We start from the raw sequence: 288,358 nt of genomic DNA, 5'->3' as shown, positions 1-288,358 counted from the left end.
CATACATACAGAATGTGGCGGGATTAAACATGTTAGCGGGATCCCAACCCTCCCAGATGGATACAAATAGAAATACATATAACAAAAACACAAAGTGTTTATAGACTGAAAGTTTAATATCGATCGATTTGAGATCATAGAATCTAGTGTCACAAATTATCTTGAATGCAGGCAACAAATTATCATGTAATCGTCGTCTTGATAGATTCGATAGAAAAAAATGCAGTACAGATTCAAAGTAAATCATGTACCATGTAATCACATCTGGTTCTCAGTATTTGTTGGTAACCTCATTTTCATAATTCGATTGATGATTATACAATCCAAGTATATCTTTCCTTTTCAACATATAGGCTAGCCACATACATGCACAGTTCTGCCACGAATTGATCAATTAGTAAAAGTTTATCCCTTTTCCCCCTTTCATAAAAAATCAAAACCTATTTGGTAAAATGTGTCTTTTCCTTCAAAATAATCCCATCATTTTTCTATGGAGATTTAATTCCACATTTTTGCATGAAGTTGAAATATCACAAACAAATTATAACCATGGAATCGATATTGTTTTGCTAAACATAACATTCCCCCCTACAACCGTTCGTCACGGGGGGAAATTGCGAAAAAAAATACTAATTATAACTTCAAGTTAGATACTTAAGTTCATTTGGTTTTGTTTTAGATTCTATATTAAACAGAAAAGAAGGGAACGTTCGAAAAACTAAAAAAAAAAACACATATATTTTGTTTTTAAAAAGTTCAAGTCAAATAAAGATCTTTGTTTTACAGTGCCACCGATTTTCGTTTTTCTTGTTTTTCATCGGTAGAAATTATAATGCTTAAACGTATCAAGTAATAGATATGTAAGGAACACAAATTATTCATATAGTAACCTCTTTTCTGTGTCCTTCATTTTGCTTCATCATAATTATGATATATATTAGCGTAATCAATTCAACTAATATATTATCGCACAAAAGTCCTTTTCTTTCATAATGTAAAAGTTTTCAGTCAAAACAAAGTGAAAACAATGAAAGAAAACAATGTATGTCCATTCAGAATGATACCAAGAGTTTATTTCTTATGATTTTACATTCTTTAAAATGTCTGTTTTACTTCATTTTATACATGTTAAAAGGAACAGATATTATGCATTATGAAGGAGCTTGCATTAACAGAACAAGATTATTGTGAAAGCCTGGAAACTGTCATTGTACGTAAAAAAACCTGTTAAATCACAACACGTCCATAATCTTTTTAGAAAATATTTGATGACGTCAATGCTCACTAACCATTAATGTATTGATAAGACTCGATTCCTTTTACATGCATATGCACATGTTAAAGACCTTTTGTATTTAAAGAGAAAGCTGTTAAAGATTCAACTATATACATTTGCTATATATATATGTAATATCATTCATACAAGTACTCATTATTTGATTTGCAAGTATATAAACTGAAACTGAAACAGTAAAATAGTAACACAAAAATGAAAAAGGGGATAACAACACGAAATACAAACCTCAGTAATAAATCGGCCAGAAAAGATAATGATAGGGACATGCCACTCTTATATACACAAAAGTAGCTTAAATTTATTCAAAGATACACTAAATAAGATCAAATGTCTGCTTTGCTGCGTTTTTCCAAAAACTTTAAATTGCTACAGATTTTTGGTTATGTGTTGTTCAGACAAACTTTCAAAAACTCAGAAAACATATCAAAAATGAACGAATTTTCTTCAGTTTTTTATCGGATTTTTTGTAAATAAAAATGAATGTCATATAACTGGACCTAAATAATTTGAAGATATATTACGGAATGTATAGTTTCCAAGGTTTACATAGTATACCAACATTGCATCCGTTTCTATTGCACATAAGACTGATACAAAGGGATACAAATTTAACCGAAGCAAAACTATGTTTTGCATCAAAACTGTGTACAGTAAAAACTGACTTTACACTATAGGAGCTGGTGCAACTGTTATATAGGATGAAACATGTAACTACCTTTTGAATTAAAGGTAATGATATTAAATCATTTGGCTCATGGCCACCACTACACTTCATTCAAAATCCTTTTGTTGAGACCGTTCAAAATGTAAAAAAAAAGGAAATTGCATTCAAACCTCATAGCAATAATGCATACAAAAGCTCAACTAAATTTTTTTTATACAACAACAATACTGTTACATGCAACACAAGGGTTCTATAGGAAAAGTGGACGATCACGATACATTCGAATTTCAGGGTTAAAATCTATCTACAGAAAAGGTTTGTCAACATTTAACAAGACCCGTCAAATTGAAATGTAAAACAACACTGTCAGTAAAGCAATTTTTATAACAGTGTACATCTATAATGGCATTTGTATCTGTAACACAATACTTTACTTCATTTTCAACACATGTTAAAGTTGATTTGCTTTAGAATGTCCTGTCTTGATGTTGGAGTAAAAAGGCAAACGTTCAACATTTGCAAAAATATATTGCTGCCATTTAAACGCATTCATAGTATGATTGAAGAAAATTTCCACAATTCCAAGTTTAGTCTATACAAATGACTCACTGGGACTGTGAATTTATGTAAAGACGCAAGGACGTCGAAAAAATAAACTGGATTTACCTTCTTAATATTTCAAAAACTGTACAAGATTGTTTTAAATGTTAATTCAACACATTTATGGTCATATCTTATGTTACCAATTGAAATTAATTGTTTACAATCATTCATTTGGCAGGAATATATGATGAATGTGGGAGAGGATTTGCAAGAATGTGCAACAACATTACAAAAAATGTTTGAGTTTTATAAGCATTTGTTAGTCAATGGGCTTAATAAAGCATCGGATCTTGAAATGTTTGTTTCAAAAATATTTGAAAAAGAAAAAAATATTGTAAGTATGGAAGATTTTTTTTTATAATTTTGTAATTTCAATAAATTTAAAACTACATATAGGAAGATGTGGTATGAGTGCCAATGAGACAACTCTCCATCCAAGTCGCAATTTATAAAATTATACCATTATTGGTCAAGGTACGGTCTTCATCACAGAGCCTTGGCTCACGCCAAACAGCAAGCTATAAAGGGCCCCAAAAAATTACTAGTGTAAAACCATTCAAACGGGAAAACCAACGGTCTAATCTATATATAAAAATTGAGAAACGAGAACAATTATGAACCACATCAACAAACGACAACTATTGAACATCAGATTCATGACTTAGAACAGGTGCAAACAATTGCATCGGGATTAAACGTTTTAATGGTACCAAACCGTCTCCCTTATCTGCAACAATAGTGTAACATCAGAACATAGAAAGACACACTATAAAATATCAATTGGAATGCCTTAACCCAATCAAAAGACGTAGTAACACAAATGAACATACACTGAACGAATACATTTGATCTATGATACAATGTAAATACAAAGTTAATAGGAAAAAGGGACGAATAATTAGAGTAAAAGTATTATACCGCTGTGAAATGTTAAACAATTTCTGAAAAACATCAACTAGTTTATATAACCATACAAAAAGCAAAAGGCAATAATGTATGTGATTTTTTATTATTTTTATCTTTTCATTTATCGGGCAAAAAAGACAAAATGACAAAACCTTAAATTTGAGGTCTCAATGATCCCAATAATCCTCATGCTTTTAGATTATGAAATATTTTTGACATACACTTTTTTCTGAATGATGACATTGAAAATATGTTTGAAAGGGATGCACGTTTGGAACTGATGCTTATTTATCTATTATCAACTGTCCGTCCTGTTTTCTTTCAAAAATTTAAAGATACAAAGCATGACTAAGACGAATATTCTGAATGATATACGACATCATCAGAAATAAAATAAAGGAAAATGTCTGCATTTTTAGTTTATCACGACCACATGGCAAAAAAAAAAAACATCAACAAAGAGCCATTAACAATTAAGATACATAAAAAATAAAAGTACAAAAAGAGATAGAATCAAAGCACACTTGTATTTGCTAGAGACATGTATAAGGTACTCCTCAACACACAAGTCTATCAATGTTAACCCTAAACAAGAAAGGTATACAAATTTATTTAACGGAACGCTCTTTGTATAACTGTCTTTGTTGCAGTTGTATAGTAAATACATTTCAACACTATCAGAATATAAGAAAAAGCTGCAGGATCTTCGCAATGACAATATAGAGTTTGATGACAAATGTAAAGAATTTGAAAGTAATGAAAGATGTATGCTGCGTTTGCAAACATTACTGGCAATGCCTGAGAAGCGTTTTAAGTACTACTTCAGCATTTGCAAGCATAAGTAAGATAGTGTTTTCATTTTTCTTATTCGTGTACTGTGCATACATTTTGCTTGCTGTTTACCATTTTTTGTTATGTGTACAGATTCAGTGAACTGCATCTTAAATTTGTTATTGCAAAGAATTATCTAACTTTAACATTGCTAGATACTAAATAAAACTCAACAAAGAAAGTTTTTCGGGTGTTTCTGTACAAATGACTTTTTGGGAATCATCGATCAAAGTGTTGAATAAATTTTGTATTTCAATTTTGTTAACAGATTGGTGCACCTGTACGGAATTCTATTTTGAGCAGAATGCTTTGCAAATAAACCGAACACATTCCTTTGGATAGGTCAGACCTATGTCTGCCTTTTGAGGACTGCTCCAGTCCTTTTGTCAAGGCTGCTCTTTTTTTACCAGCCCTGAAGACATCTGCTACAGACCAGACCAGACTTGTAAACAGGTCTGATTTTGACCAGTCTCACCACTTGTAAATTAATTGTGATCTGAGATGGTAATTTTGATCTGAACTACTATTAAAAGACATAACAAGGAATTATTAATTCAGTCTTTTAGTCAATTTTCAAACCTATTCACATACAGAATTGTCTGATAAGTTACTGAATATTACTAAATTGACTTCTTTGAACATTACCAAATTTACCTCAGTGGATAAGTAAAAAAATTGTTTGAAAATGTGAAAGACTGAAGATGATTTATCTATTGTTCCGATTTTTCAGATTATGTTAAGGTCAAATGACCGTTTAAGACAAAATTAGAATACTAGTACGCGGATAGATAAGTTATTTCCAGAGCAACGGACAGGTCATCTTGATTAGCACTTTTTCATAATAGACCACTTTTTTCATATATAAACGATAATCGACATATAACATGCAAATTTATAAAAGGAGGGAAACTTTATTTCGAAGACAGATAAAAAAGTCATTCAATGGTTTGGAAGAAACCAATGGGTTTGAAGAAATCAATCTATATCTTTAAATAGTATCATTTTTGTAGTTTACGTCGTTCTACGTTTTTTTATGCCGCTCCTAGAAAAATTCGATGCCGTACTGTATTTATCATCGTAATTTATTTTGTTAACATCAAATTTATAAATCATATCTTTAACGGAATGTTCAAATTAAAGTAGAAAGGTTCCTGGCTAACTGAGATGTTCTATAATTTTCTGCATATGATAAGGTCCTATCACTTTTCTGTGCAAAGACCTATTGATTTTGTAAGTGGAAAGACCTATTGTATTTGTTCTGATTATCATTGTTTTTCTGCCGCCAAATTCTGTTCTTGCGTGTAAAAGAAATCGACAAATTTAATTTTCCACATAGTTCGTTTAATCCCCAGGATGCTTCAGTCAATTTTGACCGAAGCGATACGGAGACTCCATATGAGAGTTATTTCCCCTTTTGTATTTGATATGAGTGGAATACAAATGTAACTCGTGAACCGTAAGTGATGGAGACAAAAAAAAATGGTGTCAAGGTCAAAGGTCAAGGTCATATTCTAAATTTTGCCCTTAGCTTGTGTTTGCTTCTTATCTTAGACTTTAACAGCTACATATAAGAGAACTGAAGCTAATTTTTTGAGAAAAACATATGGTACATTTAGTCCGACCCAAACTGAGTATATCTTATAGGAGTCATTGCCCTTTAAATGTTAAAATTGATTTTAAATCGAATATAACTTCATTGCTATACATGATAAAGCCAAAGGTCTTTTGCAAAGAGTTGGATGACACATAAACTTGAAATATATCAACCGGAAGTGACATTGTGCAAACCGGAAGTAACTATTTTTGCAATAATTTAAGGAAAAATACATAGAAACTATGTTATTTTAGAATCAGCATACAATAACGTTTTATTGACACCGGAAGTCACCTTACGTTAACCGGAAGAAGCAAATTAGTCCTTATTTTGAATAAAAATATAAAAAAAACATATATTTTCGGAATCAGTATAAAGTAAGCTATTATAGCACCAGGTTCACCTTCTGAAAAACCGGAGTGGCTTATTATCTACCTTATTCCAAGTGAAAGTACATGCAAACCATATATTTTTTAATCAGTATGAAGAAACCTATGAATAAACGCCAATAGTAAATTTTAGTAACCCGGAAGTAGTATCTTATCAATTGTTTTGATAGTTAATGTGGAAAGACCTTCAATTGTTCTCTGAATAATAGGTTTTTAATTAATTATTTTTATCCTTCTTCCGCCACTTTTATTTCTTTCGTGTAAATTTTGTTTCGCAAGATGTCGCTTAGATGTTTGGTATACGGTATCGTACACTGTATGCGCCTTTGAAAATGACACTGCTTAACCGAATAATTTTCTTTGCAAGAGTTATCCCCCCAAACACTGTTTTCCCTGTGTTTGAATCTCCTCCGTAACCATAAAAAGAAATCGATAATTTTTTTTTATCAAATTTCTCGTTATATCCTCAAGATGTTTTGTCCGATTTTGCCCGAAGCGATACGAAGACTCCATATGAGAGTTATTTCCCCTTCTGTATTTGACACAAGTGATATATTAATGTATACATTTTGTAACATGAATGGTAAGTGATAGAGACCCAATGTATTTTGATATGAGGACAAAATGTTTTAATTGAAGGTTAATTGATTACTACTTCAACTTGGTACATGATAAAGCCATAGGGTCTTTTGCAAAATGTTGGGTGACCTTGAAAAAATGTCAACCGGAAGTGACCAGAGTAGACCAGCAGAAGCCATGTTTGCACTAATTTCATTAGAAAGTACATAGAAGGCTACAGACCACAATTAATTTCCCTGTCAGTTCTTTATAATGTTTTTTTGACATAAAAAAAAATACCCTACGAGTTTGCTAAATTTTTTATATGTGAATGGTACAGTATAAGTCTCACATTATATCCAACTTTTAGAAAAATCCCTTTTATTCGGGTCATTAAGTTAGCCAAAACATATCCATACTGGTATGGACAAGTCAAGAGATGTTCCAAAAACTATAAATATTACCTTTAGCAACTGGCATAATCACTCATTTCCACTACTGAATAGTTAAAATAATGCATCTAAAAATTTATTTCAACTCTCTTCTTTCATTTCCACCCTTTAACAACTAAGAAATGAATCAAGAAGGCAGAGAACAAAAATAAAGAAAAAAGACACTATAATAACATTGGGGTCCGGGACCAGAAACCATACATTTTTTAATTCGTAATATATCAATTTATCATTTGAGACCGGAAGGGACCTCCAATAGACCGGAAGTTGCCAAATATTTCTCCCATTTAAGGCAAAAGTATGTAGAAACCATATATTTTTGGAACCAGCTTTCTAAACCGGAATTGGCAATTTTCTCTCTTATTTCAGGAAAAAAGTATATCGAAACAATATATTTGGGGAATCAGTGCGAATAACCCTATCATATAAGACCGACATTTTCTGAACCGAATGCAGCAAATTATCTCATTTATTTCAGACTAAAGTATATTGAAACCTTATATTCTTTTAATCAGTATGAAGAAATCTATGATTGGACGCCAGTAGTAACTTCGAGTAAACCGGAAGTAGCTCTTATCAATTTTTTAGAAAATTGTTGCTGAAAGACCTACTATTGTTCTCTGAACAATAGGTTTTTAATGTCTTTTCAAGATTTTTTGTTTTATCTCTCACAAAGGTTTATAATGAAGAAACAAAGTAATACAATCCAAGACTACTGACAAGTTCAGAACTTATAATAAAAAGAAAAACATGTTCGCAGTTTTTTTTTTTAAACCCGATGAAAAATTCGAGTTAAGGTAGATTAACTGTACACCGTGATCTTGGATTGTAAAATAACATTACAACATCGGTCTAGCTCTTAGCTCACATCTGCAAATTTTGAGACAGATTGACAATTAAGGATGTATTCTTCTGACGTTTCAGTCTCGTTCAAATCTCGTTTTGTAATTATTTCCAAAACATGTGATACAAGTTGAAAATAGAAATGAATTTAAGAAATATCATAATCAAACTTAACTCTGTAAAAAAATTGTGTATTTACAATAAGTAGTTTTTGAGTAATAAAATGGGTGAGGGGTACAAGAAATGATTTTACCAGAAACATGTACATCCCATATCACTTTTTTCTTCTCAAATTTCTTAGATGTTAATTTGTTCAATCATTTATAACAAAGAAGTTGAAATATTATGCATTTTGTTCTAAAAACAGAGAAAATCACAAATTGACAAAATTGACAGCATGGTAAACTTGACACGATAAAGCATCAAATAATGATTTTTTCTTTACCACATAATTTTTTTACAGTCATATAAACCCAAAAATCAGGTTAAGAAAAAAAGTTAAATTCTACAAACTTTTGGCTCCTCAGAGGTGTACATCCATAATGTATCAAATGAAAATAATGAATTGTTGCATTATGTATACTGCTTTAGCAAATACCAAATATTTGTTTTTTTTTCTAATAAATTTCTTAAGGGGAGATAACTTTATTATTACTGTGGAGTGTAGTGGTATTAACAATATGTGGATTCTTAAAAACTCTAAAGAACTTCTGGATAATTTTAAATCTCGGTCTTTTTCTGAAATTAGTTCTATCAAAACTTTTGATTTTTCAACCTTGTATACCACTATTCCCCATGTGAAATTGAAAAACCGTCTAAAAGAAATAATCCACAATGCTTTTCAACATAAAAATGGTAGCATACGCTATAAATTTATTACTTTGGGATACCATAAGGCATATTTTGTTAATAGTGAACAAAAGGGTAAAACATGCTACACAGATGAACAAGTGATCAGTATACTGGAGTTTCTTATTGACAACATATTTGTTGAATTTGGAGGTAGACTTTTTCAACAAATTGTCGGCATTCCTATGGGCACGAACTGTGCGCCTCTCCTTACCGACCTCTTCTTGTTTTCATATGAATCGGAGTTCCTTCAGACACTTGTCAAAAACAGGAAGATCAAAGAAGCCAGGTTATTTAATTTCACTTTCAGATATATTGATGATGTTCTTTCCATTAACAATCCGAACTTTTCTGATTGGGTTCCATTAATATATCCACCAGAACTAGAAATTAAAGAAACAACAGACACGGCTTCATCCGCCTCATTTTTAGACTTGTACCTCGAATTTGACATACACAGTCATCTCAGTACCAGAATCTATGACAAACGAGACGATTTTAATTATGAAATTATCAATTTCCCCCACCTTAGTAGCAATATACCAACTTCACCTGCATATGGGATATACATCTTCCAACTTATTCGGTATTCAAGAGCTTGCAGCTCCTACAATGTACTCAGACTTTGTAAAACGTCACCAGTGTCTGAGCAGAAAGTTGATGAACCAGGGGTATGTCAAAGAACGTCTCGTCCTTTTTCTAAAAAAGTTCATCGGAAGGTACCAAGACCTTGTTGATAAATATTCCGTATCAACTTCACAAATAATACACGATGGTCTTGAAGTATAGATTCTGCGTACTGACGTTGTTTATCATCTTAATAACGTGTTATAGTATTCTTTTATTTGTCTTTATTAATATTACTTTTACTGTTAAGTCTGTTTTTTGAGATATCCATTTGACGTGACTCTGTACTTATGTATCCCGTCATACTTTGAACGACAAAATTGTTTTATTTATTAATATTACTTTTACTGTTAAGTCTGTGTTTTGTGATATACATTTGACGTGACTCTGTACTTATGTATCCCGTCATACTTTGAACCACAATATTATTTTATTTATTAATACAAGTGTGGACACAGATCAGTGTGGATAGTATGTTTGGAAGTTTGACAGTGTTTTATATGACAAAAGAAGTTCTATGTTTTCCCCAGGGTTCTATATCATTAACTGTGTTGCACAATGACAACCAACCTGAGCATTAGGAGTGTTGTTTATTTAATATTTAGTTTTTATGTTCAAGACGGGCATGGACGAGACACTAATAGCATTAATTACCAAAGGATTATGATAGAATATGTTCCACATCTTGGATTTTGGATACATTTTGTAGCTAGGAGAGGAACACATAATAGGTTCATTTTTTCATGATGTGATTTTTTTTTTATATTGGAGAAGGTATCTGAGAACATGTATTTGCTTACTATTTGTATGGTTCTATTTATATTACTTTGTGGTGGATCATCAGTATCATAAGTAAAAGATTCTGTTTAAATGTAGAAATTGTTTCTCAGATTAGAAGACATTTAATGGTTTTTAGTAATGACAATGCCTGACATGATGCTTGGGGCTAGATGAGCTAATAAACTGCTTTGCTGAGCGCAGCTGGATACGCCCGCAGCGGTCCAACCCTGAACAGTTGGGGCATAAATGGACACAATATCAAAGCTTGATACAGGTCTGAATTTGGATTGTAATTAAATATTTGATATATTATAGGTTTCTGAATGAATGAAGTCAAAGAACTTGAAATTGCGTATATGAAAGATTTCTTGCTGTTGTGCAATACACTGTGCTATAGCGTAATACTTAGTAAATCTGTTGTCAGACTATAAACAAATAAAATCTTATAATTCGAAAACATAAAATCGAAAATTTATAAAAATCAAAAGAGAGCTTTCAAAAATAGATATAAACAATTTACCAAAGTTTCATAAAAAATGCTGAAAGCATTTTTGAGTTATTGTTCGAAAACTGGAAAATCCCCCTTTTTGTAATGAATAAAACCCCATAAATCGGAAACGGTAAATCCGAAATTTATAAAAAACGAAAGGGAGCTCACGTCAATAGATTTGAACAATTCACAAAGTTTCTTGCAAATTGGTAAAATATTTTTTGAGTTATGGACCGAAAACTGGAAAATCCCCCCTGTTTTAATGAATAAAACCCCAAAACTCGGAAACGGTAAATCTGAAATTTATAAAAATCTTAAGGGAGCTCACGTCAATAGACATGAACAATTCACAAAAGTTTCATGCAAATTGGTGAAATTGTTTTTGAGTTATTGTCTGAAAAGCCCCCCTTTTTTAATGAATAAAACCCCAAAACTTTGAAATGATAAATCTGAAATTTATAAAAAAAAAACGAAAGGTAGCTCACGTCAATAGATATAAACAATTCACAAAAGTTTCATGCATATTGGTTAAAGCGTTTTTGAATTAATGTCCGACATGTCTCCTCCAAAGCTGGTCAAAGCAAAAAAAAAAGGTTTGACCAGTATGAAAATGATATCAACAAAAGAACCTTTGAGAGTATGCTTCAAAGGCTCATAACTGCTACAGAAGCCATCTCATAAAATTTCAAGTGGATATGATCATCTACTTAATATGTCTAAAGATCTAAAAAGTTATAGTATTCAATATGAAAAAGGTATCGCAAAAAATATTCTCTTTTCAATTTTTTTTGTTATATGGATACAAATATAAGTGATACCAATACAGTAAGGCAGTTTTGTTGTGGTATGAAAGTGTACTGTAGTAATTAACATTTACTGTTAATCCACACAAATTAAGAAATAAAAAAATAAATGATAAATGTTGAACATGTACGATGAAATATAGGTTTAGAAATCAATTAGGCCAGATACATTGTAGGCCTTATGAATTTTGGTCTTTTTTTTAACATACTGAATGACCCTTTACACTCAGGACTGAGTCGTCAGTAGGCAGTACAGATGTATAAAAATAAAGTGTAACACAACAACCTAGCATCATACTGCTAGTAGCACGAGTAGCATTGTTTGGTAAATTTGTGCTTTTTTTTAAATTTGGCTAATGGACAAAAAATGTTTGTTTCAAATCTAAATAAAATGCTTTTATCTTCATATTACTTACATTGTACATAGAATGGATACTACTTTGACAATTCCTTGTACATGAGAGTAGTCTATCAAATCTTTATTTCAGTTTTCACAAAGAATGAATTGCATAACAATGAACTGAGCTCAAAGCAAAGCACTTTCATAATACACTTTGACAAAGAGCTCAATCCAGTGATATACTTTGTACTACAGGTCCTTCATGAACATCCATCGACCAAAACCATACATGTATCTCAATAACATGCCATACTACATTTTTGGATCAGAAGTCCTGAAAAAGACATTAATTTTATTATCGTATTTACAGGTTAAAACTTTCACAAATTTGTGGTAAAAGCATTCAGTATCTAGCAACTATCAATCGCTTCATGCACAAATTGATATAGGTTGAGTGCCCCTGTGTCGGAAATAAGAACATACCTCCACCTAATTTTAGGTAACTGATCAAGAAACATTCAAAACTATAAAATGTTATCCAAGACTTGTCAGTGTCTATTTAATTACCATCACCACTGAATCAATAATATATGTATAAAATTGAGAATGGAAATGAGGAATGTGTCAAAGAGACAACAACCCGACCATAGAGCCAACAGCCGAAGGCCACCAATGGGTCTTCAATGCAGCGAGAGAAACTCCCGCACCCGGAGGCGTCCTTCAGCTGGCCCCTAAACAAATATGTATACTAGTTTAGTGATAATGGACGTCATACTAAACTCCAAATTATACACAAGAAACTAAAATTAAAAATGATTCAAGACTAACAAAGGCCAGAGGCTCCTGACTTGGAACAGGCGCAAAAATAAGGCGGGGTTAAACATGTTTTTTGAGATCTCAACCCTCCCCCTATACCTCTAGCCAATGTAGAAAAAACAAACGTACAACAGTACGCACAGTAAAACTCAGTTTAAGAGAAGTTCGAGTCCGATGTCAGAATAGGAAACAAAAGAAAATAAACAAAATGACAATAATACATAAATAACAACAGACTACTAGCAGTTACTGACATGCCAGCTCCAGACCTCAATTAAACTGATTGAAAGATTATGTCTTCATCATATGAATATCAGGCACAATCCCTCCTGTTAGGGGTTTAGTATTATGCCATCATAAAATATATGAGAAGAACATAACCCATGTCATGCCAACAACTGGTTTTAGAATAAATATGTTTAATTCCGATGCAAAGACCCTATAAGTGAATCAATATTAAAGCCAAAATATGCAATCTTTAATGACCTGACAACAGTATCGTAACTATATCCCTTCTTAATAAGTATGTTTAAAGGTTTTGTTAGCTTTTGGGGTGAATACTGACATTTCTGTGCTTTGTAAAGAATATTACCATAAAAGATTGGATGTGAAATACCCGAACGTATAAGATGTTTGCATGTTGAGTTATATTTACGAATGATGGCCTTATACCGATGATAATATTTAGTAAATGTTTTGACTAGTTTATGATATCGAAAACCCTGTTGTAATAATTTTTCAGTAATACATAAATTTCTCTCGCTAAAATCTAATACGTTGTTACATACACGAGCGAATCGTACAAGTTGAGATATATAAACACCATAAGATGGTGACAAGGGAACGACACCATCTAAAAATGGATAATTAACGATAGGAAATGAAAAATCATCTCTTTTATCATAAATTTTTGTATTAAGCTTCCCGTTAATGATATAGATATCAAGATCGAGGAAAGGACAGTGGTCATTGTTAGTATTAGCTTTATTTAAAGTAAGTTCAACAGGATAAATTTCTTTAGTATACATACTGAAGTCGTCATTATTGAGAGCCAATATATCATCCAAATATCTAAAAGTATTGTTAAATTTTTGTATCAGATGTTGTTTCGATGGGTCTTTGCTGATTTTAGTCATAAATTGTAACTCATAACAATACAAAAACAGGTCCGCAATAAGTGGTGCACAGTTAGTCCCCATTGGAATTCCGATAACTTGACGATATACGGAATCTCCAAAGCGAACAAAAATGTTATCAAGTAAAAATTCAAGGGCAGATATAGTATCAAAGCATGTCCAATTGACATAGCTCTTTTGTTTGTTGCTACTAAAAAATGACCTAAAAGAGTTTGAACATATGTATTCGTATTCCGACTTTTTAAATGCCCATTTAATTAGGTGTGTGAATTTTTTCTTAATAAGAATATGAGGCAAAGTGGTATATATAGGGTAGAAAAATCAAAACTTTGAACAGATTCAAAATCACCAATATATGCATGCAATTTATCAAGTACTTCAAACGAGTTTTTGACACTCCAAAAGTAGTTAATTCCACTATTTTCAAAGGCCTTATTCGAACAATTTATTATCAGGTTTTTGATTGTACCAAGTGTACTAGTAAGTAGAATAGACAATTTAGTAGTGGAACAGTGACTTGAAGACGAAATAAATCTATATTTGTAAGGTGATTTGTGTAGCTTCGGAAGCCAGTACATAGTTGGGACTTTCATTGTATTTGGTTCTGCTTGTAAAGAAGTAGCTAATAGTTTATGTTTGTTACAGATATCGTTTTCTGAAAATGAAGTCAGTTGGATTGTTGGTGAATTCGTGATTTCCTTTTGCAGAACCTCAATGTAAAATTTACGTCAAACTATAATGATATTATTAGCAGCTTTATCAGCCGGGACAAAAACAAATTCCTTGGCTAGTTCTTTTAGTTTATGTTTGATACGAGAAATAGGATTTTTATGGTTGTTGTTAAGAGTAAAATGTTCTTTAAAATGTTGTATACGTATATCAACTATCTTCATTACTGAATTAAAAAAAGAGTCCAAAGATTTTTTGTCAGCTTTTTCCCGTTTTATCCATTTCAAACAGTAAGCACGAAGTGAGTCGTGGATGATATTACGACACTCATTCCAATTAATAATTGACGGGGGACGATATTTAGGTCCTTTACTGAGGAATGATTTTAACTCTCGGTCGCGAACGATGTTAAGGTCTCCTGTTATAACATGGGAAATGGGGCCATAAGTGTATTCGGAATTACTACAATTACATGACGGAGGTGTATTTTCACTGATATTTACATCTTTACAGACTTGGCTATAATTGAACACAAATTTTCGGGTAGATTTCTTGTAAATATAACAAATAAGAGGGAGTTCAGTATTATCAAAATATCCAGGAATTTGTTCTTTAACAGAATGGTCGTTAAAAATACCGGCAATATTTACAAAATCAAAACCTTTATTGACATACTTTATTTTAATAAAATGTTTTTTATGATCTTCAGGGCGATCAATTTTGGGAAACAGTTCAGAATAACAATATGCCATTATAATTTGAACGATTTCATACTTAGGACTGCAATATGAAATTGTGTTGCAATCCTCTAAAATTTTATTTAATTTATTTATAGGTAAAGAACAGAGCTTGGTTAATAGATAATGTCTGGGTCCGTGTATATTTGCGTCCTTTCGTTTTTCATTTTAAAATATCAAAAACAAAAAACAAAAAACGAGAGTGTTTTCATTTTTCGTTTTTGATTTCTCAAAAACCAAAATGAAAAACAAAGGTGTTTTCGTTTTTCGTTTTTGATTTCTCTAAAACCAAAACGGAAAACGAAAGTGTTTTCATTTTTTGTTTTTGATTTCCCTAATGATGAATTTTGTATGTAATTTTAATTATTTCTCGTTTTATTATGTACAATGTTTTCCTTTCTTGTTTCTCAGTCATTGATAGTAAATAAGGCCAAAGTAAACACCCCGGTGTTCTTTCAACATAATGTAGACAAAATAGACCGCCTGACTTATGAATTGAACTACGGTGATAAATGAATCAAAGCCTTTCAAATTACCTTGTTTATATCTTTACTAAAAAAAAAATTATTATATTTAAATACTAAACGAACCATAAATTTAAATTGTACAATATAATATTACATAAAGATGGTACAAATAGATAGATTGATTACAACATCACATTAACAAGGGAGGTTACTACTTTTAAAACTGATAAGAAAACTAGCCCAGTCGTTAAAGTATACATGCGCAGCGGTTATCAGATCTATAGTATTCAAATCGAAGTTAATGTCGACGGATGCAAAAGTCTTAATCAATCTGAACAATAAGGGTGCGTGATCTTTACTTTTAAGTTTAGAAAGGTTGATCTAAGATGATTAGAATTGTTGGACGATGATGTGTTTTGCTTGATCAATTGATTGAAAAACAAATTTGCGCAATTTCACAATTCAAACCGGGATTAGCATTCAATAATTTTGCCATTCGGAGCTTATTCGGTATTAGTTTTGCTTATTTGTGAAAGTTATATGGTGACCTTAACTAGAGGGTGTGAATGGGGGTTTACGGAATAGAGAATAGTGGGCAAAAAATATAAATAAAAGAAACAATGAACCAAGACATAAAAAAATAGAATAATGAGGTGTTTAAATATGAATAGAACAAAATAATTGGCAAAAAGTAAAAAGAAATAAAGAAAAGAGATAAATGGCCTAAAACACTAATTAAAGAATGGAGAAAAATGGTATAACATATCAAAGAATACAGAAATGAAGAACCCCGCATCCAGACCATCGTACTAGTTGCCTAAACCAACGTTATTTTGTCTCCGGTAGATTGTTACTGGTTATCATACGTTTTCTTTTTATTTCTACGCCTATCAATTAAAACGTGAGCTTTCATAATTTGCCAGCTTATTACATTATAAAAATAGAGTAAGCCGAACATCACTCTGGATTTTTTCTCAAGTAGACCTCAGCTACCCACCCTACCACAACATTACCGAAAAGTTAATAAAAATATTTCTACGGCAATACTTTTGTCCGCACTAGGTGCAAAGGGAAGCTGGGTAGCTGAGTTTTACAGTAGTTAAAATCCAAGGTGTTGTTCGGCTTAGTTTTTTTTCTAAAGTAGGTCCAAAGTTGAGGTCGGATACCCTACCCAACCCTTCCCGAAAAGATAATAAAAAAATTCTATGGCAATACTTTTGTCCGCACTAGGTGCAAACGTAAGCTAGAGATCTAGCGCCTACTTGATCAAAATTCCTAGTTTAGGTATAGCACGGATTATTTTTTTTTAAAGCCAATAGATAATTTCCTTGTCCACACATACTTTGAGTACAAAATATAAACCTTTCGTCCAATCATAAGTAAGCGAAATCCACTGGTTCAGAAGTAGAATGTTTTGTCAAAACAGTTTTGTCTGGCAAAAAAAAAGTTAAAGCACGAGTGAAACTTTCTTTTCTTCTAATGCAGAACAATAGTTACTTTTCATGAACTATTTGACAGGATGCCGAGAATATGGAAAGCTATTTTACACAATAGTGCAATTTTGCCAACATTTAAAATAATTTCATAATTATTTACGATTCTATATACACTCAAAAGTGTTGACTCTTTAAAATGTAAAGCGTGCAGCACGCTGTGTGATATGTTGAAAGCGATTTCTATTGCATTTATATAATTAATGAACAAGAAATGAAATTTTGAAATTCATTGAATAATGTCTTTGACTGCTTAATTATATATTAAAAACTGATAATATAGTGGTTATATATAAATAAAACATCTGAAGAACGTTTGAATCTTATGCAACATTTGGGTTTATATAAATGTCTGAAAACTGACTGCTAGCGAAGTGGCTGTTAGCGAGTGGCTACTTGCTTGAGCCTGCTCTTACAAACTCCGCATTTTCATTCACGTCTTCACATTACAGGTTGCAACACCTTGCCAAATTATTGGGTTCCAATAAACGTTTAGCAAATTATGCCAGTGTGCTTTCCAATGGGGATTTATGCAGAACAATTACCGGAAATCTATGGTAGTTTGCAAAATAATTGTCAAAATCGAAATCTTACTGAACAAAGTAGATACCCACATTAAAAAAGGTTGAGGCATTGAAGGCCAAATAAGTTTTCATATTTCACATTCTTGCGTGTCTAATTGTAATCAGACGGTAATTGTAGAGTTCCAAGAAGTTTACAAATTAATTTAATACAAAAGCAAAAAAGAGTGTAAAGTTTCATTGGTGAAATTAAGACTGAGAATGGAAATGAAGAATGTGTCAAAGAGACAACAACCCAACCAAAGAGCAGAAAACAGCCGAAGGACACCAATGAGTCTTCAATACAACGGGAAAAACCCGCAACCAGAGGCGGGCTTCAGCTGGCCCCTAAATGAAAATGTATACTAGTTCAGTAAAAATGGACGTCTAAACTGAAAATAAAAAAAAAAAAAATACAAGACTAACAAAGGCCAGAGGCTCTTGACTTGGGACAGGCGCAAAAATGCGGCGGGGTTAAACATGTTTTGTGAGATTTCTACCCTCCCCCTATTCCACTATAGCTAGCCATTGTAGAGTAAACAAACACACAGCAATACGCACAGTAAAACTCAGTTTAAAAGAAGTCTGAGTCCGATGTCAGAATAGGTAACAAAAGAAACTAAGCAAAATGACAATGATTCATAACTTAACAAAGGATTACTATCAGTAACTGAAATGCCAGCTCCAGACCTCAATTAAACCGATTGAAAGATTATGTCTTCATCACATGAAAATCAAGCACAATCCATCCTGTGAGGGGTTTAGTATCATACCGTATTAAAATATATGAGAAGAAAATGACTCGTATAATGCCAACAACTGGTTTTAGAATTAATGTGGTTATTACCGATGAAAAAACCCTATAAGTGAATCAATATTAATACCAAAATATGTCATCTTTAATGAGCCTCCTTGTGGAGTTTTTGATTATGTGATTACTTGGCTCTTTTTTTTGTGTGTGATTATTTGATTACTAGACCAAATATTTCGTGATTATTTGAATATCTAGGACTGTATTTTAGATTAATTAATTACCAAGTTTAAAAAATAAATTTGTGTGTATAGCAAACGTATAAAATTTGGCTTGAAAGACGTCAATGTTTTTCGCCTTGCTCCGCTCGGAAAAATTGTTAAGAATTAAATCCGAAGATTTAACGCGTTTGTCCAGTAATCTTATTAAAATTCATACATATATTAACGTGCTCATACATATAAGTATAACGAAATATCTTGTAATTAGATTGGTTCGTCTAATTAAGTATTTTTATCTGAAGTAAATTTACTAACTTCTTTAATAAAGGATTTGAACAAGAATGTGTCCATAGTACATGAATGCCCCACTCGCACTATCATTTTCTATGTCCAGTGGACCGTGAATTTGCGGTCAGAACTTTAACTTGGCATTAAAAAAAGAAAGATCATATCATATGGAACATGTGTACTGAGTTTCAAGTTGATTGGACTTCAACTTCATCAATAACTACCTTGACCAGAAACATTAACCTAAAGCGGAACAGACGGATGAACGGAAGAACGAACGGACGCGCAAACCGAAAAACATAATGTCCATAAATGGGACATAAAAAAAGTACTGAAATTGAATGAAGGTCTGGGAAATCTCAATGAGACCATAACAGGCATATTCAAATAAAGTTCCCTGAAGGCAAAAACAACTTCCCCCACCTGAGATCTATTTCCACTACTTCTGCAATATTGTATTTATCAATAATAATATAAATAGAAATTGTATGCATGTAAATTAAAAACGATCAGGGTAAACTTATAAATCATTTAAATAAACTTATTTTAAAAGGTTACCAAATGAACACTGTAAATAGATATTTGAATATTGTTTTAATTGGTATAAATATATAAATATTAATTTTGTTATCAGTAACTTAAAACCATACTACATATTATTGTTATACACACCAAGGTACTACAATCTGTTGATACCTATGATTTGGCATTGCACAAGGTCATGTCTTTCTCTGACTGTTAATAACGTCTTTACACTAAGTCTATTGGATGTTGGATTTACTGATTGATATTTTAGTCTTAGATACATGATTTTTGTATTAGTTGTTATTGGCTTTAAACTAGCTGTCAGTACTACGGTTACTCTCAGACCTGTACTTAGTGTCCTTTTTATGTTTGTTAAGGATGTATAAATACCCTGCCACGTCCGGTCTGTGCTTTTGTTAGATGTTTTTTTTTTTCTGTTTTTATCGATCTGATATGTTAAGCCCTTTTCAACTGATTTTTATAGTTTGTTCTTATGTTGGGCTGCAACAAAACTGTCTCAGGTTAAGGGGAGGGTTGAGCGCTCACAAACATGTTTAACCCCGCCACATACTGTATGTACCTGTCCCAAGTTAGGAGCCTGTAGTTCAGTCGTTGTCGTTTGTTGATGTCGGTCATATTTTTTTTTTGTTTTATTGTGTTATAAATTAAGCCGTTATTTTTCCCAATTGAACTCTTTCATATTTTTCATGTGAGGGCCTAGTATACCTGACTATACTGTATGTTTTTTTCTCATTGTTGAAGGTGCTACGGTTGCCTACATTGTATATATAACTGCTTACATCCACTTCATTTGAACTTTGGGGATAGTTGTCACATTGGCAATCATACCACATCTCCTTATTAAAATATGTTGAGGGGGGTTGAAATTTGTATTTCTTTGGAAAGTTCCAATGTTTTCCTCCCAGGTCACCCAGTTTTAATTGGATATTTTCACATTTTGCTGTACCCTTGGATTTGTGTTAAGAGCCAACCAGAGCTTACTGCCTGTTGATGGGTAGTTGAAGACCATATTGTGAGCTCTAGGTGTCTTTTTGTGTGTTGCATATGGTGATTTGGTGATGTCTTCATGCCATTGTCCCATTACTTTGTATAGACAGCTTATAAGTCAACCTTATCTATCAAAGACGACAAATGATGGCCAAAGCTCTCTTGGGCTTTTGTATAGTCAGGCGAGAAACAAGATATAAACTGACTTGGCTTGGTATTAACATGTATATTTAGTAAACTAGTATAAATTCAAGTCAAATTAATATTTTAAGACAACAAAAAATATGAAAGTGTAAAAAATATGTTTTTAATAAATGTTGAAAATATTATTAGGGCCCGCCGTGTGGCGGCGCCCTATGGTGATCAGTTTGTCTGTCCGTGTATATAAACCAACGCCAGAGGGTGTGTCATAATTTATGTACAACTTACTAGGTCAAAGGTCAAAGGTCAAGGTCAAAAACTTTGGTTTCTGTTGACAACCCCATGTCCTATGGTAAAGATTCAAATTTTTTAATGCACATTATTCACAGCGGAGCCCACAGAGATGGCTCCCATTTCAATGATATCTAGTTGTGTTTGTGAGTGGCCGTGAATAAAGGCATGTTTTATGGTCTGGGTTAAAAAAAAGTATTAACTTCGGGTACAAATCCCTGCCCCACCCCAGAGAATCAAATGGTTGCTTCCTTGGGAACAATAGAGATTGAAGATGTTGAGAATGAATATCAGATAATATTTTTTTGTTCTGCGGCGACGTTAAAGGAACACCAATCAGTTAATCGATCCTTATGACTATGGCTTCAGTTGTGTAATATTCCTTGTTGTAAAAGTTCATTTTCTGCTTTGTGTAGACTTATTAAGACTTGGAATAGATCTACGAAGACTAATGAACGGTCATGTGTGGTTTTGCAATTTTATATGCCTACCGATGCCTAGATATGATACCATGCTACCGGACATAGAAAAACTGTCCCTTTTTCATGGAAAATTAAACTGTTACAGTATATTAAAAAATACAAAACTGGCTCTCTTTTCTGTAAATACAAATAAAAAGCTGACATGGGTTAAACTAAAGCTAGAAATCCAAATCTCCCGACATCAATTCATTTAAAAAGACCATATATAGATATAAGGAGATGTGGTATGAGTGCCAACGAGACAACTCTCCATCCAAGTCACAATTTGTAAAAGAAAAACCATTAAAGGTCAAAGTACGGTCTTCAACACGGAGTTTTTGGCTCACACCGAACAGCAAACTACAAAGAGCCCCAAAATGACCAGTGCAAAACCATTCAAACGGGAAAACCTACCGTCTAATCTATAAACGAGAAACGAGAACACTTATGAACCACATCAACAAACGACAACTACTGAACATCAGGTTCCTGACTTAGGACAGGTGCAAACAATTGCAGCGGGTTTAAACGTTTTAATAGGTACCAAATTCACCCTTACCCGAAACAAAAGTGTAACATATGACCTTAAAATTTAACATTGAAGGGCTAAACTTGCATTGAGCCTTGTTTAGGCCCTAAAATAGAAAATAAAGAAACGTGGAGTAAATGTGCATGGGACAACATCGCACACAATACATAGAAAAAATAAAAATTATCAATGAACAGGGCTTTTATTCCTGTTCTTCATCTTGAAAGTAGCCGGAGGGTCTTCAACGAGGCAACGAACCATTCATACCCTAAAAACAACAGCCACACACCTGACTATGTGGATTACAATGTTTTGCTTTATCCTACATATGTCTTTTGATGTTGTCCCTAAATAATTAAAGTCTTACACTGAATCTATATATTTTGATATATTGTCGAAAAATAAATAAAACAAAACTTGCGTTTGAGATTAAGAAAGGGTCCGAAAGAAACGTTCAGAATGCACGATTTTGCGTCATTTTTTCCAGATCTTTTTGGGGCCTTGAGCCCTAGACCCCTCGCCCAAAATATGTTTTGCTTCACTTGTAAATTTTTATAGAGGCTAGTTACGGCCCTGTCTTATCATCTTAGATCAACCTTTCTAAACTTAAAAGTAAAGATCACGCACCCTTATTGTTCAGATTGATAAAGACGTTTGCATCCGTCGACATTAACTTCGATTTAAATACTATAGATCTGATAACCGCTGTGCATGTATACTTTAACGACTGGTCTAGTTTTCTTATCAGTTTTAAAAGTAGTAACCTCCCTTGTTAATGTGATGTTGTAATCAATCTATCTATTTGTACCATACTTATATAATATTATATTGTACAATTTAAATTTATGATTCGTTTAATATTTAAATATAATATTTTTTTTTAGTAAAGATATAAACAAGGTAATTTGAAAGGCTTTGATTCATTTATCACCGTAGTTCAATTCATAAGTCAGGCGGTCTTTTTTGTCTACATTATGTTGAAAGAACACCGGGGTGTTTACATTGGCATTATTTACTATCAATGACTGTGAAACAAGAAAGGAAAACATTGTACATAATAAAACGAGAAATAATTAAAATTACATACAAAATTCATCTTTAGTGAAATGAAAAACGAAAAACGGAAACACTTTTTATTTTCATTTTGGTTTTAGAGAAATCAAAAACGAAAAATGAAAACACTTTCGTTTTTCGTTTTGGTTTTAGAGAAATCAAAAATGAAAAACGAAAACACTTTTGTTTTTCGTTTTGGTTTTTGAGAAATCAAAAACGAAAAATGAAAACACTCTCGTTTTTTGTTTTTTGTTTTTGATATTTTAAAATGAAAAACGAAAGGACGCAAATATACACGGACCTGTCTGCCGTTGTTTTTTGAAATAGAAATTAGGTCCGAAATATTTGTATGGTTGGTCCGAAATTATCTTTGGTTGCGATTTTTTCTACGCCCATGAGAACGGTTTTTAAGAACAGTTTAAGAAACTATATCCAAAATGTTAACAGAATCGGTTCTTGATATATTACCAATTCCCGTGATATTATCATTAAGACCGAGAGGGTAGACTAGTAGTGTCAATAGGCCGATTCTGCGGCACTTTCCATTTTAAGCACAAATTCAGCATAGGAACCCCAACCCCAAACATAAAATGCAAACGCAATACGTTTCAATTAGCCTAAGGGTAAAAACAAGAATGTCTTTCAGTTTAGCACAAAACCCAAACACCTAAGAAAGATGGAGTTCTAGGGTAAATACAAATATGTCTTTTACACAAAACCCAAACACCTTAGAAGGATGTAATCCTAGGGTAGAAACAAAATATGGCTTTCGTACAAAAGATGGAGGAACTCAGAAGTCCACAAATCGTAGACAACGATTTTATGAACGATAATGTTTTCGAGGAAAAGGCAAAGGATCAGAGCCTGGAAACCCTGAAATGGAAGGAACTCTCAACCGGTGTGATCTATAAAATCCTGGAAGTGGTGGAAGTAGATGGTAAGTTTGGAAAGAGTAAGATCCTCACCTTGAAAAACAGAGAAGGAGAAACGAATAGGGTGTGGGCCTGCAGTGGACTGAACAGAGAGACAGGACCCATGGTAGGAGCCTTCGTGAGAAGTACAGGCTTTAAAGTCAGCAAAAAGACCAAGCAGGAGTACTTCTCTTACGACCTTGTGAGAAATTAAGTCCAAAAAAAAAAATAATGGGCCGGGTGGGGTACAAAAAATTTTTCCGATCCAACATTTCTGCCGGATTGGAAAAGTTTTTTTATGCTTGAAACGGAGCACATCATGAAGTGAAGCGGAATGGAGCACATCGTGAAACGATGTGTGGAGTGAAGTGTAACGGAATGATGTGTGACGTTTTTTACGGCGCATGCGCATTAAGGTCCTCACTAAAAGTGGTGGAAGGTTGTCGGAGCTTATCTTTTTCATCGTAGTAGTTTTTGAGGCAGGTGGTGATTTTCCCAAACTCAGCATCATCAATTTGTTCATCATCAGCCAAAGCAGTACTAATACATTGTTCAACCAAAAATTTTGTGGACTGTGCCAATTGCAAGGTGTCGCGGTGTTTTTTCTTCTTTTTCATGATACGCCTTGAGATTAGTGTGAGTACCATCACGCCAGTGGCACTCAAGCACGCAAGGGATCCTAGGGGAAGGGAGGCTATAATACCTATACCGGTCAAAGCTGAACCCATGGTGCAGCTGGTTAACACCAAACTGCCCACAGAACAAACACCCAGTGCTACAGATACAACTTTGTCCAGACGTTTGTAGATCTTCAAGGTATGTTGATACTTATGTATATCCGCGTTGAGTTGATCTTCCATACATTCGACTCTGGTCTGTCGGTATCCAGAATCTAAATCATCCATTTATTTATAGGAGCATACCGAGGAGGGGAATATTTTTGAAGGGGCTGTTAGCACCTAAGATCAGACCAGCTCCGTCGTGGAATTGCTGACCACGCTTCAAGTAGAGTCCATCACCATAGGTGATCCGGGCGTTTGAAGGTTTGAGGTAGAGACCGTTGCCACTAGGTTTCACGGTGCAAACGCATCCACCACGTTTCAGGTACAATCCAGACCCTAAGGCCTTGTTGACGGCTACACCACCAAGACCACTCAAGGCTCCAACACCCAAGGCGGGTAGAATGGTTTTTGCTAACATGGGGAGTGCCCTCATTGCCAGCCCCGCCAACATGGGTAGGAAGCCACCCACCTTCTGCATGTTTTCCTTCAATTGGGTCGCACTCAACTCTAGGACCATAACACCAGTACCCTTTTGTAGGAGCTTGGCGATCTTTTGAACCTGGCGGGTGGTGAGCCACATCTTGTGTTCGCCTTGCAGGTTTGCGTGGGACAAACGAATGGAGACCGGACAACCTTTCTTAGCCGCCCGTTGTAGTTTATCAGCTTGACCTTTTGTCAAACTCAAACCATGTTCGTGATTAGTCATTTATTTATACCTCACGAAGATGAAAGCGGATGGTGAGATGTTCACCCCTGAAATCGATGGGCCTACCATCTTGATCGGTGAGATACGTTTGCATGCGATTGATGGTTCGCAAGGTCACCGGCAAGTATACTAGATTCTTTGGGGTTTGAATGATCTTCATACCAGGACCGTCTGCGGGAAAGAAGCTGTAGATGGTAGACTGCTGTGTACCATTCACATAACTTCCATGGATGATATCACTATTCACCAGAATGCTGTTGATGCTGATGATATTTACAATATGTTCCCCTTCCGTATAGCCGTTTGTGATCATATCGAATGTGTAAATCTGCCGCTCGAATCCCAAGACGGCGTTGATGCTATTGACAACGTTGAAGTCTACTTGATAGTGTCTGGCGAGGGTCAGCGTTGCTCTTAGGGTCGCCCGGTTGGCATCGATGATGATCTTCGTTTTGTGTTTGTTGAGCCGTAGCCGCCGCTGGATCTCATTGTTGATGTCTTCGATGTCATAGGAACCTGTGCTTAGTTCGATGGGAAACCAGTTGGCACCATCGTCGGGGGAGTAGCGGAAGGAATTGTTACCTGCGTGAATGTTGGGGATGGAGTTATAGGTTTCCAGGTTTACCAATGCCATCTCGTAGGCCTTGGATTCCTTGAGTTGTAGTGGGGGGTTGAATCGGGTAAGGATTTGTATATCGTTTCCAGAGACGATGAAGGAAAACCCATGCTTTGGGTCGGTGTTATTAGCAATTTGCTGCAACAATGTGTTATCCATTTATTTATGGTAGACCATTGTCACATATTTTTGCTTCCACTCTTCGATACCGTCATACTGCTCCTTGAGCTGTTTTCCAGCTTTCACCACGATTGCGTAGACCTCGGCGGGACGACTGGCAAAGAGGAGTTTTAGGTGAATTTTATCCATTTACTTTTAGTACACAACGTTCATCTTCTGACCGTCGGATTCAAACTGTAGGATTCTGTCGGAAATGACAAGTGCAAACGCTTCGGTGTTGGCTGGAACATTACGGGCGAATTCGGCTCTGATCTGAATATCCACCGTGGATTCTTTGAGACGCTCAGACTGATGACTCACATCAATCACAAACAAGGGATACAAGTCGATGAAATCGGAGGGATTAATCCCACCATTACTGAGGAGACTGTCCATGTTATGGAATTTCTTTCTGAAGTCGGAGGCCTCTTTGAACACTCTGGCGATCCTATTTTCGTTGAAAGCTGCATTATAGTCGACTGCTGGATAACGTTCAGCGTTGAGGGTGACATGGATATTTCGCAATCGACAGTGATCGAACACGGCAGCATTATGGGTTTGATCACCACTTCTGTTAGTTTGGAAGGCAACGATGATATATCTAGGCTTTTCGCGACCACTCTTGGCAGCTAGACGCCAGTTAAACTGTGAGGCTTGGGGAACGGCTATGGAATCACACTGTCTCATGCGAAATCCACAGTGGATCTTGGATTTACTTTGGATGGTTTTGTACAGTTGCATCTTATTTTCGTCTGAGGGGGTGATGTGAGGGACGAACCACGATAGTTTACTCAGGACGATCTTTGCCGGATCGTTGACGGCAGCTGCTCTCAAAATGGCATTAGCATTTGAATCGCGAACGAGTGAGAGTTCGTGTCTGAACCCGTACACTATTTTGTTGTAATCATCTGCGAATCCAAAAATATGTTTTAGGGGGATGGCAAACGAAAACGATCATTTGTTGGTGGGCTTGGTGATAATGTATCCATGGCGGGCTGTAAATCCAGTGTTCTCAGCCTCAGCATCGGCGGAAGAATCCTTATACCACAGTTGGTTGAGACCCTGCGATTTGGAGAAGTCGTCGGGGTAGGTTAACATTCCCAGCATAGTGGTGGCAATGCCGGGGTCGTTAATATGTTCGATCTGCTGACCGGAAAGCCTGTAACTGATGCTCTTGAAGAGATACATGATACCATTATGGGTGAGCGACACAAGATCGCCATCGGCATATGCTGTGTCATCATTCTTGAGAAGTCGACCTTCTACCACGAGATAACTTTCGGCGGGGTGTAGGAACAAATCCTGGGTTTCGATGTTGATTCGGATTTCAGCACCGGGATTGTTCAGCTGGGCACCGGCTTGTGGTTCGTATTCTCGAACCTGATATTCCTGGAGACTTTCGTCGAAGGTCAACCCTTCGGTGATTGTAAGAATGTTAGACATAATGTATTTATTTATAGCGTTAGACGAAGTCGTGGATGGTTTTGATACCAGAGCCGGAGATTAGATTGTTTAACCGAACTTGCTCTGGCTTCTTGCGTTGAACACTAGGCTGTTGAGGGGTTTTAATACGTTTCCTGGGGCGGGTCACTTTATCAACCACATGGTCGACGGCTTTGGAAGCCCCTTTTTCAACACCTTTCAAGGCTGCATTGGTGGCAGCGTTCATGGCCTTACTTCCTAGGGTTTGGGCGGCAGAGGAAGTAAACATGCGTCCAGCCAAACTGGCGATTGTGTCAAACAGTCCTTTACCACCGTAGGCGTACTTTCGAGCGTAACCTTTCTTGATTTGCAACATTTATTTATAGGATGCTACGATGCAGTGCCTTATATTCCTCGATGCTGATATGTCTACCCCTTTTCATAGCATCGATAATCGACACAATTTCGTTGCGCACACCATTGTTTCCTGCTCGGTATGCTGCAGCACACAGTTCCAAGCGATCGAGAAGCTGCTTGAAGTTGGAAGGAAGAAACACGGTTTGCAGCCCACTGCAAAACTTATCCTTCTTATAGATGTGGGATACGATTTCCTTCCACTTGTAACTCTTATTCGCCTTCGGGGTTCTCGAGAGGGTGGAATTGCCTTGATACATGGCACCGGAACTTTTCAGGATCTCTGCATAGTCGTAAAGGTCGTCGGGCTCAAACGATTCTGGTTTCTTTTTCACCATGAGTTCCCAGAGGCCAAGGGTTCCTTTGTATCTCACACCATCTACGAAAATATCATCATCGTTAAAAGTAACTGGCGAGCTTCCGATGAAGATACCATCGTTTTCAGATCGCAATAAAGTAGGAAGTGGAGGAAGAGCTGGACGGAGACACGGGGGAAGAGGATGGAGTGGTGGAGGAGGAGACGGAGGCGGAGGCGGATGGGGTGGTGGAGGAGGAGACGGAGGAGGAGGAGGTGGTGGTGGAGGAGGAGACGGAGGCGGAGGAGGAGGAGGGGGTTGTTAATTGGATGAGATGTAAATGTGTTTATGCATAGACAAACAGCAACAAAAGCAGAAAAGACATTAATAATTCAAAATATTAATTTTAATTATTGACTTAATATCCTTTGTATTTAAAAATTCTTAATCGACTAGATTCGTGATAAAATTAAAATAAAATCGTGGCAGAGTTTTTCAACTTTTTGCCGGAGAAAGAATTGACATTTGCAGCAATAAATGAATGAATGAACGATTAAAAAGAAGTTTTCATTATAATATCGATCACTCCAGAATTAGTGTATTCATGTACGTTAAAAACCTAATAAAATATTGTTTTTATTTTATACTCATTTTTGATAACATTCTCGGTTCAGGACAACCAATTGTCTTCCGTCAACTTTCAGCTCAAAATTCATTTTTAAACGTGACTTTTACTTGTAAACTGAATTTGCCTATTTTTTTTGTTTATTCTTAAAATTTATCATTTTTATCATTGTATTGAAACATATGGTCATAAAGTTAATATTGAGTATAAGTTATTACGAATTTTATGTTCGTTCATCCCACCTCTAAGAAATGTAATTATAACAAACTGCAATATTTTGTTTTTGACATCTAAAGTATTGTCTGCTAATTTCATTTTCTTATGTCAATTGTGGTCAACTTATTTTGAAAAAAAATGATAAAATGAAAGAAAAAAGTGTCAATATATTCCTGAAAATATGCAGTTAGTTGTTGCATTCAATTGATCAAGGTGAGCAGACTCATTTATCTTATAGTTCACTATACACACAAAAGTAAAAATGTCTTATCTTATCTTACAGTCATTGATTACCCGTTTTACAGATGACAACAGAAATGTTTCAATCGTGGTATCTCCAATCCTGTCCACTTTTCTCTTTTCCCCACCGAATAAATTTTATCACCGGGTTTGCACTATTATGAGCATCACGACGAGTGCCACATGTGGAGCAGGATATTCTTACCCTTGCGGAGCTCATGAGATCAGTCCCAGATTTTGCACAGCCCTGTTCTTGGTTTTTTATGTTGTGTTTTGTGTACTGCTGTTTGTCTTTTTTGTTTTTATCCTTGGCGTTGTCGGTTTATTTTCGACTTATGAGTTTGAATGTCCCTTTAATATCCCTAGACTCTCTTTTATCTTCTATAATATTTTTATTTGTAATTATTGTTTGATATTATTTACCTTCGACCTTTCGGGGTTTACGTATACATAAACTTTACAAAGAAGCATGCATGACTAGAACAAATGTTAGTAAATGGTAAATGGCGCATTACAATAATTGATCACAAATAATTTTTTGCTTCGTCATATAAAGGGACATAACTTAAACTTTTATCAAAAAATATGTAGTGAATTTATTTTTAAAAAAAATTGTAGCACGAAAACGAGTCCCGTGACCCTAATTTCTCTTGATGTATTTTACACGCAAATTGTAAGAGCTATCTTCCCTGCTCATATTTTATCTATCCATTTATTTTATAAAGGTATCCTATTGCTTACTTTTTATCATATAAATTGGCTTTTTATGTATTATTTTTTATATGAAATCAAACAATTTTGCTTAAACTTTAGCTTGTAAAATCCCCTTGACACATACTTTAATATTGATTCACTTATAGAGTCTGTGCATCGGAAATAACATATGTATTCTAAAACCAGTTGTTGGAATGATACGGGCTATGTTCTTCTCACATATTTTATGATTATATGATACTAAACACCTTACGGGAGGGAGTGTGCTTGAGATACATATTATGAAGACATAATCTTTCAATCAGTTTAATTGAGGTCTGGAGCTGGCATGTCAGTAACTGCTAGTAGTCCTCTGTTAATTTATGTATCATTGTCATTTTGCTTAGTTTCTTTTGTTACCTATTCTGACATCGGATTCGGACTTCTTTTAAACTGAGTTTTACTGTGCGTATTGCTATGTGTTTCTTTATTCTACATTGGCTAGAGGTATAGGGGGAGGATCGAGATCTAAACAAACACGTTTAATCCGGCTGCATTTTTTAGCCTGTTCCATGTCAGGAGCCTCTGGCCTTTGTTAGTATTGTATGATTTTTGATTTTGGTTTCTTATGTATATTTCGCAGTTTAGTATAACGTACATTATCACTGAACTAGTGGACATTTTTGTTTAGGGACCAGCTGAAGCACGCCTCTGTGTGTTCGATATTCTCGCTGTATTGAAGTCCTTTTGTTGGCCTTCGTCTGTTTTCTGCTTTTTGGTCTGGTTGTTGACTCTTTGACAAAATTCCCATTTCCATTCTCAATTTTATGATATAAACACAATAAACATAATTTTGGCAAGTTATTAAAAAATGTATCGATCATGTCTTTATCGTTCAGAATCAATCAACAGCAAATTTACAAAGTCAAAATATAAAATTGAATACTAGTACAATTTCTGGTTATTTTTTTCTGTGTTTCTATCTTTTTTTAAAATATATTATATAATTATAATAACAGCAGAACCTTACAATTAGGTCTAAAAAAACATTTATGGTTACCACCAAAGTTATAAATGATGGACTAACGGGAGGGATTATGCTTGATTTTGATATGACGAAGACATACTCTTTCAATCAGTTTAATTGGGGTCTTGTGCTGACATGTTAATAACTGCTTGTAGTTCTTTGTTAATTTGTGTATTGTTGTCATTTTACTTAGCTTCTATCTGTTATGTATTTTCGCAACGATCTCGTACTATTTTTAACTGAGTTTTACTGCGCGTAATGATGTAGGTTTGTTTGTTCTATATTTGCTAGAGATAAAGGGGAGGGTTGAGATTTCACAAAACATGTTTCGCTCTGTGGGATTTTTTGTGCCTGTCCAAAGTCTTTTTTAGACCTGTATGTTTTTGGTTTGTTTTGTTTAATTTTAGTTCATGTATATGTTTTGGAGTTAAGTGTGACGTCCATTTTTGCTGAGCAAGCACACATTTTTGGTAAGGGGCCTGCTGAAACCCACCTCCGAATGCGGAATTTTCTCACTGTGTAAAAGACCCAGTTCTTGTCTTTTTGATACCTTCCCCGTTATTCTCAATTTTGTTCTTTCGTAAAGATTCAAGATCTAGAATAGGAAATATGGACATATCATTTTTTTTGTTTTATGAACATCAATCAGACTGAAATTGGTGCCAACAACTAGATGTTCCACATCCAATTCATATTTGCTGAAGAGGTTATACTTCTAGTATTGCTTTGTTAATAATGAGGAAATGGTATAAGGAAACTAAATAATGTTTTATATCACTAAAAACCAGTAAAAGTCTGAAATGGCCAATATCTATAATCGACTGTATTGAGTTACACTCGACCAGTCTGAATTGGTCTGAATTTTACTCGACATTACTCGACCCCAGTCTGAAAAAGTCTTAACCCATTCTCGACCTGTACTAGACTATTTTTTAGTCTAACAAGTAAAATCACAAAAATACTGAACTCCGAGGAAAATTCAAAAAGAAAGTCCCTAATCAAATGGCAAAATCAAAAACTCACACACATCAAACGAATGAATAACAACTGTCATATTCCTGACTTGGTACAGGCATTTTCTTATGTAGAAAATGGTGGATTAAACCTGCTTTTATAACTAGCTAAACCTCTCACTTGTATGCAATCGCATCAAATTCCATTATATTGACAACGGTATGTGAACAAAATAAACAGACTTAATAGGTGAAAATTAAGACAAACATAACTAAATCAGCTGATAAGTTGTAAATAAAAGTTAATTATGGAACGCCGGAACTGTCTTATAGTGTAAATATTTAATGTGTTTTGTCACTTTGCCTTTACGTCCTGTCATTTCTTCTTTATGTTATGTGCATGTGTCTTTATTTCCTGACACTCCATCTCTGTGTTATGTCAAATTTATTATTTGTTTGGTCAAACAATTGTATGATATGTCATTGCTAAACTTTGTTGCGTGCAATAGACATTACATTTTGCTGTAACTACTATATATTCTGTGAATACATCCAAACTGTATGATCAACCACCTTTACATTCTTTCATATTTTCTCTATGTTGTGACCATTCCTCCGTTACGTAAGTCAGTTAATAATTGCGTCCTGTCTCAAATGTGATTGTTATGCTGAATGTTCTAAACGTTTTGTTTTGATATATCTTTGTTCTATGAAAACCTCATGATATTATAGTCTAATGGCTTTATGTTGTGTTTATACATATGTATCTCCCGTGAAAAACATAATACATCATGGTATAGTTCATATGCGTTTTGCCGGACACTTGATACTCTCAGTTAGCATTCATTACGTCATGTGAACATGCCGTTTACATTATGTTCAAACACCTAATACATTATGTGCAAACACTTATAACGTTATGTGCAAATAACTTATACGTTTTGTGCAAACATCGTTTACGTTATGTGCAAACACCTAGTAGAGATTTCCAATAAAATGACATACGTACCTTACTCGACGTACGCACGTAACGGGACCGGTTATTGCTAACCTATTAATTTTGTTAAATGCGCCATTCAAGTTTTAACTAAGTATTCCTAAACTATAAAACCCATTCAGGATAAATTTTATCAATATCAAGTATTTCTAAGATGATGAAAAACGAAAGAAATCATGATTTTTATATATCACGTGATTATTGAGATTCCCGCCAAAACTTCACTGTCATAAGACCACGTATATACACGTATCTTTACCTATCATACGATTGATTTGAATTGTCTTTCATGGTTTTGACCATGACTTTGTTTTTCGATATACTTTGCAAATGAATCTTTTATTATTTATTATTTGACATGCTTTTATTTGTCGTTATCAGATTTGTGTCCCTTTTTCCTTTCGTCTCTTAATGTTTTATAATATTTAATTTCCTTGGGTATTTATTATATGACAGAGATTTTTCTAGTAATTTCAGAAATATCGAATTCAAAGTGTTAGTCAGAATTTGTCTCTGTTAAAGTTGATAACTGGGATTGCATCATACTTTATTAAGCATCATTTCAAACGATCTCTTCTTCTGCAGTTAATCTTGTTTATTTACAATCTCCGATTTTTTTCCCAAGGGAAGACGTTCGACAAAGGGATGTGTAAATTTAAAAATGATTAATACAGGTCTTGTACTTCTTTAAATTTTAATAGTTGACATACACTTTTCTTTCAAATAAAAGTCAACTAACATAATAAAAACAAGAATTTTGTAATTAATAATGATATACGTAAATAAATGTGTACACCAATTTGTTATATAAATTGTAATTTGGATAGCAATTGATGACTAATCTGCATATAAACATTGACCGCTGTGGATAGGAAAATATCAATTAATAGTTCATAGTAATTGGCTAAAAAATGTCCTGTCCCAGGTATCTCTGATTAAAAGTGGACGAGAATGCCAATTTATATACTTGTTACACTTTTAAGACAACTATATTGCCACTTAAGTCTTTACAGTAATTTTCTTTTTAAAATGTACTTTTAATAAGTAAGGCTTGATATTGTCATAGTTGTTTTTGGATTAAGACAACTCTTACTAATCCAATTAGAAGTGGATTATAAAACTATCACATATTGATTGAGTTAAGCAAACATTTTTAGTTTCAACTTTTGTCTCGCATTAGAGGTATATATTTATATATAAAAGTTAAACTCTACGACATATCCATCCATGCATAGGATCACCATTGAACAGGTGATACACTGCTTAAAACACATTTTATATCAATAATTACTTTGAATATGTATATATGTGTAAACCAAGCTCTCTGAGGGAAGGTTTTTACAGGTTGTTCTTATGTCGTGCTGTTGCACCACTGTCCCAGGCTTAGGGGTTGGGGGATGAGCACTCATACTTTATGTGCCTGTCCCATGTCAGGAGCCTGTGGTTCACTTGTTGTCGTTGGTTCATATCTGATATATTTGTTTTTTCGTAACTTGTTTTGTTTTAAATCAGGCCGGTAGTTTTCTCAATTGAATTGTTTCATATTTTTCAAGTTGGTTCTTTTTATAGTCGACTATACGGTATGGATTTTTCTCATTGATGAAGGCCGTACGGTTGCCTATCATTGCTTACATCAACTTCATTTCTTATTGGCAATCATATATATCTCCTTTTTTTTTTTTTTTTTTTTTCTTTTTAACTAAATACGTTTAATATTCTCAGGTAATTTAACATTTGAGAATCAGCTTTCAGTACCTGGGGGTACTTTAAGATCGGTACTCTGTGTCTTTCATCATAAAAATGTAATTGTTTTGGGCTTAATTCAATATTGATTAGTTGAGCTATTTCCAACTGAATTTTACAGGGTTTTTTTTCTTATATTGTGCTGTTACACCAGAGTGTTGAGCGCTGGTAAATGCGTTTAATCAGGCCAAATTCTATATTGGCTTTCCCAAGTCAGATGCTTTCAATTCAGTGGATGTCGTTGGTTACATTCTGTCTTTTTTGTGTTGATTTTACTCTTGTAAACATTCTTCAAAGTCAATGCCTTATATACTAATATCTGATAATACGGTATGAGTATTTGCTTATTGTTGACGACAGCACGAGCCACTGTAGTCGTAATTCACACCATTTGGACTCTGTTTGATAGTTTGACCCCAGGAGTGTAAGGAATAAATCAAAAAAGAATGCATGCTAAGCATACTAATGCTTTTGAAGAGAAAATTGAAAATATTTGTTGAACGGACAGACTGGCGGACGGACAGACAGGGTGATTGTAATATGAGTGCGGGTACAAGATTTTGTCAGTGTATGTATCTTAGATGCTAGTGGTAAGGAAGTTTGGATAAGAACGGGGTAATCTTTCTTTGTTAAAAAATACTTTTTACTATTTAGAATAATAATTGCATGCCTACTGGATATTAGTACAATAGCAAGTCACAAGGATAATGGAAGCTGTGAAACACCATTTTACAATAAAAGCTAAGCTTTTTGATACAAAGAAACAAGGAGAACAATCAAACAAATTATGCAACAAAAAGTGATATCAAAACAAAACAAGTGTTGCTAGAATAATAATATATGCTAAGAGCATAAAATATATAAACAGGTTTTTATTAAATATGGACTTGACTGGTAGCAGGCCAGCCTCGATTACGGGTTTAATTATTTTGTTGGACAATTCGATCCAGCGAATCGCTATCATTTCATCATCCGTAATATCTATGTAATATTTGTCGCTGGATATAAGACATACATCAGTATCATCATCATCATAAGTATTATAGCTTGAGGCTAAATCTTCGTCGTATTTATTATAGCTTGTAAGTTTTATAGCTTGAGGCTAAATTCTTATCTGATATTTTAGCCAATTTATGTCGAGAACTTATTTTATGCATGCATCTCTTTGCTACATAATTTTTATAAATGTCCAAGTTAAAAACAATAGAGATCATAGAAGTATGTTTATCAAATGATCATGTCTACTCATAATTAAAACAGTAAGAAAGGGATTGACTCGTCCGACTAAAACGAAGCACAAAAACAGCAATTACTAGTATTTCAAAATAAACTCCATGCACCGATCTTTAGAGTATTCACAGCTACTGAACACTATCTTAAAAACAACTATAACTAATAAATACAGAATAATTTTTCAGTCTGGAATATTAATCAATTATTTCGTACTGTTACACCACTGTCCCAGGTAAGTGGGCCCGTTAACATGTTTAACTCCGCCACATTATGTATGGCGGTGACTGTCCCAAGTAAGGAGCCTGTAATTTAGTGGTTATCGTTTGTTGCTGTGCTTTCGTTCGTTTTTTTATACACGAATTAGGCCGTTAGTTTTATCGTTTTTGTTGTTTTACATTTGTCATTTTGTGGCCTCTTATAGCTGACTATTCAGTATGGGCTTTGCTCATTGTTGAAGGTCGCACGGTGGCCTATAGTTGTTAATTTCTGTGTCATTTGGTCTCTTGTGAAGAGTTGTCCATTGGTAATCATACTACATCTTCTTTTTGTACATATCACAAATTAAGTAAAAAGTACATAAACACTTTAGAAAAGCAAGACCTTGTGTCATGTCAAAAGCACAGAGTGTCTGTAGGACCATTAGTGTTCATAACTGTATATCAGATTATATGTAGTTTCTATAAAATGTAATGATAATTTATCAGTAAAAGATACATGATTATTTGTTAGTGGCATTATATATAACTAAATAAACTAGATATCATTGAGATGGGAGCCATCTCTTTGGGCCCCGCTGTGAATAATGTACGTTAAAAAATTTGCATCTTTGCCATAGGACATGGGGTTGTCAACTGAAACCGAAGTTTTTGACCTTGACCTTTGACCTAGGAAGTTGTACATAAATTATGACACACCATCTGGTGTTGGTTTATATACATGTCAAGTATAAACTTTGAAATCGTAACGGTTCTCAAGATATAGTGCGGACACGATCTTTACCATAGGACATGGGGTTGTCAACTAAAACCAAAGTTTTGACCTTGACCTTTGACCTAGGAAGTTGTACATACATTATGACACACCCTCTGGTGTTGGTTAATATACATGTCAAGTATAAACTTTGAAATCATAACGGTTCTCAAGATATAGAGCGGACACGATCTTTACCATAGGACATGGGGTTCTCAACTGAAACCAAAGTTTTTCACCTTGACCTTTGACCTAGGAATTAATACATACATTATGGCACACCCTCTGGTGTTGGTTAATATACATGTCAAGTATAAACTTTGAAATCATAATGTTTCTCTAGATATATAGTGGACACAATTTGTTACGGACGGACAGACGGACAGACGGACGGACAGACTTATCACTGTAGGGCGTCCGCCATTCGGCGGGGCCCTAATGAATATTTATATTAAAAGAAATATCAGAAACAAGATTATGTGTCCATTAGATTGCACGCCAGTATCACATTTCCGTGTTAAGTGAGCTCTAAATCCAGGAAAAAAGCCAATTCAGTATGTAGTCTTAAACTTTTAAATCTCGTGCGAGATGTCTAATATTCAAACATTGTTGTTTTTAAAACGTATTTATCAAAGTCAAACGACAATCATTTAGTTTTTTTTTTGTTGGTGCTATACAATTTGTGACTATGGCCGGATCCAAGATATTTGAAAGAGGGCGTAGTTCCCGATAATTGAATTTATACTGCCGAGCGAAGCAACGCGAAAAAATATTGGACGATTTTATACTAAACATTTGTATAGATAACGTGGAAAATGCGAGATGTTCAAAATTACTTGGCGATCGAATGGGGGGAGTACGCCCTCTCCCCCTGTATCTGCGAATGCACGTTTAGGTATACATGATCAAAACCTCGTCCCATGAATTATTATAGTTAAAGACTAAAAAGTACTTTTTGATAAATGTATCAATGATATGAATTTCTGCCCACGTCAAATTATCTTGAATTAAGTTATAGAAAAATTTTTTTTTTTTAAAGTTAGTCGCGTACACCTTTTATATTCGGGTGTGTTGGAATCCACTTTTTAAACGTTAAAACTTATAAAAACAAAAAAAGAGATAACCTTCTCGCTTCGGATTTCATTATTTTAATATTTTCATGCTAAATGTTTACTTGGTAGTTTTTAAAATTCATATGTTGAGAAGAACTAAAATATGGGTCAAGTGAAATGACAAGAAATGATGGGTGTATTTGATTACAAGTTGCTAGCTTACTTATTCCATTAAAATATTTTTGTCAATAAAATCATTAAAAATTTAATAAAAAAATATTTAAAGATTAAAAAAAGTAGTTGGGGTTGATTTTGACATTAAGTCTATATCAGCAAAAATGCGTGTTCAAAGAGCACAAATGCATGCAGTGTATGCTCCCCTCCGTCATGCTTCGATGCAATATGACGATATACGTTGAGTTAGGTCGGTTGTGTCGAGTAAAGTCATTTTATTGGAAATCTCTATTACGTTATGTGCAAACACCTATAACAGTTTGTGCAAACACCTATAACGTTATGTGCAAACACCTATTACGCTATGTTTAACACTTATTCCATTATGTGCAAACACCTATTACGTTATGTGCAAATACATATTACATTATGTGCAAACACCTATTACGTTATGTGCAAATGCCTATTCCATTATGTTCAAACATATATTATGTTATGTGCAAATACCTATTACGTTATGTGCAAATGCCTATTTCATTATGTCCAAACATATATTACGTTATGTGCAAACACCTATTACGTTATGTGCAAACACCTATTACGTTATGTGCAAATGTCTATTCCATTATGTCCAAACATATATTACGTTATGTGCAAACACCTATTACGTTATGTGCAAACACCTATTACGTTATGTGCAAATGTCTATTCCATTATGTCCAAACATATATTACGTTATGTGCAAACACCTATTACGTTATGTGCAAACACATATTACGTTCTGGTAAACGCTTTTTTAACACAGATTAAAACAAAACGCATCAATGATATACACTTTGAAAATTAAGAAAATTACAAGTTTGAGCTTTCTAAAAAGCTGTGGACTGCTTCGCTGTAAATATGTGTGCATCGGGTTGTTGATTTAGGATTGGAATTGTGGTATTTTTAGATATTGATTCATATAAACATGCTTTAAAAGTATTTAGTTTTTAGGGGAAATTATGTTGTTCTTCTTTAAGAGTGTGCATTATACACCCATGCTTTTACAACTTTGTTCACTTTACTAATTGAATATTAAAACATTTACAAACACACTGACACGACTCTAGTTTTCAGGAAATGCAACCGAAAGGAACAATACAATATAAAAAGAAGATTTGGTATGAATGCCAATGTGACATCTCTTCACAAGAGACCACAAGACGCAGAAATTAAAAAACGATAGGTCACCATATGGTCTTGACCAATGAGCAAAGCCCGTACAGCAAAATCAGCTATTAAAAGGCCCCGAAATGACAAATGACAAACAGTTCAAACCAAAAAACTAGCGGCCTAAATTATGTACCAAAAAATGAACTAAATACTAATAAGTGACACATCAACAAACGACAACCACTGAATTACGGTGTCCTGACGAGGGACAGGTACATAAAGAATGTGGCGGGGTTAAACATTTTAATGGGAGCCGAACCTTCCCCTTAACATGGGATTGTATTGTATATTTTTAATTATTGCATGCTCATATTAATAATATTGTATTGTAATTTATTGTTATTCGGAGCGGACTTCATAAGTATGGTTTACTTGTATCCAATCCATTTCACTTTGAGTAAATAAAGTATGTTTAAACTAAAACTTAACATTGGAGAGTGGTGTAACAGTACATCATAAGAACAAACTATAGAACTAGTTGGATAAAGGCTTAACTCGTGAGTTGGATACACATAGAAATACATCAAACAAAAACATAGAGTGAACATGGCCCAGTACTTGTACGTCCCAACGAAAAAAGCGCACTAAGTACAGATCTGAATGTACTCCCAGTTATTAACAGCCGTTAATTTAAAGTTCCCATTGTTTCTCCCGACTGCAACCTCGAACTAGAAATATAACGGGTGTCAGGATGATTTGTTATTACCCTTCCAGTAGGATATTCTAGCGAGAAACGTGTACCAGTTTAATGCTACCAATGCAATGACGCCTGCAATTTTTTTTTAGATTTTATTGCCGTTCTTTTCCCATAACTGTCATGTTCTGAATAACCTTCCTAAGACTTACTATTTTCTCCGTCCCTGACAAGGCGTGTTGAGACGGGTGGGTATTCTGATTGGGGGAGGGGGTGATCAAGGGGCCTGCCCCTCTAATCTGAAACTTTTTAAAAACTAACAGGGATTAGGTACGATAAGCTAACACCCCCCCTACCCCCGATACACACACACACACACACACACACACACACTTTTCTCTCTCGTTTTTTGCAAAAAATGTTTGTTTCACTTGTGCAAGATCTGATGAATAGACAGTTTCATTCATGGCTAAGGTTTCACTTGATTCCTTTTTTTCTCCCAAAGACTGAGTAATTTAACTTAAACCAGTGATTCCTGTCTTTCGCATATACGTAACAGGTCACAACCATACATGCAGTTATTTATTGAATAAAAAGATGGTTTACATATCTGCTAATGCTTAATTGTAACTTGAAATTGTCATTACATAGATTTTGGTTGCCTGATATTTAAAGTGTGTGAACATTTAGTCGATTTTACTTTGATATTTTTATGCATGTACGGGGTTATATATAAAAGTAATCCAGAGTTTCTAAGAAAGTAATCAATGCTATGTGTCCATAGCACCATGCCCCGATAGAACTACCATGTGTTATGTGATTCAACTGTATGTGACCGTAACTTAATTCGGGGTAAAGTAAACTACTTAACCAAAGACTATCACTGCAGATAATACTTATGTTGCGCTTTCATATTTCTATGTTCTGTGCACCATTAAATTGGGTGGGGTGTCTAAATTCTATAATTTGGAAGATCTCATCGTAAATAACTTGTATTTAAAGTTTCGAGTTGGTGTGACAAAAATTTATGGGTTAATTACCTTGATCACAAATTTTAACCTGATACAAAGCAGACTAACTAACGGAGAACGGATGCACGCCCTTTACCTCTGTACCCGGGGCACAAAAACAATTAGTTGAGAATTACTAGAATAGAAATTATTGATGTATTAACTTGGCTGCTGACTTACAAACTTTACATAAACATCCATTAATTTAATTCTCCAAAAAACATTTTAAAATTGTAATATAAATCGTCACCTTATGCAGTAAAAAGTAGTACCATCCATGTTATTTTGAACATTGAGTAAATTGATGCAAACTGTACAGCGGGATTGTTAATTGATCTACGCAGTGATACTTTTTAACTAGGACCGAGAGGAAAGTGGGCGGTGATTTTGTGTTCTTTTATATTTTTTTGTGTGATCTAAGTCAAAACATAAATATATAAAATAAAATTGAGAATGGAAATGGGGAATGTGTCAAAGAGACAACAACCCGACCATAGAGCAGACAACAGCCGAAGGCCAACAATGGGTCTTCAATGCAACGAGAAACTCCCGCAGCCGGAGGAGTCCTTCAGCTGGCCCCTAAACAAATATGCATACTAGTTCAGTGATAATGGACGTCATACTAAACTCCGAATTATACACATGAAACGAAAATTAAAATTTCATACAAGACTAACAAAGGTCAGAGGATCCTGACTTGGGACAGGCGCAAAAATGCGGCGGGGTTAAACATGTTTTTTTGAAATCTCAACCCTCCCCCTATACATCTAGCCAATGTAGAAAAAACAAACACACAACAATACGCACAGCAAAACTCAGTTTAAGAGAAGTCCGAGTCCGATGTCAGAATAGGTAACAAAAGAAACTAAACAAAAAGACAATAATACATATATTAACAAAGGACTACTAGCAGTTACTGACATGCCAGCTCCAGACCTCAATTAAACTGCTTGAAAGATTATGTCTTCATCATATGAATATCAAGCACAATTCCTCCCGTTAGGGGTTTAGTATTATACCATCATAAAATATATGAGAAGAACATAACCCGTGTCATGCCAACAACTGGTTTATCATAAAGCCACTTCTTTTATAATTAGAAGAAAGATTGTAAAACAGAAATAGTGAAAAGAAATGAAATAGTCACAGAAAAGATAGTATTGATTAAAACTTTCTTTGTTCATAACTGAAACTTCCATCATATTGTATTGTCAATATTCTGCAAGTAAAAGCTGATCAGCTAATATCTGCGTATAACAGAATGCATTTTTGATGATATTGAATGAAGCAATCATATGCATTGCCTCGTAGGAACTTGAAAGTCGGCCATTACATTGCTGTTGAGATTAATATATAGTCTTATATTTGTCTTTTTATTTTTTAATAGGTTTACAATATTTGCATACCCTTTTTTAAAGTTGCAAAATTTTATCTAATCCTAACAGCATTTCTATTTTAGACGTGTTATATATTTGAATCATTTATCTTTTTATTTAATAAATGCAGTTTTTTATCTCTAAAATTATCTAAAAAGAAGTATATCAAATAATTCCCTTTAAAATTCATTGACAGGGGAGATTACCTCCGTTCAAGTTTCCACGTGAAATCGATCTAAATTTCCAGTTACATTTACCGTATTTACACGGATAAAAAGGGTTATAATTTGATAGGGTCTACATTCATTTAATTTTGTTAAATGTACAGTTTGCTGGTTTGTTGGTTGTCAACACTGACAGTGTCAGTGACACTTAAAAATGTTGCAAAATCACATGTTCCTTTACTTTCCCCGACTTTAAAAATAACAAAGAACAAAACAGCTTTTTTTCTCCGGCATTTAAGTTTTGTAACTCAATCAAGAACACCTGAGTTAAAATAAAATACTCATGCAGATTCGGAAATGCAACTTCGTCGTTCGGTCCTTGGTTCACATACTAATCGACTTATCCGTAAAACAAGAATTTTTTGGTGTACAATTATTAAATTTTTAACATGAGCGGACGCGAGTACCACGAATATATTGAAAACAGTAAATTATTTGCTTCCAACAAACAAAACATTGAAATATCTTCGTGGTACTCGTGTCCGGTCCTCAGAGGTCCGCTCATAGTTAAAAATTTCTCAAACTGATGCAATCACTTCTGATTTTCATAAAATCTACGTTTTTTAAGAGAAAGAGAGAGATATTTAATAATTTTCACACACTGACAAAGAAAAGTTTCATTGATTTTGTGTAAGATGAGACACCATATCATTTTTTGAAATAATCATATTGCTTGGATTTTTCTTCATTCTAATTTCAATGAAAATAGGGGACCAGTTGCAATAACTTATCATACATGTACCTATAATCCCTGTTGGTCTTTAAAAAGTTTGTGATAAGAGAGGCGGAGCAACCTAACCCCCCCCCCCCCCCTCCTCCCTTTTCAGGACACCCGTCCGTCTCAACACGCTGTAAGTAAGTCTGAGTCAGGTTATTCAGAATAATATACACGACTGTTATGGGAAATGAACGACAATAACATCTAAAAAAAATTGCAGGATTCCTTAGCTGCTACATAAATCATGGGAGACGTTATTGCATTGGTAGCATTAAAAAGGTACACGTTTCTCACTAGAATAGCCTACTGAGAGGGTAATAACAAATCATTCTGCCACCCGTTACAAGTACTGGGCCACGTCCACTCTATGTTTTTGTTAGATGTTTTTCTATGTGTATCCAACTCATGAGTTAAGCCTTTTTCAACTAGTTTTTATAGTTTGTTCTTATGGTGTACTGTTACACCACTGTCCCATGTTAAGGGGAGGGTTCGGCTCCCATTAAAATGTTTAACCCCGCCACATTTTGTATGTACCTGTCCCAAGTCAGGAGCCCGTAATTCAGTGGTTGTCGTTTGTCGTTGTGTTACTTATTTGTATTTAGTTCATTTTTTGGTACATGAATTAGGCCGCTAGTTTTTTTTTGGTTTGAATTGTTTTACATTTGTCATTTCGGGGTAAAGACCGTACGGTGACCTATCGTTTTAAATTTCTGTGTCATGTGGTCTCTTGTGAAGAGATGTCACATTGACATTCATACCAAATCTTCTTTTTATATTGTATTGTTCCTTTCGGTTGCATTCCTTGGAAACTAGAGTCGATTCTGTATATTTGTAAATGTTTTAATTTTCAACAAGTAAAGTGAACTAAATTTTAAAGCATGGGTGTATAACGCACACTCGTAAAGGAGAACAACGTAATTATTTATTTATTTTATAAATATTTTTATAGCATTTTTACATTAATCAATATCTAAAAGTACCACATTTCCAATCCTAAACCAACAACCCGATGCACACATATTTACAGCGAAGCAGTCCACAGCTTTTTAGAAAGCTCAAACTTGTAATTTTCTTAATTTTCAAAGTGTATATCATTGATGCGTTTGTTTTAATCTGTGTCAAAAAAGCGTTTACCAGAACGTAATATGTGTTTGCACATAACGTAATAGGTGTTTGTACATAATGTAATAGACATTTGCACATAACGTAATAGGTGTTTGCACATAACGTAATAGGTATTTGCACATAACGTAATAGATGTTTGCACATAATGAAATAAGTGTTATACATCACGTAATAGGTGTTTGCACATAACGTTATAGGTGTTTGCATAAAATGTTGTAGAGATTTCCAATAAAATGACATACGTACCTAACTCGACGTACGCACGTAACGACCGGTTATTGCTAACCTATTAATTTTGTTAAATACGTCACTCAAGTTTTAACTAAGAATTCCTAAACTATTAAACCCATTCATGATAAATTTTATCAATATCAAGTATTTCTAAGATGATGAAAAACAAAGAAATCATGATTTTTATATATCACGTGATTATTGAGATTCCCGCCAAAACTTCACTGTCATAAGACCACGTATACACACGTATCTTTACCTATCATACGATTGATTTGAGTTGTCTTTCATGGTTTTGACCATGATTTTGTTTTTCGATATACTTTGCAAATGAACCTTTTATTATTCAATATTTGACATGCTTTTATTTGTCGTTATCAGAATGGTGTCCCTTTTTCCTTTCGTCTCTTACATGTAATGTTTTATAATATTTAATTTCCGTGGGTATTTATCATTAGACAGAGATTTTTCTAGCAATTTCAGAAATATCGAATTCAAAGTGTCAGTCAGAATTTGTCTCTGTTAAAGTTTGCATCATACTTTATTAAGCAGCATTTCAAACGTTCTCTTCTTCTGCAGTTAATCTTGTTTATTTACAATCTCCGATTTTTTTCCCAGAGAAAACGTTCGACAAAGGGATGTGTATATTTAAAAAAAAAATAATACAGGTCTTGTACTTCTTTCAATTTTAATTGTTGACATACACTTTTCTTTCAAATGAAAGTCAACTAACATTAAAAAAAAAGAATTTTGTAATTAAAAATGATATATGTAAATAAATATGTACACATATTCGTTATATCGATTGTAATTTGGAAGGTGTACTTGATAAGCAATAGATGACTAATCTGCATATAAACATTGACCGCTGTGGATAGTAAACTATCAATTTATAGTACATTGTAATTTGCTACAAAAAATGTCCTGTCCCCAAGTATCCCTGATTTAAAGTGGACGAGAATGCCAATTTATATACTTGTTACATTTTTAAGACAACTATAATGTCACTTCAGTCTTTACAGTTATTTTCTTTTTAAAATGTACTTTTAATTAGTAAGGCTTGATATTGTCATAGTTGTTTTTGGATTAAGACAACTCTTACTAGTCCAATTAGAAGTGGATTCTTAAACTATAACATATTGATTGAGGTAAGCAAAATTTTTTAGTTTCAATTTTTGTCTCGCCTTAGAGATATATATTTATATATAAAGTTCAACTCTACGACATATCCATGCATATAGGATCACCAGTGAAGGTGATACACGGCTGAAAACAAATTTTATATTCATAATTACTTTAAATATGTATATATGTGTAAACCAAGCTCTATGAAGGAAGGTTTTTCCAGGTTGTTCTTATGTAGTGCTGTTGCACCATGTTGCACCACTGTCACAGGCTTAGGGGGAGGGGTTGAGCACTCATTCTGTATGTGCCTGTCCCATGTCAGGAGCCTGTGGTTCACTTGTTGTCGTTGGTTCATATCTGTTATATTTGTTTTTCGTATATTGTTTTGTTTTAAATCGGACGGTAGTTTTCTCAATTGAATTGTTTCATATTTTTCAAGTTGGTTCCTTTTATAGTCGACTATACGGTATGGATTTTTCTCATTGATGAAGGCCGTACGGTTGCCTATCATTGCTTACATCCACTTCATTTCTTATTGGCAATCATATCATATCTCCTTATTTTTTTTAATTTAACTAAATACGTTTTATATTCTCAGGTAATTTAACATGTAAGAATCAGCTTTCAGTACCTGGGGGTACTTTAAGATCGGTACTCTGTGTCTTTTATCATAAAAATGTAATTGTTTTGGGCTTAATTCAATATTGAATGATTAGTTGAGCTATTTCCAACTGAATTTTACCGGTTTTATTTCTTATATTGTGCTGTTACACCAAAGTGTTGAACGCTGGTAAACGCGTTTAATGAGGCCAAATTCTATATTGGCTTTCCCAAGTCAGGAGCTTTCAATTCAGTGGATGTCGAGAACTTATTTTACGCATGAATCTCTTTGCTACATAGTTCAAGTTTTATAAATGTCCAAGTTAAAAGCAATAGAGATCATAGAAGTATGTTTATCAAATGATCATGTCTACTCACAATTAAAACAGTAAGAAAGGGATTGACTCGTCCGACTAAAACGAGGCACAAAAACAGCAATTACTAGTATTACCAAATAAACTCCATGTACCGATCTTAGAGTATTAGTATATCACAGCTACTGAACACTATCTTAAAAACAACTACAACTAATAAATACAGAATAATTATCCAGTCTAGAATATTAATCAATTATTTCGTACTTTTACACAACTCATTGTTGAAGGTCGTACGGTGCCCTATAGTTGTTAATTGCTGTGTCATTTGGTTTCTTGTGAAGAGTTGTCTCATTGGCAAACATACTACATCTTTTTTGTACATATCACAAATTAAGTAAAAAAATACATAAACACTCTAGAAAAGCAAGACCTTGTGTCATTTCAAAAGCACAGTGTCGGTAGGACCATTAGTGTTCATAACTGTATAGTAGATTATATGTAGTTTCCATAAAATGTAATGATAATTCATCAGTAAAATATACATGATTATTTGTTAGTGAAATTATATATAACTTAATAAATGAATATTATCCTTAAAAGAAACATCAGAAACAAGAATATGTGTCCATTAGATCACACGCCAGTATCACATTTCCGTGTAAAGTGAGCTCTAAATCTAGAAAAAATCCAATTCAGTATGTAGCCTTAAACTTTTAAATCCCGTGCGAGATGTCTAATATTCAAACATTGTTGTTTTTTAAAACGAATTTATCAAAGTCAAACGACAATCATTTAATTTTTTTTTTTGTGCTATACAATTTGTGATTATGGCCGGATCCAAGATATTTGAAAAAAGGGCGTAGTTCCCGATAATTGAATTTATACTGCCGAGCAGAGCAACGCGAAAAAAAATTTGGACGATTTTATACTAGAGACATTTGTATAGATAACGTGGAAAACGTGAGATTTTCAAAATTATTTGGCGATCGAAAGGGGGGAGTACACCCTCTCCCCTTGTATCTGCGAATGCACGTTTAGGTATACATGGACAAAAACCTCGTCCCATGCATTATTATAGTTAAAAACTAAAAGTACTATTTGATAAATATATCAATGATATGAATTTCTGTTCACGTCAAATCATCTTGAATTAAATTATAGAAAATTATTTTTTTTTAAAGTTTGTCGCGTACACCTTTTACATTCGGGTGTGTTGGAATCTAATTTTTAACAATGTTTAAGCGTTAAAACTTATAAAACAAAAAAAAAAGAGATAACCTTCTCGCTTCGGATTTCATTATTTTAATATTTTCATGCTAAATTTTTACTTGGTAGTTTTTAAAATTCATATGTTGAGAAGAACTGAAATATGGGTCAAGTGAAATGATAAGAAATGATGGGTGTATTTGATTACAAGTTGCTTGCTTGCTTATTCCATTAAAATATTTTTGTCAATAAAATCATTCAAAATTTAATAACAAAATATTTAAAGATTAAAAAAAGTAGTTGGGGTTGATTTTTACATTTAGTCTATATCAGCAAAAAATGCGTGTCGAAAGAGCAAAAAATGCATTTAGTGTATGCTCCCCTCCGTCATGCCTCAATGCAATAGGACGAAATACGTTGGTTTAGGTCGGTTATGTTGAGTAAAGTCATTTTATTGGAAATCTCTACTAGGTGTTTGCACATGACGTAATAGAGATTTCCAATAAAATGACTTTACTCGACATAACCGACCTAACTCAACGTATATCGTCCTATTGCATCGAAGCATGACGGAGGGGAGCATACACTGCATGCATTTTTTGCTCTTTGAACACGCATTTTTTGCTGATGTAGACTTAATGTAAAAATCAACCCCAACTACTTTTTTTAATCTTTAAATATTTTGTTATTAAATTTGTAATGATTTTATTGACAAAAATATGTTAAGGGAATAAGTAAGTTAGCAACTTGTAATCAAATACACCCATCATTTCTTGTCATTTCACTTGACCCATATTTCAGTTCTTCTCAACATATGAATTTTAAAAACTACCAAGTAAACACTTAGCATGAAAATATTAAAATAATGAAATCCGAAGCGAGAAGGTTATCTCTTTTTTTGTTTTTATAAGTTTTAATGTTTAAAAGTGGATTCCAACACACATGAATGTAAAAGGTGTACGCGACTAACTTAAAAAAAAAATTCTATAATTTAATTCAAGATAATTTGACGTGGGCAGAAATTCATATCATTGATACATTTATCAAAAAGTACTTTTTAGTCTTTAACTATAATAATGCATGGGACGAGGTTTTGATCATGTATGCCTAAACGTGCATTCGCAGATACAGGGGTAGAGGGCGTACTCCCCCCTTTCGATCGCCAAGTAATTTTGAACATCTCACATTTTCCACGTTATCTATACAAATGTTTAGTATAAAATCGTCCAATATTTTTTCGGGTTGCTTCGCTCGGCAGTATAAATTTAATTATCGGGAACTACGCCCTCTTTCAAATATCTTGGATCCGGCCATAATCACAAATTGTATAGCACCAAAAAAAAATTAAATGATTGTCGTTTGACTTTGATAAATACATTTTAAAAACAACAATGTTTGAACATTTGACATCTCGCACGAGATTTAAAAGTTTAAGACTACATACTGAATTGGATTTTTTCCTGGATTTAGAGCTCACTTAATAAAACATGGAAATGTGATACTGGCGTGTAATCTAATGGACACATATTCTTGTTTCTGATGTTTCTTTTAATATAAATATTCATTTATTTAGTTATATATAATCCCACTAACAAATAATCATGTATCTTTTACTGATAAATTATCATTACATTTTATAGAAACTACATATAATCTGCTATACAGTTATGAACACTCATGGTCCTACAGACGCTCTGTACTTTTGACATGACACAAGGTCTTGCTTTTCTGGAGTGTTTATGTACTTAATTTGTGATATGTACAAAAAAGATGTAGTATGATTACCAATAAGACAACTCTTCACAAGAGACCAAATGACACAGAAATTAACAACTATAGGCCACCGTACGACCTTCAACAATGAGCAAAGCCCATACCGAATAGTTAGCTATAGGAGGCCACAAAATGACAAATGTGAAACAACAAAAACGATAAAACTGACAGCCTAATTAATGTACAAAAAATGAACGAAAGCACAGCAACAAATGATAACCACTGAATTACATGCTCCTTACTTGGGACAGTCACCGCCATACATAATGTGGCGGAGTCAAACATGTTAACGGGCCCACTTAGTGACTTACCTGGGACAGTGGTGTAACAGTACGAAATAATTGATTAATATTCTAGACTGGATAATTATTCTGTATTTATTAGTTGTAATTGTTTTTAAGATAGTGTTCAGTAGCTGTGAATACTCTAAGATCGGTTCATGGAGTTTATTTTGAAATGCTAGTAGTTGCTGTTTTGTGCTTCGTTTTAGTCGGACGAGTCAATCCCTTTCTTACTGTTATGATCATTTGATAAACATACTTCTATGATCTCTATTGGCTTTAACTTGGACATTTATAGCATGTAGCAAAGAGATGCATGCATAAAATAAGTTCTCGACATAAATTGGCTAAAATATCAGATAAGAATTTAGCATCAAGCTATAAAACTTACAAGCTATAATAAATACGACGAAGATTTAGCCTCAGGCTATAATACTTATGAAGATGATGATACTGATGTATGTCTTATATCCAGCGACAAATATTACATATATATTAAGGATGATGAAATGATAGTGATTCGCTGGATCGAATTGTCCAACAAAATAATTGAACCCAAAATCGAGGCTGGCCTGCTACCAGTCAATTCCATATTTAATAAAAACCTGTTTATATATTTTATGCTTTAAGTGCATATATTATTATTCTAGCAACATTTGTTTTGTTTTGATGTCACTTTTTGTTGCATAATTTGTTTGATTTTTCTCCTTGTTTGTTTGTATCAAAAAGCTTAGTTTTTATTGTAAAATGGTGTTTCACAGCTTCCATTATCCTTGTGACTTGCTATTGTACTATTATCCAGAAGGCATGCAATTATTATTCTAAATAGTAAAAAATACTTTTTAACAAGTAAAGATTTCCCCGTTTTGATCCAGACTTCCTTACCACTAGCATCTAAGATACATACACTGACAAAATATTGTACCCGCACTCATATTACAATCACCCTGTCTGTTCGTCCGCCAGTCTGTCCGTTCAACAAGTATTTTCAATTTTCTCTTCAAAGGCATTAGTATGCTTAGCATGCATTCTTTTTTCGATTCATTCTTTACACTCCTGGGGTCAAATGATGCTTAATAAAGTATGATGCAATCCAAGTTATCAACTTTAACAGAGACAAATTCTGACTAACACTTTGAATTCGATATTTCTGAAATTGCCAGAAAAATCTCTGTCATATAATAAATACCCAAGGAAATTAAATATTATAAAACATTAAGAGACGAAAGGAAAAAGGGACACCAATCTGATAACGACAAATAAAAGCATGTCAAATATTAAATAATAAAAGGTTCATTTGCAAAGTATATCGAAAAACAAAGTCATGGTCAAAACCATGAAAGACAACTCAAATCAATCGAATGATAGGTAAAGTTACGTATATATACGTGGTCTTATGACAGTGAAGTTTTGGCGGGAATCTCAATAATCACGTGATATATAAAAATCATGATTTCTTTCGTTTTTCATCATCTTAGAAATACTTGATATTGATAAAATTGATCCTGAATGGGTTTTATAGTTTAGGAATACTTAGTTAAAACTTGAATGACGTATTTAACAAAATTAATAGGTTAGCAATAAACGGTCCCGTTACGTGCGTACGTCGAGTTAGGTACGTATGTCATTTTATTGGAAATCTCTAATAGGTGTTTGCACATAACGTAAACGATGTTTGCACAAAACGTATAAGTTGTTGGAACATACATTTGTAACGTTATAAGTGTTTGCATATAATGTATAAGTTGTTTGAACATAAAATATAAGGCATATGCACATGACGTAATGAATGCTAATAGAGAGTATCAAGTGTTCGGCAAAACGCATATGAACAATACCATGATGTATTATGTTTTTCACTGGAGATACATATGTATAAACACAACATCAAGCCATTAGACTATAATATAATGAAGTTTAATAGAACAAAGATGTATAAAAACAAAACGTTTAGAATATTCAGCATAACAATCAAATTTGAGACAGGACGCAAGTATTAACTGGCTTAATAAGTAAATGAAGAATAGACACAACATAGAGAAAATATGAAAGAATGTAAAGGTGGTTGATCATAAAGTTTGGAGGTATTCACAGAATATATAGTAGTTACAGCATAATGTAATGTCTATTGCACACAAACAGAGATGCAACGTCAGGAAATAAAGGAACATGTACATAACATAAAGTAGAAATGACAGGACGTAAAGGCAAAGCGACAAAATACATTAAATATTTACACTAAAGGCAATTCCGGCGTTCCATGGTTAATAAACAATGTAAGACAGATATGAGGTTGATCAAAGGAAATCTCTAATCCTGTGTCATGTTTGCTTGTGCGGGATGTTAGGGTTCATACCTATAAAGGGAGTATTTTTTGTTTTGGTGGTAGTAGGATAACCATCTGTAAATGTACGTTTTACAGTTGTTTGTGTTATGTGTGTAAAATAAGGTTTTAAAAACAATAATTATATATAAAATAGGTTAAAAGATTGGTATTTTAGAGAACATTTTACAACCACTGGATGGATGCAAATACTGGTGGACGTTGAACAGGGTCAAAATCCATAAACCTCATGAGTCAAAAGAATACTTTTTTATACTATCCCCAACAAATTAAACTCTTATACAGCGCTATTATTATAGTTACCATAATTTGTTTCAATATCGGATTTGTACAGTAGTTATGAAATTGTCATCGAATGAAACCTGAAATAACATGGTTTTGTTTTATCTTAAAAACCAAATTTTGTTTTACTTTGACATGTTTGAATAGATCTTTTGGTAATCTCCTTCACATTTTCGTAACAAGATCTCAAAATTTACAAAACTCCACGATTTAGATCATTCCATCATGTCCATAAAAATTCACAATTTGGCTGCATGTTCGTAAATACATTAAAATATCGTAGGATCATGCAGCTTCCTAACTTTGAATTTATTATAGATTAGAATATTTTACTTAGGCTGGAGTCATGTGTAATTTCAGGGTGAATCCCCTGGATTTTTTATTTGTAATTACTAATGAATATTGCAATCTCCAACCGGAACAAATATAACTATTTTAATTTAAAGTTCAGATACATGTACATTTATTTCAGATATGTTTAAAGTATTTAGATTAAAAGTATATACGCAAATGAATTTTACCACTTTTTGCATGAATAATCATAACACATAAGAAATAACATAGGCATATCCTGCTTCGTATTTTTTTTATTTATACATCATTTCTATCTGACACAAGAATTGTGAAATTATTTTCAAAGTGTCGAAATGATCTTGATTATATGGTAAGACAAACTTCATGTACTTACTCAATATACTTATAGGAAGAAACAATCAGGGCATGGATTGATTAAAAAATTTCCAGTTTTATTATGTGTTCATCTTATACAACACTGTAACTGTTTATCTTGTCCTCCATTTTGTCAATCTCAGGATCAGGTACCATTTAGTCCCCCGATCTATCATAAAAGTTCACAATTTGTCATAAATGCATTTTAATATTGTAGGATCATGAAGTTTCCGAACTGTGAAATCATTAAAGACTAAAATTTCAAGGTTAATCCCCTAGGTTTTTTTATTTGCAATTACTATTCAATATTTCAAAATACCACCGGAGCAAATATAACCATATAAATTCATAGTTTAGATACCTGTTTGTTTATTTTTTATATTCAAAATAAAGATTTTATAAAGCATTTAAATGAAATTACATTTTATACAGCAGTCAACATTATGTTATAATCTTAATCACAATAAAAACAAACAAATATGTAACAAAGAAGCACAATATGGTATATAGACAAATCACATGAGCAAAAATGAAAGACAAGAATTCAAAAATGTACTATAGCACAATAACACAATGACGGGATGTTTGAATACAGAGCCACGTCACATGTATCAAAGAAACACAAAAAGGCATACAGACAAATATAAAAAAAGAAGATGTGGTATGATTGCCACTGAAACAACTCTCCACAAGAGACCAAATGACAAAGAAATTAACAACTATAGGTCACTGTATGGGGTTCAACAATGAGCAAAGCCCGTACCGCCTAGACCAAAAATGACAAATGTAAAACAATTCAAACTTGAGAAAAAAACAATCTAATTTATGTACAAAAATTGAACGAAAAACAAATACACATGTGAGTAACACATCAACAAACGACAACCATTGAATTACAGGCTCCTGACTTGGGACATGCACATACATACAGAATGCGGCGGGGTTATACATGTTAGCGGGATCCCAACCATCCCCTTTACCTGGAACAGTGGTGTAACAGTACAACATAAGAACGAACTATAAAAATCAGTTGAAAGGCTTAACTTATCAGATGAATACAAATAGAAACACATCTAACAAAAACAGCGTGGACGTGCACATCAACAAAAAGGAAAGACAAGAATACAAAAATTATCAAAGAACAATAACACAATGACAAGATGCACAAGTACAGAGCCACGTCAAATGGACATCACCAAAAACAGACCAAACAGTAAAAGTAATATTCATTAAGACAAATAAAAGAGTACTATGACACGTTATTAAGATGATAAACAACGTCAGTACCCAGAATCTATACTTCAAGACCAACCTGTATTATTTGTGCATTTGATACGGAATATTTATCAACAAGGTCTTGGTACCTTCCGATGATATTTTTAAGAAAAAGGACGAGACGTTCTTTGACATACCCCTGGTTCATCAACTTTCTGCTCAGACACTGGTGACGCTTTACAAAGTCTGAGTAGAAGCTGCAAGCTCTTGAAAACCGAATAAGTTGGGAAATGTATATCCCATATGCAGGTGAAGTTGGTATATTGCTACTAAGGTGGGGGAAATTGATAATTTCAAAATTAAAATCGTCTCGTTTGTCATAGATTCTGGTACTGAGATGCATGTGTATGTCAAATTCGAGGAAGCCGTGTCTGTTGTTTCTTTTAATTTCTAGTGGGGAATATATTGATGGAACCAAATCAGAAAAGTTCGGATTGTTAATGGAAAAAACATCATCAATATATCTTAATGTGAAATTAAATAACCTGGCCTCTTTGATCTTCTTGTTTTTACAAGTATCTGAAGGAACTCCGATTCATATGAAAATAAGAAGAGGTGGGCAAGGAGAGGCACACCGTTCGTTCTCATAGGAAAGGAACCTGATTATAACACACATCTTAAATTGGCAATCATACTCTGTGTAATAGGTATTTATTTTTTGTCTTAATTTTGTTGTCATTGGTTATTCAACTTTTTTCTTCGTTTTTAATTTTTGCAATCATAATTATAAGGGCAAAATAAGAATAAAAGCAAATAAAAAATATGATTCGTCTAATATATAAACATTCGAAATTCTGGTAGAGATATTCCACTTTAGTACAATTATTTGGAACGTATGGTTGACATTCTAAAACGCACCCGGAACGATAATACATGTAATTATAAATATCTTTAAAGGATAAATACCTTTGGCGTTATAAAATAGTTATCTGAATTGCTTTTTGAAAATGTAAATTACACGTACACAAATCAAATGTACCCGTAATTGTATAAATTGTATAAATAAAACATAAACTATTATATACTACTGTATATTTACTGTTTCTTATACTTTCTGCAGTTCATAGTTTGTTTACAGTTTAAAATGGTTAAACATGATATAAATATTTATTGCAAATCACCCGGAACAGATTTTAAGGACGACTACTTTTTGCGTATTGAAAATAAAATTTGGTTATTTACACATTTGTGTATTGAAAATTTCAAAATACACGTAGTCCTTAATGTATATATAAAATTAACAACTGCACTGGTTGGAACTATTTTGTATATAAATCTACAGAAGTATCCAATATGACAATAGCGAGTAATCATTTTCAAAGTGTTAAAATGGATATATTTAAACAAAATTACATAAACCCTGGAGGTTTCTGTAATAAGAAAAAAATCGTGGTATACGTTTCATTACATTTACATTTACTGATTTGTGTTCTTCTTGTTCAACAAACTAATTGTTCAACGTGTGCTTCTCCGGAGTGTCTTGTTGGATATGATGCAAGGACAATGCCAAGGCCACATACTGCAAGTGGACTGTGTGGACGACATTGTAGATATTCATGGATTTGTGACCCTTGTCAAATACTAAACAGTACAGCAGGTAATTATTATGATGTGAAGGATAAATGCATAGAGAAGACAAAATATCTTGGAAATAGTCCATAAGTTATATAATTATGAATGGTCCATTTAAGAAGAGAGGAAAATAAAAAAATAAAAATTTGTTCACCACAATCAACTTAGAAGAAAATATGTGTATCTGGACTGGTCATATTTAATAAGTCTAGCAAATTTTGAAAATATATCACAAACTACTAAACTATTTAACATTAGACTGGACATTTTAAAACTCATCCACTAGAAAATTGGCACCGACATATGTGTACAATTTTAAGGTTATTTGTTAGTCCGCGTATTGACGCCAGTTTTTAATGTACGACCTTTTCGATCGGACCTGATATCCCGTCAGCATTGTACGCAAGACAAAAGATTTAATTATACATGAACAATGTGTCCATAGTTCACGAATGCTCCACTCGCACTATCATTTTCTATGTTCAGTTGACCGTGAATTGGGATCAAAACCCTAAAAAAAACTAAAACCTGAAAAACTTTAACCTGAAGCGGGACAGACGGACGAACGAACGAACAAATGGACCGAAAACAATTCCCATAAATGGAGATAAAAAAACATTGATTTAAACAACCGAACTTCAAATTAATTCCAATAAATTGCTTTGCAAAGCGCAAAGATCCAACCCTGAACAGTTTGGGCAAAATTGGAGACAATATTCGTGCTTGATACAGGTCTGAATTTGGATTGTAATTAAATATTTGACACATAATAGGTTTCTGACACAGAATAACTGTAGTCAAAGAACTCAGAATTGGTTATAGGATTTGAATTTATATTCAATTTTTTGCTTTTGTGCAAAACACTGTGCTGTTGCGCAATACTTAGTAAATCTGTTTCAGACGATATACAAAGAATAAGCAATTGTGACACACAATTTTTCCTAGGAAAATTGACAAATCTTGAAGAATAATTGACAACCCCCCCCAAAAAGAATTGTTTGATTGAAGAAATTTTCTTTAGAATTGCTGAAATCTTGAGGTTAAAAAATTGACCCCATCCCTCCAAATATTCCACCCCCCAAATTTATTTGTATAACACCCCCCCCCCCCCCCCTTTTTCCAAGAAAAATAATTCTTTCCCTCAAGATATGGTCATAATCTCAATTCAAATATCAGATGTAGTTTGCAACCATAAAAACCCATTTAAATACATTATAACAGTATTAAAATATAAAATTACATATATAATCATCTCTAAAATTAATATACCTTCATCAACTTTTAAAAGTAACTTCTAAAAATAAATTGACTGCTCATCACCTCAAGACAATACAACATTTCTTTATAACAAAACCATTTTAAGGGAGGTAATTCTTAATGCTAAATAAAAACAAGTAACTCTGAATATGAAAATGTATTGCCACTGAACCCTTTAATATACACTATATTATATTATATATATTTCCATCACAGTATTTGATGTTTCTAGAAACAGCTAAAAAATAGTTCATACTAGAACTAACTTACAACTTTACATAATTTAAAAGCAATGTAAGGGAGGTAATTCAAATATAACATTGTAATTATTATCTATTAAACTTTATGTTTATTAAATCAAACAAAACAATTGTATAGCCTTAGGATCAAAATTTGGACAAATTAGAAAATAGGCCCAACAACCAAATACACAATTCGATTCAGCATATGAGAAAAATTGTAATACTAATAGCATGAAAAATTGTAATACATGTACTTATAGCAAAAAGTCCCAACATAAAGAATCAAAGCTTTCTCAAAATCAAAATAAAAAAATACTGTTTTCTTCTATGTAAAATATCATGAACCAATCGAATGCTATCCCTTATATATAATGCTTAATAGTCCAATATCTAGTTCATAGAGATCCGAAACCAATAATTAAGTAATTGTCCATTAACAAGGAAACCCTTGTTCCCCTCCTTTTTTACCCCTAATTCCTAAACGGTTTGAGCCATAATCCCCCAAAGCACAAGTGGTATGAAAACTTGTGGTATAATTTCAGAGTGATCCATACACTGTTCATTGTCATTGTCTGGAAACTAGAAAAATGCTTATTTGGCCCCTTTTTGGCCCCTAATTCCTAAACTGTTGGAACCATAACCCCCCCCCCCCCCCCCCCCCCCCCCCCACCCAAAATCAATCTCAACCTTCTTGTTGTGGTTTCAAATCTTGTGTTTAAATTTTATAGATTTCTATTTACTTATACTAAAGTTATTGTCCGGAAACCAAATGTCTTCGGACGACGCTAACGCTGACGACGACGTGATACCAATATACGACCGCAAATTATTAAAAAGGAAACTCCTATATAAATCTGATGTAGTTTTTGTGTGAAGAACACGCAGTTATTTCATTGTAATTAAATGGTTTTCGGTAATCAGCAGTCAAAAGTCACGTGTAATGTTTTCGACATTTTGATAAACACAAAACGACCAAACTTTTCAACAATATACTGTTCAGTAACGTGAATTATTTATAAGAAGATTGCAGCCCTTTTGTGTGCATGATATGTATATAGTCAAGTCCGAATAGTTTTTTTCGCGCGATAAGTCCGCGTATGTATGTAACGTTCAATGTATGTGACAAAATTTCGATAGAAAACATCATGATACTTTATTTATTTTAACTCTTAAATATTTTTTTTTCAAACACGTACTCCCATGACATGCAAATGTAATGTCAGTGCATCTTATATATGTTTCATACATTGTAACAGGGGAATAACTAGAATTAAAATCGTAGAAGTCATGCACAGAGTAGGCGTATTACATAAAGTGGAAATACTTCAATATGTTCAACAACATGATTGTGATGAAAAAAAGCATTGTTTAAACAATTCATTTAAATGCATTTTCTTTTTCTTTGCTTTGTATTTTTATACGAACTAAATTAAAGAAATCGACTAGTTGATATTTTTTAATTTGAAATTATAGCATAATTTATATGCACTGAGATAAATGTATGCTTAACCTTTAAACGTTTAATAATAACGTGTAAAACTGATTATTGTCATTTTCAATTTTTAAGAATTCAAAATAAGCATAACATATCTAAATATCTAAATATGTATAAAAGATAATTGCAATAGAATACAATCGTAATTTTTGTTTTGTTTATTTCAGCTGATGAAATTGATGAGATGCTTTTTGTTGTTGAACCACCTAAAACTATTTGCCGTAATGTGCGCGAATACAGAATTTCATTAGCAATAGTTAACAGAATGAATTTGGGGTAATGTGTTCTATTTGGTTTTTTTATTTCTCCCTTCTTCATGTGTTCTTTATGATTGATAAAAAATCAGAGTCTAACAAGAATATCTTAGGGGATGTTTTGTACCAAGGTATGTTTTTCCTCGTACGTCGTAGATTATTACTCTTTTCTCACCATTATTTTCATTGTGTAAGTGGTTAGTAGTGTCCATTATCTTTACTAGAAGATGCCCACGAAATCGAGGTACAATTGGACAAGTGCAGGGGCGGATCCAGCTTTTTTTAAAGGGGGGTTTCAACTATACATTGTATGTCCCCTTTCAAATGCATTGATCGTCAAAAAAGGGGGGGTTCAAACCACTGTACCCCCATCCATGATACGAAACTGAAGTGTGAATACAAACAAAAATCTTGAGAACTACGTCGACTGTGCGCGAAAGTGACCGATAACGGTCTCCAAATTCGGATATTTCTCAAAAATTGGCGTTTTCTGAGGGAAAAAGATAGTCTCAAAGACAAATTTAGGAAGTACCAAACACTACATTTATACGTCACATCACAAATATATTATAGGTTTGTAGTTATTGCCCTCCCGTGAAATGTTTCGCCATTTTTTGCTCTTTTTCCAAAAACTATAAGAAATATTGTTTTTGCATTTATCAATTTTATACAAAACTTCTAGGTGACAGGCTTCTTTTAAACTTTAATTTTGATGATGCCGAATATCGATCTGACATTGTGATATCGTTGATATGTTCTCGTCACTGATAGTTCTGTTCTAACGTCAATAAGTTGTAATACAATAACTATTTTTTTAATCCTTATACAAAGAGGAGTTTATGATAATACAACTGTTTTGGTTCATAAGGTACGAAAATAAAAGAAGTAGTATTTCAACTAATAACATCATTCAAATGTTTGTAAAACGTAGGTCTGTGAAATGTCATTATTATTGCAAACGAAATACTTTCCGTGCCAAACTTTAAAAAATGACAGAGAATTTTCCTTTTTTAGCTCTTGTTTACAAGTTATAAGATTTTAGCCAAGATTTTCCCCAAAATACATATATCTAGCGTCATATATAGATATAGGAAGATGTGGTATGAGTGCCAATGAGACAACTCTCCATCCAAGTAACAATTTATAAAAGTAAACCATTATAGGTCAAGGTACGGCCTTAAACACGGAGCATTGGCCCACACCGAACAGCAAGCTATAAAGGGCCCCAAAAATTACTAGTGTACATGTAAAACCATTCAAACGGGAAAACCAACGGTCTAATCTATATGAAAACGAGAGGAGAAACACGTATGAACTACATAAACAGACGACAACTACTGTACATCAGATTCCTGACTTAGGACAGGTGCAAACATTTGCAGCGGGATTAAACGTTTTAATGGTACCAAACCTTCTCCATCATAGCATGTATTTAATACAGATGTAAATTATCGGTCTCATGTAAACCATCAATATTTAAACTAAAAGTAAGTCGTCATCAACTATTCGACATAGTGCTGAATACACTTAATTGTTTAGCTACATGGTTGAACAGAAATGGATGTCAGTAGAGAAATTTGGTGCAAATCTACAGGGTTTGTTAACAAGGCCATGTGATCAGCCAAAAAAATGTCACATGACCTAATGGTTTGATTGTTGCAAAAGATGGAGCTTTATTTGTACTTTAATGAATGATATATGAAAGCTTATGATTTCTAAAGGTAACCCAGGTATAATCTAATTCAAGAAATATGTTGGCATAGTAGTAAACGGGGGACTTTTTTACTGAATTTATACCTTGTTTGATTTTTTGTGCTCGGGATCAATTTGAAAATCAACAGAAATGTAAATTTTAAATTTATATTTTGTTTTAGTAACCAAACAAGTCAAGCAAGGACTTTTGCAAGAAGTCTGAGGAAATATGAGTGGAACTTTGAAACTGGATCTTGTGGAAATAATGTTGTTATATTTCTTTCTCGGTACGATAGGCAGGTAATAAAAAAATATTCATCCTTGTTTTTTTTTTCCGAGTCACCAACTTGAACATAAACATACGTAAAAAGGAGGGTCTTTATTATAGTTGATTGAATGATGTATATATCTATCATCTATTACAAGAAACAGAATTGTTACCAACCTCACTGAGACAGCAATCGACTAACGGTAAAAAAAAATGAGAATGCAAAACAAAAACTGTTTACTGCATGGCCTTCAAAGATGTGAAAATCCATACCATATTTTCGCTCTTTTTTATGTAAATTATTAAAGGTCATAAACAGTAAAACAATTAAAATAATTATAGGGACACGTAACATCCTGATTAAAGATACTATAAGGGTTATAACAAAACAATGTCACACTCCTTCGTATATTGTTAACAAGTGGTTTATATCTTGTGTATTTTTTTTCTCGAAATAGAACAAAAGTATAGGTCACTGAGCATGCTGTAGGTTGTGATAAATGCTTACATTTTGTTTTAACGTCAAGAAATTTTTATGTAGATTAAAAGAATACTTAACCCCAAAACATTTTAAAATAAAAATGAAAAAATTAATCTAACAAATAGAAAGACAAAGAAAACAGTTAAATTGATTTATAACAAATAGAAAAAATACTTAACATTCCTTTATGGAAGTATATATCTGAGTAATCTCCCGTGATCCAGCAAAGTTAAAAAAAAATATTGTTTCGACAAACATTTTGTATTTGTTAAACAGTTTATCATTAATTAATACAATGTTCTTCATTTGAACATTACTGAATCGAAATTTGCTTATTTCATATATAACTAGGACCTATGGTTTATTGTTTTAAAACAGGCAACACTATAGTCAAAAAACATATCGATAAAAAGACAAGCAACAATTAAAAACAAATACTACACAGCAACCTATGGGTTGGGAAAAACAAGCCTTACACGGTTTGGGTTAATTTTTATCATTGCTAAAGGCTGCATGCTGGCCTATAATTTCTTACATTGACTTCATTTGAAGATGATTGCGTTATCGGCAATAAAGCATTTCATTAGTTTTATACTTATCAGCAACCGGACTTGAAGACCAGCAGATACAGAAGTTCCTCTTCCATATCTATCACGTTACGTGTTACTTTCAAAACGATAGTTTGAAATGTAACGAGACTTTCGATTTGAAGACTTCTGCCATCAATTTCATAAATTATAATAAACGCTTTCCAGAGGATCTAACTTTATTATTGAACATTTTACTATCAATGAGAGAAATAAAGGCAACAGTAGTATACCGTTGTTCAAAAGAAGCAAGGTTTTTGGCATCTTTTCAAAGTCATTACTGTTATCTGTTTTTGTTTTTTTAATAACCTCTAGAATAACAAAGTTTGTCGACCTTCTTCATTTTTAAAGTAAAAGACAAACAGTTACGTCACTGGCAGATGTGAAAAAAAGATATTTAGCTATGTTTATATATTTAAAATGCAACTAAAACATACCCTTGACGACCAGAGCGGATATTTTTTAGCATATAGCAAATATAGCAAAATTTTAGAATTTTAAGATATTCTGTTACATATTGCCTCAATGAATTTGTTTACTAGCAAATATTATATTATGACTTGACGACGATTCATACTGTTCTGTAGATATATACATCAGCTGGTGAAGCTGCGTTTAAGGTTTTGAATGAAAAGTGCATAACTGGCATATACAAAAAAGCAAAAGAAGAATATTTTTTATCTGACGACTTTGAAGGAGGATTGAAATTCATGGTACAGGAATACAAGTATGGATTTATTTCTTTTATGTATGTTCGCACTGTATTCGGTAATCATGAAAAACCACAAGTTAATACCTTTATGACAAGATGCAAATTTAGCAGAGTCTCTCCCATTTGACAACCTAAAAATGGATACATGTTGTAGATGAACCTAGATATCAAACAAAGAATAACAAAATAATATTCATTAACCTATGGTCTCGTTGAATAATTTATGGAGAAATAGTTTAAAGGGAGTAAGCTTTCAGTGCTATAATTAACATGCAATGTCCTGTTGTTATTGGTTTTGTTGATGATAATTGCAATAGGAGCTATAACAGGATTAAAAACTGTGATAAATATAAAAAAAGAAGATGTGGTATGATTGCCTATGAGACAATTATCCACAAGAGACCAAATGAAACAGAAATTAACAACTGTAGGTCACCGTACGGCCTTTAACAATGAGCACAGCCTTTACCGCATAGACAGCTATATATAGATAATATTTCTCAAATTACCCATCAAATGACTGAGAATACAAATATTTGTTTTCTATTGAAACAGATCAAAACAAAAGCCGTTAAACTATAAGAACGTTGAAATGTGATTTTGACGAATAATATGAGGAGACAATTTGGGGACGACAACATCAGGAGAAAAAAACGGTTTATATGAAGTCCAGTATAAAATGTGTAGTGCAAAGTAATTCCGAAGTTTACAAACCGCCCCGGTGGTCTCGTGGTTTTGATTCCCAGCAGAGTCAAACCAAAGATTGAAAATTGGTATTTGCTGCTTCTCTGCTTAGCACGCGACATCTTCGAATAATAGCAAAAGACTGGTAAACTCGAGGTCAGAAAAATGTGACCGGGTATGGTGACTAGTCTTCCTGAGTATATACGCATATCTCGTCCTTAATATGAATTTAATTTGAACCGAATGTAATATATTCAGCCGACAAAAAATAATGACTGCCATTGGCGATTGCCAAATAAACGGATCACCAGATGTAACAAAATGGATCTTATTATTAATCTATTACCAGACAGAAAACAATAAACTTGCAGAAAAGCTGGTATACCGCAAACATGAGGTGCAAAAAATGTGTACACCATATCCTGATTTCGACAATAAATGTCTCTTCAGTGATGTTAGGAATCGAAACGGTATTTGAGGCCATATAATTTACCTCAATTTAGGATAGACTCTTGAATTTTGAAAGAGTCGAACTAGGATGAATGGATCATATGAACCCAAAGGCAAATATAATACAAGCCAAAACGAAAAAATATAAACAAGTCTAAATTGAAAACAACGTTCAAATCTATGATTGCGTTGGATAAAAACCGCAATTTTTATACGTGTGCATGCAAAACAAATTTCTTGGTAGAGGGGTCTAAATACAGCACAAACAACATTTTCCAAAAGACCAAAAAAGTGAAAAAGTATATTTTAACAAAACGCATTTGACTAGCACATGTATATAATATATATATATATATATGTGTGTGAATTTAAACTGCCTAACATGTTGTCCAAAAGTCAGTTTCTAGTAAAGTAACAGTAACATAGCATATCTAAATATCTTTTCAAAGTGCATAATTGTTATAAAATGTATTATAGAACTGATATGTATCGAAAATAAAATGGTCGGGTTGTTGTCTCTTTGACACATTCCCCATTTCCATTCTCAATTTTACTTTATAAGATTTTGCATGGGTCTCTCGACTATTTCCATAGCCATTATTGTTTCAACATTTAACAAAACGTTATCTGTCCCCAATTTGTCTTAGGTTCTTATTCATGTATCGTATTCGGATATCAGCAATTTGTAAATGCTTGGAAAATAAATAATTAAGTCAAAGAAGAAGAATCATTTTTCTCTAAATTTCCCCCAACCTCAGTCATTTTAAAAACAACTTCCGAGCTTTGCGTGAATTCACAGTATCATAGATGTGTGCACTTTTCTAACTTTGAGGTTCTAACAATATTTTGACTTTTTTTCTAGAAATATTCAAAAAATATATATATGAAGAAGAACATTCTTTACCAAAACAATTAAATATTATAGGTTGGAAGTAAAGCTATGATACTTAGTCTAGTAAATTGCAATTCGGAAACATACTAGAAATAAGAAGATGTGGTATGAGTGCCAATGAGACAACTCTCCATCCAAGTCACGATGTGTAAAAAGTAAACAATTATAGGTCAAAGTACGGAAAGTTATATCAGAAATAACCATTTCGTTTAATGATCCGGCCCACAAAACACCATTCTTATAAAGGTAAAACGTTGATATACAAATATTTAAATCAATTAAAACAGACGTAGACAAATCGTCATTATGGAAAAGCACTTGCTTATCTTTATATATTGAATCTTTTAATTCATTTTGATTTTAGACGTCCTTCGATGAAAAATTCATTATAAAATGGAAAATTTTGTTACATCATGCCTTTGCAAGAAACTAGAAATACTTAATAAAGTTTTAATTTATTGAAATGTTTAAAGTATATGATATAGACCCCATAATAACAACTTTTAAATTTGGACTCGTGTCCATGTGTGAAAATGTCCCGACCTCTTACGAAAAGATCATAATTTAGAACATGTTTACTTTGACTATTATGGACTTCAAGAGTTTAAAGGGGCATTATCTGTCAGATTCATGACCAAAATTCTCATATGTGATTTATAACATGCTAAAAAGTATATTCAAATTACAAAAGTCCAAAAGTAACAATTAAACATGCATGGTCTCGTTATAATGTATCCGCATTTCGTGCATATTTAACCCTGTTTAAGACTACATGCCAATTACTATCTATCGAGATGACCTCTGAAGACTGCAGAACCCGAATTAATCATCAATATAAATAAATAGATAAGCACGTGCTTGTTTATGTATATCATCGTTTAACCCTTATAAGAATGGTGTTTTGTGAGCCGGATCATTCAACGAAAAGGTTATTCCTGGTATCTCCCTTAAGCTTTTTTCAATATTGACATTCCGTTTGTTTTAATGAACGGACCACATGCACAACCTTCTCCACTAAAGTTCAAATTAAAAGTTTCTTTAATACGGATTCAGATGAGTTGAATTATTGACTTTCAAAACACGTATTTTAGCATATTTTTGAGGAAATTGAACGCTAAAAGCAAAATACTATAATTTCTATATTCCGCTTTTATATTATATGTTTGAAACAAAACAAAAAAGTCATCTTTTAATTTTTTGTCTGATTCCGTAGGTATATTTGTTATGCCCTTTTAATAAAATTAAAACTCAATGATGAAATGATGCAAAATTCTCTAACAACTGTAATTGTTTATGTGAAAAATAAAATTAGTGTCTGATGATTTGTGAATGGACAATATCTAAGGCTCATAACTCATACCACATATATTACTGCAAACATATACAGCGTTGAAAATCATATTAAATATCTATGATGTCGATAATCTTTCGATTGAACATTTTGTTGATTGTATGCAATTTTGTTTTGTATATTAACTTGAAAATAATAATACAAATTTTTGATGTAATTCTCTTTTCAGAAAAGCTTTAGAAGACGGAAAATGCTCTTATGGTTTATGGTTAACGTTATGGAGACTCCTATTGCTAATATGTTGTCCAGTTATAGGTCTGTCTGTGATATTTGGTTTGTTTGCGAAATTTGGTCCGTCGAGTTCTAACAGCGGTTCAAGCAGTAGTAGAGGATGGGGAGGTGGAGGAGGATTTGGAGGAGGTGGTGGTGGTGGTGGCGGCGGCGGTGGTGGAGGAGGCGGTGGCGGAGGTTGTTAGGATGAAGAAGTTTTAAACAAATCAGGTTCAAGAGTAGGATTCCAATTAGTTAGTCCAGCGTCACACCATAGAGTAATAAACTGAGAAATGGCATTTAGAGTTAGAGATACTAACGTTGACTAAAGTATAGACTATAGTACGTTATGTAAGGTAGTTAATCGACCCTAGACTGGATGACTTATGAATAAATATTAAACAGAAACTAATAGCTATTTGCCTAAGACATTAACTTTTTTTTTAAAACCTGGAATTCATGACAATAAATGTACGAATCTGATATGGAAGGTACAAAGTGCAAATCGGGATTTTACGCCTGAGTACATTTTGGGCACATTTTCTAATGTACGTTTAATTATTAAAATGCATTTGTAAAGACAAAAACAGAAATAGTTGCCTTAGATTTATTAATAGACCGTTTATATAAAATAGAAAAAAATCGTGTTGGATAAAGCCCCCGTCCCAAAAGACCAAGACCATGAAGATACCACTACAATGTATAAAAAAGAAGATCGTGGTATGGTCAGCTTGAATATTCAATATTTTATAGTTTTCACGTTCATGCAACGACTTTGCTATGATTCCGATAAGATCCTGCTACGATTCCGCTATGATAGTAACACGTTCTATTAACGATCTTGTCACGCTCTTGCTACGTCTAATTAGACATTACACACAATCTCGGCATGCTTCTACCTAGACCTTCCCGATCACATTACGATCTCAGTACGAGTCTACTACGATCGAACCACGACTCTACTACGATCGAACCGCGGTTCCACTACGTTTCTATTACGTTGTCACTGCGCTCGTCGTCCCTATAAATATCTTGACTTTCCCATTGTACACACCAGTTTCCTAAGAAAACATGCCGCCAAATGTATTAAAAACAGGTAGATGTTATTGCATCCGGCTTTTTTTTTTTCCTTTTTTTTTTTGGTATCAACAGAATGAAGTCGTGCAATTATCGTGGCTAGGACGTAGTAGTATCGTAGTAACGTCGTACTAAGGACGACAATCGCGTAGTAGCAGCGTACTATTGTCTTCCTCATCGTAATATAATCGTATCAATATCGTAGTAGAAGCGTAATTAAGACGAAGTAAAATCGGGATAGTCGCAGTGAAATCATAGTAAGGTCGCAGCAAAGATTTCATTGGCTTCCCGATTGAACCATGCTTCAAATACGATGCTTCTACGACCATCCCCATTTTGAGCATGTCCAAAGTTGGCCGTTGACCCCCACGATCATGAAGACCTTGACACGTCCTTACTACGACCTTACCGAGACCACCACGATCTTACTACGATATCCAAAATTTTTCATAATTTCTGAGGTCGTAGAGGGATTGTGGTCCTAGTTTGGTGGGGGTATAAGATTATGTTGCAATGTCGTTGAAAGAGTAGATAAATTATTACAATCAACAGAGACAAATTGGCTTTATGGATTATTTCTTTTAGCAAACTTCTTTTTTTGCGCAGAAAGAGTAAATACCGCTATCAATATCAATCAGTGGGATACTAGTTATGTTTATTAAATGAATCTGGTCGGTAGTGTAAGAAGGAAGTAACACTAATGGGGAACTCTTGGTTGGGTGGTTTGATTTGTTAATCTACAGTAATCAGTAGCCTGTCAATTCTGAGGTTGTGGGTTCAAACCCAATTCATAGCGAGGTAAAATATTTCACTAAAAGCCATATTTAACCATAATATAGCATCTAAGTTGTAGCACAAAGCAGAATTCCGTTAGAATAAGGATATTCGTAAAGAGTAACTTTCTGTACCAAGTCAGGAATATGACAGTTGTTATCCATTCGTTTGATGTGTGTGAGCTTTTGAATTTGCCATTTACTTAGGGACTTTCATTTTAGAATTTTCCTCGAAGTTCTGTATTTTTATAATTTTAATTTTTTCTTATTATCTTATTAATATTTTAGATAAGTACTCAATATTTTCCAAAATATATATCATGACTGCAGTTCTATTCGATCTTTCTACATTTATTTATTAATTTGATACATGTTCGAAAAAACACGCAGAAATAGTGTTAGCACATTTAAAATACGACATGAAGCTGTTGTAGTATGAATTTTAAACAGATTTAAAGATTTTTTTGGATATCGCCTTGGAGTGAAATAAATAAAGGGGGAATTGGCAGAGATAGATTTTAATTGTGAATACGTGTGTTAGTTATTTTGTCGTAATAAAAAGAAAATACTGTGTAGATAACAATTATGTAAGTCTACTATATTTGCTGTATTAAAAACACATTGTAAGGTTTTCTATTTTTTTTATGTATTTTTGAAACACAGTTAGGACCTTCAAGCAGTTCCAGAAATTGCATATTAATAATATCGATACAAAACTTGCTTTTATACAAAAAATAAAAGATCACATGTCTTCTAGCTTACATTGTGTTTTATGTTTTGGTGTTTTACAATTTATATTTGGTGAAAGTACCTTTGCACATTACCTTATTTTGTATTTTGTTTTTGTAACAATTTTCATCACTTATTCATTAAACTATATCTTAATTGTTCGGATAGCGAATCTAAATTAATGTTAAGAAACATACTCAGTTGAATATATCTTTCTATATAATCAACTGCACATACATCTACAGTTTTCAATTTTACTTTGAATTTTTAAAAACGCCTTTCTTTGTGTTCACAATCGGAGAATCATTTTAGACATTGGTTTATAATTCTTTAGTCTTGGCAATTTGTTGAAATCAATAGACATCACTTTTCTTTGTTACATGTAGTAGTAGAATATATGCTATTTTTAGCATATACAACTAAAGTATGTGGCCCTTCAAAATTGCAGACCACAAGTATTTGAACCTTGACCTATAATAACTTTAATTTCAATTTGCTTATTTCCTTCGTGTTTTATGTAAGTAATTTAAAAGTTTAACTGCAGTACTATCTTTGTCTGAAAATATGCAGTTGAATGGTTTGTTCATCAAAACGTCTTAATAGCACTGCCATAAATTGATTCTTTAACTGACTCGTTGACAATAATTCCATGAAATTAGCATGGTCTTGCTGAATATCGCATATTTTGTTAACCGGGTTTCCTACCAAAAAATCCGGATATAAGTATAGGGTAGTACGTCAGGTATCAGGCGGTTCTTACTGTTTCAGTGTAGTAACTTAATAACCTTTAAACCAATCCTTTTTAAATTTTAATATGTTTTTTTTTATCTAATTGAGTTAGAGTTTTTACTGTAGGTTCCTTTTTATGAGTGTTTTCTAAATCTACTGATAGAGAGAAAAAGTGGTCGAATGAAATCTGAAAAAAATTAAGTTAAACCCCATAACATTTTCATTTTCCTGTCACATGTCAGGAACCTCGTCATGAGTTGCCATATGTAAAAGGCATTTCAATAGAAAATTGTATCTAAATTATTTACCTTTGTGCACGTGTTTGGTTTTGATTTTGAGAGTTTTCCTATGCAGCTCGCAAAGAGAAGGACAATTCCTGATAAATGTATCACCTTCTGACAGTTTTAAAAATTGTGTAAAGATATATTGAGGCGGGTTAAGGTGACTAAAATTTCAAAAATGTGTGAATTTCAATTTTACGTCAGTTTTAGTTGTTTTTATTGATATTCGTCGGACAAAGCGGCATAACTCAGAGCTATTTTGGTAAAAATTTTATGTGTTTTACTTCTATGGGCTACAGGTACCCGTTACAAAAAAATGAAAAAAAACTAAAAAAATTGACGTCTTTATGAATTCGAAATGTGTATAAAGGAATAGAAAATGATGCAGAATGCTATTTATTAACACTATTTTGCTATTCCTTTTCGAACCTTTAAAATTAAGTTGGGAATGCCTATTACGTAATATCGTAATTGTGAATATGCTATTAGCAGATCTTTTACTGATTCTGATAAATTCATACACAACGATCTAGCTAGTATTGAGACACCGTTATTTAAGATAGCAACCAATGATACAAATTGAACTGCATGAACAGGCTTCTCATCGTTGACAAGAAAAAAAAGAATGTGATGAAGTTAAACATAATTATGTATATGCGTTAAAACATCTCCTAACCTGCGATAATGTTGTAACAGTAACTGATTAAAAAATTGACAAAGACAAAAAGTACAGATCCAAGGGCTCACACTTAATGAAAGCTTTTCCAAAGTATATAAACAAGGACCAATATAGAAACAGCCAGTTCATAAAACTTTTATTAAATGATTCTTATTCTTTGAGTAACGAAGATGATGATGATGATGATGGTGAATTGCTGTTAAAAATCCAGTGGCAAATTAAATGCATATTCAGGTCGAGACAACATTAACGATATGAATACGAATCCTGCTTTGTACTAGACCGACACGCTGAGCCATAATTTTAAGGTACAGTCTGTAGGAAGACATGTCACCCTAACCGGACATAGTTTTTTGACTCCGAGCCGACCAGTTTTTTTCTCTTATTCCTTTATGTCGCGTGCATAGCGCAGCAGCAACAAATACTAATTTCAAAGTTTCCTGTTTTACCGGCAGGGGGTCGAATCCACAACCTAACCCACTCTTGGCGAGCACCCTTTTCAAATGATAATACACTTGTCCTGTTAAAGGGGACCCAAGTTGAAGATTTTTGCCATTTTTTTCTATTGGCGATAGTTGAAAGTTCTACTCTGTGTGGATTATCTCCGTTTCAAATCGTAACAAACCACCGTGATGGCACATAATATAAATTTTATCTTGTTATGAAAAAAGATACAAAAACGTATCGTAGATGTCAAAATACGTCCAAAGTTTTGGTAAGGTTTAAACATTTTCAACTGGAAGTGAATATCCTGTATTATCAATACTTTTTTCTGTATTGGCCATGGACCAGGCTATAAAGCTGTATTTATATCCATAGAGTTAATTCATCAGTATCACTGTAAATTTGATCATATCATTTTAAAATAAGATTTTTTTCAAGCCAAAACTTCATATCTATGAAAGAACATAGTAAAGGTTTTATGTAATGTTTAGTAACAAATTCTTCTTTGAAAACCTAGATATCACTACAGACACAGACATATTGAATGATAGGAAATGATACATATCGTAGGGAGGAGTCAAAGGAACAAAATCACCCTAAAAGGAAACAATAATAAAACAAAATCCACTAAAGTCTTAATTGTTGAGTTAAAGTGTTCACTATGAAGGGAAACAACAATTTGACCTTTCTTAAAATATCCTTTTAATCGATTTTTGGGTTTTCATTTTCTTTGTCAGAATATTCACTCAGAAAAAGTTCTGTCTTCAACTGAAAAGGTCGTCAGACTTCTTGCGATCGAGTGGATTGTTTGTCTAGAATTAACTATTCATACTTAATGAATAAGGACATGCGTTAAGGATGTTCGCTCCTCTTGTTTTTTTAATTTTTGCCAGATATTCGAAATCTTCTGGTTTTATCCATGTCGTGCTAAAAAAATAATTGGCCCACTAACCCCTGCTTTTCTTTCCATAATTTGATTACATATTGTTTAAAATTTCATCTTTGAAAATCTTATAAAATCCATGTAATTTTTTCGTTTTTGAAAAAAAAAGGTGCCAATGTTAAACGTATGAAAAGTCTAGAGAGAATTATTTCCCGCCAAATTTTAAATGGCTTATATTTCGAAAACAAGCACAAGGACCCCTCGTTTTTTTCTGCTTTTTAGTTTCTTTATTTATATACTATCAATTTATAACAGTCTTTTAAAAAGCTTGTTATTTTGGAACAGGGTAGCGAACATCCTTAAGTCCTAGTTTCGACTAATTTCAGACTGCTTACTGCTTATATCTCATTATCAATACGACACAAGCAAGATCTGACCTTTGAAAGCTTATTCCATAGTGTCCAAACTATTGTCTCGACTTTTGAACATCTTTGAACATCAGAGATGTTGGACATCAATTTGTTTCAAAGGAGGTAACCTTACATCTATTCTTTGATAAACTGTTGAGATATAGACTTTTCAACAAAATACTAATTTCAAACTATGTATTCCTGAGGAAAGTAATCACAAAACCCTTTTTTTATGTCAATAGATATTATAGTTCACAATCTTCCTATATCGATCAAAATAAAAATGAACGAAATGTGCGATTCATCACGACAAATTCTTCCATCAACTATACAATACTGTTGTGAAAATCCATGGATGGTACCAGCGGGATTCGAACCCTTTATCTCGGGATCTAAAGGCAGCCAATTGAGCCAAAGAAGATCTTCCCTAACTCAACTAGTTACACTACCTTTATATCTCCAGGTCTACAACACTCTTCCCACTTTTTTTTTTGGAGGGGGGGGGGGGGGGGGGTCGTACCATCCATCCGAGCATCTCATAGGTCCATCAATGTACAGCCCGGAGTCTTCCGCTCGAAAACCCTCGTTTCCTCTGGCCAGTTCCTAGAATGTCTCCTAGACATGTGACAGACACCGTCATCCTATGACATATCCAACATCTAACAGACAGGCAATTACTTCTATGTACCAGTGGCCATTGTTGTGAAAATCCATGGATGGTACCAGCGGGATTCGAACCCTCAATCTCGAGATCTAAAGGCTGCGCTCTAACCAACTGAGCCAAAGAAGATCTTCCCTAACTCAACTAGTTAGACTACCTTTATATCTCCAGGTCTACAACAATACTTAACCTTTAATTAATAAGGATATGATTGAGACTAAGGTGGATCCGGAAAATTAAAACAACATGTGTGAATGTACAGTAATCTTTGCGTAGATTTATCATTCACATTGAACAAGTTTAATAGAAAAATATTGTTTTCAACCAAATGTGTTACGTACTGAATAGTCCTAGTGACTGCATACCTAGTAAAATGTTTATAAGAGTTTCACTTATATAATACGAGTTAAATAAGACAACGTTCAAATATCTGAAATTCAACGGAATAGATGAAATTATGAGAATAAATTATAAACATTTAGATTTTACGTCTAGCGATGTCGTCGAACGCTATGTGGTTTGAATAACCAAATAAACAAAACAATAACCAGATCATAAAGTAGTCATTTGATGTTTAACAGATTGAATAATATGAACAGGAACTACAAATAACTAGGAATCCTGTGTCTTGGAATGCCACTACATACGTTGCCCAAACCGTAGCAGCCCCTTGTTTAAATGTTTTTTAAAGTATCTGAAACAAAACAAGTCGTAGTCTCTATAACTTGTAAATCATTAGTTCCAACTAACAAATGTATTTTGAGTTATATGCAAGACAATAAAATCTTCACCTAGGGTCCCCTTTGACTGGGCAAATCGACCTCTGGTTTAAGTAAACAATGATTAAAACATGGTATCATCCTAATGTAAGATAAACTCATCATAGATACCAGGCTTTAAACATTTACGCCAGATTTTTACGTTGACAAACGACTCATCAGTGACGCTCGAATCAAAAAGTTAAAAAGACCAAATAAGTAGGATGATGAAGAACATTGAGAATCCAAAATTGTGAAAGGTTTTGCTAAATACAGCTAAGGTAATCTATTCCTAAGATGATAGACAAAAAGTGTAATTCACCTACATGTATAGTTTGGGCGGCATAAACCAAAAAGTTAGAATGTTTCTCCCTGATTTCTCTAACTATTCGAGTTGGACTCTTTTTTGGTAGAATTGTAGTTTGATGCATAACCAAATATTGGTCTCTTGTATCATGTAGTTTCTACTTACTATGGGTTACTAGTAAATGTAAAACATATGATGTGTTTATCGAAATCTTAAGACGGCATTGCTTTGAAATGTTATATCTAGGTTCCTTTTATATATCAAGTGTCCTTATGACTAGTTTCAGGAATCTTAATATAAAAATAAGGAGATGTGGTATGATTACCAATGAGACAACTATCCACCAAAGTTCAAATGAAGTGTATGTAATGAATTATAGGCAACCGTACGGCCCTCAACAATAAGAAAAACCCATACCGTATAGTCGGTTATAAAAGGCCCCAGCTTGAAAAATATGAAACAATTCAATAGAGAAAAGTAACGGCCTGCTTATACAGACATAGCTGTCAATAGGGTTCTTTGGTCGGGCGACCTACATTTCCGCGAATTTGAATACGACAAGCATTACGATTGCGCGATTTTATCCGTAATTAAGTGAGTTTTTGCCTGTGATTTAATCCTAAGAATAACCTGAATTTTACGAGTTTATTTTTTTTTTAGGAAAATGAGCTACATTGTATCTCGTTGTTTGTCTATTATATTTGTTTTTTCGTTTTTTCGTTTATTGTTTTCCTTTTTCTTATATGGATAAATATATTTTAGAGAAGTCTTTGTTCGTTTATATAAACATTAAAAAGCACTACGAAAAAAATTCTGTGAATATCCTGAAAAAGAACATTTAAAGCATATATTCATGAATAAAACACAGTATACATGTGTATGATATCTACGAGAACTATCTACAAATCAGTCCTTGGTACTTGTACCCTAGGAGTTTCAGAAAACATTCGCGGGAAATTTCGACGGAAGATTGGAAATGTCAGAAGCATTCTTCTTTATTTTGTTACGAATTTAGTGTCTTTCTAATTTGCATTCATCAATATCATATTCATATTCATTGGTTCCCGTTAAATCATTCTTAGTCAGTCCTAATTCTACATTTTTCAATTTTTTGTGCATCTCTATGAAATGTCTCAATTTTCAACATAGTATCTATTAGGAAAGTATATCCATCAAAATTCCTGGACCTTTTTTCCTTTATTTTTTTTTCAGAGATAATAAAGTCCATCTTGTTAGTGAACTTTCAACTTGTGTGTATATGGGTGGACAATTGGTGAGTACCATTGTCCACCCATAAATTCAAATTGATTGCAGTTTTCTTTTTATAATTATAAGTAAATTTGCTTAATTTCAGAAATCAAATTTTTTTTATAAAAGGCAAGGATTTATTCATTATAATTTTTTTTTAACTAATCCGCGCAAATGAAGTGACTTTTCAACAGGTAAATTTCGCGCAAACGTTATGTGTTTTGTCGCGCAAACGTGGATTTTTTTCCCGCAAATGTAGAACAAATTCGCGCAAACGTAACGCGCCGCTTTGGTCATAAGTGGATATGTTTTTTCAATGGAAATAACATCATTACTCCTTATTTTTATACAATCATATACTTCTTATAAAGTACAAATCGAGAATTGTTGGTAAATGTGCCATTATTCAACAGGAATCAATAATAGAAAAAATTTTCTTGAAACCCCCGTAAGTCTGGATATACAATGTAACACACATGCATGAAAGGCGGGGGTCATGAGGAAGTTTGTCCATCATTCAATAATTTCTAGATCTGCACTTTAACAGTAACCAAAAGTTACAAAAACAAATTTTCATTTTTAGACATATTGCGATTGTAAATAATTATAGGTTTGGTTTAAAAAAAAAATAGGCACAGTCCAAGAGAGAGTTCCAGATTTTTAATTCATCTATTCAAGGTAATATAAAAATGAATTGTATAAAACGACTATACAAATATGAAATAACAAAGTAAAACATGAGATGCGAAGAAAAATGATTTAGTTTTGTCTAAGTAATAAATAGAATTAACAAACCATTAGTGGTGCAAGAACAAGTCCAAATATTTCTTTTTTTAAACAACTTTCTATGTATTAGTTACCTTGTTTTTCAAGTACAATTATGCGTTTACAAATAGAATCAAGTTTCCTTCCAAAATGGGTCGTATATAAATAATTTACAGTTTTCTCAAGGTAAGATAAACGAACAACATATTTTAAGTCTAAACTGGAAAAGCATAAAGCAGTTTCCTAAATATGAAAATGGTATGACTGGTCAAAAATTGCTGTATTAATCATGAGCTGGAGTATTAACAGGGCAATTATCTGGTCGAAAATCATCAGATTCCTCATCGTCTGGAAGACCATTAGGAATTTCATTCCATGTTGGTTTTATTTCAATAACTAAAGATCTGCCGTCATTTGATAAAGCTCCATGTCAATATGTCGGTGTATTGACATCAATCACAGATTGTAACACTCGATTGTCACGCCCAAAATGTGATTATACTGAATCATTGCCAACTCTCGTACTTTCCCGACTACTAAACTCCATTTTAGTTTCTAACATTTCTAGATATTCTTTGTAAGCATCAGCTGATTTGTAGTCCTTGTCAAAATATGGAAAAACAGTTCGTAATGTTGAATGTTTCCTGTGAAGACGGGAACCATGAGGTCCCACTGTTTTGTACTTCAGTGGCCTTTCTGTTCGGAGCTCCATAGAATGATTTGAGTTTTGATTATGAAGATCTGTTGGTTGTCTTACAGTTAATAAAAAATCCTCATTCCCATTATGAATCTCTTCTAAATGAAATTTTATCTTTTGAACTTTTAAAAATCTAATATCTACTGTTGTTTGAATGCTCTTTTGTTTTTCGAGTTTAAAATCTAACACACAGTGTTCTTGAAACTTTGCTTGCATATGCTCATTATCTTTAAATGTTATCTTTTTCTTAGATGTAGTTGTTTTAGTTTTGCTAACACGTGGAACAGCAGTTTTATTCTGAGAAGCAATGCTGGGCAACAGGATTGAATGGTATCGCAGATCAGGTGAACCATAGTATGTGTTGCGGCATAAAATATCTCTTGCATCAAGTTTTGGACTATTTTTAGAACGCTTCCATCTTAAATCAAGTTCATTTGCACTTCTAGAACTCATAGTAGATTCGTCATGTGACCGAAGCGATCCATCCGGAAGTAAAAACTTTATCGATTTAATCGTATCGCTTGATCGTTCGGAAACACGACATTACTATTTACTTTCACAAGAGGAATATGTGTTATAGCAGTTTTACGTCTGGGACTCTCGGGCGATGTGATTCCTGTCGAATGTAATTTTTTGGCTGGTCTGACAACGTCCAAACAACAAGCCTGTCCAAAGTTAATATCAGACAGCAATTGCGCACGAACTTCATCGGTAAAATATCTGTTGTGTGACGATTCAATTGCAACTTTCCTATTTCTGTCTTTGCTTTGTTTTAATCTGGATTGTGCTCTCTGTTTCTCCAGCATTAATTCCTCATTTCCTAAATAAGTTTTGAATGGACTGTTTGCCACCTGAGTTGATATTTTATTGTATTACTTCATATGACAAAACATATTAGATTCTTCTTCTTCCATTTTTGTAAAAATAAACCAAAGTTGATTCACGACAAACGGTTTTTACTATTCCATAACTGTTAAATTTTCAATTTCAAAACTCCACTTTGTCTGTTTTAAAGTCCCTTTTCTTTACACCTGCAATTTAACCAAAACCACTTTAATCTGCTAAAGTTATTGTCCCAGAGTAAGCCGTCTTTTCAATGTTTGTAGTTACAAATACAAGGGATATGTGAAACACAATGCAGAATATTAATAATTAATAGTTCTTGCACTTTGCATATATTTGGCTCCACAGATAGCAAGCAAACTGGATAATCTTCGAGAATACATAGATATTTTTTTTTATTTCAACAACCCAACAAAATATTGCAGATAAAAGTGTTCCACAAAAATTATGAGACATGATTATAGATTACTTTCCTTCATGCTCTGTAACTTTTGAATTTAACATTTTTGTGTTTAGAGCTCAAGAATTGTAATGGAATCCGACTATAAAGAATTGCTTATACTAATTGTTGTTTTCAGAAAATGCACTGGACAAATTTAGAATAGCCATGGAAAACAATCGGTCCTCATTAGATACAGCTAAAACAGCTGTTGAACAGTTGTTAATATCAGAAGGTAACTTATAATTCTATCATATTATCATGTTATTTTCATATTTTTATAAAAGCTTCAATATTCAGAATAATAAAATATCATTTGCACCGACAATTCCAGCGAATACGGTCAAAATAAAAAATAAAATAACTATAGAATCTGACACCCCTTATGATTTGTGGCTATTTCTTTTTATTCTTCTTAGCGTTTTCACACAAATTATGACCCTACAAAATTCTTATAAACATAAATTTCGCCCACCCAAATTTTAAGAGAATCTAATTTTTTTTCACACTTAACTTTATGTACAGAGTAGTTAATATTAAGAAATCTAAGATGGACATGTGTGGGTTGTCCTTACGTTCAATAATATTGAATGATGATATATAATTGTTTTAATTGTGTACATTTGATTTGTAGGTAAATGTATTTAAAAGATTGCAACTAAAGAAGACTAGCTGTTAATTATTAAATAAAACATTACATTGCATAAAATAGTTACATTTTATTCTGCGAAAATATGTTTATCGAGAACATTTTAAAACTATAGACACATAAAATTTTAAGCATTTCAGAATCCGGATAATTCAATGCGATTCAGTAACTGTTTTTTTTTTTGTTTCCAATGTGAAATGTCGCGTAGATCATATTTCGAGATCTAACAAGTCTTTGTTTTCCTCGGTTTTTTTTTTCTTTGGCCATGGTTTTGTCTACCTTTCTTTTCCCATTTTACTTCTAGCCAAAAGACTAAACGACAAAGTGGGCTATTGCGTTCCCTTTTTCATAATATTACACTTCTTCTGTTAATCACTCTGCCAATATTTGACTATTTTCCAGGGATCTTTAAAATTGATTCTTTTGTCCCTTTTTTAAAACGATATGCCTCAAAATCAGATTAAGCGAAAAAATGATACATTTGTTTTAATTGTAATTATATCGATTATATTTCTTTTTAGTGAGAAACTTAATTGCACTTTTATAGATTGTAATTGCTCGTTTGGTACAATGGGAAGAGCCGGCTTCTGACAGAAGTCTGATATGAAATATTTACCAAATTGTTTGGAAATGTGTACAACAGAAAACAAGATTTTTGTTTGTCTTTTTATTATGATACTGGTGTTAAGCAAGAGGAACAGTTATATTTGTTTTGTATTTTCTTAAATCACTCGGAGGACTTATTTACTACAGTCGAGAACACCAAAAGCACTATAGAAATATTATTGACGATTATCTATAATGTACGTTACTCATGGTTATCATTGAATTTGCAAAAAAAAAAATGGGCCTATGGTTAAGTAGATAGTGAACGACCCGAATAGGAGAGTACTGTTTCTTGAACCGAGGCTTCTTTTTCGCATAGTACATGCATTATTTTCATACTGAATTTATTAATATGTCAATTTGAAGATAATCTCAAAACATCAATTATTGTTTTTTTACGACTTTTACTGTGAGAGTTACTTTCATGTATATAGCTTTGGGGTTGCAGGACACTAAGTCGATGCGCTGGGACGGATTTATATACTACCGTAGTACACAATGAAACAGTCGTGAAGAAGACATCATATCAGAAAACATTATTCCAAGCCGAAGTATCTTTAGTCGAACAATTTAATGCCATGTGCTTAGCAGAAAAACAGCAAAAAATTATTTTGTGTTAACCGAGTTTTTTTTAATAAGTTCTGTTCTACTGTATTTTCAAATACTTGCATACTTTATGTTCGATTTTAGATACTGCCTTTGATATGGGTACTGTATATATGTCTCAAAAATTATTAATGAATGGTAGCTTTAAAGACAAAAATTTCTGAAAGGTTCTATTTTATTCAATTGTATCTATAATACAGTGTGAACAAAGAACTAAAGGGATTTTATGAATTCGACAAAGCGATTATAGTTTTACTTTAACAGCACAAGTGATTGTTCATTCAATGAACATAAAAACAAAAGAGTTTATTTAAGTTCCATGTATATGAATTGAGCGGCCGGTTCGTTATTCGTTATTCAGTATTCAAATTTTATAAGTTGAAAGTAACAAAAATACACATGTATAAATATTTGATAACATTAAAAGCATGATAGGCATAGTTAAAAGAAGAACAAAGAGATGTAGGAAGTCATGTTGTGACCCATTTAGTTATCGTAAATCTAAAATATAAACCCTTAATATAATTATACATCGCATGTTTCTCTTTATGCTTCGCTTCGTGTAATAGTTGTTATCTCAGGGACAACAAACTTGCTACAACCCTCAAATCCAGTCAATATAGGTGTAAATTATGAATCGAATGCAATAAAAGATGTACGTTAAGAAAATAATATTTCAGAATCAAAAACAAAAATACCTTTATTATTCTAGCAAAATTTGAAAATAAACAGAAACAATTATGATACCTCAGTTATTATTTTTTTTTCTTTATAAAATTAAAGACGAATAAATTCATAAATTTTACGAAATTGCCTGAAAAAGACTATTAACCGGTTAAGAGTGTCAAAAACTATTAACATTTGAAGAGTGTCAAAAACTTTTAACCAGTTGATAGTCTATTTACGGAAAATATTTCCGTACTTCTGTAACATTTGGAACAGTTGTTAGAGTAGCAGTACTAAGAGAATAACTATGCATTGTCTCGAAATGTAATTTGAAACAGGTAGATACATGTCCACATTACACAATCATTCAGATATTCAACAACAAAACGTATGCCAAAGAAATTTACTAATAATTATACATGTTATAGTACTCATACCTTTTATTTCCAAAGTTTTAATTTGATAAACGACATAATTTGCCCCCCTTGGAATTCTTTCACAAATTGAATGTATTAAATTCTATCACAACACTTAATAAAATATAATTAGCTGCGTTGGAAAGAAATCGACCAAATGCAAGTGCACGTATACATGTATATTTATAAGGCTTTGATTGATTTTGGAACATAAAAATACGGCATAAAAAATGTGTTTTGGTCTGTTTTGTAAATGTTGTTATAAAAGTCCAATTTTACAAACAGTAATGGAATTTACATAGAGATTTTTTGACTCGAAATAGATTAACAGATGTATTGATTTTTCATTTGCACAAGGTCGATTTCATACAACGCAGCTTATTTCATATTATTCAGTGTTGTGATAGAATGTAATACATTCAATTTGTGAAATAATTCCCAGGGAGCAAAAATATATCGTTTATTAAATTAAAACTTTGGAAATAAAAAAGCTCAATTCATCATCACTGGTAGTAAGGTCGTCATATCGAGGAGCGTTTAGTTCAGTGATTTTGTTATAGTTTGGTTAAGTTGGTCGTGGATTAGTAAGGTTACTTGGTCCGTGTAACAATTATCAATTCAAAATTTCAAAAAGTTTTCAAATTTTATTTTTTGGATTTTTGATCAAAGTTTTAAAATATCAAAATTTCCATTTTTTTTATTTTTTTTTTTAATTTTGAAAATTTCACCAAATAATTAAAATTTCAAAATTATATACTTCGTTTTAAAATTTAATACTTTAGATATTTAAGCAAACTTTAAAAATACTAAACTGAACGTACAGTTTTGATCATTTCGCTTTTTGACAGTTTGAATTTTTTTATTTTTGATTAAAATGACGATGACATTTAGCTTTAGGGCAATTATGGGCATACGATACAGTTTAAAATCCACAGTGATTTTTTACGAAAGTTTACATACCAGCTATTTTTTACAAAATCAATTTGAATAATTATGTAATAAAAATTATATCTTCATGTGCTAAATTTAAAAGATAAATGGGTTCGAATTTTTTGATATTTACTTAAAATTTAGGTTTCTTGTATATTTCTGTTTTTTGAACAGATATTCTTAACTTTTTTGTTTCAAAAGATAAACATATGCGGATTTCGGTGAAGAGATGAGGAATATCTTCGTTACGAAATTTGGCTCTACATTTGTGTAATAATTCTTTGTTAATAATTCATTTTTGTTAAAAGAAATTGATTTTAGAAAAAAAACCCGGCATTTTTGTTGTATATTTATCTATTTTAAAAAAAATCGATGATTTCTTCATAAAAGTTGGAACGAATAATCTTCATACATTATCAAGCCAAATGTCATTTTTAGGGGTCCATGTGCTCGTTTTTAAGCTAATGGTTAAATCACTCGAAAAATGCATCTTTTCTCGATATTTCACAGTTTGCCGTCCCGAAAAATAACATTTTACGTCAGCAAATAATGTGTCGATAAAAAGAACGAATTCTACAATATATAAAATTCTGTCAAAAAATCATTTTATAGGTAAACATTATTAAGGTCATCCGAAAAAGTGATGAGAATAATAACATACTTATTCAGTTTCATGCAATTAGATTTTAATGCTAAAAGTTTAAGAAGAGAGAGTTTAATGTCTGACTATTTAGATTAATCCTGCGAATTGTTTTTTGTCTGCAAAAACATCATAGAGAGAGATAAAGAGAATGACAACCAATTGAATAGAATTAAGAATGGAAATGGAGAATGTGTCAAAGAGACAACAACCCGACCACAGAGCAGAAAACATCCGAAGGCCACCAATGGGTCTTAAACACAGCTAGAAAATCCCGCACCCAAACGCGTGCTTCAGCTGGCCCCTAAACAAAAATGTGTAGTTCAGTGATAATGGACGTCATACTTAACTTCGAAACATATAAATGAACTAAAATTAAAAATCATACAAGACTAACAAAGACCAGAGGCTCCTGACTTGGGACCGCCGGGGTTAGACATGTTTTGTGAGATCTCAACCCCCCCCCCCCCCCCCCCCCCCCTAATACATCTAGTCAATGTAGAAAAAACAAACACACAGCATGAATTTTTATTATTTTAAAAAAGACTACATGTAATAGAATTAAAACGACTAATTATTTTACACTTTAAATTTTGATTCTCGAAAATTCGTCCGCAGACATTTTTTATATTGAATTTTCATTGTTCTATATACATGATATAGTTCCGTTTTTAGTGATATGCAATCAATTAAGGACCGTCGGGATTGGTTTTATCTTTCCAATTAAACTCCCGGTTACGCTTGAACGCAGAGATAACACGTATTCGTTGATATTTAAAAGACATACCGTGTTGACAACATCGGCGGGTGTCAACTAATTAGTTTAGTACATTTTGTAATTACACAAATATATTAAAAAATCAAGTTATTGGATTTTTTTGATTTTTTTTTATCAAATACGGAAATGACATTATGAAGCATGAAATCATATTTGATAAGTTATGCATATCAGTCCAGCGGGCGAAAAGGACAGTGTCTATATTACCTTGGCCAGGGGATAATAAAACTGTATGAAATAAAATACCTTGATATGTGCAGGCACGTGAATCTCATGTTTCCTTTTAGTCTTCCCGTGTTTTGCTTTCCTATCCAAACTTTTCAACATTGATAGGCATTCTGCAATAAGGGCATTTTGTTTTCCGAACTGTTCTTGGAGATATGCCCTTTGATTATCAAATAACCCCTCAAGTGTCTGAAAATATAAATATCGTTTTTTTTATATACAGTAGTAACTATCGTGTTATTAATTCGGCAAACATGTGCCCTTTGATGAAATTTATAGTTTTGAACCGTGGATGAGAGGTGAACATAAGCTGTTTAAAAAATATTGGAGTTGCTTTATTATCAACCTACGTAGCCACTTTAGCATGCGATCTTAAAAAAACCTATATTAGTACACATGCACGCATGAAAATGTTTAACAAGTTTTAACTCCCCATTAAACAAACATATACGTAGGAGGTGTGTATCTTATGTTATCTGATCATTGTGACAGGTACCTTCCTTATAATATACGAAGACAAAAGTGACATAGTTTCATACTAGGTAATCTAAAGCAAAATCGTAAGGCCTGTCCTAAACAGAATATGCGAAGCTTAGAAGCGAGTGATAATAAGATGGAAAGCCCCGATAATACAGAAAGAAAATTTGTCAAACATATTTTTAAATTGACTTGATTTCACAAATTTGGAAAATACGTTAGACCTGCCAAAAAAAGTGATGCAAATCTTTGATCACTGTTCAAATTGCGAGTCTGGACGATACTATACAGTTGTGAGCTCTTGGTGTTGTAAATGCAGTCAATACCAGCATCGTATTAAGAACCTAAAAGACAATAATGTATTCAAGACAAAACGAATTTTTGTTCATTCTATTTGTGTTTGACAACAGTGCTAACATTTTGATTTACTACAATAACATGAGCGGATATAAAGGAATCTTTTTTGTTCTTTTATTTTAAGTACATTTATATATACGTCGTTTGATCTACATATTTTTACGGGCCGTACTGCATTGATTAAGACATAAAATTCAAAAAGAAAAAAAAAAAACAGTAACTGTTGTTTAATCATAATTAGAGCATAATATAGTCGTAGATAAGTTTGATTAGATTGGCCTGTTAATAATTATACAGTCACCCGCAGAGTCATAAATTGTTATATAAAGAATAATTACAAATTGAATGAAAAATACTGTAACTGTTTAAAATTTGATACTCTTCTTGTATCTTTCTCTGTCAGCAGGGAACTTTTATTATCTAAACTGTAAACATAATGATGGGATTTAACTAATTTAATCAAACATATGGTTCACATCATTGCCGTCTGTATTCTATCTAGAGTACAAATTAGAATATTAATGATAAAGCTATATCATTTCCTTTATTCCTGTCGTTAATATATTCCGTTTGGTAAGGTTACAAGACTGTATTCATCAGTTCTAAAGTAAAAAGTAAAATAACAAAAATACCGAACTCCGAGGAAAATTCAAAAAGGAAAGTCCCTAATCAAATGGCAAAATCAAAAGCTCAAACATATCAAACGAATGGATAACAACTGTCATATTCCTGACTTAGTACAGGCATTTTCTTATGTAGAAAATGGTGGATTGAACCTGGTTTTATAGCTAGCTAAACCTCTCACTTGTATGACAGTCGCATCAAATTCCATTATATTGACAACGATGCGTGAACAAAACAAACAGACACAATAGGTAAAAATGTCAAAAATAGGGGTACAGCAGTCAACATTGTGTTATCATCTTAATCACTATAAAAACAAACAAATGTAACGAAGAAGCACAAAAAGGCATACATCAAATCTAACATCCTCATTTTGCTTTTTTATTATACGATTTTATTTATCTATGTAAAATCAACCCATAAAGGATGGAAGGTTTTAATTACTAGCGTAAAATCGTGCGTTTGAAATTCGCACAGGTAGACATAAAATAATTTTGTCGTTCAAAGTATGACGGGATACATAAGTACAGAGTCATGTAAAACTGATATCACAAAAAACAGACTTAACAGTAAAAGTAATATTAATAAATAGAATAATTTTGTGGTTCAAAGTATGACGGGATACAGAAGTACAGAGTCACGTCAAATGTATATCACAAAAAACAGACTTAACAGTAAAAGTAATATTAATAAATAAAATAATTTTGTCGTTCAAAGTATGACGGGATACATAAGTACAGAGTCACGTCAAATGGATATCTCAAAAAACAGACTTAACAGTAAAAGTAATATTAATAAAGACAAATAAAAGAATACTATAACACGTTATTAAGATGATAACCAACGTCAGTACGCAGAATTACCTTAATACACGAGCTGGATATACTTGTGTTTTCTTGTTGTATTATACCCTGTAAAGGAGTACTGGTTTGCCGGGTAAACGAACTAGGAGTATCTTGTGGTCCTCCACAAGCACCAGCAGAAACAGTTACTGGACTTTAAAAATGTGGCCTCCATATCCGTCTTGGACTTGGGCTTCTGCCTTGCTGTGGGACATCTGAAGACTGTGATGATTCTAGGTACAAATGCAAGCTGTCCTCGATATCGTCATCGGAAGACATCAAAGAGTTGAAAGTCGACATTTTGGGGTAGGTAAAAACGTAGTAAAGTAAGCGCTGCTAGCTAGGAAATTTTGAAAGATGTACACATGTGTATACTTTTCGAATCATTATAGCCAACTTGTACATGCCACATGACTATACAAAGATTAATTAACAGTGAACTTCGATGACATCAAAGCACTTTAACTCTATGTTTATAAGGGATCAAAGATATTGTGTTTGACAGATAAACAAAAGCACGCTCCCTGTGTAGTCAGTTATACAATAGTTAGTGAATGAGATGGAGAAAATCATGATTTGCAACAATTGAGATAATGGTTTAGTAAGGAACGTTCAAAACTAACATTGTGCCATTAATTTCCAGAAGACGTATTCAAATCTTTGATGTCATTACACAAAATATATGTTGTGTGTGACAAAACAAAAACAAAACTAAGATACCAATATAGCAGTTTACCAGTTAAAGTAAATAATATTTCAAAAGTGAAGTCTCTGGTCTTCAATTATATTGAATGTTAAAAACAACTGAGTTTATTATATATCGAGTCGATGAATAATACATATTGTTGTCATTCATCTACATTTGGAATTTTAACATATTTCCCCTTTTCTATCAACAAATTACGATCACGTTTTCAAAATTATGTAATTTATTCAAATTTAGAGCAAGATAAATAATTAATACAACTAAAGTTTAAAAATAAACATTGATGAAATACTCATTTACAACCCCCCAAAAAGATAATCAAATTTGATTACATGATTCAAAATTAAAAGAAATTAAAAATGGGACAAAATATTTCGGTTCACAGAAACAATTCTAACAAAATATTATAATAAATCATTAAGAGAAACAAGGTATTTTATTTTCCAAACTACAACCTTTATAATAAACCAATAAAGAAAACTTATATAGGCTAGGGTGTATTCAATTGGATTGGGTTCGTAGAGGGAGTATGCCCCCTTTTGATAAGAAAAATATAAATTTTGCATAAAATCGTGAAAAAATTTGGCTGGCTACATTCGATACTAATTTTACCATTTTGGGCAATAACGCAACCTTTCCTCGGACCCTAATCCGCCTCTACATGCTTATCAAAATTCGACCCTAGTAAGTAAAATGTTACTTTTAGCAAATTTGTTCATGTTTCCGCTGATTCATTCAACAACCAAAATTGTATTGTGTATGTATTAGATAAATTATATTGGGTGTGCTGAAACATGGGTTTCCAAATATTCGATGGCATACTAGAGTCAAAGTCTGTGTAATTAACCAGTTATTTAGTAGTTGAAATTTTGATAGTTAAATGTTTTGTCCATATTGATTTTGCCTTTTTAATGGAAAATAACTATAAAAACTTCATCAGAATATAAAAGGGGGAAAACTGTTGTATGAAACATCAACATTTTCAATAGCAATAAGCAACGTTTGACTTGAACTATGTATAGTCTGTGGGTTATCCACCAAAAGGATTCACCCTCTTCAACTAAAGCTTATATACTGTATCGAACATGTTAATTTTGAAAATAATGAAATTATGTAAAGCAGTTTTCATTGGAAGAAAAAGTAGAGGAGATGTGTATTTTTTTGACCGACCGTGTCTCTTCCGACGAATTTTCATTTCATGCGATTCATACTTTTACAAAGCCTAAAATATTGAAGCTTGGATTTTGAAGTTTACGACAAAATATGGTATCTGATTGTCTAAGCTATTCGTTTAATTTCAGATTTGTATAAGCTATTTCGTAAGAAAGCGAGATGTTAATGAAATATATGAATGTGGTGCCGTATGGAATGCTAAGAGCAAATTTAAAAATTGTTTAATTATGTATTTTTTTTATAAAAATTGTTATATACGCAAGAACTGGGGACAGTTTTTTTTCTTTGGAAAAGGGAGGAGGAGTTAAACAGTTTATAAAAGTGTCTATAATTTTCGATTTCTTCAATTTACCACAACGTATTTCTTAATGATTACACAAGTATTATTAATTGGTCTTGTCTTAAACAACAACCATCACGCTGTGTTATCATCCGATTATTTAATTAATGACAGATAAAGACGGACCAGAGACATGTATTCGTGTATAGTGTAGTATATATGTCTCTGGACTGACATAATTGCTGAGTTTCCGAATATTATTTTTCAATAATAAGTTTTAAAGTACACGAAGGTTGTATACAACCTCCTTGAGTATACGTAACAAGATCCCCGCCCCCCCCCCCCCCCTTTTTTTGTAATAGGAAATTGTGTATATACATTTATATCCCATTTAAGAATGCATTAGAAATTAAACTACAATGTCGAATTTTGAATGATAGAGCGTTCAAGATGACAACATGTCAATTGTGAATCTATTAAATTTTCTAACTTGTGAAAAAAATTAATATGTCTTTGTCTTTAAACGACAATGTAATATTTTCAAAGTTCGATTAGGTAAAAGATATTTATGAATAAAAGGAGATGTGGATATATTTTAATGAGATAGCAATCCAACAATAAAAATGACCAAAAGTTATTTACATTTCAATATACAGTCTTTAATAATAGAAGGGTGTCCAGACACATATTAAAGTAAAAAAGGGAAAAACCCAAACACTGCTAAGATTTGAACAATAATTTCACATTTTAACAAGTTTTATTTGAAAACTCACTATAAACTAAGACTGTACATATCCGTTTATCTTAGATCTAGAATCATGATCACACCTAACTCAAATATAGGACGGAAAATTTGGTTAGCAAAGATGATGTTCATTATAAATGAAACTATTGCGTTGAATTTGCTGACATCTGTTTCGATGTTTTGTAATTATCTTGAAAGCATGCAGGCCACACATTATTTTCCATGTTCCTATTTTGGAGAGGTACGCACTCGGGGCTAGCAAATTATAACTTTTTTTAGGTACATCTATAAGACTTCATTCTTAAATACATTGGATAATCTGTACATGTATGTGCGGGCATGTGTAGTCATAATCATACGGATTTATTTCCTCTGTTTGAATAATATCTTTTATGTCTCCTGGAGCATATAATATATATATATATATAGTCAGCCTTATTTTTTTCCTATACATATATATATAATTACTCAAAATAATCCTATATATATATATAATGACTCTAAATATAGGAAAAAATTAGGCTGACTATATATCATGTATATATTGTATTTAGACCCCTCTACCAAGAAATTTGTTTTGCATGCACACGTATAAAAATTGCGGTTTTTATCCAACGCAATCATAGGTTTGAACGTTGTTTTCAATTTAGACTTGTTTATATTTTTTCGTTTAATTGGGCTTGTATTATATTTGCATTTGGGTTTATATGATCCGTTTATCCTATTTTGACTCTTTCAAAATTCAAGAGTCTATCCTAAATTGAGGTAAATTATATGGCCTTCCAAATACCGTTTCGACTCCTAACATCACTGAAGAGACATTAATTGTCAAAATCCGGATATGGTGTACAAATTTTTGCACCTCATGTTTGTGGTATACCATCTTATCCGCAAGTTTATTGTTTTCTGTTTGGTAATAAATTAATAATAAGATCTATTTTGTTACATCTTGTGATCCGTTTATTTGGCAATCGCCAATGGCAGTCAGCAGGGTTTAAGAACATCAGTTGTTCGACCTGCTAGTCATATGCGTTTTGTTAAAATATACTTTTTCACTCATTTGGTCTTTTGGAAAATTTTGTTTGTGCTGTATTTAGACCCCTCTACCAAGAATTTTTTTTGCATGCACACGTATCAAAATTGCGGTTTTTATCCAACGCAATCATAGGTTTGAACGATGTTTTCAATTTAGACTTGTACGTCGGGGAAACTCGACAAAGACTCAATTTTAGAATGAATGATCATCGGTCTAATGTAAATGATCCTAATAACAACAAATTTCTCTATAAACATTTCAATCAGCCTGACCATTCTATTGTTTCAATGAAAGTCCGGATTATAGAGAAAATATATCATTCAACAAATGACCCCATATTGAGTACACCATATCTTTTACAAAGAGAAGACTTTTGGATAAGAGAGTTGGGGACAGCCATTCCCTATGGATGCAATGACAAAATTGATGGTGTAGGTATTTTGTTTAGTCCCATGTGTAGTACTGTCAATACATAACAATTATTTAATACTTCTGCTCGACGAAATAGAAGTCATGTTCACAGAAAATATATACCACCTGCTGTGCACACCGTGACAATTGATAGTCTGTTAACGTCTGTTCAAAAACCTTTAGGAATTCATCATATCAGAACTAAATTATACTCCATTCCATTGTCAAAACTTTTTTTACTATTTCAAGAGGCCCAAAATACTTCCGTTACTGATTCTAGTTCTGTTTTGTATAGATTAGTTGCAATAATCATGGACATTGCTAACCATAGACTATTCAAACCCGTATCGACTACATCCAAAAATGAGGAAAAACGTAATTTTTTTAAGGTAGAATTCGCCAATAAAGGTTTAGATGCTGTAAATATTAGCAATATTTTCCATCAGAAATCTGTACAAAAAACTATACCTGATTACTTCAAAAATAAAGCTACACCTGTTATTTCTTATACTTACACCAAGTCTATTGCATCCAAGATTTTCAACCACAAGAGAGTTTAGGAGGCCTTTAACCTCAAAGATGTGAAATCCAAGCCTCCGGATTGCTCATGTGCATCGTCACAAAACAAGTACAGTCCAGCTGGTCATGTTATTACTGGTGGCCTTGACATCGTTACCAATGAACAACTAAGAGAGTTGTTAGCCAAGGGACCAAAATATAGAATTCCCCAGCCCATCAACTGGGAAAAGAATTTCAAGTTACTGATGGATGCAGTTGAGGACTATGCAAGAAAATGGGTAAAGCGCGAACCAGATGAACAAGAACTGGACACTTTGTCTGAATGGATCAAAGCTATTCGATCATGCATTCAGAAGCGCATTCAAAAACTACGATGCAATATGAGCACAAGAGTTACTAACCCTTTCAAAAATCAGGATGTTGTGGATGCTTTATCCTCTTTGCATGACAAATATGTCGTTGTTCCAGCAGATAAAGCCTCCAATAATATTGTCTTCATATGTAAAAACCATTGTTTGCAATGTCTCACAACAGAGCTTGGAATAAATAGAACTACTGGTAACCCTACATATTCTTGAACATCATTTACCAAGGACGAAATTTTACAAAACCACAAATCTGTCCTTCTTTATTTTGGTATTACCATCAAAGAAAACGAAGAAAATCTACCATCATTATACTGGATACCAAAACTACACAAAACTCCATATAAAGAACGATACATAGCTGGGTCATCAAAATGTTCGACTAAACATCTTTCTAAAGTACTGACTACTATTCTTTCTACAGTTAAAGATGGGATTCAAAAATATTGTGATGAGATATATTCTACCAGTGGTGTTAACCAGGTGTGGATTCTCAAAAATTCGAAAGATCTACTGCTTAATCTTCGATCAAAATCTTTGCAATTTTGCAGCAACATAAAGACTTTTGATTTTTCTACGCTTTACACTACTATTCCCCATGCTCAGTTGAAAGATCGACTTCACCATCTTATTAAACAGAGCTTTTTCTATAAAAATGGGAATCGTAGATACAAATTTCTTGTTTTGGGTTTCAATAATTCATATTTTGTGAAAAACCACATTGAATCTACCAGAAAATATACTGAAGATGATATTATCAAAACGCTGGACTTTTTGATCGACAATATATTTGTTGAGTTTGGAGGATTTATATTTCAACAGACAGTCGGTATTCCAATGGGAACTAATTGTGCACCCCTACTGGCCGATTTGTTTTTGTACTCGTATGAAGCAGAATTCATTCAGAACCTTCTAAAAGACAAAAAGAAAAAGCACCTTGCGAAATTCTTTAATTTTACTTTCCGATATATTGATGATGTTCTATCATTGAATAACCCATATTTCAGCCAATACTTACATCTCTTATATCCCAGTGAACTTGAAATTAAGGATATTACTGATACTAGAAGGACTGCTTCATACCTTGATCTGTTCCTCAATATTGACACAGATCTATGATAAACGGGACGATTTCAACTTCCCAATTATCAATTTCCCATTTCTCAGCAGTAACATACCCTCTGCCCCTTCGTATGGTGTTTACATATCTCAATTGATACGTTATTCTTGTGCTTGTTCACACTATACGGACTTCATATACAGGAGTGTGCTCCTTACGCAGAAACTGCTCCAACAAAGTTATGAGGAGGACAGATTAAAAATGACACTCCGTAAATTTTACGGACACCATCACGAATTGGTTGATCCATACGATGTGTCTTTGTCCAAACTAACTAAGGACATTTTTACCACGTGTTAGATTGTGGTTTGTCATTACGTCGTCTGATCTTTTAATTACCCAACGTGACTTATTCCCGATTGTGACTGTTTTGCTGAGTGTAGAACCGCATTGCTATAAGACGTGTCACGGTACTTTTCTATCCCAAATTCATGTATTTAATTTTGATGTTATATTTATTATTCTCGTCGGATTTTGTCAACTGTCTTAACGTCTTTTCTGTTATATTCGTGTGTTATGGTAAAGATGATTAATCACTCCCTTCATTTATTAGACTTTAGTTTGGTTCAACGAAATTTATACGATATATTTGGTTTACAGTTTGATTCAGAAGAAACACCGACATAGCTAGATAATACAATTAATTATCTAATTACTACCACAATTTGATAATAATAAGTATTGTAATTTTCATTGTTTTTAATAAATGTAATGTCAGTATTACAAATCTAATCTTGAATCAATCCTAATCCTATCTTATTTTTGGGAAATATTTTTAAAATTCAAATGTGACGTCACTTTGTGTGTTTTTGTTAGAATTTCAAATGTGACGTCACTTTGTGCGTTGAGGCTTTGGCTAACTCGGCTGTGTATTTTTATGTGTTGGATTAAGTTGTTTTATGTAATGTATCCGTTTTTATTCTGTAGTTAGTCCCCACCTCGGTTTTATCATGTATATCTATTATATAGTCATTTTATAAAATTTACTGTTTGCAAAATTATAAATTATTCTAAATAATAAGATGTTCTTGTCCCAGGCAGAAAACCCTGGCCGTGTTGGGCGCAACTTTTTGGAAGTTTTGGTCCTCGGTGCTCTTCAGCTTTGTACTTGTTTTGGCTTTTAAACTTTTTTCATCTGAGCGTCACTGGTTGGTCTTGTGTGGACGAGACGCACGTCTGGCGTATTGAATTTTAAGCCTAGTACCTTTTGTTAGCTATTATTCGTGTGTTTCTTTTTCCTACATGTTCTCCCATTTATTTGTATTGTGGTCCTCTCATGTGATGTTGTCGTTTTGGTGTTGTGTTTGACGTTGCCATAAAAGCGGGAGGTTTGGCATGCCACAAAACCAGGTTCAACCCACCATTTTTTTCTTAAAATGTCCTGTACCAAGTCAGGAAAATGGCCATTGTTATATTATAGTTTGTTTCTGTGTGTGTTACATTTTAATGTTGTGTTTTTGTTGTGTCGTTGTTCTCTTATATTTGATTCGTTTCCCTCAGTTTTAGTTTGTAACCCGGATTTGTTTTTATCTCTATCGATTTATGAGTTTCGAACAGCGGTATACTACTGTTGCCTTTATATATATATATATATATATATATGTATATTATATGCTCCAGGTGACAAGAAAGCTATTATTTAAACAGAGGAAATACATACGTATGATATTATATATCTATATAAGATTTAATTTCATAGAAATTGATCCAATATGCACCCATTTAGGTGCGAATCATATCTCTGGCCTCTAGACGGGTACTTATACATCCACACAACAGAAAGACACTAAGTACAGATCTGAGAGTACTCGCAGTTACTGACAGCTAGTTCAAAGCCAATAACAACTAATGAAAAAAAATCATGCATCTAAGACTAAGTTGTGCCTTTGGTTGAATACAAAATGGCCCCCCGGCCCCACCTTTTTTCTCCGTATTGTTTTCTGTTGCCTCGCCGTTAATTATATTTTTACTATGCGTATAATTAATCCGTTGTTTTACTATCGATTCAAACTATTGCGTCAAAATCAAACAATTTAAATAGCTCCAGTCCTGTTACTCTTCAATTATAATCACATATGCAAAACATAATTTCGTCATCATTGATATTTTCAGTATATAATTTAGATAACATTTATCTATAAAAGCTTGAAAAAAACTATAAGAGATCTTGTATTATGTATCTAACGTAACGAGAATAAACGCGCGTTATCGTGCTTAGCAGTACCCCTAGTTTAAGGTCTCGGAAAAAGTAAGTATCTGTCAGATCCGTCTTTCATGTGTTAAACCTCTTCACTGCCAAGTACTGAAGAACTATGTCAATTTTTTTTAAGTTCGTTCCACATATTGAAAAAAAGTACACGTATTGGCAAAAAAAGGTGGTTGACCAATTCAAAAAGTGCACACATTTATACATATCCTTACTGTCAATCAATCTGTTCAGTAGTACCTGAGGAAAGAGTTACAATACATGTTGGAAAAAGGAACGGACAGACGGACAAGGTGAATATAAAAAAGCTCACGTCTAGATCAGGTCAATATGATCATTAATGTATATAAAAAGGACAGTTCACATGGGTGTTATGTTGCTTATATATCGGGAAATCCAACGCTTTTTTTATAAGTAAAGATTTTATTTTGTTGTCCTTTTTTCGTTTTAGTTAAATTATGTAGATTAATCTGGTCCTTCGTGTCGAAAAATAATAAAAATGACAATAATTATTATGAATATATAATACATCATTCAGTAACATGAGTAAGAAAGACCCTCCATAAAACTGCGGGACATATATATTTAAAAGTAACCAACAATGAGTTCACGCTAACATTTTAGGTTGCAGTCTTGTAATTGACGTGTCCATAGGCTTAAATGCAAAATTTGTTTTTCGTGTACATATCACGTAGAAATGTGAAATTGTGATTTAATAGGTAAAAAGTGCCTCATGCCACGAACAATAAAAAGTTATGAAACCTTGAAGTAAAAACTACTTTTTTATTGTTTCTGTGTTCTGTTTTTACTAGTCCGTACCACTCGAACCGATGGGCTAAGTTTTCAGGCAACTAGTTTGCGTTAAGTCTTGGATCTTTGACATTTTTTACGTACATCAGTAGTTCGATCAATATGAAAATAAGGAGATGTGGTATGATTGATCGTTAATGGTAGACTTAACTACTAAAATTTCAACAATTTCTAAAATCATAGTAGTGGTGCAGTGGAAAGCGGATCCAACCCTTAGCAGGAAGATTGCATGTTCCAATCTCATAGCCGGAGGTGAAAAAATAATTTCCTATATTAAACGTTACTGTAAGTTACGTTAACTTTACTTTACTTTCAATTTCAAAAAAATGTCCTCAATATATGTTTGTTTTAAAAGAATAATAGACTATTTTAAATTTATTTCACTCCATCTTCTGCATGCACCGGAAACAGCAGTTGTAATACAAGACTGATACCTTTATTTTGAAGATAATAAAATAGGAATAGTGTGGTCTTTTTTTTACTGATAATACTTTAAAAGGGGGGCAACTCTTAAATCTATTGACAATGTACGGTCATAAGATGCCGCAGAATGACCAAAAATCTTTGTTTAAATTAAATGCGCTAGTGTCGAGATATAAAGAATCATCACGATTTTGCATATAAATAAATTTTCATTTATGAAATAGACAATATAGAACACAATAGAAAATAAAGGATATTAGGTCTCCATTCATGACACAAAATCGGTACTATTAGCACTATTCACTGTTGATATTGATAATAAACTTAGTGAATCCGATATATATATATATATATATATATATATATATAAACAAGTCTAAATTGAAAACAACGTTCAAACCTATGATTGCGTTGGATAAAAACCGCAATTTTTATTCGTGTGCATGCAAAACAAATTTCTTGGAAGAAGGGTCTAAATACAGCACAAACAACATTTTCCAAAAGACCAAATGAGTGAAAAGGTATATTTAAACAAAACGCATTTGACTAGCAGGTCGAACAACAGATGTTCTTAAAACCTTCTGACTGCCATTGACGTTAACCAAATAAACGGATCACAAGATGTAACAAAACATATCTTATTATTAAATTATTACCAAACAGAAAACAATAAACTTGCGGAAAAGATGGTATACCGCAAACATGAGGTGCAAAAACTTGTACACCATATCCGGATTTCGACAATTAATGTCTCTTCAGTGATGTTATGAATCGAAACGGTATTTGGAAGGCCATATAATTTACCTCAATTTAGGATAGACTCTTGAATTTTGAAAGAGTCAAAATAGGATGAACGGATCATATAAACCCGAAGGCAAATATAATACAAGCCCAAACGAAAAAATATAAACAAGTCTAAATTGAAAACAACGTTCAAACCTATGATTGCGTTGGATAAAAACCGCAATTTTTATTCGTGTGCATGCAAAACAAATTTCTTGGAAGAAGGGTCTAAATACAGCACATACAGTCATAGGTTTGAACGTTGTTTTCAATTCAGACTTGTATATATATATATACATGTATATAACATTGTTGTGCTGATATTTAGAGTTATTATATATATATATATATATATTATATTAACGTTTATATATATATATTTATCATATATTAACGTTACCATATATATATAGGTACAGTCATGTATAGTCCTTATTGTACGTGCTACTATTGTGATCAGTTGTAACAAGAAGGGCTGTGTAAAAATATAATGGATATAGTTTAATTCTCCCACGCCCTGCTCGTGCGAATTTAAAGTATTTCTACTCTATATTCATTGGACTATAAACAATACTAACACAGAGATAGGATTAGTTGCTCGCAGTAACGTATTATATTGTCTTGCGACACAATTTTTATTATAAATAATTGTACAGCTTTTACCATTCAAAATCATATAAATACATGTAATAATTAAACGTAGCAGCTACTGTATATACTAATGTGACTAACTTCGATTCGACCTAACTGCGAGCACCTTCGATACTTATACATTTAAATGCCGAACTTTTTTTAGTACCATAAAACTATATCCGTATAAACTGCAAACACTTTTGTACTGTTGCAGAACTAGTTATACTAGTTCCTATCTATATATAAGTCCTACAAATAGCAAACGGAAAACTCAAATTTCAAACGAAATGAAATATATTGTTGTGGCAGTAAAGATTGGATGTAAACGTCTAATAGTAATTAATGCTGAAGTATAACCACATATTTTAAATAGAAGCTTTTAGCTTTTCCGAAATCAAGTTATTAATTCGCCTAAACAAAATACATTAAGAAATTTATGAAGTGAAGAAACTTTCATCAATAATCTAATACTCTAATACTCATTACAACCTAGGAGGTCTCATATAACCTCCTTGTTATAACCTTTTGCGTTAGCCTGGTAATGCATGATGCCCCTCTGTTCACAATGAGAGGAGTTTGGGCATGACAAATTTGAATTGTTTAAAATATTTGAAATATTAAAATAGATACAAACGTTAACAGGTTTTTTTTCACATTTTTTCTTTTAAAACAATGATGCACTTCTTCTTACTGAACATGTGAAAAGCAAACAAAAATGGTTGAATATTAACGTTAAATTACCATTGATAGTAACTGATCTAACACTACAGCGTCGTTCTGATGAGTAAAGCCATTTTCAACTGATTGTTATAGTTTGTGTTTATGTTATGTTTTAAAACCACTGTCCAATGTAAATGGGAAAAAGGGTTGATGCCCACAAACATGTTCAACCCCGTCATATTATGTGTATGCCTGTCAGCGGTTGAATGTTGTTTGTCTTTTCATATTAAATAGTTTTGTTTCCTGTTTTGTACATAAATCATATCGTTAGTTTTCTCATTTGCATTGTTTTACATTTGTCATAGTTTGTAGCTTGTTTTGCGGTATGGATTTTGCTTATTTTTGAATACCGTAGGGTTATCTATTATTGATCACTTCTACGTCATTTGATCTCTGGTTAAGAGTTGTCTCATTGGCAATCATGACCCATCTCCCTCGTTTTTTTCATTAAACATGTTGTAGTAACATGTAGTAAATGTAAACATTAGTCCAAAAGGTCTTGACTCATCAGATACAAATAAGTCATATGTTACTAGACATATCAATCAGTACACATCTAACGGATTTAAACAGTCAGAGCATAACATTTTGTAATGCCTTAATATTTTCGACAAAGTATTTATAACTGCATAGCAGTACATATTTAGTCATGTTTGAATTTATTGAGTAAGACATCAGCGTTAGAAGGTACAATATGTGCTTCCTTAATAACATAGAACCGATACTTTTTTTATCATATATTGCTTGATATTTGTAACAAAGATATATTCCATTACATCAATAATAAAATTGTTTGCACATGTTTTAATAGAGCGTCATGATTTTTAGAATATATTTAGTTTTCGATTTTTTTTTTCTCCATTTATTATTGATCAGCTAGAGAAAACAAGCATTAATGAATAAATATTGCCACGCTTTTCAAGTAGTGCACATCCAGTGACCGATAAAATAAATCTGGATGAACTTTATGCTCGAACGTTTTATAATACACTTGTATTCTGTTTATAAATACTCCGGTTAGTGAATAGACAGTTAACCTGATGTTAATATTTAGCCCCCAGTAATATAGGGTAGAAAGTACGTCTTGGCAAAAATCACTACAAAATCAAATCAAATCAATATTTAAAGTGTATTTCAAGCTAGCCATAGTCTGAATAACTCTCCAGGAGGTCTGACCGATGGACAGCTATTTGGATTTTCTCTATAACATAATTTGGTTACCTTTAATTAACTAAATTTTGTGTTTCAGGTCCATTCTTATAATTGTCGGAATTTAGTTGCGCCATTGTAAAAACATCAGAGTACACACACCAAGTTATCATACCTACACTGTGGTATTAATATTGGCAGACAAATTCAAGGGAAACTACCATACATCTTTATTTCCAACAAATGTTTAACATTTCGAAGTCCATCCGGAACAAATACAACTATTTGTAGATTTAAAGAATAAAATACCTGTACGTTTTTTCTTAACAAATTAAACAACAAAGAAAACAAATATTATTTTTGAATGATAACATTCAAAACTTGGTTTTTGTTTGATCCGTCTTATTGTTTTGAATCATGCGGCACGCGTGAGTCTTATGTAGACTAAACGCAAATTTTGCGTCCAAATTATCAGCCTTTGATTTTAATTGTGTTTATATGAATATCAAACTGAATACTGTTATTAGTTGCCTATAAATCACTTAAATGTCTGGAGTTTGAAACTTTTAATTAATATTTTTTTCTGATTATTCGCATTCTATTAGTAACAATGAATTTAAAACCTAAATGTATGCATACAAATAGACAAATTAGATAAGCAACCATACGTTTTATTTTAATTAAACACTCGGTCTTAAGAAATAGACAAAAGAACTTTACATCCTGGTTTTATCCATGCATGTAGTGCCATTAAAAATGTATCTCGTTTTCCTATTTTCCTTTATTTTACTTTTCATAATTTTATCATATGAAATTCAAAAAGCAATTTTTGTTAATGTTATAAATCCTTGTCTTTTTGCATAGTTTTTAAAAGATAAAAGGCACCAAATTGACAATTTAATGTAGGAAAAATCTAGAGAGAATCATTCCCCACCATTCAATGATTGATATCTCAAAATCATTTTTTTTTTTGCTTTTTCAGTTTCATTATTCGTACACTAGAATATAACAAAAATACCGAACTCCAAGGAAAATTCAAAACGGAAAGTCCCTTATCAAATGCATGTATGGCATAATCAAAAGCTCAAACCCATCAAACGAATGGAAATCAACTGTCATATTCCTGACATTGACATGGATGTCCTTATGTAGAAAATGGTGGATTAAACCTGGTTTTATAGCTGACTAAACAATGCGTAAGTCAAACAAACAGACATAATAGGTAACAATGTCCAAAATTATTGTATATCAGTCAACAATGTGTTTTAATCTTAATCACTATAAAAACAAACAAAAATATGTCAACAAAGAATCACAAAATAGCATATCGACATTCCCTTACTTTTTATGATTTTATCACAAAAATTTACAAACCTATTTTTCTTAATATTATAAAATCCTTCTATTTTTTTGTATTTTTTGAAAGAGAAAAAGGTACCAAATTGAACGTTAAATGTATAACAAATCTAGACAGAATCATTTCCCGCTAAATCATTTGTATCTGCAAAAACAAAAAAAAACTGAATTATAATGTAACATGTAAGAGTATGTGTATGTTGATTGTGTAACGCAAACTTCAGAAAGACATGTATAAATCGGTCTTTATATTTGGTGCACATCACAGTCGCTTTTCTGAATATATCATGGTCAGAAACGCCTGAAAACAATATTTGAAAGTCAAGGACATACTTCAGAACTATATGATCAAACGGGGACCTTTAAAAAGTAGCCAAAAACAATCTAAGGTCAACCTGATAGAGCAAATGTGAGTGTAGGCAAGTCCATTTGATTCTTACTAGTTGAGTATCAATACAAACATCATCTACGACGACTTGAATAGTTCAATATTATCTGTGATATCATTCCTCAAACAAACAAAATATTGACGAAAATAGGAATCACCATGTTCGTCTCTCAAACTATCCGACTTTTTCTCAATGGGCATTATAAGCACAACCACGCATAAACAGCAAGGCAAATATTGGTCAAACTTTACAAATTTGTAAAACACTACCTGAGGATATGCATGAAGGAATATATTCTTGTTCAAGCACGTTAAAGGGGAGATAATAGAATTTGATTAATTAGATTTGAAAGTAGTAATTCGAGGCGGGGGTATTGTGAATATACTTTGAGTTCTAGGTTATTAGTGTATTCAAAAGACTACATACTAGACAAAGATAAAGTTAAGATACATATTGATAATAAAGATTATTTCATAATCAACAGAAACAGAACAATTTAATTTCTAAATTTGCATCAACATACGGTTTAAAAATTTAATTTGTGATAACTTTATTCATATGTATCTTGCAGTTTTGATTCTTTTTGTCCTTCAAAAACCGAATTTTGAACAAATAGTAGGCACAAATGCATACAAATACTAGACAAGTATACATATAAGGTCTCATAGGTAATAAAATATTATAATTTAACATACGGGTTTCTAAAAGGTACATTCAATCGGTATTTTGGGCTCAATGTACATAAACAAACATAAAAGTTATTTCTGATAATTTTATAACTCTTTTCTGGCAAATGAACTACAATATATACATGTATGCACAGATTAAAATATTATAATTTAAAGCAGATGTTATCTATCTGATTTTAGACAAACAGAAATGGATTACCTGAAAATTCTGTAAAAATGGCTCACTGATAAGGGGTAAGGGGGTTGACCAAAGGAAACATTTGATTCTCGTGTTTTGTTTGTTTCTGTGTATTATGTGGGATCATTCAGACATTTATATAATTATGTGGTTTATTTTTGGGTCTTGTGCTTTGTCCGTTTCTGTGGGTTATGTTGGGTCGTTCAGAAATGTGGTTTATTTTTGGGTCTTATGCTTTGTTTGTTTCTGTGGGTTATGTGTGGTCATTCATATATGTGGTTTATTTTTGGTTTTGGGGTAGTGGTAAGGGAAACATCTGTATTTGTTCGTTTTTTGTTGTTGTGGGTTATGTAGGTTCAATCAGCGTTAATATTATAATACTATATAATAAGTTAAAAGCCTGGTATCGTAGGGAGACTTTTCAACCACTGGATAGATGCAAATGCTGGTGGATGTTAAACAGGGTCAATTTCCGAAAATCTGAAAACTTTCTGGCATTCAATATAATTGAAGATCTGAATTATACACATATTTTTTTTTTTTTTTTATTTTTTAACTTATATCTAACAAATCCAATTTTTATACAGCGATATTATCATAGTTATTACATTATTGTTCAAGACAGGGTTTGTTATAACATTCTATTTTGTACAGGCATGACGGGAGTTTGCTAAATTTTGCACCGTATGAAACCTGAAACAACACGACTTAATTTGTATCCGAAAAACTAAATTTTGCATTACTTAAGAATTCACAATTTGGTTACATGTTCAGAAGTACATCATAATGTTGTAATAACATGAAGTTTCGTACCAAGAATTTATTAAAGATTGTAAAACTAGCTGAGAGTTCTATCATGTCTATATAATTTCGGGGGAACTACCCTATCTCTTTATTTGTGATAAATATTTAATATTTCAAAATTCAACCGGAACAAATATAATTTTTTTATAGTAATGTATTTAAATTTAAAGTACATATAACGCAAGTCAATTGATTCACTATTTGCATATAATACTATATGAACATCCTGCTTTGTATTTCGTATACCGAAGTTATTTGGATCTGATACGAGAACTTTGAAATTATATTCAAATTCATAAAAATGATCTTGATTATATGGGAAGACATACTTACTCGATGTAGTTATATTAAGAAAAAATCTGGTTATGGATTGATTGAAATTTTTCCCGTGATCATATGTGTTCTACTAACACAACATGGCTACTGTTCACGGTGTCCATCTCCAGACTGTTATTTTGCATATTTTCCGTCTGGAATTCCGAATCCAGCAACTGAAAGCGGATTGTGTGGAAGATTCTGTAAATCAACTTGGATTTGTGATCCTTGTCAAATCTTGAACACTGCAGCAGGTAAATATGATAATGATTATGACGGATCATTACCTCCGCAGTATTTAATTATCGTGTCAGGCACATATCTAGACATTTAAAAAGGTAGCTTAGGAGTTCAAGTTAGTTTTTGTTGATTTAATGTGATTTAAAAACAAATCGTCAAAAAGGATTATTCTCAATTACCTTCACCCTCTTGGCCAGTCTATACTGCTAACAAAAACAATGTTGAAATTATTATCAATTAATAGAAAAGACATTTCAGACTCTTTTACTGCAACAGAGATGTAAGGTTATTTCTATACGGGTCAACTTATTTTAGTCAAGATTGCCGAACATACTAAACTTAAGAGAATGTCATAACATAATAGGCCATGCATACTGCAAAAACTTTAAAAAATATGGTATTGATATGTATCACAATATTACAAGTGGTGTAGCATTCTTCGTGTTTCATTGGTTATTACGATCGTCTGATTTAAAGAGTATTCATAGTACCTAAAGCCTTGTTTTCTTTTTTAAGTATACGGACGCTATGTTTATACTTATATATATATATAGATATATGATCCTTAACTCTTTCCACCATTCAATAAAATTTACATATGAATCATCTATGGAGATATATATATATATATATAAGTGCCTATAAATAGCAGCACATGACATACAAATCTATGGGAGTGTGGATTAATCAGTACAGAGATTAATTCAATTACACAAATAAAATTATAGATTGCCTAACAATGTAATTTTAACACACTATTTAGTATGTAAATATAAGAATGTTTAAAATATTTACAAAATGATGAAAATAAACGCAATATTTCGCTAGACTAACTAGCTTTATCAAGCGTGCATCTATCCAGGTGAAATCGGATGTAGATGATAAGAAACTTTTGCAGCTCAATGTATATGTTGCACTTGAATTTAGCTGCCTTGAAAATAATACATAATTTGGATGAAGTTCAAGATTTTTACAAAATTGGAAGTTGAGTTAGCAATGTCCATTGGCTAATGTTACAGGATAAAAAGGACGATGCTGTGTACTAAATTATTCTTTATCTTTCCTGTATCTTTTCTCATCTTTTTCGTTAAGACCATCAGGTTCTAAAGTGTGGAGTTGGTGGATCCAAAAATTTTCTCTTCTCCTTCTCGCCGTGGTGTCCCACTCGGTGTTGACTTCTATGATTTGGAAAGTAACATTATCAAAAGAATGTTTCGTTGAACGAAGATGATTTGTGAGAGGACAGTTTTTGTTGGTTTTGTACCATGAACGATGGTTATTGAGCCGAATATTAAATTTGTCCATTGTTTCTCCCACATACTGAATGCCACAAGTGTCACATGTTAATATATGAAATGAGTTCTACAGTTGGAATTTGAGTAGATGGTATAATTTTGTTTAGTAACAGAGCTGATGAAAGAATTGCTTGTATTGGCAGCTTTACAACACAAGCAGTTCCTTCGACCACATTGTTTGTAGCAACCGGGAGATGGAGTAGGCTGCTTTGCTAATACAGATGTCACTAATTTGTCACGGATGTTTTTAGGTCTTCTGAAGGCCATGACTGGAGGTGAGGAAAATACTTTTTTAAGATTAGAATCATTTTCTATAATTTTCCAATGCTTCTGAAAAATGGAAGACACATTTTTAAAAGCAGGATGGTAAGTGAGTACAAGGGGTGTTCTGTTAGCTGCTTTATTCTTATCTTTGTACTCTAGAAGTTCTTGGCGACTAGTTTTGTTTGCTCTTTCGAAAGCGCTATCAATCATGTTGTTATTGTATCCTCGAACAACTAGATGTTTACGTAGTTGTCCAAGTCTAGCATTTTGCGTATTTTCAGTAGAGCATATTCTCTTGATTCGCAATGCCTGGCTGAATGGGATGCCACGGGAGCAGTGTTTAGGATGGCAACTTTTAGGAGAAAGGAATTGATGTTTGTCCGTTTGTTTGGTATGAAGGTCCGTTATAATGGTTCCGTTCTTGATGTAACTTGTAGTGTCGAGGAAGTTTATTTTCTCCATAGATGATTCATATGTAAATTTTATTGAATGGTGGAAAGAGTTACAGTGTCCTAGAAATTCATTAAGATGTTCTTGTGAATCTGTCCATTTGAAATCAATATCGTCAATGAATCAAAACCATGATAAGGGCTGGTATGGAGCACTAGCCAAGAGGCGTTTTTCAAGTTGGCCCATAAATATATTGGCATATGACGGGGCCATTTTTGTGCCCATACTAGTACCGTCTATCTGGAGATAATGTTTTTCATTGAAAAAGAAGTTGTTGTTCTATAGCACTAGTTTCAGAAGTGTAACAAGGCACTCAGTTGGAGGATTTTTTTCACTGCGAGTGTTCCATACCTCTTCACACGCTGCTATTCCTTCGTCTTGTGGAATGTTGGTATATAAAGAAGACACGTCCATGGATGCAAGTATAGTATTGCTTGGTAGAGGATTGAGGCTTTCCATTTTCTTTAGATAATCAGTCGTACCTTGAATGTAAGAGGGTTGTTCTTTCACATGAGGTCTTAGATGATGGTCTACAAATTCTGATATCTTTTCAGTTGGATGACTGTTTGCTGAAACAATTGGTCGAACTGGATTGCCCGTTTTATGTATTTTAGGCAACATATAGAATCTTCCGGCCTTTGCTTCGTTCTCAAGAGGTCGGAGATAATCAAAGGTGTCATTGTCTATATGCTTTTTGTCGAACATCTCTTGAAGGATGGTGTTGATCCTTCGAATAGTATTAAGTGTTGGATCTGTGGTTAATTGTTTATAAAAAATGGAGTTTGAAAGCTGGCGATTTCCCTCTGCTATGTAATCTGTTTTATTCATGACAACCACAGCGCCCCCTTTGTCGGCAGGTTTTATTACGATATCCTCTTGATCTTTTAACGCTTTCAAAGCAATGCTTTCTGACTTGGATAAATTTTAATTTCTTGTATTTGTTATACAGGACTTTATATCAGACCTCACGTAGTTAATGAATGACTCCAAGTTATCATTTTTACTCTTAGGTGGTTTCCATGAACTTTTTTTCTTAAATTTTGGGATGGGCGTGACTTCTTCATTGGTGTCAGTATCTCAATCTGTTAATCCAGCTTCTTCAAGATTTTTCTTGCCCCTATTGTAGAAAAAATCTTTCAAGCGTAAACGTCTAGCGAATTGGTCTAAGTCCTCGTCTAGCTGAAAGTTATTTACATTTGATGGGATAGGACAGAAGTTTAAACCTTTACTTAAAAGAGATTCTTCAGCACGTGTAAGTTCTTTAGATGACAAATTTACAACAATGCTTTCAGTTTTTTGTTTCCGTCTTTTGAATTTTCTTTTTCTAGGGACCTTATGGTTTGTTGTATTGATATCATTCATATCCTGATTTAAATAGACAGTGTGAATTTTATCTCTTTGAAATTTATTCCTTTGTTTTTCTTTAAGTTTGGATAGTTCAATTTTTTCAATATCTGCGAGGCGACGTTTAATTATTGGTAAATCGTCACGTGAAATGTTACTATTGTTGATGATATCTGATATTTCATTTACAATTTGTTTGTAATTTGTGGTTGTAAAGGAAAGTAACAGTTGAAGTAGCTGGATTGAACAGTTAAACAGAATTTCATTCCAACGGCTCATGAATCTTTTGGATTTATGTCCCGGTGCCTGGGGACTCACTTTGATGTTTAAACCTTTTGGTACAGTTCTACTTTGAATATATATTTTTTTAAGTTTGATAAGTGATGTTCAGTTTGTAGTTACTTTTTAGTTAAAGATCTTAATTTCTTGAAATGCAGTGCGCTATCCATGTTGTAAAGATAGTGATATATTTGAATGGATTACACAAACATTTGTGAAATGCGTGCTACTGAAAATAATAATACAAGTGCCTATAAATAGCAGCACATGACATATAAATCTATGGGAGTGTGGATTAATCAGTACAGAGATTAATTCAATTACACAAATAAAATTATAGATTGCCTAACAATGTAATTTTAACACTCTGTTTAGTATGTAAATATAAGAATGTTTAAAATATTTACAAAATGATGAAAATAAACGCAATATTTTGCTAGACTAACTAGCTTTATCAAGCGTGCATCTATCCAGGTAAAATCGGATGTAGATGATAAGACACTTTTGCAGCTCAGTGTATATGTTGCACTTGAATTTAGCTGCCTTGAAAATAATACATAATTTGGATGAAGTTCAAGATTTTTACAAAATTGGTAGTTGAGGTTAGCAACGTTCATTGGCTAATGTTACAGGATAAAAAGGACGATGCTGTGTACTAAATTATTCTTTATCTTTCCTGTATCTTTTCTCATCTTTTTCGTTTAGACCATCAGGTTCTGAAGTGTGGAGTTGGTGGATCCAAATATTTTCTCTTCTCCTTCTCGCCGTGGTGTCCCACTCGGTGTTGACTTCTATGATTTGGAAAGTAACATTATCAAAAGAATGTTTCGTTGAACGAAGATGTCTTGTGAGAGGACAGTTTTTGTTGGTTTTGTACCATGAACGATGGTTATTGAGCCGAATATTAAATTTGTCCATTGTTTCTCCCACATACTGAATGCCACAAGTGTCACATGTTAATATATAAATTGAGTTCTCCGTTTTACAGTTGGAATTTGAGTAGATGGTATAATTTTGTTTAGTAACGGAGCTGATGAAAGAACTGCTTGTATTGGCAGCTTTACAACACAAGCAGTTCCTTCGACCACATTGTTTGTAGCAACCGGGAGATGGAGTAGGCTGCTTTGCTAATACAGATGTCACTAATTTGTCACGGATGTTTTTAGGTCTTCTGAAGGCCATGACTGGTGGTGAGGAAAATACTTATTTAAGATTAGAATCATTTTCTGTAATTTTCCAATGCTTCTGAAAAATGGAAGACACATTTTTAAAATCAGGATGGTAAGTGAGTACAAGGGGTGTTCTGTTAGCTGCTTTATTCTTATCTTTGTAATCTAGAAGTTCTTGGCGACGAGTTTTGTTTGCTCTTTCGAAAGCGCTATCAATCATGTTGTTATTGTATCCTCGAACAACTAGATGTTTACGTAGTTGTCCAAGTCTAGCATTTTGCGTATTTTCAGTAGAGCATATTCTCTTGATTCGCAATGCCTGACTGAATGGGATGCCATGGGAGCAGTGTTTAGGATGGCAACTTTTAGGAGAAAGGAATTGATGTTTGTCCGTTTGTTTGGTATGAAGGTCCGTTATAATGGTTCCGTTCTTGATGTAACTCGTAGTGTCGAGGAAGTTTATTTTCTCCATAGATGATTCATATGTAAATTTTATTGAATGGTGGAAAGAGTTACAGTGTCCTAGAAATTCATTAAGATGTTCTTGTGAATCTGTCCATTTGAAATCAATATCGTCAATGAATCGGAACCATGATAAGGGCTGGTATGGAGCACTAGCCAAGAGGCGTTTTTCAAGTTGGCCCATAAATATGTTGGCATATGACGGGGCCATTTTTGTGCCCATACTAGTACCGTCTATCTGGAGATAATGTTTTTCATTGAAAGAGAAGTTGTTGTTCTCTAGCACTAGTTTCAGAAGTGTAACAAGGCACTCAGTTGGAGGATTTTTTTCACTACGAGTGTTCCATACCTTTCACACGCTGCTATTCCTTCGTCTTGTGGAATGTTGGTATATAAAGATGACACGTCCATGGATGCAAGTATAGTAATCCTCTACCAAGCAATACTAGTACAAACACAGCATCGTCCTTTTTATACTGTAATATTAGCCAATGGACGTTGCTAACTTCAACTACCAATTTTGTAAAAATCTTGAACTTCATCCAAATTATGTATAATTTTCAAGGCAGCTAAATTCAAATGCAACATATACATTGAGATGCAAAAATTTCTTATCATCTACATCCGATTTCACCTGGATAGATGCACGCTTGATAAAGCTAGTTAGTCTAGCGAAATATTGCGTTTATTTTCATCATTTTGTAAATATTTTAAACATTTTTATATTTACATACTAAATAGTGTGTTAAAATTACATTGTTAGGCAATCTATAATTTTATTTGTGTAATTGAATTAATCTCTGTACTGATTAATCCACACTCCCATAGATTTGTATGTCATGTGCTGCTATTTATAGGCACTTATATTATTATCTTCAGTAGCACGCATTTCACAAATGTTTGTGTAATCCATTCAAATCTATCGCTATCGTTATAACATGGATAGCGCACTGCATTTCAAGAAATTGAGATCTTTAACTAAAAAGAAACTACAAACTGAACATCATTTATCAAACAAAATATATTCAAAGTAGAACTGTACCAAAAGGTTTAAACATCAAAGTGAGTCCCCAGGCACCGGGACATAAATCCAAAAGATTCATGAGCCGTTGGAATGAAATTCTGTTTAACTGTTCAATCCAGCTACTTCAACTGTTACTTTCTTTTACAAATTACAAACAAATTGTAAATGAAATATCAGATATCATCAACAATAGTAACATTTCACGTGACAATTTACCAATAATTAAACGTCGCCTCGCAGATATTGAAAAAATTGAACTATCCAAACATAAAGAAAAACAAAGGAATAAATTTCAAAGAGATAAAATTCACACTATTTAAATCAGGATATGAATGATATCAATACAACAAACCATAAGGTCCCTAGAAAAAGAAAATTCAAAAGACGGAAACAAAAAAATGAAAGCATTGTTGTAAATTTGTCATCTAAAGAACTTACACGTGCTGAAGAATCTCTTTTAAGTAAAGGTTTAAACTTCTGTCCTATCCCATCTAATGTAAATAACTTTCAGCTAGACGAGGACTTAGACCAATTCGCTAGACGTTTACGCTTGAAAGATTTTTTCTACAATAGGGGCAAGAAAAACCTTGAAGAAGCTGGATTAACAGATTCAGATACTGACACCAATGAAGAAGTCATGCCCATCCCAAAATTTAAGAAAAAAAGTTCATGGAAACCACCTAAGAGTAAAAATGATAATTTGGAGTCATTCATTAACTACGTGAGGTCTGATATAAAGCCCTGTATAACAAATACAAGAAATTATAATTTATCCAAGTCAGAAAGCATTGCTTTGAAAGCGTTAAAAGATCAAGAGGATATCGTAATAAAACCTGCCGACAAAGGGGGCGCTGTGGTTGTCATGAATAAAACAGATTACATAGCAGAGGGAAATCGCCAACTTTCAAACTCCATTTTTTATAAACAATTAACCACAGATCCAACACTTAATACTATTCGAAGGATCAACACCATCCTTCAAGAGATGTTCGACAAAAAGCATATAGACAATGACACCTTTGATTATCTCCGACCTCTTGAGAACGAAGCAAAGGCCGGAAGATTCTATATGTTGCCTAAAATACATAAAACGGGCAATCCAGGTCGACCAATTGTTTCAGCAAATAGTCATCCAACTGAAAAGATATCAGAATTTGTAGACCATCATGTGAAAGAACTACCCTCTTACATTCAAGGTACGACTGATTATCTAAAGAAAATGGAAAGCCTCAATCCTCTACCAAGCAATACTATACTTGCATCCATGGACGTGTCTTCTTTATATACCAACATTCCACAAGACGAAGGAATAGCAGCGTGTGAAGAGGTATGGAACACTCGTAGTGAAAAAAATCCTCCAACTGAGTGCCTTGTTACACTTCTGAAACTAGTGCTAGAGAACAACAACTTCTCTTTCAATGAAAAACATTATCTCCAGATAGACGGTACTAGTATGGGCACAAAAATGGCCCCGTCATATGCCAACATATTTATGGGCCAACTTGAAAAACGCCTCTTGGCTAGTGCTCCATACCAGCCCTTATCATGGTTCCGATTCATTGACGATATTGATTTCAAATGGACAGATTCACAAGAATATCTAAATGAATTTCTAGGACACTGTAACTCTTTCCACCATTCAATAAAATTTACATATGAATCATCTATGGAGAAAATAAACTTCCTCGACACTACGAGTTACATCAAGAACGGAACCATTATAACGGACCTTCATACCAAACAAACGGACAAACATCAATTCCTTTCTCCTAAAAGTTGCCATCCTAAACACTGCTCCCGTGGCATCCCATTCAGCCAGGCATTGCGAATCAAGAGAATATGCTCTACTGAAAATACGCAAAATGCTAGACTTGGACAACTATGTAAACATCTAGTTGTTCGAGGATACAGTAACAACATCATTGATAGCGCTTTCGAAAGAGCAAACAAAACTAGTCGCCAAGAACTTCTAGAGTACAAAGATAAGAATAAAGCAGCTAACAGAACACCCCTTGTACTCACTTACCATCCTGATTTTACAAATGTGTCTTCCATTGTTCAGAAGCATTGGAAAATTATAGAAAATGATTCTAATCTTAAAAAAGTATTTTCCTCACCACCAGTCATGGCCTTCAGAAGACCTAAAAACATCCGTGACAAATTAGTGACATCTGTATTAGCAAAGCAGCCTACTCCATCTCCCGGTTGCTACAAACAATGTGGTCGAAGGAACTGCTTGTGTTGTAAAGCTGCCAATACAAGCAGTTCTTTCATCAGCTCCGTTACTAAACAAAATCATACCATCTACTCAAATTCCAACTGTAAAACAGAGAACTCAATTTATATATTAACATGTGACACTTGTGGCATTCAGTATGTGGGAGAAACAATGGACAAATTTATTCTTCGGCTCAATAACCATCGTTCATGATACAAAACCAACAAAAACTGTCCTCTCACAAGACATCTTCGTTCAACGAAACATTCTTTTGATAATGTTACTTTCCAAATCATAGAAGTCAACACCGAGTTGGACACCACGGCGAGAAGGAGAAGAGAAAATTTTTGGATCCACCAACTCCACACTTTAGAACCTGATGGTCTTAACGAAAAAGATGAGAAAAGATACAGGAAAGATAAAGAACAATTTAGTACACAGCATCGTCCTTTTTATCTTGTAATATTAGCCAATGGACGTTGCTAACTTCAACTACCAATTTTGTAAAAATCTTGAACTTCATCCAAATTATGTATTATTTTCAAGGCAGCTAAATTCAAGTGCAACATATACATTGAGCTGCAAAAGTTTCTTATCATCTACATCCGATTTCACCTGGATAGATGCACGCTTGATAAAGCTAGTAAGTCTAGCGAAATATTGCGCTTATTCCATCATTTTGTAAATATTTTAAACATTCTTATATTTACATACTAAATAGTGTGTTAAAATTACATTGTTAGGCAATATATATATATATATATATATATATATATATATATATATTAAGAATTAAATACACAAAAAGAGTTTTAAAAGCAGCATTGTCTAGCGCTTTCATCCATCTTGGGGCTTTTCAAGACTATGAACGGGAGGAAAATTCAAATTTTTCCCGTTCTTCAAATGTACGGAACCAACAGAAGAATACCGTAAAGAACTAGAAAGAAAATTCATAAAAGTGTTTGACGCCATGCTTAATGCTTAGTAGTTAAATGAACATAAAAGTTGCGTCATACTACTTATATGTTACGAACAATGACGTTACGTCATAATACTAATGTGTTCCCCATAACGACTTTCATAACGACGTTCATAGTCTTGAAAAGTCCCAAGATGGATGAAAGCGCTAGACAATGCTGCTTTTAAAACTCTTTTTGTGTATTTAATTTTTAATATATAATTCTGTACACCGCTTGAAAAGAAACTTTTTTTTGTATATATATATATATATATATATATATATATAGGGCGCTGGATCGTTACTAGTAACGATACCTGTACACAATAAATAAATTACGCCTAAAAAGTGTACAAAACTACACCAGTATTAAAAAAAGGAAACATTAAATACAGGTATCTATAGATATGTCGGATAACCGATATCCTTCATCAGTATGAATATGATGATGTAAAATGAATCATATCAATCTATTCTGATTTAAATCTTCAATCTTCACAGTTATACAATTAAAACCCGAACAACGCTGGAATAATCCTGAAATTTCAAAAATGACTCAGGTTAATTATTTACAACAGAGATTGCATAGATATTCTTCTAGAAAGAATAGTACTGTGCAATATAAACTGGTACTTTATTAACATTTCACAGGATACGAAAGTTAAGTTATAACAACAGAGACTGCATAGAAATACATTCTTAATGAATAGCATTGAACAATATATCTATATATCTATATATATATAAGTCTAAAGATTTGAGCAACGGTACTTATATAAGATAGTAATATACGAAGATGATGTTATAAAATCATGTTGACAAATATTTCGACTGAACAAATAGCCTGCGTCAGTGTCAATAATTTTAACAATACTAGTTGTTCGTGTTAAAAAACTCAGTAATACAGATAAGTTTTGAACTTTTGATATAATCCTTAATCTTAAACCTCATCAAATAAAACAAAACTCAAGACTTCGTATATATACATCCCAAATTGCCAAAATGCCGTAGTATGTATAAATGTATGTAAAATACAAGAATAACCCCTCTAAAAAAACTGCTAGTACTTCTTGATGGTGCCGTTTGGATGAAGTACATTTAGTTCCTTTATCCAGAAGCTTTTCCGAACCTGTCGCTTGGAATGTTCTGTTTAATCACTAGGATTTTCATATGGTTAAGTCATCAAGTTTGTGATCCGACTGTATGAAATGCTTGCTATTTTGGAGGATTGACTTCAAAGAGAAATCACTTCTATGGCAATTGAAGCGTTTGTAAAGAGGCTGCCTAGACTAACCAAAATATTAGAAGGCCACAAACCTAACATTCGAGAATGTAATTAACATTCATACTTTTGCAAGTCACATTAGTTTAGTTATTTTCGGTTGCCTTACTAGAAAATATTGATGAAAGATGCATCTGTAAGCAGTATTTGCAGCATTTTTCATCACACGAAAGACATTTTTCAGAATTACTTCTCGGATCAGACACTTTAGCCCGCACCAGCAGGTTTGGCAGACTATTAGGTTGCCTTCAAACTATCATGGGGGCTCGGAAAAAATATTGGATAGTTTGAAATTCTTTTCAACAGTTTTCCAATGCTCAAGAATGACACTGAAGATGTATTTTTATAGAGGGTGGTAAGTAAGAACACACGTAGTCCTTTTATTCTTATTTTTAGCTTTGTATTCTAGAAAAAAGTAAAATCACAAAAATACTGAACTCCGAGGAAAATTCAAAAAGGAAAGTCCCTAATCAAATGGCAAAATCAAAAGCTCAAACACATCAAACGAATGGATAACAACTGTCGTATTCCTGACTTGGTACAGGCATTTTCTTATGTAGAAAATGGTGGATTGAACCTGGTTTTATAGCTAGCTAAACCTCTCACTTGTATGACAGTCGCATCAAATTCCATTATATTGACAACGATGCGTGAACAAAACAAACAGACACAATAGGTAAAAATGTCAAAAATAGGGGTACAGCAGTCAACATTGTGTTATCATCTTAATCACTATAAAAACAAACATGTAACAAAGAATCACAAAGGCATACATCAAATTTAACATCCTCATTTTGCTTTTTTATTATACGATTTTATTTATCTATGTAAAATCCACCTATAAAGGATGGAAGGTTTTAAGTACTGGCGTAGAATCGCACGTTTTACGTCACACAGGTAGATATAAAATAATTGTGTCGTTCAAAATATTGAAAACAACACGTTTAATAATTTCATGAGTCCGAAGCGCTTTTCTGGATTTACCTTCATCAGGAACGCTCAAAGCCAAACATTTGAAATCCGAGGATGTATAAGTACCGAAACCGTTGAAGAGCTATATGACAAATATACCTAAAATAGATAGCCAAATTCATCTAAAGTCAACTTTGCCTGAGGGAGTTGAAACCTTAGTTTCTAAATAATTTCAAAATTTATAAACAGACAATTTTAGGAAAGTTTATTAAATCATGTCAGTACCGAAGTACTGACTACTGAGCTGATGATACCCTCGGGGACTGATAGTCCACCAGCAGAGGTATCGACCCAGTGATGTAAAAAATTGAAAACAACACGTTTAATAATTTCATGCGTCCGAAGCGCTTTTCTGGATTTACCTTCATCAGGAACGCTCAAAGCCAAACATTTGAAATCCGAGGTTGTATAAGTACCGAAACCGTTGAAGAGCTATATGACAAAAATACCTAAAATAAATAGCCAAATTCATCTATAGTCAACTTTGCCTGAGGGAGTTGAAACCTTAGTTTCTTAATAATTTCAAAATTTATAAACAGACAATTTTAGAAACGTTTGTTAAATCATGTCAGTACCGACTACTGAGCTGATGATACTCTCGGGAACTGATAGTCCACCAGCAGAGGTATCGACTATAAAAACAAACAAATGTAACGAAGAAGCACAAAAAGGCATATATCAAATTTAATATCCTCATTTTGCTTTTTTATTATACGATTTTATTTATCTATGTAAAATCCACCTATAAAGGATGGAAGGTTTTAAGTACTGGCGTAAAATCGCGCGTTTGAAATTCGCACAGGTAGCCATAAACTAATTTTGTCGTTCAAAGTATGACGGGATACATAAGTACAGAGTCACGTCAAATGGATATCACAAAAAAACAGACTTAACAGTCAAAGTAATATTAATAAAGACAAATAAAAGAATACTATAACACGTTATTAAGTTTGCTCCTTGGGATATTTGCCGCTTTCTGAAAACTTGTTTGAATAGTCTTGTGTTGATAGCCCCTTCTCCCAAGCGGGTTTCGAATTAACTCAGTTGCATTTTAGTTGTTTCTCTGTTGGCACATATTTCCTTGACTCTGAGTGCCTGACTGTACGGGATTCTCTTTGTACAGTGAGCAGTATGGCATCTTATTGGGGACAGGTATTCTTGAGTATCCGTAGGCTTATGATATAGGTCTGTGGATATCATGCCATCTGTTATGGAGCTAGAAGTACTGAGGAAGGTGATTTTCAATTTAGATCTTTCACGAGTAAATTTGATACTTTGATGTATGTTATTAGCATGAATGATGAATGTATCTAAATCCTGGTCACTTTTATTCCATATATATATATTGACGCTAAATTTCTAAGTTTAGATCCGGATATAATTTAAGTGTAATTATTAAAGTATGCTCTTGTCTGGTATTAATATCAGCCCCAAAAGGTTAAATACTCACAATTACACTATTGGCATAATTTTATGTTATATATGAATTAAGGACTTCTATTCAATCAATACGTTATATATGGATCTGTTATATTACATTGACCTCAGACTTCGTCAGCTGTATATGCTTTTTTCTCTCTCTTCCTTTAAATAACAACACAATTAAATAAAGTATTTAAAACAGTTCCGGTGGAACTGTTTTACTTTTCTTTACACAACAGTTTGAATGTGCTTGACCTTTTGACTGGATATTGGTGTCAAATCACCTTTCGGATTTTACATTATAAACCGTGACATGTATTTTCAAACCATCAAATATGAAACTAATTTAATTATAATTGTTCATTTCACAGTTTCAACATTGTTTTAAGTTTGACATTTTTATACGATCAACTGTAAACAATGTAGTATTTGAAACAATTAATAGCTTCCCAAAAAGAAAAGAAAAGACTTGCATCTATTTTTAAAATAGTTACTTAAAGTAATACATAATTAATTTTAGAATTCTGATAGCTTAAAAAGAAAGCCTGTGATATATAGATACATATTAAAAAAATAAAATGTACCCAATATCGATTTTGTTTTGTTTCCTTTTCAGTCAATGAAATTGATAGATTGCTTGTTGATGTTCCAGCAGATTCTGCATTCTGTGGTAACGTCAGAACATATAGAATTTCGTTAGCTGTAGTTAACAGAATGCTATCGGGGTAATATTTTACATTTGAACGTTCTTAAGTATTTGTTAGTTGAATTGCATTATATTGATCATATATTCGAGAAATTCATAATTTGATCAGAAATAAACATAATGAGATATATTGAGAAAAAACTGTTTTTTTGTTTTCTCAAAGTGTCGTTTTTTAAATATAATTACACCATTTCGACATACTTTATCTGATAAATCATTGGAAATTTTTCTTTTAGTTTTGTGGAAACATTCTTGCCTCAGATATTTATAACATGTTGAATGATAAAAAAAAGATATTTGTACAAAAGTCCCAGGATAGTCGTCTGATCTGTAATTGTACCGTTAATATCTTATTTCCGTTAGTGACATTTTGACTGAGTATGGATTCGCAATTGAGCTCATGCGATTCCCTCAGTTTTTGTTTATTATTTTGATTTGTATCTTCCTAATTGATTTACGAGACTTGAACATTGTTAAACTACTATTGCCTTAAGCCAGTTTTAACATATTCGTTGTTTTTCTATCTTTGAATGAAATGTAACCCCGTTAAATTCAGTGAATATAATAACACACTCTTTATTAAGTGACATCCTTTCTGGTTTTGAAAACATGTCTTTTTAAGTAAATAAGTTAATAAATCTCAATCACATCGTCGTTTTTAATTTAGTTTAAAAGATATATTTTATCATTTTCATTGGCAAGTTAATTTTTTGAGAAAAGTGTTTGAATATAATGTATATTTGTTATAATAATAATACTGAAGCCTACTTCACAAGGAAATTTGTAGAATGGTAACAACGCTTACGTTATATCAAAGAATGTCCTTTTTTCCACCAAATGACGTTGGCTAACTAAATTCAACATATTTCTATCATTTCACGATCCATGGCAGACAAGATTCCGGGCTATTTAAATGGAAGAAAATGTAAAGAATAATTATTTACTAAAAGAGAGGCGATGATACCAAAGGTACATTCAAACTCATAAGTCAAAAATAAACTGGCAACGCAACAACACAAAAAAAAGTAAAAAGATCAAAAGACCAAAAGACCAAAAGACAAACAACAGTTTACAAAACAAAACATAGAAAACTAAAGTCTGAGCAACGCGAACCCGGAGTGATCACAGGTGCTCTTGAAGGGTCAGCAGATCCTGCTCCACATGTGGCACCCGTCGTGTTTCTCGTGTAAGTAAAATGTTGATGATTCTAATAACTACTTTTCCGCATCTCAAGTTATTGGAATAAACATATTTTTTTAACTCTGAGAACATGGGTGACAATCAAATTTAGAGTTTTCACAACCAAAGTATACTACATACATTTTTTAGAGCAATCAATTGTTTTGTTTTGAGTGGGCAAATACATTTGCACGTAGAAAAAAGGACGTTTTTGTGGCCAAACTAAGTGGAACATATCCATCATTTGTGACACAATAAAGTCCGACAGTCAAACAATTCGTGATAGCGTCCGTAAAGCTTTCGAAGGGATGATATAAACCTTTACCGTTTTTGCGACCCTGGATCTATTATCTTTCTTAGAAGCAGTTACATATATTTCATGGAAATCTCGAAAGAAATTAATCGCAAGCTTAGGGACATCGTATTAAACGGAATATATATACTCAAAACTGCTGGAATATTGTCCGGCATGTAGACATAAACATTTCTGCATTAAAGCAAGACGCAAATGGAAAAATAGTGTTTCCTACATAATTATTGTAATGTATGAACTTGACCGATCGAAAGAGGCCATTGGCTCATTTTACCAGTAAGTTAAGTTACTTTGATGGCATTCTATAGTCAACGGACGTCTCTGTGATAACAAGGAAACATTTTGTCTGCTTAATAACCAATGTCAACGAATATTTACTAAAGACAACATTTAAGTAATTTTTTTTTAAATTTCTTTACTTACCATGATTTCTGAATTATTTCAGGGGCCAAACAAGCGATGCAAAGGTCTATGCAGATTATTTAAGGAAAAGTAAATGGAATTTTGAGACTGGATCATGTGGAAATAATGTTGTGATATTCCTTTCACGTTATGATAGGCAGGTTAGTAATCTTTATTTTCCCATTTCATTCTTTTCTTTATCTTATCATAAACTTCGACTTACAGACATTATGCCATACAAATTATAAAGCGTTTCATATAGGACACCAACAGTTCGATACTGAAAACTTAGGAACGAGTGATATGAACTTAGGAAAACCGATGAAAATTGTCCTCCGGATTTCCAAACACCAACTGTTCACATTTTGGCACCGATTGAGTCGTTCATGTTCGACAAGTGTTAAGTTACAAAAACACCTATACAATTAACACAAATGAATTGTATTTTGTTGAATTTTCAAAACCAAATGTTGCTTATTAATTTTGAAATCGCATCGAAAACAACGGGATTGCAATAATGACGATATTGCGTAAGCAAGTAATTGCAGCTGAAGAAATAATTCGACAAAATGTTTCAAATTCGACATGTTACAAAATCGCTACCGTAATGACTTGAACGTATTACAAGATTGTTAAAGTTAAAGATGATTTACTTGTTACCAAATTTAACATTAAGAACATAACAACCAAATATAACATTACATTGGTTACAACGAAATGAATCTTGGGTTTTTTTTTCTGATGCTATACAATAATAGGTGTTGTGTCAAGACGTTGTCAAGGAAGTTGTATAAAAATGAAGTGATATTTTCTATTTGATAAACATTTCAATTCAGTTAAAATAATGATAATTTATCAAAGAATGAATTCAAATCCCCACCGAACAACAGCAGCGCTTATTCATAGCCATGTGCGTAGTTTTAAATTCGAATTGCGATTAGATATTCTAAAAGTAATACTCATTTATAAGGTAAACGCTTATGGTGGGGTTCGTGTTGCTTAGTCTTTAGTTTTCTGTGTTGTGTCATCTGTACTATTATTTGTCTGTTTGTCTTTTAATTTTTGGCCATGGCGTTGTCAGTTTGTTTTCGATCTATGAGTTTGACTGTCCCTCTGGTATCTTTCGTCCCTCTTTTATGGAAAACGTACTTTTTGCAACCCAAATTTCTTCAGACGAAATTTGTTCTCACTTTTTGCCTGGAATCTCAACGGAAAGTTATAACTTCATAGATCTGAATTGAGTTATTTTGATATAAAATTTCTGCCATTGGGTAGCACTATCGCTCAATGAAATGATCTGTCATGTATCTAAAGAATTACCATACATTTTCTCGAAATATCAATTTTCTTTGTTCAAGACTTAGAAATAAGTAGAATACAAATATTTCTATCCTGTTTTGAGCCGAGTAAAAACAATTTATATTTCGAGACAATGCATGGTTACTTTTTTTATACTGCAACTCTTATAACTGTTCAAAATGAAATATTTGAGGTAAAAACCATCAAATTTCAATTTGAAGCGGACGACATAAAAAAATCCGCGAACCTTCATACTGTATTGACATCATTAATACAACACTAAGGAAACGCATTGTCATCTCCATATGAGCAAGCTTAAGGCGATATACGGTCAGTGACTGGATATCACATAATATGAATATACGGTCAAAGCAGTTTGACTGCTAAATAGCACAGTTTAATATATGATATTAGTCTTGGCGATTTGAATTGCTTTATTTCTTCTTTTTGTTTGTAAAAATCCGTACATACCTGACCTCAGATAGAAATATACACCTTCATATCGTTTTCAAAATTGACCAAAAGTGAAGGCAGGGGTAGTACAGAATTTTAGTATAAGTTTAAACTCTTAGAAGTTCGGGGCATATAAATGTTGAAAATATGCCGCACAGCCCTATATTTTGACCTTTGAAAAAAATTGTAAAACATATGAACTTTCCATTCTAGGATATAATCTTTTACGAAACTTCATAGTAAAATTGGCACAGTTTTAGCCGTAAAAGGAGTTCCTATGGGAAATTGCATTGTCTATATTTACAGAAGTGCAACCTCAATGATTTTCAACTTCGTGAGCTACTCTATTTCGTCTTTTTTAATTTTTTTTTTATTCCAGCGTCACTAATGAGTCTTTTTTTAGAAAGTATAAGCCTGGTACCTATGATGAGTTTATGCAAGTAGTTCTTCCTTCGAATTCTTTGATTTGATTATCTAACAACAATTCATCTTTTTTTTCAATTTAGGTATATACATCAGCAGGCAAGGCTGCTTTCAAAGTTTTGAATGAAGAGTGCATAGATGGCATATTCAAAGAAGCCAAAGAAGATTATTTTTCAGCTGACGATTTTGAAGGAGGATTAAAATTCATGGTACAGGCATACAAGTAAGTACCATGAATCTATTTCTTTTTTTATATTCTACCAATGTTTTTGTATCTTGTCAGGTGCGGATCCAAGATTTTGAAAAGGGGAACGGAAAGACAACGTTAAAATTTCGACTTGTAAAAAGTCGATGCATTAACCCCATATATAGCTCAATAAACGGACGGGCCTCCTGTCCCCCCTAAATCCGCCTCTGCTTGTGACGATGACAGGTTACTATCGTCGTGGCGTCATAGCAAGGTGGCTTTCAAACCAAAAACGGAAATTTACTGTCTAATACATTTTAATATTGGTAATATTGCCTCAAAGATATACACATTTTTTTTTAAATGTTAATATTTATTCGTATATCATATTCGGTCCTACATAAAAAATGATATATTCAAACTAAGGAAATTTCTTACATCTTTTAACAGCAAGGGTTTTCACTTTTAAATAGTTAAACTATATGCTAAATAAGTATGCCAAACGTAAATGACTAATATTTCTACCTTAACATTTTTCATTTTCGACGGATTAAAACAAAATTTAGTTTGAGATCAAATTTATCTTATTTTAGATTTTAATGGAGAGCTAGTCTCACTTCTTAGAAAATTTTATTTGCCAAGTAGTAATAATTCTTCAAATTACTAGATTATCAATGGCTGAAAGTATGCCAAAAATAAAAATCCCCATGTTTAGCATATATAAATGTTACAATCAACATATCTTAAACAATCAACACATGATTTATTAGAAACTATAGGAAGATAAATTAAAAACAAATATTAGAATAAAGGTAGTAGTATTATACTGTGTGGCGATTTTAATATGGAAAAGTTAACGTGAGACCTATGTTTGATTTTTCCGACGGCAAAGGGGTAAACGGTGGCGTCGGCTGCGGCGTCAACAAGTTGTAGAACTAGAAATGTATTTATCAATTTACGAATTCATTTAAATCTGATGCTTGATATGTATTTGTTCACAGTGTTGTTTAGATGTAAAATTATAAAAAAATAAAGGTTAGCTTTGTTAACAAACAAGGAATACACAGTATTGCGAATATCAAGAATGTTAATCCCAACAAAACGTGAGCCTGTACCAATTAAAGCTATCTAAATGATTTGTTAGTTGATCGACACAAGAACAACTGAAAAACGGAAGGACGCACAGACAGACAGAAAACAGACAGAAGGACAGTAAACAAAGGTTAACAATTATGTGTTGCGTCTACGACGGGCGTATGAAGATTTTATTGTTCACGCCAAACGAGTCATATTCGAAAAAGCCTGATTTTTTTTTACGTCGACAAAAGACTTTTGCACAATAAATGCAGTGTGTGTGTACGGATTTTCTCAATAGTGCCATGATATTTTCCGTATTTTATATCTGAAACTTTTAAATGTAGAAGAATGTTTTCTATGAGTTTATTACTTGTACCAATTTAGGCAACGCATGAAAAGGCCGCTGCCGACACGTGACTACATTACAATCAGCGTATTCTAAATTGTTCTGCATGCTAGTTTGATCCGTCCAAAGTTGCTACAGATAATAAGATTTCAATGTTCCGTATGCATCACTTCGTCTATCTTTCTATGCAAATAAAGATTCACATGAACAATAAGATGGCTTATAAAACTGGTCTCATACAATTAACTACCAACTATGAATTATTTTAGCAAAACTTTCTAATTAATCTCATTAAAAATTACAAGCAGCTATGAAATATATTAGCACTATTTTCGACGCAGCTATTTAGTGAATGTCCGATACAGCATGTTTACCATGAATTATTTCTTAATTATTATTTACTTCAAATGAATTTTTAAAAAGACAGAGAAGTTAATGTAGTAACATACGCACACAGGAGATATTTTTATAACGGTGATTTATAGATGAAAAGCGAAAATAAAAGTCGTGTTCAGCTGGAAATGAGACTCGAATTTTGAAGGGATATTATTTCAGACCAATAGGTTATGCTAAACACAGCCTAAAAAATATTAACAAGGTAAATTTCTATTATTATATTTAGAGAGTAATGAATAAGAATCTGGAAATGCAGTCAATCTGAACTCCAGTTTTCCATTGTAATATTGTTTCCTACAGTAGATACTGTAAAATATAAAATCATTCTATTTTCAAACTAAAGTACTATTGGGACTCCTACACAATTACATTGTTGAAAATATATGTATTGTTTAAACATACATAAACTTTGATATTACTTTATTTTCAGGAAAGCTTTGAAAGAAGGAGAATGTTCGTATGATTCTAACAAGTGGATCATCTGGGCTGTGCCATTGATTACAGTAACGATTGTAGTTGTTTTTGTGATAATACTTTATTGTTGTTATAGTTCTTCATGTAAAGTAGGCAGTAGAGTAGGAGGCAGTGGGAGAGAAGGAGGATTGGGAGGGAGAGGAGGAGACGGTTGGGGAGGGGGAGGAGGTGGCGGTGGTGGCGGAGGGGGAGGAGGTGGCGGTGGTGGGGGAGGGGGAGGTGGAGGTGGTGGGTGTAGTGGTGGTGGTGGAGGAGGAGGAGGAGGAGGAGGAGGAGGAGGAGGAGGAGGAGGAGGCTGTTAATTGGATGAAATGTACATATGTTTATGAATATAATAACCAGCACCACTAAGTTAATAGTAGCAGAATAGACATTAAAGATTCAAAATATTGATTTTTGATTTATCCATGTACTGTATAAAAGTTTTAAATCGACTAGATTCCTGATAAGCTGAAAATAAAAACTACGCAGAGACTTTCAACTTTTTGCCGGAAAAAATCTTTAAAAAAACCCAGTTGACATTTACAACAATAAATGAATGAATCAACGATGAAAGGGATACAGTTAATTTCCATTGGAATATTAATTATTCCAGGATTAGTGTTTTTATGTACGTTAAAAATCTAAAACAAATATTTGTAATGACTGCAACATAAAAGCTTTTTTAAACATTTATTGATATAAACTCATTATAGATACCAGGTTTAAAAGTGTGTATGCCAAACCCGTGTTTCTTCAACTAAAAACTATTAAGTGACGCTCGAATCAAAATAATTTAAAAGGCCAAAAAAAATACGAAGTTGAAGAGCAATGAGGATACAAAATACCGAAAGGTTTTGCCAAATACAGGTAATCTAAGGTAAAATAATCATTGGGGTTGAGAATCCTTAGTATTTCGAAAAATTTAAAGTTTTGTAAACAATTAATTTATGATTATGACCATATCAATGATAACAAATGTCGAGATTACTGGTCTGGTAATAACATCGGGGAGAAAACCTCCACCAGCAGTAGCATCGACCAAGTGGTTGTAAATAAACTCATCATAGATACCAGCTTAATATTGTGTATGCCAGACGTGCGTTTTGTCTACAAAAAACTCATTAGTAATTGATATACCAGTTTATAAATTGTAAGATAAGATTGTGCTGCAATGTTGTTCTGAAGTACATGCTATACTTGCCAATGGGTCTTTTAGCATAAGCTTTGTAATAATGCAATTTTAACGGTTGTATGCATACTTGTCTGCAGAACAGAATATTTGTCGTTGATATTTTGTTCAGATTTGTATTTCGTTATTCATCTACAATCCTTTCTTCGGTTTAAGTAGCAGAAATGAAGAAAGTTATATCGTTTATATAATATCCTTATCTCAATACAGTTCTTTTGACAAACAGAGAAAGAAAGTTATATCGTTTATATAATATCCTTATCTCAATACAGTTCTTTTGACAAACAACGACAGCAATGTTGGCTGCTTTATTGGCTGATACAAACAAATACACTTTCATTTTGTTTTCTTTAGTATTGACTAAAGAATAAATTATTTATACTAACAATGGCTTTTGATGACCACATAATGCATGGATTTACTCCTTCTTCTCACTGAGCATTCAGTTAGTTTGGATTTCAATATAAAAAAAATAAAAGTAGTTTAATTTATATGCAAAAGTCTTAATGCCACGTACTGATTTGCAATTTATTTTGTTATATATATTAAGTTAACTGGTCGAGATTAAAAGTGAAGGATTGTGAACCCGCCACATATTCATGTGCCTGTCCAAAGTCAGGAGCCTTGTCAGTTATGTGATACATGTTTTGGTAAATTTGGAGAATAAGTTGTTGAATACAGTTTTTTTTTATTGAATTTGTTTAATCTATTCACCACTTTAATTTGCACGAGAGGATAATGACACCTGTTTTTGGTGTCTTTTGGTGTAGATCGTATTTTGCCTTCAAGGTGTATGTTAAGTTATTTGTGTTGATAGGTTGCTGTCTCATTGATGTGTACACCCACATCTGTTTTTATTATATATATTTTTTTTTTATTTACTCAATTTTAGTAACATTATCTGTTCAGGATACCCAGTTGTCTTAATTCCGACAACTTTCATATCAAAGTCTTCAAATTTTTATCAAACCTAACTTTTACTTGGAAACTGAATCTTTTGCTTAGTTTTTATTTTTTTTATTTTTTTTTTAATTAAAATATATCATTTTTTATCATTGTATTGAAATATATGGTCCTAAAATTAAATATTGATTATAAGTTATTACGAATCATATGTTCTTTTGATCCCACCATATACAGATGTAAGTATAACAAACTGCAAATGTGTGTCTTTGATATCTTAAATATATTGTCCGCTAATTTCATTTTCTTATGTCCATTGCGGTTCACTTAATAAGAAAAAGATGATAAACATAAGGAATAAGTGTTTATCTTTCCCTGAAGTTATGCAGTTTGTTGTTGAATTCAATTTATCAAGGTGAGAAGACTCGTTAATCGTATAGTTCACTACAGTTCTATTAAATAAGCAAAGCTTATCTTATCTTATATGTTGTTTTCTTTATTTTTGCTTGTTATTACTTACCTTCAACCTTTTGGAGTTTGCATATAAACTTTACAAAGACGCATGCCTGACCAGAGCAAATGTTAATAAATGGTTGGGTGTATAATTATAATAATTGTGTAAATTATTTTAGAGAACTTATTGTCATTGATCTTTACAATATATGAATAAATAACAACATTTAGATATATTGTGTTAGCAACGTGTATATATGTATCTGTTCTCTTTGCTCATCGGCTTTGTCTAGTGCTGTAACACAGTACACGATGTATAATAAGTTATATATGGCACTTATCTTTATTACAATAAATCGTTAATGACAACTATTTCACTTGACGTGACACAGTTGCACAATCTTTGTTTTTTTTAATATTTTGCAATGGTTCTTCACATTTTACATTGTTTTCTCCATTGGACAATCAACCCAATCTCAAATATTCATATAGTTGCTTGCAGATTGTATAATTGTATACTATTTTGTAGTACAAGTGAAGTATACTCGTATGTTCTCCTATCAAATTGGCAAAAATATATCGTACATTTGGTGCAAGTCAAGAGTTATACATATGAATAATCATAAGTAGATATAAGAAGATGTGGTATGATTGCCAATGAGACAACTCTCCATCCAAGTCAAAATTTATAAAAGTAAACCATTATAGGTCACAGTACGGTCTTCAACACGGAGCCTTGACTCACACCGAACAGTAAGCTATAAAGGGCCCCAAAAAATTACTAGTGTAAAACCATTCAAACGGGAAAACCAACGGTCTAATCTATATAAAAAACGAGAAACGAGAAACACTTATGAACCACATCAACAAACGACAACTACTGAACATCAGATTCCTGACTTAGGACAGGTGCAAACAAATGCAGCGGGTTTAAACGTTTTAATGGTACCAAACCTTCACCCTTTTTCTGAAACAATAGTGTAACGTCATAACATAGAAAGACACACTATAAGATTTATATATGTGACTGTTTGACCAATTCTGTCATTTCTTGCTCAATATTCGTGTCTGCAAAATATAAAAAAGAAACAACTAGATAGAATGAAAAAAAATGAAATAATGCTCAAGAGTGAAGTAATCTCAAGAATAAAAACGTTATAACTGCTAGTAACTAAACAAAGAGCATGTACTTAGTGCACGTAAAAAAAATAAAGGTTTCCAAACAAAACGTGCGAGTGACCCACTCTGTCAATGTAATAGAAAAGAAGGGTATGGTGTAATTGATCACACATTATACCTAAAACACTCGACAAAACTCAAAACTGAGCTTTTGCTGATGGTCTTCATCTTAACGTCTAAGTAATGCCTACAACCTGAAGCAAACGTTAACATCTCAATGCAACTTAAAGACTAGCTAAGTTTTAAGCAGAATGTTTTGAGTTTTCCTTGTCAACGTCCCATTCAATGAATATCTTGAATTGTAAGATACCAGTAAACAATCGGTCTAGATCATCAATCAAATATGTGCCAATTTTGAGACAGAAATGTAATTCATTTGACTTTTTATCTAAATAAAGAAAATCTTGTGTTTTACGACTGTTTTTACAACTACAGAAGACTGTTGCTTGATTCATTTTTTTTTACTTCGCCATATAATGGGACATAACTCAGACAAGTAACTTTTATAAAAGAATGTGTAGTGAATTTACTTTTCTTTTTCTTTTTTGTAGCAAGAAAACGAGTCCCGTGACGCAAATTTCTTTATTTTAAACGCACATTATAAGAGCTTTCTTCTCTTTTCGTATTTTATTTATCTTAAAATAGTATCCTTTAGCTTTCTTTTTATCACATGAATTGCCTTTTCATGTATTATTTATATAAAATCGAACAATTTTGCACAACCTGTAGCTTGTAAAATTCCCTTCACCCGTATTTTTTATTAAAATTTGAAAAATTCATGATATAAACTTCATTTTGGCAACTTATCAAAAACAATTATTGATCATGGAATCCATCAACAGCAAATGTACGAGGTATTCTGCGTTTCACGGATCAAAATATAGAATTGAATACTAGTACTATTTCTGCTTAATTTTTTTTTGTGTTTGTATCTTTTGTTATACATTATGAAATTATAAAAAAACAACGGAACCTTAAAACAGGTCTTCAACAAAGCTTTTATGGTAAACACCAAAGTTATAAATGACAGAGTAATGATTCTTTCGTAAAGACTCAAAGTTAAGAATAGGAAAATAGTAACATATCATTTTTTATCTTATGAACATCAATTATACTCAAATTGGTGCCTCCAAACAACTAGATGTACAGTCCACATCCAATTCAAATTTGCCGAAGGAGTTATACTTCTAGATAATGCTCTGTTAATAATGAGATACTGGTATATGGAAACTAAGATGACTTAACTAGTGTTTTACATTTGTTAAAACCCTAAATGAGTTTAACCATGATAAATGAGGATGGGTCAATTTTTGAGAGACAACGTAATGTATACAAATCACACGTCGTTTAGCTTTCTAGTGACATTTTATAACAACAAACTAGAGGCTCTCAAGAGCCTGTGTCGCTCACCTGTATCTACTGTAGTTTTAGAAATCATGTAAAATAAGGTTAAAATCATATAGATACCCTAATAATGATTGAGGCCAAGTTTGGTTTAATTTGGCCTAGAAGTTAAATCAAAAGCAGAAGATTTTTGAAAAGATTTACAAAAATTACCAATAAATTGCAGAAAATAACTTTAAAGGACAATAACTCCAATAAGATGTCAATTGCCAATTGGTCATGTTAACCTATTTGTAGATCTTTCTTTGCTTGATATTTTTGCTGTTCACAGTATATCTCAATCTATAATGATATTCAAGATAATTTCCTTTCCTCCGCTCCAAGATTTATTCAACCAGGGCCTGTATAATGCTGAAAATGCCTTAAAATACTTTTATGGAACACCCTTCAAAAAAAATTTGGATAGGGGTTCCCTTGACCCCGAATAACCCGCCGGGTCTGGGGGCATTCACCAAAAATAAGTATGCTGAAAGAAAAAATATAATAATAATTTATAGAAAAAGTAACACTAAATAATTCTGAAAATGGAACATATCAAGGAGAAACTATTAGCACCCCCTGGAAAAAAAATCAACTCATCCCATTGTAGTCTTACAATAGTTACTGAAGACCCCTTATCATTATTTATTTAAATTAGTTTTCAAGTTGTGACCATTTGAAATTGTTTATTTTTTTACATTTTTCCCATAGACTTCTATGGTAAACCCCTATGTTCTATTTTTACCAATGGGGACCATGTTGGTTGTAGGGCAGGGTCATCGGATACATTTTTTCAATCAAGATACTCTAATAATAATTGTAGCTAAGTTTAATTCCCTTTGGCCAAGAAGATTAAGAGGAGAAGATTTTTGTAAAATATTCCAAAAATTTACAGAAAATTGTGAAAAATTGACTTTGAACTCCATAAGGGGTCAATTGACAATTTTAGTCATTTGGCTTATTTGTAGAATCTTACTTTGCTGAACATTTTTGCTGTTTACAGTTTATCTCTATCTATTATTATATTATAAGATAATAACCAAAAACTGCAAAATTTCCTTAAAATTACCAATTTAGGGCAGGTAGATCTTGACCTGATTAACATTTTTACTTCGTCAGATTTGCTCTAAATGCGTTAGTTTTAGAGATATAAGCCAAACACTGCATTTTTCCCCCAAGTTCTATTTTTAGCCATGCCAGCCATCTTGGTTGGTCGGCAGGGTTATCGGATACATTTTTCAAACTAGATACCTTAAGGATGATATAGGCCAAGTTTGGTATAACTTGGCGTAGTAATTTTAGGAGAGAAGATTTTTGTAAAAGATTACAAAAATTTACGAAAAATTGTTAAAATTTGACTTTAAAGGGCAATAACTCCTTAAGGGGTCAATTGACAATTTTGATCATGTTGACTTATTGGTAGATCTTACTTTGCTGAACATTTTTGCTGTTTACAATTTATCTCTATCTATTATAATATTCAAGATAATAACTAAAAACTTCAAAATTTCCGTAAAATTACCAATTTAGGGGCAGCAACCCAACAACCAGTTGTCTGATTTGTCTGAAATTTTCAGGGCAGATAGATCTTGACCTGATCTGATGAAACTTCTTACCCCGTCAGATTTGCTGTAAATGCTTTATTTTCAGAGATATAAGCCTAAACTGCATTTTACCCCTATGTTCTATTTTTAGCCATGGTGGCCATCTTGATTGGTAGGCGGGGTCATTGGATACATTTTTTAAACTAGATACCCTAAGGATGATTTAGGCCAAGTTTGGTTTAATTTGGCCTAGAGGATTCTGAGGAGAAGATTTTTTAAAAGTTAACGACGGACGACGGACCCCAAGTGATGAGAAAAGCTCACTTGCAGGTGAGCTAAAAAGGAGGAGGAGAACAAAAAGTTATTCAAAAAGTCAGAGAAATGACAACCCACAGCACAATGACAGCACAAAATAAAAAACGACGAAAACAGCATAGAACACTAAAGATTGCTTATATCTATAATGATATTTAATTTGACTCGTACACAAATAATAGCTGAAAGGAACCTGATTACATGTAATGCACACGTCTTAAATTGAGAATCATATTTTGTGTAAGTCTTAGAGAAACTTCTTTTTTCTTTAATTTTTTGTCGTTGGTTATGCATTTTTATATATATTTGTTTGGCAATTATAAGATGTATATTAGGGCAAAATAAAATTGAAAACAAACAAAAAATATGATTCGTCTCTATACCAGAATATTTCGCAATCCTGGTAGAGATGATCCATTTAATCACATGTATTTGAAACATATGGTTCACATTGAAAAATGCACCCGGAACGATAATAACTATAAATAGATTTAAAGGATAAATACCTTTTGCGTCATAAAATACAGTTATGTTGATTACTTTTTGAACATGTAAATAACACGTACACAAATCAAATGTACCCGTAATTGTAAAAAATAAAACATAAACTATTATGTATACTTACTGTTTCGTATACTTTCTACCATTCATTGTTTGTTTATTGTCAAAGGGTTGAAAATGATTTAACTATTTATTGAAAATCACCCAGAACAAAAAAAATAGGAACAGATTTAAAGGACGACTACATTATGCGTCTTGAAAATAGAGTTTTGTTTATTTACACTTTGTGCGTATTTAAAATTCAAAAATGCACGTACTCGTAATAGTATATATAAAAACAACAACTACACTGTTTGAAATTATTTTGTATATAACTCTACAGAAGTATCCGATATGAGAATATTTAGCAATCATTTCCAAAGTGTTAAAGTGAATTTATTTAAACGAAATTACATAAATACTCGAGGTATTTGTAATAAGAAAAAAACTTGGTATGGATTTGATTATATTTTTCCTTTGCTGATTTGTGTTCTCCTTGTTCAACTAATTGTTTAACATGTGCTTCTCCGAAGTGCCTTGTTGGATATGATGCAAGGACAATGCCAAATCCATCGACTGAAAGTGGCCATGGACAGTGTGGACGACATTGTAAATTTACTTGGATTTGTGACCCTTGTCAAATATTAAACAGTACAGCAGGTAATTATTATGATATGACGGATCAATGCATAGAGAAGACGAAATATCTTGGAAATATTTCCATAAATTATCTATAAATGGTCCGTTTAAAAAGAGAGGAAAATACGAATCAAAACTTGGTTCACCAAGGTTGCCTACCCCATCAACGTTGAACAAAATATGTGTACGTGGTCATATTTAATAAGTCTACCGATTTTGTTTTTAAATATTATCACAAACTACCAAACTATTCAACATTATAGTGGACACTTAATTCATTCACTAGAAGATTGGCACCGTCATTTGTGCACAATTTGTAGGTTATTTGTAAGTCCGCGTATTGACGCCATGTTCAATGTACGACCTTATCGGTCGGACCGTTTATCTCGTCAGCAGTGTACGCGGGACAAAATGTTAAATTAAACATAAAAAAATAATATTAAAACAACCGAACTCAAAGATAATTCAAAAAAGGGAAGTCCTTTATAGGTCTTATGTAATTTTGGTGTGATGAACACGCAGCAATTACATTGTAACTCAAGTTATTTGAGTAATCAGCAGTCAAATGTCACGTGTAATGTTTTTTGACATTTTAATAAAAAATAAAACTTTCAAACTATTGAACAATATACTGTTCGGTACTGTGAATAAACTTTATGAAGATTGTAGCCCTTATGTGTGCATAACATGTATACAGTCCGTTTACAAACTAGACGATTTTAATTTTGAAATTATCAATTTTCCCCACCTTAGTATCAATATACCAACTTCACCCGCATATGGGATATACTTTTCCAAACTCATTCGGTATTCAAGAGCTTGCAGCTGCTACTCAGACTTTGTAAACCGTCACCAGTGTCTGAGCAAAAAGTTATTGAACCAGGGTTATGTCAAAGAACGTCTCGTCCTTTTTCTAAAGAAGTTCATCGGAAGATACCAAGACCTTGTTGATAAATATTCCGTATCAACTTCACACATAATACATGATGGTCTTGATGTAGAGTATAGGTTCTGACGTTTTTTATCATCTTGATTACGTGTTATAGTGTTGTTTTATTTGTCTTTGTAAATTATTAACGTTTACTGTTTGGTCCATTTTTGGTAATATCGTTTAGACGTGGCTCGGTACTTGTACATCCGGCCATTGTGTTGTTGTGCTGTTGTCACTTTTTGTATTTTTGTGTTTCAATGATGTTTTTGTTCGTCTGATAAGTCCGCGTATTATCAAACGTTTAATGTACGGACTTATCGGATATCCCAGTCACTTTTTTGTCGTTTTGCACATGCTTTGTGACACAATTTCGAGAGAAAATATCATGGAGTTTTATTTTCACTCAAAAACGTATATAAATGACATGCAAATCTACTGTCAGGTCATCTTCTGTTTGTTTCATTGTTACATATATAACAAAAGTTTCAAAAACTTCAGTTGAAGTAATGCTCAGAATAGGCGATGTTTATAAAATACAGATACATTTTTGTACTTCAATATTTTCAACAACATGTCATAAAAAAATGCATTGGTTAAACAATTTATAAAAGCTGCATTTTCTTTTTCTTTTCTTTGCATTTTTATACGAAGAAAATTAACTAATAGACTATTTGATATGTTTTAATTTGAATTTATTCCTTAACTTATATGCACGTATGCTTAACCCTTAAACGTTTAAACGTGTAAAAGAAATCAAAGAAAACATAACATATCTAGATATCTAAATATGTATAATAGATATATTATTGCAATGTAATTTTTGTTTTGTTCATTTCAGCTGATGAAATTGATGAAATGCTTGTTGATGTTAAACCACCTAAACCTATTTGCGGAAATGTGCACAGATACAGAATTTCATTAGCCATAGTTAACAGAATGAATTCTGGGTAATGTGTTCTGTTTGTCTTTTTTTTTGTTTTTTTTTTTTTTATCTGTTCCTTCTTTATGATATGTACAAAATCAGGGTCTAATTAGAATATCTTAAAGGATGTTTTATAAAGATATGTTTGTCTTCGTACGTGGTTATTCAAAGAGGGGCGAAAGATACCAGAGGGAAATTCAAACTCATAAATCGAAAATAAACTGACAACGCCATGGCTAAAAAAGAAAAATACAAACAGACAAACAGACAAACAATAGTACAACAATACTATCTCTCACCAATATTCTTATTGTGTCGAGAGGTTGATAGTTTGCATTATCTATGTGCATAGTTTGATCTGATAATGGTTTCGTAAGTTATTTTCGATATTTGTTTCCTCCATTACACATTCCAAACGCTTTGCTATACTGTCGAAAGTAAACTTGCGTAAAAGGGTTTCTCATTGGTGAAGGCCGAAATATGAACTGAGGTTTAGAACACCTAGTATTTTGGTCTGTGCTAGATTGGCAATCAAAACATATCTCTCCATAAGCTCACCTGGCCTAGATGGTCATGTTCGATTTTCTCCTTACTCAGCATTCGTCGTCTATCCTCCGTCATTGTATGTCGCCCGTTAACCTTTCCAAAAATGTTTTCTTCTGAACTACTGAGACAATTATAACCAAGCTTGACAATGGCTCTTTTATTATAAAACTGCTAAATACTGTCTATCTAAAAACTGAAGAAAACAAATACTGGTAAAAAAACTTCAAATTCAATCTACAGTGTAAAGAGAATCAATCATTTTGCTCTTAAAATTTTAGATTCATTTTCTAATGACTTTCTTACCACACTAGTCATTTATTTTTGATAAACTCAAATGTAGCAGGATTTGTTAAAGTTAGAAAAAAATATACCAGACAAACATGTGGCTGATATTTCAGCTTTACAAGAATTGAAACAATATTGGACAGATAAAAAAACTCATTTATGTGGAGAATTGTCTCATTGGCAATCATACCACATCTTCTTATTTTTATATCATGTTTGTTTTGAATATTTGAGATAAGATGGATCAAAACTAGGGTTTAGAAAATTTAGATATGAATGCTGAATTCACTTAATTATTTAACTACAGGGTTGAACAGTAATGGGAGTCAATTTAGGAATGTATTGTTAATCTAAAGTGTGTGTAAACAAGGCCATATGAATGGCCCAAAAATGCCGCATGACCCTATGTTTTGATTGTTGCACAAGATGGGGCTTTATTTGTACTTTAATGAATGATATATGAAATCTTCTGATTTCTAAAGGTAAACCAGGTATAGTTTAAAATCAAGAAATAGGTTTGCATTGAAGTCGATGGGAGTATTCTTTTTACTGATTTATCCCTTTTATGATTTTGGTGTTCGCTAGCAATTGGAAAATCAACAGAAATGTAAAAGGACATAGCAAATACAAAAGCAGCTAGAATTTTTAGTAAATGAAAATTGTTTCACTAATTATAAATTTATATTTCGTTTTAGTCACCTAACAGATCAAGCAAAGACTTTTGCAAGAAATTTAAGGAAAGATAATTGGAACTTTGAGACTGGATCATGTGGAAATAATGTTGTAATATTTCTTTCTCGATACGATAGACAGGTAATTAAAGATTATTTATCCTGTTCTTGTTTTTACCGAGTCACCAACTTTAACATAAACATACGTAAAAGGGGTATTTTTATTTTAGATAAATGGATGATGTATATATCTATCATTTATTAGAAAAACACAGAATTGTCACGAATGCCAATGAGACAGCTACATGTATCTACTAACGGTTAAACAAACGAGAATGCAATCAACTACTAGTCACATATGGCCTTCAAAGATGTGAAAAACCTTACCATATTGTAAACTATGAAAGGCTGTGAACAGTAAAATAATTGTAGGGACAAGTAGCGATCTAATTTTTTAAGGTACTATTGGGGTTATAATCAAAACAATGACACATTTTTTCGTCTTTTTTTAACAAATAGTTTATATCTTGGTTTTTTTTTCAAAAATAAAACAAAAGAATAGGTCACTGAGCTTGTTGTCATGCTGAAGATTGTGATAAATGCGTACATTTTGTTTGGATAATACAGAAAAAAAACAATTTTTATGTAAATAGGAAGAACAAAATAAAATTTGAAAATATTAATCTAAAAAAGAAAAAAAAAAGAAAAAGGTAACTTTATTTTATGCAAATAGAAAAAATACTTAACATTCCTTTATGAAAGTAAATATCTGAGTTATCTTCCTTGATCAAGCAAATTTTTTAAAAAATGATTTGCTCGACAAACATTTTGTATTTGTTAAACAATTTATCATGAAATAACACAATGTTCTTCATTTGAACATTCCTGAATCTACATTTGCTTATTTCATATATAATCAGGTCCTATCGTTTATTGTTTTAAAACCGGCAACACTATGGCCAAAAGCAATAACACCGAAAAGACAAGCAACAATAAGGAAAATATACTACACAGAAACCTAGGGATTGGGCAAAACGAGCCTAACACGGAATGGGTTTATCTCATTGATGAAAGCTGTACGGTAGCCTATAACTGCTTACATCGACTTCATTTGAACTGTAGTGGATAATTGGCTCATTGTCAATAATCAATTTTCTAATTTTTATACTTATCAACAACTATAGTTGATGTCCGGGAGGTACAAAAGTTCCTATTCAATATCTAACACGCTACGCATTACTTTCAAAACAATAGTTTGAAATGAAAACAATATTTCTCGAACGAAGCATAAACGATACGTACATAGGTGAAGACAAAACAGATATTTAAAAAGAAAACAACAAAGAAACCCAACAAAACACTATAGAAAAAACAAAATGCACCACTTTAAAAACAAACCTAAGAGTATATCAGGATGTTTCTCTATATGTTACACCAGTCGTACAATATGATATGTAACGCCTCTTTCGATTGGATGACGTCTGCCATCAATTTCAAAAATTTAAAAAGTTATTATTGAACATTTTAATGGCAATGAGAGAAGCAAGGTTTTGGAATCTTTTCAAACTCATTACTGATATTTGTTTTTGTTTTTTAATGACCTCTAGAATAACAATATTTGTCTATCTTGTTCATTTATGTAAAAGATAGACAGTGACGCCACTGGCAAATGTATAATACAAAAATTGGCTATGTTTACATATTCAAAATGCAAGTAAAACACCGCCATAACGACAAGAGGGGATACCTTCTACCTATTTTAAACTCTCAGACAGAGGTTTAACTATTATTGAATATTGCTTCATTGAACTTGATTAGAAGAAAATTTGATATAATGAAATGAAGATCATTCATGTTGTTCTGCAGATATATACATCAGCTGGTGAAGCTGCTTTCAAGGTTTTGGATGAAAGGTGCATAACTGCCATATACAAAAATGCAAAACAAGTATATTTTTTATCTGACGACTTTGGAAGAGGATTGAAATTCATGGTTCAGGAATACAAGTATGGATTTATTTCTGTTATGTATTTTCGCACCGTATTCGTTAATCGTTAAATACCACAAGTTAATACCTTCGAGACAAGATGCATCCAGAAAAGTCGCTCCCATTAGACAACTCAAAACTGAATACTTGTTGTAGAAGAACCTAGATAGAAACAAAGAGTAAAAAAATAGCATTTATTAACCTATGGTCTCGTTGAATACTTTAAGGGAGAAATAGTTCAAAGGGAGTAAGCGTTCAGTGCATGTCCTGTTGTTATTGGTTTTGTTAATGATGATTGCAAAGAACCTTAGCACAGGATTAAAATCTTTGATAAAGAGTATTTCTCAAATTACCCATCGAATGACTTAGAATACAAATGTGTTCAAATCAATCAGATAAACAAATATATTTTGCCAAATGTTGGTCCTACATGTGAACTGTATTTAATAAGGCTGAAGACGCCGTTAAACTATAAGAACGTTGAAATGTGATTTAGCCGCAAAATATGAGGCGACAATTTGGGAAACACATTATTAGAAGAGAAATACCAGTTCAGTTTATATGAAGTTGAGTTAAAACAATGTATAGTGCAATGTCATTTCGAAATTTACAAACCTCCTCGGAGTCTCGTTGGTTCGATTCCCGTCCGAGTCAAACTAAAGACTTTAAAATTGCTGTTTCTCTGCTTAGCATGCAGCATTTAGGAATATTACTCGTAGTTAAGACTGGTCTTCTCGAAGTCAGAATAATGTGGCCGGGTACTGGGCGGGTAGGGTAACAAGTCTTCCTGAGGACTGTAACCTTGCCAACTAGCACGTTAAAACATTCGGCTCAGCCGGTCGGTTCAGTACAAAGCAGATTCTATATTCTATAAATCACTTGATCATGTTCTCGTCCTTAATATCAATTTAATTTGCACCAGACGTAACACATCCATCCATCTATCAATTCGAGATTACCAGTGTAAAATCGGCAGAACCAAACTAAGCCAGAACAAAAAAAAAGTGTGAGATATAGGAGCCGAATTAAACAAACAATAAATATGTTTTAGCTATTAAAAGATAAGTTACAATTAAAGTCCACTCTGCCATATATAATTAAACACTTACTTACTTACTATTCGGACGACAGCAAGATTATTGTCTTCAAAGCCAGTAAATAAGTAAACTTGAGAATGGAAATGGGGAATGTGTCAAAGAGACAATAACCCGACCATTGGGACAGGCGCAAAAAATCGGCGGGGTTAAGCATGTTTTGAGAGATCTCAATCCTCCCCCTATACCTCTAACCAATGTAGAATAAACAAACACACAACAGCACGCACATTAAAACTCAGTTAAAAAGAAGTCCGTGTCCGATGTCAGAATAGGTAACAGAATAAACTAAGCAAAATAACAATGATACATAAATTAACAAAGGACTAACTAACAGTTACTGACATGCCAGCTCCAGACCTCAATTTACCTGATTGAAAGATTATGTCTTCATCATATGAAAATCTAGTACAATCCCTCCCGTTAGGGGTTTAGTATCATACCATCATAAAATATATGAGAAGAACATAACCCGTATCATGCCAACAACTGGTTTTAGAATAAATGTGTTTATTTCCGATGCAAAGACTCTATGAGTGAATCAATATTAATTCCTAAATATGCCATCTTTAATGACCTGACAATAGTATCGTAACTGTATATTATCTATAATATCGATAATCTTTCAATGGATCATTTTGTTGGCTGTATGCAACGTCTTTGTACATGAATGTGTAAATTAGTTTATTATATACTTAGTAGTAAATACAGATAAATTGTATATGTAATACAATCATTGGCAAGCGTGCTGTATCAGCCACCCGTGATGATATCGATATCAGCACGGTTGCAAAGGCTTTATCACACCTTTAATCTGTATGACGTCACGTCATCGGTTGCAGTCACTGTTGCAATACAGATTATAACATGGCCTTTTTCATATCAGACCCCTTATCAGCCCTAGGTCATGTTATCAGCCCGAGAGCCGACAGGCTCGAGGGATGATTTTGACCATGGGCTGATAAGGGGTCTGATATGAAAAACGACATGTTATGTTCTTTTTATCATATACTTCAGCAGAAGACATACAGACAAAACTATTTTTAAAACTTTGAAACAATGCATTTGTTGTAATATTTGTTTTGTATTTTTTAATAATACATTTTCCTGATTATTAATATTTTCTCTTTCTCCAACTTTGTTAGGTTTTACTAAAAAAAAAACGTACCATTGAGGTACATTTTCCGGAATTTGCCGAATGACGTCGAACTGTCATGCGATAACGTTACGGAAAAGCGTGCGATAATAACCGGAAGCAGGTGATATGAAACGGAAGCAGTTGATAACAAAAGTCATATCACACGGCTAAGGCAATTCTTCAAATTTAATGAATAGATGTATGTACAAATAAGTTTTATCATGGGGTACAATTATACCATTATTTTCTATAAGTATATGATAAAACGCTTTATCAAACCCCTAATCTGTATGACGTCATGCCAAAACTATAATCTGTATGACGTCATTTCAAACCTCCTTATCTGTATGACGTCATGTCACATAAAAAACATCTACGTGAGGTATATGTATATAATAAAGTGTACATGATATGGCTTTTTCAATATCACACACCGTATCAACCCTCAACCAATATAATCCCTCGAGCAGAGCTCTTGGGATTATATTGGTGTCTCGGGTTGATACGGATGTGACATTGAAAAAGCCATATGATATTCTCTATATACATACTAAGACGCAATTTTCTTTTCAGAAAAGCTTTAAAAGAAGGGAAATGCTCGTATGGTTTACATCCATTAGCGGCATGGAAAATCGCATTGATAATATGTTGTCCAATTCTAGTTTTTTTTGTAATATGTGGTTTGTGTGTGAAATTTCCCAATTTTTGTCCGTCGTGTTCTTATGGCGGTTCAAGCAGTAGTAGAGGAGGAGGAGGAGGAGGAGGAGGAGGTGGAGGAGGAGGCGGCGGTGGTGGTGGAGGAGGAGGAGGAGGAGGCGGTGGTGGTGGTTGTTAAGATGAAGAAGTGTTAATCAAATAAGGTTCGAGAATAGGATTTGAATTAGTTAGTCCAGCAACCTAACATACGGTAGTATATTAAACTGAGAAATGGCATTTAGAGTTAGAGATACTAACATTGACTAATGTATATACTACAGTACTGTATGTAAAGTAGTTAATCGACCCTAGATTGGATGGCTTATGAGATAATATTGAACAGAAACTAATAACTATTTGCCAAAAACATGAACTTAAAAAAAGCAAACTGGAATTCATGAAAATGTATAAACGAATCTGATATGGAAGGTACACAGTTCAAATCGGGATATTGCACCAGGGTACATTCGGGGCACATGTTTTATTGCAAGTTTTATTATTAAAATGCATTTGTAACGACTAAAACAGAAAAAGTTTCCTTAGATTTATTGATAGACCGTTTTATGAATAGGAAAAATCGAGATCGGTAAGATTTTGTTGCAATGTCGTTGAAAGAGTAGATAAATGATTGCTATCACTAGAGAAAAAATGGCTTTATGGATTATATCTTTAAGCAAACTTCTTTTTTTTAGCACAGAAAGATTAAATATCGCTATCAATATAATATGATCAATATAATAGGGGTAATAGTTCATGTCTATCAAATGAATTTGGTCGGTATTCTTCGAAGTTTAAGAAGGAAGTAAAAAAAAATAATGGAGAATCGTTGGTTGGGAGGTGTAATTTGTTAATCTACAGTCACCACTAGCCTGTCAATTCTGAGGTTGTGAGTTCAAATCAAATTCATGACTCGATCTTAATTGACAAGCTACATGTCAAAGATCGGTGGTTCTCTCCGGATACTCCGGTGTCCTCTACTGGCCGCCATGATGTAGCCCAGTGTGCTTAAAGTGGCGTTAAACACCAGCGAACGAACAAACAATATATAAATAAAACTTGGTGATATTCAGTATTATATTTAAATTTATTTGTTGTCGAAACTTGTTCACCTTCAATCTTGTCGTCAGTAGAAAAAGTAAGAATGAAAGTTATTACATTTTAAGTACTGCGATACAGAACTTATGTCAAGATGAAAAAAAAACTGGGGTTTCATGTTTGAATTCAGGAGCCTCTGGCCTTTGTTAGTCTTGTATGTTTTATTTTTTTAATTTTGGTTCATTTATATGTTTCGGAGTTTAGTGTGACGTCCATTTTCTTTGAACTAGTACACATTTTTGTTTAGGATCCAGCTGAAGTCCGACTACGGGTGCGGGATTTTCTCGCTGTGTTGAAGACCCATTGGTGGCCCTGAGCTGTTTTCTGCTTTTTGGTCGGGTTGTTGTCTCTTTGACACATTCCCCATTTCCATTCTCAATTTTATTGACTTCCCGACTTACCTTATTTATGTTAAACTACTCTGAAGTTTTGATTTGAAGTTAATTTTGACAATTTTAAAGTGATCCGTATATGATCAATGTAATAAAAAAATGTGCAAAATATTAAAGCATCCTATATACACACATTGGCACTATCATTAAGAAGGAAATCCTAAATACACATCCCCCTTTTGTCAAACAACAACATTTTCGGCTGCTTAATGTCAGCTAATATAAACTAAATATTACATTCTCTTGTTTGTTTTTTTTTTTTAATTGTTGTCTTATTTTATTATGATTAAACAATGCGATTTTTATAAATTTACTTTCGAAGTTTTTAATTCGATTCTAACCAGAATCATGTAGATTTTTAAGTTTATGTAAGGATTATTTATTTGCCTCTCTGTGTGTGAATTGATGATAGGTCATAATATATCAACCTTCCATATGTATATATAAATAATTTTAACGGCTGATGCCCTGTGCAATAATAGTCTTTGTTCAGTTTGTCGAATACCCAATCTATCTAATGTGGTAGGTCCCATTGCCACTGTATTTTTCACTCACAGTGACACAATAGGAAGATTGTTAACGTCTAATAAAGTTTAGACATTGCAAAGTCTGTTCTAGACCCTAGACTTTCTTACAGGTTTTTTCAACGTTTTAACATCCATATCCAAAACCTAAAAGTTGTTCCACGGTTCGCTTAGCTGTTGCAGGCAATTTCGAAATATAATTGCACATTTTACATGTTTTGTAAAACATTTCACTAAATGTTATTTTTAACCAAAATATAGCATCTGAATTGAAGCAACAAATCATACTTCCGTTATAAAAGTGATGTTGAATAAGAGTGATTTTGTTACTAATCTTTCAGATTAATTAAAAAAACTACTGTGAAGAGAACAGTTATGTTAGTCTACTATATTTGCTGTATAAAAAATACTTTGTAACGTTTTCTATTTTTTTTTATGTATTTTTGAAACACACTTAGGACTTTTAAACAGTTCCAGCAACTGCATATTAGTACTAGAGATACAAACCTTGATTTTATGCAAAAATAAAAGATCCATTGTCTTTTGGATTGCATTGTGTTTTACATTTTGGTGTTTTACACTACACCTTATCGCTATTTATGCCAATCCGGATAAGTTCTAAAATTACACAACTTTTCAACCCAGTTAAAGCTATCTGGGGCCTTGTTCTAACAATACATTGTACATAAAACTTTCCATAGAAACATGTTTAAACCATCGTAAACACATCAAACAAAGCATTTTAATGACGTTAATTTGTCTTTTAAAAATTGCTTCATAAACTATCAAAATTTTAAAATGTTCACTTTTCAAACTTTTTCCTCGCTCAGCTCATTGCTGATGACCTTTGTTTTTGCAATATTTGACCCAAACAGGAAGTTTTCTTAATGACTGGTTTTTTTCCGGAATGGACTAAATAGCGATAAGGTGTATTTTATATTTGGTGATAGTACCTTTGACCATTTCTTTATTTCATATTTTGTTTTTGTAACAGTTTTTATCACTTATTCATCAAACGATAGGAATTCCAACTATTTGACAGTACAACAGACCATACTAAGCTAAACATCCGACTCTCAAGCGAAAATAACATTTAAAACAAAAACCACAACAAACACATGACCCCTGAATTGATACAGGCACAATATGTGGTGGGGTTAACTATATCTTGTTCGGACAGCTACCCTAAATGAATGTTAAGCAACACACTCAGTTTAAGATATTTTTTTTGTATAATCAACTGTGCATACATTGTACGCCTACTGCTTTCAAATCAGAGTCTTCGAATTTTTAGAACGCCTTACTTGGTGTCCACAATCAAAGAATCATTTTAGACATTGGTTTATATAATTTCTTAGTCTTGACAATTTTTTGAAATCATAAGACATCACTTTTCCTTGCTGGTGGTAGAATATGTTATGTTCTTTTTAGCATATACAACTCTTGAAAGTATATTGCCCTTCAAAATTGCAGACCACAAGTATTTGAACCTTGACCTTTGATACCTTAAATTTCAATTTGCTTATTTCCTTCGTGCTTTATGAACTCAGTTATTAAAAAGATTATAACTGACGTAAATATTATCTTTGTCTGAACGTATGCAGTTGGATGTTTTATTCATCAAAACGTCTAAATAGCACTGCAATAAATTGATTCTTCAACTGTGTCGTTGACAATACTTCCATGAAATTTGCATGGTCTTGTTGAATATTGCATATTTTATAACTATTAACCAAGTTTCGTACAAAAAAATCTGGACATTAGTATAGGGAAGTACGCAGGGTATTAGGCGGCTCCTACTGTTTAAGTGCAGTAACTTAATAACCTTCTATTAAACCAATCCTTTTTGAATTTTAATGTGTTTTTTTGTTTGTTTTTTTTTTATCTAATTGAGTCAAAGTTAGTGAATTCTTGTACTGGTTTTTGCTGTAATTTCTTATTTATGTGTGTTGTAAATCTACTTATTAATAGAGATTAAAAACGGTCGAATGAAATTCTGAAAAAAAATAGTTAAACCCCACAACATTTTCATCTTCCTGTCACATGTCAAGAACCTTGTCAGGAGTTATCATATGTAATAGGAATTTCAATAAAAAATTGTATTTAACTTATTTACTTATGCGCGCGTGTTTGGTTTAGATTTTGAGAGTTTTCATATGCAGCTCGCAAAGAGAAGGACCATTTCTGATAAATGTTTGGGGCGGGTCGAGGCGACGATCATTTAAAAATTGTGTACTAGTAATTTTCAGTTTTTCGTCAGCTTTAGGTCATTTAAGTGATATTCGTCGGACAAAGCGGCATAACTCGGATCTATATTGGTAAAAATTGTCTATGTTTTACTTCAATCGGTTACATGTACCCGATGCAAAAATAAACATATTGATGGCTTTATGAAATTCGAAATATGTATAAGGGAACAGAATGATAAATTTTGAATAATGAAGCAGAATGCTATGTATTAACACTATTTTTCTATTCCTTTTTTAACCTTTAAAAATTTAGTTGGAATGCCTAAACGTAATATGATCTAATATCGTAATTGTGTATGCTAATAGCAAATCGTTTACTGTTTCTGTTAAATTCATTCACAACAATCTTAAATAAGCTAGTATTGTAAAACGAGGCATCTTTATGGCAGATAGCAACCAATGATACACATTTGAACTACGGCTTCTCACTTTTGACAGATACAAAACGAATGTGATGAAGTTAAACATACGTGTATATGAGCGTTAAAACATCTCCTAACCTGAGACTATATTGTAAGTAAAGCAGTTACTGATAAAAAAAAATTGACAAAGACACAAAGTACAGATCCAAGTGCTCACACTTAATTAAAGTTAATCCAAAGTCCAAATATTTGTATTTCTCCTAATATATTGATTCGAGGTCAGCTATATTGGCACCGAGACGCGAATATTCAAGGGCTTATACAGCTGATCGAGAATATATACAAGGCCCAATAAAGAAACATCCAGTTCATTAAACTTTTATTAATGTTTCTTACTCTTCGAGTTAGGAAGAAGATGGTGATGAACCGGCGAAAAGTTTAAAAAAAAATCCATGTATTTGAATTTGGAGATTTGATGATTTTAAGGATGTACACCTCTGAGGAGCCAAAAATTTCTAGAATTAAACTTCTTTTCTTAACCTGATTTTTGGGTTTATATGACTGTAAAAAAGTAATTGGTGAAGAAAAAATTATATAGTGGTGCACTTCTTTTTTTGCTACGGCCATTTGAAAGTACCCAATTTTGATGATTTTCCCAATTTTCATCAACTTTTACCCATTTTTGGGCTATTATCATGAAAAAATCACAGTTTCACAATTAAACTTTTTTTCATACTTTCACTAAAGATGAAGTGGACCAATCTGAATAAATTTAACTTAAAAAAACTATAGGTAGTTTTATAACATTTTGTTGCTTTTTCGTGTCAAATTTACCATGCTGTCAATTTTGTAAATTTGGGATTTTTCTCTTTTTTTAGAACAAAAAGCATATTATTTTAACTTCTTTGTTATAAATGATCGAAAAAAAAAACATATCTAAGAAATCTGGAAAGAAAAAAATGATATGGGATGTACATGTTTCTGGTAAAATCATTTCTTGTACCTCTCGCCCATTTTCTCAACATTTTGGCTAATGAGACTGACTTCATTGGTTATAAAATTTGAAAATTTTATTACTCCATAACTACTTATTATTAATACACAATTTTTTCACAGAGTTAAGTTTGATTATAATATTTTTTAAATTCACTGATATTTTCCACTTGTATCACATGTTTTGGAAATAATTACAGAACGAGATTTCAACGAGACTGAAACGTCAGAAGAATACATCCTTAAGACAAATGTAATAAAAATTTTCGTCGGTTTTATGTGATTTCTATACAAATGTTCACCTATTTTGAAAGAATTCAATCAGTAATATTTCAGATAATAAAAGATATAAATGCATTATGTTTTCGATTTTCAGTTATAGTTCAACGAGCCCGAGTGAAACTTGTATGCAAAATTTAGCAAAATCTGTGGCATAGCCCATTTAATCTTACTTGACCTTAAGATCCAGTGGAAAATTAAATGCATATTCAGAACGAGACCATGTTAACGATATGAATAAGAATTCTGATTTGTATTAGACCGCCATGCTGAGGCAGATTTTTAACGTTCTAGTTTATAAAGTAACAGTCTGCAGGGAAACATGTCACCTTACTGGACACAGTTTTCCAACTACAAGTCGATCAGTGTTTTTCCGTACTCCTTAATGCCGCGCGCATAGCGCAGAAAAACATATACTTAGTTCAATAAATTTTGTTTAACCCGGCAGGGTCGAACCCACAATCTACCACACTCTAGGTGAGCACGCTACTCGAGACAACTTTTAAATGTGAATGTTCTTAATTTTATCTAGAAGATGTAAAGTACTTTGGAAGAATAAATTAGGCATCTGTCATGCATTCTTTTCTGTTGATTTAAAGCTCTACTCTGTTGATTTTTTCTATTCAAAATCTTAACAAGCCACCGTGACGGCACACAATATGTTTTCATTTAAAAATAAGTTTTTTCCTAGCCAAAATTGTGTATCTATGAAAGAACTTAGATAAGGTTTTGTGTAATTTATAGTGACGAAATCTTCCTTGAAAAACCTAAATACCACTGCAGACACGGACATATCAAATGATTAGAAAATATACATATCGTAGGGAGGAGTTAAATGAACAACACCACCCTAAAAGGAAAAATTAACATTCAAGAAAGGATTTAAGTTTGTTTACACTTTTAAGCACAGTTAGATTACTCTAAATAGCTAATGAATAAGAACATGCGTTCAGTCCTAATTTCGACTAATTGAACAGGGCCGTAACTACCGATGAGGCAGACTACCAAGTTTCAAGATTTGTACGAGAGAAGTGTGTAATGAAAATTATGTTGTTCCAACAAAGCCCAGAAGAGCACAACATGCGATAAAGACACAGGACAAACGCACTAGTCGAAAGTATTGAAGATCATTACCGCGTTAACTACTTTCTTCCTTTCATTGACCACATAATTTCACATTTAAACTCGCGATTTCCAGAAGTTCTGAACTTCACAAGATAAGTTTCCATGGCAATTAACTCGCAATTTCTAGAAGAACTGAAGATAAGTTTCTATGGCAATTGCCATGGAAACTATCTTCAGTTCTTCTGGAAATCGCGAATTTAAATTTAATTTACCTCGTACCAGCTGTAGTAAATAAGATAAATCTGGAAATTATTCAAGATATGAACAAACGCACTAGTCGAAAGTATTGAAGATCATTACCGCGTTAACTACTTTCTTCCTTTCATTGACCACATAATTTCACATTTAAACTCGCGATTTCCAGAAGTTCTGAAGATAAGTTTCCATGGCAATTAACTCGCGATTTCTAGAAGAACTGGAGATAAGTTTCTATGGCAATTGCCATATAAACTATCTTCAGTTCTTCTGGAAATCGCGAATTTAAATTTAATTTACCTCGTACCAGCTGTAGTAAATAAGATAAATCCGGAAATTATTCAAGATATGAAAACAGAGTACATGAATAATTTACCATATCCAAATGGGTGGCTAAATGTACCAGATCGAATTTAGAGTCTGTATTTTCTTACAGACCCACTTACATATGCGATCGGGACCTGTATCCAAATAAATATACCATTTTGAAACTACTAATTACATTGCCGGTCGGTTCCTGCTTTTGTATTTATTAAAATGTTATTAAAATGTGTGTTTTTCAAGTTTATTGCAGCGTTAACCAAACACAGTCGTTCTGCTTTTTCTTCTTTTAAACATGTACCCTACAGTAAATGAATACATAGTAAGATGGAATAAACTCGAAGCAAGTATCTATCAGCCGGCTCTGGTTGCCTTATGCATTTCTTCATAGAGTTAATATGAAACAAACACGATAAATAAGATACAAAAATGGAAGTTACAAGATATATTTCAAACCCTAATATAACAATTTTCGGCCGGGGGCTTTGCCCCCTGTGCCCCCACTACCTGGGGGCCTCAGTCGGCGGCCCCAAGACCCCTGCCTCCTCTGTTAAGGACAGCCAATTACGGCCCTGTTGAAGACTGCTTACTGCTAATATCTCCTTATTAATACAACAGAACAAGAAGGTCTGACTTTTGAAAGCTTCTTCCAAAGTGTCCAAGCTATTGTCTATACTTTCGAACATCAGTACTACTAATGTTGAACATCGAATACTATTTTTCAAAGAATGCAATCTTACATTTATTTTTTGATATTTTTGAGATATAGCCGTTTCAAAAAAAATACCAATTTTTAAACTATGTATTCCTAAAGAAAGTAATTACAAGACCCTTTTTCTATGTCATAACATTTTCAAATAATAGATATTATAGCTCACAATCTTCCTATATTGATCAAAATAAATAAAGAACGAAATGTGCGATTTATCACGACAAATTCATATATCAAACATACAAAACTTAACAGTTGATTAGAATATGATTTAGACCAAGGTGAACCCGGAAAACAATATGTGTGAATGTGCAGCAATCTTTTCGTAGATTTATCATTCATATTGAACAAGTTTACGTAATAGAAAGTTATTGTTTTCAACAAAATGTTACTGAATAGTCCTATAGTGACTGCATGTCTAGTAAAATGTTTACAAGAGTTTCAGTGCAATGAAATAGTATATTAGTTAAATAAAACAACGTTCAAATATCTGATATTCAACGGAATATATGAAATTCCAGAGAAAAGATTATAAAACATTTAGATTTTGCGCCAGGTATGTTGTTAAGTTTATCGAGGTTCCTTGTTGTTAATTCTATACAAAAAAGCTACACGGAATGTTGTTTAAGGGGCGAGGTCATATGACCTTAAAACATTGATTTTAAATTTGTCAATTAATTTATCGATGTCGTCGATGGCTATATGGTTTGAATAACCAAATACACAAAACAATAACCTGGTCATAAAGTTGTCATTTGATGTTTAACAGATCAAATGCTATGACCAGGAAACAAAAATTAATATCAGTAATCCTGTGTCTCAGAATGCTACAACATACGTTGCCCAAACAGTAGCAGCTTCTTGTTTATACAAAAAGTATCTGAAACAAAACAGGTCGTACATGTTGTAGTCCTTATTACTTGTAAATCATTACGTTTCAATCAAAAAATGTTTTTGAGTTACTTGCCAAGTATAAGTTAGACTAAAATCTTCACCTTGGGTCCCCTTTAACAGGGCAAGTCTGCCTCTGGTTTCAGTAGACAATGTTTAGAACAACCTACGATATCATCCTAATGTATGTTAGACAAAAAGTGAAATTCACTTATAGTTTTGGCGATATAAACCAAAATGTCAGAATGTTCCTCCCTGAGCTTCAGATCTCTAACTATGTAAGTTAGCCTCTTTCTTATTAAAACTGTAGTTAGATGCATAACCAATCAATGGTCTGTAGAATTTAAAAAAAAAATAGTTTCTGTGATTTCTTCAGATGCTGTTGGTAACTAGTATACGCAAAAAACTGTTATTTTTATCGAACTCTTAAGACGACAATGATAGTAAAATGTTGTATCTAATATAAAAAATAAGAAGATGTGTTATGATTGATAAGTTCCCTTTATTTATTTTAAAAGTTTCCCTATAACTAGATTAATGAATCTTAAGACTGAATATGCAGACATAGCTGTCAATAGTGTTGTGTGTCTAAGTTGCCTTTACATATTAAGTTTTCCTACATACAACTAGTTTTATGAATCTTAAGTCTGAATATGCAGACATAGCTGCCAATAGTGTCCCTTGATCATTAATGGATAATTTTGTTCATTGGAAATAATATTACATATCCTTACTTTTATACAGTCATTACAAAAAGCTAACCGAGAAATTGTTTTTGTGACATAATTCAAATACAACAGGAATCACTAATAGAAAAATCTTTCTTAAAACCCCAATCCGTCTCTTGACGGATATCACACACATGCACGACAGGCGGTGGTCACGAAGAAGTTTGCCTATGATTCAATAGTTTCTAGATTTGCACTTAAACATTAACCAAAAGTTACAAAAATAAATTTTCATTTTTATACGCCCGTTTACGGGACGTATTATGGTATACCGTTGTCTGTCCGTCTGTCCGTCTGTCCATCCGTCGTCAACATGTCGGACAATAACTCAAAAACGCTTTAACCAATTTGAATGAAACTTGGGTGAATTGTTTATATCTATTGACGTGAGCTCCCAATCGATTTTTATAAATTTTAGATTTTATGTTTCCGAGTTATGGGGTTTTATTCATTAAAAAAGGGGGATTTTCCAGTTTTCGGACAATAACTCAAAAAAACTTTCACCAATTTGCAAGAAACTTTGGGGAATTGTTTATATATATTGATGTAAGCTCTCTTCCGATTCTTATAAATTTTAAATTTAATTTTCCGAGTTATGGGATTTTATTCAAAAAGGGGTGGATTTTCCAGTTTTCGGCAGTGCTTTGATCAGTTTTCATATAACTTTGGTGGCTGGTTTATATCTATTGAAATAACCTCCCTTTAGTTGTTTTTAGAAATTCCTGATATAACATTGAGAAGTTATTGAACTTTATTCTTTGAAAAAGCGACGGGCGCATCATGCGCTCATGGCGCAGATGTTTATTACACATATTGCCATTGTAAATTATAAGTTTGGTTGAAAAAAAAGGCACAGTTCAAGATATTTGATTAATCTATTCAAGGTAATATAACAATGAATTACATAAAACGACTATACAAATATGGAATAGCAAAGTAAGACTTGAGATGCGAAGAAAAATTATTTAGTCTTGTCTAGTAAGTGATAAATTAAATTAACAAACCATTACTGGTCCAAGAACAAGTCCAAAAGTTTCTTTTGCAAACACCCTTCTGTAAATAAGTAACCTTGTTTTTCAAGTAAAATTCTGTGTTAACAAATAGAATCAAGTTTCCTTCCTAAATAGATCTTATATTTCTCAAGGTAAGATTAATGAACAAAACATTTAAGGTATAAACTGGAAAAGCAAGAAGCAGTTTCCTAAATATGGTATGACTGGTCAATAATTGCTGTATTAATCATGAGCTGGAGTATTAACAGGACATTTATCTGGTCGAAAATCATCAGATTCCTCATCGTCTGGAAGACCAGTAGGAATTTCATTCCATGTTGGTTTTATTTCAATAACTAAAGATCTGCCGTCATTTGATAAAGCTCCATGTCGATCTGTCGGTGTATTGACGTCAATCACAGATTGTAACACTCGATTGTCACGCCCAAAATGTGATAATACTGAATCATTGCCAACTCTCGTACTTTCTCGACTACTTAACACCATTTTCGTTTTTACCATTTCTAGATATTCTTTGTAAGCATCAGCTGATTTATAATCCTTGTCAAAATATGGAAAAACAGTTCGCAATGTTGAATGTTTCCTGTGAAGACGGGAACCATGAGGTCCCACTGTTTCGTACTTCAGTGGCCTTTCTGTTCGGAGCTCCATAGGATGATTTGAGTTTTGATTATGAAGATCTGTTGGTTGTCTTACAGTTAATAAAAAATCATCATTTCCATTATGAATCTCTTCTAAATGAGATTTTATCTTTTGAACTTTTAAAAATCCTATATCTACTGTTGTTTGAATGCTCTTTTGTTTTTCGAGTTTAGAATCTAACACACAGTGTTCTTGAAACTTTGCTTGCATATGCTCATTATCTTTGAATGTTATCTTTTTCTTAGGTGTAGTTGTTTTAGTTTTGCTAACACGTGGAACGGCAGTTTTATTCTGAGAAGCAATGCTGGGCAACGTGATTGAATGATATCGCAGATCAGGTGAACCACAGTATGTGTTGCGGTATAAAATATCTCTTGCATCAAGTTTTGGACTATTTTTAGAACGCTTCCATCTTAAATCAAGTTCACTTGCACTTCTAGAGCTCATAGTAGATTCGTCATGTGACCGAAGCGATCCATCCGGAAGTAAAAACTTTATCGATTTAATCGTATTGCTTGATCGTTCGGAAAACACGACGTTACTATTTTCTTTCTCAAGAGGAATATGTGGTATAGCAGTTTTACGTCCGGGACTCTCGGGCGATGTGATTCCGGTCGAATGAAATTTTTTGGCTGGTCTGACAACGTCCAAACAACAAGACTGTCCAAAGTTAATATCAGACAGCAATGGCGCACGAACTCCATCGGTAAAATATCTGTTGTGTGACGATTCAATTGCAACTTTCCTATTTCTGTCTTTGCTTTGTTTTAATCTGGATTGTGCTCTCTGTCTCTCCAGCATTAATTCCTCATTTCCTAAATAAGCTTTGAATGGACTGTTTGCCACCTGAGTTGACATTTTATTGTATTACTTCATATGACAAAACATACTGGGTTCTTCTTCTTCCATTTTTTGTGAAAACAAACCACAGTTGATTCACGACAACAAACGATTTTTACTATTCCATAACTGTTAAATTTTCAATTTTAAAACTCCACTTTGTCTATTTTAAAGTCCCCTTTCTTTACACCTGCAATTTAAAATTAAATTCTCGTCATATACGTGTAAAAGCATTGTAAACTAGTTGTATAATTCATAACCAAAACCACTTTAATCTGCTAAAGTTATTGTCCCAACGTAAGCCGTCTTTTCAATGTTTGTAGTTACAAATACAAGGGATATGTGAAACACAATGCAGAATATTAATAATTAATAGTTCTTGCACTTTGCATATGTTTGGCTGACCTTAGAGAATTACACAACAATTTAACATCTTAAAAAGTCTCAATACGTACGTGAAATGTATATATTATGTTAAGAAAACATTCCAATTTCTCTCTATTCTTCACATTTTCATGCCATATAATTTGAAATTAAATCTCGTATAAACCTTGCATGAAACACTTTAATACTTCTTTTCATTTAAATTGTTTATAAATGATTAATAAAATATTTGAATTTCTAACATTCGTCAAAACCGGTGAGAAGTGGATTTAACAACAAAAGATTGTCTACTATTTTAACATTTAAATAAACACAAATTGACTTTAACATATTATTTATCTTCACAAAGTTTTATGATATTCACATTATATTTAAATCTTTTACGAAAGGGCGGGTGTGGGAAGTTAAATAGAAAAAATAAAGAAAAAGAAAAAGGGGTGTGGACTGGTTCTGAATTCATTTGTTTTTTAGGGGGAGGGTACATGGTTGGACTGTAGACAATTTCTGGATCGAAATTTGATTTCAGTCGATGCGAAGATGAATATATATCATTTTTTTATAAATGCATCTAGATGTGTTATTTAAAAAATTCGATTCTTGACATGTCAAATCATTGATATTAAAAGAATCTTCCATATAGAACCCTTAATTAGATATCAAATGAGGGTGTCCTTCCGATGAATTTATCCCAGTCAAAAAATCTTAAATGTTTAAACTTTAGAACTGACATTATCAAATAGGGTCAATTAACTGACTTAATTAAGTGACTGCTAATGATGTCTTTACAGTAAATCCATTAGATGTTGGATGTGTACTGATTGATATTTTAGGTTTCGATGAATGATTTTTTTTTATTAGTTGTTATTGGCTTTAAACTAGCTGTCAGTAACTGCGAGTACTCTCAGATCTTTACTTAGTGTCTTTTTGTTGTGGGGATGTATAAGTACCTTGCCACATCCACTCTGTGTTTTTTTGTTATATGTATTTCTGCTTTGTATCCATCTGATGAATTAAGCCCTTTTCAACTGATTTTTATAGTTTGTTCTTATGTTGTACTGTTACATCACTGTCCCAGGTTAAGGGGAGGGTTGGTGCCTTTAAACAAGTATAACTCCGCCACATTCTGTATGTGTATGTCCCAAGCCAGGAGCCTGTGATTCAGTGGTTGTCGTTTGTTGCTGTATATCATATTTGTTTTTCGTTCATTATTTTGTACATAAGTCAGGCCGTTAGTTTTCTCGTTTGAATTGTTTTATATTTGTCATTTCAGGGCCTTTTATAGCTGACTATGTGGTATGGGTTTTACTCATTGTCGAGACCGTACGGTGACCTATAGTTGTTAAATTCTGTGTCATTTGGTCTCTTGTGGAGAGTTGTCTCACTGGCAATCATACCATATCTTCTTATTTTTATATCAATTGAAACGACGATATTTCTTTCATACATTTTCAACAGAAAAATGTCAGAAATATTTTAGTAATCTCCGATCAACCTTGTATCATTGAGATACATAGGATATAACCGTTGTCAACGAAGCACGTTTTTATGGCAGGAGACGCCTATACCCTGTCGACGCATCCGGTTTCGTTTCTTTTTAGGTTCCTGTTGTTCCCTCGGTTTTAGTTTTTTCGATCTTGATTTGTATCTTCTAAATAGATTAATAAGGTGTCAACATGGGTAAACTAGAGTAACCGTTGCTTTAATTCACACTTCAAAGCGTGAAACAGCACTTTAATGTTGTTTAATGGCACGTGGATTAAAAAGAAAAACAAACCACATTCAAAGTGTTTTAAATTCTACCTTCATGCATCCCCAAAACCTGTTCAACTATGGACAACACGACATATATGAGATGTACCCAACATTCAAATTTAACCCAAAATTGACTCCATTAATGGCGGAATTTTTATATTTAGAAAGTGGATGTTCTACGTTTTCAGTATTGTGATGAAACTGAACTTATATATTTAATTAAGCCGAAAGTTATTTTACTTAACCGTCTGCTACGAGAAAATAGTCTGAGAGGGAGATGATATTTGATATTTGCGTAATGACCCACAATCTGAACCCTAAATGTTGGGTCATGACCTACTATAGTTTATCATCGGATGGCAACAACTGTTTAGACTTAACATATTTTAATGCCTACAAAATCTTTTAATCAATATCAAAGTGAATTAATATATTCGTTTTACTTTTATTGTTCAACTCCTGGTGACTCTTTATAAATAAATCACGCGCGACTAATGTGTTTGCACTACCTTTTTTTTCTCAGGAAATGAGTTTCTTTTTTGTCAAATTCCCACAATTCATTGATCGATAGAATGAGCACGTTCGCTCTTTGCACGACAGATTTTAACTCTTTGCATCAGTACCATGTTGATTCTCTTGACTTTGAAACAACTCTAAATGTTTAACCTTTGCTTCTCTGTACACAGTAATATGATACATCTATTATAATCAATACCGTGATATAATATTCTAGTTAAAATAGCCTTCATATCTAAAATTTAACAGATATATCTTAACCATTACCAATGAATTATTAATTGATTAAAAGATTTTGAAAAGGATTATTAAATATCTTAAATATGGATTGGGTTAAATAAAATAATACTTAAGTACATGTACTAAAGTACTGTAGATTAATGAATATTCGTTATCGATACGAATTGGTTGATCTCGTTATCATGTAAAAAGTAAAATAACAAAAATACCGAACTCCAAGGAAAATTCAAATCGCAAAGTCCCTTATCAAATGGCAAAATCAAAAGCTCAAACACATCAAACGAATGGAAAACAACTGTCATATTCCTGACTGGTACATGCATTTCCTTATGTAGAAAATGGTGGATTAAACCTGGTTTTATAGCTAGCTAATCCTATCACTTGTATGACAGTCGCATAAAATTCCGTTATATTGACAACAATGCGTGAACAAAACAAACAGACATAATAGGTTAAAATGTCAAAAATAGGGGTACAGCAGACAAGATCATGATTGTGTTATAATCTTAATCACTATAAAAACAAACAAGTATGTCAACAAAGAAAAACAAAGTGGCATATAGACAAAGCACATCAGCAAAAATGAAAGACAAGAATACAAAAATGACCATTGCACAAAAACACAATGACGGGATGTATAAGTACCGAGCCACGCAAAACGGATATTACCAAAAATGGACTTAACAGTAAAGGTTGATGATTTACAAAGACGTAACTAGAATCTATACTTCAAGACCATCATGTATTATTTGTGAAGTTGATACGGAATATTTTAACAATAAAGCCTTGGTATCTCTAGTAATCTTAAAAACTTCAGTCATATGCTGAAATGTATGAAAAGGCGGAATTATTAAAAGTTGTTACTTATAGAAAGAAAATGACAAAGCATTTTATTGCATGTTCCTTTGTGTTCTACTGATTAGAATCCTAAATTAATTGTTGTACGGTTTCTTTACCGTGCCACTCTTCCAACACGCGTCATGGGATTCGTCCAACCTCATATCAACCGGAGGGGGCTTCGCAGTTATCCATCCAAAACATCCAATACGAACGCCCACTGTAGATTAGGATTGATTGCCAGATGGGATAACCATATTTCTATACACCCACACCGGTGAAATATATAAAAACATGCGATGTGTTTTTTTAACTAGTTGTGCGATTCTTGGTTAAATAAGTCACTGTATAGGAAAGCACATACACACTGTATAGGAAAGCACATACACACTGTATAGGAAAGCACATACACACTGTATAGGAAAGCACATACACACTGTATAGGAAAGCACATTACAAAAATGAGTCCACCAAAAGAACGTAACTCTATTAAATCGGTACAAATATACTTCAGAAGACAAAAGAGAGTCACTTTCAAGAACGACACTATAACAAAGAATGCTGGAAGTTATTAGGGGAAATAAGAAGATTTAGTTTGAAAGTTGGTAATTCAATACAATACTAAATATACAAATGTACTGCAGTCGACAATAACAGCACTACTACAAGCACGACAGACGACATCATAAAATATGTAGGAATTTATCAGAATAAAATTATCTTTTTTAAGCATTTGATTATTACTTTATGTGTGGACATAGTAAATTAGTCTGTGAAATCCGGGAACCTGGTGTAAACAGTCAGTACACTCTCATCCCCTTTTTCTGTGCCTAGCGATTTACAAACAACAAATTCCATTTCACATTAAATCCAACATCGATGAATTAAAGAAAAGTTCAAATATAAAAATAAAGGAGCTACCATTTGATTTTTATGGGGGGCTAGGATGAAAAATTTTTTTTTAGTTGTAATCTCTGTCCTGCCTTTTTATTTTTCACTCTATTCGGTCCTGCCTTTTTTATTGGTTTATCCTGACTTTTTTTACATAAATTGTCATCCTGCCTTTTTTTTTTGCCAAGTTGCTCGTCCTGCCTTTTTTTTTACTCAAAACTCCTGTCCTGCCTTTTTTTTCAAATTTCAGTTGTAATTAAACTAAATTTTTTAGTTGTAATCTCTGTCCTGCCTTTTTATTTTCCACTCTATTCGGTCCTGCATGCCTTTTTATTAGTTTATCCTGACTTTTTTTACATAAATTGTCATTTTGCCTTTTTTTTTTTTGCCAAGTTGCTTATCCTGCCTTTTTTTTTACTCAAAACTCCTGTCCTGCCTTTTTTTCAAATTTCATCCTAGGGATTAACTCATCAGATCGATACAAAGCAGAAATACATCTAACAAAAACAAGTCCATCTCATTCCTTTTGCATAACTAGGAAAATAAAATGATAAGTACCGCATATGATAATCCTCAGTAATAACGTTGCTATTGGATTTGTTTGAATTGATTTTTTTTTAATAAATCACAATTGTCAACCAGATACCTCATTCGTAGACATATTTACTGAAGAAAATGCAGTATTGGTTAATATAAAAACTTATTAATTAGAAAGCATTAGATCTAATTGTGTCGTCTAGCTATTGTGCGATCGAAGTGTTTTTCCATTATTTAGAACAGCGACTATGCTAAAGTATTGAACGGCAGGAAAATCAACGAGAATTAAAATTTTGCAGCTTGATTTGACAATAGAGAGTCGAGTTGGCCTTTATATATAAATTGACTTCCGAAGCATCATAATCATTGTCGTCACAATAGTAGTTACGACTATTATTCGTCTGTCCATTAAATAATATACTGTTAAATAATCACCTATTAGTATTATATTTTAGAATAATTTGTTTGCTCAATGTAACGTGATAGTATTGAACTCAGAAGAAAAATTATTTCTATAAAGTATATTATAGATGCCGCCATCATGGTTGTATGTGTGCAGGATTTTCCAGGTTCAAATCGTATACTCAATCATCAAGTTGAACATAATATACTATGAATAACAAACTTTATGGTTTGACCTTATACATTTAGATCAGTTAATAGGTAGGGTTAAATTCTCCAAAACAAATTATCTTGTACTTTAAATAGATAAAATCACTTTCGGTTATGCCACAGAATACTGGTAAATTGTAATTAAAAAGAAAAAAAATAATTTTCTCACGCAATATAATACTTTAAAATGCCGCGACAGTGATTAGGAGTAAAATTATTAGACAAAATGGTTTTATAATTATAAAAGTGATTTACACATAAATCAAGGGCGTATGCATGCAGGAGCTGGGGAGTGAGCCCCTCCCCCTTATGGTCAATGATTATTTTTTTTAAGTGCATGAGTTATAACTTCCGCTGTCAGCATTCAGGACAGGCAAGCTCAAACTTCACTACAAGTTCAAAGACAAGTCTGAGCAGAATTCCTTGCTGATGGCGGTATGTTTTCATCATAATCATGGAGTTGACCGAGAAAACCTTTTTGTAAAGCGTAAATTTTGTAAATTGTATATGTGAGACTTTTTTTAGATAATCAAGTATCACAAAGATATTTAACAATCTGTACAAATGAAATTACGTACCTTTCATCAGTATGTGCACATCCGAGTTGCAAAATATCTGCCTCTTTTTTTGTATTCGTGTATTTTTCTCTCCTTGTTTGGTTTATTACCAATTTCAATAGTAAACAAAACTGTACTCTTTTCAATAAAACTTTTATATTTTCCGTCTCGGCTTAAGATTTTATGTGAAAACGTTTGTCTACTTCAAACTTAGAAGATACAAAGACGTGAATTTAAAAGTTTTGTTGAAAGACTTTAACAGAAATGTTATTTATCTTTAAATTAATATTTTTATTTTCGACAGTATATAAGAGCTCTTTATGGCTATTTTCAATTATATATCAAAAATTTTAAACGATACAATTTCATACTTACAAACATTAAACACATCGCTTCAATCCGAAAAAAATAAACAAGTCCAAGGAATTGATTTCAATATAAACATATATTGGATGAAATTTCCTGTTTGTGACCTTACTTCATAAAATACAACATTATATTGCATGCAAGTTGATTACAATTATTCGATCTCCGATCCAAATCTCGAAACATTATATTGAAGTTTTATCATTTGCGTGATAGCTCAGTAATTAAAGTATCTCTAAATGAATTACCGCACATACCTAATACACATTTAATCATAATGATCTAGTGACAAGTAAAAAGTCATTAACAATCTGTAAACATCGAAATACATTCACAATATTTTCTTTTAGCTTAAATGAAATCAATTCGTGTGAGAAATGCATTAAGACAAGTTTTAGTGTGACCATTATAGGCTTTTATGGCCGAAATCAACAGATGTATATTACATTTTATTTTGGTAGAATATGAAAATACATGGTTGATCGTACTCGAAAATTACAATATTGAGTGTTAAAATGTGCAATTAAAGGTATTTAAATCTTGAATCAATACATAGACACGGAATTGTCAATTCATTCAGCACAAGTTTGTAAAGTGTTTGTCAATAGATCACGCAGAGTGGTTAGTGAAACAGGAAAATAAAAAAAAAATATCCACATTTATGGGCCTCTTTAATGGCATAAAACTGACAATTTATTTTTTTTATAAATGTAAAACAACAAAATGAGCTTTAAAAGTTATATTTAATATTTTTATTGTTTCAAATTAAACATGATCATACGTACTTCTAATCCACTTAAACTTTTCATATCGGATTTATTGATGTCTCACGTCCAGTGGCAAATACTACATGCATATCAAGACGAGAACATATTGATGCATATGAATATAATCACTGCTTTTTAAACAAATTAACCACGCTGAATCATTTTTTAACGTGCTATTTTTGGAGTCTTTTATAGCTTACTATACGAATGAGATTTGCTCATTTTTGAAGGCCGTATGGTGACCTATAATAGTTGTTGAATTTGTAAGCTAGTAGTATGATGACTTTGTAGTCTGTATCTAAAATCAAATCAAATCAATATAGAAATAAAACACGGAAAATATATCAACTTCAATCCAACAAAATATATCACAATATAGAGCATATTACAGTTACAAAGGTACATGTATTGACGTAAAATCATGTGACCTCAGATAGTTATCTGTATGTACCATATTATAGTTCTCCTTTAAAGACACAATGAGTTACCTCTCTTTCTTCTAAAATTTTTATTCGACACAAATGTATATATGTATAAATCGGTAAAAATCATATTTAACTTTTCTTCAATATATCTTATTGTCTTAATTATTATGATTATTATTTGGATTGGTGAGCTTTTTGTTTCTACTTTTAGACGACTTTCAAATTCATTCATTTTCCTGTAAATTTCATATTTCAAAATGCTTATGTTAATACATGTATGTCACAAAAACGAACCAATTGTTTTCCGACAATGACGACATTTACGGCGATAGACTTCGTGCCAACTGGTGCATGTCATTCATAAAACAAATCAACTCGAGATTGGTCTATTCTAAGGCTAAAGTCGAATTCTCAGATGGGACATAACTCTGCAATTCTTGATAATTTTTTTTTTCCAAACTGCGTTATCCTTCTTCCTATAAACGAACTATTCAGGTGGAACCAAACCAGTTCAAGGGTTAAGAACCCGTATATAAGGGAAGTCCCCGAGACATGTCCTAGGTGCACCTCCAATTAAATCAAAGATTTTCGTGCACGTCAACTTAAAAAACTGCTTGTATGTTAGATTAACTCACGCTGTCCCAACTTTAATCTTTTCTCTGCTGTATGGCCTAATCGGCCTCTGTTGCGTGCCGCAAGGTGAAGTCCAAAGGCCAGCGGAATTTTTATGTTACGTGATTATTAACTTTACGTCATAACACCAGCTTGCGGGAATTGTAAGATGGCCGGTTTGCGCATTCGTTATTCTAACTCCTTGGTTTCGGTATTCGCAACAAGATATAACAGAAAACCCTTGATTTAACGTTGACCATGGCTAGAGGCGACTAATTAGATCAAAACTACCTGATCTGTATTAAAAAGTTAATCAAGCTGGAGAAAAAAAAACGGAAAATGAAGACTTTCTTTCTGTTTATTGCCGAAGTTCATTGTACGCTTTTAAAGCGCGACCACCTGACAACTTGGTAAATGTTTAAATGAAATTCTTTATGTTAAATGATAAATACAAAGATGATGTCTTGTTGTTGTTATTTTTATTGATTGTATTTTTATAGTTTATACTAAACAACCGGTATAACTCATTTAAGTTAGAAAATAAGTGTTCTTGCTTTTCACTAGTCTATAAATGTATTGATACATTTCTTCAGGATTTGTTTCCACTGTGCATATACTAAATGCAAATGAATGTACATGTATATAAAAAAAAAAGGTGGAGGTTACAAGAGGGACAATAATATTTTTAAGTCGAAGTGACAACACCATGGGAAAAACGAAAAAAGCATATTGACAACAAATAAACAAACACAACAAATCGAAAGGAAATTATTTTCCGATACTTAAAGTTTGTAGTCCATTTGGGTCGGAAAATACCTCCAGAATTTTCAAGAGTAGGGAGAGAAATACAAATAATGTGAATTACACATAATCCTGATCCAATCCATCATTTATGTTACAATTTTAATTGTTTTTCCGTTTCTAAAAGCGTCTCATTTTTGTATAATTTCCATTCAAAAGGTAAAGCGCTTTTTTAATTTACCTGCCCTGGATCACTCGAACACAAACACTTGAAAACTAGGGATGTATAAATCCACAAAAACCATTAGGAGCTATATGACCGAAAGGGACCTTAATAGATAGCCAAAAACATCGAAGGTATACATTTCATGAGGGAGTTGGAATCTTAGTTTCATAGTAATTTCTTAATTTATAATCAACGGGGAATTTTAGTAACACATGTTATCAACAATATTAGTATCCGATTCGAATGACTGATTACTGAGCTCATGATACCCTCACGGTCCAGCAACAGAGGTATCGACCGAGTGCCTGTAAATTAAAATACAATCTAATAAATTGTGTGCGTCCGAATCGCTTTTCTTGATTTGCCTTCATCAGGAACAATCAAACTAAAATATATGTAAGCCAGGACTGTATAAATACGTAGAAACTTAGAACATATGTAAGCCAGGACTGTATAAATACGTAGAAACTTAGAAAAAAATACGTAGAAACTTAGAACATATGTAAGCCAGGACTGTATAAATACGTAGAAACTTAAAACATATGTAAGCCAGGACTGTAAAAATACGTAGAAACTTAGAACATATGTAAGCCAGGACTGTATAAATACGTAGAAACTTAGAACATATGTAAGCCAGGACTGTATAAATACGTAGAAACTTAGAACATATGTAAGCCAGGACTGTATAAATACGTAGAAACTTAGAACATATGTAAGCCAGGACTGTATAAATACGTAGAAACTTAAAACATATGTAAGCCAGGACTGTAAAAATACGTAAAAACTTAGAAGCTATGTGACCAAATACATGTCCCATTGTTTAAAAATTTGAGAGTACACGATGCGCTATAACATTATAATTTACAGCTATGGTTAACTATACGCTGCCCCTCTAACAACGAGCGTTCATGATTATAAAAATAAAAAAGCTGTGATATGATTGCCAATGAGACAATTTTCCACTAGAGACCAAGTAATATAGAAGTTAACAACTATAGGTCACCATACGACCTTCAACAATGAGCAAAACCGGACCGCATAGTCAGCTATAAAAGGCATTGAAATGACAACCGTAAACCAATTCAAACGAGAAACTAACGGCCTTATGTATGTACAAAACAATGAACGTAAACCAAATATGATAAACAGCAACAAACGACAACCACTGAATTACAGGCTCCTGACTTGGAATTGGGACAGGCGTATACCGAATGTGGCGGGGTTAAACATGTTTGCGGGCACTTCCCCTCACATGGGACAATGGTGTAACAGCACAACATATAACCAAACTATAAAAATCAGTTAAAAAGGGCTTAACTCATCAGATCGGTACAAAGCAGAAAAACAGCCAAACTTACAAACCAAATATTTGTATCTTTGGAAGAATTAAGTACAGGTTTTAAGTAATTTGTGGTAACGAAATCCCTGACTTAGTGATTTACCAGTAATACACTGTAAAAGAGGGACGAAAGATACCAGAGGGACACATACCTGTCAACTGACCCGGATCCTGCGGGTGTGACCCGGCCTGAGATTTTCACAATTCTGAGGGGTCACCCGGAACACCCGCCGGGTGACCAAATAACCCGGGAATCGGGAATTCGGAAAATATCCCGTTTTCACCCGGATTCCTTAGCCTTCAGACTGATTAGATATAAAGTCATTTCAATGAAATACCGGCAAATTCGTAATTCTTCCTGGACAAGAAGTTCAACTAGCAGTGTAAACTCAGCTCAATTGACCCATTTCAGTGCATGGCTTCACTTGACAGCTTTGGTGTCAAACACACTGTTAATTAACACCAATTACCGTAGCTTTAGGTCGTAAATAATTTGTGTATTTCAAAGTTGTTTTAAAAACAATTTGAGTTACTTCCCCTTTTTTGTCAATTCACAATATACTCCTTTAACTTATGTTTTTTTTTGTAAAAAGATTAAATCTAAAATGAATTGAATGCACAAACATATCAGAATAATACTTTTACTTATTGTTCTACCTTAGAACAATTAAAAAATAAAAATTTTGAAAATTACTTTTTTTATCTATACCTCCTTTATTTGTTAAACTTTATTTTATTATACTCTAATATCAACAAATGATATGTTTAACTGTTTAAAAGCTGCACAAATGTATGTAAAGAAAACACAAATTGACACATTGTATGTCATGGAATGAATATGAACAGGAATTAAGGCAATGAATGTAACACAAATCTATCAATGACCTCCAGGTGCAATGAAATAATAATATGTACAATATTAAATTACTTAACCATTTGGACATGTTTTGGAAACTTTGATATAAATTATAAGAAAAATGTCCCCTAAATACTGAAATTCAGCTCGGAAAAGTTCGTACGCGTTATGACCTGAGATTTCATTCTTCTATGCAGGTCATCATCTGCATTTTCATTGTCATAGGTTGACAGGTATGGGGACAGTCAAACTCATAGATCGAAAACAAACTGACAACGCCATGGCCAAAAATAAAAAGACAAACAGACAAATAATAGTACAGATGACACAACATAGAAAACTAAAGACTAAGCAAAACGAACCCCACCAAAAACTGGGGGTGTAAAAGTCGTGATTAGAAATTTAACACTTGTATTACATGTTTAGTTATAAACGTGTTTATGATTGTGTTTAATTTCTAAACATATTTCTCAGTAAGCACATAAAATGTAAACATGTCTTGAATTTAAACACTTTTAAATGTGTTTTAAAATGAAAGTGTTTAGGAATAAAACACTTATTTCTAAGCTAAACACACTCCTAAACACATTGTACTGAGACACGTTTAGACCAAAACGTGTAAAAAAAGTGCACAAAAGATGTGCTTACAATTGTGTTTAGGATCTAAACACCTTTTTTACAGTGTACATAGATTACGTTCATTTAAATCCAAAACGTCACTATAGAAATGGGCATAGCGAACGAGTTGTGATATGTAAGATTGTGCCAAAGGAACATCATCATCAAAAAAAGGAAAATTAACAATAAGTAAAGAAAAATCGTCCCTTTTGTCGTAAAGTTTTGTTGAGAGTTTCCCGTCTAACACTGAAATATATAAATCTATGAAAGAACAGTTATTATCGTTTATATTTGATTTATTCAAAATAGGTTCTTTTATTGGGTAAATTTCGGCAGTATATTTAGATAAATGAATCATCCTTGATTATTTAACGAAAACATATTATTTAGATAAACATAAATGTTGTTGAATTTATCAATTAAATGGAATTCAGACAGGTCTTTACTGCATGAGTTTCGCCATGTACTGTGATTCATAACAGTACAAGTCTGCTATTAATGGGGCGCAATTGTGCCCATAGGAATATCTACAACCTGTCGATATAACGTACACAAATGTTGTCAAGGAGAAAATTAACAGCTTCGGCCATCTCATCATACCTTCAGTAATCATATCTAACATATTTAACATTCTCATTAGAAAAGGCTTTAAATGAGTTGCAATAAACATATTTGCAATCAGATTTATCAAACAACCAGTTGATTAAATATAAAAAAAAATTGTTTGATAAGATTGTGTGAAAGTGTAGTGTAAAGAGTCAACAAAACTGTCAGCAGAATCAAAAGGACCACCTAAAGCATGTAATTCATCTAAAACACCCAAAGATTGTTTTACATTCCAAAAATAGTTAATTCCACTATTTTCATATGTTTTAATACAAAAGTTAATGATAAATTCTTTGATAGTAATTATAATGAACTAGTTAAAAGAACTGAAAGATTAGTAGTAGAACACTTACATGAGGCCGAGATGAAACAATATTTTACGTTTTGTGTAGTTTAGGTTACCAATACATAGTAAGGACCTTCACATGTTCATAAAGCTTTTTTCGTGATCTTCGAAATTGAATATACAGAAGTTTAATTCGTCGGTTTGCAGTAATCCCTCTTCTTATATGTTTAAAATTGTACCGCTATTTCTATTAAAATGTAATAACTATGACATCATGTTTATATTATCTGGAGCCTTATATCTTTTTATATATTGTATGTGTTAACGTTTACCAATATAATATTTTCACGATTTAAAGAAGTTGAGTGGATTAATTCCGGTCTTGCGCAACAATAAAACAAGATATTATATATAACAACTGGCCGCCTGTAATGCTTTTTAGACATGTATTGTAATCGGATTATAAAATTAAAAGATTTATTAAATATTAGTTTGGTTAAGAATTAAATTTAATTTAGTAATCGAAATTTTCAAAATCTTTTGGGAACGAAGCATTTCTTCATCCTCTTTCCGGTTTACATCAATGAATTTCGTGTTTTAAATTAGACCTAGATGCATCTAATTCCCTACTGCTCTTTACTAATTTTAAAAGATTTTGTTCAGGATGATTTTATGAATTTAAATTACCGTGTTTTGTTTTTGTTCATTGTAGTAGCAGTTTGTATATTTAAATAAAGAATGTTGCATTATTTAAGAGATATACGGCTTTATCAAGATCTGGTATAACTAGTCACCCATCATAAACAGAACGCTACGGTCTTACAAATATCTTTACAATGCCGATAGCCGACATGTTCCGCTCTATGGCTCCCAAGACAGACCATCTTGCCAATAATTTTAAATCTGTTATTTGTAACTAATATAAATCGTTAAGAGGGAATTTTCTTAAGATTAGTTGCCACACATTTAATTCAAAATCATGCTTATGAAGTATTCATATATTTAACGAATTTTTAGGAATTCTTTTTAAAATGTGAAATTTAAACGAAAAATAAAAAAAAAATCAAATGGGAAGATCAGTTTTGGATATGCACATTGAAAATGGATATTGTTTGTAGTTTCCGGTTTTGGTTTCAACGGTGAGTGCAGTTATATTATCTATTAACCAAGTAAGGAAAACAAAAGCAAAAAAAAAACAAACAAACAAACAGAGAAAATAAAAGAAATGAAAAAATAAACAAAAAGTTTAAAATAAACGATATGCATAGCTTATAGTATTTAGTTATGACAAGTTCTAAGATGGTACTAATACAATACCATCACCACGCATATATGCATACACTTCATCTACATGTATAGAAAAATATCGAGTTCAAGATAGGCATGTATATGGAAAAAAACAAGTCTACCGACTATTAACTTTTAGGTATTCTTCATCTGAAACAGCTTTTGGTGTGTATGATATTATCTGTTAACTTACCCAAGGGTTCATAAACGAACGACTATATATACGAAGATGTCACATGCCCAAGCCCCCTTTTCCACGATTCTTCACTTTTGACACAATAAATGAACATGAACCTATTAATCTTTGGTAAAATCTCAAACACAATACATGGATCCACACAAATATATCTTATTATGTAATAGAAACCTATTTTAGAAGGGTCCTATTATAGAATGGTCCGAAGTCTGGAATACCCTCAATGTTTGTATTTCTTCATCTTTTATTTGTTGTTCTTCAAAGAATTGTTTGTAAATGAAGGATTTTCGGAATAGCGTCTTTGTAACTTATTCACAAGCTGTTTAGATTCGAGGAATTTCAGAGCTAGACTTCTCTTATGGTCACTTGTCAATTAATGACTGCATGTGATATCTTGGAGACATGTTTTTGTTCTATTGTGTTTTTGGTGAAATATCTCATTGTTTCGTTATTCAAAGCACGCAGCATATATGAGTAAGACCAAAGATTGACGGGCTCAGAGTGAGGTTCCGGAAACTCATTATATTGTTAATGATGTCCAAAATGTTTTTACAAGTCCCACTACTAACTTTGCCTTGCCAGGGCCCCCGCCCCCATCCTCCCTCCTTTTTTTTCAAAATCTTGGATCCGCACTGTAACATTCTTTAAGAAAAACTAAGAGAGACAAATCACCATTTAAGCAATTTGGAATATACATTTTATTCTTCAATATAGTGACTTATCTACTGGTGTCATTGCATATATTGGATGGTTTCTTTATACACTAAGCTGTATCAATCTATGGTCACATTGTTAAAGTTTACAATGGGCGTATGGTGGGTATTTAAGTTCTAAATCTGATAAAAAGATAAATACTTTACTCTCTTTGTGTATCTTATCTTCTTTTACATTGATGTAATTAAAAGATATAATCTTATAACAATACCTTATCAATTTTTAAGCAAAACGGATTGCACCTAACAAAGTTTTAAATGATATATTTTGAGTTTATATACATAATCTCAGATTGAATAGCAAATATAAAATCTCAGAATTAAAAATGAATAAATAAAACGAATAAGGGACAACAATGCATATTCACCACTGTGCTTTTGTTCACAAGCCTTGAAATTTACTAAATAAAGGATAATATATACCTGGTCTTATTTTTTGTCGCATTTTAGTCTTTTTTTTATAACCATACTTTTACAGAGCGCACAACACACATTCAGTATACGAACGAATGCAACTTCATAGTTTAATACCAAGAACAAATATGTGCATTTAAAAACTGCTAGCGTGTTTATATCCATACTCATATTGAACCCCATGGCAGTTAATAATGAAAATATGTCATAGCAATTTGTATAAAACAGCCCGTTCCCCTTCAAATTATTTTGTATGCTATGCAACTTTTAAACGCTTGTTTTGTTATATTATATCTATACTAAAATATTTTTTTTTATCTAATAGGTTAATAGTTTTCAAAGGTACCAGGATTATTATTTAACTGTTTCCGATTCCTGTTATTAATTATCCCCCTTGATCATACATATAAATCTTACTTGTACAATATAAGTACTCAATCAGCTGAATGCCATATAGTGAATCCTAGTTGTCTATTTATTTGAATTTTTTTTTAAATGTGAGCAATGTTTCTTTTGCATAACTGGCTATTTGTATATGAATATAGGATACGTCAATTTGACAGCAACCCAACGACACATGGAATCCAAACTCATCTTGAGATCAAATTTACTGGCTTCAACAGCAGACAAGTGCGATACGTTAATGAGACAGTAACCCAACAACACAAAAACCTTGAGGTTAACACCCGATTTTTTATTCAAATAACTACAGACAAGTATTTATTTTTGTCAAGCTCTAAATCACCCCGAGTCTCGCTACGTAGCGAACAAATTTCTCCACGCAGCAACACATTCCTTAAAGTACACATTGAGATTAAACTGAAGACAACCGCTTCCTAATTTTGGACAGACACATGAACATAATTATACTAGAGTTTACATTGATTTGTTTTTCCTCGATCCTCTCTCTTCGAATTTGGATCAGGTTTTACATTTAGTTGTTACTTTCAAGCTCAAATATGTCATGCATATTCTGCACAATAGCAAATTTGACAACTAATCACTTGATTTGATTCTGTAAAGTGGGAGAATCAAGATTAACAACGGGAAACCGTAGGGTGAGCAGTAAATAAGGTGCAGAAATTTTACCTTCAACAGCTTTCCAATGGTTATCTCAAAGAGATTTGCAAGTGTTTTACAAGGCGCAGGAAAAGTTCTGCTGGCCGTATATGAGATATCGTATTAAGTGCCAATCTGCCTAAGAATCATGCAGTGGTGAAAACATGACAAACAAAAACCCACTCAAGTTGACATTAATTTATGTTAAAATTGTATACAATTGAATTACCAGACAAGCAGAAACGAAAGATCTACCATTTAATTCTAACTCAGGATGAGGGTATATTACTAACTTCAAAATAGGATGGTTAAGTCAGTGGGTTTTTTTTCTGCCATGTTTTGAAATTTTGCTAAATTGCCTGATTATTACAAAGACTAGGACTTCATATTTGAACGTGGCTATGTACTCAAACATCAAACAGATGCTACCGCCATTCTATAAATGACTTACTTCAGACGGGAGAAGTCTTATAGTATGTCAATTTAAAATTTAAAATAAAAACAGTGAAAAAGTTTAATTCTTTGTGATATGGTAATTTCCAACTATGGTGGCTTCGTGTCTCTTTTTCTCAAAATAAAATATAATAAGAGAATTAATCTGAACAAATTTGAAATCTGTCTATGGAGTTAAAAATAAGCATGTTCAATTTCCTATAGTTCAAAGTTTATAAAAAGAAGCCTTGAATGATTTAGAAATAATGTGATCATGTATTAGTTGTAAAACCTGTTAAAGCTCTTTACAAATATACAAACAATGAATATTTAATACTGTAATATCATTACATCTTAAATGTCTTTGTGTATGTAATATGTCCTGAGGTATGTGTTATAATAATTACTGGCTTCTAAACTATGAGAGCCAAAGTTGATATTTCTTTGTTAATTAACATTTTTAATCTAGTCCTTTTCCATGTATGGTATTTGTTTCACATTTTACCTTACATCTTTTAAATATATTTCCAACGTCTTCATAGGATTTTATAATTTCAGATACATCGGTTGTTAACGTATTTGAGTTATGTTTGATGATATTACGGGATGTCAGCATCCTTTCGCACGAAATCCACAATCCTACCAAATCTCTGTTTCGCTTATTTTCGATAAGTTTAACAATGAAAATATATAATCTAAAGCATGCCAGATTCAGATTTAGGGAGGCAGGGGTCCCGGGCCCCCTTTATGAAGCTACATATATGGTAAATGCATAGACTTTAAACATGTAAAACTCCTAGCGTTGCCTAGTTTGCCAAATACCGTTTAAACTCTTGTGTTGAATTGGTTGTTTATATTCGAACTCGTTTTTTAATTATGGCATTTAAAAGGATACTTATGTATTTTCTCTGATTTGTTTACAAAAAATCTCGTTGGTAAAATTTAACTGAATGAAAGAGACCTTGTATTCATTATCCCATTTACCATAAACCTTATCCCCAAAAACAAAATAAATATCTTAGGTCTCATTATCTCATAACGTCCTAAACTGTGATAACGGCCTTCCTTTAATTCAATTCTTATTTATGTTAATACATGTATTTCCATTTTCAATGCAAATATTTGTGAAGCAATGATGTGACTAAAATACTGCAACATATCCACACTACAAAACACCATAACTTACTCAAATGAAACAAGATTTAACCTAAAAGCAGTAAACCATTAAAAAAATACTAACGCACCACAACGTTTTCAAATGAAAAACACAAAATAAGCAAAACTGAATTATTGACAAACGGAATAAAAAAATTGATTTGAGCAAGATAGTTTACTGATCGACTTCGTTAAATAATGGACTACTTATTTTGCGGAAGTCGTCTACTAGTAAATTATATAGTTACATGATATACATGTACATGTATTAACCAAGTTATTTCAGAAAGACAACCATAGATACGTAAAAAAGGGCTAAACTATCTTGGATATTCCAAATATTTTAATTTCCAAAAGATTTACGCACTTTGGCAGTTTGTTTTGGTTATAATTAGTACAACTGACAGTGGAAATATAATAACGACATGTAATTGCGGGCAAAATCCACATCCATTCACTCCCTTTATATTTGAGAAGTTCGCGTCAGTAGAGACATTGTCAGACCTCCGGACTGGAATTTTTGGACCCATTCTGTTTGACTGAAGAAAGTTTAAAATGTAACTCATTTTTTCGATAATGTATGTAACTTACCCTTTTTGACAAAAATGGTTTCAAGGCTTCTTGTGTCATTCAATTTCAGTTCATCAACTATACTGGCTTAAGTTTAACAGAGCTATACAAATAATTATGAACGACAAAAGTGTCGTATTTGGTTTAAATATATTGTTAATGGTTACAATTGCTATTCTATTTGTTCCTGTAAGAAATCAATGCACTTAAATTGTTTTATTATATCAAAACTGTAAAAGATGATGTTAACAAATCAGTCGTGCGTGACCACCGAGAACTCTTATAAATCGGTCAGGCAAATATATAACCAAAATATTAAATATGATTTTAAGGTGCAAAGGACCAGTCTTTCGCAAGTGAAAATCGACAGAAATGGGTATTCATACCGTTACAGCACTGTAACAGATTCGAACCAATAATTTCTCGATTCGCATTTGACACGAACTGTGAATCAAAGGCGCCGTTACGGGTGGTAACGGCAACTTTTTTGGTTTAACCGCTTTTCCCACTCCTATGGCTAGTGTGGTGGTTTTTATATAGACAGCAACAAACAATTAATTAAATTAAATATTGCTACTCTTATATCTTTTTAAGAGACTTGCTTACCCATCAGAAGAGCCTGAGGTAACCCCAAATTATTGCGCGTTCTTGTTTCTCAGTCTTTAGTTTACTTTGTCGTGTTTTGATGTATACATGTACCAATCCTGACGAGTAAGGGGCCGTCCTGCAATTTTATTTAAAAGACTTCCGTCTCCTACCCTAGGAGGAGGATGTTTGATTATTTCCTGCATTTGGTCTTTGAAAATACAAAATATTTCTATTAGAGGTGTTTATTCATTTAATTGATATCCGTATTGCAATCATTGATACTATAACAAGTACATGCTTCTATAATGATATATATCTAGTAAACAGTATATCTATTTCTGATTTTCAGAGTTCATCAGGATGTAATTGGGTTTTAACGAATCATTAAATCATGAGCTGCAACCAAGTCGTTTTAGAACTTGCCCACGATGTCGGCAACAACGCTCCTAACAAAATGGCGACTGTTATTGAAAGGTTGCGAGTTAAAGGAGCCCCGGCTCCCAGAAACACACCAGCGTCGCCACTGTTATCAAGATCAAGCAGAGTAATACCCAGTACCGTTATTGCTTTAGACAAATCGTATGAAATAGTTTTGAAAAATTCTAACAAACAACTAATTGAGGCGGGAAATACAGTTGCAGTCAGACGACAAGACTTTCTAAGTCGTTTGCAGCATGCAAATCAAGGAATAACATCAATGGATTCGCCTTATGAGTCCAGTGAGGTCGGCATTACAGAAGAAAAGCCCAGTTTTGTTCTCTGTGGAAAACCCGTAAATGGATTCACTACTAAAACAATTGATAAATATTTAAAAGATCAGAGAGTTGGAAATTATAAAACGTCTGCCCATGAAGTAACACGAGTAAAGTTACAAAATAAAGAATCAAAAACCAGAAGTGAGCCTAACAGATCTGCTGGTCTAGAGAAATCTGTAAATTTCAATGACACACTGACAATACAAGATACTAGTAGTATCAAGTCAAATAATGGTGCAAACAACCCCCCACCAACGACACCGGCGCCCTCTATTATATCTTTATCAAAGCGAGGTACAAATATGTCGTCATTTGAACTGACGGGGAAAAACTTCCGATCAGCATCCTCAGCTGACTGGAGAGAAATGATTGGATCTTCTGATCAGAAACGCTCGAGATTAGACAAGCCAGCAAGATCAGCTGACAATCCTTTGAAACATTATCTACGGATTAACAATAAAGAAAGAGCTCGAAACAAATTTTCAGATGACTCCGTCAAAGGTTTTAGCTTGCCAAACTCATTTTCTACCAAGGGAATTAAAAAATTCAATAATCCATATAGACTTCTCAAATATTCAAAACGGCAAATGCTTCTGCATCAAAAAGAAACCACGGATCAAGAGCATCTACAGAAAATAACACATCCGCCGAAATCTGCACCTCATTTAAATGGAAAAAGCATTGACCTACCAAAATCCATTCTGCGAGTGCCCAATCCTTGTTCGGAAACTTTTTTGCTGCAAATGATGCTAGATTCGAGTACCATGTCTGGAAGAAAGCACCCAAGTTCTAAATATTCAGATATTGCCGTACACAAGGATTTGGAAGAATTCATAATGATACGTTCACCTTCCTCTCAGAGTAAAGGTATGTCACAAGGGCCTAAATCATCGAAAAGTGCTAAAAGTGTTTTGAATGGTTTGGATGAAGAGTCCATTTGGCCAGGGAACGATGTCCAAGAGGAAACATTAGAGAAGTCATCTGCAAAAACTTGTAGACTATGATATTTATTAATTAGAAATTAAATTGGAAGTATGCTTCTTGGCAAAACTATGTACTCAGACATTCTTGTAGCCTAATTGCATCCAATCGGCATCCAATTCATATAACACGTTATTTTTGTTACGTCACTTCCGTGTATTACCGCATGGCACTTCAATAATCTGTTTCTGTTCAGGATCTCATGGTTTTAGAAATTAAATGATATTAAATCCTTTTCTTCATTTCATCACGATATAGTCCTAATGTCGTTTTGAAATTATAATATAGTATTTATGCTGTATTGTATTTCTTCTTATTTCTCTTTTTTTTTTATTCTTTTTTTTTGGAGGTGGGGGGAGGGGCGCCATGATTGGTTTTATTTTCCTTTGTAAAAGTCCATCGGATGCACACTTTGCACTGAGTAACGTCAAACATTGAAGTATAATTTTTTTTGACAACATAATTCCTCATGTTCATTTGATATCTGTTATTTATTGTTAGAGTTCCTACTTTGGACATACTACATAAATTATTGTTGGTTTGTAGGAGTGTTGCAGCATAAGATTTGAACAGAAATAAAAAAAAAAACATCTTTTTTTCAAAATCTTCATTTATCTCCAAGGATGCTCTTTACAATCTGTGAAAATAAATTTTGAATTCATTATCACGATTTAAAATTCGTTATACACGTTTCTTATTAATAGGCTGTAAAGAGTCAATATGGACGCTAACCTAACATCTTTGCCTAAAATGTTTATCACATTTAGTATTAAGCCAATGGGGTTTTTTTAATGGCTGCGTTTTGCAATCCCCCCCCCTTTTCCCTTTACAGTCAAAGAAACCGTTAGCACTAATTACTAATTGTATTCATCTGGTACACGTGTTTAAGGAATGACATTCTAATCCGTTGGTACCTCAGAAATCATATAATATACTTAGGATTTGACGAGAATATCACAAAACTGATTATCAGATATTTCCATGAACTCCATCTTTAGGAATTTCAAGCGATGCTTAATTTTACAGATATGATGAATTGAACTAATTTTTATATTGTTATAATCTTTCGTTTAACTTATTGATTTTCTCCATGTAATTATTTCGTACGATTTTATATGAAATAATCAAGTATTGAATAGTGAAATGGAACAAGATTAAGCTAAAAGGTTCGTTTAAGTAGAAAGTGAAATGTTATGCGATCACGAAACTGTCAGTAGATTGATAAATAAGGTAGAAATATAAAACAAAAAAGAAACAATGGTCGGAAAGACTATAGCCAGATTTTGTTTCAACTTAAAACGTGTTTTAGCAAGCTAATTCTCAGAGTTGTCACAAGTGCAATTGTATTTAGATGTATCATTTTCAAGGAAACTAATGTACTGTCATATCGGAATGAAATATTATCGTAGAAAAACTGTTTATCAAGATATAGTAGTTGAATTAACCTAATTTTATTTTTATGTGTATGTATAACTTAAGGATGAATTTCCATGTAATTGTTTACTTTATAAATTTTTGTCAGAAAATGTTATGACCTGCATGAAATAAATACCTGAACACGAATTATCAATCACAAAACCTGTTCCTTTATGTTATTGAAAAAAAGCTTGTTTTTTATTAGAGAAGTAAAAAAATGGTTTATCCCGAAAAAGAAACCTTGCCTCCCACAAAAGATGAATGATCGGTGCCTAAAAATCTTTTTAAAAATGCAATCCGTCACGTGAATCTTTTGTATTGTCATTTACATACATTTTTTATTTGATCCTCAAAAGCAGCCTGTGAAGGCTTTTTGTACTAATACGACAGCGAAAAGCCATGTTTAAATAAATATTGGCAAATATGCTGCACGCAATAACCCCATTTACGGTTGTAGTTTATTTATCTCGACTGCATTTAGACTTAGACAAGCAAGCATCTTTACTCACATTATGTCTAAACACAAAACTGATCACAACTGCTTATATATTCCCTGTCACAAGTAGGGGTTCAAAGGGTTCTTCATTTTTTTTAACTTTTAGTCAGAACACCTAATCAGAAATTTTGAGTTACCAATTTTGTAGTCATATCCGATTTTTGTAATTATTGAATGATGATGATTGATGTGCGGTGTATTAACAACAAATACAATAGGTAGGTTGCATAAAGACCGGGTTGAATGGAATTTCGTCTGCCACTAGAAGATAAGAGTATTGGGTAGTGACGGAAATTTTTGCATTGCAACAGGCTATCTACGAACCTGTGCATAGAGCGTGGAAGTCTACCTACTCGAGCCGCTGTATTAAACGTCTCTATTTCGACCGCGAACGTGTTTTGTATTCATGCATCCCACACAGCCAAACGGATGCCCCTCTTTGGCATGGATTTTACTTCCGGAGTACAGAGACGGCTGGTGTCCGATTTGTTTTTCTAACTGAAATGAAATACATGATTCATTAACATGATATATCAACCATAAAACAAAACATAAGTCAAGTAAAGACTCCTTATGGTCTCTTGTTTTGTATGATAGTTGTAGGCAATCAAGTCCCAAGGAAATATTTGGATGTTAATTGAATGCCTTTGTGCGTTGATTTCCTTTCTTCTTGCTTGGTTTATCTGGGGACTATTGTAGTTTTATCTAACGGTGTGGTTGTTTGTCCATTGTTTGATGGTCATTAGGTGATATTTATATACAGATTTGTTCTTTTGATCTTTAGTAGGTATGATTTGTCGAAATGGTAATCAATGTACAGCTCCTAATATAACTACTACTGTCCCCAAAAATAAAATAAACAACCAGCAAAATCATCGATTACACAACTAAAACGTATTTTAAAAATGAAAATTATATTTAGTAAATTGAATGCATTGCTTTTCTGGATTTACCATCATCTGGATCGCTCAAACCGAAAAAAATGAATGACAAGGATGTATTAGTACTTGATTTAGAATACCCCTTACGTTTTCAAAAAGCAAAAGTTACACTATAAGCTAAATATCAGCAAGGTTTTAGATTTTATGAACATGGGGTATTTTAAACATGTGTTCTTGAGTGGTATTAAACTTAAAATAGTTCATCTGGATTAAAGACTGGTAATTTCTATCCCTGAAAAGTGAAAAAAAATTAAAACAAAATGGCATGTGTCCACTTGACCAATCTGATTTGGCATTGCCAGAATTTTTCATTCCTCTTCTATAATTCCCAATTAATGGTCTTTCAACCCATTGTACCTTACCCATCTCTAGGGATAATTAGAATCATTGGTGTTGCATGGTACATGTATTTGTGAATTGGAAACACTTTTCTTCATTTATGCTATATCGAGTTGTTTTTCAATATGGTAAGGACAGCTCCTATCATATAAAATGCTACTACTTTAGTTTTACACACATATACATACATAAATAATAAACAATTGAGTGAAACAAAGTTTTACAATCATAAAGTGTTTCATAGTTTAGCAGTCACTTATATCTGCTCCGGAGAATATCCAAAATCACCTGAACATGTGAAATGTATACGAGTACATACGTTCGACTTCATTTAGTGAGTACTTCAGCCTTAACTTTGTAGAAAGTTAATTGTTAAAAGTTTTATATATATATATATGCTTGTTACCAAAGAAATATTACAGTTCTACGTGGGTCCATGCTGACTCTATCGTTAATCGAGGTCTACTTAATGCTTCATTACGGTCCATAATGGGTACTGTTGTATATCTATAGACGAGGGACTTAAGCCATCTGACCCTTCTACCAAAAATCTTAGTTCTAGCTGCACGAATATTAGCAGATGCAGAAAATATTTTTCACAGCACGTTATTAGCAATAAACCAGTACAATAAAAAACACATCCTCGTTTTCATTCGCAATTTTATTGTTCCTCTATTGGAATGTCAAGACAGACGCATTATTTGACTAACAATGATGATGAAGGTGAATATATAGCTGTTAAACGTCCAGCGGTAAATTGAATGCATATTCAGGACAAGAACATGTTAATGTTATATAAATATCAACCCTGCTTTGTACTAGACCAACACGCTGAGTCGGATTTTAAAATGCTAGTTACAGTCCGCAGGAATACATGTCTCTCAACCCGGATACATTATTATGACTCCGAGCCAAACAGACTTTGCTCTTACTCCTAAATGCCGTGTGCTTAGCGGATAAGACGCAAATACCAATTTTAAATTGTTTGGTTTGACCCGGCCGGGGTTCGAACCCACGACCTCCCACAATCGAGGCGAACACGCTAAAACGAGACCACAGATGCGGACTAAAGTTGGACTAATGAGGTGTAGTACTATTCGGATGTTGGGGAAACCTTGGTACCATTTTTAGTTGTTGTTGTTTAAGACAGTTCATGGCAGACTGCTTGTCCAACGACAAAAACGTCGCTTCCTTATTACTGCTGCCGCTTTTCAGTTCGCACTTGTTACTGCATGCCAATACATACATTGAGACAATGTAAATGTGCAATCGAATTCACATAACAGTTTGTACTTCCTTATTGCTCCATAAAGACAAGTTTTACAGGGATACCAAAACATTCAGACAGTTTTACTGTGTTTAGGTCCTTGTTTATATGAATTAAATACAAATTTGTCGATTTAATTTCTACACAAAACCAAGTTAATGTAGATGTTTTATTCAAAAAGTCGTTTACTACAAATTACTAGAGCAGAAACAAATTATCTTACAAAATTAGAGCAACCTTAAAAAAATGACACGGACATTTGTTATTATTTACAGCATTAAATTACAGAACTATATATACTGACATTGTATATCCAGAATACCTTAAATACTTTCCCTGATAAACAAATGTACGTATATAAAATGATACATTACCTTTTTGACGATTATTTCACTGAATATAATATGTGGCAAGTGTAAGCTAGAAAGTTTTCTTCGTGGATTGTATTCTATTGTAAATTGGTAAGTGGTTTTTTTTTGGCTTAATGATCATACTAAAACCTGCACATAATTAATTTGTTTCGTGAAAAAATATTGAAATTGATTACTTACAGAAAAAAAAAGTGACTTTATTAGGTAAACAAGGAAACGTTCAGTGGTTGTCGTTTGTTACTGTATATCATATTTTGTTTTTCGTTTATGTTTTTGTACATAAATCAGTCCATTTATTTTCTTTTTTTGGATTGTTTAACATTTGTCATTTAGGGACCTTTTATAGCTTGTTATGCTCTATGGGTTTTACTCATTATTGAAGGCCGTACGGTGACCTATAGTTGCTAACCTTCTACGTCATTTGGTTGTATCATTGGCAATCATACCATATCCTCTGATTTTTATATTAATGTCCCTGTAATTTATATGCGTTCTAGTAAAACCTTTCGGAATTTTGTTTCCTTAATTCTCTTCAACTTCATTCCTCATTTAGCCCTTTTAACTTTTTTATTCGAGCGTCACTAATGAGCCTCTCGCACCTGGAGTACAAAAAAGTATAAAAAATATACCGAACTCCATGGCAAATTCAAAAAATTCATAAAAGAAGACAAAATTAAACACCATCAATCAACGGAAAAGTGAAAAACAACTGCCATATTCCTGACTGGGCATTATCCGAAAAAAAAAATGGCGGGTTTAACCTGGTTTTATAGATAGCTAAACCTCCCACTTGTATGGCAAGACACATTTTAATCCTGGTATCTATGATGAGTTTATTTACAGCAAAAAAAGTAAAATGATGGAACGACTAATAAATTAAGGTCCGGGTTTGCCTTTACTTTTGGGTCTTTTGGTTTTATCAGCTCTTCAATGCATGTATTATGTGTTTTGGGCTTTCAAATATATAGGCCTCGGTCATCACTGAAGAAACATTAATTGTAGAAATGCGTATCTGGGTCTGCAGATGTGTTTTAGTAATAGTGGTCATATTAGGGATATAGATCGATTTTTTTCCTCTTGAATGCTCCAAGGCAATTCCGATTCACGCTATCAAGATGTTATAGAGAAGATTTTTTCTAAATGTGCAAAAGACAAACAATAGACGCCAATTGATAACATTCTGTTCTATTGACCAGATTAGCTGATACCAAAAAAGTGTTTTACAGCCAAAGGGAAATAATCAACTTTAAATTTTCAATTTTTCAGAGTTTTCAATTAATTTTAATTTAATTAATAACCGAAGAAACGCATGAAATAATAAGAGTTTTTTTTTAATGGAAGGTTTAAAAGATGTGCGCGCCATTAGATTATTATGTCCCCCGTATATCATTTGTAAATATAAAATGAAAAGTCAGGGAAAATATTTCACTGAAGGGTAAAAGTTATTGACATAATCTACATGAAAATCACTGTATTTGTAGAAAACATATAATGTCATAACAGGAACATCTATATTAAATTACAAGTCTTAGAAATACATGTACCTGCATTCTGTTCAGTGATCCATGACACCTGTCATATTTATTATTGATATGTGAAGAAGTCCCACCCAACATAAAAATTGTTTGATCATACATCAATACACAGCAGACCTGTGTTTGGCGGGAGATCAGTGTATTAGGATTAATATATTTCACAGAAGATAAATTTAAATCTGCAAGGTACATTAATTCTAACTTTAGATAATTGATCAACTAATTTATTTATTTTAGTATTAATAATATTATGAAATGAATTCGTCAATTTAGGCAGTAACACAACTATTATTAAACATACAACATTAAAGGATTACTTCTTAAATTTCTTTGTCCATTCTATAACTACTTTCTAGCTAAAAACTGCCGTACTTATTTCGAAATATACTCAAAAGATGTTAGTATCTGACTTATCTCATTAGCAATCATATTATACATTATTTTCCTAATTTCTACAATGGATTTTTTTTTAGTTTCTCATATGTGTTTATTTGAAATCGAAATTTTCTACTAATATATAACAGTATTTAAACAAAACGATAATGCAGTAAAATTTATAAATATGAAAGCTTTACACGTTTAGAAACTGAAGTGTTTGTATGTTCGAATACTTGAAATATCATAAAAAGTGAACTTCAAGATCTAAATAGCCAGTAGCAAAACAATTAAAGGATATTGAAAAAAAACATGTATTTCTAATCTGTTCACCAACAAATAAAGAAGTAAAAGGCATCTGATCTTACATCAAGAAGAATGGACAAATAATGAGATGAAAAAAGAAAAATTAGACCAAAAAATAAAGAATAGAGAATAATTGGGTGCAAAAGTATAAAAAAAAATAACTGCGGAAAATAAGAGAATTAAGTGATACAATTATGATTTCAGAAGTGAACGATGTCTAGAATAAAGAAATCATATTATTGCAGAAAAAATTAATAGTAAAATCATTTTCATGATAATTTTTCAAAATAAGCTTTATTTTTAAAAATAAAGAAAAATTTCCTTAAAATCAAAAGAAAACAGAAATTGAGAACTTCCCTCAAGGCCCTCGCTAAACAGTTAAACATGCATTGGTGATGGTAGAGAGGATTCACTGTTTCTGTTTTATACTGAAATACACGTTTTTCTCTATTGTCTTGGCATGTATCTAAATTTGGTAAATGATCACCACAAATATTTTGTTGATTTATATGACAATAAAAGGGTTGATTGATTCATTAGTTATCATAATTATTTACATAATGACGTTATTTTCCTTTCATTTCCTTTTTATTTGTTTTTACTACAAAATTATTCTGTGAAATTATCGACAATTTATTACCAACAAAGATATCAGACACAATTGACGCACTGTTATTATATTTTTATCATTATGCATATATATCTTGTTGTTTTTTAAATAATATTCTATGGTTGAGTGGATCTAGAGTAACCTTGATTTCCATTTCTTTCAGCCAAAGGATACCTTCAGATATGGGGAATGGTATGTATATTCTAGGTTTGTTTTCTATTCTAAACATGGAATGTCGACTCCTTCAATGAAACCGCCCTGTTTGATGATGTTGGAAGAGTGTCAAGCTCTTCGCACTTTAAAATTGTTTACCTTACCAAACATGTTGTAATTTAGTACAACAATAATTCAATTCAGAATCTGTCTAGTTGTCTTATTGTTTAATTTGTACTCGTCCTGAATATGCATGAACTATTGCCACCGGAAGTAAAGTAAACATTTCAGTAATTGATCTTTGACAGAAATTGAGGAAAGAAAGAAAGACGATATAGATGGAAAGAAATGTATTTGATTGTTGAGCAAATCTTTTATTTTACTTGCGAAGAAGTAAAAAAAGAAATCCCATCTATATTTTCTCCGATCTGTTTTTGAAGCAACTTTGTGACTAACCGTTTTCAGTAGATATTTTATTAAAACCAAAAAACTAAAAAGCTTCAGAAAATCCATATTTTCTGAATAGTTACATTGATAAAGGAAACATTCATGTAAAAAATATCTATCAAGGCCATATATCAATTAAATCATTTTGTGGGGATGTCGAAAAAAATATAGATATTAAACTGCAATTCATCCCTCTTTCTTGAACACATGTACTCAATTTCGAATAGATCACTTCGTAATAGTTACTTTGTTAGTACTGGCTATCCCTGCATTAATAAAGATGTCAATTTGCGCATGATGTTATTCAATTATGACAGAAAATAACACTATCAAATGGTTTATATACATTTATAGATAGATTCAAATAGTCCATTTCTCATTTCTTTATTGCAATATTACGACATGTTCGTCGGGACATTTACTAGATTAATGACACACTACTTGTCTGCTTATTTGACAAATAAATGCACAAAACTAGATATCTTATTACATTTTTATGCAATAACAGTGTTCAAACATATATTTTTGCACACTACAAGTAAAAATAAGCATAAACAATATTTCTGTGAGAGAGAGAGAGAGAGAGAGAGAGAGAGAGAGAGAGAGAGAGAGAGAGAGAGAGAGAGAGAGAGAGAGAGAGAGAAATCTGTCCGCGTACTGAAATTCCTAGCTTTCATCATTGTGTTCAAAGTTTAAAAATTAAAAAAAGAAATTGAGGTATAACTCGAACACTCCAATGTGTGTGACACTCGCTCATTGGTAACGCCTTCTGTGTACTATTCGTTACTTTTTCAGAAACCTCAAAAAAGTCTAAAAAGTCCTATGCCTTCGAAATTATAGATGAGCGCGATGAACTTAATCCAGAAGACGTAAAGCAAATCGTTGCATCAGAAGCTGATAATGGTAAGTTTATGAAGGATAGATACAACGGATAAAACATTTATCTATACCCATACTTTTGTAAAGTAGTTTTTTATATCTCGACAAGAGACTTATGTCCATGTAACTCTATCTATTTTCAGTCTATGGTATATGTAGAGACTCTTATAAACATATGCACACAAAAATAGATAAAGAAAATATTGGTACAGTTGGTCTGGTTTGCCTCTATATCTATTTAGTTTCATGACAGTTTTTTGTCGTAGGCATATGTAATCATGCTCAGATGGATTAACTGATGATTCTTTACTGTTTCTTTTTATGTTGTGTTGTCATGGTTGTTTCACCACTGTCCAAGGTTAAGGAAAGGTTGAGCGCATTCAGACATGTTAATTTAACAACGTCCCGTTCTTAGTTTTCTCTTCTAAATAGGACTAGTAAAACTTCTAAAATAGAAACAATCCTAAATGAACCATTTTTCTAAAAATAAATAATGTACATCTAACATTGTACTTCCAAATATTGATAAAACATTGAAAGCTGGGCTACTAGAAAACTTCCTTGATTCTTTATTGCCCCCTCGGTACCTTTTCACATTTTGTCCTTTTCATTTAATGATATGTCTCTGTATTATTTATGATATATACATTGTATGTTTGAAATGACGGTTACATTGAATGGGGAAAACGCTTTAAAAATTGGAAGAAATGATGGTGCAACTGAAAAAAAAGGTAGAACGAATGAAAATTATAAGTCTTTTGTATATTTTTGGTAGACAACATATTTTTAAAAAATGCATTATCAAACAAAATCCCGCGAGTATATATTTTCAAAGTCCTCTCTTCTGTGGTGGAGGTATTTGTCTCATTGGTAATCATGCCACATCCCCATTGTATATCCAAGTAAACATCTTTTAAATAAACCATGTAGTCATTGATATAAAACACGTTCATTCATCGTTCATTCTTAAAACACCAAGGGTTCAATACTTTCAGACATAGGTCGACAATTGAGAGCTAAGAATATCCTGCTCAAGGGAATTCCGGAAAGTGCTACATATGCATTAAGTTAGTATCTGATTCTTTTTTAAAACACTTCCGTGACTTCCTGGTGTATGGAGTACAGACAGGTGTTCAGAAAATAGTATGAATTGGATAAAATTTCAAAATCAAATAGTATGTCCTTTACTGAGTCATGAAAGAAGTTTTCTATATGTATAATTTATTTTTCAAAGCGTGTACAAATGATCAAAACTAGAAAATGTACTCGCAAAAACGACAACTACATATAACTATATATATCTTAAATAGATATGATGATAAAAATATTAAATTGGTGTTGTGGATTGAAATCGGTATCATGAATTTAAATAACTTTGATACTACAAAACCTTAAATCTACAACCCGTAGCACAATTTTTAATATACCAATCGGAATTTTGTATACTTGTTCTCTTTTGGATTGTCGAACATTTTGCCCCCCCCCCCCCGGGTCTTTTATAACTTAATTAGGGTTTGTTGACAAGGGACCCTTGTCTTTCGGTCTATGATGGAAAGCATCGACATTTATACCACATCTTCTTATTTGTTAATTGTGATATATGTATCATGCTATACATCCGAAACTTTTCAGTATAGTAATCTTGTTATCTAACTTTTACATCAAAAGGCAATTTGTCAACTTTACGTTCCATTGACTTCGATCAGCATTGATTTAACATAAAAACAACAAATTCAACCAATCAGAGTTTTTTCTAAATACCTTGATACTAGAAAGTGCCAAAACTTATATCCTGGTCTGATAATCTCAGAATGACATGTTTGGAATTTCATAATATTAAATTATGCTATTAGCTACACCCTTTAGGGGTAAAATTTTTTTTTCATTTTCTTGAGCGGCAGTATCCATAAACAGTTGTAGCTGCTTAAATTAGATTTCTGTAGTAGCGAGTACATCTTGACCCTGATTTTCAAAATGTACTGCCCATTATTCCTTGTTCAAGTTACTGGTACATGCTGCAATGTACATGTTATAATATTAATATGTTTTAGTTTCACGAAATAATGGTCTAGATAGACAAAAGAGGAGCACGCATAACTGGTTTAACCCCACTACATTTTGTGCCTGTACCAAATAAGATTATCTGGACCATATATAGAATAAGAAGGTGTGGTATGATTGCCAATACGACAACTCTCCATCAGAGACCAAATGACGTAGAAGTTCGAAGCTTATATTGTTCGTTACTTTTGTTTGTTTGTATGTCTGTTTTAGGGGTCGGGTGTTGGTGGTTGCTGTAGCCTGTTGTACTGAGTGATATTTGTGCGATTACTTCTATCCCTTTTTATTTACTATATAGATATAAGAAGATGTGGTATGAGTGCCAATGAGACAACTCTCCATCCAAGTCAAAATTTATAAAAGTAAACCATTATAGGTCACAGTACGGTCTTCAACACGGAGCCTTGGCTCACACCGAACAGTAAGCTATAAAGGTCCCCAAAAAATTACTAGTGTAAAACCATTCAAACGGGAAAACCAACGGTCTAATCTATATAAAAACGAGAAACGAGAAACACTTATGAACCACATCAACAAACGACAACTACTGAACATCAGATTCCTATATATTTAAAGTATTATTTATGTCCGATTCATGAGTATTTGCCAATACTTTTCAGCTATTTGTTCAATTGAAACAAACACTAAACTTAAGAATGAACCACCTCTTCCTGATACCAGCCCAACAGAACTAGATGATAATAAAGGTCTGGAGGAACCAGAAAATATAAATACACATCACTCTGAAAATGAGCAAAAAGAAAATTCACCACATTCAAATGAAAAGTCAAAAGAAAATGAAACAGGCAATAATGTAACTGAACTAGTGGATACTATCCCAATCGAGACAGACACTGCTACAGTCGTCCATTCGAAACTATCTTGTCAGAATGCGGAGGCTGCAGAAAAACTAACATCCGAGGAAGTCAACCACGAAAATCAAAATACAGGAGAATGTACGTCAGGCGAAATTAAGGACGAAGAAAATATAAGAATTAAAGAGAAGAAAAAGTCCAAGAAAGAAAAAGATTTTACAAAGCGGAAAGAATCAAAGAAAAGGGAAAAATTATCAAAGAAGGAGAAAAGGGTTAGCAAAAAGGTTTCACTAAAAGAGGGAAAGGAAACCAGTAATATGATAGTAAACGAAAATTACGCTAATGTCAATTATATTCCTTGTCAAGACACAATAGGTTTTGCTAAACATAAAGATGACGGTGATAAATTTCAAGATGAAGTTAACAAAGAGAATGCAAACGATTCAGCAGATATTAGTCAGGTACAAACACAATTTGGAAATAGTTCGGTATTAGCTTCTATGGTTACAATAATTACCGAACAATCAGACGAAATCAAAAACATCGACGAACAGAGAGAAAAAATACACGACGATAAGCTTGATGCTACTTTAAGTCCAACGATTTCTTCGACAGATACATCTACAACAATCGATGGGAAAATGGACATGAACCGAAAGTGGTCAGAACAGAATTCAGAAGTTCCACATAATAGTAGCGTCGAAGAGGAAAACAATTTAGACTCAAATATCAATATTAAGATAGAAAGTCCAAGCAAAGAAGATAAAAACTACCTTCAAGAGGCATTCGACCTGATTGATGCAGCACAAAGTTCAATTCCTTCTACAACTGCAGAAAACAATGAAACCACGCATGGTGACGGTGATCCGAAAGCAGATATAACTCTGTCAGCGAGAATTAGACGAGAGTCTCAAACAATATTAGGTGAATCAGTCATTGATCATACCATTTCTGATGAATCGTACAAAATTTCAAATGCTGAAGATAACCAATTAAAAACAAGCGACACGGATAATAATGGAACAGCTCAGATTCACCCAGAGCTGCCACAAAATGTTGTAAATCGGATATTTAACAACAATAACAACACTATTACTGAAGTTGTTAGTAATGGAGATAGTGTTAATATAACGATTACAACAATCAACAACCTCAGCGATGGAGTTGATGATACGGTGGTTCTCAGTCATGTTGCATCAACAATGAACAATAATCAAAATGAGAGTGTTAATGAGACAATTGTTTTGAATCCTTCTACCTCAACCATTAACAGCAACTCAATTGTTAGTGATGACACTGAAACAACAGATAGAAGAGTTTCAGATCAGTCAAGTATAATTAAAGAACCAAAAGAAACAGGTCGAAGCTATGAAAGTGAGAATGCCAAATTAGACACTGACATCAGCAGTGTAGCTACAGAGGAAAGTTTAAAGATCATTCCTACTGATAATCAAAACAAAACGATTAATGAAAATAACCCTGATGACCAAATTTTAGTGACTGAGAATGATGTTTCAGAAAGTAAAAATGGTAATGATGATTCAGATATTAATATTTTAAAGAAATCTCCTATGGTATTAGACAAAAGTGATGAATTTGAAAGAAAAAAGAACAAAAAACAAAAGGAGGAAGAAAAGAAAAAACAAAAAGAAAACAAAAAGAAACAAAAAAGTACAAAGAAAAAAGCGAAAACAGATAAAGAAAAGGTAGTAGATGAAAGTAATCTTGAGACTCCAGTAAGTAATCAGATATTGAACTCATTTTGCGAGGAAACTGATGAAAACAGTATTAAAAGTCAAAAGGAAACATCAACCTCAAGGGAGAATGGAGACAAAAAGCTAAAAATTACTCTTTCAAAATCTTCAAGTAAATCTGATGATGAAAAAAAGAAGAAGAAAAAGAAAGAAAAGAAAGGCAAAGGCAAAACGATAACACCGTCATTAGTTGAAACTCAAAGGGAGATACCTATAGCTAATAAAGGTAAGTGCATCCTTTTTCAGTGCTTTTAAGTGTTCTTTAAAAACATTGCCCAAATTACTTAATAAACGTGTATCAACCTATTACAGACAAAACTGATCGTCCATGTACATATACAGTATACATGTCAACGTATATTTATTCCGCCTAACAGGAGTTCCCCTGGAAACTTTGTTTTAAACAATGTCATAATATCTGTTCCTGTTGGAACAAATATTCTATAACCTTTATTCCGTAAAGAACAAATACTGTAATATGTGTTCCAATGGAAATAATATTACAGAATATTTCTTCCAAATGGAACTTATATTATGAAGGAACTTCTATTCCGTGACATAATCACCGCCCCCTCTTTCAGACATTTCAACTGTCTAGATATCCGAACGAATAACAAACAAAAAGAGACATAGGATAGCTATTCTGGTACATCTGTACCTGGATAGAAAAGGGCGAATATTTGTCAATGTTTGTAGAATTTAATTTCATTAATCTTTTAATATTATGTATATATAATACGAATGTCAATGCACACGACGACATCTCATTTTGATTTGTGTATCACCCTATAAAGCCCTCCAGTAAATATTACAGCATGTTGGTTAAGAAACAAGTTTTAGGTCACATATACAAAATATTTTCTGTATGAATTTGACTGATTAGCATGTTGTATGACCATAGGCCATGTAAAGTTTGTTTACTCTTAGGTCAAAGTGTAATATGTTCTATCATTCCTTGAACTCATAAATTGTTTATTACAAATAAACAGAAAGTTTATCTTGTATGTTAATAGATTCAATTGATAAATATAGCAACTGGTAGAAAAATAATCGGTTTTTCCTCGTAGGGTTAAAAAAAATAACGGAGCAGAAACTGAATGGTAAAGTTTCTAATTGATATAACATTGATTATTAAACCTTAGTTTATTATACACACATAAAGCTGTGATGTTGTGAATTTAAAGAAAAATCGGACAAGATTTTGATAATGTCCCCCACAACCTATTGCCGACTATCGGCACTACAGATGCAACAGATAACACTAAAAGTCAGATCAAAATTTGCTGTACATGATTACAAAATCCATTGTACTGCAATTAAAATCGGAACGACAAACAAAAAATCTGCTGTACACGTGATAGCAAAAGCACTTGATTTAAATGATAAGCGGGAACACAGATCATAGTTTGCCGTTTTTACAGTCGGTAATAGGGTGTGGGCTTTGATATAAATTAATTAATTGTTGGGAAATGAGTTCCACCTCTATGTCACAACTGATTTTTAATATACATGTATATACCATATACCATGGCATACATGTGGTGAAGGTGCGAGCATTTTATGTAATTGTTATTAGTAACGGTAAATTATCTAGGGGCGGATTTAGGGGGGCGGGGTGCCCCCCCCCCCCCTTTTATGAAGCTTAGTTTATGGTTAATCCAGACTTTTTACTGCTTTCACTACAAATTTTGTTTAGTTTTGCCCCCCCCCCCCCCTTTCAAAATCCTGGATCCGCATCTGTTATCACTCCTTAAAATAACAACAGTTCTAGATAAATTAGTTTGCTGAATATGAAAGTAATATGAATAAGAAGGGAGATAACAAATGAAAAATCTTAAGTCATAGACAACACCACGATCAAAGGAAAAAAGACGAGCAGTCATCAAAACATCACACAGAAAGCAAAAGATTTCGCGACACAAATTTGACCATAACCAAGAGTTAACACTGGTTCTCTGGACCGGTCAGCAGTTCCGAACCGTTCCACTATTGGCACAATTAAGATTTGTTTTACAGAGAATTATGGTAAAGCGGAGATTCCTTGTAAAAAAATTCAATTGTGTTACAGAGTAACCGATCGGATGCATTGATGACTTAAATACCAAACTGCACTAAACAACGTAAAACCCTTTTTTTCCAGACCACCTACTGTATTGCTATTTTCCTATTTTTTGCATTGAGTGCTCATTAAAAAAAATAAAAAAAGGTATCTAAAAATCTGCATCAGACGAAATTAATAGACTTAATTATTACTGTGTTGTTGATATCCTTTTGGGCCTAAACATATTTGTATATTTTTTTACAATTTAGGTGTCGAGTGTACCTGATAAACAGAAGGCTTTTTTCAAAAGCGCATTGAAATCAGTATCATTCGCTAATATGATTATGTACCTATTTCATATGAGCGCACCTGCCTCATGCGGGATTCGAACTCACAATTTAAGTGTTGACAGGCTAGTGATACAGTAGTTCGACTACTTAGACCACTCGGCTACCGAGTCCCTTAAATGTAAAAATAAACAATGTCCCCATTTTGACATAGATTTTGACATTCCATATTTTAATTAAATGTCATCATTGCATTATTATTATTTGATGAGAATATTTAATGAACAATTTAAATGAATACTTTTAGGTATTTTTGATGATGTCCCAATAGAAATAGAAGTCAACGATGAAGATGTTGTTTCTCTGTCTTCTCTCTCTTCAGGTATATATTTATGATACAGCTAATATTTTGATATTGTACTCTCTGTAAGATTTATATATTAGCTGTTTCCAGTAACTATCGATGTAGAAGTTTTCGCTTCCTAGGAAATTTGGCGATACCTTGTCATTTGTTGTTAGAACAATCACATTTGCAATGTGGCTCCAAATTTTATTTTTTCCTCTTCTGCCGTTGAGAAAAGGAGTGTGGTTTATGTTGCCGGTATTTTTTTTTCCATTTAAACGTCAAATACAGTGAGGCATTAACACAGAATGATATCTCAAAACTTACTTGAATTTATTCTTTTTTTTTTAATCAGAAAACAGCAGTGGCGCTATAATATCGAAGAACACTTTTCAACCTTGACATTTTTCGTGGACTATTCTAAATGTAATTCCAATACCTTAATTTTCCTTACAATTTTAATTATATTTTTAGGGTGGTTTGAAGGGGGTGGGTTGGGGGGTTTGGGGGGGGTTGGATTATAACTACATTGAATTAATACGGTTCTCCCAAAAAAAAAAATGATTGATTATTTATTCAAAAACTTTTCATGAATTATACTTTCAGATGAAACAGATACTTCAAAATGCACTGATGATAAGGAAATTACACTAAAAGGGAATTCGAAAGAAACGAAAACGGACTCTCATCTACTTAGTGTGAACGAAGCTAACACTAGACCAAAGAGTGACGAATATGTTACACTAAGTGTCATTAAAAATAATAAGGAGAATCCAACTGTTAAAACACAACAGGCACAAATTGAAGATACATCTGAAATAATTGAGTCCCCACTGAATAACGCAAATAATGAAGTAACTAAACCTGATGTGTTAAACGATATTCCCAAAACACCAGAAATTACATCTGATATTTCAACTTCCGACTCTCCTACCTTTGCGGAAAGTGAAAATTCAAACCAAAAGATAAAATCAAATAAAGAATCTAAAAAGAAAAAAAGAGGTTCAAAATTGTTACTCTTTCGCAATAATTCTGACGTTTCTAAAGTTGAAAAGGATATTGCGACACAAGAAGTTTCATTTGAACAAGATCCAACAACTGATTTACCAAAAGAGAGAAGACGGTCATTTTCAGAATTTCTTCGACCGGTCTTTGGTAATATATTTTCCAAAACAAGTTCTACCTCATCTACAAAAACAAAACAAAAAAGGACCGGTAAGTAGACTATTTTTACATAAAAACTTAAATTCAAAAAGTTGGCAAAAATGTGTTTTATAATTACAGCACTCATTGAGGATAGAGTTTTTTTTTGTGAATTATTATATACCAAAAAGCCAGTGATTCGTTATTGACATGATTTAAATAATATATTTTTGTCTGTAAATTTCCTGTTAATATAATTATGTCATTGTGTTAAAAGTAAGATTGCAACTTCTTAAATATTTGGCTAATAAACTTTTGTTCTCGTGCGTACTTGAATTTTTTCCCAGATACATGTGATGTGTGCACTAATGGCATATCATATTTTTTTAATTTTCAGTTTATACCAAAACCAGTACCTATATGTTAGATTTACCTTACAATTTTGGCAAGACATTCCTGAGAGGCAGCAAATTTCTTTTCTGTTTGAATGTTCCAAGCAACAATTTCCGTATAAACACAAGGAGGTTCGGGGTAAATGTCTATGAGACAGCAACTAAACAACAGCCCAATTGTATTTTCATATTAAAGAAAATCAGTTCTCTTTGCATTGAAATTTTTTTTTTAGTTCTTTATTTCTTTTCTTCCAGCTTCAATAGAAGATCAGCAGCCAATAGAACAAAAAGATACAGGATCAAAGGAATGAGCAATACCCTGAAATTACTGTATACTTCTACTGGTGCATTTCTGTTTGTTGTTGTTGTTGTATTCTATGTTATGATGTTTTTCATTTTTCTGTTGTTTTCTGTGGCGAAGGAGTGCAAAATTATGGCCATCGTCAAAATTGAATATCCAAAATTGTAAATAGAGAAAAAATTGTAATCACCTATTCAGACGACAACTACTTATTTTACGACGTGAAAAGCGCGCCAAAATTTAAAGGGTTAGTATGACGTCTTACCAAACTAATTTTACATAAGCGCATTTCCCCCCGTAATAAAAGGGGTTATTTTTTCTACGTGCAAATTTCTTAACAGTTATTTTGGCTACGCGAAGTTTCCCGTGGAAACATGTTATTTTTTATGCAAATTTTATTTGGGGTTACTATAGTCAAGTATAATAATACTTATTATGATTCAAACAGGTATAAAGTTGTAATTTTTGTTCGAAATATTATTACCATATTCAAAATGTTCTTAATTCTAAAATAAATAGGTTGGGTGTACATAATTCACTTTTAAATTGAATATATGCGAGAGTGTATGTGGTGTGTGTCTGGGTAATTATGTTTGTCAATGAATGACTTGTATATTAATGATTCACGATCAATATGTAAATGTAAATTTCAATCTGCATAATAAAAATATAAATTGTATTCAGTTGAAAATAAATCGTTTTCCTCATATATTTATTTTTAAAAGTATGTTTTTCGGATTGTTTCTTCCTAAATTGTAAACATCTACGCAATGTTGGGGAAAATCAACAGTTTCAAATGATTTTTTCGTGTAGAGAATACATATGACATTAAATTTCCCACAAATTGCACCGACTGTAAGCTTAATTTTACTTCTTTTTGTTGCTCTTACTTGACCGAGTACCAGAATGTCATAACCACAGAGTAGGTAACCTGTCGAAAAATTATATAATATGAAAATAGCCCTAAGTCAACACAAAAGTATCGGATGTAAACTCAGATGTTCCGGAAGGGTCAGAAGTCCCTGTTTCACTCGCCGTGTTACTCCGGCAAAATTACATGCAATTTGATGAATCAATTGAAAAACATTATCACTGAAAACCTTTAAAGAGCTTAGCCAATTGGAACGTCTGACGGTTCACCATTTAATTGATGGTATAGAGAATAAAAACGGGTATTGTGTCAAAGAGACAACAACCCGACCAAAGAGCAGAAAACAGCCCAAGGTCACAAATGGGTCTTCAACGCAGCGAATTAATCCCGCACCCGGAGGTGGTCTTCAGATTGTCCCCTAGACAATAATGTATACCACTTCAGCCAAATGAACGCCACACTTCTCCGAAACATACAAATGATCCAAAATTTAAAGAAAGTCTAATTAACTACGGCTCGAAGTTCATTACAAGCGCAAAAATGCAGCGGGTTGTATTCAACACCCGCAACACAAGAAATGTTTTGACGCAACATATGACCGAGAGTCAAATGTTTTTAAAGATATCCGATCAGTAGTGTATACTTTTGGCACGATGATTAAATCAAATTTTGTTGAACCTTCGTAAAAATTTAAGGCCGCCCCATTCCCTCTATTTTAACACACAATTATTTAAACTTATTTTTCTTATTATAATTTTTTTCATTCATGTCTTAAAAGGTGTTAATATATTGATTTCAACGATTATGGCAGATAGCGTACTTGGTACTTGGATGTATAAGTACCCTGCCACGTCCACTCTGTGTTTTTGTTATATATGTTTCTGTTTGTATCTATCTGATGAGTCTTGGATATTATAATAGATAGAGATAAACTGTAAACAGCAAAATCGTTCAGCAAAGTAAGATCTACAAATAAGTCAACATGACCAAAATTGTCAATTGACCCTATAAGGAGTTATTGCCCTTTAAAGTCAATTTTTAACAATTTTTCGTAATTTTTTGTAATCTTTTACAAAAATCTTCTCCTCTGAAACTACTGGGGCAAGTTAAACCAAACTTGGCTTAAATCATCCTTAGGGTATCTAGTTTTAAAAATGTATCTGATGACCTCGCCCATCAACCAACATGGCCGACATGGCTAAAAATAGAACATAGGGGTAAAATGCAAGTTTTGTCTATAATTTTATTTTGTGAACCATTATAAATAGAGAAAATCTGAAATGAGCATGTTCAAAATGATGAGCTCTACCAATTGTCCATATACGTCAAAACTGTCAGACAAATTCTTATAGGATTTATTGCCCATAAATGACAAATTTTACCTTTTTTTTTCATTTTTGCCTATTATTATGAAAACTATGATACATGTTTAGAGAGAAACATATTTTTTTCCGTTATGCCTTAAATGATTTGAATTATAATAGATAAATAGACACTTTAAATCACAAAAATGATCAGCAAGGCAATATCTATTAAAAACTCAAATTTTGCCGATATAGTTAGTAGACTGTCACTCTTCATAGGAGTGATTACTCTTAAATGAGATTTTTACCTTCTTTTGTGTTTTGAGCAAATACTAAAGAAGATAGAGAGAAACTAAACAGACTAAAAGATCAGTAATAATAGAGATTTTTGTCATGAAGTCTATTCTCGTCTACAATGTTGGAGAGTGTCCTTTGTTAGATATGCACATAGACCAAGGTGAGCGACACATGCTCTTTAGAGCCTCAAGTTATAGTTTGTTTTTATGTTGTACCGTTACACCACTGTCTCAGGTTAGGGGGAGGGTACTCAGTACTCGGAGTACAATATTCGTGCTCGGAACACACAATCCAGTATTTTGATTGGTTGATTTCTGAGTCTGAGAACGATAATCGTGCTCGAAAGTTTTATGACCGCAAAGTTTCAAGCTTGACTTGGCTGGAGTTATGCATACTAAGCTTTATTTTCTTGAGTGTTCGTATCATGGACATACCAAATAGCATATTGAGTCTTAACATTCTACAAGTGTTGTTATGCGTCCGTTGTAAATGGTTAGTTTATTTTTTTCTTGATTAATACTACCAGATGTTTGAAAATAAATGAGCAAACTATCGTAAATATTGTTAAAAAAAAGTAAATAACATTTACATCAAGGAGGGTAAATCCAATGCCTCGCGTAAGGAAGGTTGGATGACTGTTTAACGTTCTGCTGCAACTTAATGCATTTTCATGACGAGAACATGATAATATGATATAATTATAAACACTGCTATACTAGACCGACTCGCTCAGCAGGATCCTTAAGCTAGTTCACAAAGTAATAGTCCGCAGGAAGACATGCCACCTTACCCGGACAGATTATTCTGACTCCGAGCAGACACGTCTTTGATCTTACTCCTAAATGCGGTTGCTGGGTGAAGAAGCAGCAAATATCAGTTTCAAGTATTTGGTTAGACCCGGTCGGGTATTGAACCCACGACCTCCCGCACTAGAGTCGACCAAGCTACCACAATAGTACATAGGAGGTCCTCGTGTATATTGACACCCACCCTTTTCTGTGTGTTGAAATTACAACTTTTGGGTCCGTTATTAGCCTGTTACAAGTTAAAATATATTCCCCTATCCATAATACAATTTTTTTTGCATTTGCTGTTCCAATTTTTCGGCTTTCGTCTTTGCCCACTTACTAACAGAACCTACATATTGTATTAATTGTTAATAAAACAGTTCTCGTACTCAATATGATTGAAATAATTACCACTGGACGTTAAGAAACTCAAATTAAATAATCCATTAGTCTTTGGTATTTTCGAAAGGGTATAATCTTTATATTTGATAATGTAATTATATATATCCAAAACATTACTGCACACGTTACTTGTTAAAACTCAAAATTAAGAAACTGTTGACCATCGTTATTTAGCCTTCTATCGTTGAACTCGGAAGAAAAGAATCGATTGCCTAGTGAGAAATATATAAATTTTCAGAACTACAGTCATAATAATTGCTGCGAATAGCGAAATTTCCACGAATCTTAAAAATAAACATCCTGAAACTCAATACACTGTTTTTGTGGCGTTGTATGTAACTATATATGACTTTGTAACATATTGCTGTAGTTGTCACTATAGTGTGAAAGTCAACACGAGTAGCGTGAGTAGCTAAAAGTTTTTTTTTCTTTTTTCTTTTAAAACATACTTATTAAATTGTATTATCGTATCGATAAATTTTTAATTAACACTTAAACCGAACTCTTGTTAAAAATCAACAAGTAAATGAACGGTGTGAAAAAATTAAAATTTTTCCATACGTGCACATTTAACATTATGTTAACACGTGTCTCCTTACTTTTCCATCCAATAATCAAAATTTATCCAATAATAATGGTATCGAATTCTGGTCGACGGTATGAAAAACTATACTAAAACAAACACACAAAAATTAACAGTAAACAAAAGTAAGCAAAAAATACAAACGAAAAATACAAACAAAAAAAAAAACACTCCACATACCACTTCGTTTCGCAGAATTTTTTCTGTATAGTTGATCATTACAAAACCATGTAATAAATTTCAAACACATAATTATATACATATACGATATTTTGTACAGATAAATCGACTATTTTCAACTGATTTTTTTAGTTTGTTCTTATGTTGTGCTGTAACACCACTGTCCCAGGTTAGGGGGAGCTATAGGGTTGAACGCTCACAATTTTTTTTAACCCCGCCACATTCTGTATGTGCCTGTCCCAAGCCAGGAGCCTGTAGTTCATTGGTTGTCGTTGTCCGTCATATTTGTTTTGTTTTTTTTGTAAATTGTTTTGTTATAAATTAGGCCATTAGTTTTCTCAATTGAATTGTTTCATATTTTCCATGTCGGGGCCTTTTATAGCCGACAATACGGTATGGGTTTTTCTCATTGTTGAAGGCCGTACGGTTGCCTATAATTGGTTACAGCCACTTCATTTTAACTTTGGTGGATAGTTGTCTCATTGGCATTTCTATTTTAATTATATGGAGAAACGTCATAAAAACACCTCCGTTATAGTCAAATGTTAAATTCTCTGTTCTATTATTCAGCAAAGTAAAACAACCAATCAAAATGAGGATGTTGATAGGGAGTATACTATTCATTTTATTGAATGTCATCACAGCCGATGCTAGAAAAGATAGTAAGTAAAATATTTATTTCAATAATCATTATGAAATATGGACCCTCAGTTTCCGATGGAACCTTTTGTCAGTTGGCATACTCTTATTTTATCCGAGAGTCTATAAAAAATGAGAATGCATTTAACAGGAGACTTTCAAAACCATGCCACCGACAATGAATTTCATAAAAGACAAACACATAAAAATATATCTGAAAACAATTACTAAATTGAATCCCAACGTGGGAATGGTACATAAAATGTGTCGGGTTATACCAACTAATTTGATATCAGCCATCCCCCTTTAATCTCGAACTGTGCAATACAAAAGGGTACATAAAAGAACGTACGTATATAGTAACTACATCTAAAAGTATCGCCATCTACCTCGTCTTAAGTGGATCCTTAATGGTCTTTTTTAAATCAACTGAACCTTTTTTATTCTTTCACCGTCCAAAGGTATTATAAGGCTGATAGTAAAACGGTCATCCTCCATTTTTATCAAATTTTAAAAGGGAGTAATTTTTCAAATAAAAGTTGGATAGTCAAGTTTTTTTAATCTAATATCCCAGTATGATGCATTATAATATATGTCTTTTACATTTAACCGAACATTTCGACTTATTAATTAGAATTTACACTATGAGGCCTGTTTTCTTTTCCAGAATGTGAAGGAAAACGCGACATTGTTTTCCTCCTAGACATGTCGGGAAGTGTAGGCAAGAGAAATTTTCAAATAATGTTGAATACTGTTGCCAGCATAGCAGATAATTTTTACATTGGACCATTCAACACTCAAATTGGAGTGGATGTGTTTTCATCTTCCGTCAAAACAGCAATAAAGTTGAAGGACTATAACAACAGATACTATCTTGAACGTGCCATAAAAAGAATTAAGTATGAAGGAGGCATGACCAATACTTACCTTGGACTGAATCATGTTCGATATAATAGCTTCTCATATGTATATGGTATGTTATAATATATTTATGTATATCTGTTTAAAAATAGAGATATGTATACAGTGCGTGCATCCGCTTGAATATTATGTGACGATATACTTTACATGTCGCAAAACATATTCCATTTACACTTTTTCTATTAAAGCATATATTAGAGATTCAATAAACATTTCTCACTATTACATCGCCAACAAAATATAATTGGTCCAAAAGAAAGATTAACAGCTTCTGCAAATTGAGAAGATCATCACAAAGTTGATGAAAATAATTCAATATAAACATAGTGTTTACAATCATACGACTTATTTACTGGATCTATACCAGTACTACTGTTGAACTACCATTCCCGAGGGTACCTTTTACCTTGTAGTCAATACTTTGGCAAACGATATAATTTTTTTGTAAATTTCAAATTCATAAAACTATGTAATTGTGCTAAAACTTGTATACGCACAAAAGCAAAGTTAACCTGAAACGGTTTAAGCTGTTTATTAAGGCCAGTTTGGTTTTTATGCTCTCAACTGTTTTCAAACTTTTGCTCACGAGACTGTCAACGTATATTGTTCCGCCTTAACAAAAGTTCCACTGGAAACTTTGTTATACACCATGCCATAAATCTGTTCCTGTTGGAAAAAAACCCTATAAACTTTATTCCGTAGGCAAAAATATTGTGATAGGGAACATCTAGTGGAAATAATATTCGCAGAACATTTCTTCCACTTGGAACTTATATTATGAAGGAACTTCTATTTCGTGACAAGCTTACCTGCTCATTTTTCCAGAAATGCGTGTTACGTGCACGTTTATTATCATATGCATCATTAGTATAACTTTGTGTAATTATCATTGGAATTTTATTGCTTTGCACAATTTCTCACTAATGTAAATTGTTTGAATGACTAAGTCTCATTGCCTGCAGGACACCGATATCATGCACCACGAATTGCCATTGTCCTTACTGACGGAAAATCTCAGCATAAAAGTAAAACTTTGAACGCAGCTAGGAACTTGAAGAATGCTGGTGTCAAAATATTTTCTGTGGGGATAGGCAGTGGTATTGACTGGAGTGAAGTTCACGGTATAGCATCAACTGGTCGGAAAAGAGCTGTTTTTAGAGGATGGTCCGCAAAGGTGCAGAATTTTAAAGAATTATCGAAAACTTCATTCAAACATCAAATTACGGAAGTTGCTTGTAGTGGTATGTTTTGTTTAATCCCTTCTATGTTTCTCTAATATTTCAGAATTATCAGAAGAAACCAAATTCTTCATCAGCATCTATAAATCAATATAATGAACAGACAAAGATAACGCAAATACAAATAAATTGATTAAAAATTAAGACGCCCTTGTTTATCTTAGTCGGTTAACAACAAACCATTTAATCATGTTATGAAATGTAATTTGTACTCAGGCTTCCAAGCCCGACAGTATAGTTTGCCATATACGGTATCTGCTTTTTCTGTACTCATGTATGATAATATAATAAAGCATAAAAAAGAATCACAGGAATCACACATTTTGCACGGAATACAGTACAAGAGACCGCCAGCAATCAACAACACCAAACTCCTAAACGTTACTTTCAAATAAAGATGTATACATGTATGAACAACAACGTAAACCATATGGTCCAGAAAATAAGACTTTGGTATAAGCACTCTGTTTTACGTGCCAGTTTAAACCAGTTTTACGTGCACAATTTCAGTCGTTTGGTTTCAAATACTAGTATACCGAACATTTTATGTATGTTGCTTTCCTTTTCTGTCAGGCATGCCTGATAAAGGTCATGACAAGACTGAAGTGAACTTGTATTGCGTAGTGATCGGTGCCATACGTTTAAATTCCCTTTCAAAATATACAATAACATCTGAATCTGTCCGGAAATAAGTTTACATTTGTGTTAACTTGAAAGACTATAAAGAATTGAAAAATAATTCGTCAAATTTTGACTTTTTATACATGTACACAAAACATGTATGAAAACAATATTTAGGGTATGTTTTGTCCGAAATAAGACCAAACAAAGCTATGAAAAATGAAGTTTTATTTCCATCGCCTCCAATTAAAATTTGAAGGATTAATTACACAAGTATATTTTACATGTACACATAGTTTATCTCTAAATTTTCAAATAAATGCGTATTGCTTATCTAAAACTAGCGATGTATATATATTTTTAGTTGGTTCCGTGATAAAAACCCATGATAGATTTGATGGACTCAGAGTAAATTAAATCCAAAAAAAGGTAAATGCTTTTATTAAAATAATACATGTATCATGCTGAAGATTCGATTTAAATCATCTACTTGTCAATCCAATGATATCAACATTTTACCATAATATTATATTAATATTATAGCGTTAGTTTTATTGGTTAAATCTTATTACTTGTCGTTGATCCTGCACCAAATTGAAAAAGTAACATTTGGTAAATATGTGTATTATAACAAATTATTGGAAATTTCTAAATTTAATTCACCTTTGTATTTTGAAAATTCCGTACCACAATCTTGTCATTGTTGATTTCATATATCTTATAAACTTATGCTTTATTTTTCAGATTTTTACATCTACCGGCTTCTGTATGACGAGACACAATTTTGTTTCTAATACCAAATAAAACCTGCAATCATTTATGGACTTGACTTATATTTAAATCAAAAGCTTTGAATATGGATTTTAATTATTTTCCTATTACAGCAGTTAATGTTATTTGAATGGTTTATGAATTTTCCTTGGAGTTCGGTATTTTTGTTATTTTACTTTTTATTAGTTCAAAACCTATCAAAATTGAAACACGACCACGTATTCATTTCAAATCTTTTTAAAGTAATTGTCATTTACATAACGTATAAAAATATAATAATGGGTAAAACAGTCAAAAAGAGATTGTTAAAAATGAAGTGAGAGTTTTTTTTTTTGCTCCTTGTTAAAGGCATAACTGTGACTTTGAGACTCAGAGCAGCAATACAAGCGCTGTTCCTTTGCTTTTTGTGTATGTGAGCAAAACCAATACGCCATTATAGTAAGCTATGAAAGGCTTTGGCATGACAAAATGTAAACAATTAAAAAAAATATCTACGTTTCGATATATGCTGAAAACAGCAACAACAAATATTAAGACAGCTCGCAACCAACAACAAATACTGCATTACATGCTTCTTACTTGGAACCGGCGCACTCAGCATTTTGCATGCTTATCCATTAATCATGTTTGTTAGCGCTAAAATATTCTTTCAAAATTTCCATCCTGGTATCTATGATTTGTCCTTTTGAACATTTTGCTGAAAAGTTCATATCTGGAAAAATGAAAAAAAAAATTCCCAAAACAACTTCAATCAGTGCGTAATATTTCTGTGAAGTTTCATAGATCTTGATCGAAAACTGCAGCCGGATTCGGTTACACAAGATGTCTTCATACATTAAATCGGTTTTGCAGAGCAACCCAACCGAAAACGAAAGAAAACAACGGCAAAGAAGTAATCTGAAGAAAAAAAACATGATAACTATGTATAGTTTGAAATATATGAAGCATCTGACACTCCCTTACAAAAATAAATGTACGTTCGAAATCAAAACCGGACGTAACTCATATTCAGCAAAAACCAGTGTTACATACTAGTACTAAAAGTTTGTTTCATAATAGCAATTAACATATAGATAAGGAGATGTGGTATGATTGCCAATGAGACAACTAGCCACCAAAGTTCAAATGAAGTGGATGTAAGCAATTATAGGCAACCGTACGGCCTTCAACAATGATAAAAACCCATACCGTATAGTCGGTTATAAAAAGCCCCGACATGAAAAATATGAAACAATTCAATTGAGAAAAACTAACGGCCTAATTTATAACATCACAATTTACGAAAAACAAATATGACAGACATGAACCAACGACAATATCTGAACTACAGGCTTTTGGCTTGGGACAGGCACATAAAGAATGTGGCGGGGTTCAACATGTTTGTGAGCGCTCAACCCTCCAACTAACCTGTGACAGTGTTTAAATTAAAGATCGTTTCAATTTATGGCATACATGCACTTAAGAAGGAGTTAAAGGAACAACGGATATTCGTATTTTGAACTTTTAAAGAGATGAAAATCTATTTAGGTATATACAATGTATGCGCTTTAATACCACCGAATCCTAGCAAATATCTCCTATCCTCCACCCGGCCGTCCCATGAGAGAGTCGTTCCAAAATCAAAAATAAACCCGTAATTCTAAATTATTTCTAGATGCACTCAAAGAAAACACCCTTAAAGTATGAAGTAACATCGTCAGCTGACCAGAACAAGACTTTAATTAAGTAGTGAAAACCTTGTTACTTGATCACTCTTTTAACTCTTTCTTTCATTACTTTTGATTTATGTAGTTATAGAACATGGTTTATTTATTAGTTGTAGTTGCATTTGAACTTGCTTTAGTAACTGTGAGTACGCTTATTTCGGTGCTTTGTGACTATTGTTTTTATGTTAGTTGCCTCGTAATGATATTTTGAATTAAGCCAATTGCAACTGACTTTTACAGTTTGTTCTTACGTTGTGCTGTTACACCACTGTTCCAGATGATAGGGGGGATTGAGCGCTCACAATTATGTTTAACGTCGCCACATTATTCGTGTGCCGGTCCCAAGTCAGGAGCCTGCAGTACACTGGTTTTCGTTGGTTTATGTCTGTCATATTTGTTTTTCGTAAATTGTTTTGTAAATAAATTATGAAGTTAATTATCTCAATTGAATTGTTTCACAATATACTTCTATAGCCGACTATATGGTATGGGTTTTTCAATTGTTGAAGGCCGTAAAGTGGCATATAACTGCTTACTGATAGTTGTGTCATTGGAAATCATACCACATCTCATTTTTATATAGGTTGATTGGTTTATTGATTTTGCTTCACGTTCAGTGGCTAATATTGCAAGCATGGTCAGGACGAGAATAAGTTAACAATTAATACAAAAGGTAGGTTCTATAATAAAAATTTGACCGGAATAAAGGCTGAAATGTTGAGTGCCAGTTGAAAATAAGTGTATATGGGATAGGGACAGAAATATCGCCTTGCAACAGGCCACCTACGACTCCTCATAAAGTTCTTGCAAGGGTCTCTACACGAGGCATCAAGTTTTACGACTCCATTTTGACCGGCCGTGGCTGCGAATTTATGCATCGCATACTGCCAAACGCCCGCTCAGAAGACCAAAAGTGACCATATTTCTATTCTCTAGTCACCTTTGAGGAACTAGTATTTATAGAAGTCGCTGATCATGACGATTTTCGTTCACATATTGTTGCTAAGCTATTGACTGCAGTTGAAATTTCCAAAGATCTACAAGTAAAATACAATACTATATTGTGTATTGTGGCATTATCTTTAGTTTAAACGGGCATTAGCTGTCAAATTCACTAATACGTATATCCAAATTACAACAAGTCTAAAATAAACAATTAACAGTGCATGGACTCGATAATATCCACCAGCATTTCGTGTGTATTTTAGTCTAGACGCCATCTAATTAACCATCGAGATGACATCCAAAGACTGCCGACGGTCACATAACCCGATATAAACATAAAAATAATATAAATAGATAGCAACCTCGTGCAATTGGACTTTTCTAGGTCTGTTTGATTTCATGTTATAGGTTAAAAGATAAGTTAATCATCGTTTTTACCTGTATAAGAATGATTTTTTGTGGATCTCATCAGTCAACGAAATGGTTAACCTTTGTTTCACTTTCAATGTTGACATTCTTTTCCTTTTAATTGCTGAACACGACTAATGCATGCGTAACCAATCTCTAGCTAATGGGTTAAATTGAAGGTCACATGAATACGGATTCAATCAAGTCGAATTATTCACTTGCAATTGAATAAATCATCAGCGATGTTTCTTAGCTAATTTTGACAAAGTTGAAATAAACTGACTGCTAAAAGCAAATTAGCAAATTATTATTTCACTATTTCACTTTCATTAATGATTGAATAAAAAAAATCATATTTTGATTTTTTTATATCTCGTAGCTTATGCCCCTTTAAGAATGGTACACTAGAATTACATGTTTAGTTTCATGCTATTGTGTTATTTTTCAGATAAATTGATTTTAATAGGAAAAGGACCTTGAAAAGGTTCCCAACAATAAAATTGAACTATTAATGATGTTAATTTTTTTAAATAGTAATTTGAACATTACCATTCGCTTGCAATAGAAGCAGGATATTAGGAATATCGCATCAGAATATTTATCAAGTATGGAGACAGCCTGGGTTTTTTTCGGTGTTCCCCTTGACTGTTTAATATCAAAAATCGCACTTGAACGCATCATATGTTAAAGTGTGATTCTCATATTTGTGCAGCTGTATTTTTATTGTTGAATGGCTAATTGTAAGAAAAAGTATGCGTTATGGGTACAATTAATGATGCACTGTTAGAGTAACAATATATATATTCAGACTGATATGTTGATGTCCTTAATTGTTGTTGAATAAGGCGAACATACTTGATTTTTTGTTTAAGGAAGTTCGCAACTCAGTTTCCAAATAACAAGCTTTTCATTACACTAGTATATATTGATAGGGGATTAACAAAGGACCTAAAAGAGCGAAAAAAAATGTAGGTGTTTTTGAGATATTAGCCATTGAAATTATGGCGGGAAAATGTTCTCTCTTGATTTTTCATAGCTTTATCATTGACAAGTTTAAGTTCTCAAAAACTTTTCAAAAGTAACAAAGATTTTATAATACTTTTACAGATGGCTTTTAATTATACTTGTAAAAGATTTATAAAAAGAAAAAAAGGGGTTAGTGGGCAAAATTTTTAAAGGCATTCAAATGGATAAAACCAGAGGATTCCGAAAATCTGACAAAAATTCTAAAACATGACAAGCGAACATCCTTAAGATAAATAGGAGGATACCTTGGGTAATACTTCGACAAGACATCAATACTCTTCGATTTGTCGCAAATTAGTGTTTTCATTAGTAATCCATGGTAATTAGTCTTAAATTTAAATCAAAGGTTAATTATCTGTGAATTTCATCGAATTCTGTATATTTATACATCATAAAATGTCAATTTCCAACTACATAAATTTCTGTGAAAAACGAGATAGCAGCTTGCAATGATAAAACTTTTCGGATAATTTCGGTACAAAACAATGAACTTTGTACGTACAATGTAGTAAAATATAATTTTTGTATACGCTATGAAACAAAAGAAAAAGGTCGAAGAACTTAAAATTTCTTTTTATCGTGTGCTAATATATTTATAATTTTCTGAATCATATATTTATATATATTTCTACTTCAAATGCTAATGTCATAATATAATTGAGACAATTCAAATACAATCAATAGCTCATCAATAACATGTGAGCCGATAATGGAACGACATTCAGCTTGGTCTGCTACTCATATATATAAGGTTAAAATGAAGTAATTATTTGCATTGCCGACAATGTTAACGTTTTCCCCTCTCACTCACATGCCCAAGCTTTTAGGAGAAATATGTCTTTTGAATCAAAGAGTATCATACCTTTGGGTGTTGTTCAGTACCAAAAAAACCATATGGTGCCGCAGCTTTTTTACTTTAAATTTTGGTTCTTAACAACTAGCTTCTGTCTTGCACCTAATTTTGGTGTTAAAAATTGGGACGTGCACCTCGACAACAGATAGGTTAAGAAAATTATTACTGATTCAATAAAATTATTTAAATGCATACATAATTTTGCATAAATACATACCTTTCTTCCATCAAAGTCATTTCTTTAAATATCATACATTTTCAAAAAAAATTATATTTACTTCTTGGCTTTATGTACATAGGTGGCGAAAAGAATTGTATTTACTTCCTTTTAACAATAAACACTACATAATGTTATCTCAATCATTCTAATAAATAAAAAAGTGATCGACCCAAAAACTGTACTAGCAAAAGATCTACAACTTAACACTTATAGCACCTTTCAACAATATCTTCGATTGCATTTTCGCGGACTCTGTGGGCATTAACTTCCTGTAATGACTCTTAAAGATGTATTCTTCTGACGTTACAGTCTCATTGAAATCTCGTTCTGGAATTATTTCCAAAACATGTGATACAAGTGGAAAATATCAATGAATTTAAAAAATATTATAATCAAACTTAACTCTGCAAACAAATTGTGTATTCACAATGAGTAGTTTTTGAGTAATCAATTTTTCAAATTTTATTACCAATCAAGTCAGTCTTTTTAGCCAAAATTTTGAGAAAATGGGTGAGGGTAACAAGAAATGATTTTACCAGAAACATGTTCATCCCATATCACTTTTTTCTTTTCAAATTTCTTAGATATTTATTTTTTCAATCATTTATAACAAAGAAGTTGAAATAATATGTATTGTGTTCTTAAAACAGAGAAAAATCACAAATCGACAAAATTGACAGCATGGTAAATTTGACGCAAAAAAGCATCAAAATATGATAAAACTTTATTACCTACCTATAGTTTTTTTTAAGTTAAATTTATTCAGATTGGTCCACTTCATCTTTTTTGAAAGTATGAAAAAAAGTTTAATTGTGGAACTGTTATTTTTTTCACGATAATAGCCCAAAAATAGGTAAAAATTGACGAAATGGGAAAATCATCAAAATTGGGTACTTTCAAAGGGCCGTAGCAAAAAAAGAAGTGCACCACCATGTGATTTTTTTCTTCACCAATTATTTTTTTACAGTCATATAAACCCAAAAATCAGGTTAAGAAAAAAAGTTTAATTCTAGAAATTTTTGGCTCCTCAGAGGTGTACATCCTTAAGCCAAACAATATCCGAGAAAAGTTAACATAGTTTGTGTTTTGATTCTTAAATGTGTTCTTCAACCCAACAGTTGGTGCATATATATTAGAATATTTTAAAATGTCTTACTTATTTAATCCTTAACCATCGTAATGATAACTATCTAATAAAAGTTGCATTTAATAAAGAAATGTTCATGATTCGTGAAAACTGCATTAAGTTTGTCCGAGCATATAACTTGACACCATTGAAGACTTCTTCTGATGTTTACAGAGTGTAAAATTTGGAAGTAATACAGCCTGTAATGCTTGTTGAAATTCTTTGGAACCTGAGATCCAAAATAGATTAAATCTATCATGCATCACATGAAGATGACAAACACTTAAACCTTTTCGTATTTAAGCTTAATATTTTCCATATCAAATTAAATTGACTTGTAATAGAAATTATATATAACGAAGGTACCAACAATTTACATTGTAACAAAATGTATTGCAAAATGTACGCAATTCTAATCTTATCAAGCTATCTAATAACCAAATACTAAGTTCTACAGATCTTTTATATAATTGTTGCAATAATTCCTTTAACTATGGTATACTTTTGGACATTTCAATCTTTTAAGGGAAACTCCATACGAAAATTTACGACAAAAGAGACGATTTTTCATTCCCTATTGTTTATTTTCCTTTTGTAGACGGCGATGTTCCTTTGGCTCCATCATACGGTGTTTATATATCCCAACTCGTTCGTTATGCCCGTGTGTGTAGTGATGTCATAGATTTTAACGAACGTTATCAATCAATTATGCATCACTGGTAAAACTTTTGCTAAGTTCTTTCATAGATATAAAGATTTGATTAGTAAATTTGGCTGTACCTGTAGAAAACTGATTTCACATCCTAAATTTTACGGTAATATTGTACTTAAAGCGCGGAAATCACTATGTGATCCGTGTAAACTCATCGAACCTTTAAATAAACTTATTAGTAAAGGTTATCTTACCAATGTTGTAATTAGATCTTTGAATATAGTTTACATTGGAACTAATATCGATTTTGTCATCAGCAAATTAAAACATAACTAAATTTGTATTCTTTTCAAACGGGATGTATAAAGACACACCCACGTTCATTTTGATCTATAAAGAGGTTAAACTCCTAACTATCCTACTGTCTGTCGATACTTTTATTTTTGGCATTGCACAAGTCATGTCTTCTTTGACTGTCCATGACGTTAAAATACTAAATCCCTGGGATGTGTTTTAGTTGATTTTAGTCTCTGATGCATGATTTTTTATTAGACGTGTTAGGAAAGTCAATACGATTTTGACGCTGATGTTAAATACCAATACCACTACAGGCTATTGCGGGGACCATCTAAAAAAGTCCAGATAATCATTCATTATAGTTACCTGTATGGGTTTGTTTGATAATGCTGAGATGACTTTTATACAATTAAATAATAACAATGTATTCCGCAATACACCGAGGAGGATCCAGCAAAACAACACGATCGTTATTAATATTATTATCATAAAATTGCATTGTTTCATAGTAGTGATCGAATAAGTTTAAGATCGTTGTTCCCCCATTTCTTACTATGTTGTTGAACGACAAGGAAAATCTGCAAAGTGATCAAAATAAATAAATAAAAAAAATCACTGCAATCAAATCACATCCGAATCCTATTTTTTACTCTACATCAATCTTTGTTCAAAATGTTCGTTTATTTGAAAAATTTTGAAGATATACTTTTCATGTCGGGGCCTTTCATAGCTTTTATGCAGGATGGTTTTTGCTCCTTGTTGGGGGGCATACGGTGACTATAATTGCAAACATTCACGTCATTTGGTCTCTGGTAGATAGTTGTCTTCTTTGGCAATCATACCACATCTCCTTATTTTATATCATTTTCCATAATAGAGAAATGTGTAGCTTAAAATTCTAGTGAAAAAAACTAGAAATTTGTGTACTTGACAATTAAAAAAAAAATAAAAGCATGAAACAAAAACTTTTTCAATTTGATTATCTTTGGCTTTTTATTTTATCTAGAAAAGTCACTCTGGCAATTTAATGTAATGCTGAAAAGGGACTACCTTAAAAAAAAACCCATTAAAATGTGTGAATTGATTATTCTAATTCACATTTTAACTGACATTTTCTGTCTATCAATTTTTGTCAGTTAGTTTTTCAGACAAAAGAGGTTATCGAATTAAGTTTTAAAAGATTACCACATTTGGTTATTATTCAAGCATGTTAAATTTACGTTTCGGTGAAGGGTCGGAATTTTTTTTTTCTTGTATCACGGCTTCCGCCACCAACAAAACAGAACACCACGATTTAATTGAGATACTGTTGAAAGTGGCGTTAAACTTTTCATATGGAGACGTTGATTTTATTATCTATGGGTCAGAAGGATATTTTGCAATGGAATGTTCATTTTCACCTCTTGCAAAGCCTGCTAAATTATATGTCGGGCAATTTTTTTTTTTCGATTTCCTTCATTTTGTTTTGCGTAATATTCACTATACTCTCCGCTTTCTAAATTGGACGGTATATAGTGATTGGTGGATGGGTCCATCCGTCCGTTCTTTCGTCCTTCTGTCCATTTATTGCATTCATCTCCAGATAGTAGTAGACAATACGAATCACATACGGCTCGTGGAAAGTGGTTTTCTTGAACATTAAAACGATGCGCAGCAAGACAACTTTCTTCCAAAAATCGGCACGAACTTGGAATTGGATTTTCCTCCAAACTGAGTTAATTTATGTGATAAGATTTATGCAAACCTCTCACCAATTGTTACGCCATAGTAGGAGACACCAAATATGACAAAACCGCAAAGGGAAAAACAGAAAATGCAAAAAACTAAATAGAAGAAATTTAGAATGTCAAGTTTATGTCGAACACGCCATCAGATGTTTAAAAACATTTAGGGTTGTCGGAAGTATGTGGAGACATCCAAGACACGAATCCAATCAAATTGTTGAATTGTGTACTGGACTTATGGAGAGGCAAACTGAGTTATTTGACTATTAAACATATTCTACTTATATCATTTAATGTATATATTTGAACTTATGGCCGTAAAATCCGCCATTCCCATTCTTGACCCTTACATATATTTTTTAAGTTTTGTTTTGCACTCCAAAATCAAACAAATACAAATGAATGTATGAAGATCTACGTAAGGCCAATGCACGTCTTAAAAATGGAGTCGACGTTAACCGTTCGCTTCATATTGTAACAAACACACCACAAAGCTAAACTATACTACGCCGGGATACTTTTCAATGCAATTGCATTTTGAAAAAGTCCTCACTTAAATCTTGTATCGGTATTGGTATTTAACATCAGCGCAGTATTTAAACCCCTTTCCTAACACGTCTATTATTAATTGTTTTGGCTTTTAACTAGCTGTCAGTAACTGCGAGTACTCTCAAATCGTACTTTCTTGTTTATTTGACCTGTTGATACTAAATGTAATGCTTTTTTATTATTTAATGTTATTCAGGGTTATATCTGGTCTATATAACAGCTTTGATAAGTGTTTGGTATTACTATAAATTTTCACTTCGTACTATGAACATCAAAATTATTTATTTTGTCAAAATATTTCCTTCTCTATTGGAACTGTACACGTATACCTAACAACAAAATTATTTTCATTTTCCTGTGTTTAAAGTAATTGCAAATGGCTGATATTTTTGTTCGAGCATATTGTTTTTCTTAAATTGTTTAACATTTCATACCGATATAACATGTTACTTTTATTATTCTTCCCTTTGTTTATTTATTTTGTATTTACATTGTATCATAGGTTAAATTTATTTGTTCAGTGTATGTTCACTGGTGTTAATATGTCCTTTGATTGAGTTAAGCTATTTCAGTTGATATTTTATGGTGTGTCTTTCTATGTTGTGATGTTACACTATTGTTTCAGGAAAAGGGTGAAGGTTTGGTACCATTAAAACGTTTAAACTCGCTGCATTTGTTTGCACCTGTCCTAAGTCAGGAATCTGATGTTCAGTAGTTGTGGTTTGTTGATGTGGTTCATAAGTGTTTCTCGTTTCTCGTTTTTTATATAGATTAGACCGTTGGTTTTCCCGTTTGAATGGTTTTACACTAGTTATTTTTGGGGCCCTTTATAGCTTACTGTTCGGTGTGAGCCAAGGCTCCGTGTTGAAGACCGTACTTTGACCTATAATGGTTTACTTTTATACATTTTGACTTGGATGGATAGTTGTCTCATTGGCACTCATACCACATCTTCTTATATCTATATAGAAGAATTCACTTAAAAATAGAAATAGAAATATCAGAAGAGATTTCATGTAACTTGATTGGTTTGTGATTGTTTCGCATATTTGCGTTGACCTACTTCTTTCAGGAAATTATCACAACCATATCAAATGTCAAAGTTCATCCCTGTATCATTTAACAATAAAGTGAAGTTTATTGGTGCAGCCACACGTTATAAAAGGATCAAAACGTGCTGTCACTGTTAATGATCTAACATAAACTGCCGTTAAAGTCTGCGTAAATTTTTAACAAAAAAAAATCAATGTGAAACAAAGAAAAATATTTTATCAAACATCTGAAGACAAAATATCTGATATCAAACATGCTTAACATAATATTGCTGTAGAAATCTTCGTTGAAGTCATGTGGCCTATAACAAATTGTCTTATCAACAGGTTAAATATTTTGGGCTTGCTTGGAATAACTGCGCGCATTCTTTACATATTGTATTAATTAATTAATGCATGTTTTTTTAGTCCACTGATCGATATAAAATATACGGGAGTTCCATGTTGTAGATACTTCAGAAAACTAGTTTAATCCCCGCAACATATTCATATTCCTGGCCTATTAGTCAGTAGTTGTCTTAAGTTATGTGTTTTGTTATTTGGGGAGTTAGGTGTTGATGGCAAATTTTTGATTGATTTTGTTTTAATTAATCACACTTTTTTTAACGTGGAAGGATTAAGAATTTGACACATTGTATTTTTCGTTTTTAGCTTTTGCCATCACTTGGCGTCCGTCGTCGTCCGTCGTCGTCCGTCTGGTGTAAACTATTTCAAACATCTTCTTCTCTGAAACTACTGAACCAATTCCAACCAAACTTATGCTGAATGATGCTTAGGGTATCATGGCCGCCATGGCTAAAAATAGAACATAGGGGTAAAATGCAGTTTTTGGCTTATATCTCAAAAACCAAAGCATTTAGAGCAATCTGACATGGCGTTAAAGTGTTCATTAGGTGAAGTTCTATCAGTCCTGAAATTTTCAGTTGAATCTGATAACCCATTGTTGGGTTGCTGCCACTAAATTGGTAATTTTAAGGAAATTTAGCAGTTTTTAGTTATTATCTTGAATATTATTAATGTTAAAGATAAACTGTGAACAGCAAAAATGTTCAGCAAGGTAAGATCTACAAATAAGTTCATATGATCAAAATTGTCAATTGATCCCTTAAGGAGTAATTGCCCTTTAAGGACAATTTTACACAATTTGTTTATCATGTTTTCTAACTTTAAAAAATCTTCTTCTCTGAAACTACTAAACTAATTCCAACCAAACTTAAGCTGAATGATTCTAAGGGTATCTAGAATAAAGTTTGTGTTTTATTTTCTGTTTTGTAAAAAAACATGGCCGCCGTGGCTAAAAATAGAACGTAGGGGTAAAATGCAATTTTTGGCTTATATCTCAAAATAAAGCATTTAGAGCTAATCTGATGAGAGGTGAAAATGTTTAATAGGCCAAGCTCTGTCAGCCCTAAAATTTTCAGATGAATCTAACAACCCATTGTTGGATTGCTGCCACTTAATTGGTAATTTTAAGGAAATTTTGCAGATTTTGGTTATTATCTTGAATATTATTAATGATAAAGATAAACTGTAAACAGCAAAATGTTCAGCAAAGTAAGATCTACAAATAAGTTTAATATGACCAAAATTGTCAATTGTCCCCTTAAGAAGTTATTGTCCTTTAAAATCAATTTTTCACAATTTGTTCATTTAGTTTGCTTACTTTTAAAAATCTTCTCCTTTGAAACTGCTGAATCAATTTCAGCCAAACTTTGGCTGAATGAGTTTCAGATATCTAGTATAAATTTTGTATTTTATTTTCTTGTACGTTAAGCAACATAGCCACTATGGCTAAAATGAAACATAGGGGTAAAAAGCATTTCTTTGATTTTGAAGAAAATATGAAAGATACAAAGAACATTTCAATGGAAATTTTAAGCCATTCATTAATATAAATTGAAAAGCAAAAATAATCATTGATGAAAGATTTAAGCAAAAAATTACAGGTGAGCGATTCAGGCTCTTGAGAGCCTCTTGTTTGGAGAACTCAAATATACACGCGTCCAAACAAAATGTGCTTAATCTGTCAGAATTGTCTGGCGAGTCTATAGTTTACGACAATTTCTTGTGTCCAATGATAACTGGTAAGACCATTGGATTCTCGAACAAAGCGGTTCACAATAGGTTCTTGTTTATGTAACTTTGTGTCGCCTTCACCGGAGCTGACTAGATGTAATTGCGCCTTCTTTTAACAACCAAAAAATTTTACGTTCAGTACCACGGATAACATATCAAAATACCAAGCTTTGCTGTACCAAACATTGATTTGTAGTTTTTCTTCTAAACTTATGTCTGATTCACAAATATCTGAATCAAAATCTATTTGGTTTAAATGCTCGAGAATCTAGTTAAATGATGTTCACATAATTACATAATTTCGCTAACATACACTTTGTAAATTTGAACTAAACCACAAAGGTAACAAGGAATTGTGCAATTTTTGAAAAATATTCAATTTATACAAATCCGCTATTTTGCGTTCTTTAGAGGACTTTAATATACAATAAATGGAAAGAAATTGTTACATGTTTTCGACATGTATGTATAAATGATGAGAATTTTTCACAATTTCACTCCACAAACCAAATACTATGCGGTATGGATTTTGCGCATTGTTGAAGGCCGTACGATGACTTATAGTTGTTAACTTCTATGTTATTTGGTATCTGGTGGAGAGTTCCATCACAGGCAATCATACCGCATCTTCTTAGTTTTATATTGTGCCTTTTGACTGCAACATGTGCAACACGTTAGTTGATATATTAAGAAAAGTAAAGAATAACAACTGACCTTTGAACCTTTTCCAAATAATGTTTATTAAAATTATCTATAGATGAATAGGATGATGAAGTCTGCTCTCCTTTTTGAAGATTTGTTATTTATGCATTTACTTGTAATTTAATTGATAACCATGTCATAGTTCACATGTATGACCTAAAATTGACATTTTACATCGAACTTTGGCAAAGGATAAAAGTTTATTTTAATCAAATCTTTGGTGTTTGTGTGTGTGTTTTTTTTCCTATAATATGTATAACACGTTTGCACATAATTGATCTGCGGCCGCTATAATTGCCCTATTATCATGATTAAAACAATCATGCAAAAACAATTTCCTGCCATCAGAATTATTTTAGAGTTCTGAAATGTTATCAATTACGGACATCTTTGAAAATATCTTTTTTCATTTACATTACTGACATCATCCCGAATTTGTTGACGGTTGATTTATTCAATAAACGATAACATCTGCATGATACATGTATACCTTCCAGTAAATAAACTCATCATAGATACCAGGCTTAACTGAATTTTTGTACGTCAGACGCGAGTTTCGTCTACAAATGACTAATCAGTGACGCTCGAATCAAAAAAGTTCAAAAGGCCAACTAAAGAACAAAGTTGGAGACCATTGAGGACCCACAATTCCGAAATGTTTTTTTGCCAAATATAGCTAAGGTACTCTATCCCGGGGCCGGAAAATCCTTAGTGTTTTGAAAAATTCAAAGTTTAGTAAACAGTTTGCCTATGAATATGACCATATCAAGGATAATACATGTCAGAAGTCCTTGTTCTCTTTCTAATTTTTACAAAATTTGAGGTAGTTATTTTACCTAATTTTCCGTCTACTATCTTGTGATGTCCGTAACTGCAGTTGCCAGTTAAACCCAAGTGAATATTTAAGAGATATCTTAAAACAAAAACGTTTCGGCATTTCTATTTAAATGCAAGTATATTTAAATTCTCTATTGGGAAATAAATCAAATGTATCATTACGGATGCATGACAGAATACAATCAAATAAACATCTGACATTAAATATATATGATACCTTTCTATTTCAAATTTAGGACCAGTTCCAAAAAAAAGTCTTTCATCCTTTCGCGTTTATTAACACGGGTATAGCAATATATTTTTCTAAAAACTTCCCGTTGATGAATTCGAAAGTTCATACTATTTCAGGTAAAGTTGACCAGGAGGGGGTAGGGGGGATTTGGCTTCTCTTTAAGAATCCTTTTGGTTATATAGCTTCTTACGTTTCTACGTATGTACCCAGCCCTTGATTTTAAATGTTTCAGTCTGAGTGTTACAAATGAAGGCAAATGCAGAAAAGCGCATCGGACGCCACCACTTCATGAAAGGGTTGCAGAAAAGCGCATCGGACGCCACCACTTCATGAAAGGATATTTTGTTATTCATTGGTAGTTGGTAAACAAAAGGGTTCTTGCGTCTTTTTATATAAATAATCGTACTGTGAACAAACTTGTTTTCGCGGATACTTTATTTCGCGTTTAGTCCTTTCTAGACCACTTCGCGGCAATCTAATTTCGCGATTTTTAAATTTACTTGATGTATTTTAATCAGGGAAGATCCAAGTTTTTCATATTCGCGACGATATATATTCGCGTTATTTTTCTACTCGCGAAAGTCGCAAAAATAAATTGATCGTGAAAATTAGTTGGTTTACAGTATGTAGGCACGCAATTTCTATTTGTAACGATTTACTAAAAGTGTCATACCAAACAGCAAGATCTGATCTCCATATCTTGGCATAAATTTTCAAATTCACGCCCCCAAATTGACTTAAACTCTCAAATTTGTTATTGTACATCCTAAAACGTATACCAGAATTTACTAAAATTCCATATGAATCAATAAATAATGGATGAAATCGTTATAGTGTATCGACATTGTGTGCGCATTGTAGGACTAGACGCCATCTTATTAGCCATCGACAAGACCTCCGAAGTTTGGAAAGCAGGTGCAAAATTATTCTAGCGCTGTTTTAATTTATATCATAGATCGAATTATCATCGATTCACCTGTATAAAATGTATGTCTTTGCGGACCGAATCGGTCAACGAAATCGAATTTCCTACTGGATACCCTACATTCACTTTTTTTCAATTAAGATTATTTGTTAGTGATTGAACACGCTAGACAGCGAACCACCAACTATTGACACACCATAGGTTGCATGCTTAAAATTTCAAATAAGGTCGAATTATTCTCTACCAAGACAATAATGTATCGACTAAGGTTATTGCTTAAGATTATTTTTACGAAATTGAATAAAACTGACTGATAACAGCAAAATATTAACACCAGTCCTCATCTTAGACCTTGGGTTGATTGGGGGTTTAAAAATATAGTAGTCTGAAATCCTTCTATTTATGAAATATTTGCAACTGGTAAACAAACAGTAGTGAGTCAATTGCATCATCTAAATGACATTACATAATTTTGAATGATTGACCTTTACAATGCGATCATTTAGTCTGTATAAATCTGTATAAATCAAGAAGTCATTTGAAGATACCAATGATCATCGTTAAATAATATGAAAGTCAGATGTCTTTGGATTTGGTCAAATGTATAAAACTATCCATAGTTAATGTGGTACCAAACACCTTGAATAAAATTAATTTGGCTCGTTTAATTTTCATAAAATTTTGACAAAATATTAACTTTGACCTTTTGACAAAAATATAAAAACTTCAAAAAACTTGAACCACACACTTTATCGGAAAAATTTCATTGGCTATATAGCAGTTTGACAAACACTAATTTTGATCATTGAGAAGCTTAATATTTCCTTAACAATAGAACGTGATTAAAACGTTCGGCTGATTTTTACAGAGTTATCTCCCTGTAGTTAATGTACCACCTTACACTAAGAATAATCATCAAACCATATATCACATGTTCTCACAATTCTAATATTAGATTAGCATATTTTAATTGCATTATCATAGAAGATAATTCATTTGCTAATCTCACTGACAATGCAAAAGTTATATATATATTATACTTACCTCATCAACACCAATACAAGTGAATAAACTAGGATCCTTTATTAAAAAGTCAATAGAACTGAGGACAGGGAACCCTTTATATTTACTTGAACCTGTATATATATATATATATATTTAGTTACTTAGTTATTGTCTTCATTTGTTTTGTTATATGTCACAAACTGTAAAGTTTATATGGCAATACAATATTGAATTGAATTGAATTGATATATAACATGAAAATAAACTTTTCTTTTATTCATTTCATTTAACAAAACATTTTTTGCCTAATCCACAAAAATTATCCGTAATGAACCTCATTATACTTTATTTATATACTTAAACATTGCATTTAACATGTTTAGGGATGCCATTTACAAATGACACTTTAAAGACCAAACCAATGGTGAATAAGATACAAATGTTGCTTAATCGTGTTACAGTAACAACTAAAAATTGCTTTTTTACATTAGATATTTTATGAACAATTAAACTATGACAAAACACTACACGGCAATTGTTTGCCGGTTCTTCTGCATCAAAAAGTACATACCACCCACCCTAACCTCGCATTCTAAATTGATTGATTTTCTTTTATTTTTGCATTTCGGACGATCATTTTTTTAAGTTGGTATATAATATAAACCTTAAGATTCTTTTTATAGGCATTAAAAATACTTTCCACTCTGAGCAAAATTTAGATTTTTTTCTCGATATTTTTATTGATAAATGGACTCATAGCAGTCAACACAACACTTTTACACTGATAACAGCAATAGCAGGCGAGATTATTTTACGATTTTTTATTATTGCAGACGCTTTTGAATGGGAGGCTTCGCTCCTATTACTGTGTAAATTGCATGTGTCATTTTTGTTGTAATTGGGCCGTTTGACCATTTTGAATTTGTTCAACATCACATCTTTAATGATTTAGAATTTCATTTGAGAGACCATTTGATTTTCAGAAGGGGGACCGGAGGAGTTTGAAAATCAATATCTTGACTAGCAAGAACTGAAACAAAATAACCTTGCACAAGACAGATTGTAATGAATATTCTGCAACACTAAAAGTAGGAATAAATTGAGAGAACAAAAGTGAAAACCAAAACATAAGCATGCGTACCAACAGATGAAAATAAATATTCTAATCCTCCTCTCCCCCATAAGAATATCAAATGGTCATCCCCTAAATGGATTACAGCATCTACATAATGAAAATCCAAACAAACGGCTTAAAGGTATTTTGAGTTTTACGTACGAAAACAATGAAATTACCCATAAACCTCTAGATTCTGAAATGTCTTATGAATGTCTACCATGAATGAAACAGCAAAATAGTTTTCCATGGTTATTTACCCAGCATTAAATTAAACTCACAAATTATGAATGACATTTCAGTATTGTTGAGTTCTATAAGATTTTTTTAACAGTTAAAAACTTTGTAGATCATGATGTAGCCGAATTTTAAATCTGTCATCACAAAATATTTGAAATTTTTGAAACTTACCTTTCATCAATCTATACATTCGGTTATCCTTGAGAAGAAACATGAAATGAATCAAAACTTTCATACATACAAACTACGCTGTTCTTTCTATGAAATATGTAGGAACTGTTATATTCATCTCGTTATTTTATTTTAGACCATGGTGTTGTCCTTTTTTTTCTTACGGGTTTTATAATCTCCTAGGTAACTTCTTATATTTCCGAATGTGACCTCCCGAATTAGACTTATTACCGGGTTTGTACTAACATGAGCAACACGAGGGTTGCCACATGTGGAGCAGGATCAACATACCCTTCAGGAGCACCTGAGATCACCCCCAGTTTTTGGTGGGGTTCGTGTTGCTCAGTCTTTAGTTTCTATGTTGTGTTTCGTGTACTATTGTTTAAAATTAAAACTGAGAATGGAAATGGGGAATGTGTCAAAGAGACAACAACCCGACCATCGAGCAGATAACAGCCGAAGGCCACCAATGGGTCTTCAATGCAGCGAGAAACTCCCGCACCCGTAGGCGTCCTTCAGCTGGCCCCTAAACAAATATGTATACTAGTTCAGTGATAATGGACGTCATACTAAACTCCAAATTATACACAAGAAACTAAAATTAAAAATGATACAAGACTAACAAGGGCCAGAGGCTCCTGACTTGGGACAGGCGCAAAAATGCGGCGGGGTTAAACATGTTTTTGAGATCTCAACCCACCCCCTATACCTCTAGCCAATGTAGAAAAAACAAACGTACAACAGTACGCACAGTAAAACTCAGTTTAAGAGAAGTCCGAGTCCGATGTCAGAATAGGAAACAAAAGAAAATAAACAAAATGACAATAATACATAAATAACAACAGACTACTAGCAGTTACTGACATGCCAGCTCCAGACCTCAATTAAACTGATTGAAAGATTATGTCTTCATCATATGAATATCAGGCACAATCCCTCCTGTTAGGGGTTTAGTATTATACCGTCATAAAATATATGAGAAGAACATAACCCGTGTCATGCCAACAACTGGTTTTAGAATAAATATGTTTAATTCCGATGCAAAGACCCTATAAGTGAATCAATATTAAAGCCAAAATATGCAATTTTTAATGACCTGACAACAGTATCGTAACTATATCCCTTCTTAATAGACGTGTTAGGAAAGTCAATACGATTTTGACGCTGATGTTAAATACCAATACCACTACAGGCTATAGTGGGGACCATCTCAAAAAGCAGATAATCATTCACTATAGTTACCTGTATGGGTTTGTTTGATAATGCTGAGATGATTTTTAAAGAATAAAATAGTAACAATTTATTCCGCAATTCACGGACGAGGATCCAGCAAAACAACACGAACATTATTCTTGCATTGTGTCATAGTAGGGATCGATTAAGTTTAAGATCGTTCGGTTGTTCCCCCATTTCTTACTATTTTGTTGAACGACTACAAGGAAAATCTACAAAGTGATCAAAATAAATGAATAGAAAAAAAAAACAGGAATATAACCACATTCGAATCCGATTTTTTACTCTACATCAATCTTTGTTCAAAATGTTCGTTTGAAATTTATTTAAAAAGTAATTGTCATGTCGGGGCCTTTCTTAGCTTTTATATGCGGGAATGGTTTTGCTCCGTGTTGGGGGTCTGTCATACGGTGATCTATAGTTGCAAACATTTACGCCATTTGGTCTCTGGTAGATAGTTGTCTATTTTGGCAATCATACCGCATCTCCTTTTTTTATATCATTTTCTAGAATAGAGAAATGTGTTACACAGTAGCGTAAATATCTAAAAATAAACCAAACTAGAAATGTGTGTACTTGACAATTAAAAAAAGACTGAAACAAAAGCGTTTTCAATTTGATTATCTTTAGATTTTTATTTTATCTAGAAAGGTCACTGACAATTTTATATAATGTTAAATGAATTCATTCTTATTCACATACAAAATTTTGCCCTGATATTTTCCTTCTATCAACTTTTATCAGTTAGTTTTTTCGGAAAAGAGAGGTTATCGAATTAAGTATTAAAAGATTACAACGTTTGGACATTATCAAGCATGTTAAATTTACGTTTCGGTGAAGGGTCGGAAGTTGTTTTTTTTTTCTTGTTACCACGGCTTCCTCCACCAACAAAACAGAACACCACAATTAAATTGAGATATTGTTGAAAGTAGCGTTATTTTGGAAATGGAATATTCATTTTCACCTCTTTCAAAACAAAGTCTGCAAAATTATATGTCGGGCATTTTTTTTTTTTTTTCGATTTGCTTCATTTTGTTTTGCCTTAGATTCACTATACACTCCGCTTTCTAAATTGGACGGTATATAGTGATGGTCGAATTGGTCCATCCGTCCGTTCTTTCGTCCCTCTGTCCATTCATTGCATTCATACCCAGAAAGAAGTAGACAATACGAATCACATATAGCTCATGGAAAGTGGTTTTCTTGAACATTAAAACGATGCGCAGCAAGACAACCTTCTTCTGTAGCCCCCTGCTTCTTAAAGTTTTATATAGAAATAGCACTGTATCCACTTGTGTCCACTTTTTTATATATAGATATAACGATGTGTTCAGATTAGTACTGATTTGTTTAAGCCACACATATATACGCGTCCCTGTATCCCTGGACACAAAATGCATGCTAACTATATTTTGCAACGGAAATAGGACATATCTATTGTGGAGTGACAAACTGAGTTATTTAACTATTAAACATATTCTAATCATATCGCTTAATATATATATTTGGACTTGTGGCCGTACAATCCGTCATTCCCATTCTTGACTCTTACATATATTTTTGTTAAGTTTTGTTTTGCACTCTTAAATCAAACAAATACAAATTAATGTATGAATGTATGAAGATCTACGTAAGGCCAATGCACGTCTTAAAATTGGGAGTCGACGTTAACTGTTCGCTTTATATTGTATCAAACACCATAAACGTAAACTATTATACTACGCCGGGATACTTTTTAGTGCAATAGCATTTTGAGAAAGTCCACACTTAAATCTTGTATCGGTATTGGTATTTAACATCAGCGCAGTATTTAAACCCCTTTCCTAACACGTCTACTAAGTCTGTTTAAAGGTTTTGTTAGCTTTTGAGGTGAATACTGACATTTTTGTACTTTGTAAAGAATATTACAATAAAAGATTGGATGTGAAATACCCGAACGTATAAGATGTCTGCATGTTGAGTTATATTTACGAATGATGTCCTTATACCGATGATAAAATTTAGTAAATGTTTTGACTAGTTTATGATATCGAAAACCCTGGTGTAATAATTTTTCAGTAATATATAAATTTCTCTCGCTAAAATCTAATACGTTGTTACATACACGAGCGAATCGTACAATTTGAGATATATAAACACCATAAGATGGTGACAAGGGAACATCACCATCTAAAATGGATAATTAACGATAGGAAATGAAAAATTATCTCTTTTATCATAATTTTTGTATTAAGCTTCCCGTTAATGATATAGATGTTTGTCTGTTTGTCTTTTCCTTTTTTGGACATGGCGTTGTCAGTTTGTTTTCGACTTATGATTTTGAATGTCCCTTTGGTATCTTTTGCCCCTCTTTTATAACGGACATTCTGTTTTTGTATTTCTTTTCTAGTCACAACTTAACTTCACGGTATGTTTCATGTACATGTTTTCAGACGAAATGTTAAAATATGAAAATATAGTATCAACAACATTAGATGAGGAACATTTGACAAAATCATCATTTTAAAACTATTCGACATTGGTGTTTCAAAAATACCAGGAAAGGTTTGTAACAAAACCAAAAGTCTTTAAAATGAAAGAATGTTCATTTCAATATGAAACTGTAAAGTGGCCTTTACATTCTATATTCCTGCCTCCATACAGCCCGGTTATTTTTTTTACGACATTGGAGCTTTGAGTTAAACAAGTCTTCTCCGATATATCATGATTGTTGGATTTTTTTATATAGAAATTGATATGAATAATTAGAATAAAATATTAACTGACCCTTTTATATGTGTTTAAACGACTTGGTAGCATAATTAAGTAGAATGATTTCCCACGACGGTTGCTGGACATGAGATCGATGCTTCTATGCCGTTTTTGGCTTGAGATATGTAAAATGTTGATGAGGAGTTTACTGAATTGTTCAAAATTATTGATGAAATTTTACATCAATACATATGGTCAGAGAGTGAGATTTGTTCACATGACATTTACATCAAATTGTATATGAGGCGTTGTATAGTTAGCAAATTCTTGTTTAAGTAACCAATTGTTTTAATGTCTAACAAACACTTCTCTATCTGTTTGATTAATCTGCCATGCTAAAGGAACACCAGGTTCCATGGTAAATGCTTAACCTGGCATATTAATAGTCGAGATTTTTACCTTTTAAAATGCTAGAAACAAACCATCTGAATATTTAATATTTCATATAAAAATGAGATAATTATAATGTTCTCACAACAACGAAACAACAAGGGTGTTGTTGTGAGAGTAACAAAGATTGGATGTATTAAATATCATTTCAACTTTTTCTGAATTATAAAAGGTAGGAATATTATTTTGATTGGAGTTGAACAATTCCAATATTTAATTGATTTCGAGGAAAACGACAAAAGTGAGTAGAGGATATGAAATGTATACTTATAATAGATTTTGACCACACAGCCACTAAAGATACATGTACATTTTTAAAAACCTGTCGTTCTGAACATAAATGTAATATTTGCTACTAGACGTTAGGAAAATAACAAACACTAAATAAATGTAAATACCTGTGATGAAAATTAAATCTCCGCGATATCGCCTTTTGTGCTGAGGTGGCGCGAAGCAATCAACAAACAATAAATCTTATGTCAATATAATTAACATCTAAATGTTTATTTGTTATTTAAAGAATTAATTGTTGACTAGAAAATCTTACGTCGCTTTTGTTCAGTCTATTCACAACTGTTTAGATTCGGTGAAACTTACAGCTAACATGAAATATAGTATGAGGATATGGATGTAGGTCCTTCATTTCTGTATTCGTCAATGTTTTAGGCCATTTTCTCTATTTTTGATATTTTTTGTCCATTATTCTCTATTCATTATTTTTGAGTCTATTTTTCTCTATTCTTTACATTTTTTGCCCATTATTCTATATTCTGTGACAGATCTGAGTGTACTCGCAATTACTGACAATGCCAATAGCAACTAATAAAAACATCGTGTATCTAAGACTAAAATATCGATCAGTTAACATCCAACATGAGTAAAGACGTCATTAACAGTCAAAGGAAAACATGAACTTGTGTAATGCCAAAATATAGTTATCGAATGGATTCTGTTGCGGTAACCGTGAATGTACATATGCGTATAATAATAATATCTAGTATGGTTTTGATTTACTGATGACAAAATTAATATTTATTCCAATAAAAACAATATTCAAAGATCTAATTACAGTGTTGAATTGGTAACCTTTAAAATAAGTTCATTCAAACCAAATCTGTGTATTTATGGAAGAATTTAGTAAAGGTTTTAAGTAATTTGTGGTAACGAAATCGCTGACTTAATAATTTACAATTAATACAATGAAATCCAAAACGTCACTACAGACACGGGCATAGCGAACGAGTTGGGATATGTTAACACCGTAAGACGGTGCCAAAGGAACATCACCGTCCAAAATAGAAAAATTAACTTGTTGTTAATATTTGATTTATTTAAATCAAAGTTCCTTTGGGTAGATTTCGACAGTATTCGGAGAATTCTTGATTATTTAACGAAAAAAATATCAGCAAGATAATGGTAAGTGTTGATGAATTTATCAATCAAATGCAATTTAGACGGGTCTTTACTGAGTTTGGCCATGAATTCGCATAACATTATAGGAACGTGTATGCTATTAAATGAGCACAATTGGTGCCACATGTCGATAAACTTTATTGTCCAAACGTACGTAAATGTTGTCAACTTAGAAGAAAATTTTCAGCTTCAATCATCTCATCACACCTCCAGTAAGTATATCTAGCACATCTACCTTTCTTATTAGAGAGAAAGTAGAGAATGTTGGTTTACTGCCTCATCATGTACTATCCCACATCCCCTTTCAAGTATAAATGAAATAGCTGTCTGGATGGAAAGGTGATAGGGGGATGAAATATTTAAATCATAACCACGAATGTAGTGTATTTGGAGCTTTAATGAAAAACTAATCATCCGACATTTTACGCAACATTTAATTATAATACATGTAGTTGATATATTTTCCTTCATAGTATGTCCTTTTTCTCTTATTTTTGAGGGGGTGGGGTGTTAGTTTAATTAGGCTTTTTTGGTCAGTGGGTTGTTTGTTTTTTTGTTTTTTTATTTTTTTTTTGTTATTTAGGGTTTTTATTGTTCGTTTATTTTTTATGTTTTTTTTTCAGGTGTTGGAGAGTTTTTTGTAGAAAATTACTAAATGAATACAATCATTCTAAATACTGTAATAGCATGATACTAGAGTCTTTGTTACATTTCTATACTTTCAGACGAAATCCTGACAAAGATGAAGATATCTGTAGCAGGCATTGCATTTATGCTACTAGCACTACACACGAGCAAATCAGAAGGAGATCCTAACAACTACGACGGTTATAATGATGGTAGGTTACAGTAGAATAACTTTAGTTTTATCGTATATGTTTGTCAACACTGATGTAATGAGTTCTAATCCCGCAAGTGGCAGGTGCGTTCGACTCAGATCTCAGTTGACTAGGATTTCCTGCAGAAGGTCTGTGGTTTTCTCTGATGACTCCGGCTTCCTCTACCTATAAAAAAAATGACCGCAACGAAATCGCCAATAGTGCTGAAAGTGGCATTAAACGCAAAATGATTAATCAATCAATATAGGTTTGGAACGGTTGCAAATAACATAGATACCATTATAACGTTATGTCTATATTAGTATTCACTACATTTTCTTAAGTTTGTGGCCTGTTATCCATTTCCTGCAGGAAGCGATATTACTCTTATAAGCGATATCACTCTTATCAAAGATCCTGATGGACTACTTTTCCTCCCTGTCAAAATTTATTTTACTTAACTACATTATTGATACTGCATTGTAGTCTTTTATTATGTCAACCCTATCTAACACTTGTTATCACAGAACATTTCTAAAAATTCTACACAAAAATCTCTACATTTGAAAACAATTAAACATGTTTCAACTTTTATCTATAATTCTATGATGCAAAATAAAATTCAAATCGTATACTTGGTCGTTATATATGTCATATAGATAACAATAAAAAGTCGGATGTGAAATACAACTTTTTTTAGTTTAATCTTTTTATTTTGATAAAAATAAGTATGTTTGACAACGTTGTGATATCTAAAAGTGTTTTTTATTGAAAATATTACGGTCATCCAAAAAGTTGCAGTCCTTTTTTTTTTTTTAATATTTTGTCCTTTTGTTTTATTCCATTTTTAAAAATTCTACAAAACAATATCTCTTAATCATTTGTTAATAAGTAGGTGAATTACATCCATATAACATGTCATATATAGGTACCTATAGATATATATATTACTTCAAAGCAAAGCATCTGTCTCTAAAGTTAACATTAGTTCATACAAATATCAAAAGAGACGTTTCCATACGTCGATTAGCGGCGATCTATAACACAGGAAACCATGTAAAGAGGAAAAGAGGATACATCAGCCGTCACAGCTAAAGCGAAGCGATATGCCTTTATTTCATCTTTGCAGATGTCAGAACAAGCCCAGTTTAACATATTACAATTCAGTAGATGGTGCTGCATGGAAATCATAACATATAAGCTAGATGTGTTAGACTGAAGAGAGAAAAAAAGAAATTTGTATTCAACAAATTATTGGAATCTTCAATGAATTCCAATCTGTTTAACTCAAAGCTCTAATTCACGATCTAACGGTACGCTTAATAACAATAATTCCTGAACGGTTCAGTGAGATTATATGTCTCGCCTGCGACTGCTGCTATCAGTGTTCAAGCATTATATTGACTACAGGAAAATTAAATCTATTGAGAATACATAAAAATTTATAAGAAAAATCAATTTTATCTCAGTGTGAAAGCTCTCAATTGGTTATGAAAATGTTTATGGTAATGTTAATTACGTGTTCGTGAAATACTTAAAGTGGAAAGATCTAAATTTTACTCTAGATGACTACGAAAAAGAAACGTATCATGAATTTCCATGTTTTGTTTAAGAGCTGTTAACGCTATATATAATGTAAGTAAATGTTATCTCCATTTACCAGTCACCTACGGAACATAGGAAAACATCTCAGTTTATTTCTCCGAATGCTATTTCTTGATCATGAAGCAGTTTCAGTTCAAGTTTAATCAAATTATTATAAAGGTTGACAAAGGTATTGATGTCTGCAAAAACCGCAACTACAGACTGTACCTTGATTGTGACGCTGCCGACGAAGTCGAAGACAAAAATCGATATAACATACATGTAGGAATAGTGTTGATTAAAAAATTAAAAACCCAAACGCCGAAACAATAGCTTCGTCGCTTTGCTGAACTTAAGATGTCGTGTTGCCGTATATCATATTTGTATTTTTTTTTATTATTTGGTGCATGAATAATTTCGTTATTTTTCTAGTTTGAAATGTTTTCAATTTTTCATGGCGGGGCCTTTTAGGAGAAGACCATTTCATTTGGGGGGGAGAGGGGGCACGATGATTTGAAAATGAATAACTTGGTATTATGATGAAAACTGAATATAAATGACTTTGCACAAGACAGGATGAAAATTAATATTCTGAAACAAAAAACGCTGATAGTTAAGGAGACTAATGTGTACAAGAGGGAAAATAAATTTTCGCGAAGCAAAGCCACAGGAACAAAATAAGCGTGCGTAGCAACAGATAAAAATAAATGGTCAATCCGGAAAAAAATCCTATGCCCCTTTACCACCCCTTCAGAATACCAAATGGTCGTTCCCGTATAGGTTGCTAGGCGGTATGGGTTTTGCTAATTACTGATGGTCGGACGGTGACTTATAATTGCTTACTTCTACGTCATTTGGTCTCAATGCCAACATAACACATCTTCTATATATGTATTATGGTTACCACGGTTGCAGAGTTCGATTCAAAAGGAAGCGAAAAGGACTATAATTGCTAATTTCTATGTCATTTGGTCACTGGTGGAGAGTTGTCTCATTACATTCATATCACATGTTCTTATTTTTATATTTATGACTATATAGATTATGATTTAAAGCTATTCACTATCTCAATAATCTATCGAACTTTAATTGAAATTTTAAAAAATATAATATAACAAAATAACCAAATGACAGCCACATGCTTAACCTGTTTTATCACAATTTCCAAAATGTATACATAAATATAAGATACATTCTGGTAAATGAGGTTATTAACAATTAGTGCACGTAAGGGTTCCTGGCATTGTTTCGAAGCTTTTAAATTTCTGACTTTTAGATTATATATTCGAATCTAACCCGTAACAAGAGGCTGTTCATGGTACTAGATTCTTTCTGATTTTCTTCTTACAGCGTTGTGTTTCTTTGCCTTCCATTACAACTCAGAACGAAATCATTACTTCAAATTTAAAATAATTAGTTACTGTTTTCTTTTTCAAGAATGCAGAGGGAAAATAGACATCGTTTTCCTCATTGACAACTCATGGAGCGTTTTAAAGCCTAATTTTGATAAATTAAAAGATTTTATAACTACAACTGCTTACGATCTCAGACCACTTAGTCAGGAACACGTCCTTGTTGGTGTAGATGTGTTTTCAAAGAAAGCTGTGACAGAAATAAGTCTGAAAGGTTGCAACGACTTTTGGTCATTCCGAAAAGCTGTTTCTCAAATTCCTTTTCAAGGAGGACCAACCAATACTCACTGTGCCTTAGACAATGCCTTATGGAATAGCTTTTCCGAAGAGTATGGTAAGTTATTTCTGATATATAATTATAAAAGCTATTCAGAAGAAATACAAAACACTATACAAAATAAGTTATCCTAAAAGAGATAAGACAAACTCCTCCCGAGTTTATTTCACACAAGAGCCATTTTATAAAAAAAAATTACTAAAAAATATTTACTCAAATTCATAGTATTACAGATTTTATTTGCAAGTTAAGGTTTTAACAGCATTTTGTAAGTATTCCGAGCATGTGACCAAATTATAAATTCCAATAGATTGCTCTTAACTACAAATGGCAACATAATCTGCAAAGTTCTCAAAGCATGTATGTAATACTATGTTAAAAAGTTAAAAAAAATCAGTCAAAAACTTTAGTTTTGATATGAAGTAATTATGAGAATATCAGAAGAAGTAGGATGCCATAAAATAATTAACTATTGAAGAGAGATTTTATTGATAAACAACTAGCCTTTTGTATATCTAATAGGAGGTAGACCTTATGTACCAAAGCTTGCAATTATCTTCACCGATGGTAAATCTCAAGATAAGAAGGCAACTTGGGAGGCTGCATATAGGTTAAAAGATTCTGGCGTTAATGTTGTTGCTATTGGCATAGGTCCACATATTGATGAGGAGGAGCTTGTGGCCATTTCATCAGATGGAAATCCTTACAAATTACCAAATTTTGGTTCGTTGGAACACCCATCATTTAGGAAATCAATATATGGAGTGATTCATAAAATCAAAAGAGCTATCTGTTATTGTAAGTGTTCAACTACTCATCGAACATCGAACTCATCTTCATTTATAAGAGTATGATCTGTAATAAGTAATTTAAGGTCAAGCATACTGAATACTTAATGTGGCTCGTTTTCAGGAGAAAGGCCCAAGTAAATAACTACTTATAAATCACTGGTATATTTGTGTCAACCATTTTCACAAATATATTCTAAGCTTCTAAATAACGCTGAATATTAAAAATTCTTTTTCACAAGAATGCTCGAAATGTGTTCAGAGCCCACACTTTTGACTCAAAATTTGTATAGGTACATGCAACAATACAAAGCAATGTATTCAAAATGAGTCGAAATTTTTTTAGACAATTGTATCAGATGAACTTTCGCTCAATAGAATTTGAACGTCAACTTTACAACGACAAAAAACAAGAAAAAAATACAACTGTTATAGATCCACTGAAACGTTTTATCGGCAACACACAACTAAGCTTTTTTATGAATAAATCAAAAATGCCAACATAAACAACAAATTCTTCTATATCCAATAATCAAATTGTGTATCGGACTCTATATGTATTAATATTTGGAAAGGAGGGATAAATCAATATAATAGAATTCTATATGACTGTCATACAAGTGAGAAGTTTAGCTAGCTATAAATCCAGATTTAATCCACCATTTTCTAAATAAGGAAATGCCTGTACCAAGTCAGGAATATGACAATTGTTTTCAATTCGTTTGATGTGTTTGAGATTTTTATATTGCCATTTGATAAGGGACTTTCCGTTTTGAATTTTCCTTGGAGTTCGGTATTTTTGTTATTCTACTTTTTGTGTACAGTCACTTCCTTCTTTCTATGATGATATAAAACATTTTGTATATATTGTGAATTGGGGGACTACAGTATGTTCATTAAGAGTGGCCAACATAATTTATGTAGTCTTCAATAAATAGACATCGTGTCTATTCGATTGGTCCTGCTGTAAATTGATGTTGTGAATAGAGTAAACAGCAACTTTACAAAATTTGCCATCAACATCATACTCTCGAAACAACGAAGACACTTAGAAAGACATTAAAATAAACTACGGGCGATGTATCTGATTTTGGGACAAGCACATGCATATGTGACAGAAACTAGTATTTTGAGCTTTCAACCATCTTCACTTTAATTCAAACTGATGACTAAACAAAGCTTTTCAATGTAACTTTTCTAAGTAAATAAAGCTGTTGCGAGATAAAATGTCTATACATTATGCTGTTGTGTCTCAGTTGAATAACACACGGTTCATTTTTCATAGCCAATTGGCTAATAACGATTATCAAAACGTTGTGAATTGACTTTAATTTTTGGGCGACCAATGCTATATATACAATATATATATTCAAATATATATCTATATTTCAGCTGAGTCAATCTATAATTGAAACACACGAAAGCGTAAGTAAACTTTGCAATGACTTAATTAAAACTTGAAAGTGTCTGCCTTCCCGGCTTTTTTTATTTTTAAAATACAAGGTATAGTTTTCACTATGTCCGTTTGTCGGTCTGTCTGTTTGTCAACATATTTTGTGTGTGCAAAAACTCCAAAAGTGTAGGTAGGTTAGCAAAGAAATGTTACACAGATGTTGTGCATAATATTAAGATGTGCATATTATATTTTGGTGAAATTCGGCTCATTAATTTTGGAACAAAACTTAGTTTTTGTTCAATAATCACAAATTTTGAGAAATGTCCTTTGTAAACGTAAAACCTCCTAAAATATAGGTAGGAATCCATTGAAATTTTACACAGTTGTTATGCAGAATATGTAAATGTGCATATCTCATTTTGGTGAAATTCCGCTCATTAATTTGCGAAAACAATTCGTTTTTGTAAAAACAAAATACAAATTTTGAGAAATGTCTTCTTATAATAGGATTTAAACAAAAACTGATATATATGTGTATCAAGTTATTTCAAAGTGATAGACAAATTAAGACAAATGGTAAAAACTTGCTTTTCGCTTTAAAAAGTTACAAATTTTGAGAAGCATCTTTTTGTAGTAGCATGTCATCACAAATTGATATAACAATATAGGCATAGTATGCTTTCCAAATTGTTTCCTCAAATCAAATTTGTGTTAAAAACTTAGTTTTTCTTAAAAAATGATAAATTCTGAGAATCAAATTTCTTGCTAGGATTTGAATGACAAAAAGAATCATTTGCTTTTACCAAATGATTCTCTGTGTGAAACTATTGGTTTCCCGTAAATGACCACCAACATAAATGTCGTAGACATATATTGATTGAAAACACATCCTGAATTAAATGCTGGAGTCAAAATGTATGAAAATCGACAACCTATGAATATTTGCTTTGTATGCATCAGTCTCTTTGTCTCACAAACAAATGTGCAAGCGGGGCCATTGCTGACATGTCAGTTTTCTCTAGTTTGTCGTCTGTTATAATTATTTTACGTTTAATTTGATTAGATTCAATCAGTATGTTTCACAATTTTTTATCAATGAGCCTTTTATACGTACTATACGACATGAGCTTGCTTATTGTTGAAGGCCGAACGATGAACTATATCAGTTTAGTCATTGTCCTTTGGTCTTTGGTGGATAGTTCAACTTGTTTCATTTGTAATCATACCACATTAGTTGATTTATAGTTCATGCATATTTTTTTATTAACATGTTTTCCTTATATTTGTAGGTTTCATTGAGGGTATTTATATGAAGAAACAACCTGTCGCTTTTTCATTAAAAATAAAAATCAAGAAATTTTGTTTCTATTCACTTCATTTTCATAATGAAAAATCTACATACAAAAAACTCATCAAAGTTACCTTTTTTTATAATTTTGTACGCCAGACGGGTTTTCGTTTATAAAACAGTTATTTTTATATATTTGACACTCGAATAAAAAAGTTAAAATGTCAAATATAGTACGAAGTTGAAGAGCATTGAGGTTTTGCATATTACTGATAACATAATAGTTGGATGAAAGTTTTCTAATTCTAGAAGGTAACGTACTTTGAGCTTGTTTTAAGAAAATGCGAGCCTTGAAGTTCTTTTGTACGGTATAATTGAATATTATTTACTGGAACGCTTGAACTTTTGTTGTTTATTATAAAAGTTTTATTATCATTTTGTTCCTTAATCCTTTTATTGTACGATTTTTTATGTAACCTTTGAAATCCCACTGACCTAGATTTAAAAGAGAAGGCCTGTACTAAAACAAATTGTTTAAACCCGCAACTTATCTACTTGCATATCCCAAGTAAGAAGTCTCAACAGCGGTCTTTGGATCCATCATAATGTGTTTTTTGCTCCTCTTTATATAATTTTGTTGTGATGGCAGATCTTTGACGATACCATATACCGAAATGACAAAGACAAACAGTTTCATTTTCGTTTTGAAAATACTTTGAGGAGAAACAATTGGCATGATAACAACTATTTCCCTATTATGTATTGTCCATTAAGAATTCTACATTTTTCCGATTTTTCAACTTAGCTCAATGTGTTTTCGGATATAGAAAACAAAATTTTAATTGTGTAACTTGATAGAGTGTAAATATGACCTGTATGTAAGATAATGGTTTTCAATGATACGTAAGGGCCCCCATCAGATGTCAAATTCATATTCACCGATTTGACTCAAATTCTCATATTTGATTTGTAACATACTAAAACGTATATCCAACTTACAAAAAATCTAAAATGAACAATTAACATTGCATGGACTCGATAATATGTATCCGCATTTCGTGTGTATTTTAGTCTAGACGCCATCTAATTAACCATTGAGGTGACATCCGAAGACTGCCGACGGTCATATAACCCAATATAAACATAAATATAGATATGAATAGATTGCGAACACGTGCAAATGGATTTTTCTAGGTCTGTTTGATTTCATATTATAGGTAAAACAAATATGTTAATCATCCTGTTTTTACTATAAGAATCAGTTTTTGTGGATCGAATCAGTCAACCAAATGGTTTACTCTTGTTTCACTTTCATTGTTGACATTCGTTTTCTTTTAATAGCTGAACACGCATAGTGCATGCGTAGCCCATCTCTAGCTAAGGGTTTAAATAGAAGGTCACATGAATACGGATTCAATGAGGTCGAATTATTCACTTGCAAGTGAATAATTCATCAGCAATGTTTCGTTGCTGATTTTGACAAAATTGAACCAAACTGGCTGCTTAAAGCGAATTATTATTTCACTATTTCACTTTCATTTATGATTGAACAAAAAAAAATCATATTTTTTTTATTTTGTATATATTTCGTAGCTAATGCCCCTTTTAGCTCTTACAGGGTTTGTTAAAGTAATCAATTCTTGTTTTTGTTTTGGTTATAGTGTACTGTATCCGATGTCATTTGTATCAATATTTCAACAGTTCAACAGCTTTATATGAAATTGTAAAAAAGTACAAATAGTATTATATCATAGAATTTATAAAAAAAAATAGCATGTAAAAGCAAAGATATTACGTGCTCAACAATCCAATAATGTTAATCATTGCCTATTGTCATAGGATATGATAGTAAATATTATCATTCTACCCGCGAAAACATGGCAACTACAAATTATTAATACTCAAATTCAAGTGTATGTCAAATTGTATAAAATGTTGTTTTTACTGACGCAGTCAGAAATAATCTTGGTTGTGTGGCCTAACGACGCTTAACTATGGCAACGGCATGCATGATGTCACCAATCTTTATATATCATGAATATTCATGGTTTACTTTAAACTCTATGTTCACATCTGAATGCGTCAGATAACTTTTCTAAGGATAGTACTTGTTCAAAAGTGCTTTTTTTGTTTGATGGTTTGATATGACAATACGTAAATATTTGCCTCATATCTTAAAAAAACAGCATGAAATATAGATGATACAAGATAAGTCGCATCTAAAGTTTAACAAAGGGGATGTTTTTTCCCATTTGAAAGTACATCTTCGTTGATATAAAATGCCAAGTTATGACCAAACTCAGTAACGACCCGTCTAAATGGCATTTAATAAATAAATTCAACAACACTTACCGTTATCTTGATGATATTTTTACGTTTAATAATAAAGAATTTTCTAAATATACTACCGAAATTTACCCACAGGAACTTCCCTTAAGGATGTTTGCTACTCTGTTTCAAAATAACAAGCTTTTTAAAAGACTGTTCTAAAATGATAATATATAAACAAAGGAACTAAAAAAGCAGAAAAAAATGAAGGGTCCGTGTGCTTGTTTTCGTGATATACCATTGGAAATTTTGCGGGAAATGATTCTCTCTAGATTTTTCATACATTTAACATTGGCTGCTTTTTTGTTTCAAAAACTATGAAAAAATAACAAGGATTTTATAAGATTTTCAAATATGGCTTTTTAAACTATATGTAATAAAATTATGAAAAGAAAAGTAGAAGTTAGTGGGCAAAATATTTGAATGGCAATACATCAATAAAACCAGAGGATTCCGAAAATCTGGCAAAAATTCAAAAACAAGAGGAGCAAACATCCTTAAATAAATCGAATATAAACGGTAATAATAAACTCATCACAGATACCAGGACTGAAATTTTGTATTTGCGCCAAACGCGCGTTTCGTCTACAAAAGACTCATCAGTTACGCTTGAATCAAAAAAAGTTAAAAAGGCCAAATAAGGTACGAAGTTGAAGAGCATTGAGGACCAAATAACTCTTCTTTCCTAGATTAAGATATTTCAGTTTTACACGAGAAACTTTACACTAAAATTTACAACAAAAGGGACGATTTTTCGTTTCCTATTGTTAATTTTCGTGTTTTTGACGGTGATGTTCCTTTGGCACCATCTTACGGTGTTACATCACAATTCGTTTGCTATGCCTGTGTCTGTTGTGACATTTGGGATTTCAATGCACGTAATCTATATATTACTGGTAAATTATTAAGTCAGGGATTTCGTTACTACAAATTGCTTTACTTAAAACCTTTACTAAATTTTTCCATAGATACAAAGATTTGGTTTGGAAGTTTGGTTGTACCTGTAGACAACTTATTTCAAACGGGAAAGCACATCCTAATTTTTACGGAGATGTTGTTTACCGAGCCTTGAAATTTAGATACAATCCGGATTAACTTATCGATCCTTTAAATAAACTTATTCTAAAAGGTTACCAATCGAACCCTGTAATTAGATTTTTGAATATTTTTATTGGTATTTATATTGATTGTGTTATCAGTAAATTAAAATCAAACTAAATATTTTTTTATATACATATGTTCATCCATAGCGCTACAATCTGTCGATACCTGTATCTTAGCTTTGCACAAAGGCATGTTTTACTCTGACTGTTAATAACGTCTTATACTAAATTCATTAGATGCTTGATATGTACTGATTGATATTTTAGTCTTAAATGCAAGGTTTTTTTATTAGTTGTTATTGGCTTTGAACCAGATGTAAGTAATTGCGAGTACTCTCAGATCTGTACTTAGAGTCTTTTTTGTTGTTGTAGGGATGTATAAGAGAGGCGAAAGATACCAAAGGGACATTCAAACTCATAAGTCGAAAATAAACTGACAACGCCATGGCTAAGAAAGAAAAAGACCAACAGACAAACAATAGTAAACAAAACACAACATAGAAAACATATAAGCATCCTGCTACGTCCAGTCTGTGTTTTTGTTATATGTATTTCTGCTTTGTATTGATCTGATGAGTTAAACCCTAGGCATTTTCAACTGATTTTTATAGTTTGTTCTCATGTTGTATTGTTACACCACTGTCCCAGGTTAAAGGGAGGACTGTCGCCTTCAAAAAAGCTTAACCTCGCCTCATTCTGTATGTGCCTGGCCCCAGTCAGGAGCCTTTACTTCAGTGGTTGTCGTTTGTTGCTGTAAATCATATTTGTTTTGCATTCATTATTTTGTACATAAATCGGGCCGCTAGTTTTCTCGTTTGAATTGTTTTACATTTCGGGGCCTTTTATATTATAAAAGACTGACTTTGCGATATGAGTTTTGTTCATTGTTGAAGACCGTACTATTACCTAAAGTTGGTAACTTCTATGTCATTTGGTTTCTGTTGGAGAGTTGTCTCATTGGCAATTATACCACATCTTCTTATTTTTATATTAACAACTTTACAGATGCCGAGATTAGAGTTTTCTTAAATTTGGTGTAAGTCATGAGTGTTAGATGCGTTCCGAAATAAAGAAAAAAATATTCGGACGAAAAACTACAATAAAGGCGGTCGTTTCTACATTCAACTTTATGTATTGTAAACAGATATCTTTGATATACCAAATACAAATTGTGTATATACGTCAATAAACATTGTTCTTTTTTTATTTTCATAAATCTGGTAAATTTAAGGTCAAGAAATAACTACTTTTCTTTTTTAGTTTTTTACACTAATATGCTTCTTTTCTGCTGAATTAGATATAAAGTGACTTACAATTGCCCATTTTTGATTATCCATGTCATATGGAATCTTATTTTTGTGAACACTTTATTATTCCTTACTTCCTAATGTGAAAAGGGGCAATGATTGGGCAACTGGGGAAATTGAGTTCAATTTAAAAATTGTTGGAATGAAAAAAAAGAGAAAAATTAATTTAGTAATTGAAGAAAACGATACGAAATGTCGTTTAGTGGGTGAAATTAATAATAAAAAAAAAAATGGAAAGAAATAAAATGGCAGGAAAACATGTTATCATTTAAAATGTAAACATCATAATTCATCCCTTTGTGTGAGTAAGTTAAATGCATTTTCTCGGTCAACTGCATTAAAACTGCTACTTATTTTGCATGGCCGTGCATACAGAACAGACGCTGCTTTAAGTTATAAAGGATATTTTTTCTAGTAGGATTAACTGTAAAAGGAAGTATTTACTTTACTATATACATTTTTATTACAGATATTGTCAGAAGCTAAAAACAATTATGCAAATTTGTTTCCATTATCAAGGTTCAGTGTACAAAGAAAAAATATTGTACTTATACAACATCGATAAAAATACCTACCTGTGTTCATCATTTTTGAAACCACCAAATTGTATTAAAACTTTAATTTTAGAATTTTACGACCTATAATGCCGAGATTATTTTGGTTTTTACAACTGAAAACTGTAAAATCATGTAGGATATTTAAAACACAGAAAAATATAGTGTTACACTTTGTAGAACGGTACTTTGTCTTTATATTAGTTGTTTTTTTGTTTTACGTACAATCTTATGCCTCAATGATTTTTAGTTTGTTCTTTTGTTGTAATTATAGGGATGAGAGCTTACAACCATGTTTGTCAATACATTTCAGGCGGGGGTTTGAGCGCTTACAAACATGTTTAACTCTGTACCTTTCTGTATGTGCCTGCCACAGGTCAGGAGTTTGTAATTCTGTGTATGTCCTTGGTTTCCGCTTGTCTCATTTGTTTTTCGTTTGTAGCTTTGTTATGAATCAGGCTTTTGGTTTTCTCGTGAAATTAATTCACATATTGTCATGTTAAGGCCTTTTATATGAAAATAACGGATTAAAGCTGACAATACAGCATGGGTTTTGCACTTGCTGAATGTCGTACAGTGCACAATAGATGCTCACATCCACGTCCTTTATAATCGTAGTTATACATACATATGTCGTTTGCAAAGAAGTGTAAATAAACGAGACTGCCGCTGCTGCTGAACTGTCTTGCCAAAAGTATATCATCAGGACTGTAGCCATTTTTTTTTGTGCTAGACAGATTTGAATGGTGACCAGTGTATATAGTGAAATATATTGAAGAAAAATACATCGTGCTCACTAACATCAGCAGCATTCGTCTAAGTGATGATTTTCAGTCAAACGTAAAAAACAAATTTTGTCAGAATCTATGGAATTACTTTTGACACCATGGGTATCAAATCTGTTCATAAAAATAGGTAAGAATATGTTTCCCTTTTCCCCGAGTGTGGCCTACCGAATTAAACTTACACCGGGTTTGTACTTATATGAGCAACACGACTGGTGCCATATGTGGAGCAGGATCTGCTTACCCTTCTGGAGCACTTGACATCACCTAAGTTTTTGGTGGGGTTCTTGTTGCTCAGTCTTTGGTTTTGTATTTTGTGTTTTGTGTCTTTTTTAGTCATGGCGTTGTCTGTTTATTTTCGACTTATGAGTTTCATTATATGAAATCATTTTGTCCTGAGTATGTTTCCTTATCATGCTTAAAAACACGTTGCAATATTGTTTTTCTTGCACCATTCATGATGTAGTTTTAGTAAATATTTTTTTGAGTATTAGATTAATTTATCGATTGCTTTTTAATTATCGTCTAGAAACTGATGTTCCAATAAAAAATGTATTGTTTCACGATCATCGGATGGACAAATTAAGACAACAGTGGTTACAACATTTTCGAAACTCATCTGTCTTGACAAATTAGGTAACGAAGAAAAAACGGCATTTACTAAAAAGTTTTAGCTGAAAGGATCAACAGATTTTTCAAAATCAATGACTTTATAATGCATTCAGAAACCTAATGCATGGCTTAATAAAACTGGAATGGAAATGGGGAATATGTCAAAGAGACAACAACCCGACCAAAGATCAGACAATAGCCGAAGGTCACCAATGGGTCTTCAATGCAGCGAGAAAATCCCACACACGGAGGTGGTCCTCAGCTGGCCCGTAAATAAAATTGTGTGCTAGTTCAGTGAAAATGGACGTCACACTAAACTCCAAATCATATAAATGAACTAAAATTAAAAAACATACTAGACTAACAAAGGCTAGAGGCTTCTGACTTAATTGGGACAGGCGCAAAAATGCGGCGGGGTTAAACATGTTTTGTTAGATCTCAACCCTCCCCGTATACCTCTAGCCAATGTAGAATAAAGAAACACATAGCAATACGCACAGTAAAACTTAGTTTAAAAGAAGTCCGACTCCGATGTCAGAATAGGTAACAAAAGAAACTAAGCAAAATGACAATGATACATAAATTAACAAAGGACTACTAGCAGTTACTGATATAACACTGTATACAAAATATGTATTTTTTTTTTATACATAATGATTTTATGTCTATTTGCGTTGTACGATAATAATAATTTTCCGCAATCAGTATTAAATAATAGTATAAAAAACTTCTTCTGTAACTGTAAAAGATCATAAAGAAACTACTTAAACAAACAAAAATGTCACGTAGACATAAATTTAATATATGCTCAACATGTTCTTAATCCTGTAACGGAACAGAAAAACTACGCACTGTGTATCTGTTGCTTAATCATGTTTCTAAAATGATTAGTTTTGAAAGGGAAGTGAAAAGTTTTAAGCAGGATATAAAAGCATTATAATATTAATTTATTAAATACAAACTGAACATGGCCTCCAAATTGCTTTGACAAATCAACTGTGAGCTCTGCACATATTTAAGAAAATTTAACTCAACGTGTGTTCTGTGAGAAGAGGACAACTTCGAGGATTTTTTCTATATTTATTTTTCACATTTACATCGTAGAAAAAGGGTAAGAATGTTACAATATATTAAGATTATTGCAAAACACAAAATTACCACAAAAAAGAGTGAAAATCAAAATGGGTGTTAAGACAATAAAACATTCTTTGATTTCTCTTTACGGGTTTCAATTATTAAAGCAATCAAAGCACCTAAATGTGTGGAAGTGTGCATAAACATGTTAAGAAGTTAAGTGCTCCTAAGTCTCACTTCGAATTATGATATGATAGTCTTGTAATTTGTAAAACATCCTGATAAAATAAGCTTGTTCTTGTGTCAAAATTGTGTGCGCAGTTATTCCATAGAAATTCTATTCGGTACTGGAGCCATATGAAAACTCACTTTAACATTAAAGTTTTCTCAAAAATACGACATTGTTCTATGTTAATTAAAGCTAACTCGGAAAGACGATTGCTATTGATTACCTTAATTTTTAATCTATACAAACCAAACATCTTATCACAGACAATCAGAAAAAAATACAGACACAATAATAGAGAGTAATATAGTTATCACGTACATTCAAAGGATAAAAAAAACTTCTGTGATTTCACGTAAAGTCGAGTATTTGTGAATTCAGCATGTGTAAAACGAAATTGTCTTGCAAATTATCAAAATATTCAGAAAATGGACACTAATGGGATCTTTAAACTTGCTGTAAAACTTAGATTGGGTATTCTGTAGTCTAAATTTTGTTACTCATTACTAATGCTTGTCAATCGTTTACTTTTATTAACATGTTTATAGCACTAATAACAATTGTGTGTATTTTGATGGGACGAATGATAGTTTATTGACAGAAAAATAATTATACCTGTCAAGAAGAAAACAGTGTGCGCTTTCTTTGGCGGCTATACTAAAAAAACACAAATACAAAAATATAAATGCTGGTGGACTCCATTTCCAGTGGGTATCAATAACGGTTTCAGCGAGGATCTTACGTTTTACGTCTACACACATTTTAACAAATATTGTACTTTATTTCAATATATCGTTCATGAATATAATCTGGAATATTTGAAACAGCTTGCCGCGATATATATCTTTTTTGTGGTGATGCATAACAAGGAATAATTGAGAGCACACTGGTGAGATCAATATATATATTTATCGGTACTTTTCTCTTAATTAAAACGGTATAGATTAGTTTTTTACATATCTCACTTCAAGTTAACATTTCTCCATTCCATCTTGACATTTTCAGTTCTTACTTTACATTTCTTAGCTCCAATTTTGATGAAAGAAATGTAAACTTGGAACGGAGAAATGTCAAGTTGGAAGTGACAAATGTCAACTTGGAGGTGGGAACAGTCAAATTGGAACTAAGAAATGCCAAGTTGGAACATAGAATTGACCAAATCAAGTCGAAAGCGAGGAAACTAATGTCATGTTTGAAATAAGACATTTTAACAACAAAATGTCCTGATCGGTCATTTTGATCTTAACAACATTTGATAAATTTTTAAACTAAATTAATTAATAACTATATAAGTCATGTTTACTCGTTCAGTCAATTTTCAGACTAATCGGTTGCAGTAAGTTCAGTACTGTTCAGACAATTCACTTGCAGCCAATTCAGTACTGTTCAGTAACTTTTCAGGTATTTTATGTGTACAGGTGATAAGAACTACTGAAAAGTATGAACATAGACTGAATAGATCTTAATTAAATGCAAGCAAAGTGTCTGACCAGTACCGAGTTTATCGCATTGAATAAGTCTGAATGGCGACTGAATGACTGAAAATGGCTTGAATATGTATTGTTTAGTCTTTTAAGAAATATTTAATTCAAAACGACCGTTTCATATCAATTTTTTATTAGTGTTCTTAGTTTTGTAATTATTATATATTTAAAGACCTCTAGTTTTTAAATGTTGCACTTTTCGCGAAAATCATTTGATTTCCCTATGCAATATCAAATCTTAGTTGTGTTTATATAAGTTAATTGGCGAGGATACACATTAACTCATATATGTTTTGATAACAACTGAAAGTTGTTTTTATGGAGCTTAGTAATAATAATCATAAGTTGCCATTACGAAACTTATATAAAGGATAACGTTTATTATTAGTAAGTAATGAAAATAATTTTATTCTTTATGGTTTATTTTTTTAACTATGCCCCATTGGTATCTACATATATTTTGAAGCATTATTTCAGTTTTGCAAAGATACAGATTAAATCAAATTTTAACATTACACTCGAAATTTATTTGAACCAAAAGATGCAATGTTTTTGAGTTACCATGTGGGATCACTTACCTAGTCTTGATTTTTACCCCACATTCAATTTAATCATACATAATATAAAGGGAAATTGAAAACGAAACATCTGTATTAAAAAGAAAGTAAACAGATTTCTTAGCATAGTGCTGCCTAACTAATATATCCACAATACATCTACTGTCTTACTAATATATGCTCGATACATCTACTGTCGTACTAATAAAGGCTCGACACATCAACTGTGCTACATAAATACTCGATATATCAACGGTGTTACTTGGATTCTTGATTCACCAACAGTATTACTTATACGCTCAATACATCAATTGTGTTACTTATACGCTCGATACATCAATTGTGTTACTTGTACGCTCGATACATCAACGGTGTTACTGATACGCTCGATAAATCAACAGTGTTACTTAAACGCTCAATACATTAATTGTGTTACTAATAAACTCGATATATCAATGTGTTACTTATGTGTTCGATACATCAACTGTGTTACTTATATCTTCGATATATAAATTGTGTTACTTGTATATGTTCAATACATCAACAGTGTTACTTATATTTTCGATACATCGATTTTTTACTTATACGCTCGATACATCAACTGTGTTATATATACGCTCGATACATCAACAGTGTTACTTATATGCTCGATACACCAACTGTGTTACTAATATGCTCGATACATCAATTATGTACGTATATGCTCGATACATTATCAATTGTGTTCCTAACCGGTATATGATTGATACATCAAGTTTGTCACTTATATGTTCGATACATCAATTGTGTTACTTGTACGCTCGATACATCAACGAACGGTGTTACTTATACGCTCGATACATCAACGGTGTTACTTATACGCTCGATTAATCAACAGTGTTACTTAAATGCTCGATACATCAATTGTCTTACTAACAAGATCGATATATCAATGTGTTTCTTATATGTTCGATACATCAACTGTGTTACATATATGTTCGTTACATCAATTGTGTTACTTCCTATACACACGATACATCAATTGTGTTATTTATATGCTCGATACATCAAGTGTTACTTATACGCTCGATACATCGATTGTGTTACTTATACGCTCAACACATCAACTGTGTTACTTATGTCTTTGATATATAAATTGTGTAATTTTTATATGTTCAAAATATCAATTGTGTTACTTATACGTTCGATACATCAATGGTGTTTCGTATTTGCTCGATACATCAACGGTGTTACTTATACGCTCAATACAACATCGGTATTACTTATACGTTCCATACATCAATTGTGTTACTTCCTATACGCTATATACATCAATTGTGTTACTTATATGTTCGATACATCAAGTGTTACGTATACGCTCGATACATCAATTGTGTTACTTATACGCTCAATACATCAACTTTCTTACTTATATCTTCGATATATAAATTGTGTTACTTGTATATGTTCGATACATCAACAGTGTTATTTATATTTTCGATACATCGATTGTTTACTTATACGCTCGATACATCAACTGTGTTACTTATACGCTCGATACATCAACAGTGTTACTTATATGCTCCATACACCAACTGTGTTACTTATATGCTCGATACATCAATTATGTACGTATATGCTCGATACATTATCAGTTGTGTTCCTAAGCGGTATATGATTGATACATCGAGTTTGGCACTTATATGCTCGATACATCAACTGTGTTACGTATATGCGTCAGTTGTAATTCTTATGCCGGAGGGACACATAATTATGTCCATATGTTTATTTATATAAGTTTTTAATCATTGCTGTATCTCTTTAAAATAAAATACTGAAGATTAAACCGTGTAATATTTTTCTTCGATGGGTCCAAAAGTAATGTCATTAAGGCGTGATGTTATATATCGAATGACGTCATTGTTAGGCATGTGACGTAACAGACGTCAAGCTGTCTTATTTTCTGGCACACGAATTATAACCATATAAAATTAGCGGCAGCAAGAGTGTTAAATGAATAAATGAATGTTTGGGGTATCCATCAATGAAACAACAATCCAACGACACAAAAGATGGCTTTATATTTTCTATAAACGGACGAAGATATCAAGGAGATTGTAGCTTTATCCTTTGCATCAAATTTCTTTAAAAAAAATAACTTGATAGAAAAAAAAACGACTTAAAATATTGTATCCACTGAGAGTTTTATTTTCTGTATGCATAAAACTATGTAAAATCTATCCTTTCGTTTTCAGGAAATTAAATATTGCATCAGTTATGCTGACACCATATACAACCACGTTATTTTTACTTCTGATTGCTATCATAATCGGTATTATAGATGGCCAACTAAAGAAAATAGATGCTAAACCAAAGAAGCCTTTTATTGCCTTGATTAACAACAGTAAGTATTCAAAAGAAACACAGAATTTTAATGGGATTAACTTGTATACCGATTATGATTGATCAGCAGCATATATTGTAAGGGGTGAAATTCCACGTTCTACCAGTCTATACCTAAAGGGCTCCCCCATATTTAATTTCGGAATGTATTGGTATGTAATTTCTTCAATAATAAACAAAATAAGAATATGTCTCACCTGCAATAATCCTTCCTATCAAATTGCTTTTGTACATAAGGCCAACCAATTTCTAGTGCTTACGCTTGGACGCATGAATCGTATCGATGACGCCATAACTTGTTAGGTTACAGAGATAAGAATAATCATTTTGGAATTTTTATTTATGTTATTTTTATTCCGAAAAAGGTCTCAACTTGAATATCTGTTAGTTTTGCATTAGAATGGAAATAACTGCATTGTATTTCAAGCTTGGCCTACGTAAAACTTGGGGTTTTTTTTCTGTCGCAAATATCCGTTTGTCTAGCTCAGCCAGGCGTCGGTAGGTAAACTCACTGTGTGACACTAACACCTACGTTTTGTGTAGGCTGAATTAAAAACACATAACAGTTATCGTACAAAACTTTATGGTATAAGGGGAGGACTGAGATCTCACTAAACATGTTTAACCCCGCTGCATTTTTTGCGCCTGTCCCAAGTCAGGAGCCTCTGGCCTTTGTTAGTCTTGTATGTTATTTTAATTTTAGTTCATTTATATGTTTAGAGTTTAGTATGACGTCCATTTTTACATTTTTGTTGAGGGGCCAGCTTAAGTCCGACTCCGGGTGCGGGATTTTCTCGCTGTGTTGAAGACCCATTGGTGGCCTTCGGTTGTTTTTACTCTTTGGTCGGGTTGTTGTCTCTTTGACACATTCCCCATTTCCATTATATATTCTATTTAATGTTTCACACTGTTAATTTAAATACATAATTTAAGAAAAAAATTCTTTATTTTTCATATAAGCAAATTAGAAATAGTTATTCTTCGTCTTACGGTATCTTCTCCTCCATTATCTCAAAGGGAGTTTGCTACTGAAATTTCGATATTATTTTCATAAAAGACGTATTTTTCAATAAAAATGCATAATTAATCCAAACTATAAAGTTTTGCGTATTCGAAATCTTGATTAAATAAAATTTCAGCGGGATAAGTGTCAATCTGCGTATCAAATGAAATCTATTGACATAATTAATTGTACAAGTGTATGAAATATATTCAAGAATAAGAAGAATTTGTAAGTATTTATTAAGGAGTTGATTTGAGTTGTAAGTTTTTTTTTAGATATTTTCAATATTTGGGAATAGATTGAGGTACTATTGGCCAAAATTTTTTAATGTAAGACAAGAAAAAAGACGAATGAGTATTGAAATTATTTCAATTTTAAATTTAAAAGCATTATGCTTAATTTTGTTTTGCTTGTTCGAGAAAGGCATTACAGAACAACTAATTGTTAAGAACAATGATGAATCGGAAATCATACGCTGATCATACGCGAACTGATAACATTGAACATAATTATAATACAGATTCTAATCAATTCATTGGTAATCAGTTTCAGAATGTATGAAGTTTCGTCTTTTCTAAAATAGAGCACCTTTCATTATGAAGAAACAACTTGTGTTTAAGATTTACCACATCGAAATTAAAATCCATAAAGGTTAAAGTCTGTAGAAAATCATAAAATAACAAAATCAGAGTAACGGGGAGTTGTCCATAAATTACAGAAAACATGCTGCCTGTTCATAAAAATTTGCAACATGTAGCATCTTAAAATGAATATGACCATTTACCTTACAAGTTTCTCAGGGCCCTTCTGTTTATCTGATTACTATGATTTGAAAATGTATGATTTTATCCTTAATATGTAATGAATATCTAGTTAGTAATTTTTGACTTCAAATATTCTTAACTTACGGAAGAAAAGAATGACATTAGCGAAGGCAGAACACAATAATGATTGTAGTTATTGAATTACAACAACATTGTGACCATGCGATTGCAATGACAAGACACTGTGATTATGTGATGACAATGACATAAGCATTGTGATTGATATAATCAAAACGGTCGTGATTATATGATTAATAGAACCAAAACATCTTGATCATTTGATTACAATGACAAAAACATTCTGTTATGTGATAAGATTAAAACAAAACTTGTAATTACGTGACATATATATAAGATCATTGTGATAATATGATTACAACATTATTGTAATATGTAATTACAATTATAAAATTATTTTAATTGTGCTATTGCAATAACAAAAATATTGTGATCATCTGATTAAATTGTACAATAGCAAAAACATTGGGATTCTGTGATTACAAGGACAACATAACTTTTGATTATGAGATTACCATATAAAGTCATAATACGTATGTTATCACTAAGTAACTTAGTCACATAATAATAGATTTAAGAATATTCAAACTTTACTAAACATTGGAAGTTAATTCATGATATTTATTTGATGTTTAATTTGATTAGAAACTATCAAACTAAGAAGACTCAACACACGCAATTAAAACAGAAGATGTAGGAAGCGCAATGCGGTTTCTGATGAATAATCATCTTTTTTTCATTTTCACAGAATGTGGAGGGAAACGAGATATGGTTTTCCTTCTTGATTCGTCGGGTAGTGTTACATTGCAGAACTTCAAAACTATGTTAAACACCGCAGCAAATATCGCCCATCATTTCCAAATTGGCAGTCAACACACACAAGTTGGCGTAGACAGATTTTCCACAACAGCAAAAACAATGATAAAGCTGAATCAATGGAACAATTGGTTCGCTCTTCAAATGAAGATTAAACAAATTCCGTATGTTCCAGGACTTACATATACTTGGATTGCACTAGACCATGCAAGAACGGAAAGTTTTTCTGAAAGCTATGGTAGGTAATTAATTAGTATAGAAAGATATTCAATTACTATATACAAAATCAAAAAGTCAATTAAAATTAGTTATACAAATATCATATAATTTTGACACTACTTAAGACATATCTGGAGATTGTCAATCCTAGTTATATAACAAACAAGTTGCTTTCTTTAAAGGTTGAGGAGGGGTGATAAATCCATAAGTACTGCAAATTTGAACGGTCAAGTCATTATTTCATGCGATGAATATCTTATTTAATCATTGTTTCATTGTATGTTACACGCAGAGAATGAAAGAGATGATAACAACCCTGTAAACAACAGCTGAAATAGGAGCCAAAATTAGACGATTATCCTTAACTTGAGAATTTTGTACACCGGAAACCATACAATTCAGAATCAGTAAAAACTATGTATAAAGTGACACCGAAAGTGATTTTTTTAAACCGGAAGTAGCTGATCACATTCCGTATTTTAAATTTTAAAGAAATAACTACAAACTTTACATTTTTAATCTTATTAATATTACTTATCTCCTGACAAAAAAAATGCATATATGTAGAAAAGTTCATTTAAACCTTAATTATCAACAAGTGAGTTGAAAGACCCTGACCTGAATGTTTCTCTGAACAATTGGTTTTTGATTAATTATAATTTTGCAGTAACCATATTAGAACATTCGAATGTACGTCATTCACGTGCACACTACGATTGTTGTTGTATCATACGACAAACGAAATGGGGCTTTACAATTTGTTTGCTTGTGATATGTAATAATATTATTTCTGAATGAAGAAAAGATATGCTTCATTGCAGTTCTTTGTATTTTAGCTCTAGCATCAAGAGTTCTAAAACGTTTAAAGTGCATATTAATGTTTAAATTTCTTTCTAGGGAAGCAGGCCTTAAAATAGGATAATTTTAATTTTCAACATGATCTTTTGATATTTTAGCCATTTAACATTATATACTATAATACATTGTTAATTTACTCTCACCTCAAATTCCCACACATCCCAAGAAACATGAGATTTACTGTTGATCTAAGGTGTTTCATTTTTGTTCAAATGAACCTTTTAACTAAGAAGATAGTCTTACTACCTGAAACGAAATTTATACTGTATGTCATATATATTTTCTTTAGTTTCAAGTAGATCACGTCATGATAATGTGTAAATGACCTAAGTATTTAAGATTACTGCACTATTAAACAAATGTAAGCCTGAAACGGTCATTTTGATCTGAATAGCTCTTAAAAGACTGAACAATAAATTATAATGCATATGTGGTGCTTCCTGCAAATATGCATGGATTCAGTAAGCTTTCTGTCACTAGACTGTTTATTGAAATATGATTAAACGCTTTAAAAAAACAGCTATGTATCATTCCCGAAACATATGTTTAATGAAGTGAACTTTTATTGTAATTTTAAAATGACATTTTGAAATACAAGCATATGTTTTTTTATTGAAACCAATTTGTTGACTGATAAAAAAAACGAAATATATTTAAGATAATCTTCATTTTTCCTGGTTTTGAAATCAGGACTGATTTGATTACTAATTTTAGTCTTATATGTTTTAAACGAACGAAAAAGTTTGCGATTTTTTTTATATAAAATAATTTGGATGCTTTTTTCCCTATAATTCCCCAGATAAAACCCTGCTCGTCATTTCTCAACTTTCACTATTTGAAGATATACATTTATTTGGCTAGATATTTAAGGAATGACTTTAATATTTTTTCTGTCTATAAAGAAATAATATGATATTATTACGTGAGTATTTCTGTATTGGCCTTGTTATTGGTCCGAGGCTTGCTGTATTGGCCTGAGGCGAAGCCGAAGGCCAATACAGCTGGCCGATGACCAATAACAAGGCCAATACAGAAATACACGTAATAGTATCTTTATTAATTAACTACAGTGTTACAATATTTTTTTAATTTCATTTCACAAGAGATAAACATTTTACCTTGAAGTGGTACTATCAAAATCTCAGTTTCTTTTTATAAGATGCAATATCTAATGATCTGGTGCCGTTTCCAGGTGTCTTCAGCATTTTCTCATCTGATGAATTTTTCTACCCTTTCCAGTCACTATAAAGTGTTAAAATTTAAATTTAGACACAACACATAAATAGTAATTGGAAAGGTACTGCCATTGCATGTGTTATGCAGAAACAAATTGAATATATCTAAAAAAAAATAATGTAGGAGTTGAAAATGATACAACTATCCATAAGCCAATTGACCAAAGAACGAAGATTTGCACAATTACAGGTCACCCTTCCAGAATACATATGCCTGGTTCGGGTTTAAAAATAAATGACAGTTTACAAAACATGAGAAGCGAACAGTAAATCGATTTGTACCATCGTGAAATTATGAGGTCGACAAGAAATGAACTTTGTGATAATCTACTCGTTCCCCAAACCTGAAATGATTCCATCGTCTGCTTTCAAAATGCTTTTTAAATGAATGTGACCTTCTTCAGCCTGAAATATATGCCATACTGAACGTTTCAGCATGTTTATGGTGAGTAAATGAAAACTGCGTCTTCCAAACAACTGTTTACTTTCACTTTGTGTTTATCGTGACTTTCGATCTAAAACCTAGAGACGTTCCGAAATCCTGTATTGACCGGATCAGAACTCAGCCAATACAGAAAAAAAATCTATATTGGCCGAGTTATTCTGTATTGGCCGAGTTGACACCTTTATATTGCATAGGCAGTTTTCATCATATTAAGTCCAATAACAGTGTAGTTAATTAATAACATTAAACATGTGGTGCACACTGAATAACCCGCATAGCGGGTTATTTAAAAGTGTACACCACATTTTTAGGTTATTTCGAATAGACAGAATAAATATTACAGTAATTCCTTATAATTAAATTCTAAATTCCATGTTAGAAGTAAATTTTGAAATAAAAACGTAGGTGACGTCACGGTCACATGACAAAATTATGTCTATGAGCTGATAGACAAAGCACTTTCAGCCAATCAGAAGACGTGTTACATCCAAAATTAAATTATCAAGGAATAACATAGCAAAAAACTTTTTTTTTAATTGTCTTCTTTAGTTACACCATAATTACACAATTACTAACCAATTCTATATTAATAATAATTCTTGTATTTGTTAGAAAATACATCAAATAACACTATTACAATTACCATTAATCCCGATTTTATATTAAATTTTTAGAAATTTACCTGTGACGTCACTTTTTGTGGCGTTGATACATTCGTGGGACGCATAGTTCATAATTCTATTATGCTGTATTTGTGTACTGTCGTAAATTTAATTTTAGGTGTTCGTTATTATTCTGTGGTTTACATGTCAAAATGTACTATTATATTATTTATTTATGTATTTCTCTGTCCTGAGTGTTCTTGCATTTATTTGTACTGTATTCCTGTCACATAATGTTGTCATTTCAACGGTATTTTTAACATTGCCATATAAGCGGGAGGTTTGGCTAGCCATAAAACCAGGTTCAACCAACCATTTTTTCTTAAAATGGCCTGTACGAAGTCAGGATTATGGCAGTTGTTATCAAATAGTTCGTTTCTATGTATGTTGCATTGCCGTTTGTTTTTTCTGCACTTCAGTGTTTCTGTTGTTCCGTTGTTTTCCTCTTATAGTTGATGTGTTTCCCTCGGTTTTAGTTTGTAACCCGGATTTGTTTTCTCTCAATCGACTTATGACTTCTGAACAGCGGTATACTACTGTTGCCTTTGTTTAGATTACTTTTACAACTTCCTTTTCGTGTCTTGTTGAATTAAGATTAGAAAAAAACTATACAAAAATAAGAATTAAGAATATTACGCTTGCTATTGAACGTGATCGATATAATGAACAGCTTTTGAAAATAGAATGTATCCCCTATGAGGTTGACGATAACCCGTTTGTTTAGATTTGGTATGTTTTCAAACACTGTATATTATGATACCTAAATACAAATTGAGACTCTGATGGCACTGACATATGATTACTTTTGTACCCTTAAAAGGAAAATACTAATGTCAGGTTTAATTGAGTTACTGTGCGTAAAAAATTCATGTCAGAATTATTACTTTTATATATAGAAATGAAGTAGGTATTTCATTTATTCCGTAAGAATCCTTAGTTAATCTTATATACACAATTTTAAGTTAATCGACCATACTAATTTGAACCGATCTTAAAAGGCTGATCGGTACATTCAAAACCGTTCCGACATTTTGCTTCTTGCAATAAATACTGAACTTTGTGAAAAGTGACAAAAAACGTTGTATTATGATAGTATAATCGAATTCAATCTCTACATTCATTTTGACAGGAGCAAGACCTGGAGTTCCAAAAATCGCAATTGTGATGACAGATGGTAAATCTCAAAATAAAACAAAAACTTGCGAGGCAGCAAAGAGACTACGAAATAGCGGGGTAAACGTATTTGCCATTGGTATTGGCATTAACATCGACTGGAGTGAGATTTTATGCATAACAATAGATAGTTTCAGTATCCGGGTGAACAATTTTGCGGCATTGAAATCAAAGTCCTTCAGAAAAAGGATTGCAAATGAAGCTTGCTCACGTATGTTTTAATAATGAAATTAAACAAAACAATACCTTTAACGGTGATCTATATCCCTTTATATACGCAAATCATGTCATTTACATTATCTCCGGAATTTTCAATGCTCGTCATGGAAGCAAATTGCCATCTCAGATTAATCTCCTTTTTTAGCGTTCAATTCAAATGATATTTTTTTTAAAAACAAATGGGAGATTTCGCGAAGATACATACCCTTCAATCTTTTTCTAGATGTTACATGATAATTCCCTTATTTTTTTTAATTCAAGCGATAGGTATTAGATTTATCGAATTCTCCAAAAATAAAATGGTTAATTGTAGCTGTATTCATTTTGTGCTATAAGAATTTAGATTAAAAATGACATATTCAGTAGGAAATTAAATAGTCATTTAAGACGTTCTCAATGGTGCGTTTACAAAATATACCATACGAATCTTCTTAAACGAATTTCTTCGCTTTGGTTGAATTGAATTTAATTTAGTACGATTATATTCTTCTAATTATACTGAAATGGATAGAAATACAAATTAATGTAGCGTCTTATAGATTCAGTTCATAGCTATTTTCCGAGAAATCGCCAATTATATTCTAAATATAATTTTAAACATATATCCCAGATGTAACCCACCATTTACGTCGGAAAATGCCTGTACTTAGTTAGTAATGTGACAGTTGTTTTCCATTTGTTCCGTTGGTTGAAAAGGTTTAACGTTTGATTTTCAGTTGTTATGGAGACCCCTCTTTTGGAATTATACCTCGGAGATTGGTATTTTTTGTTAATACCGATTTTCTTAGAGAGTTTTGAGTAAATTATTATGCATTTAGAGAGTCTCGTAAATCGCATAACTGATCACAAAAATGTTTATACTTCAATTTTGGTTTTCACTACTGATACTTCGATACTGTTGTTAAGCTAATAAATAAATACTTTTAAAGTGGCGTCTTCATATATACTTTACTCATCTGACAAACGCATGATATATCTTAAATCTATGTCATCTATATTGTTCGCGTTTTATAAAACCTCACCTGGCGGTCAAACTGTTTTTTACAACATTATGTATGAATATTGCTTTGGTCTTAAGATATTATGTCTAACGGTCTAAATATCCCCTAACTCCTTTGTGAAAGAAAATGCTTTAAGACATAAAAAAAAGGTCCAGAAATTAAAAAAGATTACAGGAACATTAGTCATAGACAAAGAAAACAAAGGGGCGTTAATAGTGGTCATGGTCCTTATCTTCTCTTGTAATTTTATTTCCCCATAAATGATGTATTAGTTTTTCTATAGATCTTCATGAACTTTTTCATAAATGGGAGTAAGCATCCCTTATCCGCAGTTTTTGCTAAACAAGATATTGAAATCTCAATTAAACTTTTACAATTTTCTCATTATATGATAGACTTTTGTACCACTTATAATTGTCAAGCTGTCGATCTTAACTTTTGTTATCCCAGAATTATCAAACTCTTGGATTTAAATTTCAAGAAAATTAGCATTAGTACTATCATGTTAATAATTTAGCCTCTTTGGTTATAGCCTAATGAACAGTCTCTGGATTATTTCTCTAACAAGATATCCTTCAAATGATTACCTATCTTTTTAAGAGATCCCTAAGCCGGTGAACAGAGTATGTACATTCTTTCAGTTAATATTGTCCGGAAATTTGCAGAAAACTAAAAACAAAGTAGTATACCAGTTTTTTATCCCAATGTCGAACGTATGGTCTTATTTCATTGGCGAGCATTATGATCACCAAACAAATTTCACTGGTATGAATTCCTACACAGGCGAAATAGTTCATCGTATGTTGCTATTTTTAATCTAGATATACTTTTTAGTAAATTTTATTGAAATTTTTTAAGTAATAATCTTTGGAATAATTAACTTAAAAAAATTTCATATGTATGTATTAGCTTTGGTTTTATAAAACAATGTGATGAGGAATCATTTAATAAAGTGACGTCATGCGGCAGATTCGAAGAACGAAAACCCAAAAATAAGCAAAATATGTGTTGTTAGTGAAAAGATAACAAAATACACTTACTTTGTTGATATTTGTTTGAGTGAGTTGGGCTCTACATGATTTCGTAACATGAATGAGTCAAACAGGCAATATGCTATGCATTCTCGTCAATTTAGGGAATCTGTTGGTTTTTTTTATAACCGTATAACCCATGATAGGACATATTTAAACTGAAAATGAGGTGTTTTAGTAAAATACATTGATCAGCACTGAACTAAGTATGTGTTTTGAAAATCCTAAATACAATTGATTGTATGGTCAATCTAACCCGGATCGCAACTACCTTTAATTTTATAGCGGATAAGTCCGACTTGCTGCTTCTAGACTTATTTAAAGTTTATTAAGCATTTCATGTAGGATGGGTCACATAAAGCTCAATTAGGATTTCGATTTCTTTTTATCTCTTAAGTTAAAAATACATGATGTTATGGGAAAAACTTTAAATAACCAAATTTTTGTCCTCAATATTCCAGCTTCGATGATCAACTGATGTAAATTAATAAAATATCTACATATTTCTTTTGAAGGTTTAAAAAATACAACAAAATATCAATGATATAAGAATTTCAAATGATTTTTTTATTTATTTTTCAGTGAACACAATTATAATACCGACAAGGGGCTGAAACAGAATAATTAGAAGATATTGCGATGTGTAAAAAGGTATGTATTGTCATTCTAATAATTAGTTATATATCTATCAAAAACATGTGTAGCAAATATTTTCAATACTGAAATTAAATGAAAATAAATCACTGTTGACTTGGTCTATGTTTTATTATGCTCCACGCTGATGAATTTTGTAAAATTTACAAAAAAACTAAGGTTGTAAAATAACCTTTTCAATTGATACCTAATAAAATGTTATCTCCAACGTTGAATTTCTCATATTTTGGTTTTATGCGTTCCTGTTGAAATCAATACAAGAAAAGATTAAACATGTTTAACACCAGTTTTTGGTGGGGTTCGTGTTGCTCAGTCTTTAGTTTTCTATGTTGTGTTTGGTGTACTGTTGTTTGTTTGTCTTTTTCTTTTTATCCATGGCGTTGTCAGTTTTTTTTTTCGACTTGTGAGTTTGAATGTCCTTTTGGTATCCTCCACCTCTCTTTTACAGAACACAGTAAAACTTCTCTATTACCTTTCATTTGCCTCACTGTAAAAATGTTTTTCGTTCTTTGAATTGACAATATATGCTTCGGTTCAGGAATTAAAATTACATTTTTAAAGTAAACACCAAACTCCTCTATAGTGTACATAATATCATATTTTTATGGAAATAAAAAAAAGACTGAACATTTTTTGTATCATTAACACTTTCATACAAAATACATTTCGCAGTAAGGGGAATTTGTTTGGTAAGAGAGCGCAGCGAAAGATAAAAAAAACTTATTGTGTCGAGAGTGTATTAAACGTCATTTATACGTAAAAAATCTGTTTATCAAACTAGTTCTTGTCATTGTCTTACTAAAAGTAAGCTTAATAAATTCTGCTCTCATATATTGATGTCATTGATTAGATCTCCCATCATATTGTAATGCTGCTGATAAGTTCTGCTTTAACGTCATATTAATACGCCGTGATACAAGAATACGGAGCGATCGCACTGATGATATCGGCACAGGGAAGTACATGTACGATGCTGACATCAATTTTACAACAGGCCACGAACACACTCATCAAACAGCTGTTGCAATGGTTCGATAACGTACGGAGAGGAAGGCATATTTTCTCTCACTGAGGCATCGCCATCGTCTTCATTCAGATCGGGCATTGCTGTTTCTGAATTCATCCACTTGGACGTCCCTGTGAGTTAGTTTACCTCCTCGTGTGGGTAACTTGGACAAATTTCTATCGCTATTTATTTCTTAATTTGTAGTTTACTGTTTTATCGAGAAACGCAATTCATTATTTTGAAACAACAGTGTGTAGAATGATCTGTCTCTCAATCACAGACATAAGATACACCTTCAGTCTTATTGTTGCAATTAGCAAAATATTATTCTCTGGTTTTCTTTCATTATCTGATGATTTTTTTTTTCAATCAGTCGATACTGCTGGTAAACATGATTTAACTGCTACGTGTTTTCACAAAGGTTATGTATTATATGTGTTATACTAGTAAAGGTTATGTGTTAAACTGGTAAAGGTTATGTGTTATACTAAAGTTTATGTGTTATACTAGTAAAGGTTATGTGTTACAGTCCTTGTAACTTTAAAGTTAACACTTTCTTCATTCGGGAATCGTACGTACAGCGTTCGGGAATCGTTCGTATAGAGTTCGTTCATCGACCGTACATCATTCGTATAGCGTTCGCACAACGTTCGTACATCATTCGTTCATCGTATGGTAAATGTCATCGTTTAGCGTTTTATGTATCGTATGGTACATGGTATCGTTTAGCGTTTCGTTTATCGTATAGTATATGATATCGTTAAGCGTTTCATCTGTCGTATGGTATATCGTGTTGTTAAGCGTATGATATATGTCGGGTTTTTATTTCAGAAATTTTATTTCAATTATTATATAAATAATATTTGGAGTTAAGAAGATAAAAAAAATAAAAGATAATTCACTATAAAAAATAGAGGGATAAAACAAAACTAGTTATTAGATTGGATTAATTAATTGTTGGTTGCTTAAAATTCAGTGGCAAATATTTCATGCATGTTCAGGACGAGAACAAATTTACAATAAATACAATAGGTAGGTAATTAAAAAGAGGCCGTCCGGGATAAAGGTCGGGGAAATTTAGACTGCTACTGAAAAATATTGGATAGAGACAGAAATTTAGCCTTGCAACAGACCACCTACGGACAACTCAAAGAGTTTTTACAAGGGTTCTTATCGTGCAGAGAGCGTGGCACTCTCTCTACACGAGGCATCGGAAATAAACGTCTCCATTCTGACCGGACGAGGCTGTGTATTTGTACAACCCGCACAGTCAAACGGATGCCCAACTTTAGCCGGTCGGAAGAAGACCTGTAGTTACCATATTTCTATTCTGAATTCACCTTTGGGATTATATTAGATTGGAAAGTAAGTTATAAATTTACTTTCTTGTAAAAATATACATTTCGATTGTCAATTAAAGCAAATAGGTTATCTTAGTTATTATATTTTTTGTTTTATACTAATTGCGTAATTTTTAATTTCTTTAATGAGGATTGAAATGGGGAAAAATATGTTTATATTTTGAAGCATTCTGTAAATATCATTTCAAATTTGATATTATAACATTTTGGAAAAGTAATCTACACAATACTCTTAGATCAATGGAACGTGAACTATCTAATTTACTTAAAACTTATTAAGTCATAAAAAATACTTAATACTGATTGTAAAAGTTTTATTTTGAGAAACGTTTAGCCATACAATCAACTAAATATACATGTAATATAACTTTATGTAGATTTCGAACTGTAAACCATTCCTGACCGCAACTCTCTCTCGCCAAATATTTCCTTGACAAAATTAATTTTACACAATGTTCTGTAAACGAAGCTTTATATGAGATACACTATGAAGTTTGCTACTCTTACAAAACAAAGATTTAAATGTTATGACTAAAAAAGATATGCCAACATTCCCTAGTACTTGTTCCGCTCAATGTCCTAGTCTGACATAAACCAAGGATTGACATGGATATATAAAAATTCGTGAAGGCCTCTATGGAACCAGTGTTTCGCTTGCGATTGCTGCTGTCGGTGTTTAACTGTCATTTAGAATATAAAATGTGCATGAGTCCATGTATGAGTTAAATACAGATTTAAAAAATAACTCTTCCTTTTCTTTTCGTTGATATTTCTTGATCATGAAGATAAGCGTCTGTCCAAGTTTCATAAATTTCCTAACTGAACACCAATCATTTGGATCGAATCACCTTAAATAACCAATCAATTGTATTTTAAAGTTGTTGATTTCTTCTTGTCATGAATACATGAAATATTTGTCACTGGAAGATTTTTATTAATTTGGCCACTTGATCACGTCCTGTAACCGATCATGTAGTGCACTTAGGAAATTGTTTCGGCACTTTACTACTGAATATTCTGAAATATTAAATTTGTCCGCAATCCGTCTTATTGTTTCCTGACATCACATATAATGCAATCCAACAAGAATTTTTTTCCGCGGACACAGGCTTTTCACCTCCGCCACGAGGGTGATTTTTTACAACATTGTCACAAATCATGCACACACAAGTTCTTCAAACAGTGATCTGCTTACATGGTACACAGATCTGAAGTCGTTATTATAGAAAGGTAGCACATTTTCAACATAACCTTCAAATGGTTTTTGTCCCTCTTTGTTCTTCCAGCAGCAAATGCCATTAACATTAATCATTGGTATCAAATTTAAATCATCATCGAAAAGAAAATCAAGCACAGGATAACTTGTAATTTCCATATTCATTAATTTTATTTAGAATATTCTTTGGTCTCCAAATGAAATCAAACATTGAAACTAAAACCAGTTTTCTTTAACAAACCCGTATTTAGTTTTAGCGTTTGATTTCATTTGTAAGTTTTTTGAAAAACTGGATTATGAAACCGTATCTGGTTCTCTTGTCACCAAAGTCCTCGTTATCGAAAATATTTTAATTCAGATTTTTCATCTTCATTTCGTATGAAATAATACGATAAAAATATTATATTACTGAGTTGTAGCAATAAAAATATTGCTAAGCATTGGTATGTCTCGTGTATACATAATAATTGCAAAAATGTGATAAAAGGGAAATTCAATACAAAAAAAAAAGTTTTACAAACCTTTTGGACAAAGGGCAAACCTTAAGACCTCGAATATACTCTTGTAAATAATAAGTTTAATTTAGAATTCCATCTAAAAAAAATGTTCATTAAGGTCAACAGAATTTGTATACCTTAGGCTATTTTCAGAAAATTTTGACCAAATATCCTTTAGACTGCACTTTACCCGCACATTCACCAAGTACGTATTTCCACGGCTATAAAATTCATCAAAATATCCTTTATTTACATTAATTTCAGTATTTATTTTTTTTTTTAATTTTTGTATGTTACTAAATTTGAATGAAAAGTCAGATAAATTATAAAAAAGATCCATCCAATCTAAATGTTAAGCCTTTGATCACTTTATAAAAAGATATTGTTGCAGATTCTAACAGAACACAAATAATTTTTATTTATAAATACCGTATACGATAGACAAAACTATGTACGCTAAAGAAAACGATGTACGCTTAACGATACGATATACGCTAAACGAAACGATGTACGCAAAATCATACGATGAACGCTGAGAGAGCGCTTATGGTATCGTTTATGGTATGGTTTATGGTACATGGTTTCATTCGTACATCATTCTTTCAGTGTCCGTACAACGTTCGGTCAGCGTTTCGTTTGCATTCGTACACCGTTCGGGAAGCGTGCATACATCGTTCGGGCATCGTCCGTACATGATTCGGGCGTATTGTTAACTTTTACATTACAGGGACTGTATACTAGTAAAGTTTATATGTTAAACTAGTAAAAGTTATGTTTTATACTAGTTGAAAGTTATGTGTTATACTAGTAAAGCTTATGTGTTATACTAGTAAAGGTTATGTGTTATACTAGTAAAGGTTATGTGTTATACTAGTAAAAGTTATAAGTTATACTAGTAGAGGTTATGTGTTATACCGAACAAAACAACAATAATGATGCTTGACACAATCTTTTATACGTACAACTAAATCATGTCAATATAAAAGTGCAAATACATGTGATACGTACTACTGCAAAGGAAAACAAACACTATGTAATGAAGCATTTTGCAAAGTAAATCATGGATATATATGTTCGTTTGTCAGTTCTTAGTATGTTAAAACATAGAAATAACCATATCTGTCTAAATAGGGTAGCGCGGGTATTGACTTGAGAATTATTTTAACATTTATTAATGATTATTAAGAAAAACAAATATTTCATCATGGCATTAGTAAAAAAAAAAAAAATTTATAAATTTGATTATCGTTTTTTTATTTTGTTTTTTGTATGAATAAACTGATGCAAATGGTCGAGAACAGTTATGATATGATTTGTTTTCAAGGCATTATGATATTTTTAACAAATAGATTTATAGAGCTATAAATCGAATTGTTTTGCTTTTAACTCATTGGACGTCATTGGATATACAGAATTCAAATAAACAAGTAGATATTTCAATATACTTATCAAAATGACCAAAGAATTATAGAAGCAATTAACTTAAACGTCTGAGTAGACATTAAACATTTAATGAAGAAGGAACATATAAACTACAAAAGCTCTTCTGACTATTCATAAAATGTTTTGATGTTTATTGGTAAATGCAAATTATTCGCGAAAAATTAAATCTACAAAAATCATATACCTCAGCTCACGTACGTTAAATATTGTACTGATTTTATTGTAATTTATTGATAACAGATAGCATATATACTAAACAGAAACTTGTTTTCTTTGTATTTGGTGTTGGGTACCGAAAAGGTTCACATGCAAAAAATAATAACGTAAATAATCTTATTTTTTATTTATTTATTTGCCTCAGCTTATAGATATATTCTTTTGTATTTTTAGATTCCATCGTTGTTGCACGGAGATTCTGTGGTCACTGTTTATTAATAAAATTGAGAACTCTTAAATGCTGGTTGAATATTCTAACTAACAAAACACCAATTGTATATGATGTTTACAATTATTACTTGAAGCTGGCTTCTAATGTATGTGATTTATTATTTGATAGTTGTCTGAATTATATATATATAAATATTTATCGATGTATTGAGAATAGAAATAAAGATCAGTATATACAAAGATGGTTAGCATCCGTAGAAAGGAATGCAAAACGTAGTAGTTATAAGAATATAAAGTTAGAATTTAAGTTTAAACATCATTTAGATTACAGTAGTACACTAAAGCTGATTTTTGAAACTTGAACTTAACTGATATGACCAGAGAATAACGTTTAATGTTGTAATATGCAGTGTGTTGAAAACGAATACCATTTTTTATCAATATGCCCTGCCTATAGATCAATAAGGCTGTAAATTTGCCAAAATGTTATTCTTCTTGGCTAAACAAGTTACAGTATTAATTTAGATTAACGTCATTTTACTTATAAAGAAATTGATTAATAACATAAAATCTGCATAATCAATCAGATCACATAATGTTACTTAATATTGTTTATTTTCTTATAGTGCTTTTTATGTATGGCTCTCTGTTGTTTATCATTTGTAATGTTGTAAAAAATGCTTTCGTTGCTATGGCGTATTTACTGCTTCCTGCAATAAAATATTCATTCAAAATCGTTACGTTTTATGTGGCCATTAATTAAGATTAATTGAATAAACAACATGATTCCTTTTCGTAATATATTTTTTACGACAAAATATTCAAACTCTAAACCTTAATTGCAATAAAACACAAAAATGATCCATACTATATTCAAAAAAAATATTGTGAAAAAGTGTCGTACAATGGAACATTTTGAAGGTTGTTGTAATGGAAAAACAAAGGATATGGGGTATCATTCCATGACAAAAAATCAATATATTCACAGCAACAACCACACAAAACCAAAGGAATAGTGCTTTTATTGCTTTTCTTCGTTTTAAAGTCACAGCGAGGCCTTCAAACCGAGCCAAAAAAACTCTCATCTGACTACAAGTCAAAGACGAACCCTAGCACCTGATTAAGCGGAATTCTTTGCAAAATGATTCGGATAGACTTTGTATAATGTGACACCACTAAATCGGGCCCGGTCATAAAGGACATACAGGAAAGTAGTACGCATTTAAAACAAAATAGTTCCTAAGCATAGGTGTAAATATAAAAAATGTAGAAAATAGTTTAGTTATTAAGGCATCCAATGAAAGGTGAAGGACTGGTGATCCTTGTAGAACACATATTGACCGATAATTTTTTCTTTGGATATGTTCTTTTATAAATCGTCTCAGTCGTTTAAAGTTCATCTTATTTCGTTTATTTTTACTCCCATGTGTGTCAGTTTTACACTTAGAATTTTCTATTCCCAGGCAAAGATGACCTTAGCTGTATCTGGCTGCACATTTTGAGTCTTAAGAGTTTGAAACACACGGCTTCGAGTTTTCCAAATTGTAAACCTGGTATTGTCACGTAGTGTTGTCATCTTAGTGACATTTTTTAACATTGCCATATAATTAGGAGGTTTGACTAGCTATGAAACCAGGTTCAATCCACCATTTTTTTATTAAAGGAGGGTTTCACAAGCCAAAATTCAGCTCTTCAGTGTTTACATCAAATATAATTGATATGGCCATATTTGTAAATTTGTTGAAACACTAAGGATTTTCTACTCCCAGAGATTAATGACTGAAGCCGTATTTGGTACAATATTTTGGAACAATGACTTTGCATTTATTTGAGCCACTGATGAGTCTTATATAAACGAAACATGTGTATGGCGTACCAAATTTTAAGCTTGTATCTTTGTGAGTTTAAAGATCTTACTTCATTGGGAGAAGTTTTAACAATGGCTTACCGCCTTGTTCCTTTTCTCTGCAATAGTTGTTTATAATTTCTTTAATTACAAAGATCAGCTTTGAATCAATTTAAAACAAAAAAATGTTGACTAAAAAAATTTTGCAGACTTACAATTGTGTAAACTTTTTACTCAACATATCATCCAATAAACCAGATTCGCCTTTAGCTAATCACATGTTAAAAAAGCATCGAACTTGGTCTTGTTACATAGATTGTTTTCATCTGTCAACATCATTTCAGCTAGCTAATAACATTGTGTATTCTGCAAAATATATAGACAGCTTTTACCAATGTCTTAATGTATTCTCCCATGACAGACTCCTTTTCGCTTGCTGTAATTATTGGCTCTAATGTTTACTCAATGAATCCGTTTACTAGTAAGTATTAAACATTTTAAAAGTAACCATATACAAATTATAAAAATAAGAAGATGTGGTATAAATGCCAATGAGACACCTCTCCACAAAAGACCAAATGACATAGAAGGTAACAGCTAAATGTCACCGTGCGGTCTTCAACAGTGAGTAAAAACCATACCGCATAGTCAGCTATAAAAGGCCCCGAAATGACAGATGTAAAACAATTCAAACGAGAAATCTAACGGCCTGAGTTATGTACAAAATAATGAACGAAAAACAAATATGATATTAAACAACAATCACGAACCACTGAATTACAGTCTTATGACTTGGGACAGGCACATACAGAAGGTCGTGGGGTTAAACTAGTTTAAAGGCGCCAACCCTCCCCTAACCTTGGACAGTGATGTGACAGTACAACATAAGAACACACTATAAAAATCAGTTGAAAAGAGCTTAACTCATTAGATCGATACATAGCAGAAATAATTCTAACAAAAACATAGACCGGATGTGGCAGGGTACTTATACATTCTCACAACAAAAAGACACCAAGTACAGATCTGCGATTACTCGCAGTTACTGAAAGCTAGTTTAAAACCAATAACAACTAATAAAAAAATCATGCATCTAAGACTAGTTCTACTTCAAAAATAACTAGAATGAAAAAAAGTAATATTGCCAGAAAGCGTGTTGTGTTTGTTCAAAGCAGTCAACAATGTTACAATAGCTACTGACTATACTATTACTTTACTATTTGATAAAAAGGTGTATATAACAATCTTGTTGTAACCTTATCTGTTGCAGTTCATACATTACATTTCTTCTAAATATTAAAATAAAATAACTAAATATTTATGTTTGTGTTGGAGATAAAGTTTAACATCATTTGAATCGTATTACGATTGGTACAAACGGTTCCCTCTTATATTTGTTCTTTGAATGTTATGAATAATAGTTTATGGCGACTCTTCACAACAATCAAACGTACCACCACTTGTGGAGTGCAATCTACAGTGACGCATTGTGAAAGTATAATTCCATCTGCAGTAATTCAATAACAACAAAAATACTTATGGTAATATTTATAAAACAAAAACATTTTGATAGTAAGTTCCAAATCAAACTGTTTTGCTTAAAACGTATTTATAAATGTTATAATTATACTGTTTTGATTCAGGCATTGTGTTTAGAATTTTTTCGTGGGATTTGCTACCAATTCTTTGGGTTTTGTTTTTAATTTTTAACTAGAACTAATGATTGCTCTATTTTTTCTGTCTAATATTTTGTACACATTCGCTCTTTTTGCTTTTCACAAGATTGAGCCTTACCGCACTGTTTATGACGTTATTGCGCATAATTCACTTCAAAGTAGATATTTCTGATATTTCATAATAGATGAAAAAATTCTTTGATCTTAATTTCAGTAACTTGGAGCATTCCTTGATGTGGTATATTTTATTATATTTGTTTTGTTTGTTGCAGTATTTTTGTTGTGTCCTATTCCCGCATTGGTGAGTGTAAAACGCTTTTTTTTAACTGGCTTCCATTTTACGTTTTTCTATGTATCTTTGTTATTTAATTTGTCGATATTAAAAGGTGAGCTATCTTCAATGTATAAGGATTGACAACTTTATCAATTTTAGCTCATATCTCCTCCGACTATCTCCGTAAGTTTTCTTATTTGTAGAATTCAGAAAAATTCTCGAATACGTTTTGAATTGTCCTATTACTCATTAGATAATGTATTCCCAATAATAAATTTTCACAGCGCACAAAGTTGAAAAGTTCACTTTTCATCGACCTTGGTAAAGATACTTTAAGACCTATTAAACACAGATACACGTAGGATAATACTCACAAATACTGAATCAAAGTATTATTGCAGTTACTTACAGGAAGGTCAAAGTACTTAACCATCTAATACAGAACTATACTTTCCCAAGTCAGGAGCCTCTGGCCTTTGTTAGTCTTGTATGATTTTTAATTTTAGTTCATTTATATGTTTTGGAGTTTAGTATGACGTACATTTACACTGAACTAGTACACATTTTTGTTTAGGGGCCAACTTAAGTCCGCCTCCGGGTGCGCTGTGTTGAAGACCCATTGGTGGCCGTCGGCTGTTTTCTGCTCTTTGGTCGGGTTGTTGTCTCTTTAACACATTCCCCATTTCCATTCTCAATTTTATTTCTTACAATTTAACATCTATCGCCATATATATATGAGATGATTTTATATAGCAACGCCACGAACACTTCTTCAAAATACGATCTTGTCTAAACCCAAGAAAACATGTTCGTGCAGATGTCGTTTTCGGATTTGTTGAAGTGTCTTATTTACGCCTACCATACTTTATTTATTCCAAAATTCATAGTGTTATTTGATTAAAGAGTTTGATATGTACTGACATAACACTTGCATTACACCTAGCTTGCAACCCCTAAATATATTGCATTTAAAGGCTAGAACCACACCCTACTACCGGCTATCGGCACGACAGATGCAGTCGGTAAAAAACACAGATCCGACGACTGTTTTACAGAATGATAAGTATACGTGAAACATAAAATATTACCTATGACGCAATTTAAACTAAAAAAAAAGCGAAAAGAAATCAGTCATTCCGAAAAACATTTGTCGGATTTCTGTTACCGATTGCTTTTGCCATGGCGATAGCGGGTAATAGGATGTGATACTTAAGGAGAAGATAATAGGAATGCACAAATTTGTAGTTATGTTTGTTGTTTTGTCATGACAAACGACAGAATACACATTCTTTAGCGTTTAGGTTGAAAATGTCTGTACTTATTCCGGTGGATAAGCTTTCAACAGACGTTCAGCTGTACAATGGACATTAAATGTGTATCAAATGTGTACTGTTAGTTGCTTATTATCTTTTTATAGTCTGATGTAGAATTGAATGTTTAAAAGTTAACAAAATGACAGTTAAGACTTTATGTTTTATAGAAAACTGATCTATATAGATGGTGGTTTTCTTTGAATATTAGTACCTTTTTAGATACATTTGATAGTTATCTAACCTGTCCCAAAAAATTGACAGATTAGATAATCTGTGAAAGACCTATATGAAATTAAAAAACACAGAGGAAACAAGACAGTACCCTTCAATAGGACACAAATCAACAGAGACCATAAAACGAGTAAACACGAAATCATGATAAAGGTGATGATTTATGTTTCCAAACAATTAAATGTGAATTCTAACCTGCTACTAGATAAAGAATAATAAGATAAGCGGATAAATATGTACGAAAAAATAATATAAAAAAATATTTCAGACAATAAGACCAATAATATATAAAAAAATTATCTCTCCACAACCAAAATATTATAAATAGTAAGCTTGTACATTCCTACCTTTTTTGAATCTGTACTAAACAGTAAAGAAGTAGTAATAGTTCAGCCAGTTTTGTAAGTACTCAACACTTAAACCTTTTTTTAAACTATTAGTTTTATATACTGCGATAAGAAAAACGTGTCATAAAAATACACTTGACTATTATGATATTGGTGTTACTAGTGAGGTAATTCATAAGATTTTTTGTACATTGTAATACAAACAAAATTCAAGATCAGGCAACTTGTCTAGCTAACTTACCTGGCTACTTATTGTTTAAAGATTGAGAAGTTATAGAATTAAATACTTTTTTTTTTTACTTTTTGAACTTATTATGTAATTATTTTTTTCTGCTGAATTATATGTAAAGCCATTTATAAATGCATGTACATTTCCGATTATGCATATCTTATGTAATCTCATTTCGAAATTTTTAATACCATACTTCCTCATGTGAACGTGGCAATGTTGTGGTACCTGGGGGAAATAGGATTGAACGTTGTTGAAATGAAGAAAAAGATAAGAATAATTGTAGCAATTGGGGAAAGTGGAACAAAATGTTGTTGAATAGGTAAAATTGATGAAAAACAATACTTTAAAATAAAAGAGTATGCCGAACATTTAATGTTGAGAAATATATACACTATATTTATCCCCTTTCTGAGCATTATTGAAATGCCTTTTCTCAGTCAACTTATATAATACTGCTACTTATTTTACATGACCGTACATACACCACATTAAATGCTTTCAATCATAAAATATCTCTGCATTAATCGGATTAAAAGCAAAAGAAAGTATTTACTTGACCAAGTACAATTTTATTTAAAGGTATAATCTGCAGCTGAAAAATCATGCATATTCTCTCCTTACAGGAGCAGTATCTACGATTTATCCAAAAATTTTAAATATGATTCTTTTTGTTCCAAGCAATAATAAAAGAAGAATTTTGAAACATTTCGTTATAAGCAATCAAATTTGACAAAATTAAGCTCAAAAACAGCGCTGATGTATTATTGACTTGCAAGTCAATAATTTAACCTCATTGAATATATATCCATAAGATTTTCAATTTAAACCCGTAGCTGGACATGGGTTACGCATGTACTAGGCGTGTTTAAAGAAAAAGAATGTCAACATTGAAAGTGAAACAGAGATAAACCATTTGGTTCACTGATTCGATCCTCAAAACCCAATTCTTAAACAGGTAAAAACAATGATTAACATATTTCTAACCTATAATATGAAATCAAACAGACCTAGACAAATCCAATCACACGTGCTCGCTATATTTACGTTTATATTGGGTTATATGACCTTCGGCAGTCATCTCGGTGGTTAATTAGATGGCGTCTAGATTGAAATACACACAAAATGCATATTAGTTATTTTATGCATTGTTAATTGTTTATTTTATTAGACTGTTTGTAATGTGGATTAACGTTTAAGTATGTTATAAATTAAAGGTAAAAATTTGAGTCAAATCGGTGAACATGAATTTGAAAGCTAATGCCCCATAAAACAAGTTCATTAATCAAAGGAGAAAAAAAATTAATTGAACCACCTCGGTAAAAATAACATTTTTGGGTAAATACATTTTTGAATCCACCCTATTGTTTTATAAATTAAAATCACGAATTATAGATAAATGTTCGGGTAAACATACAATGCCGAAATTTGTTCTAAATAAAAAGACTTAGATCAGACATTTTGTTTTGTTTAAAGCTTTTATTACCATTCTGTTTAGGTCCTTTTAATGCTCGAACATACTTTTCCTAAATAAATTTTAGCTATCACAGCCGTGACCTGATAAAAGTTATTTCAAACACACTGTAATCATTATCATAGCTTAAAATTACCTCCATTGGGCGGTGCTACTGCTACTTTATTGTCGAAAAAGATAATATCGGCCCAGTAACCACTGTTTTGTTAATGGGAAGATTTAGACAATACACTTTGACTGAGTGGACTACCTTTCCAGTTAGGTGTTTTGATGAGATTTATATTCCTTTACATCCTATTGTAAAACTTTCAAACATCACATCCTGAGAACACCTAAAATATCTGTTTTTGCTCGAATGATAAAGGAGTTTTTTAAACAATTTGTCTAGAAAATATAAACGAAATATAATGAAAAAAATTTCGACTAAATATTTTTTTCTTTGTCCTCTTTAAGAAAATATCATGTTTGATTTAACGTTTATCCCTTACTATTTTTTAGAACTAGTATAATGTTGTTGAATAGGCAAAATTGATGAAAAACAATACTTTAAACTAAAAGAGTATGCCGAACTTTTAATTTTGAGAAATATATACACTATATTTATAGCTATATATAGCTATATATAAAAAAATTTACGCACTGAAATTTATTTTCTGTCTTTTTCAAGATTTGTGATTCCAGCTTTATCATTATTTATTGCAAACTTTTTGTGTGCATTTGTATTTACAATTCATGAAATAAGGTATACGTCAAAGAGACATCAGCACAATACCACTAAAACATAACAAAAACATGACAAAGAATGCTTCCAGTTACTAAAAGCAAGCTCAAAGTACTTAAAAATCACAATAACACAAAATTTGGTGTGTCCGGATTTACCTTCATGAGGAACGCTCCAACCCTAACATTGAAAGTAATATATGTGTATTTACTTGAAAACTTGAGGAGCAATATGGTCATAAGAAAAAGAATAACCAAATCTACCTAAGGTCAGCTTTGTCTTAGGGAGATGGAACATTAAATTCTAAATGATTTCTAAATTATCAACATGAATTTTAAGAAAGATATGCCATAAAAGAGAGGCCGAAGATACCAAAGGGATATTCAAATTCATTAATCGAAAACAAACTGACAATGCGAAGGCAAAAAACGAAGCACTGACAACTGGGCTGATTATACTCCAAGGACTAGATCCAACCAACATTGGTATCAACCTAGTGCTAGAAAATTAAAATAAGCTTGCTTATTTGAAATAATTCCGTCCAGAGATTGTTCCCCGATCATGCTTAGGAACATTGGACAAGGTTATTGTTTTCTTGCAGCATTTATGACGTAGCTTTAGGAAATCATTCTGAAGCATTTGATTGATTAATTATTTGTTGTTTGCTTAACAACTGAATATGTATTATGTATTATCTGTTTTCTGCGTTCTTCGTTCTTCATTTATCTCCCGAGTTTTAATTGTCACGATTAACACATTGGGTCCCACCAGTGGTGCAGGAACTGTTTACCATTCGCAGAACCTATGTACGCTCGGTTTCTGTCTCTTTTTGAAAATTGTAATTTGACAAAATTTTGTTTTGTTCTGTTAATATATTTCTGTTGGTTTGTGTTTTTTTTATGTTCATCCATCTATTGAATTTGTTCACCACTTGTTCACATGTGTTTGTCTAGGAGCTTTAACTCGATGTTAGCGCCTGTGTGTTTTAAGAGAAGAGGACGTATTTTGACCTCGATATTTTTATTATTTGGTTATAGTTTGTTGTTTGATTGCTGATATACCGACATGTTTTACCGTCTGATTTTGTTTATAATGAAGGACTATCGGAATCGCATTTTGTACAGACTTATACAAGATAGGCGAAGGTAGTTTACCGATGGTTTAAACTCGTAGTAAAAGTTACTTTAAGATATATTAAAATAATTAAATTTTGGATGTAATACGTCTTCTGATTGGCTGAAAGTGTTTTGTCTATCAGCTCATAGACATAATTTTGTCATGTGACCGTGACGTCAACAACGTTTTTATCATGATTTACGCCTTTTTAGAATTAAATTATAAGGAACGACAATTCCTACGCGGGTTATTCAGTGTGCACCACATTTTTGATGTTATTTCTTCGTAGACAGAAAAAATACTACAGTAATTCCTTAAATAAAATTCCAAAACATAGAAGAAAACAAAGAGTTATGTTTTAATTATTAAATTTATAATTATTTTTGTGATTATTATAAACTCTAAACACTTGTATAATCGCTTTTGAAATTGTGATTTTAGGAAAGATGGTGATGTAGAGTTTAAATTTTCTCTGATATTTCATGTATTGTGGAATATTATTCCATAATAGTTAGTTTAAAAACTGTATGCATCTCATTGGCCCAAAATGTCTATAAAAGTAAAACTCTATGAAAGGGTCAAAATTATAGTATAATGTTTACGGAACATCTAGCCTTAGATCTAAACTGACCGCAAGCGAAATTTTTGAACTTTAGTGGATTTTCTGCCATTGAAATATTTGATCATCGACTAAGATAAACATGACATATTATAATAGTTTCAAACATGTTCAGTATAAATAGCTTACATGAGCAACACGACGGGTGCCACATGTGGAGCAGGATCTGCTTACCCTTTCGGATTACCTCAGATCACCCCCAGTTGTTAGTGGTGTTCGTGTTGCTCAGTCTATGGTTTTCTATGTTGTGTTGTGTTCTGTTGATTTTCTGTTTGTCTTTTTTTTTTAGCCATGGCGTTATTTTCGACTTATGAGTTTGAATTTCCCTTTGTATCCTTCGCCTCTCCTTTACTAATGCTGCATGCAAAACTATTCATTTATATTTGGTCCTAGACAATTATTGTTCTTCATAGTCATATTAAATTGTATTGCAACCAGGAAATTAGATTTTTTTCATTGATTTAAAAAATTTGTTTTGGACAGAGCTCATTTACGGAATATACGTAAACTGAATGACGTTGATAGCTCAAAAGTTCCACATAACATTCAAAATTCATCAGATTAAAAAAAAAAATCAGCAACTAAATTCGATACATCGTACCGTAAATACAAATGGATTTCTATATACTTTGTAATTTTGTGTTTATTATGATATTCCGCAATCATTATTAAATAATAATGAAAAAAGAATTTTCTCGAAAACTGAAAAAGTACATAAAAAGAACTTAAAACCTATAAAAGCACGTACACACAAATTTTTATATATGCTTAACCATGTTCGTAATCCTGTGAGGGAACAGAAAACTGCGCACGGCGTATCTGTTGCTTAATCATGCTTCTAAAACGATTAGTTTTGCAAGGAAAGGAAACGATTTTAAGTAGTTAGTAAACACATTTTATAATAATTAAAACGATCTTAACACGGCTTTTGTTTTAACAAATCAACAGCTGTGAGTTCTGTACCTATTTAAGAATATGTATCTAAATATTTGTTTTGTTGGAAGAGGATAACCTCCAGGATATTTTTCTATAATTTGTCACATTAACGTCAAGAACAAGGGTAAGAATTTGTGTATATACCATTTACACTATTATCAGTATAACATAATGATGTAGTTATATATACATTGCATTTATGATCGAAGGCAAAATGGGTAGGATAATGTACGTTATCGTTACATTTTGTGAAATTTATTTATGTTACTCAGAACATTAAGTAAAATATCGCCATTTTTACAACTTTGTTTTAATTAATATATATATAATAAGTATGATGATACAAATGTTTTTAGAATGGTCACCATTGCCCTGTTAAAGTCGGTTTATTAATATAAGTGAGAATTATGGAGAGACTATTAAAAAAGCTAAAAGCTGTTAATTAAATAAAAGCATGATCTTGTTACATAAATAAGAAGTTTGACACCATATGATTTACTTTTAACTCAATACTTTGCTATTAAATAAGGCCATTAATAATATACATTTTGTATTTACTGGTACGTTCCTATTTCCAAAATTACCGAAATTAGCACGGTATAAATTATTACTGTTGTCATTCCTTCAAAGGTTGTACTATTAACGAATGTCATTTGATTTTCCCGTGCAATACCAAATTTTAAGTTGTAATTATCTTATATGTTTGATGGGGATACACATTAATTCAATATTAACTTATAACATCTTAAAGTATTTTTTATGGAGCCTAGAAGTAATCCTATTTGTTCTATTTACGAAAATTAATTTGAAGGACAATTTATTTAACACCGCCACATTCTATATGTGCCTGTCCCAAGTCAGAATTCTGTATTCAGTGGTTGTCGTTGGTTCACGTCTGTCATATTTGTTTTTCGTAGATCATTTTGTTATAAGGTAAGCCGTTAGTTTTCTCATTTGAATTATTTCCTATTTTTCATGTAGGGATCTTTTATAGCCGACTTTACGGTAAAGGTTTATCCTTGTTAAATGCCATACGGTTGTCTAAAAACTAAGTACTCGCAAAGCGTTTTGTGTTCGTACCGGCCAACAAAGCAGCCAACAATGTGTGGCGGTATGACATAAGTACTACACGGAAGTCTTTCAGAATGAAGTTATACATTCAATTACATTCAATGCCGTACGCTCCACAGAGAGTTATATATTAAATATTCATGTCACTACCACAGCTCAGCTTAAGGCCTCCCCTGAACATTTGAAAGTCCCCACAATGTATTAGTTACCTAAACTAAACAAAAAACCGTAAAATATCGTTTCATCTCGGCCTTTAGTAGGTGTTCTACTACTAATCATTTAGTACATTTAATGATTCCTAAACTACTATCAAAGAACTTATCATTAATTTTTTTAATAAAGCATATGCAAATAGTGAATTTAACCATTTTTGGAGTGTAAAAAATTCTTGAGATGTTTTAGATAGATTACGTGCTTTTGATGGTTCTTTTGATTCGGTTGACAGTTTTGACTTTTTCACTCTTTATACTACACTTCCACACAATCTTATCAGACAAAAGTTTTCCCATTTAATCAAATGGTCGTTTGATAAATCTGATAGCAAATTTATTTGTTGCAACTTATATGAAGCTTTTTTCACAAATGAGTAAATGAAATGTACTAGATATACCTACTGGAGATGTGATGAGATTATTTAAGCCGTAAATTTACACCTTGACAACATTAATGTACGTTTCGGCAATAAAGTTTATCGACAGGTTGTAGTTATTCCTATGGGCACCAATTGTGCCCCTTTAATAGCAGACTTGTTCGTGTTCTGTTATGAATCACAGTTTATGGCCAAACTCAGTAAAGACCCGTCTAAATTCTGTGTAATTGTTAATTCAACAACACTTACCGTTATCTTGATGATGTTTTTTTCATTAAATAATCAAGAATTCTCTAAATATACTGCCGAAATTTACCGAAATGAACTTACTTTAAATAAATCAAATATTAACAGCAATATATGTCCTTTCCTAGATTCTGATATGTCCGTTTTCAGACCTGCCAACTTTTGAAAACCTCCATGGGGGATTTTCCCCGGGGAAAAAAATTTAAATGTATCGCTTCATCTTGTGACTGGTTTTTTTTTTATAATGTCCAGTAGAAAGTATTTCATGTATATTTAGGATCAATTTTGGTTTTTTTTTTTTAACTCTTGAGATTGTTTTGATGCTGTGTGTATCATTCTGTGTAAAGATGTTGCTTTCATTTGGTTCGTTTGTTTTATTTGTTTTATTTCAGTGTTATATTTGATTTATTTCAGTGTTTTATTTGTATTTTCACTGTATCTATTTAAAATAAATTGATAAACAATGACTTGGTTGCTTCATTAATGCATACATTGCAAACTATGTCATGAAAAGATAAACAAGGTAAATGTCATATTAATAATATTTATTCAGTAGCATTTAAAGGAGATAAAAACAATACAAAACAATACAAAACAATAATACACAAGGAGCAAAAAAACATAAAAGCTACTAATGTTCATTTTGCACTAAGTAGAAAGCACTAAGTTACATTATCATCACTTAAAATTGTCAGCACTATAAAATTGTCATTTGGCACTAATTTCCACAGTCTTTGTTGTAAGCAACACATGCTTTCTTAGCTGTCTTCAACAAGTCTTTGTCTGGTTTTAGCTGGTAGCATGCACAGTCTGAGTTGATCTTAGTGGTAAGTAGGTCACAGAGTGTTGAGTTGTCCAGTGATGACCTGTGTTCTGTGTGTATCTTCTTGACCATACTGAAGACTCTCTCACAATCTGCATTGGAGTTGGGTATACAACACATTGCTCTGGTAACTCTTGTTAGTAGTGGAAATCTTGCTGTTCTTGTGATCTTGTTTGTCATTGCTGAAACTGCAGCCCAGTAGGAGTCTACTCTGGTATCTGAGTCAAACTTGGGTAGCTCATCAGCTGGTGTCACCTGGTAGTCAATGAACTCTTCTTCCAATGCTGCAAACTGGGTAGATGGTACAAGTACTGGAAATCATCTGGGCGGGTGAAGAAGTTGGAGGCAGACTTGGTACTGTTCTGTGCTTGTAGGTTCTTAATGTGCATTGCTGTGTTGGTGTGTTTATTAACATCATTAAGGCCACCGTGGTCTATTCTGAAGTCTTTATTACATAATTTGCAGTAAGCATGGGAGTCTCCTGTGTTGGACTTGGTCAACCATCCTGAAAACTTCAGGTCATTCTGCCATTTTTCAAGAAAACGGCATGGCAAACGTTTCTTCTTGCTGGGTGGAGTAACAACCATTGTGATAGTTTGAACTGTTATGATTCAATTCCATTTTTCATATCCTTTTATAACAATTGTCTCAATGTGCAAACAGCATCCAAGCCTTTACGTTTAATTTGCAAAATTCCTTTGATCAGTTATAATTAAGATAATTATTAACTATGTTCACCTGATTAAAGAATTTTTTTAACTAGTTAACTTGATTATAATATAATTAATCTCAATTAAATGATAAGTAAAAAAATTAAAACAGTTAATTATGTAACTCCCAAGCTGATCGGTATAAATAACAAAGATCAATAATTTTATTACCAATTAAGACCCATAAAACTTTGACAAATCATTGATTTTATTGAGGCACGTGTATATGTTTACATAATACTTAGTGTCAAAACAGATCGATAATCCTCAGGTAAATCAACATGACCCGAATATCAGATACTACGATGAATTTGATTGGATAATATCTCTATGTTGTCCTCCATTACCGGAAATCGGTAAGAACAAAATTTTCTCGGGTAGAATTTATGGAAATCGGGTTTTTTGCTTGTTTTAGGAACCCGATATCGGGATTCGGGTTGAGGCATGAAAATCGGGATAATACCGCCAAAATCGGGATAGTTGGCAGGTCTGCGTTTTACAACAGAAACTATACACAAAGATTTACGACAAAAGGGACAATTTTACTTTCCCTATTGTTAATTTTCATTTTTTGGACGATGATGTTCCTTTGGCACCGTCTTATGTTGTTTATATATCCCAACTCGATCGCTATGCCCGTGTCTGTAGTGACGTTTTGGATTTCAATGAACGCATTCTATGTATTACTGGTAAATTATTAAGTCAAGGATTTCGGTACCACAATTTACTTAAAACCTGAACTAAATTCTTCCATAGATACAAAGATTTGGTTTGCCAGTTTGGTTTTATCTGTAGAAAACTTATTTCAAACGGAATAGCACATCCTACATTTTACGGTGATATCCTACATTTTACGGTGATGTTCTTTTCTGAGCCCGGAAATGTAGATACTATCCGGGTAAACTTATCAATCCTTTAAATAAACTTATTATAAAAGGTTATCAATTCAACACTGTGATTAAATCAGTGAAAATCGTTTTTAATGGTATAAATATTGATTTTATTATCAGAAAAATTAAAACCATACTAAATATTATTGTTATACAAATATGCACTTTCACGGTACTAAAATCTGTCGATACCTATATTGCATAAGGTCATGTTTTTATCTGACTGTAAATGACGTCTTAACACTAAATTCATTGGGTGTTTTATTTGTATTGATTGATATTTTAGCCTTAGATACATGATTTTTTTAATAGTTATTATTGGCTTTGAACTAACTGTCAGTAACTGCGAGTACTCTCAGATTTGTACTTTGTGTCTTTTTTGTTGTTAGGGATGAATAAATACCCTGCCGCGGCCAGTTTGTTTTTGTTAGATGATTTTCTGCTTTGTATCGATCTAATGAGTTAAGCCCTTTTCAACTGATTTTTATAGTTTTTGCTTATTTTGTGCTGTACCGCCACTGTCCCAGGTTAAGGGAGGGTTGAACGCTCACAAACATGTTTAATCCCACCACATGCTTTATGTGCTTGTCCCAAGTCAGGAGCCTGTAGTTCAGTGGTTGTCGTTGGTTCATGTCTGTCATATTTGTTTTTCGTAAATTGTTTTGTTATATATTAGGCCGTTAGTTTTCTCAATTGAATTGTTTCATATTTTCATGTTGGGAACCTTTTATAGCCGACTATACGGTATGGGTTTTTCTCCGGATTGAAAGCCGTACTGGTGCCTATAATTGCCTACATCCACTTCATTTGAACTTTTGTGGATGGCTGTCTCATTGGCCATCATACCACATCTCCTTATTTTTATATAATTGCTTACATCTACATGTACTTCATTTGGACTTTAGTGAATAGTTGTCTCATTGGCAATCATACCACATCATCATATTTTTATATTATCAATTAGTAATGCACAGAATGGACTCTGGAATGATTTTATGATGTATCCTTTGAACTATGTTTCATTGGTATATATCTTCATATACTTTTAAGCAAACATTTACTTTAGCGAGGCTATAAATTAAAACATATTTCAACATAACACTAAAAAGTTGCAATGTATTTATGTTACCATGTAGGGTCGTTTATCTAGTCTTGACCTGACCCAACATTCAATTAATTCACAAATCGTCATAATAAGAAAAAGAAAACAATCAATTGTATCAAAAACGCAAACAATATATTACAACCAATTTATCGAAAGTAACATCTGCTAAATCCCGTTGTAAATTCATGGCCACTGGAAGGGTAAGCCGTTCTTACTCGATACATCAAACGTGTTACTTAATATATGCTCGATACAAAAACTCTGCTACTTAATATATATATCAGAACTATATTATGTAATGGATTGAATCATCATACATTATGTTACTTAAATGTTCGATACATGAATTATGACGCGTTTACCCTCGATCCATTAACCGTGTAATTTATATGCTCGATACATCATCAACGGTGAAACTTATATGCTCGATACATCGTTAACTGTGATACTAATATGCTTGATACATCATCAACTGTATTACTTATTTCATCATACAAGTCAATAAACCTTAAATAAAGGCAACAGTAGTATACCGCTGTTCAATAGTCATAATTCGATTAAGCAAAAAAAAAATCCGGGTAACAAACAAAAACCGAGGGAAACGGACTGTCTGATAACAACTGCCATATTCCTGACTTGGTACAGGACATTTTTAGAACAAATGGTGGGTTGAAACTGGTTTTATGGCTAGCCAAACCTCCCGCTTATATGACAATGTTACAAATACCGCTAACATGACAATACTACGTGACAGGAATACAGTACAGACGCTCTTTGTGGCGTAAAAAGACATACTATTAGTACTATGCACGGTTTTCCAATCAAAATTTTTGTTCAGTGTTAAGAACCTTTTGTCTTCACAGTTAAGTTTAGTACTGTTTTTTTCTAATAGAACATTATACATATCTTTCGAGCCTTTTTTGTATTTATATTTTCTTATATTTTTTGGAATAATTGTTCCTTGTGTTTTATTAAGATTGTTTATTGATATATCTTTCTTGAGAGCTTTTTTATATGATTTTATTGATGAAATTATCCCATTATAAGTTAGAAAGTTTGACTTAATTTTATTAATGTTTTAGAATTGTTGAAAAGTCGTTAGTTTTCTCTCATCGTTTAATAGATCATTTATCAAAAAGATCCCTTTATCTGCCCAGCCTTTATAGAAAATAGATGTTCCTATTTTTTATTTTTTTTTTTTTTTGATAAAGTTAAAAGGGATCTTCTTTATTCTGGGTCTGCAACAGAGGGCTTAACGCAGAAATATAAAAAATGGTATGTTTTGTCAGAGGTTGGCTTTTTTTACAAAACGTTCTTGGTGATGATGGGTTGAAATTTTGGTATGACACCTACACAGTAATTTTTGTTCTTTTTAGCAATTTATTCTACATGTATTAGTTAAACTATTTAGGAAGTCTAATTATAACTAAAATTATTGCGAATTGTTAGAATTTTCAAATCAAAATATAAAGACTATGTTGTAAATAAACTCCTCATAGACATCAGGCTTAAACTGTTGTACGCCTGACGTACGTTTCGTCTACAAAAGACTCATCGGGGATGATCGAATCAAAAACGTTAAAAGGGTCAAATAAAGCACTAAGTTGAAGAGCATTGAGGACCCAACATTTCGAAAGGTTTTGCCAAATACAACTACGGTTAACTATTCCTGGGGTAGAAAACCCGTAGTATTTCGACAAATGGAACGTTTTTTAAACAGTTAATTCATAATTATGACAATATCAGTGATAACTCATGCCTACGCAGAAGTGCTTACTACTGGGATATTGATGGTTGTTCATAAACTCATCATAGAAAACAGGCTTAAAGTGTGTACGCCAGACGCGCGTTTTGTCAACAAAAGTCATATTATTGATGTTTGAATCAAAAAAGTTAAAAAGTCCAAATAAAGAACTAAGTTAAAGAGCATTGAGGACCCTAAATTCCGAAAGGTTTTGTCAAATACAACATTCTAGTGCATGTAACTGCAACGTGTCCATTTTTACAAGAAAATTACGTAGTTTGATAGGGTTTGCTATTTCGGACAGGCACAACGAACATTTTCAGTGTCTAGAATATAATAGTTTTTACTCTATCATCATTGCACGATGCAGTTAAGCAACCTAGAAAACAAATTTTCATCAGTACTATGCAGTTTAAACACAAGATTGAATTGGTACACAGGTAATTTAACTCTTTTAATCACTTTTGTGTTTTGATACGATACCCCCATTTAAAGTCTAATTTGTCAACCTCATCTTCGAGTATATACCATTTCGTAACACGTCTAATATTAGGATGAATTAAGCGGACATTAAACAATTCTTATTTCTAACTTTATCTGTTTTTGGTAGACGGTAAACAAAAAGAGATATGAATAAAAGATGTAAATCGGAAAGTGCAATCTTCACTATCTTTTTCCTGTCTTGCAGAATAAGTCCACCAGCCGAAAAGCTGTATTAGTATCGTATAATGTGTGATTTTATCATTTAATTTATTTGATTATTCTTTTTTATATATATAGTTTATCGATTTCTGATATAAAATCCATCTTGATATTTCCAGAAACATGAGAAATATGACTATATTATTAGCAAGGCTACTTATATTACTAGTAGCCGTTACCTTAACCGAGGGCGGTTCTGTAGAAATACCATTACAAAGTAAGTATTTATTGAAAAATATATATATATATAAAAGAGGCATAACTACACCGTTGAAAGTTACTATATGATTTAAGTCAATCAAAGCAGCATTCTACTTTTTGTAACTCGCTTTCCCGAAAAGAATGAACGAGTTTCTTTTAAAAAAATCCGTTATTGACTAATAGATGTTCACTTGATATTGATGAAAGCAATAATTCCCGTGAATAACTGACAACAGAGTCCTTTCCTAGATTTAGATATTTCAGTTTTACACGGGAAACTCTACACTAAAATTTACGACAAAAGGGACAAATTTGGTTCCCTATTGTTAATTTTCCTTTTTTGAACGGTGATGTTCCTTTGGCACCATCTTAGTGCAGTGTTTATATATCACAAGTCGTTCGTAATGCCCGTGTCTGTTGTGACGTTTTGGATTTCAATGAACGTAATTTATGTATTACTGGTAAATTATTAAGTCAGGGATTTCGTAATCACAAATTACTTAAAACCTTTACCAAATTATCTCATAGATATTATCGATCCTTCAAATAAACTTATTCTAAAAGGTTACCAATTAAACACTATAATTAGATCTTTGAATATTGTTTTTATTTGTATTAATATTGATTTAGATTTCAGTAAATTAAAATCAAACTAAATATCATGTTTCTATACATATGCACATTCATAGCTCAACAATCAGTCGATATCTGTATCTTGGCATTGCACAAGGTCATGTTTTTCTCTGACTGTTAATGACGTCCTTACACTAAATCCATTGGATGTTGGATGTGTACTGATTGATATTTTAGTCTTAGACGCATGATTTTTTTATTAGTTGTAATCAGCTTTAAACTAGCTGTCAGTAACTGCGAGTACTCTCAGATTTGTACTTAGTGTCTTTTATTTGTGGGGATGTATAAGTACCCTGCCACGTCGACTCTGTGTTTTTGTTACTTGTTTTTGTGCTTTGTATCGTTCTGATGAGTTAAGCCCTTTTCAACTGATTTTTATAGTTTGTTCATATGTTGCACTGTTACACCACTTTCCCAAGTTAGGGGAGGGTTGGGCTTCTGCTAACATGTTTAACCCTGTCCTAAGTCAGGAGCCTGTAATTCAGTGGTTGTCGTTTGTTGCTGTATATCGTATTTGTTTTTCGTTCATTATTTTGTACACAAATCAGACCGTTAGTTTCCTCGTTTGAATTGTTTTACATTTGTCATTTCGGGGCCTTTTACAGCTGACTATGTGGTATGGGTTTTACTCATTGTTGAAGGCCGTACGGTGACCTATAGTTGTTAATTTCTGTGCCATTTGCTGTATATTGTATTTGTATTTCGTTCATTATTTTGTACACAAATCAGGCCGTTAGTTTCCTCGTTTGAATTGTTTTACATTTGTCATTTCGGGGCCTTTTACAGCTGACTATGTGGTATGGGTTTTATTCATTGTTGAAGGCCGTACGGTGACCTATAGTTGTTAATTTCTGTGTCATTTGGTCTCTTTTGGAGAGTTGTCTCCTTGGCAATCATACCACATCTTCTTATTTTAAATTTTCGTTTGTTTTCCTATGCATTATTGAAACGGTGTTAAGTAAAACAGGTGCAGTCATAGAATCTGCATTTCATTAGACATGTTAGAAATTAAAATAAAATTTTGAAATGCCTCACGATTTTTTTCTGCCAATCAAAATTACGAATTCTTATAAACATTTATATAATGTAAATATAAGATTAAAAAACATTATATTTAACAAACGTATTTATGACGATAGTTTAGTAATCAACAATGTATGATATTATATAAAATGTAATAGTAAAATGTTTCAATGAAATAAATCTGGCTGACATAAAGTTGAACACACAAACATAAAACAAATGTTAAAAACTTTATCCTGCAATCAGCCAACTATAATTGTACAAATAATAGGTACACAAATAAATTTTTGCTGTATTTGTTCTTGTACAAATAAAGTCTCCTGTTACCCCTCTTCCATGTTGAGCAAGCGGTAATGTGGATATTTCTTTTTGCGTACCAGTTCATTTTGGGGTCCTCTTCGCGGTCCGCGTTTAAACTATGTCGATTTCTTTGAAAAATTAGAGACATTGATTTAGATTTTAACAACTAAAGTTTCAAGTGTTGGGTGTAAATTTGAGAATAAAAACAATATATGTACAATGTACATTGTCGGAAAATATGAAATTTATTTGTACTCGCTGCGACACAGGAGAAAAGCTCGGCGAGCCTCGCTTTTCGTCCTGTTTCTAAAGCTCATACAAATAAATTTTATATTTTCCGACAATGTACTTTTATTGTATATCTATATGTCAAGAATGTAACAATCAATACATATCATACATATCTATAGCTATAAGGTTTTACAATACTATGTCATTCAATTTCAGATTTTACAGGAAAGAGAGATGTGGTTTTCATTCTTGACTCGTCAGCCAGTGTTGGAACGGAAAATTTTCAAATTATGAAAAATTTTGCAAGGTTTATAACTCGTCTATTTACTATTGGGAAGACAAAGACACAATTCGGCCTAGATGTATTTTCAACAACCGTGACGACAGAAATTAAACTGAATCAGTACAACAACTGTGAGAGCTGTCTCATACGGAGAATAACAATCGCTAAATATAAAGGAAGCTTAACAAATACTTATTTTGCCTTAGACCATGCACGACTTAACAGCTTTTCTAAAAGCTATGGTAGGTAATCGACTTGTAATAAATATCCTTAACTATATCCTAGTATGGGTAGCTGCACCGTGTAGGTTTTTTATTCGTGTTTTTGTTTTAGGACATATGGTCAAAATTAACAAAGGGAGTGTATATGAACGTAAAACTGGTTTGACCGCCATCACATTTTCGGAGGAGTGGGTGTTGGTGGTTGATGAGGTCTGTTGTACTGTGTGGTATTCTAATTTTGGCGATATCATTTATCCCTTGTTTATGTATTACCGGTATATACAAACCTTTATAATTAGTCATGTTTTGTTGTTAGGTAATTTACATGAACCGATAGGTGTTAGGTCACAGGCTCTTGGGGCATGGACGCCCTTATATCAAAAAAAATATTTGTGAGTGGTTTTTTTTTAGTAAATATTCTTTAATATTTTCAATTATGTTTACATATTTAATTTTTAAGAAGGCAAGATAGATTGAAAATTTAAATATCGAAGATCAGATTGGCTCTGGCTTATTTTATGCACCATATAGTTCCATTAAATCATTCAAATAAGAACATATATCAACTCAAAAAAAGACTTACCTTTTTGTGTCTGTTTGTGGTTGGTATGTAAAATCACTCAGCTATCTAGAAATTACTAATTTTTAATCTTTATGGTTACTTTATTTTCGTCAAGCCCATGACGGAAGTATAAGTCAAACGCATGCGCTTTCGAACTTATCGGAATTCATGCATTTTTGGAGTTATACAGCGCGTGCGTTTGACGTCTACTTCCGTCATATATAAACTACTGGTATTTCAATATCGTAAGGATAAGAGCAAGAACTCATTAGATACGTAAAAATAAATTAAATATTAACGAATATTTACTGAGAGAAAAAAAAACATAGAAAAAAGGGGGTCTATACTCCATGCATCTGTCAGTTTGACAAGAGACATTCGATAAGTTCAATTCGGTAAGTCACATTTGAGGAAAAGAGGACGGGATTGTGGTTACAACATTTAGAACATATCCGTCGTCTTCATCTGTGAAACAGATATATTTAATAACGGTCAACCAACTCGGGATGGCGTGCAAGTGGTATTAATATAAAAAAATATAGGAATGATATTAAGTGGCAAAAGATGTAAAATGCTTTAAACGAAGGTACATTTAGGGATAAAAGTTACACCTTTTTTTAATTTTCTTTAATGCATATAATTGAACATGATTTTAAACTTGTTCTTCAAGGTGTATGTTCAAGTGTCAGGTTGACCTTTACAGTACCGGGAAAACTAATGGAATAATAAAAAGTTTCTTTCATAAACTATTTGCTGTTCTAAGAAAATGAATAGCAATTTGTTTTTCTTTAAATGGAAGAATTATGACTATTCAAACCGAAATTTACAAAAATGTAAAATTGTGTGCATATGTCACGTAAAAAATTTCAAATTTTCGAAGTTTGTATTACTTTAATCAAGTGTTAATTGAACCAGTATATATAATTTTTTACAGGAGCTAGAACTGGAGTGCCTAAAATCGCCATAGTAATGACTGACGGAAAATCTCAAGATAAAGATAAAACTTGTGAGTCAGCGAAAGATCTGCGAGATTCTGAAGTAACCATCATGGTTATCCCCATTGGCTCTGCGGTTGACGAGAATGAGATTGATTGTATAGCATCTCGTCCATCGTTCATTTTACCTGTTTCAAATTTTGATGGACTGAAGAAACGCGAGTTCAGGGATAGGGTTGGACGGCAAGTGTTCAGTGGTATGTTTTATTTGTGTTATTTTATTGACTGATTTTTGACATTAAGAAAGTCTTTATTCATTAAGAACATGATAACAAAATAAAATGATGAACAGTACACAGTATCCTCGGTGGGTCGTGCTAATATGTCATCAACTGGTACTGGCCATGTTGACACACCTGACTTCATTTCTGCACCTAATCTTTTTAGATGTTTAATTGTAATTTTGATGAAAAACTTTCTTCCGTCCAAACTAACGTGCATTAATTTTTTAATAATGTGTGTCAATCAAAAAGCATTTTTTCTTTAATCAAGTTTTATAATGTTGGTGGAACTCTTGTTTCTAGTGTAAGGTCCTCCAGACTCTGTAGTCGAACGGGGAGCGCCGGGCAGTGCAGGATAAAAAAGGTATGTTTATATTAAAAATGAATAAAGAAATGTTTGTGGTAAACAATAACGAGAAAGCATTCCAATAAGTCAATACCATCTAGTGTTCTAATTAGCATTATTCAATATTGGGATGTTCCTTTTATTTGTCGACTGTGACATTGCTCAACCCAGTGTTTACATAAGTGGCGTAAAATAAAAAGTTTTACTTGTATACCGCAGATAAGATATTTTGAAATATATTTAAATGAACTTATATGCAAAATACTATTCAACAGTCTAAATCTGTTGGTGTTTTCGCTTTATTTTTGCTTTGATGTTTAATATAACTTCTTAGATGCTTAACCCTTTGATGAGGTTCGTGTTGCTTAGTCTTTAGTTTTCTATGTTGTGTTTTGTGTATTGTTGTTTGTCTGTTTGTCTTTTTCTTTATTAGCAATGACGTTGTCAGTTTATTTTCGACTTTGAGTTTGAATGTCCCTTTGGTATCTTTCGCCTCTCTTTGTCATAGTCATCGAATTTTCAGTTTAACTTTTTTATGACATACGAACAAAGGAAAAGGTTATTTGATTGCTGCTTGCTTAACGTTCAGTTGCAAATATTTCATTCATATTAAGAACGCGAACAAATTAATAATTGTAACAATAGATAGACATTTCAAGGTGACCTAACCGAAATGAAGGGTTGAAGTTTGGTCTTCCACTGGAAGAAGAGGGAATGTTGGATAGGGACAAATATTTTACCTTGCAACAGGCCACGTATACGGACTGCTCATAGATTTACTGCAAGGGTTCTTTATGACACACAATGCGTAGCACTAACCCGACAAGATGCATCGGATAAGAGTCCCCTTTCCGACGGGGTGTGACTACATTTATACCTCCCGCACAACTAAATAGACATGCCACTTTAGAAAGGGTTTTAATGCCTGGCGTATTAACGTTTGTGATTAGGTCAGTTTAAGGGGAACAACTAATGGTAAGTAATTGGTAGTTGGTAAGTTGTTGTATTATCATTTGGCCCGACTCTTCAGTCATTGTCTATTGACTTTAAATAAATGCATTATGATAGTTTACATGTTAAAGCTTGTGATTAGGACTGTTGAAGAGGAACCACTTATGATAATACAAAGATATTTGGTATGCAGTTGTACAAGCATTGGCAAATCTTATTTCCATCGAGATTATTTGGACCCGTCATGGTCTATTAAATTTAAAACTTTTGCATAGTTTACTTGGACACGTCATGGTCTATTAAATTTTAAACTTTTGCATAGTTTACAAGTTAAAGTTTATGTTTAGGTCAGTTTAAAAAGAATCAAAAATGATAAAATAATGATATTTGGTATGCAGTTGAATCAGCATTGGCACATCTAAAATTACATACAGCCGAGACATATCTCTGTGTCAACAGTTTATTAATAAAATTGAGAATGGAAACGGGGAATGTGTCAAAGAGACAACGACATGAACAAAGAGCAGAAACAGCTCAAGCCCACCAATAGGTCTTCAACACAGCGAGAAAAACTCCCGTACCCGGAGGCGAGCATCAGCTGGCCCCTAAACAATAATGTATACTAGTTCAGCGAAAATGGACGCCACTCTAAACTCCGAAACATATAAATGAACCAAAATTAAAGATCACACAAGACTAAAAAAGGTCAGAGGTTCCTGACTTGTGACAGGCGCAAAAATCCGGCAGGGTTAAACATATACAACTGATTTTAAATTTTAGAGCCTTATTTCTACGAGAAAAAATCTAGTCAAATATTTTGAGGGGAAGGGATTTGCCCCTTTTTTATCCTGTTTCCTGGCCTATATCTATCTGTAAGTAAATAAATGAATTTTATTTAGAGTCAGCATATATGTACAATCAACAATAAGATGAGCTTAAGCTCTTTTAAACGACTATCTGTATATCCATACTTCTTAAGGTGGCACGGTAGTATTTACATTCCGGAATTTAGGTTGCTCTTTTGTGTACCCTACTTAAGTCAATGTATCTGAACAGCGTGATTGGACAAAAAATAAAGTATCGACTGAACATACTTTCCCAAACTGAGGGATGAATCAGGCGTAGAAAAATATGAATAATTTTACATGCAGGTGAAAATGAATTTTTGAGAATTTTTGAGAATTTTGTATTCACTGCATGATAAAAGACCTAAAAGCACTAGTGGACTTAGGTTTATAAAGATAGCAAAAAACGTAAACGATCATGATACATATTCAAATTCATTTCTGAATATTATAATGAAAGTACTTCAGTTAACTGTGTATGTAGAATTTGGGGCAGTGTCAGAAAGTGGTGAAAATTCTAAAAAGGCTATCATTATCCCTATGGGCCAGGAAATACTACCGTGCCCCCTAAAGGAAGAGACCGATTTCATTAAGCCGCAACTCCTCTGAAACCAAACTAAGTCGGACATATTTGTGATATGACGTATAAATGTAGTGTTTTGTACTTCCTAAATTTGTCTTTCAAACAATCTTTTTTCCTCAGAAAACGCCAATTTTTGAAAAATATCCAAATTCGGAGACGTTATCGATCCGTGACTTATACGCTTTTGCGCATGCTCAGTCGACGTACTGCCCGACAACTCGGCCCACAGCCAACTCGCACCACTCAAACACTCTCACTAATTATTACAACTTGCATCACTCAAAAAAAAGAAATATAACAAACTCGAAGAAATGTGTTTAATCATTAAATTGTTTTCTTCTTCTCTTAGTAAATTCCTCCTTCTCGGAGCACCCGTGTCACACAGAGACAGAACTCGCAACACTCGAAAAAAAAATACTACAAACTCGCACCACTGAAGAAATGTTTTAAATCGTCAGAGAGTTCTAGATTGTCTTCTTCTTCTCTGAGTTATTTCCTCCGTTCTTGGAGCACCCGTATCACACAGAGACAGAACTTGACTCGAGAAAAAAAAAAGAAATACTACAAACTAGCACCACTGAGAAAAGTTTTTTCTCATCAGTGTTCTAGGTTGTCTTCTAATTTTCTCTGAGTTATTTCCTCCGTTCTAGGAGCACATGTGTAACACCGAGACAGAAGCTACTAATTGGACATTCAAACTCCTATGGAAGAAGAACTGACAAACTAATAAAAACATAATGCATCAGTGCATAAAAACAGTTGAGAAACACCAACCCAAGCTGTGTATCACATTAAACATTTCAAGTAGTTTTCAAGCCGCGTTCGCGCGTGTTTTTTTCTAGTTTATATAAACTTTTTGATTAGTGAATCAGTGCGAACGATTCCATTGTAAGAATTTGTTTTAATTGATATTTATATATATACATTTCAGATACAATAGCTGCTGTATGATAAAAGCTTACGTTTGTGATATGATATTTTAAAAAATACACAAAATAAACTTAATAATCAAAGTAATAGTCTCAGTTTGTATATATATATATATATTCATTGACTGTTAAATATCCCCTATTATTATAAGGGGTTTGCAGAAATTTCAAAATTTATTATTACTAACAGACCCCAACTACCTCCGGGAAAAAAAGAAGTAAAAAGAAAGACAAATAATAGCGACAGCCAAACTTGGCAAAGGCAAACAATATGCAGGGGTTGAACCAGTTCAATGTGCACCGAAACCTCCCTCTTCATATTGTTACGGTTCCGTAATTCCTAATTATTCAATTTTTATTACAGAGGATGACCTTGAGGTCATTCCGATGTATTGCTATCGCCTAAATTTCCATTATGCAAATTAGTTTTGGGATTTCAACCGATCTATAAAAATTATAGATCCGCGGTCATTACAAGGGAAAAAAGTGCATTTTTATACCTGCGATTCCGTTCTCCGTTCGTACGATGTTTCATCAAAAAAATGGAATCATTTCAGTGTCAAATGATTACCTGTATAGTATCTAAAAATAGACAAACTTAACTGACTCCCCTTACTGTAGTGTGTGATAACATTTTGTGAGGGAATTCGATGTTTGCTATACCACTGTTCATTTCAACGCACTTTATGACGATACCACTTTATCAATATGAATGAAATTTTTTGCAGTGTTTTAAGAAATAATTTTACTTTAAAATCGCGTATCATTTGTGAACTATTAAATGTTT

The 288,358-nt window shown here is 32.5% G+C and overlaps 7 protein-coding genes across 20 annotated transcripts; 6 read left to right on the top strand and 1 right to left on the bottom strand.

Annotated features, from left to right (window-relative positions):
* The first annotated feature begins 28,518 nt into the window (after positions 1-28,518).
* On the top strand, positions 28,519-28,803 carry LOC127724944 (uncharacterized). The gene has a single exon (XM_052231944.1). It carries the CDS (start codon positions 28,519-28,521, stop codon positions 28,801-28,803), a length of 285 nt encoding a protein of 94 aa, XP_052087904.1.
* A 27,145-nt stretch (positions 28,804-55,948) lies between these two features.
* LOC127724693 (uncharacterized) lies at positions 55,949-175,586 on the top strand. Of its 10 annotated transcripts, none has more exons than XM_052231760.1 (5): positions 55,949-56,399; positions 59,536-59,644; positions 61,497-61,614; positions 63,238-63,377; positions 63,918-64,476. In XM_052231760.1, the coding sequence occupies exons 1-5, from the start codon at positions 56,096-56,098 to the stop codon at positions 63,958-63,960; spliced, it is 714 nt and encodes a 237-aa protein (XP_052087720.1). In that variant the 5' UTR covers positions 55,949-56,095; the 3' UTR covers positions 63,961-64,476. The 10 variants fall into 10 exon arrangements, with proteins under 10 accessions (XP_052087720.1, XP_052087722.1, XP_052087717.1 ...); XM_052231757.1 differs by lacking the exon at positions 63,918-64,476 and adding an exon at positions 140,207-142,881 and having other exon boundaries at positions 55,969-56,399; XM_052231754.1 differs by lacking the exons at positions 59,536-59,644; positions 61,497-61,614; positions 63,238-63,377; positions 63,918-64,476 and adding exons at positions 133,829-133,937; positions 135,439-135,556; positions 137,281-137,420; positions 172,622-175,586 and having other exon boundaries at positions 55,986-56,399.
* LOC127724699 (uncharacterized) lies at positions 151,052-162,622 on the bottom strand. Of its 3 annotated transcripts, none has more exons than XM_052231768.1 (2): positions 153,146-162,622; positions 151,052-152,880 (listed from the first exon to the last, which is right to left on the bottom strand). In XM_052231768.1, the coding sequence occupies exon 2, from the start codon at positions 152,706-152,708 to the stop codon at positions 151,431-151,433; it is 1,278 nt and encodes a 425-aa protein (XP_052087728.1). In that variant the 5' UTR covers positions 152,709-152,880; positions 153,146-162,622; the 3' UTR covers positions 151,052-151,430. The 3 variants fall into 3 exon arrangements, with proteins under 3 accessions (XP_052087728.1, XP_052087730.1, XP_052087729.1); XM_052231770.1 differs by having other exon boundaries at positions 159,038-162,622; XM_052231769.1 differs by having other exon boundaries at positions 159,392-162,622.
* A 2,963-nt stretch (positions 175,587-178,549) lies between the features above and the next one.
* LOC127724648 (myb-like protein X) lies at positions 178,550-192,959 on the top strand. 3 transcript variants are annotated; one of them, XM_052231677.1, is made up of 7 exons: positions 178,550-178,816; positions 181,828-181,856; positions 183,060-183,167; positions 185,825-187,999; positions 190,409-190,483; positions 191,051-191,659; positions 192,235-192,959. In XM_052231677.1, exons 2-7 carry the CDS (start codon positions 181,847-181,849, stop codon positions 192,288-192,290), a joined length of 3,033 nt encoding a protein of 1,010 aa, XP_052087637.1. In that variant the 5' UTR covers positions 178,550-178,816; positions 181,828-181,846; the 3' UTR covers positions 192,291-192,959. The 3 variants fall into 3 exon arrangements, with proteins under 3 accessions (XP_052087637.1, XP_052087635.1, XP_052087636.1); XM_052231675.1 differs by lacking the exon at positions 178,550-178,816 and adding an exon at positions 178,823-178,928; XM_052231676.1 differs by lacking the exon at positions 178,550-178,816 and having other exon boundaries at positions 181,635-181,856.
* Positions 192,960-196,257: 3,298 nt separating this feature from the next.
* Positions 196,258-200,942, top strand: LOC127724735 (collagen alpha-1(XXII) chain-like). Its single transcript, XM_052231830.1, has 6 exons — positions 196,258-196,346; positions 197,276-197,367; positions 198,012-198,317; positions 199,228-199,506; positions 200,489-200,553; positions 200,869-200,942. Exons 2-5 carry the CDS (start codon positions 197,298-197,300, stop codon positions 200,539-200,541), a joined length of 708 nt encoding a protein of 235 aa, XP_052087790.1. The 5' UTR covers positions 196,258-196,346; positions 197,276-197,297; the 3' UTR covers positions 200,542-200,553; positions 200,869-200,942.
* A 24,342-nt stretch (positions 200,943-225,284) lies between these two features.
* On the top strand, positions 225,285-261,291 carry LOC127724943 (collagen alpha-1(XII) chain-like). The gene is made up of 10 exons (XM_052231943.1): positions 225,285-225,381; positions 228,382-228,690; positions 229,156-229,356; positions 237,672-237,691; positions 239,847-239,905; positions 244,370-244,518; positions 247,111-247,416; positions 251,727-251,981; positions 254,604-254,672; positions 260,589-261,291. The coding sequence occupies exons 1-9, from the start codon at positions 225,285-225,287 to the stop codon at positions 254,633-254,635; spliced, it is 1,428 nt and encodes a 475-aa protein (XP_052087903.1). The 3' UTR covers positions 254,636-254,672; positions 260,589-261,291.
* Positions 261,292-271,445: 10,154 nt separating this feature from the next.
* Positions 271,446-287,652, top strand: LOC127724737 (collagen alpha-1(XXI) chain-like). Its single transcript, XM_052231833.1, has 6 exons — positions 271,446-271,491; positions 279,367-279,464; positions 281,852-282,160; positions 283,636-283,893; positions 284,221-284,281; positions 287,574-287,652. The coding sequence occupies exons 2-5, from the start codon at positions 279,371-279,373 to the stop codon at positions 284,223-284,225; spliced, it is 666 nt and encodes a 221-aa protein (XP_052087793.1). The 5' UTR covers positions 271,446-271,491; positions 279,367-279,370; the 3' UTR covers positions 284,226-284,281; positions 287,574-287,652.
* Positions 287,653-288,358: the final 706 nt, after the last annotated feature.

The sequence above is a fragment of the Mytilus californianus genome, unplaced genomic scaffold, assembly GCF_021869535.1.
Source record: "Mytilus californianus isolate M0D057914Y unplaced genomic scaffold, xbMytCali1.0.p SCAF_14, whole genome shotgun sequence".
NCBI lineage: Eukaryota > Metazoa > Mollusca > Bivalvia > Mytilida > Mytilidae > Mytilus > Mytilus californianus.
The sequence above is the reverse complement of the archived record's forward strand: the minus strand, read 5'-3'. Positions and strand labels throughout refer to the sequence as shown.

Bases quoted from the DNA above. Each gene is read 5' to 3' on its own strand.
- LOC127724699 (XM_052231768.1), bottom strand. From the start codon at position 152,708: ATGTCAACTCAGGTGGCAAACAGTCCATTCAAAGCTTATTTAGGAAAT.
- LOC127724943 (XM_052231943.1), top strand. From the start codon at position 225,285: ATGAAGATATCTGTAGCAGGCATTGCATTTATGCTACTAGCACTACAC. The intron at 239,906-244,369 runs GTAAGAATGTTA...TTTCGTTTTCAG, and splicing joins ATTTACATCGTAGAAAAAGG to GAAATTAAATATTGCATCAG. The intron at 244,519-247,110 runs GTAAGTATTCAA...TCATTTTCACAG, and splicing joins TATTGCCTTGATTAACAACA to AATGTGGAGGGAAACGAGAT.
- LOC127724735 (XM_052231830.1), top strand. From the start codon at position 197,298: ATGAGGATGTTGATAGGGAGTATACTATTCATTTTATTGAATGTCATC. The intron at 198,318-199,227 runs GTATGTTATAAT...CATTGCCTGCAG, and splicing joins TAGCTTCTCATATGTATATG to GACACCGATATCATGCACCA. The intron at 199,507-200,488 runs GTATGTTTTGTT...ATATATTTTTAG, and splicing joins TACGGAAGTTGCTTGTAGTG to TTGGTTCCGTGATAAAAACC.
- LOC127724944 (XM_052231944.1), top strand. From the start codon at position 28,519: ATGAGTTCCCAGAGGCCAAGGGTTCCTTTGTATCTCACACCATCTACG.
- LOC127724693 (XM_052231754.1), top strand. From the start codon at position 172,664: ATGAGCTGCAACCAAGTCGTTTTAGAACTTGCCCACGATGTCGGCAAC.
- LOC127724648 (XM_052231677.1), top strand. The intron at 183,168-185,824 runs GTAAGTTTATGA...AATACTTTTCAG, and splicing joins TGCATCAGAAGCTGATAATG to CTATTTGTTCAATTGAAACA. The intron at 190,484-191,050 runs GTATATATTTAT...TTATACTTTCAG, and splicing joins TCTGTCTTCTCTCTCTTCAG to ATGAAACAGATACTTCAAAA.
- LOC127724737 (XM_052231833.1), top strand. From the start codon at position 279,371: ATGAGAAATATGACTATATTATTAGCAAGGCTACTTATATTACTAGTA. The intron at 279,465-281,851 runs GTAAGTATTTAT...ATTCAATTTCAG, and splicing joins TGTAGAAATACCATTACAAA to ATTTTACAGGAAAGAGAGAT. The intron at 282,161-283,635 runs GTAGGTAATCGA...AATTTTTTACAG, and splicing joins CAGCTTTTCTAAAAGCTATG to GAGCTAGAACTGGAGTGCCT.